The sequence below is a fragment of the Lynx canadensis genome, chromosome C2, assembly GCF_007474595.2.
Source record: "Lynx canadensis isolate LIC74 chromosome C2, mLynCan4.pri.v2, whole genome shotgun sequence".
Lineage (NCBI taxonomy): Eukaryota > Metazoa > Chordata > Mammalia > Carnivora > Felidae > Lynx > Lynx canadensis.
Window position 1 is genome coordinate 6,394,185 of NC_044311.2, and position 236,179 is coordinate 6,630,363.

General features: G+C 50.8%; 3 protein-coding genes across 12 annotated transcripts; 2 read left to right on the forward strand and 1 right to left on the reverse strand.

Moving 5' to 3' along the window:
• Nucleotides 1-11,421: 11,421 nt before the first annotated feature.
• On the forward strand, nucleotides 11,422-41,641 carry ACVR2B (activin A receptor type 2B). Its single transcript, XM_030330245.1, has 11 exons — nucleotides 11,422-11,473; nucleotides 33,814-34,021; nucleotides 34,436-34,545; nucleotides 34,707-34,858; nucleotides 34,942-35,085; nucleotides 35,626-35,769; nucleotides 36,116-36,264; nucleotides 38,585-38,699; nucleotides 39,409-39,547; nucleotides 39,642-39,772; nucleotides 41,355-41,641. The coding sequence occupies exons 1-11, from the start codon at nucleotides 11,422-11,424 to the stop codon at nucleotides 41,547-41,549; spliced, it is 1,539 nt and encodes a 512-aa protein (XP_030186105.1). The 3' UTR covers nucleotides 41,550-41,641.
• A 12,954-nt stretch (nucleotides 41,642-54,595) lies between these two features.
• On the forward strand, nucleotides 54,596-98,051 carry EXOG (exo/endonuclease G). Of its 3 annotated transcripts, none has more exons than XM_030329124.1 (7): nucleotides 54,596-54,773; nucleotides 56,760-56,909; nucleotides 60,614-60,753; nucleotides 62,259-62,335; nucleotides 64,840-64,954; nucleotides 80,416-80,920; nucleotides 95,541-98,051. In XM_030329124.1, exons 1-6 carry the CDS (start codon nucleotides 54,611-54,613, stop codon nucleotides 80,875-80,877), a joined length of 1,107 nt encoding a protein of 368 aa, XP_030184984.1. In that variant the 5' UTR covers nucleotides 54,596-54,610; the 3' UTR covers nucleotides 80,878-80,920; nucleotides 95,541-98,051. The 3 variants fall into 3 exon arrangements, with proteins under 3 accessions (XP_030184984.1, XP_030184983.1, XP_030184982.1); XM_030329123.1 differs by lacking the exon at nucleotides 95,541-98,051 and adding an exon at nucleotides 82,457-84,590; XM_030329122.1 differs by lacking the exon at nucleotides 95,541-98,051 and having other exon boundaries at nucleotides 80,416-81,883.
• A 3,520-nt stretch (nucleotides 98,052-101,571) lies between these two features.
• On the reverse strand, nucleotides 101,572-195,754 carry SCN5A (sodium voltage-gated channel alpha subunit 5). Of its 8 annotated transcripts, XM_030329645.1 has the most exons (28): nucleotides 195,691-195,754; nucleotides 180,378-180,692; nucleotides 177,515-177,633; nucleotides 170,353-170,442; nucleotides 168,894-169,022; nucleotides 161,922-162,013; nucleotides 158,336-158,566; nucleotides 156,600-156,663; nucleotides 155,085-155,226; nucleotides 154,356-154,553; nucleotides 152,797-152,973; nucleotides 151,772-152,143; nucleotides 146,745-146,877; nucleotides 145,636-145,874; nucleotides 137,403-137,576; nucleotides 135,804-136,160; nucleotides 131,852-132,298; nucleotides 130,413-130,574; nucleotides 127,793-127,913; nucleotides 126,718-126,872; nucleotides 118,674-118,847; nucleotides 115,584-115,706; nucleotides 113,069-113,350; nucleotides 111,048-111,101; nucleotides 110,293-110,430; nucleotides 109,555-109,659; nucleotides 107,751-108,021; nucleotides 103,752-104,983 (listed from the first exon to the last, which is right to left on the reverse strand). In XM_030329645.1, exons 2-28 carry the CDS (start codon nucleotides 180,648-180,650, stop codon nucleotides 103,752-103,754), a joined length of 6,054 nt encoding a protein of 2,017 aa, XP_030185505.1. In that variant the 5' UTR covers nucleotides 180,651-180,692; nucleotides 195,691-195,754. The 8 variants fall into 8 exon arrangements, with proteins under 8 accessions (XP_030185512.1, XP_030185506.1, XP_030185505.1 ...); XM_030329652.1 differs by lacking the exon at nucleotides 195,691-195,754 and having other exon boundaries at nucleotides 101,572-104,815; nucleotides 180,378-180,650; XM_030329646.1 differs by lacking the exon at nucleotides 195,691-195,754 and having other exon boundaries at nucleotides 101,572-104,983; nucleotides 180,378-180,650.
• Between the last annotated feature and the right edge of the window lie 40,425 nt (nucleotides 195,755-236,179).

The window sequence follows — 236,179 nt, forward strand, 5'->3', positions numbered from 1 at the left end:
TGAATATATATTGAACTTTGCACCTAATAAGGAATAATAAATAATAGAGAATATATTATTCTCACAAAAACTGGTAATTTATTATATCACAAAGACATCTATAATTGCCTCAAAATAGGGAGAATACAATCTTCTTTAATCACAATGCAATAAAATGAGAATAAAATCTATGTATTTTTAATGCTTATTTTTTAGAGAGACAGAGCATGAGCTGGGGAGGGGCAGAGAGAGAGGGAGACAGAACCCAAAGCAGGCTCCAAGTTCCAAGCACAGAGCCCCATGCGGGGCTCGAACCCATGACCATGAGATCATGACCTGAACTAAGTCGGATGCTCAACTGACTGAGCCACCCAGGCACCTCAATAAAATATATTCCTTAGTCCCACCTGGAGAAAGACTTCTATGAATAGTTCTTGGAGCAAAGGGGACACATAAACCAAAATTTTAGAGCTTTTAAAAAATGATAATGAAATCTGTGAGATATTTAAAGCAGGGATAGGTGAAATATAACTTAATACTGCAACACAATGTGTCAACTATACTCAAAAATTTTTAAGTACTGTAACAATGATGAGAGACTAAAACGTAAATGAATTAAAAATACAACTCAATCAGGCAACAACATGTTGGGAAGGATGCGGAGAAAGAGGATCTCTTTTGCACTGCTGGTGGGAATACAAACTGGTGCAGCCACTCTGGAAAACAAAATGGAGGTTCCTCAAAAAATTAAAAATCGAACTACCCTACGACCTAACAATTGCACTACTAGGTGTTCATCCAAGGGATACAGGTATGCTGTTTCGAAGGCACGTGCACCCAATGTTTATAGCAGCACTATCAACAATAGCCGAAGTATGGAAAGAGCCCAAATGTCCCATCAATGGATGAATGGATAAAGAAGATGTGGTGTATATATACAATGGAGTATTACTCCACAATCAAAAAGAATGAAATCTTACCATTTGCAACTATGCAGATGGAATTTCGCTAAGCGAAATTAGAGAAAGACAAATATGACTTCACTCAAATGAGGACTTTAAGATACAAAACAGTTGAACATAAGGGAAGGGAGCAAAAATAATATAAAAACAGGGAGGGGGACAAAACATAAGAGACTATTCAATATGGAGAAAAAACAGGGTTACTGGAGGGGTTGTGGGAGGAGGGATGGGCTAAATGGGTAAGGGGCATTAAGGAATCTACTCCTGAAATCATTGTTGCACTATATGCTAACTAACTTGGATGTAAATTTAAAAAATAAATAAAGTGGAAAAAAAATACAACTCCAAAAAAAAGAACAGTGAACAAAAGGGGAGGGATGTTAGAAGTAATGATAAAATCACACGTTGGAAAACAGGAAAATAAGGAGTATTTTGATTAGTTGGAAAAAAAAATAGACAAGTCACTAGCAAACTTAAGTAAAAGGGCAAGGAAGTAAAAATATAAAAAAGTAAAATGGTGAAAAAATAAAATAACTTTTAATTTTAAGGACTATTTTGTACAATCCTACAAAGAAGTTTAGAAACCTAGATGAAATGGTAATGGCCTAGGAAAACATAATGTGTAAAATGACTCCAGTAGAGATAAGTTTAAGCAGACTAATTTTCATAAAGGAAATGGAAAAGATTGTCGAAGAGGTATACTATGAAAAGGACTCTAGGTCAGGTGGTTTCACAGGATAATTCTGCCAAACTTTCATAGTTAATCCCTTTGCTACATAATGTATTCCAGGGCACTGGAAAAGAAGAAACACTTCCAGATTATTTGTGTGAAGCAAATCCAACATTGATCCCTATACTAGATTGCAAAATAAACCCCAATTCTTCATTTATCCCTACATCCACACACTTCGCAATGGAGTTTTGTTGTGCCCTCCCTCCCTGACTCGGCTCGGCCATGCAAGTTTGGCCAATGGGGTTTTCACAAACAAGATGCAAGCGTGGCTTTGAAAATACCTTATGCAATTGAGGATTTCTCTCATTTTGCTCTCTGCCTTTGTTATGAAAATTTTGTGTCTAACCTAGCCTGACCAAAGCCATCCTGAATCAGTCAAGGTATCTGACTGTCCCAGACAGGTGAGTGGGTCCACGTGAGACCAGAAATGCTGCCCAGCCAAGTCCAACCTAAATCACCAGCCTATGGATTTGTGAGCTAAACACATACTTATTATCTTAAGGCATTGATATTTAAAACGATTTATTCACAGTAACAGACAACTGATACAGGGGCGCCTGGGTGGCTCAGTCGGTTGAGCTTCCGACTTCGGCTCATGTCATGATCTCGTGGTTCATGAGTTCGAGCCCCGTATCGGGCTTTGTGCTGACAGCTCGGAGCCTGGAGCTTGCTTCAGATTCTATGTCTCCCTCTTTCTCTCTGCTCCTTGCCTGTTCACACTCTTATCTCTCAAAAATAAATAAACATTAAAAAAAAATTTTTAAATGGACAACTGATACAGAAATTGGTGCCAAATCAAAAAACTAATATATGTGACATTGGAGCTGGGCTGTGGGTGGAACTTGGAAAAATGATGAGAAAATTATTTTGGGAGGCTGAAAGATGCAAGGAAACCTAGCACCTTGTAGTAACTTGGAAGGTGGAAGATGTATCTACTGAACATTTGGGCCTGAGAAAAGACATTCCTAGGCAGGATGTTGAAAATGTCAACTATCACTCGGAAGAGAATTAGCCAGGTTTAAAGTAGAATTTAGAGGGAATGTAAAGGTGCTAGAATAATAACTCTCATCTTCATCCCTTTAAGCCATTAAAAGATCTGACTTAAGATATAGCTTTAAGTAAAAACAAAGTCAAGGACTGAAAGACCCCCTTGCCAAGACCTCTGAAAGAATCAAGGCATTATCAAGGCATTGAGAAAGAATCAAGGCATTATCTAATAGACTTTTCCAGTTGATTAAGACGACTTTGAGGAAACATGAGATTCCTGTCCCTCAGCAGCTTGATTGATACCTTAAAGTATCAGCGATTAAACCCAGAGAGCAAGCAAGATTTCAAAAATGATGGGGTATGGCTTTTGGTGTAGAGAGTGGATTTAAATCAGGCACAGAAGATCCAAAGAACTTTTTAGGGAGCTATACTAATAGAAAGTGGCATCAGCCTAGATTAAAAGGGACTAAATGTAAAAAAGACTCTGGGCCCCCAGCTTTCTTTGGCCAGGACACAGGCTGAGGATGTTGTTCAGAGGCGTGTTTTCCAGTGCTCTCTTCAGAAGTGCTCAAGGAGGGCAATGCAAAGTGAAAGATGTAGACGGTGAAGCCAAGAGCTATGGAAAACAATGGACAGGGATGTCACTGCCAGAGTGGCAGATAAACTCCAATATGGCCTGCAATGATCCCTGCCTCCTAGTAGTCACACCCTTGTGTAACTCCCTCCTCCTGGGTGTGAGCAGAACCTGTAAGGTGCTTCTACACTTGATCTTAGCCAAAAGGCCGAGAAGCTATTGTAAGGTGCTTCTAATAGAATCTGGCTAAAGTGATGGTATGTCACTTCTGTAATTATGTTAACATATGATTCTAATTTCTATCTTTCTAGCGGACTCTAATGACTCTCCCTTGCTGACCTGGATGAAGTAAGCTGTCCTATGGAGAGACCCACATGGCAGGGAAGTGAGGGCAGTTTCTGGCCAATAACCATTCAATAGTTGAGGCCCTCAGTCCAGCAATTAACAAGGAGCTGGATCCCGCTAACAACCACATGACTTCCCTAGTCAAGCCTCAAATGAGACCCCCAACTCTGGCCAACATCTTGATTATAGCCTTGTGAGAGGTTCTGACGCAGAGGACCAGAGGACTCAGGTAAACCGTGCCCAGTTTCTGAACCCACAGAAACTCATAATAAACGGGCATTTGTTTTAGTTTGTGGTGATAACAGTAGTTATTTACTGTTACGCAGCAATAGAAATTCAAAGCATTCCCCATCTGTAGAGCAGAGGGACCTGCTCATACACTCCCAGTGGGATTCGGCAATTGCTATGGGCCAGTGACTGCTATCTGCTTCCATCCTGACACTTCCCAAGTGGTAGCTCTTTTGCTCTTATCTTGTCTCTGTTTTCGTCCACTTATGCTGGCTATGTGAGAAGCTTAGCCTCTCCTATATCTGGTTCATATGTCCTTGGCTCAAGCGTAGGCGCAAGCAGACCTTACTTAGATGGTGAAATCCTAAACCCGACGGAGATTTTCGAGGGCTTTGGGATGGAATGTGCGTACTTTGCCTGTGGAAATGATGTGTTTAACTGCGGCCAGGAGGGAAAACTGAGACAGCTGCCGAAATGGCCCCACGTGCCTCATGCGTGTCCGCGTACTTTGTTGCACGGCTTTGCCACGCTCTCCCGTTCTGAGTAGGATTGGTTGTGTAACTTGGCCTTGGCCTCATCAGTAAATGGGATGCAAGCTGAGGCTCGAAATGACTTGCCTGAGTGAGCCTTCTCTTTCTTGTAAGAGCAGCGTTACTGCGATAAGAAGGTGACGAGCACGTGGGACCAGAGCCTGGTTCTTCCACGTGCTCCCAGCCAACAACTGGTTGAACTGCAGATGTGTAAGTTAGCCCAGCCGATGTCGGAAGCACCTCAGACACATGAGTAATAAACCTTTTAGTGCTGTAAGCCTCAAGGCTTTCTGGTTGCTTGTTAGGCAGCGTGATTTCAACAGTAGTTAACAGCTACAATACCCAACCTCATAAAGATAAAACAAAATAAGAAACTACATATCAATCTCTTATTCATAGCAATGAAGTTATTGCCAATTTTGCCAATTTGTAATGATTTAGTGTAAATCATAGGTATAGGGACGTCTGGGTGGCTCAGTCAGTTAAGTGTCCGACTTTGGCTCAGGTTCATGGGTTCAAGCCCTGCTTGGGGCTCTGTGCTCACAGCTCAGAGCCTGGAGGGAGCCTGCTTCGGATTCTGTGTCCCCCTCTCTCTCTCTGCCCCTCCCCCACTCCCACCCCTCTCAAAAAAAAAAACACTAAACATTTTAAAAAGATCATATTTATAAATGATACATTTGTCAAATATCATTGGATTAATATCAATAAGAAAATTCCCAAAAGAAAATATCAGCAAACAGAAAGCAACAGGGCATTGAAGATGATCGATCATGACTCAAGTGCAGCTTAATGGCTGAATATTAGAAAATCAGTGAATACAATTCCCCATTTTAATAGATCTAAAAAGCAATTTGATTATGGTTGCTGAAAAGTCCTCTGACAAAACTTAACACTCATTCCTGATTTAAAAAAAGAAAGTTGGGGCTCAGGTCACGATCTTGTGGTTGGTGGGTTCAAGCCCCACATCGGGCTGTCTGCTGTCAGCACAGAGCACACTTCAGATTCTCTGTCCCTCTCTCTCTCTCTCTCTCTCTGCCCCTCCCCCACTTGTGAGCTTGCTCTCTCTCTCTCTCTCAAAAATAAACATAAAAAAAAATAAAAATAGAGTCCCTGGGTGGCTCAGTCAAAAGTCTGACTTTGGCTCAGGTCATGATCTCACGGTTCCTGAGGTCGGGCCCCGAGACAGGCTCTGTGCTGACAGCTAAGAGCCTGGAGCCTGCTTTGGATTCTGTGTCCCTGTCCCCTCCCCCCATCTTTTCCCCAGCTCGTGCTCTGTCTCTGTCAAAACTAAATACTAAAAAAAAATTAAAAATAACAATTGAAAAAAAATCCTTGACTTGTCATTTCATCATCTCTTTTGTGTTTCCATTGACCATTCTTTCTCCTTCTTGTGGGTCACATTTTCTTGCCTTTTCACATGTCTGGTAAAGTTTTTTAAATGTTGGGCATTGTACATTTTTTATTGTAGAGAGTCAGAATTTGTTGAATTCCTTTAAAAAAGTGTTGAACTTTTGTCTGGTAAGTACTTAAGTCACTTATGTATCAGCTTCATCATTTCAAGGCTTGGCATGGTGGGCTTACGGTAGCCTTTATTCTTGGCTAGTTTACTTCCGCTATGGCGGAGTGACCCTTTGTATCTTCACTCTGAGTGTGCTGGGTATTTAATGAGGACTTTCCACTCTGGATGGTAAGAGCTAAAAACTTCCCTTTCCTGTGTGAGTTCTTGGAGCTCATAGCTTATAGCTCTTCTGTTGTTGTTTTTTTCTTTCACCCCATGGAGTTTCATTATGTGTATGTGCAACTCAGAATTCAGGAAAAGACCCAAGGAGACTCCTTTGCAGATGTCCAGCTTTCTTTACGTAGTTCCCCTCTCTCTGGTACTCTACCAGAGTAAAGTTTGCTCTTAAATTTGTTATAGCCTTTTTTTTTTTTTAGGCAAAACTTTTTTTTTTTTTAATGTTTATTTCTTTTTGAGAGGGAGAGAGAGAGAGAGAGACAGAGCCTGAGCAGAGAAGGGCAGAGAGAGAGAGAGAGAGAGAGAGAGAGAGAATCCGAAGCAGGCTCCAGGCTTTGAGCTGTCAGCACAGAGCCCAATGCAGGGCTCGAACTCATGAGCCATGAGATCATGACCGGAGCCAAAGTCGGATGCTTAACCGACTGAGCCCCCCAGGCGCCCCGTTAAGTTTGCTATAGTCTTCTTGATTTTTAGTCTCACTCTGTTGTCAACTCTGCAAGGGTGCCAGGCTCTGCTTGGGATACACTTCCTGCACTGCGGACTGGAATTTGTCTCCAGGCAGAAAGTAGGGGCAATCATAAGGCTCCCTTCCTTGTTTTTTCTTTTCTCAGGGCTTACAGCTTGTATAATGTCCAAAAATAATTGCCTCCTATATCTTGTCCACTTTTCTGGTTATGGTAGATATAACATATGACAAATGCCATTCCAGTTGCTCTGCGATAGCCTGAGGAAAATTGTTACCCAGCTCAATTTTGATTCCACTTCCAGCAGTTTCTCAATGTAGGAATCTGACCTAAATCGGAGCACTGGGGATGCCTGAGGGGCTCAGTTAAGTATCCAGCTGTTGATTTTGGCTCAGGTCATGATCTCGGAGTCATGGGATCGAGCCCCACATAGGGCTCTGTGCTGGGCATGGAATTTGCTTGGGATTCTCTCTCTCCATCTCCCCCTCTCCACCTGCCCCTCTCCCACTTGCAAGTGCACACACTCCCTTTCTCTCTCTCTCTCAATAGATAGATAGATAGATAGATAGATAGATAGATAGATAGATAAAACAGAGCCCTGGCTAATCAGTCTTAAGAGTTCACAGAGACAAATTCTTCCACCTGTTTCTATTTTTACCACAATCTCCTTGCATTCACTTGCTGTCAGATTGGGGAAACCCACCCCAGTTTCACCTACTGTTCTTAAGTTACTGAACCACGCTTTCCGAGGAATATCTCCTAGCTGTTTCGGATTCTATTGTTCTTGGGGATCTCATCCACCTTGCTGTTTTCCTCAGGTCCCCCTTGCACACATACTGGTCCATGAAGCTTTCATTGCTGTTGGTAGTTTGTAGGTTGCCTCCGTTTGCTTGTATTTTTGGTGTTTTGGAGGAAACCTTGTCACCTAGTTTTGTTGCAAATGTATATGGATATTCTGTTTTTGTTTCCATGTAGTTGCTCTGTGAGGATTTTGGAAGATTCGAAAACTATACAACCACCAGCCTAGCCACCTCTTTCCTGGAATCTGGTAGAAGTTTTAAGAGCCTGAATATAATTTACCATGCTCTTGCCTCTGTCTCTGCAATAATAGAAGCATGTGTCAAAATGTAGCCTACATTAGCTCGTGTCCCTGAGTTATTACAATGAGCAGAACTTGCTTGGTGACTCACCATGGACAGGTAGCACGAGCGAAAAATAAATTTGGTTGTTTTAAGCCATCGAGATTTGGACATTTTCCATTACCGCTGCATAATCGAATCTATTTTGAGAGACCTTGCTACCCAACCCAATTAATTTAGTTGCCTTCAAGATGGCCACCATAAGTTAAGAAAGAGAGAATGGGGAGAAGTATGAAGAGAAGGGGGAAAAGAAATAAAAACAGTTGGAGAGTTGTCCAAGTAACTTTTAATGTTGATGGCACATAGAATAGATTGGAAATAGATAGCTTACTAAGGTTTGGTTCACCCCCATTATATAGAGTGGGGTTCACCCCCATTATATAGAGTGAATAGTACCCTCTGAAATCTTTTAATGTGGTACTGCTGTAACTAAATTACCCACTTATATGTTCTAATATATATTACCCTATATCTCTCATAATTACCCACTATAGCATCTCTCTAACCAATGACTCTCAGAAATTGAAAGAGGCAGGGGCCACTTGACTTTTCTTTGAAGTGAAGAGTTCTTCAAATAAAATTACAAAAATGGTGGTTATTTTAAGGGTTTACCTTGACAAATGAATGCATGTAACCCTCACAATAAAATGCCTTCGAACTATCCGGATACCATGTCATATTATAATGCTATAATTTTCCATCCTACATTATTAGCCTGATACTGAAGGATGCCACGCTCAATTGTTTCTTCCCAATTCCTTGGTTTCTGACTATGATCATTGAGAAGGGGCGGACGGGGGGAGAGCAGGGGGATAGTGGTCCTAAACACAGAATTCCTGAATGGCAGAACTCCCAGCCATAAGTTCTATCGTAGACATTTGCTACTTTGTTTGTTTGTTTGTTTGCCTTTCAGCTGCCAGTTACCTCATGTCTAATACCAAAGGGGGTATTTAGTGCTCTTGTAGTTTCAAAAGAACAGAAAACCCAAACCAGACTTGATTTTCGGATACCTACATCACCTTTCCCTCCCAGCCTAGTATTGGTTCACGAACAAAATGGTAGCAGAGATAGAGGCTAATCTCATGAGCTCAACAGCATGGATTTCAGCTCTCCAAGAGAGTCAGGGCAAGAGTACCCAGCAGTGGCAGTGGAGATGGTGAGGGCTCTAAGGTAGAAACATCCTTAATGTGTTCGAGGAACAGAACGCAAGCCAGTGTGTCTGGCTTATCATGATGAGCTGGAGAGGAAGAAGGGCTGATTATGTAAAGCTTTGTCAGTCATTGTAACAGGAAGCCATGGGAGGATATTAAGGAAGGGAGTGACGTGATACTAGGTCCATGTTTAAAAGATCATTTCAGGTGCTATATAGAAGATGTATTGTTACAGGCAAGAAGGGAAGCAGGTGACTAGTTACAACCCCTTCCAGCTCACTGCTATTGCAGTGGTCCAGATGTGAGAGGTTGGGAGGCAATGGTATAAATGGAAAAAGTGGCTTGACGGTTGATGTGTTTTTGAAGCCAACTTGCTGAGGGACTGCACACGGGAGAAATCAAGAGTGGCTCATAAAGTTTTGATCTGAGCGATTGGTTGGTTGGTTATGCCATCGATTCAGACAGGGACAACTGGAGAAGTAGATTTGTGGTGAAAACGGGTACTTCTGATTTGGCTAGGTCAGGTTGGAGATGCCTGATAGGCTGCCAAATGGAGATGTCAAGTAGGCAGTTAGATATACAAATTTGGAGTTCCCAGAGACATCAAGGTGGAAGACACAGATGTCTTGGCAACGTGGACCACCCTGAGCCCTTATTGTGATATCTAACGTGGTATGGGGTAGAAGAGAAGAACCAGCCAAATTCAATTGTTGGCACAATGGGTTATAGTTGATACCTTCCAGTAGGGAGGAGGCAGTGATTTCTTTCCTAGAAAAGACACTTATTCTGAATATGGAGTTCCTTCCCCTGCCATCATGTGTCTCTAGATGTAGCACCTGTAGGATTACCGAATACCTTATACCCAGAAGGTATCCCACGCTACACTGCTTCTTGCTCAGCTCATAGCAGCATTCAATTCTGTGCTAAAAGGCCCATATAGAGATTGCGGCAAGGAGGTGCTGTCATTTTCCACAGGATTTTCCGGAACTGGAAGGGACTTGGAGACTCCAGTCTTTCTGGGCACTGACTTCAAAGTGTGGTCCCCGACTTGCTCCTATGTTGTCTGAATAGGGTTTCTGCTTTTCGAAAAATGCAAAGCACAGAAATCTAACCTCTTCACTTTCTGAGTAAGAAAACCGAGGCTCAGAGAAGAGAAATAACTCAAGACCCCCAGGCACTACCTCCTTCTTGGCTGCTCTCGCCCTGCCCCTAGAAAGGCTGTGGCAAGCCGGGAGAAGCCAGAGGACAATTTCTGTATCCAAGGATCCTGCACCTCATCTCTGAGTTGTGATGGGCTTTCTTTCCCTCTTCAGCTGGGAGTCCTATCATGACCGTCCCAAGCTCTGGTGTGTGACAGGGAGAGTAGGATCTGAGGTGAAAAACAAGGGGTCCCGAGGAGGAACGTGGCAGGTGAAGAGGACAGCAGAATCATTCGCTAGACAATATCTTTAACTGGGGGACTGGAGGCAACTGAGAACAGTTTTGAAGGTGCAGACTGAAGCGGGGGTGGGGAGGGGTGGGGGTGCCAAGGACAAGGGTAAGGCTGGGGAAGCCAGTTGCCATTGGTCCTTTTCCACCTGCTGCGGCTCTGCGGGGAGGGGCTCGGCGCTTTCTCTCACACTGATGGGTCCAACTCCAGGATGCCCAACTGTGCCTGTGTGTGTGTGTGTGTGTGTGTGTGTGTGTGGTGGGGTTGCAGACGTGGGGACTCCTGTCATTTCAGAGAAGATAGCCTTTTCTGCCGACACGACTCTCCCAGGGTTCACACTGACCCACGCTTCAAAGGTGGGGAAACGGAGGCGCGGAGGGGAATCCAGGCGAGTCCAGGTGCTGTCCACCCACTCCCGCATCGCAGGGCAGCGTGCGCTCGGGAGCGTGGGCTCTAGCGCGGAGCAAGATCCCAGGTGCGGCGGCCACGGGGTCCCTGGCCCATCGCCGCCACCTCTGCCGGCTCGCCCGGCCTCGCCCTCCAGTCCGGAGGTGGTTCGCGACCTCCCGGAGGGCGGAGGGCGCGGGTTGGGGGCGGAGCCTCCTTGTTGTTGTTTCTCCAGGGCGCCGCCCCTGAGGGGGGCGCGGACCACGCGGCCGGAGGGCCCGCCTCCCCTCCCCCTCCCCGCCCAGCTCGCCCGCCTCTTTGTATCCAACATCCGGGTTTCCCCGCTGGCTCGGCTCCGCGGCCGCGGCTCAGGAGCCATTTTGGACTCGGTTCAGCTCCCCTCCCCCCACCCCTCCCCCCGTTCATGGCCCCTCCGGACTCGGCCCCTGCGCCCGGGGCCCGGGCCCAGCCCCGCCGCGCTATGCCTGAGTCGGGCGCGCCCCGACCCGCGCCCCGCCGCCGCCCCCCGGCCCCCGCGTCGCCCCGGAGCCCGGGCCGCAACCTGCGCCGCCCGCAGCGGCCCTGAGCCCGGCCCCGCCGCCCGGCCCTTGGAGCCTGCACGCTGCCCGGGGACGAAGGCGCAGGAAACGCGCGGGGAACGAGACCGAAGGAAGAAGCGGGAAGAAGAGCGCAGCCGCCGCTGGGCCCTGCGCGCCCCGGGAGCGCCGCGCGGCCCTGCCCGCGGGCTCCGGGTGTCCGCGGGGCGGCGCCGCGGAACATGACGGCGCCCTGGGCCGCCCTCGCCCTCCTCTGGGGATCGCTGTGCGCGGGTAAGGACTGAGCGCGGCGTGGGGGGCGCGGGGAGGGCGCGCGGGGCCGGTCTCGGGCGCCGCGCGGTGTTTACCAACAAAGGGCGGGCCCGTGGCCTCCTCGCCGCGCCACCTGCACCCGGCTTGCACCTCCCGGGGCGGGGACTGGGGGCGCGCTGGGCGCCGCGCTCGCCAATCTTGGGGGGACGGTCTTGTTGGTGCGGCGGCCTGGCGACCCCATGATCGGGGCCGGGGTCCAGTGCCTCAGGGTCGGGGTTCAGGCTACTCGGGCGCGTGGAACCCGGGGAGAGCGAGAGGGAAACCGGAGCGTGGGGAAAGTGGCCAGGCGGGGTAGGCAGATCTAACCCGGAGGTGGCGGGATTGAAGGCGCAGAAGGGGCTGGGGGCAGGACTGCGCGACCCTCAGAGCCACTAGGTGTAGCCAAAAGAAGGGGGCTGCTTCACACATCCTGGAGGAGTCCCCTGCACCCCATCCCACCGGCGTCTGCGTCGTGGTTCCCCGCGAGGCGGGCAGTTGGCGCCAGCTCCCACCTACGCCCGCTTTCCCTGCGGCGGCCCCAGGACGCGAGGTGCGGTCGCCCCACGGACCGCTTTGTTTGAGGCTCCTGGGGAGAGAGGTGGGGTGCGATGAAACACTAACAGGTCCCTGTTTGTGCCTCTGGGAAGCACGTGGCGGGGGCGGGTGACCGGCGGGGCTAGCGTTCGGCTCGCGTGCCTGTGGAGGAGGGTGTGTGGGGGTGCGGGTGCCTACAGTGGGAATTCCGCCGGGAAAAGCGCTTTTCCCCAAGGCCGAAGCAGTGATTTTCCTCTTCGAGCGGTGCTCGGGCGCGCCCAACTCGGGCTGCGCGCAGGGATGGGCTCCGCGCTCCAGTTCGGGTGGCTGCAGGCAGCCCTGAGCAGCGTGGAGAGCCGCGCGTTGAAGCTCCAGGGAGAAGCCCCGAGAGGTCGGGGCGGCTGGTGCGCGGCAGCCGGGGCGTCGGGTCCTGCGAGTCTTTGTTCCCAGCCCCCATTACACATGCAGCGCGGGTCCCTTGCCGCCCGCGGTGGCAGCAGCGCGGAGTCTGGGAAACCCGTGAAGGGCGGGGCCTGGCCTGCAGGGGCGGGGCAGGGATCCCCGCGCTGCTGCGGGGGTGGGGATGGGGGAATCTCCGTCCCATCCCACCCCCACTCTCCCGCCTCCTTTGAATGTATCACAGCTTAGTTGTCTGCACTCGAAGCAGGTGAGTTCTCCTTGTGGAGTTTGGAGCTGCGTAGCCCGAGTGCAGGAGCAAGAGGACGGGGACCCCCTCATTGGTCCCTGGGTCCAGTGTGGGATGGGGCGTCGCGGCTCGTTTGGAGCCATTTCTTGTGTGGTGGAAGCAAAGTGATGGTGTTGAACTCTGCCTTTTAAGTGCTGCTCTGAGATGCTTCTGAAGAGAAAGAAAGGCATTGCCTTCCAGAGGAGCCGGCTTCCGACTTAATAGGCACGCGGCAGCCTGCCTGGCTGTCTCTAAATCCCTCTCGAAGGTCCCGGGCTCTTTCAGTCCTCTCCCTGCCTGCACAGAGGGCCTCCTCCTAGAACAGGACAGCCTCAGACCTGGAACCCTCATCCTAATTTGTCTCACTCTGGTCTCGCCAGTCCCACTTCCCTCCTTGATGAGACTCGGCAGGGTGGAATGGGGCCCCTGGAAGGACTGCGTTTCCCTCCTTCCCTCTGCTCCCCCCACCCGGCCTGGGTAGTGCTGAGCAGTGTTCCTTGCAGAGTGGGGCAGCTAGACTTAGACTGGAATCCAAGGACCTGTGGTCCTGCCCTAGGAGGAAGGTGGGGTCGCTAGACGTTTCTGGTGGCCGCTGCCCTGATCTGTGAACAGCTATGGGAAGAGCTGCCTCAGGCGCAGGTAGGGGAGAGCTGGCTCTCCTGTTCTTTGAGTTCATGGATGTCCTTCCTTCCAGCTCCTGGCTTGCTGTTTAGAATTACCCCCGTCCTCTGCAGCACGCAGTAGGAGGGTCAAGAACAGCACTGTCCCACGGAAACGTAGCATCAACAACATACATACCTTAAAATGTTCTAGTAGTTGTGTCAATAAATGGGAAAAGAAACAGGTGGCTTAGTCTGCTCGGACCGCTCGCTGTATTAAAATACTATAGGCGGGTGACCTAAATAACAATTTATTTCTCATAGTTCTAGTGTCTGGAAGTCCGAGATCAGTGTGCCAGCATGGTAGGGGTGTGGCGAGGGCCCTCCGCCTGGCTTACAGATTGCTGCCTTCTCACCGTGTCCTCACGTCCTCACGTGGCCTCTCCTCGTGTTTGGAGGGCCAGGTAGAGAGGGATCATTCTTCCTCTTCCGCTGATCCCAAATTGAGGGCCCCACCCTCATGAACCAGTCTAACCCTGGCTCCAGCTCCAAATACTGTCATATTGGGGGTTAGGGTTTCAACATAACGAATTTCGAGGGGACACAGTCTATAACAAGATGAAATTAACTTTAATGGTATACTTATTTAACCTAATATATACAAAGTAATCGTTTCACCATGTAATAAGTATTAAATCACCTAATGAGATATTTTACATTTTTTTTTTTTTTGGTACTATCATCAAAATCCAGCGTGTGTTTTAGAACATCTCAACTTAAACTTTCCCCAATTCAAGTGCTCAGTAGTCCCATTTAGCCAGTGGTTTACCATATTGGATGGCGCAGGCCTAGAAGAAAAGGCAGAACTTCTGCTATGCTATCATAATGGCTCATGGTGCTTGTTACAAGATCACTGTTCAGTTAGTTCTGCAAGTTTTTTGGGTTCTGGGCCTGGCCTAGTGTCCTTGCGACAAAGTAAGTTATTTGGTTCTTGTCTTGCAATGGAGATCCTGGACACATGTCTGTATATCTTTTAAGAACTCTTGACATCTATCTCTGTATTTCCGGTTCAAATGAGGGTAGGGTGGAGAATGTTCTGAGTGAAATGTCAGGAGCCACTAGGGGAGGAGGACCTGACCCTTGTCTGTCCTATCAGGAACTGCCCGCTTTGACTGCCCGCTTTGTCCTCATAGGCTGGCTACTCTCTGACCCAAAGATGTGTGTTTCCGCAGGGGAGAAGTGTGTGGTGTGTGTGTGTGTGTGTGTGTGTGTGTGTGTGTGTGTGTGTGATGAGTGTAGGGACCCTCAGGCTTGGTCTAGTGGTGACTGTTAAGGACACAGACTACAGAGCCACTGGGTGCTGGTGCCATTCCTCAGGGAAAAGTGTCCTTTGCTACCCATCCTCGTACCTGCTGGGTACTCTAGGCCGGTCGCTGGCTGGATGGGCTGCCCTTTGGGAGGAGTGGGCACCCTTAATCTCTTAGAGGCTCTTCCGAGGTAAATGATAAGAGAAACTCACCCAGCCTCCCAGGCTCTGTAGCTGTGTGCACACACAAGTCCTGGAACCCCGAGTCTCCCTCAGCTTGGGTGTACTGCCCTGCAGGGCTTTCTGGGCATCGAGAATCACCAAATAGCACCCGGACTTCCCCTGGCACTTCGCCTAAGGAATTGCCTTTTCTTTCTTTCTTTTTTTAATGTTTATTTATTACTTTTGAGAGAGAGTGCATGCGCATGGGGGTGAGGAGGGGCAGAGAGAGAGGAGAGAGGGAATCCTAATCAGGCTCCACGCGGTCAGTGATGAGCCCGATGCAGGGCTCGATCTCACAAACTGTGGGATCATGACCTGAGCCGAAATCAAGAATTGGACTGAGCCACCCAGGCACCCCACGAAATTACCTTTTCAGGGAGCCCAGGGAAGAGTGCCCATCTTATAGCATGGACCTTTGTATCGTGAGTCCCCTCTGAGATTCTGATGAAAGCTGTGGACTCTTCCCCCTGGGAAAATACAAATAAGAGAAAAAGCATGTGCATGTGACGGTCGGTACATGCATTGTGCATACGCACTTGCTGTTTTGCATGGATACCAGGAACCTGGAGCCCCCTGGAGTGGGCTCCGTGAAGTCCTGGCTGTCCTGCACATAGCCACTGTACCGGTCCTTAGGGACAGTTCGTTGTCTTTGGGGGCGCACTGGGCTTGTTCCCACATCGCTTCCTCCGCTTTCCTTGTTCTAACCACTGGACATGACTTCTTTGCTTCTGCCTTTTGTGATCCCTGTATAGTGTTTCCATGCTAGCCCCTGGTCTCTGCCTTCTCTTCCTTCCCCAGGCACACCACCCCCCCTTGAGTGCCAATGCATTCACTCCCTTCCTAGGAGCTTAGGGTGGTGCAAGTAGGGACCAAGGGACGTCAAGTTAGAGCTTAGATTCACTTGTAGATACTGGCTTGTTACTGTGGACTGAGATCTGGGGGCTCAGGGGGAGTTGGTCTGGGGAGTACTTTTGAGAATGAGACTGTATAGACAGCTCTCAGGCATGGTCCTGGCTGGGTAGACTAGAACAGAGTTTCTCAATTCTCAACACTATTGTTGATCTGGACCCCTTCTTTTTGTTTGTTTGTTTTTGAATGTTCATTTTTATTTATGTTGAGAAAGAGAGTGGAAGAGGAGCAGAAGGAGAGGGAGAGAGAGAATCCCAAGCAGGCTCCGCACTGTCAGCGCAGTGCCCCAGGAGGGGCGCACTCTCCAGAACCCTGAGATCATGACCTGAGCCGAAATCAAGAGTTGGATGCTTAAGGGACTGAGCTACCCAGGCACCCCAATGCTAATAGCCCTTCTAATGGTGACAACAAAAATGTCCTAAACGGAGGGGTTGCAAATCACCTGAGGTTGAAAACGTCTGATCTGGAATGTTCCCATGCTTTTAAAGAGACAGTTGTGGGAGGTGGGGTTATGGCTAATGCCTACGGCACCCCTCCTCTCCCCCTTCCTGCATTCAGGATGGGAGGTTGGCTTCTTCTCAAAGCCAGGGAGATCCCTGTTTGTTCAGCCTGCTCGGCTTTGAGAGTTTGGTTGGAAATGAGCGGTTCGGGAGTACTTCGGTCAGCCAGCAAGGAGAATCCTGGCGTCCTTGAGTTTTCCCAAAAGCGGTTCGGGTTTCAGGGAGGCGGCGGCCGTGGGTGGCCAGGCAGCCTGCCTGCCCGCCTGCCCGCACCCGCCCACCCGCCTCTGCCTGCCGCCTTGAGCTTTGCACTGGGGCCTCGCCCTCCCACTCGCGCAGAATGTCAGGCAGTGCGTGTTGCGCGGGCCGCGGTGCCGCCTGGAACCCGGGGGCCGCGGGCCAGGGAGCCGCCCGTGCAGCGGCTGGGAGCTGAGGCTGGCGGCGGGCCGCAGCAACTCTGGGGCTGCAGCAGGACGCGGGCATGCCCCTGCCCTCGAGCAGGCTGGCCACCTGGCGCCCCGCCGAGCCTGGGGACGCCAGCGCAGGGGGGCAGCCTCTCCTCCGAGGAGGTACGGGCGCGGGCCTCCACCCTGGCCTCGGGGAGTGGGCGGGCAGGCCCCGGGAGGTGGGGTGGGCAGCACCGTGGCCAGCCCTGACGGCCCGACCCAAGGGCTCGGTCCCTCCGGGCGCCTGTGTGTTGGGCTTGGCAGGTAGGCACCCCGTGTCTGTTCTCCACGCCTCTCCTGACCTGCTCGGAGCTCTGCGAGGGAGGACTTTCTGGGGGCTCTTCTCTGATCTCAGGCTCTGCAAGACACAGCTTGCCCGGGCATCAGATTGCACACTGGGCTCTTAGAAGATGCAGCCCCAAATGCTTGGGTTTCCAACTTCTCCACTCACTGGTGTGTCCAGGGTTTATTTTAAAGGGCTTCTTACTGGGGTTGAGACTACATTCCATCCTGTTGCCCTCTCAGAACTCTTTTTCTTTTCTCCCATTCAGTCACCAATTCTTTGCGCTAGAATAGATACCCACCCCCTTGGGGCTTCCTCTTTGGTTTTTCTTCGCCAGACTCGGGCCCAGCGTAGCCCGGAGGTGCTTGTTTCTTGAGGACCTGGTGGTGCCACTCCTGGATGCCCAAGTTGGGAGTGGGGGCCGAAATGGGGAAGAGGAGACGCTGCTGCCTTTTCTGAGTCTCTGTGTTTTAAATTGCCCAGTGATGTCTTTGTCCTAGGTACTGGAAACCAGGTGATGATTGGCCTGGGGGTAAGCCGTGCCTCCTCCTGGCCCAAGATCAATCACGGCCTCCTGCCTCTGGACAGCGCCGTGCTTCGCCCTGGTTTTTCCAGTCTTGCTGTACACATACGTGTGCTTTTATTCAGATTCTCTGGGGGATTGGCAGCCCTAGCTGGGTGTTCTCATTCATGGACATGTGGTTATTGGGAGCAGGTGTTGGAAAGGAAGCCTGCCTCTCTGGGCAGATGTGTGGCCCTCCCCCCCCAGGGGACCTTCTCTAGGGGCCTGGCCTGCCACACAAAGGGACTTCTCTGGTCAGCTTTTGGGCTGGAGCAGAGGTGTTTTGTGAGGTGAGCTTGTGTTCTCGTTTGCAAATGTTCCTCTGCGGACTATTTCAGTTCCACTCTGACAACCAAGGAGGCTAAAATTAGTTCCGGAGAAGGAAAAGGAAGGCTGGTTGGAAACCCAAGCCCTTGGCTGGAGGTTGGAGAAGGCTGCTTCCCGGAGTTTGTGGTCAAGCGTTTCGGAAGATGTGACCAGACCAGCTGTTGTCTGTCCATCCGAGGAGAGGGCGGGGCCTCTGCTTGCCTCCTAGACCTGAGCCAATGGTAACAGGAGGCTGACTTGGAAGCTGACTCTCTTGAATGTTAATGTCAGGATGTTTTTTCCTTCTGGCTTGTGTAGTGGTGCACAGTGTTTTCAGGTATGAGGACAATGCCTTTAATGTAATGTCTAATGTCGCTGACAACCCTCCTTCTTAACACCCCCCCTCCCCCCCCCCATCAATTCAGAAAGCATGCATGAGTTCTCAGAACCCTGGGCTGACAGCCATTGGTTAAGATTGTTTATTTATTTATTTGATTGTGGTTTTTTGGGGAATTTCCTTGTCACCCAAGTTTTGACCTTCCCTTCAGGTGCTCATAAGCCAGGCAGACCAGGGCCTACCTTAGACCGCTGGTTTGGGCGGGGACTGGGTTAGAGAGGAGCCCTGTGGCTCAGGCCTCCTAAGGAGGTCTAGCTTCTCTGTGCCCTGAGGACCTGGGGGTCAGAAATGGAGGGGTGGAAAAGTTACAGAGGTGACTTCTGATTTTCCTTTCCACCTGGCTGTCCCCTCCTGTGAACCCTCCACCTGAGAGTGGGTCCTGCAGGGCCACTCAGGGGAAGGAGAGCCAGGGCAATGCAGTCCTGCCTTTCCTGACCTGAAAAACCATTTCCAAACCTCCTCTTACCCAGGACTCTCCTGGTTAGCCACCCTGGGTGTAGTTGGAGGAGTAGAGGTCACTGTGGCCAAACTTCTTTTCCCACTTTAAGTTTTATTAATTTTTAGTCTTACAGATAATGCACATACATTCAATTGCAGAAAATTAAACATTACAGGTAAACCAGGGCCCTTTACCACCCCTGGCCCCCGTCTGAGTCCTACACATTTTATCTGTGCATCTGTGAAAGTACTTAAAGAAATAGAGTTTTTAACCTAAAATGGTATTGTACTTTTTCAAACATTTAACTAGAGTATAAAATACAGGTAGAATAATGTAATTATCAGAAGTGACAGCTTGATGAATTTTTACAAACTGAATATGCCCAGATAATCAGCATCTAGATTGAGAATCAGAAATTTACCAGCTCCTCTCCCCACCAGCCCTTTTTTGCTCCATTGTAGTCTCTACCTCTATATCCTTAAGGGTAACGACTATGTTGACTTCTCCCAGGACACGTCAGTTTTGCCTGTTTTTGTACTTTATATGAGTGGAATCTAACAGAGTGAACTAGTTTGTGTCCATTTTTTGTTCACCATGTTTGCGACTTACATCTGTATTGTTGCATGTTCATGGCTTTTAAAGTCAGAGATATGTTTTGACAGTCTTTCTCATACATATGGATCAACCCGGATCTTTTTAATAGCTGTTTAATATTTCAAAGTTTGTATGTAGACCACATTTTACCGAGTTTCCTATTGATGGACTTTCTGATTGTATATAGTTTATGCAGATTGGTTCTCGAGGATAGATGATAAGAGGAATCTCTGCTTCATAGAACATGTATATTTTGGTTGTTTTTTTTTTTTTTTTTAATTTTTTTTTCAACATTTATTTATTTTTTGGGACAGAGAGAGACAGAGCATGAACGGGGGAGGGGCAGAGAGAGAGGGAGACACAGAATCGGAAACAGGCTCCAGGCTCTGAGCCATCAGCCCAGAGCCCGACGCGGGGCTCGAACTCCCGGACCGCGAGATCGTGACCTGGCTGAAGTCTGACGCTTAACCGACTGCGCCACCCAGGCGCCCCTTTTTTTTTTTTTTTTTAAAGATTTATTCATTTAAGTCATCTTTACTCTGGACCTGGGTCTTGAACTCACAACCCTGAGATCAGGAGTTGCATACTGTGCCGACTGCGCCAGCCAGGTACCCCAGGACACATGTATTTTAAATTTTAATTGATATCGAGTGATGGCTATACTGTTCTCCACCCCGCCCCCCGGCCACCCAGGTGACGGCAGTGGGAGCAGAAGCTGGGTGAGATGGCAGGTGACCCTCTGCAGAGTATGTGAGCCTCTCCTCCCCCTCTAGAAATGCTCAATTGCAGAGCTTTCGGGGGGAGTGGGAAATAGCCCACTTCGTGAAGGGTGCCCGGGCAAGATCTAGTGTCTGAGGAGAGCCAGAGAGGCGGCTTCCTGTGTCTGAGTCTCCTGCTTACTGTGTTGATAGAGGAGAGGTACAGTGGCCTAGCCAGTATATATGCTGGTCTGGCTTTGGGATGGATGTGGATGTGTGCGTCTTCGTGAGCTCACTGGCCGTGTTTTATGCTGCCTCCGTCCTCCAGAGCGAGGGAAGCACTTGCTGAAGGTTGTGAGGGGCTGTGGGTAACAGGGCACCCCTTGTGAACCCGGTGCATTTGCCAAGATCATGGCATGGCAGGATCCTGATTTCACATGCGGTGACGATGGTGGGGGGGGGGGGGGTGGTGTAGGAGACATTTGCAGAATTCTTTTAGAATGGTCCAAAGCTTCTCATGACAGAAGGGGGCTCAGATGAGCTTCGCTTCCTGGCTAAGTGTGTGCGGTGTGCCCTTGTTTAACTTTCTGCCGCGATCAGTTTGAAATGACTTGTTCTCCGGAGCGTCTGCGTTCCTGTTCTCCCTCAGCATGCTGCCTGCTGTTCCGCTGCTGTTCCCCTGGGGTTCCTTGTGTAAGCCCACTTGTCAGGCTCTGCTTATGGATTTAGGGGCCAGTGGATTTATGGTGCTGTTTCTAGAATGGGTGATGGTCTCAGTCGCCTGTCCCACATCGTACAGGTGATGTGCACGGTGTATTAGACTGTTAGGGCTGCCATAGAACGGATGGCTTTGAAATAGCACAGACGCTGTGGCTTCCATAACTGAGGCTTATTTCCTCATAGTTCTGGCAGCTGGAAGTCTTCCTCGGGGGGCCAGCAGGAGTGGTTTCTGGTGAGCTTGCAGACAGCTGCGTGCTTCCTGTGTTCTCACGTCGTCTTTTCTCCGTGTGGGTGCGCATACAGCAGGTGCCCTTCCCTTTCCTATAAGGACACCAGTTCTATTGGATTAGGGCCCCACCCTTATAACCTCATTTGACCTTAGTTACCTCTTTAAAGGCTTTATCTCTCCAGTCACATTGGGACTTAAGAGTTTTTTTGGGGGGGGGAGGGAGGGATATAGTTTGGTCCCTAACAATCTGAAACAATAAAATCGGTTGAAAGAGAATTCTGTTTCCCTCTTGGGTTACACTTTGGAGTAGAAATTACTGTTTTTCAGACCTCTGCCCTTAGGGTCTTGGTTAAACACTTTCCACGGACAGTCTGATCTAGACAGGTGATTGTAGTTTCTGTGTATGCGTAGAGGAGAAGTCTCCCCTTTTGGTATTATGTGTTCCTGAAAATAGTCTAAAACCTGGGTAAAAGGTAGACACGGAGGCTTCCTCTGTTGATGACCAGGACCAACCCTCTTTCTGAAGGCACCTGGAAAAGATGGACAAACTTGGGAAACATCTCTGGCTGAAAGCATTGTACAGCTAAGAATATAGGGAAGACCTACCAAGTCAGGATCTGTGTAAGAACAGAGGCCCAGGGTAGTGACTTTGACATTTGAGTCCTTTTTAGTTCTTCCATAGGGTTGCATTTTCATTTGATAGCCTTGTGGGGCTTTAAACAGAGGGTAGTGAACCCCTCCTTTTGAGTTGGAACCCCAAAGACATGAGGGCAAGGGGGAACCAAAAGAAGATAAACTTAAAAAAAACTTTTTAAAAATATTCATTTATTTCTGAGACAGAGACAGAGCATGAGTGGGGGAGGGGCAGAGAGAGAGAGGGAGACACAGAATCTGAAGCAGGCCCCAGGTTCTGAGCTGTCAGCACAGAGCTGGACGCGGGGCTCGAACCCACAAACCGTGAGATCATGACCTGAGCCGAAGTCGGTCGCTGAACTGACTGAGCCACCCAGGTGCCCCAAAAGAAGATAAACTTTAAAGTAGGATTAAGATGTTCTAGAATTAATGGTGCCCTCAGCTGCCTGCTGGAAGCACATGTAACATCATTACAGGAGTATAGCACCTCAAATTACTTTCCCTCAAATTATTATTTTTTAAAAAAATTTTAAAAATGTTTTTTATTTTGAGACAGAGACGGAGCATGAGCAGGGGAGGGGCAGAGAGAGAGGGAGACACAGAATGGGAAGCAGGCTCCAGGCTCTGAGCTGCCAGCACAGAGCCCGACGTGGGGCTCGAACTCACGGACCGTGAGATCATGACCTGAGCCGAAGTCGGACACTTAACCGACTAAGCCACCCAGGCGTCCCTTCCCTCAAATTGTTTTTACAGTTTTGTATGTATCATGACTGGCTGATCATTGAAAATAAGTAGCCAGCAGAAACATCAACAGTTGAGGCAAACTTGGGTGAGCTCCAAATTGGCATATTGTTATCATATGCATATCATATGCATTATCGTATGCGTATTGAATAATAGTGCTTGCTATGATCAAGGAAGTGGGAATTTCAGTCGAGAGCTGTAAAAATATATAAGAACCGAATGAAAAGTCTGTTACAGATCTGTGTTGCACACTAACAGAAGTTAAGAACTCAATGGATGATTTTATCAAGAGATTAAGTGAAAGTGGAGAGAGAAGTAGTGAACTGGAAGATAGATCAGAAGATAATACACAGACTAAACCCTGGAAAGACACAACAATCATACAGAAGAGAGGGAAAGACGCAGAGAGGCCGGAGTGAGATGGCCTAAGATCCACAGTCAGGGCCACAGTGCTAAAGGGCAGAGAAATAAAAGGTAGAAGTAGAGAAGAACTTTGCAAAATGAGTGAAAGACATTAAGCCACAGATTCAGGAAGCCCTATGAACCTAGATAAGATAAATAAAAATTCCACACCTGTTCTTACGCCAGCCAAATTTCTGAACACCTAGGAGAGAACCTTAAAAAGCAGCCAGAGGAAACAAGGCATTACGATCACAAGAGTAATAGTTATATTGACAACTAACTTCTTAAAAACAGTGGATGCCGGAAGACAGTGGAATGATAACTTTAAATGCTAAAGGAAATAATTGTCAACCTAAACTTGACAAGTGAAACTCTTTCAAGAATGAAGGTTTCAGGGGCGCCTGGGTGGCTCAGTCGGTTAAGTGGCCGACTTCAGCTCAGGTCATGATCTTGTGGTCCGTGAGTTCGAGCCCCGCGTCGGGCTCTGTGCTGACAGCTCAGAGCCGGGAGCCTTTTTCAGATTCTGTGTCTCCCTCTCTCTGACCCTCCCCTGTTCATGCTCTGTCTCTGTCTCAAAAATAAAATAAACGTAAAAAAAAAAAAAAATTAAAAAAAAAAAAGAATGAAGGTTTCAAGTAAAGAGGGTGTTCTTCAGGCAGAAGGCAAATGATCTAGAGGGGAGGTCAGGGATACAGAAAAGAAGGAAGAACATTGAAAATGATAATATTTGGACGTTCTAAAAGTTCTTTGATTGGCCACCAAGAGGATGAAACTATCTATGAATGTTAGGTTTTGATAAATCAAGGAGGGATGCTGTAATCTCTAGGATAACCACTAAAGGATAGAAAGATGATTCTCGGGGCACCTGGGTGGCTCAGTCAGTTGAGCATCCGACTTCAGCTCAGGTCATGATCTCACAGTTGGTGGGTTCAAGCCCGTGTTGGGCTCTATGCTGATAGCTCAGAGCCTGGAGCCTGCTTCAGATTCTGTGTCTTCCTCTCTCTCTGCCCCTCCGCTGCTCACACTCTGTCTCTCTCTGTCTCTCAAAAATAAATAAAAATGTTTAAAAAAAAAAAGAAAGAAAGATGATAACTTTCAAGCTAATACAGGGGACAAATGGAATAGAGAATTCTCAAAAAGAAAGCAGATTAAGGGAACAAAGAGTAAGAGATAAACAGAACTAATCCCTGATGAATATAAGATGCAAAAATCTTTAAAACATTCACAAATAGAATCCAGCAGTATGTAAAGAAATTATATCATGACCAAGTGTTTTAATCTTAGAAGTGCATAATTGATTTAACAGTTGCAAATCCATGTTAACAGAGCAAAAGAGCCCACAGGATTATCTCAGTAGATGCAGAAAAGGCCTGTAGGGTATAATCTTTAATCAGAGTAAACCAATTTGGAAATGCAAAGGACCCAGAAGAGCCAAGGCTATCTTGAAGAAAAAGAACGAGGTGCGCCTGTTGGATTTCAGGATTCGTTGTAGAGGTAAAGTAATTAAAATGGGAAGCTTTTGGTGCTAGATAGTTAAATAGACAGTGGGAGAGAATAGAAAGTCCAGAAATCTGGACTTCTTTAAGCAAAGAAGGAACAACACAGAAATTGGAAAATGGAAGCTTTTCCAGTAAAAGTCAAAGCATTTCAGTTCTTTTGAAGTGCTATTTCATAGAGGTGAGAAATTGTTTCAATATTGGTTATTAGTACCAGTTGATGGGGCTTCAACAGGGGAAGAAGTCATCCCTTTTGGTGTCTTAATGTTACAGAATTTCATCTTGTAACCCTCGAGCTATGTTGATATGGTATATTTATTTCCATTTGTTTACTTTCAACTTTTATTTGTGAATTTTTGGTTTCAGATTATTCAGTTTTAGAATTTTCATCTGGTTCTTAAAAAAAAAATTATTTTTTTAAACATTTATTTTTGAAAGAGAGAGTAGGGAGGGCAGAGAGGGAGAGAGAGACACACAGAATCCAAAGCAGGCTCCATGCTGTGAGCTGTCAGCACAGAACCTGACGCGGGGCTCAAACCCACGAACCGTGAGATCATGACCTGAGCTGAAGTTGTACCCTCAACCGACTGAGCCACCCAGGTGCCCCAGGTGACCTTTCTTGGTAGACATTTGTTGTGGGATCTTTTCTGGGCCTTGTTGGGGGGCCTGTTTTCCTCCACTGTGCTGGTCTTTGATTTCTTCCCTTTTGTTTTCTCTTTCTAGAACTCCTGTAATTTAGGTGTTGAACTTCCTGGACTGGGCCTCTAGATTCCTGGTCTTTTCTCCTTTCTCTCTTATTTTCTGTATCTTTGTGTGTTTACTTTGTGAGATTTCTTCAATTTTATCTTTTAATCCTTCCGTTGATTTTCATTTCTGCCATCATATATATGTATTTTTAATTCCTGAGAGCTCTTTCATTCTGTTTTTTTTTTTTAACAATGACATCCTATTTATTTTTCATGGATGTATTGATTTTTGAGCTCTCTGAGGGTATTGATAGAATTTTTGAAGTTATCTTCTCTCTACATGATATGTTTTCTGTAAGTTGGTTAAACCCCGCCTGTGTTTATCTCTCAGGTAAGTGGCTTTGGCTTTCCTAGCCCTGTTCATATTTAAGGATGGACCTCAGTACTGATTAAAAACTGTGAGCTCCTGAGTAGAATCTGCCAACTGTAGGATGATCTGACTGGGCTGTTTTTTTTTGTTTGTTTGTTTGTTTGTTTGTTTTTTTATATATGAAATTTATTGACAAATTGGTTTCCATACAACACCCAGTGCTCATCTGACCGGGCTGTTTTTGAAGCTGGTCACGTTCTCCTGAGAAGTGTCTTCTGCTTTCTGCTTGGGGACTGGTGGGGGAGAGTAGGTAGAGGCCCGGCTGCCAACATCCTAGGAGCCACAGGGGGAGGAGAGCTGGAATTTCTTCATTGGCTGTGTTAGCCTGTATTCCTCTTGTTTCGGTATGGTGCCTGTGCCCTCAAATTTTCCTCCTCCTCCCTGTCCAGAGGTTCTTTATTTTATCTTCTTTGGAAAATAACCTACTTTCTGCTGGGTTGGGGGAGGCAGCCCCCAGCCATGGCGAGTGGTGGTGAGCTCTGAGGGTCTGGCCGCCCCTTATACTGTCTTTGGACTCATCTTTACCCCAGACTTAAGAGACATCGGGGGCCACAAATTCCTGAGTGTTGGAGGGTCCTTTGCAGCTTTCTCCACAGCCAGCTCAGGAGTCTGTGTGGTTATTGACCCACTGTGTATCTGTTTTCCATTCAAAATTTCATTTCTGTGGTTCTTTCCTGTTCTCTTTGTCCTCGTGGGTTTATGCCTTCAAAAAAACCTCTGTGCTGTGGTTTTCATGGCATTACGGGAGCGAGTAAAAGTAGTGTTGGTGTCCAGTCCCTCACCTTTATCTGGAAGCTCTCTCTCCAGTGTTCCTCAGAAATGATGGGTCCTAGATAAAAGCAAGTATTCCAGACGATGGCCCGGGACCCACGGTTTGTTCTGTGGGAGGGTGGTGCCAGGGACCTGTTTACAGAGTTAAAGCTGGAAGCGAATTCGGGTGACCTGGCTCGATTCCTTGTTCCTAGGCCGGGCTTGTGAAGGCATGTAGAGCTTCTCTTGTCACCCTTAGAAGGTGCTCCTGGACTTACATTTCTGGCAATGGTAGCAAAATAGCAAAACGGCCAGAGAATGTCCTCTTACGAGACGTAGAAATGCCGGACAAGGTATAATAAATATCCTTTTAAAATGGACATGCATAGCTGCATCTGTAAGAAAGGAAGAGAGGAGCAAGAGGAGGCTGGAAACTAGAGCTGTGCACCTCCGCCTTTAGCTGGTGAGACTTTGCATCTCTGCCTAATTTAGAGATGTGGGTCTGGTAGCAGTGTGTAAGGCACGAGAGACAAGGTATGAAATGGAGACTGAGGACCTCAGGTGGTAAAACATCCTTAGGGTTATACCTTCAGTGAAAGTACGGACTAGAAGAAAGATCCTTTTGCTGACACAGGGAGTATATAAGAAAATTGTCTTGACCTGGACGGATAGGGAGGCAGGTAGTTTCCCTTGAGGATTTACAACCGTAGGCCTGTGCTTACGTGAGCTTGGAGTTGAAATTGATAGCAACTAGCGTTCTCTGGGAAGCGCGAAGTCGCGAAATTAAAGTGATTCCAGATCATGTCCTAGAAAGTTTGGCATAAGCAAAAACATAAATTATCTTGGGAAGGTCGCCCCCTCTAACTTGGCCTTACGGTATTCTCACAGAAAAGGCCCGATGGACAGAGTAAGCTCTGTGCCCGAAAACGGAATCCAAAATTCTGAGAATCCCAGATTCCAGACATGCAAGGAAACAAGATGCCGTGAGTGAAAATCATCAGAATGACAAGTGGCAGAAATAAATGTTCAAGAAATTCAATTACAGAATTATAAAACAGGGATTTGGAAGTATGGCAAAGAACAGAAGTGTCAAAATCAACCCAAGAGATTTCTTGAAAGTAGAAACTCTAGAAGTGAAAAAATGGGTTAATTGAATTTATAAATTAAGTAGAAGAGCTAAATAGCAAATTAGACTCAACTAACGAGAGAATTAATAAATTGGAATTCTCTATAATGGTGTCTAGACACAGAATTGGAAAATATGAAGGCAGGGTTAAAATAATGGGTAGAAAAGGAAAGTCTAATACACTTTAATAGGAATTTCAGAATCATAGAGTAGGGAGATTCAGTACTCAAATTGATAAGTCAAGGATTTTTCAGAATTGAAAATAGAGGAGAATCATCAGATTAAAAGCTTGTTTTTCCAAGCAGTGTAATAAACACAGACACATATCTCATAACGAAACCGCAAAGAGAAGATCTAAGAAAGTAGCCAGAGGGAAAAGACAGAGTATCTACAAAGTTAAATTAATAGCAGACTTTTCAGCAACAATAGTATAAATCAGAAGACAGTTGAATAATATTTTCAACTCAACCTAAAAGTTTATGCTCTTCTAAACTGTCAGTTAGGAAAAGGGGCAAAATAACATTTTCAGAAAAGCATACAAAGGCTTCTCTACCAAAAGATCTTTACTGAAGAAGGATGTTCTTTTGGAAGGACAGTGGTCCCAGAAGGAAGAGCAGAGAAGGAGGAGGGTTGGCTGAGCAGACAGGCTGACAAATGTATGGACAGATAAGAAAATACCGAGTGTATAAAACACAGATAATATCTGCTTTGGGAAGCAGATAAGAACAACAACGGTAGATTAAATATTTAATACAAATGTTATGTTAAACTAAGTGTAATTGGAAGGAGGTAGTTGGGGTTAGAACAGTTAAGTTCTTACGAGGGATGGTAGAGATGTTGATTAACTTCAGGTTTTTAGCATAAACAGTATACAGTAAAGTTTAAAGCCTGGCTTGTAATAGAATAGAGCATTACTCTCAGACCAGAAGTGGCTGAGATACAGAATTAAAAAAGATAATCCAAAGGGGGTAGCAGTAGAGAAAAAACATGTAGACATAGCAGTAATCATGACTCTAATGGTACTCAAATCTAGGTCAAAGACAATGTTAAATTTAACTGGAAAAAAAAAGATACAGGAAGATTTAAAATAAAAAGATAAATTCAGAAAACAGTAACCACAGGAAATGTCGTATAGCTATGTTAGTTAGCATCAGATCAAATGGCATTTTTGGTAAAAGCAAACGAACAAATGAAGAGGGTTACTATATAGTTCGAAAAGTTTTATTACCAAGAATGTATAAAGAACTTATACAACTCCTAGGAAAAGCACCCCAACAGAAAAATGGGAAAGGATGTGAACAGGCATTTCTCAGAAGTAGAAACAAAAAGATGATTGGTTTCATAAATATTCAGGAAATGGGGATCAAAACTGTAATACACCATTTCATACTGCCCGTGCGAGCAAATATCATGGGGTGAGGGTGTAGCTCAGTGGGGCTGTAGTCTCCTGGGAACATAAATTGGCACATCCAGATTGGTACTTTGGAGAACAGTTTGACAGTATCTAATGAGTTGAAGATGATCATACCCTGTGACCCAGCATCTCTGACGTACACCCTAAATGCCTCCCTCACATGAGCACAAGAAAACACAGAAGAGGAGTCAAGAGGCTTCATGGTGGCGGTAATCAAATCAGCACCTCTTATAAATAACCTAGAAGTTCATCAAGAGGATGGGTGTGTAAGTTGTGGTGACGTCATACGGTGGACTGTATGCGCCGGGAACACATGCATTGCGGAGCTACGGGGGAGGAGGAGGCCACAGGGCCACAGGAGCCAGGCTGCCTGGGTTCGAAACCTGGTTTTGGCCCTCGATAATATCTTGGGTAAGGTACCTCACCTCTTGGTGCCTCAGTTCAGCATTAAATTACTATTTGTAAAATGCTTGGTGTAGTGCCTGCTGCGTGTTTGTTAAATAAATGTGTATCGATGTGGATGGCTCACAAATAAATGGGTCAGGGCAGAAAAGCAAATGAATCAGAAATTGTTTGGCTGCTGGAAACCCACTCAAGAGTTCTTCTCGTGTAAAAGTTCAAAGATAAAAGGTACACATATTTTGGATTCTTTTCTGTCCCACTCTGTGTATGTGCCACTCCACGGTGGGTGCACACTCCAGCGTGTGTGTGTGTTGTCCGTGTGTCTCTCTCTCACACTCCAGCCTCCCTCCTTGCACCTCCCTCTCCTCCCTTCTAGGTTCTTAGTCCCCACACCCTGGCCATTCTTACTCTGGTTGTGGGGGAGGTGGAGTAATGAACTTGGATACCAGGTAAGGTCACCTAACCTTCAGGTGTCTGGGCCCTTCTTGGCTCCCCTGGAAGAACCTGTTGGGGCAGCAAGTGGCTCCCCTGGAAGAACCTGTTGGGGCAGCAAGTGTTCAGCTAACTGCAGGGTTGCCTTCTGAGGAGGGCAGGGCTAGGGGAGCCTAAGACAGGAGCCTCCCGGGAAGGGAGCCTGGCCGCTGGCTAGGGGAAGGCTGCCTCTTCTCTCTGGACGGACCTGGAGTCTGGACCGTGAGGGAGGGCACCGGGCATGCCTCACTTGGCCACCTGTCAGGCACGCGGGCTTCTGGGAGGAGGGTGCACCTTGGCATGTTGACGGCCAGCTGGGGTCCGAAGTGGACGTGGTGGGTGACACCCCTTTCTCTCTGGTCTGTAATGCCCACGTGATCGGGGCTGGGCACCTACTCCCTGGGGAGGGTGGGGTGCTGCGGAAGGACTGCAGGAGCCAAGGGTAGAGCTCAGCAGGTTGTTGGTTGCTGGGGTTTGAAGTTCCCTGGGAGATGTTGGCTGGGCCGGATGTACCCCAAGCCCACAGCTCAGGGAACCCCAGGCGAGGCATGGCCACTCTAGCTTCACAGCCTCCCACTGAGGCTCTGCCTAAATCGCCCTCGTTTTTCTGTCCTTCTGTCATTCTTCCTTCTCTGTAGTGCTTCGAGTCCTCATAGGCAGGATCCTGGTAGGATTTCCCCTGCTTCCTCTCAGCACATACTGGGCTGTGTGCAAGGCCAGCTGGACTGGGAAACACCTTCGGTGCTTGTCCTCGAGTGTCAAAACTGGTCTGTTTAGGTTAAGCTCCTGGAATGTAGGAATGGAATCTGTGTTTTTTTGTTTTTCTCAGTGGTGGCGTGTGTCCAGGGGTGGGGTTTCTCTGCCCACCTGGACTGAGAACTTGGGGAGGACCGCGGTCTTTCCAACAAGGTGGAGGCCCCTGGGAGGGAACCTAGGGAATGCTTGTTGGGGGACACTGCTACTTGCATACGTGGTGCCTTTGGGGGCCAGAAGTCGGTTTGGCTGGGGCTCAGGGATGGGGCGAACCACTTGCCTTGGTATCTCGGAGGTAGGCTGCCCTCAGGGCCCCTGGGTATGGGGGTACTGCCGACGCCCCATCTTGGGAGCACGGCTTCCTCTCCTGCTGGGATGGGTGAGTGGGTGGGGGTCAGGGGAGCCTCCGGTGCACGGGTGCCCTGGCCCTGTGAGCAAGCGCGGGCAGGAACTCTGTGTCTATTAAAAGGCAGAGGCTGCCTTGTGTTTGGAGCGTTGCCAGAGGCCATAAATAGCTGAGTGTGTGCAGAAGCAGAGCAGCTGGGAGGAAGGGGGAGGCCCTGGGTTTCCAGCTGGCAGCGAGCTTGGGTGTGGTATGGGAGGGGCACGGAGTCTCCCAGCCTCCCCAGGTCTTCCTTGGGCTCTGAATGCAGAGCTCCTAGAGGTGTAGGCGTGTGAGCCCTCTGGGGGACTTGTGCTGTGAAGGACTGTCACAGGCAGCAGGAAGGGCTTTTGCTGCTAATACAACAGCTGATGTGCCAGGCATGATCCTAACTACCTTTAAAATGTATTAACTCGTTTGACTCTGGAATAGCCCTAGGAATTAGGTGGGCTTATCATCCCCTTTTCACACATGAGGAAACAGAGGCATAGGGGTAGATTGGTAACTTACCCAGGGTCACACAGCCCGGAAGTATCCGAGCTAGGATTTGGACAAAGTCGGCCAGCTCGAGGCTGCCTTATTCTCAGTTGTCTGTAGGAGGAGCTGGTCAGATGGGGGTCCAGTTATATCCTGAACCCCTGAGCCTTAAGATTCGGAGTTCCCAGCCCTGTCCACTTGGGTCCTGCCCATGGTAAAGGCCGGAGGAGTCCCTACTTGGTGAGTGGCCTTGAAGAGAGGAGCTGGGCCAGCCTTAGGCCATCGTCAGTGTCTTGGCTCCTAGGCTTGCAGAGGGGCTTGGTGCGATTGTCTGCATGGAGATGGTAACTCCCCTGAGGACTCTAGAGCTTGGGCTGCGGGCTGAGGCCATGCCTCCTGTTGTCCCTGCCCTTCGAAATCCTGCCCTAGCCAGGTGACAGCTGTGTCCTTCTGTCTGTTCGTCGGTCCTTCCATCCATCCATCCATCGTGTCCGGAACTAGTTCTTGACTGAAGGTAGTCAAGCCTTCTGCTTTCATCAGCCTTGCAGTCTCATGGAGGAAAGCTGACATTTAAAAAGCAATTGTCAAGTACATTTATAGTGTCTTATTTTATTTTACATGAGAGTGTGCGTGCGTGCACATGAGTGGGGGGTGGGGTGGGGCAGAGGGTGAGAGAGAGAATCTTCAGCAGACTGCATGCTCAGCACGAAGCCAGATGCAGGGCTCGATCCCACGACCCTGGGATCATGACCTGAGCCCAAATCAAGAGTCAGATGGTCAAGCGACTGAGCCACGCAGGTGCCCTGAGAAGAGCCAGAATTTAAAGAAGGTGAGGAGGATCTTGCAGCCAGAGGTAGCCCCCGTGCTAAGCCCAGAAGCTGAGCGTGTTTAGGAGGCTGGCAGAGCGGTGTGCTGGCAGTGGGGGAAGCAAGATTGAGGGGTGGCTGGCACCCCTACCCGCAGCTCACTCCATCCTTTCAGCTTCTCCCCTTAAACCTTATACGCTCGATGAAGGGCTTGGCTGGGGGAAACCAGCGTGCACCCCCACAGAAGCCCCTTTGTAGACCCCGAGGCCTTTCCTGTGGACCATGCTGGGTCTCAGCTGCCTGGGTAGTTGGGAGACCACTCTTTTCCTTCTTACAAGTGTCCTTGGATGCTCAGGGGTGCGCGGGTGGCTCAGTCGGTTCAGCGTCCGACTCTTGGTTTCAGCTCAGGTCATGAGCTCGCGTTCATGAGCTGTGCATGCAGCTCACACTGAGCACGGAGCCTGCTTGGGACTCTCCCTCTTTCTGCCCCTCCCCTCCCCTGCGCGCGCGCGCTCTCTCTCTCTCTCTCTCTCTCTCTCTCTCGAAATAAATATACATATAAAACAAAACAAAAAACATAAATTAAAAATAAAAATAAAAAGGCTAAGTGTCCTTGGGTGCCCAGAGCCATGGCTAGACATTGGCTTTCTGATAGGATGACATTCCGAGCCCTTGGGTCCTCCTACCTGGAGCTTCGAGATTTGCTGCTTGCCCCTGGCCTCTAGAAGGAGACTCTTGTCACTGCAGAGAGATGCAGAAGGGGCGGGGTGACTAGAGAATGACCACTCCTGCGGTGGGGGGGGGGGGGGCCCTTACTTCCTGACAGCCAGTCATTGACCTCCCTGGGTGCACTATTTGCTCACGATGGCCAGTATAGGGGTGTGAGGGAGGCTTCGGGCTTTTGCACTCTCGGCACTTAGCTCTTCAGCCGGGGTTGGAGTTGGGGTGGGGTCTTTTCTCCTTGGCCCTTCCAGCCAGCCTTTCAGGCTGATGGTGAAAAGGGCTCCTGGCTGCTGGTGGGCTGGCTGACTGTCCTTCCATGGGGGTGACTCTGACCCTTCCTTCCTCCTTCCTGGGGTGGGAATACCAGTTAGGGGTGGCATCATCAGGTCCCTGGCCCACAGTAAACCCAAGAAGAGTGGAGAGGTTAGTGGATGCTTGGTGCTGGTTTCCTCTCGGACGTCTGTGTGGTTTTTGACAGTGAGGTTGATCATGGGTGCCCCGTAAAGGCACTCCCAAACGGAGTTCTGGAGAGCTCTTCAGCTCAGGTGTCAGGTCTAGGGGCCATACATAATCCCTTTCCTCCTTCCTCCTTCCTCCTTCCTCCTTCCTCCTTCCTCCTTCCTCCTTCCTCCTTCCTCCTTCCCATTACAGGGCCTGGGGGCAGTGGGGCAGATTTGAGGACTGGAATGGGCTTGCTTGGGGGAGGGATGGTGAGAAAGGTAGATTGGGTGAATGTTTGAGGCCATGTTTGAAGGAAAGAAGTATTTGAAGGGGCAGTTGGGGGTGGAAGTGCCTGGCCACCCGGCTGGCACTCGTGCCAGGGGTGGAAGAGGGCATGGAATGCTGGGGGTGCTCACAGGGGTCTTCAGGGGCCAAGCCCAGCTGGGAGCCAGCCCTTCTTCTGCTTGTGGTGACTCTGGGAGCCTTACCCTGAGCACGCCGGCCTCATTCTTAGGATCTTCTCCTGCCCTGTTGAGCACCAGCTGTTGTTGCTGGGTGCAGGAGGGACACCGGACTGGAGGGTCCTTACATTCCATTCAGTCTGGTCGGTGTGTGTGCGTGTGTGTGTGTGTGGGGGGGCATCCGGCTGACACCCGCTCACCACCCAGCCTCCCTCCGGGTGGCCCGGGACCCAGGACCGGTGCAGGGGCTTGTGGACCGCACGGCCGTTCTCTCACCTCTCGCCTTCGGGGCACAGGTTCCGGGCGTGGGGAGGCCGAGACCCGGGAGTGCATTTACTACAACGCCAACTGGGAGCTGGAGCGCACCAACCAGAGCGGCCTGGAGCGCTGCGAGGGCGAGCAGGACAAGCGGCTGCACTGCTACGCCTCCTGGCGCAACAGCTCGGGCACCATCGAGCTCGTCAAGAAGGGCTGCTGGCTGGACGACTTCAACTGCTATGACAGGTGCGCTGGAGCCCGGCCTCCCCTACCCCCCGCCCCCCGCCCCCAGTCCCGCCGGAGCCCTCCTGTTGCTGCAGTGCTCACTGGGCCTCGGGACGTCTGTGAAGGCAAGCCTGGCATTTAAGGGTAGGGGGAGACAAGGGCCCCTCCAGACAGCGTGGGCACGTAGGGATGCCGCCTGGGTCCTCGCTTTCCCGCGGCTGTTTTGCCTGCCTCAGTCTGAAGGAGGGCTCTTCGCTGTGGCCCCTTGGCTATTCCTGCTCGACTTTGGGCCCCACTTTAGGGCAGGTGGGTTCACGCTGTCCCCTGATGGTTCTCCGTGAGCTTTTCTGTCTGTGGGGAGGGGTCGGCTGCGTGGGCCCCGGTGAGCTGCGTGTCCCTCCTCTAAGGGGTATCTGGGAAACTGTGTGCCTCCAGGCAGGAGTGTGTGGCCACCGAGGAGAACCCCCAGGTGTACTTCTGCTGCTGTGAAGGCAACTTCTGCAACGAGCGCTTCACCCACTTGCCAGAGGCTGGGGGCCCAGAAGGTGAGGGCCGCGGGAGGGCAGGCTGGGGCCTCTCCTTGGCCCTGGAGCTCTCGTCTCAGCTCCCGAGTTCGGTGGGGGAGTGACCGCGGGGCTCTCTGGTCTGGCCCCCGAGGCGTGTGGGTGGGCGGGCTGTGTGACGCAGGGCTCCGTGTGTCCCCCAGTCACGTACGAGCCACCCCCGACAGCCCCCACCCTGCTCACGGTGCTGGCCTACTCGCTGCTGCCCATTGGGGGCCTCTCCCTCATCGTCTTGCTGGCCTTCTGGATGTACCGGCATCGCAAGCCCCCCTACGGCCACGTGGACATCCACGAGGTGAGACGGGGCTGGCGCAGGGCAGGGCAGGGGTACAGGTGGGGTGTCAGGCCAGACCCTGTTAAATCCTCGATCTCCCCCAGGACCCTGGGCCTCCACCTCCGTCCCCTCTGGTGGGCCTGAAGCCACTGCAGCTGCTGGAGATCAAGGCCCGGGGGCGCTTTGGTTGCGTCTGGAAGGCACAACTCATGAATGACTTTGTGGCTGTCAAGATCTTCCCGCTCCAGGTGAGTGTTTGAGGGACTCCCAAATCACCCACTGCTGTGGCTTGAGCTACCCCGCCCCAGGGCAGTCCGGGCCCGTGCAGGTGGGACGAGAGACAGGTGGGCCCCATTGAAATGTTCTCGCGGGGTCAGGGTAGAGCTTTGCAAAACCTCGATCCGTTCTGGTTTGCAGGGGTTTGTTCTTGACATCAGGTTCTGCTTAGAGGCGTTGGACACCAGGCTACCCCAGCAGTTGCCCAGGACACTTAGCAAAGTGAGGCCTGGCTCTGCATCTCGTGTGGTGGGTGACACTGGGCCACTCGCTCCCCTCCCTGGGCTTCGGTGGCCGTGTTTGTAAATGAGGTGCTAGCCCCGAGCGATCTCAGGGATCACTGTTGGCCGGCGCTCTGGGGACCAGCTCGGTCCTGGTCTTCTGCCCGCCTCCTTTACGGAGCCGAGGCTGGGAGGGAGGGAGGGTGGGTGGGTACGCGGATGGCGTGGGGGTGGCAGTTCTGCCGCAGGGTGGTGTGGCCGCAGTGGAGTTCAGCTGCATCCCTGCCTTAGGACAAGCAGTCATGGCAGAGCGAACGGGAGATCTTTAGCACACCCGGCATGAAGCATGAGAACCTGCTGCAGTTCATCGCCGCTGAGAAGCGAGGCTCCAGCCTTGAGGTGGAGCTGTGGCTCATCACAGCTTTCCATGACAAGGTGAGTCATGCCTGCGGACGGGGGCTCCCGAGATGAGGTGGCCTTCCGCCGTAAGGTGACCCTTCGTAAGTGCAGACATAAGAACTCCTAACTCTGGGATGAATTCTTCTGAAGAAGCATAGCGCCTTCATGATTAACAGCCGCTGACACCCCTCCCGCCCCCCCAACCCCTCTTGGCCTCACACACCTTCCGTGTCGGTCCCAGCCTCCCAAGGAGAGCAGCCGGCTGCCGCTGGTCCACTGAGACCCTCCTCCCAGGGCTGGGCTGGGCTGGGCTGGGCCGGGCCGGGTCGGGTCCTGTTCTGTACCCAGAACCTGTGCCCCAGTTCTGTGCTGTCTCCTCTAGGGCTCCCTCACGGATTACCTCAAGGGGAACATCATCACGTGGAATGAACTGTGTCACGTGGCAGAGACCATGTCAAGAGGCCTCTCATACCTTCATGAGGATGTGCCCTGGTGCCGTGGCGAGGGCCACAAGCCGTCTATTGCCCACAGGTACCTGGGTCAGCAGTTGCCTTTCCTGTGCTTGGTCTGGAGCTGCAGAGAGGGCTGGAGGGTGAAAGCAGGGCCTGGGGTTGGGGTGGGGAGTCTCAGTTTCATAAAGGTGCTTAGCTGCTCTGTGATGGGCCCACTTGCCCCTTCCCCTGCCTTCCACCCGTGTCCTGGGCCTGGCGTGGCCTTGAGGGTGGTTTTCTCTTGCCCTCTGGTGGCCACATGAGGGAATGCTGACTCCGTTACTTTGGTTGGAGGGTTGGTTCAGCAGTTCTCAGACTTTTTGGTTTGGATATCTTTACGTCCTTTTTTTTTTCTTTTTTTTTTTTTTAATTTTTTTTTTTCAACGTTTTTTATTTATTTTTGGGACAGAGAGAGACAGAGCATGAACGGGGGAGGGGCAGAGAGAGAGGGAGACACAGCATCGGAAACAGGCTCCAGGCTCCGAGCCATCAGCCCAGAGCCTGACGCGGGGCTCGAACTCACGGAGCGCGAGATCGTGACCTGGCTGAAGTCGGACGCTTAACCGACTGCGCCACCCAGGCGCCCCTTTTTTTCTTTTTTAAATGTTGATTTATTTCTCTTGAGAGAGCACAAGCGGGAGAGTAGCAGAGAGAGAGAGAGAGAGAGAGAGAGAGAGAGAGAGAAACAGAGGGAGGGAATCCCAAGCAGGCTTCTCACTATTAGTGCAGAGCCTGACATGGGGCTCGATCTCATGACCTGTGAGATCATGACCTGAGCTGAAATCAAGAGTCGGATACTTAACCGACTGAGCCACCCAGGCAGCCCTAGGATCTCTTTACATTCTTAAAAAAAAAAAAAAACTCTGTGTGTGTGTGTGTGTGTGTGTGTGTGTGTGTGTGTTTATTTTTTTGAGGGAGAGAAAGAGAGAGAGACAGACAGTAAGCTGGGGAGGGGCAGAGAGAGAGGGAGAGAGAAATCCCAAGCAGGCTCTGTGCTTTCAGCACAGAGCCTGACGTGGGGCTTGAACCCACGAACTGTGAGCTTATGACCTGAGCTGAAAGCAAGAGTCGGGTGCCCAACCGACAGAGCCACCCAGGTGCCCCTCTTTACGTTCCAAAGAAGAACGTGTGTATATGTGGGTTATGGGTATTGGTATTTGCTGTAGCGGAGCACACGCATTCCATTAAGTGTCGGTGATGACATCACAGGTATGCAGCCTCTGGAAAACTCTTCTCTTGAGAGAATGAACTCACAAGAAGACAAACGATGGGTTATGAATGCGAAACATTTTGATCTTGCGGTTCCCCGGAAACAGTGGCAGGGACTCTCTGAGGTCCTGGGGCTACACCTTGACACCACCGTGTTGACTCATCATCGTAGTCCTCGCTAAACGCAGGCACTGTTCCAAATACCAGGCCACATCGGTCTCGTTACCTGAGGAGAATGTCCATGAGCCACTTGTCGTCTGTGAGATAGGTGTTGTTTTCCCAGCCCCATTGTACAGAGGAAACAACAGTAGTGCAGGGAAATTGGGTATTTTGTCATCAGACCTACAAGGGACGGGAACGAGCCTTGGAGTCCGGAATCTAAGCTCAAGGGTCCCTGGTGGTAGTAACATCAATGACATTTAAGGTTGACAGTACGAAACTGCAATTTTTGTAGGTCAAAAATGGTTGAACATTGACTCTTCCGTATGGTTCAACCTAACGATAGTACCCAGTAAGTGTGCCGGGGTGGCCCTAAGTATGTGTATCTCCCACTCCCTGAGTTTAATCGTCACAGCAAGACTGAGACAGGTACAGGGGAGACTGAGGACCGGAAGTGTCTCTGCTAGTGAGAGGTGGCGCTGAACTCACATGCCGGCACCCAGCTCTTCACGGCCTGGTGGCGGGCCTGAGCCCTTCAGGGGCCTGCACAGAAACCCAGGCAAGTTCATTAACCTCGTCACTCACATCCCGCATAACGTACATTCTTCCCAGAAGACTTAATCCCGGGCCGGTATGCCTGACCTCGGCCACTCTGAGAACGTAAGGGCCAGCTTTCGATTCCGTGGGGACTGGAATGGGGTCTGCCCAGCCGTTGCGGGAGGTGTTGCTTTGACAGGTGTGGCAGAAGTGCGGTTAGAGATGCTCACACTGAGGGGGGTGAAGGGTGGGAGGATGTCCTAGAGCTGCCCGCCTGTGCGGCTTCATAAAACTCCACCCTGGTGCAGACCCTGACTCCCAAACAGGGTGGGGTGCCCTGGTGTGGGGGCTCTAGAGCATAGCCTCCATTATCTCGGGGGTCACGGTGGGGATCCAGGGTCAAGGTAGCTTGGACCACGGTGTTCACCTTCATCTCGGTCTGCTTGTCTCCACAGGGACTTTAAAAGCAAGAATGTATTGCTCAAGAGCGACCTCACAGCCGTGCTGGCTGACTTTGGTCTGGCTGTTCGGTTTGAGCCAGGGAAACCGCCGGGGGACACTCATGGGCAGGTAATAAGCCTCAGGGGGGTGCAGGATGGGGGCTGGCACAGGAGCGGACCCTGCCCTTCTCGTGCCCAGCTGGCAAGACACAGGGGCAAGGGCACTGAGCTCAGAGCTGTCCGAGAACTCCAGGAACAACGCTCGTTTTACCAGTGGGGAAAGCAAGGCCTGGAGGGCGGCTTCACCTCGGAGGCTGGTTTGTCAAACACAGCTGCTCCATTGGGGTCAGCTCTCAGCCTTGTAGCCTCGGTCTCTGTCTCTTTCAGCGGAATTACTAAGCAGTATAAAGTAGAAGGAACTATACTAAGAATCCAAAAACCTAGAAAAAGTAGCTAACAGTTAAACCTGAGGAAATCATCCTAAAACAACTGCTGTAAATATCTTTAATCTTTACCCTCTTGGTTTTTGATCTTAATCTCAGTAAAGCAGACGCCGTCTAGGCAGCTCCTTGTGCTGGCAGAGTAAAGAGGCAGCAGTTCCAAATTAGATTATTGTTGTCTCGAGTGTGATATTTTTAAGTTATTCCTGAGGTATAATAGACACCATGACTTCTTGTGACCTCCCCGTGAATGTGGCGAATCACGGATTGTCCTCCCTCGTGGTATGGTCTGAATGCTGCCATCCTGGCCCCGTCTGGTGCACTCAGGAGGTAGCTCTCGTGTCCAGCTGTGAGTACGTTTGTGTGTGGCCACTGGCACCCTCTCCTGTCCTCCTCTAGGTGGGCACGCGGCGTTACATGGCCCCTGAGGTGCTTGAGGGGGCCATCAACTTCCAGAGAGATGCCTTCCTGCGCATCGACATGTATGCCATGGGGCTGGTGCTGTGGGAGCTTGTGTCCCGCTGCAAGGCCGCGGACGGTGAGTGGGACGGGAGCCCCGGGCATGCAGGGCGTGGGACGGGGAGCAGCGAGTCCTTGGGGTGACCCTGCTGGGCTCTCTCTCGCCCCCCCAGGACCCGTGGACGAGTACATGCTGCCCTTTGAGGAAGAGATCGGCCAGCACCCGTCACTGGAGGAGCTGCAGGAGGTGGTCGTGCACAAGAAGATGCGGCCCGCCATTAAGGATCACTGGCTGAAGCACCCGGTGAGGGGCCTGGGTGGCAGGTGACTCTGCAGGGGCACAGAGAGGGGAGCCCCTCCATATGTGACAGGAACGTGAGGTCGAGGGAGCAGGGATAGAGAGAGAGGATGCCTCACAGGCAGCCGGACAGTCCTCTCCTCCCCTGCCTGGTCAGAGGCCACTCAGTGCCCTGCCTCCCTTCCACGGGAAAGTATCTGGGGAGGTTTCATGCTGGCCGGGGAGGTGGCTCTGGGTTTGGGCCCAGAGTAAGGGGGCCTGACCGGTCCATCAGGGCGCCCCCATGTGGACCATTTGTGCAGGGGAGCCGACTGGCCCTCGCCCTGACGCGGTGTGGGTTTGAATCCTGGATCGGCCAATCAGTAGCTGGGTGACTTCTGGCAGCTTTCTTTCTTTCTTTGTTATTTATTACTTATTATTATTTATTATTTGTTTATTATGTATTATTATTTATTTATTACTTATTATTTATCATTTATTTATTTATTGCCTTATTTCTCTGAGCCTTTGCCTCCTTAGGGTAGTAGCAGATTTAACTGGTTACCGTAAATGGCTTGGCAGGATACTTGTCGCGTAAATGCTTAATATGGACTAGCTCTAATTAAATATTCTCTGTTCTCTGCCTTCATTATTTTCTGGGCACGGGCTGAGCCGTGAGTCTTGGCTCCTCCAGTCTGGGGATACTGTACAAAAGACCCCAGCAATGTAAGCCATTTCCCTCTTGGAAGGATGTTTGCCTTCAGCTCCTTTGAGCCCCTCCCTCTGCTCACCTCAGGGTTAATTTAGAAACAGGATAGCCTCGAGGCCATTGGAGGCTAGCACCCTACCCTACATACCATCAGGGGTCAGGCTGTTGAGGCCAAGTTCAGCTGCAGTGCTGCCTCCTGGAACCGGGGGCTAGAGACGGAGAAAACTGAGACATGGGGAGATGTAGGCTGGGCCAGAGCCCATGCCTTCTGCCTCAGTCTCCCAGGGCAGACATGCTGGGGTGGCCGGTCCAGTTCCCTGATGAGGAGCCCGAGGCCCAGAGAGGTTTCGGGGTGGCCTGGTGCTGGGTGGGCCAGAGTCCCTGGATGTGGGCATTTGCCTTTCCTGGCACCACTCAGTGTGAGCCAGCATAGGGTGTCACGCTACATGCCCCGGACTCTCAGGAGGGGTCCAGGGGTTGTAGGAAGTTGGGCGGGATGAAGCCCTCCTGTGGTCCCCACTGTGACTGAGGCTGCACTGTGGGTCCTTACATGATTTGGGATTCACATGGATTTTGTTTGAATATCACTGCCCTAAGGCAAGCAGCTGTGTCTGTCCCAAGAGGGGCCTGGGTTCCGCCCCCCCCCCCGCCGTCCCTTCCTATGTTGAGGCTGTGGAGGGAGGCCAGTAGGGTCAGGATGGCGGCTGCTGGGTGGGAAGGCGTCCTGATTCCTGCGGTCTCCCCTGGGCCTCTCCTAGTCGACCTGCTGCTGGGGCTGGGACCAGGGTCTCTGCCTGACCCTCGGTCACATCTCAAGTTTGCCCGTCCCCCATGCTTGTCCTCACTGAGGGGCACCGTCAGTAACAAGGCTGTCCTCTCCCTCTCCCTGCCGACGTGCAGGGCCTGGCCCAGCTCTGTGTAACCATCGAGGAGTGCTGGGACCACGACGCGGAGGCTCGCCTGTCTGCGGGCTGCGTGGAGGAGCGCGTGTCCCTGATCCGGAGGTCGGTCAACGGCACTACCTCGGACTGTCTTGTCTCCCTGGTGACCTCCGTCACCAACGTGGACCTGCCCCCTAAGGAGTCGAGCATCTAAGCCCAGGACACGAGTGGATCTGAAGAGGAAAGGAAAAAAAAGTTGTGTTTTGTTTTGGAAATCCCGTAACACCAACAAACACATAAAATGCAGCTGCTATTTTACCTTGACTTTTTATTATTATTATAATTATTATAATTATTATTATTAATATTATTTTTGGGATTGGATCAGTTTTTACCAGCACATTGCTCTACTGTATCGCAAACAGCGGGCGCGTCAGCAGGCGTTGAGGTGCTGAGCTGTGAATGCAGAACCAGCGCCATGCTGAAGAGCCTCAGCCACCTCCTGTCCCTTGGGGTTCATTTTTCCCGCTTTCTCATTGTCTGTTGTCTCAGAATCTGTGACACAAAGAAACCCATCTCCTGTCTTAGGAAACTTAATGCTGCAAACTCTACCTGGAGGAACCTTTGAAGACTGTTACATAAGAACACACCTTCCTCCGAGGAGGACTCTCCCCCTGCCCTCACCCCCTTCTCCGCTCCCTTTTATTGTTTCTCTCCCTTTTTAGACAGTGAGTTTAAGAAACAGCAGACGCGTCTTTCACGGATTAACGGGTGTTGCCCTGACCGAGGCGGAGCTGGGCTGAGGATGCGGATGGTTTGGACCGGAGTTGCAAGGGGAGGGCAGAGCTGGGGATGGGATTTGGAGCAGAGCGACACTGGACTCGGGCACCGAGGGGAAGGACCGTGTGGAGGCCGCGCGCTCACGGCCAGAGCGGGGTCTGGAGAAAGCCTGAGAGCGGTGCGGCTCTGACCCGTTTTCTCCCCCTGCCTCGGGCTGGGGCGCTGGACAAAACATTTTCTCTGCCCTAATTTTAAGGTTAGGTGAGGGTAGAAATCCTCATGCTTCAGTGACTACGTTCTTCTTAAGACGATGCTGTAAATACGTGTAATGGAGGAAGAAGTTAAAACACAGGGCTTCCTCCCGGAACAGTTCAGGGAAATGCCCACGGGGCGCCCCGCACAGCCAGGGCAAGAAGGTTCCCTGGGTGGGGCTGCCACCTGAGAGTCCTGCGGCGCTGGCTCTGCCCTGTGTGGTGACACTGCTGTCCCTTTACGTGGCTCGTGCGCACGGCTTTCTCCAGACCCCTCGAAGAGGTGCATATTCTAAGAACCGTTTCTCTATTATGCCATAACCTTGCTCTAGTCAGTGAATGTTCCTAATGCTGCTGTTTCAACATTTGAATTTTTTTAATTTATGAAACATGCAAATTTTTTTAAAAACGAAACACACGTCCGCATATACACACATGCTTTGCTATGTGGCTTCCGAGGTTTAAATTTTGAAAAGTAAAAAGAATGAAAACTTCACGACCACAGACCACCTCAAACCAGAAATACCTCAGAATTTTCTACTTGTGTAAGTTTTATTATATATTTTATTAGTTGTGTTGTCTTGTAGTAAGTATATTTTAATGTAAGTTGGCTTTTATGACAAGGAAGTTTGAAAGAAATAGAGAAAAAGAAAAAAAGTTTGAGTCTTCTAGGGAGTGCTACCATTTTTGTTTGATAACGCCCTCTTGTAAATAATCGTCATCAACTGTCGGTTGGCCGTCTGGGCCGTGTGGGCATTCGTCACTCTTGTTTGCGAAGGCTTTTCCCTCTGGTTTCTTGAGACTTTTGTTTAAAAACTGGATCTTTTTCATCCTGAGGGTAGGCGAGTTGGTGAGGTTTTGGGGAGAGGTTGACTGGGGTGAGAATGGGAGAGGGGTGCCTCCTCTTGACCGACTTGGAGGTTCACGTCTTTCCCTCGACCCGATTGGTCAGTGTTCAGAATGACAGGTAACCCCACTTTCACTTGGTCAGACCGTGGCCCTTAGACCCGCTTGTGGTAATTTTCCTTGGGCGGCAGTGATAGCGGAGGGGGCGGGCAGCACCGCGGCGACTCGGGGCAGCCTGTGACGGAGCAGCGTGTCCAGAGTGGTGAGTCCTCGCTGCGGCCTGGGGTCGCGGTCTGAGAGCACACGCTCCCCACTCCGCACGCCGTGCGCCTCTGGGCCTGCCACTGGCCGTGTCCTTTGCTCTGCGTGTTTGGGCACAGGGTGCTGTGGGAGGTGACTTTGTGGCCCTCCCAGAGCTCTGTTTTTGCTTCATGGGCCAGGCTGTGAGCTGGCCAAGGTGGTTACAGGGACAGGTCTTTTGTCGTCGTTGTTGCTGTTGGGTTTTTTTTTTTTTTTTTTTTTTTTTTTTTGGTAAGCTGTGTTGTCTTTTTTTTTTTTTCTTCTTCTTTTTCTTCTTTTCTTTTTCTTTCTTTTTTTTCTTTAAAAACTATTTTGTGCTGTGGTATTTTTCTTCCCTCGGAATAATTTTTAACAGCAAAACCGGCCTTACAGCAGTTGCTTTTCTTTTCCACTTACTTCTTTAAAAAGCTTTAAAATATTTATTGAAAAGTGCCATATCTAATTTCTTTAGCTTTCACTTCAGGCAGTGCGTCTCTACTTTTCCGGCATCTGCTTTTCACCCTCAGAAACCAACAAACCGCTAACGTATGTAGCTGATTCACTCCCTCTAGCCAGTGTGGGACACGAAACCCCTGCCTCTCCATTTGTTTTCAGATTTTGTCTGGGTGAGTTTTCTTTCGTGTACCGGCTTGATCCTTGTAAGAACCAGTTTGGGCCTGGCCGTGAAGGGTTGGGCCGTGGCCAGGCGTGGGACCTGCTGGTCAGGACGCAGTATAGACAGGGCAGGCCTTCCTGTTGGCCTACAGGCCTTTTATCTGGGTGGGCCCCCTCTTTGCTGACCCTGGGCTCCGCTGCCGTGGTGGCTTTGGGGTCCTGGCACCAGAGTGAAGTGTCGAGATGGTTCCTGTGTGGTTGGGGGGGGGGGCTCGGGGGACCAGTTCTTTGGGTTTCAGGCTGCCTTTCCCTCGTGCTGCGTCGTAAAACGTACCCATCAGGCAGTATCCCTGACTGCTGCCGATGGCAGAAGAAGAAAAAAAAGATCTTTTTCCGGGGCACGCCCCTTGGAGCCTGGGTGGGTCTTTTGCCTCAGATAAAGTGTCTGCTGTCATGTATCCTTTGGGGAGCGAACCACTTAGAGCTCTGGTTTGTGTTTATCGGGTTGCAGGGCCTCTGCCTGTGCTCTTTTCCACAAAGATGTCACGCAATGTCCACTTCTGGGGAACTCAGAGAACCACTCCCCCTCACCCCCCGAGCTCTTGTGGAGACTGGTGGGAATGGAGTCTGGCATCATTTTCCCTGTCTGTGGGAGAGGCTGCCCCATCTAGGGTGGGAGGGTGGCCAAGTCAGGGGAGAGAAGTGGCCAAAGATCCTTGCTCCTTCCTTTCTGGTGTTCTTCCATCCACACAGGCTCCTGGCTGTAGGCTGCTCTTTGGGGGAGAGTGTATTATTCGAAAGCACACATGATCACTGGGAAGACATCCTGAGTCAGAGAAATACGGGAATGAGCAAGAGGAGAAGGAAGCAAGGGGTGGGGGTGGGGGTGGGGGGACAGAAGCCACTGTGTCACAGTGTCCTGCAAAGAACTCTTAATGATGGGCCAGGAGAGGCCCTGGACACAGTCCTTAGGGACTGGCATCATCCAGGTTTTCTCCTGGGACCATTGGTCCCTCACAGGAGTCCTTCGAGGGAGCTACTCTGTGAGGGCTGTAGGTGGAGCCTTCTCGGGAGGAAGGGAGGCGGGCTGTCAAGGCAAGTGGTGAGCATCTCCGGCCTTCGTTGTTTAGCATGGCTTTCTTGTCCCATTGGTTCTGTAGGTGTAGTGCCTGGAGCGATCAATGCTGCCTGGGGAGGGGATCCCCGCGTGTGCTGGCTGTGTCTGACCCAGAATTCCTCCTGTCTAGACTTGGGCATGTGTGTAGGACAATAGAGGTCTTGTTCAGCTCAGAACATCTTCAGGTGGCTTGAGCCTCCTGCTGATGTATTCTCAGCCCAGTGAAGGATCTGTCCTCTCCAGGCCACTGAGCTAGTTCCCTCCACTGCCCCTAGGGGCCAGGCCATTCTTTTGTCAAGCTTGTCATGTCATGTTTTAGAAAGCAAAGCAGGTGTTCCTGCAGTTCTGCGAGGTTACCTTTCTCTCCAGTTGCCATGTTCTTGCTCCTTGCTATCCCTACACTCTGCACTGAGCGCTTGGGCTGTGTGTGGGGGGTTTCTTTGGTGGGAAGCCCAGCTCTGTGTGTGTGTGTGTGCGTGTGTGCGTGTGCGTGCGTGTGTGCATACTTGCTGTGTGTACAGCTCAGAAAGCCTGTCACGTGGTCCCTGTGCTCTGAGCCATGAGGGTAGGGAGGCGGCTGTGCCATCTGGAACAGGAGGACCGTGTGGCCCTCTTGCAAATGGAATTCTGCCTTTCTTGGGATGCAGTGTAAAGTTCTCAGTACATTGGTAATATAAGGATTTGGTGGTTTTAGCAATACAGTAAGCATGTGTTAAGTTATATAAGGTTTTAGAATGGGTACTAGAAGTCGAACAGCCAAGTGTTATTCCTCAGAACTTGGCTCACTAGATGAGTATCTGAATTGGAAACCATTTCCCAGGAGTTAACTTCGTTTGATCCTCAGTCTCAACTATTTCAGTAGCCTGCTGGGTTCTTAATGGCTCATCTTTGGAAAGCTGGCCAGACCCAGTTCACATTTCAAGGGCCTCCTAGACCACATCTTTCCAAGAAGCACAGTCAATTTACTCGTCGACACCCCTACCCCACCCCCCATCCAGGGTGAGCATCGAGAAAGGAAAGAGGGCAAAGTGGTTTTTCTTCTCATTTGGGTGCCATGAATTCCTTGGTTAATGGCTGTTTGTAAAAGCTGAACTAATAAAATAGTAGCTAATCCGTGTTCAGCCTAGTAATGACGAGTTTAAGTGTTTATCAACAGTGATGTTTTAGGTCAAGAAACGGGCCCAGTAATGCAGCTGATGAACTATTTATCTTCTCAGTCTAGATATAATAAATTCAGGGTTATATGCATGGTTGTTTCAGTAAGATTCCTGATAGTTGATTTGTAACCAGCAATCCACCTATGAATGTATCCCAAACCTTTAGAAGGCTTGGAATAGTTTTTTAAGATAACGATTTAGTTTTGTAGCAAAAAGAAACTGAAGTTTAAGATGCACCCCCCCCCCCGCCCCCGCCTGGAAATTAATTCAGTTGACTCAGCTTCCTTTTGAAAACAGTGGGTCCAAGAGACCCATAAACTCAGCAAATAAAATTCCAAATTATCTAGAGGGATATTTTGAATCTTCCTATTTTATACTCATTTTGGGTCCATTGTAAACTTTGGTTTGGACAAGATTTTGAATTTAAAGGATTTACCACTGTTTAAATTTTACCAAGCTTTTACATTTTTGTGACTGTATCTTCCAGGTGTGAATGAAGCAGGACCTTTTGACTGTGGTCCTCCACGTATCCTTGTAGTGCCAAAACCAGTGATACTTTATTTGCTCCTGTGGCAGCTTGCCAAGATAAATACAAGTGGTTTTTCCTCACAAATTAAAGTGCACAGTCTCTAAATGCCAGTGTGTGGTGAAGGGCCCCGTGCTGCCCTTCCTCTCCGGGAGTGTCTGTGGACTGTCTGGGGCCTACGCAATTCTGAGAACCACTGCATGCCAACCACAGGACCCTAGAGAAGCATATGCTTGGGCACATGTGTGTATGCAGCGGATTATCCAGACGTGGGCCCTTCTGGACGTCTGTGGGAAAGTGTTACATTTATTTGCAAAGTTTACATTTTTGAGCTCACAGTTAGGAGAAACATGACCCATTATTAGCTAATGCTTTTTAGGCAGGTGAGGATGGGTTTGTGTTTGGTTTTTTGGTTTTTGTGTGCGTGTTTTTGTTTTTGTTTTTACAGATGGGTGAGTTCTGTTTCGAGTTCTGGGAACTTCTGCTGTTGGTTGGGCATGGGATCATTCTCTGTTTCTCCCAATCACATTTGCATCGGAATGTTGTTAGGTAGCGTTGTAAATAAAAGAATAGGTTATATGATAGAGATATGACACTTGAAATTTTACTTTAAAAGATCTATAGCTCTACATATATATTTAGTTATATCACCTGACAGATTCTTCTGCACAGTGTGGAGATTGTTTTATACCACAGATTATTTTTATAAAGTCTAGTGAGTTTGATGCGAATGGTTTTGTAATCAGAGTAATGAGCTTTACCTTTCAGGATAAATATACACTGGAGTGTGGGTGGTGCGGGGCTTTTACCTAGTGCTTGTATGGACTCTCGTGATACACTGGCAGATGGGAGGCCATCGCTGGGTCTTGTTTGGCTAAAACCCCGCTTGGGGCTGTGTGGGACGGTGATGCTTTGGCTCAGCTCCCTGCAGATTGGGAGGCGAGAGCCTGTGGTATGTTTTACATTTGTGCTTCCTCCTGAGATACCTTCTGAACAAAGGGTTCTGGGATTAGAAATTAGTTTGTGCGTTCCTGCCGTCGGATGTAGTCGTATGAGGGTGTTTTGAGGGACAGAAATTATATGGGAGTGCAGATTGGGGCGGGTTGGGACGAATAAGGTTCAGGCTATAAACATTTGAAATGAGAGTTTGGGGGTTTGAGTAATCCACAACACTGAATTATGCAGGACCAAATTACCCAGTTTTTAAGACAGAATTTCCAGTTTAGTAACTACTCAGAAAAGGAGGGTGTTGTGTGGATGCAGCGATCAAGTTAAGTGGGGAGCTGCCAGGCACATTGTGTCCTCTCTGGTCGGGGCCTCCTGGACGTGAGAGTGCTTGGGGCAGCTCCCTGCTTTCATCAAGCGAGTCACAGCCAGGAGCCCTCCGAGGAAGCCCAGAGCCCCGTACCAGAGGGCACCTTCTGGCTGTCACTTAGCCCTTCTGCTCTTCCTGCAAAGGTCAGCACGACTGCCATGGCTATGGATGGTGGTCTTCATGTTAGCCTTTTTATTTTGGGGTAGAATGCGGGTGGTTATTTGGGTGAGGCTTTTGATGGGGATACAGGGAAGGTGAACAATGAAGCTAATCTTTGTATCGTCACTGCCACTTCTGAGGCTCAGCTGAAGGCCTGCTCCCCAGACCCACGCCGCTGTGCTCAGAAGTACATGGATTGGGACAGTTTTGTCAGGAGCATCCCTAACGTGTCATTTTAAACCAGCTGTGTTTTTTTTCAGTCTGGTTCAGAGTGAAGTTTTACACTCTACCCCTTTTCTACTCGGAATAAGTTTAGTTTCAGCAGGTCCAGTAGCGCTCCAGGAACTAACCCATCGTTCCTTTCCCTGTTCCCCATGAAAGAACGTTTCTCTGTTCTCCAGCCACGCGTCTCGGAATGTAATTCTGTTGTGCCTTTGTTTTTGTCACCTGCCTCCCCCCAAAAGCAACTGCTGTAAGCTTTTTTCTACTTGTCTTTTCTAGCCCGAAACCCCACCTTTTTCCTTTTTCCCAGCTGTAATTTCTGGATGCAGTTCTGTGCTCCAGGTATTGTAAGAACCAGTTACCTCAGACCTCATGTTGAACAGTGTCACCATCTGGGTCCTCTCGGTACTGCAGGCTTGTAACATAACGCACGCAGGAACCCTGCCAAGTATGGGCACTTACTTGTTTTAAAGTTAAACTCTTCCCAAGGACTGAAAGAGGGGCTTCTGGCAAAGCTCTTCACTGCACTGTGGTGGGATGGGTCTAGAGTGTCATCTGAACGGTGCTTCCTGGGTTCCTCTTTGAATTCTGCCATTTTCAGTATTCTTGTGTCTGCATAGGCAAAGTGATTCAATTGGCTGGTCTTGCACACAAATTAGTTCCAAAGATGAGCTCTTTGTAACACATTTCCAGTCATTAAAACTCAAATGTAGAACATTCCTTTAAATGGCAGGATTAAAAAACCCACCATCCACCACTGTGCATTTTGGGAAGATGTCTGTAGCATATGTTGCTGTGAAATTAGGCCTTGCGGGATATGGCTGTTTGTCATTTTGATGTATTTTAAATAAATATATATATATATATTTTTAAAGAGCCTTTTTTACCAGTTCAAAAAGTTTAATTAACCAGCAGTCACCACATCTGAATTTTTGTCTCTGGGGCACAGATGGCAGACCAAGATTAAAAGCGGTAATTCAGCCATACGAGCGTGGGCTGCCTGCCTGGGCTGTCCTGCTGACCGTGGGATGCCAAGGTCAGTGTGTTCCCGGCGGGTTCTGATCAGCCCTCGAAGTGTTTGGTCTCTGCCCTGGTCAGCGGACTGTTGACTTCAGTCCCTGCAAGTGCTTTACTTTAGCCCAAGTGGGGTTTTCTCAGAGCACTGCCACAAGCTAAGTGTACGTTTAGCCAAATAATTTCTCCATAAGGGAAAAATGCGCTCATTCAAACGTTACCAGCGATGACAGAAGTGAGAGTAGGAAAGATTAGACAACATCTGGGTTTTGATTTGGAAAGTGTCCAAGTCCCTGTCGAAGGCTGGCTGAGAGCCAGTGATCATACAGAGATGCTTAGGAGACCCCACCTGGAAGTGTTCAGACCTCCTGTGAATGGAGGGATTGTTAAAACGCCAGCAGCTTTTTCCCCCCGTTTTTTCCCCTAGAATTCTGTAAAAATGCAAAGAAAATTGAGTGGTACTTAAGAATTGAGGGTGAGGGTTACCGCAGAATAGAAGCATACTTCTAGATTTCAGTTCCATGCCACAAATCCACACAATGCCATTTTTCAACTGTACAAAAGAATCTGCTTATGAATTTGACATGATCTTAACAGTAGCATCAAAGGGCCGAATTTTTCACCTGTTAATATTTTTTCACATTTGTCCTTGAATCTGATAACTTCACAGTACTGTAAATTTAACTTACATTGAGTTTGATGTCAATTCTTGTGAAAAGAGCTTCTGCATGTAACAGACACACAGTTAAAGAACACAGCAGAATACAAGATTTGCAGGACCAGTTTTGGAACCGACAGAAAATGTCACCTCTCATTTGCCATCTTATGTATCAGTTTTACCAGCTACTTCTAAATTTGTACATTATTTGTAAGGAAAAGAAGGAAAATCCTAAGGACTTGTCTAACTTAGTGGAGAATGTGTGTGTTGGGTTTAGGATGGATAGCAAAGTCTTACTGAGCTGTGTTATCTAACTTGTATATAACAATTGTAATTAAAAGTTTGGATTCACCTGTTTCTTGCAGTTTAAAACAATGAATAATTACAAACTCTGGAAATGTGACTAGTATACAACTTAAGGCTGTAGAAGTGAGGAAGCTCTTCAAGTGCTAAAAATAAAGATTTCTAGTTTTTGGCTCAAATTCAGTAAGTACTGTTTGTATACCAGGATATGTGAGATGTAAATGTAATAGGTCACTTTCACCCTTGTAGCTATAAAATAAAAAATTTGTAGAACAGAAATAGCTTGTACTACTGAATTAACAAAAAGTTATACTAAAGTATCATGTTTAAAATACACACACACACACACAGAGTTAAGCTTGTTGCTGTTACCCTGTCTGGATTTGAAAAGTGTGCGGACTTATATATATACACACATATATATATATAACACACACGCATATACACACGTATATATATTATATACATGCACACATCTAAAATGGCCTAAAGCAGACATCCATGTAATTACAGTTGCAAAATGAAGACATTTTGGAAAGAACATTGTATCATAGTTCATTCATTTGCAGTGGATCTTTGTTCCTTTTTACTGTGGTAATTTTAGAAATGAGTGTCAAGTTTGAAATTAGATCTGCTAAGTTGGGGTTTTGCTGCTTGAACTCTGCACTGGGTCCTCAAATAAACCGATGTGAATGTAGTTTTTTCCCCCTGTGTGAAGAAGCAGCCACACCCCAACAGAATAGGAGGAAAAATCTAGAGCTATTTCAAGTTTTATCTTTTTGTATATGAAAATAAAATAATAATAATTAAACTACCCTGTTGTCTCTCTTAATCACGTGGCAGGGGATTGAGGTTTCTTTTCATGGGGATTAGAAATAAATATAATGGTGTTTTCCACTTACAGAGCTGACTCAGAAACACCCCTGTGAGTTCCTGTGTGGTACACATACAGTTGTTAATGGTTGAGTACGTACATAGTCTACCATGGTCCTGTGGTACTGGAGCTCGGCACGGGTCTTCATTTCTGCCCTTCAGAAGCTCAGGACCTAGTTGGAGACACTGTGGGCTTCTAAATGGACTGTCCTGGGACTCGGGGTAAGTTCCTGCAGGGTAGGGGTATATTTACCAAATTTCCAACTTTTACCCACTCCCCTAGTTCTATACTTTGCAGACAACTCTGGGCAATATTTTTTTAAGTGGAGCAGAGAAGCCTAGGATATAAGTGTTATTCCGGATTACTGCGGAATACTGGCTCTGCCATTTCTAAACACAGCTGAGTATCAGGGTCCCTGTAAAATAAAAAAATATAGTTATGGGGCACCACCCCAGATCTGAATCAGTAAGCCAGGTCTCACGTTTTGGAGTTCTTGGCTTCCCTCACTAGATGAAAACATGGTTCCCTGTTAATAAAACAATGATAGTCTCTATTGTCTTGCAAAGAAACCGGGAAAGCCCCAGAAATCACTGCTTTCCTCAGTAACGTAGGTTTTTTTAGGCCCGTGACTAATAATTGCTAAGTGGGGAAATGCCAGCTTTGGATCCTCCTTCTGGTAGGGTTAATGCCTTTCTATTCATGCTTTAAAAGGATTAAACAACCTGTTTGGAACTCTTAGCAATTTTCAATGAAGGGACCCTTTATTTTGGGACCAATTGCCCAGCTCTTGGTCCATTCGGCTCTTTCAGATTTAGATAGTTCACCTTTTACTAGTGAATGTCTCTAATGATAAGTGCAGAGAAGGAAAGAAAGGCTGACCTTGTAGAATGAGGACCTTAAAGCTAGAAATACTGGAAGGTTGGACCAGAGAGGTCATCTGGTCACACTTTTCCTTCAGCAAAGGAATTCTTTCACCAGAAGGAACTGGACGCAGAAGCTGATTTCTAAAAACAGGCTTGCTCAAGTGAGCAAGTACAAGAGGGTGCAGGGGCCATTAAGCCTGCCCTTCCAGTCCTTCCCTTAAGTCTCCTAGTTACAGTCCCCTAGTTACAGTTCAAAAACCACTGCTCCAATTCCTTCATTTTAAAGGGGGGCAAACTGGCCCAGAGGGAGATACCCTACCCTAAGTCAGGCAGCCCTTACTTCCAGCTCTTGACCTCTGGGGCCAAGTGAGGGGTTCACTGTTGTTTCCACATACAGGTTCTGGATGAGGAACAGTCACCTCCCATTTATCTCTGGTGTCTATCACAGCACACGGCACTTAGGAAGGCCTTGAGCAACAAACACCTCTTGAATGTATGTCGTAGATTCTGGTACAAGTTGCTGAGGTAGCTTTGAAACCTACGGTCAACACCAGTGCTGTCTGGTTGTATTTGTCGGGACTCTTGATTGCAAATGACAGAAGCCATTAAACAAAAAAAGGGGGGGGGTGTGGTTACACGAAGGATCCTGGGGCAAAGGGCCAGGCAAGCTTTGGTAAAGGCAAGATGCGACCGGGCTTCAGGCGTCTTGGAAGCTGGGATCACGGCACGGCAGCCCTCCGTTTCCTCCTGGGTTGCTTAGCGCAAAACCAGATGCATCTGCTTTGTCCACTTAGCGGGAAACAAGGCTACAGATAGGGCCAGAGTTTCAAATGTCACAGCTCTGCTACCTGGAGAGTCTTGCAGATCCACAATCCCTGGAAACATTCTGGCTGACCTAGCTCAGCCAATTAGGGTCAGAGGTAGGGGACTGATGATACGGAACTGCTTTATAATAGGTATTCCTGGGGAGGGGACATGGAATCCGGAAGCTGTCAAAACAACATCTGTACTTCCTTAGCTGGATGTCGGGAAGGCCTCCTGCTTAAGTCCACGTGGAGTGCTGTCGATTGCACTGCAAAATGTATTTTGAGTGGGAGTGCATAAAACATCTCCTTACTTACTTTGTCAGCCGTCATTCAGCAGTCTGGATTTTATGTTCTATCAAGACAAAAGAGGACTACGTAAAAATCGCTGATGTTTACAGAGCACTTAGTGACATACCCCAGGTTCTTCCCTAAACTCCACATGGCAATCTTTATTTTATTTTATTTTTTTAATTTGTATTTATTCTTGAGAGGGAGACAGAGACAGAGCGCGAGCAGGGGAGGAGCAGAGAGAGAGGGAGACACAGAATCCGAGGCAGGCTCCAGGCTCCCAGCCGTCAGCACAGGGCCCGAGGCGGGGCTCGAACTCCTGACAGCAGGATCGTGACCTGAGCCGAAGTCAGACGCTTGCCTGTCTGAGCCACCCAGGCGACCCTCTGCATGGTCATCTTTAATCCTCACCAGAAGCCTATGGTCTAATCACCTTCATCATAATTATTTTATTGTTTATATATACAAATAAATTTCATTTAATATATGGAATTTCTATATATATTTAATAAATATATATTTATTAAATATCATTTAATATATGGAATTTATTGCTATTATTCCCATCTGAGAAAGAGGAACCAGAAGCCCTGAAAGGTGAAGTTAACACACCTGAAGTGGAAAATGGTCGCGCATCCAAACCCCTGCGCTCTGATTCACGGCCCTAAGCCACCACCGAGTACTGTCTCGTCAAGAGGCTCCTTAGGATGTACAAAGCTGTTTTGAGAAGTTAGGACTCCTATACTGTGACCTCGCAGCCAGGTGTCACGAAGACATCCAATGTGGCACAGGTTTTGGAATGAGACCGGAGTTGGGATCGTGGCTCTGAAGCCTTCACTGTAACCATGTGCAGGTGGTTTCCTCACCTATTAAGTGGCACTAAAGGTATTTTCTTCTCAGGACTCTCTGCGCACACCACTGCGCCCTCCAGAGGTCATGCCTCCCACCTATCACCCGATCAAAGGGACCAGGGGCGGAGCGGGGATACACCCGGGCCGCCAGTTTTGTCACCAGGGGGCTCCCGAGACTCTCAGCGCGGAGGGTGTGCGCCTGCGCCCTCACCTCTGGCGCCTCCAGAGGGGCTTGTCCCGGGCGACCCCAGGTTGCGCATGCGTGTGTCGCTCCTGCGGTTGCGATTGGCTTTCAGGCGACCGTGCAGGTGTGCGCATGCGCCGCTGTAGAAGGCAGGCCCTTAGAATAAGATGGCCGCGGGAAGTTTTGCTTCCCGCCTCAGGGGCTCCCGGCGCTTTCTGAGTGTCTTCGTGGCCGGAGCTGTGGTGGGCGCCGCGGGAGGCGGGTTCACGGCCCTGCAGGTGCTCCGGAGTCAGGGCGCTGAGGCAGCGTTGGCGGTGAGGGAGCCCGACGGTAAGTCTGTCGGCCTGCTCTTCCTTCCCTGGCCCGGCTTTCGGGCCGGATTCCCACCTCGGGCGTGAATCGTTAATTTTCGACCCGCGGCTCTTCTCCCTTTGCCGTCCCCGAGCCCGGGGGTCCTGGGTTCTCCGCCTTCCCAGTCTTCCCGCCCGGCCCCCCCGGCTCCACCTGGACTGTCGCCTGCCTCCTTCGCGTACTTCTCCATCTTCGTTTTCTCATCATCTACCACCGAAGTATTTATCACATGTATGTTTGTTTTAATGTCTGTGGCCTCCATTAGGTCGTTCACTCCGCACACAGTGTTAGCAGATGAGTTAGTTAATTGTCCTCATTTTGTCATCGTTCAAACGAAGAGGACCCGCCCTAACCCTACAAACTGTCACGTTATTTTGTCAGCGGAAAAAATGGGCTCATTCGGAAAGAGCAGAGAATTAACGATTGAGGACAGGCAAGCTATGGCAAAACCATAGGCAAGTCCAACACCCAAAGTGGGGGAGGAACTTCATGGAGGCGACCGAGGAAGTTGGGAGGGTTTGTTTTGAAAAGTCCGTTGGAGAAAAGTGCAGGGTGAGGAGTTTCTCATTGGCCGAGTCGCATGGGTGGTCAGCTTCTTGTAGGAGTTGCCCTGTACATCTTTTCCCTCCCGGGGGCCTGGCGTTGAGGATTCTTCCCGCTTGGCGATTTTTCCTGTAACTGACACGGAGTGGTGTGGCTTCCCCTTCCAGCCTCCCCTTCCGAGCGTCCAGAGCCCCCTTTAGTGAGGTTTCCCTTTATTAATTTTCACACCTGCTCGCTGTTCTCCAAAGTATGTAAATCCTGCAGCTGCCAGGGCTCCCTTTTATTTAACAGGGAAACTGAGCTCTGCTCATTGTTTATGCTTTCCCTGACCTGCCGATTTAACTGGTTCCTTCTGATATTTGGCAGTTAGCAAGAGAATGGCTCTGGTAGGTTGAAGACCTGGAGGAGGCATCAGGAGAGGATTAGTTTCACCGAGTCCGTGTTAAATGTGTACTTGGTTTCTCCCACTGGGAGGAATGATACCAGTTTTACCACTTTTTGCAGCAGCGCACATCTCTGCTTCAGTTCCAGAATGTTGAAGACGACTGTCAGCGGATGTCGGTCTTCTAAAATACTTATAAAAGGCGGTGCTTTTGTCCCCACGCTAACTCTTAAAATGTAATGAGGAGGTAGGCTCTTTCCCACTCAGTCGTATCAGTGACCAGTAATGACGTGTTTTTCCTTTGCTGCTTTTGTATACACAGCACTTTGTGGGGCACCTATTTGGACATTTGGTGTGAAAGACCAGTAAGATCAGGTCTTTATTTACGGGGCGCCTGGGTGGCTCAGTCTGTTGGGCGTCCGACTTCGGCTCAGGTCATGATCTCGAGGTCCGTGAGTTCGAGCCCCGCGTCGGGCTCTGTGCTGATGGCTCAGAGCCTGGCGCCTGCTTCGGATTCTGTGTCTCCCTCTCTCTCTGCCCCTCCCCTGCTCGTGCTCTGTCTCTCTCTCTCAAAAATAAATAAACATTAAGAAAAACTTTTAATGAGATAGCTGCAGTTTACCTTGATAAAACCACACAACTGATTACTGGCAAAGTCTGCTGTCTCCTCTGCCTCGGAAGTACAGTAAAACCTTGGGTCGCGAGTAACTTGTCCTGCGAATGTTCTGCAAGATGAGCAAACATTTGTAGTAAATTTTAACTTGAGAAACGAGCGATGTCTTGCAATACGAGGAGTAGGTGACGCCGAATGTCACATGATCACAACTGAGCCAGTGGTTCTTGAAATTCACTTTGGTACACAAATGCTTTGGACTATAAGTATGTTTCCAGAATGAATTACAAAATGGGATCTGGTTGATTAGACTTTTGAGCCAGTCCTTGGTAAGTCTCACCCCTCTCCCTTGACTTATAATTTTTTGTTCCTAGTAAGAATCACTAACTGTTTGTTTTTGTCCCCCCACCCCCCTTTTCATCTTTAGGTTGTGCAGAAAAGGCTCTCTTGGAACAATTTGGAGTCCCTTTAACTGGAACAGAGACTAGGCGTTACACTAATCATGCCTTGTCTTATGATCAGTCGAAGCGGGTGCCTAGATGGGTACTTGAACATATATCCAAAAGCAAGATAATGGGTAGGTGGTTAGAAGTAATGGCATTGATGAAAGATGTTTCTAAATTTAGAGCAAGGAAGATTATTGATTCAACCTCTTCCACATTATATCACACTTAGAAAATGATGATGTTTGTAAGACTCACTTAGATAAATGGACCTACCTGGTAGCCAAGGAGCCCCAGACTCTTCCCAGCTTTCTCGGAGGCTGAGAGGATCCATATCCTGACATAGGAGTTGGAAGCTCTGTCTTAAATGTTGCTACAACTAGCACCATTCATTCATTGTCTCCACAAATATTTTTATTTAAAAAAAAAATTTTTTTAATGTTTATTTATTTTTGAGACAGAGAGAGACAGAGCATGAACGGGGGAGGGGCAGAGAGAGAGGGAGACACAGAATCGGAAGCAGGCTCCAGGCTCTGGGCCATCAGCCCAGGGCCTGACGCGGGGCTTGAACTCACGGACCGCGAGATCGTGACCTGGCTGAAGTCGGACGCTTAACCGACTGCGCCACCCAGGCGCCCCACCACAAATATTTTTAAAGTGACTGCCATGTGTCTGGCATTATGCTGAGCCTTGGGACCAGAGCAGATGGTCTCTATGTTCATGGCACGTGGTTGACCTATCAAACCACTAAACATGTATGTATAATTGCTTTTAGTAATAACTGTTCCAAAGGACAAGTGATTGAAAGTTAGGTTAGTGTAAGTAAGGAACAGTAAAGAATATGATGAGAGATGATATAGGAGAACCTGATTTTGATTAGCAAGGGTTCTCCCCAGAAAATGGTCTGGAGGGTGGATGACTGTTACCTAGGCAGAGGAGTTGGGTGGGCCATGGGGTGTGGACAAGAGCATTCCAGACAGAAAGAAAAGCACAGTTGCATCTTCGAAGGCCCCAATGTGAAGAGTTTTGTTCCTTTAGGGAACTGAAAGAAGGCCAGAGTGGCCAGAACAAGGGAGAATGTGTGAAATGAGACTAGAGAGGTAGGCAGGTGTAGAAGTATGTTTGTGTGTTTTTTAAGTCTTGGTGCACTCCTGTAATTAAGATGATATTTAATGTTAAATTGGTTTCTGTGGAGATTATTCCAGTTTACAGTATCTACCGTTAACTACTTGTCCTATCTTTCTCACCCATAATGAGCATTATTGAGCTTTACCAATTTAATAGCTGATTTTATTTCCATTTATGGGTTACCAGTGAAAATCAGTATTTTGTGAATTATTCTTTGTCAGTTACTGTTACCATTTTCAGTTGAGATGTGATGTTTTGAATTGATTTGTGGGAGTTCTTTTATGTAATAAGGTATTACCTTTTGTCATAGTTGTTTACTCATATTTCATTTGGCTGTTAATTTGCTGTAAGGCCCACACATTATTTCTCCTTTGCTTTACAGTGCATGTTATGTTTACATATATTAAAATGCTGATACTCACATGAGTGCATGCCTGTCTAGAGTGCAACCAACCAGCACACTAGCAGAAGTCTTGGACTGCTTGCTGCTAGAAGGAAACTGAGGTAGTTGGAAACTTTATGATAGCAGTTGAGAGTTGATTAGAAATTTACATCGAGGGAAACTCATTTGGTTTAGTTAGTCTCAAGCCTAATGAATTTCCTTTAAATACAAGACTTTTCCCAAGATGTAAGGAATTTCAGTTGTACTAATTTTATCCTCCTGTTACCATTTTCAGAGGCATATAAGAAAAGCAAGGCATTTCACGTTGTGAATCCTGTGAGCTGTGTAATTTGAGGAAGCAAAATAATATTTGAGAACAGGAAGCAGGATACCTGTGATTTATTTGATTTTAGCCTAAAGAGTCTTCTGTTTTCAGTAATGACACACCAAATTATTCCCATTAACTCTCTGCTAAAAAATGACAGGAAATGTTAGTATGTAAGAAGTTATGTAGGAAAAAGTCACACGTGCGTGCACACACACACACACACACACACACACACACACACACGAGTCAGCATGATAGTGAATTGCCAAGCCAGTATTTGGGGGAGAGCTAGAATCCAGAGAGGTAAGGGCAATCCTGGTAAACCAAAGCCACATTGCTTCTGATGCCACACCTTTGTAGTAGGGAGAAGGGGACTAAAGCAAGACCTGGGGCTCACCCAAGGTAGATTGTCTTATAGGAGACCCTCCCACATTAGCCTGGAACCCCAGAGGGCTACACCGTGGGGGAGGAAGGGTGAACCAGAACAAACCTGCCTGCTCACCTTCAGGGACTGTATGGGAGATTGTCTTGGCACTGAGCAGGAAAGGGTCAAAAGGAAAATAAAAAACCTGTTCCAGAGAAGTTGAGGCCACACACTGGCTATCTTGCACACTTACAGCCCAAAGCCATGTAGCCTGGATGGATTAAGTCCTTAAGTCCTGAACTTGGTTCAGCGTGGTCTTCCTGTGGCGGTGCCTCCAGATACCTGATCGGAGCAGGTTTATATCCATCTCAGGGAAGGCATCTTCATCCTAGGCCTTTGGAAATTCCCACAAATGAATTTTTGAGACAACCAGGCATGCAAAGAAGTGATTCCAGTGGTAATGACACTTAAGAGAAGTTTACTATCAGTTCTTCAGTTATTTTTTTCTTTACGACATGGCTCTAAAAAGCTAGGTAGTAGGTAATTTATTCTGAGTCTTGGGATCATTTAAAATTTTTCTGGCTGAATGAAATGACATTAGAATCAGTAACTTCATTGGTCTCCATTTTATTTTATTGTATTTTATTTATTAAAAAAAAATTTTTTTTTAACATTTATTTATTTTTGAGACAGAGAAAGAGTATGAACGGGGGAGGGTCAGAGAGAGAGGGAGACACAGAATCTGAAACAGGCTCCAGGCTCTGAGCTGTCAGCACAGAGCCCGACGCGGGGCTCGAACCCACGGACCACGGGATCATGACCTGAGCTGAAGTCGGACGCTTAACCGACTGAGCCACCCAGGCGCCCCCGTTGGTCTCCATTTTAAACTTGTTTGAATAGCAGCCTGAGTATGTTCCTTTTATCCCCATTATTTTTGTAGTTTAACAAGATCTGGCCTAATGACAGTAGAAAATGTACTGTTAGGATTTGCTGATGTCTGTTGTGGCAAACTATCCTGGCAGTGTTAGAATAGAAATAAATTGAGATTTTTTTCTCTCGTGTGGTACTCAGATACTTTGTTTCAGAAATTTCTGGGTTGAACTCATAACCTAAATGTTTATTTTATCATGGCTTAAGCAGCGACGAGCAAGATATCAGAGACACTTTCACCCTCCCCTAGACTGTGCCTGCCCAGGACAAATTGTTTTGTGTCTATATATATCCATTATTTCAGTACGTGTAAACTTATCAAATACAGTTGCACAAAATACAATGCGTGAGGGTCTTTTGAAAAGCAAGAGTTTATTTGGTAGTAAGCTTTTTATATAGTTCAGCTATTTGGTCGTTGTTTTTACTTAAATACTATCCAGAGGATTTTTCTCCTTTAATTTGAAAGGCTAGAAACAAAGAATATGAGATAGCTACACTGTACAAAAAGCATTCTTTCCTAGACTAGTCCTTGCTAAATTCAGATGAGGTATCTGAAGTATCCCAGGAACTTGAGACATGCACACAATCACTAAGTACTAGCTACTCACAGAGATACTAGCCAGCAGCAAACAGCTTGCCTTGCTTAGAGAATCTTGAGGAATATTTATCCACTGATAACTTGCCCATTTTGTGTGTTTTTCTGTAGGTGATGCCGACAGAAAACATTGTAAATTTAAGCCTGATCCCAACATCCCTCCAACCTTCAGTGCCTTCAATGAAGACTATGTTGGGAGTGGGTGGTCACGAGGACACATGGCTCCAGCAGGAAATAACAAATTTTCATCTGTAGGCATATTTTTTTGGGAGGGATGGGAATACAGGGCTGGTGGTCTATATACCAATGGACTTGGACTTTAAGAACATAGGAGTCAAATCTTAGTATTTGAGAATTTCTGTACTCTTATTTTGCATTTTTCTTCCTGACTTTAATTCGGTTTTTTTTTTTGCTTAGATGGTAAAACATTCTTAAATAGGTTGAAAAGTCAAACTAATTACTATGTAAAAGAACTGGAGAGCCACTAGGAGCTATTTATTTATTATTTATTTACTTTTATTTTGAAAGATTTCAGACCTGTAGAAAAGTTGAGAATACAGCAAAAACATTTTTACCTGTAGAAAAATTAAAAAGATAGTATAGCCAATACATTTTGATATGTTTTCTTTATGTGTGCATACATATATATGTATATACAATTCTTTTTTCACCATCAGCAGTAAGTTGCAGACATCATAACACTTTATCCCTAAATAGATATTGCTCAAGAGATTGTATCATGTAAGAAATGAGGATATATGTATATATGACAAGAGTATCATCATACCAAGAAGTGTCTGTACATGTATTTTTGAGTATTTGTACAATAATATTCTCTAATCTACAGTTCATGCTCAGATTTGCCAAATTGTTGCAGTTGCATTCTTTACGACTTTCTTTGATCCATATTCAGTCATGAATCGCCTATCACACTTAGTTATCATGTCTTCCTAGTGTCCTTTACTTTAAGTAAAAGAAGTCCTCTGCCAAAAAAAGGAGAGAAATGTCTTTTATGACATGGACATGTATTGCATCAACTTTGGTGATTATTGTCATTAAGGTGGTCGTTTTTAACCTTAGATACTCATAATCACCTAGGGATGTTTTAAAAAAAATCCTGATGCCCAGACCCAGAGCGGTTAAGTCAGAAACTCTAGGGGGTGGAACTCGGCACCAATATTTTTAAGGCTCTCTGGCTTATTCCAGTGTGCATTCAAGGTTGAGAACCACTGCTTGCAGAGAAGGTAATTGATGGTAATATAGATCAGTGGAAGGAGATACGACGACAGCCTTGTGTTTAGGGTCAGAAATGTGAAATGAATGCACATCTAGTGGCCCGAAATTCAGAAGAGCAAGGAATCAATCCTTCTCTGCCACTTTTTACTAAAATGTTGTATTACTTAAATAAAGTTTCTGAAAGTTGACCTTTATGTAGAAATTCTTTGCCAGAGGCTGAAAACTTACCCTTTAGCTTACATTGGAAACTTAGTTCTTAGAGTCTATGTAACAGGTTTGAATTGTAAGAATTATAAAGAAAGCTAGCATACCAAACTACTTATTTTGTTACAGTCCTTATTTTGAATAATCTGTATTGGGCTTTCTGACCTGAAATAACTGTGGCTTTCATTTATTTAAACAAGTAGTCACTGTAATTGCCTAGAGCTAACGTATAAGGAACTGCTTTTTGTGTCTCTTTGTAAAATCTCAAAGGGGAAGGCATTTCCGTGCAGGTTACTATTTTTATTTCTTTTCACAGCAAGCCATGGCTGAAACCTTTTACCTTTCTAATATTGTGCCTCAGAATTTTGATAATAATGCTGGATATTGGAACAGGTGAGGGGTGAGAGTTTTAAAATGTGATTCTGTGGGAGATGAATGATGTGCCAGGAGAATGTACTAGTGCGCCCATCAACTGTTTCTCTTTCTTTCTCAAAGGCTAACGCCACTGAAGGTAAGTACTTTGGACTAGTGGTGGTCTTGGGAGTACAGTTATCTGTGGGAGTACAGACTTCAAAGCAGCCAGCCATTTTGAAGTGGCAAAAGTCACTGGTCAAAAGCCAAATTTTGGAAGAAACTACTCAGAATATTACTGGAGCATTAAGAAATTTTTGAGTATGTCCAGAGGACACTGTACTTTTTTCTACGTGTATTTCAAGAGTTGCTGAGCTTGCTTTTCTTTCTTTTTTTTTTTTTTTTTAAGTTTTGGTACAGTTATTCATAACTGTTAACCAGTTTTTGATAGATAGATAGATAGATAGATAGATAGATAGATAGACAGACAGACAGATAGAACCTAACTATTAAATCATCGAATTTGGAGCAGTGCCCGTGTGGCTCAGGTGGTTGAGCGTCCTGATTTCAGCTCAGGTCATGATCTCACGGTTGGTGAGATCTAGCCCCATGTCAGGCTACAGGCTGTCAGCTTGGGATTCTCTCTCTCTCCCTCTTTCTCTGCTCCTTCCCTGATTGTGCACACATGCATGCTCTCTCAAGATAAATAAACCTAAAAAAAAAAAAAAATCTGGGCCTTCTGCAGTTTTTTGACACTTAACCAGTTCTACCAGGGGATCTCTTTAAGCACCGAAAACTACCATGACTGAGGTTGTTCCAGGCTATTGCATTTTTCTCAAACAGTACTTGTGGTTTAAAATAATTAGGAGAGCACCCCACACTTGAAAGACTTCAGCCGTTACAGTCATAGCTCCACACTTGTTTTCTCTACATACCCTCCCTTCCCCCACTCATTATTTTAAGCAGGTGACAGCTATATTTTATATATAATTGTTTTCCCATATATTTTTAGAAGATAAGGATTTTTATTTTTTGTTTCTTATTAAAAAAATTGTTTTTGTAACGTTTATTCATTCATTCATTCATTCATTCATTCATTCCTAGAGCACGAGCGGGGGAGGGGCAGAGAGAGAGCAAGACACAGAATCTGAAGCAGGCTCCAGGCTCTGAGCTGTCAGCACAGAGCCTGACGCGAGGCTCGAACCCATGGCCTGCGAGATGATGACCTGAGCCGAAGTCGTACATTTAACCGACTGCGCCACCCAGGTGCCCCAGAGATAAGGGTTTTTAAAATAAGTTTTTTTATTTATTTAGAGAGAAAGGGAGAGCGAGAGAGTCCCAAGTGAGCTCCATGCTGTTAGTGAGGAGCCTGATGTGGGGCTCAAACTCATGAACTGTGGGAATCATGATCTGAGCCGAAATCAGGAGTCGGATGCTCAACCAACTGAGACACTCAGGTGCCCCTAGAAGATAAGGATTTTTGAAAAAATGGAAGCAAAGCACTATTATTACCCCTAAAACTTTAGCAGTAATTCCTTATTACCAATTTTACAATTAGTGTTCAAGTTTCTCCGTCTTTAATTTTTTTTTCTGGTTGATTGGTTTGGGTAGGTTTGCTTTCTAATCCTTTTTTTTTTTTTTTAATCCTTACCAATTATTTGTTGAAGACCTGGGATATTTGTCTTATAGTTTCCTTTTTGTTTTGGCTGGTTGCATACCTGTGGAAGCATTTAACATTTTCCTTTCCCAAGGGATATATTTTTGGGAGGAAAATTTGCCTGATAATTACGCGTATATGCTGTGAGGTACAATACCGTTGATTTTATTTTTTAGATATGGAAGCTGAAGGATGATGACATACTTTGTAATTTCTCATAAATGTCTGCCAACTGCAGTGTAAGAATGCATATTAAACTCGCCATTTTTATCGAGTAAATTAGCAGCCATTTTTAAATGATAAATCCCAGTGGTAAGGATTGTTGTGAAACTGCAGGGTCGTATTTTGGAGTATATAGAGTAAATTGGTACAATACCATTAAAAATACTGCTGCTGCATATAATCAAGTGTTATTAAAATATGTATTCAGTAAAGTAATTCTGGCCCTTGAAGTTTATCCTAAGGAATGTTGTGTTATGTAAGAAATGTTAGGATGAACCCATTTGCCCCACAGGAGGAATGGTTAAATAAATAAGGTGTATCAACTTGATGAAATGAAAAATAACTCTTGAAAAATGATTGAGAATTACAACACAGAAAGATAAGGGAGAAGACGATTTCAGTTCTAAAATGTATACTCCGTGCACAGACAGGAAAATGTAGATAGTTGTATGAATGTGTTTAATTTTTAAGTTTTGTGCAGTGAAGAACTGGGACAATTATTGCTTATATGCTTATGATGTTTTGTGCAATATTGTCTTGTTCACATTCATCTGTGAAATTGAGTTTTCCTGATGTCTTTCCTAGGGATTTGATAATGGTTTGCTTCTCTTCTGTATTTATGTCTGTGAGAGTATCACACCTTTTTTTTTTTTGCTTTGTTTTTCAGAATGGAAATGTACTGTCGAGAACTGACGGAGAGGTTTGAAGATGTTTGGATCGTATCTGGACCGTTGACTTTACCTCAGACTGGAAGTGATGGAAAGAAAACAGTTAGTTACCAGGTAGGGGCATGTTTTAACATTCAGGCTTATGTTATTTGTATGAGATTATAATTTCATACTGTATTCTACTTTCTAATTTCCTTTATTGAACACCTGTTGGAATCATAGGCATCGGGGATATAATGATGGATTGAAAAGCAACCACTGACTTCAGGGAGCCCACAGTCTAGAAAGGGAGACAGACGTGTTGTAAGTTAGTCACGCTAGAGTGTGATATGCTGCAGCAGAGATAAATACATGGCGAAGGGCCATCACAAGAGGACTGACCAACTCTATTTGTGTGGGTTGGGAAGACTTAACAGGAAGTGGTTTGTGAGCTAGATCTTGACAGATGAGTAAGAGTAAACTGAGTCAGTGAATCCCTGTATCGTACACCTGAAACTAATATAACGCTGTATCTTAACTATACTGGAATTAAAATTTTTTAAGATGGGAGAGAAAAAGAATAAACTGAGTCAGGAAGGGAGCCTGGGAGTTCAAAAGATGGAGCAGTGCAAGCATGGGACATTTGGGATTAACAGCAATTCTGGTATCATTAATAAAGATTAAGCTTAGGGCTCAACACAGGTATGGGTGGCTCAGAGGGGATGATTTCTACAAGTACGGGTAAGACAGGGGCCAGATAGTAAGTAGAGGGCTTTGTATTCCATGAAGGCTTAGATTTTAATATTTAGATAGTGAGAAGTCCTAGGTTTGTTTTAAGTGTGGGAGACATTTGGTTTGTTTTGGGTTTTCTAAAGAGTATGCTGGCAGCACTATGTAGAAAGTAGGGAGGAAGGGCTGTTTGAAAGAGAAGTCAGAGGCGAGGCGAATGGGGCATTACTGCAGTGGTCCGTCCATATGAGAACAGACACGGCGCCACACAAGCAGCTGGAGGGAGGACGATAGAGGAATATGGGAAAGAGTAACCCTGAACTCATTTTTTGGTGAGGAGAGGAAAAAGTCCAAATGATATTTAGGGGGCAGTGAGGAGAGTAAGTGGGAGGAATGGCTTTTCTTGTAGATGCTAGAGTTTTTAAAAAAGGTGAAGTTTTTTTACATGCAAGATACTTAAGAACCCTACGGACTGACGGAAAGAGAGGTTAAACCGTAAGAGTAGAATAAGTGGTGTGAGGGCCTGCGTGTGGTGTGAGAGTAAGCGGTGTGGGGATTGCGGCCAGAGGGTAGCTGAATTCCTACAGTGACACACTGTGAGATGCGTCCAGGGCAGGGAACCGGGTGGGCTGAAGAGGAAGAGGTGATAGAGTGAGCAAAGAGGGATTGAAGGACTTCCCTGTAGGTCCAAGAGATGTATTTGGAGGGAACACCTAGCTCAGCTCTAGGAAGAAAGCAGATATTTAGTAAATGCTGGTTTGGTTAGAAAGTCTGTGATAGAATTGAATGACCAGAGAAACAGGTTTAGGGTAACAAAAGTAACTTTAGGGCATGTCCTGTCGCACTTGCTTATTATCTGCCTGTCTGGATCAGCCGCGTAGTGATGTGTAAGTATCCAGAGTGTTCACCTAGGTGCTCACGCCCTCAGAGTATTCCAGCAGTTCTTATGGGAGGGAAGGACTGGCACAGGAGTTCGTATGTTAAACAGGTTAATCTCTCTCCTCCGATCAGTTTGCTAATTTGATTTTAGTATTTTTTCTTTTGGTAGAAGAAAAAAATGGGCTCCCTGTATTCTCTTATTTTTAAAATATTAATTATTCTTTTTTTTTAAATTTTTTTTTAATGTTTATTTATTTTTGAGACAGAGACAGAGCATGAATGGGGGAGGGGCAGAGAGAGAGGGAGACACAGAATCGGAAGCAGGCTCCAGCCCAGAGCCCGACATGGGGCTCGAACTCACGGACCGCGAGATCGTGACCTGAGCTGAAGTTGGACGTTTAACCGACTGAGCCACCCAGGCGCCCCTAAAATATTAATTATTCTTGAGCTTTGTTAAATCCTCTTTACTCTTGCCATTGGAAAAGAAGTTCTCCTAACTTTGACTTTCAAACCTTAAGTGATGAAGTTAGTTTTATGTGTGCTTTGTTTTCATAAAATCGGAAGATTTATATGACTACTTACTGTGTAGTAGAAGAATTTATGCAAAGTATGAAAGGAAAATTAACCCAGTAATAGCATTTACTAACAGTTGGGTTTTTTTTTTTTTTTTTTTTTTTTTTTAGGTTTTTTTTTGGCTGGATATTTGTTAAATACGGGTTGGCCAAATGCTGTAGTATATTTTTTGCTGGAAGTATATTTTTTTCCTTAAATTGGGTATAATTTTTAAAAATATAGCTTATAAAAATATCTGCCAGTTCTTTTTGCTGAACGGGCCTAAAAGCAGTGATATGTTATCAGCAGTGAGCATACCTTGAGACCAGATCTTGTTTCTAAAGAACCATCTTCGGGGCACCTGGGTGGGCTCCGTGGGTTAAGTGTCCAACTCTTGATTTTGGCTCAGATCGTGACCTCATGGTTCATGAGAACAAGCTCCAGGTCTGGCTCCACACTGACAGCACAGAGCCTGCTTGGAATTCTCTCTCTTCCTCTCTCTCCCCCTCTTCCCAACCCGTGCTTGCTTTCTCTCTCTCTCTCTCTCTCTCAAAAACTTAATGGGGCACTTGGGTGGCTCAGTCAGTTAAGCATCTCTTGATTTTGGTTCAGGTCACCATCTCATGGTTCATGAGTTTGAGCCCTGTGTCAGGCTCCATGATGTCAGCTATCAGTAATCAGTTATCAGCTCAGAGCCCGTTTGGGATTCTTTCCTTCCCTCTCTCTCTCTCTGCCCCTTCCCTGCTTGCGTGTGGTCTCTCTATTCTAAATAAATTAATAGACTTAAAAAAAAAAAAAAAAGCTAGCCTAAAATAATCCTTAAATAAAAAATAAAAAACCATCTTCTACTGGGAGAACTTGGCATGTGGAAAAGTGGCTGATTCCAGGCCTGGTACAGGGAAAGTACAAAATGGAACATCTTGTGCCAGAAAGCAAGAAGTGCTTATATGGTAAGGACACGTCAAAAGGACATAGAAATGCGCTTGCAGGCCTTCCACCTTACTGTGTCTGGGGCTCTTTGATATCAAAATATAATGGCCTGCACATCTATTGAATTGGAGGAGAGTTTTTACTGCTAATAAATAGGTAAATACATGAGTGTAAGGAAAAACTTCTGCTGACTGTAGAATGTCAATTAATAAATTTATAAGAATGAGTTTGAAAAATCATTTTGCCACCATCATGGTAATAAGTGATGCAGACAAGAATCATCAGTAGATGCTAAAACTAGTGAGTGAAAGTTTTATGGGAAGGGAAGTAGGAAGTTTATATAGTTAAAAGAATCTCTCCACAAATTACTTATTAATAACAAAGCAAGAAGTGGTAACCGTACAGTGGAGGAATTTAACCGAGTGATCAAGGTTAATATTGTCAATAATGGGATTACTGATAAGCTGTATTTCCTGGTGTGATGCACTGAGAAGAATGCAATGTTACTTCTGTGATATTTCGGCCAAAAAGCATAGCATTGAGTCTCACTGTGCAGAAACATCAGGCAAACTCCTTTGAGGGTCATTCTGTGGAACAGCTGTCCTGTACTCTTCAAAAATGTTAGCGTTGTAAAAGACAAAGCTTGAGCAACTAAATATTACAGATTAATGGAGCTTCATCGGTCATGAAAACAGAATGCATTGCGTGATTTCAGATCAGATCCTAGATCAGAAAACAGATGATGCTAAAAAGGACATTATTGAGACAGTTGGCAACATTTGAGGCCTGTAGATTAGATAATTGTATTTTGTCAGTGTTTAATTTTCTGATTTTGATAGTTGTACTGTGATTATGTAAGTGAATGTCTTTGCTCTTAGGAAATGCATCCTGAAGGATGATTCTGTGATTTATTTTCAAAGGGTTTAGGGAAAAGAAAAATACAGAGGGGAAAAACGTAATAAAGCAAAGTGGGCAAAATGTTAACAGTTGATGAAGCTGTGAAGGACACACAGGTGTTCTTTGTGCTAATCTTGCAAATTCTAAATTTGAAATTAGAATGAAACATGTATATGTACATATATTTTAATATATCTTTTCTATACCAGAATTCTTCATTACACTGGAATATATAAAACTAACCACTAAAAAGACTTACCTTGCTTCTCCTAAATAGTGACTGCTATCCAGTCCTTAAAGAGAGTTTCAAAAGAGACCTGTCATCTGTCTTCACCCAAATTAGTGTCATGGTGATGAAATGTGTGAGAGCAGCCACGATCAGCTTCCTGAAGGGTATACTTTGAGTAATAGTCTTGTTTTCTTGTTTTTGTATTAAAGCCCTATTGGTCTTAGGTCTTTTTTTCAAGTTCTGGACTTCTGGACCTGTCCTGTTAGTTTTCCATGTCTGTATTAATTTATAGCATCTATGCATGCTCACTGGCAAATCTTTAATCTAGCAAGCCTTCAAGTACCTGTCATGTGGGAGGAGGATGTATACAGAATTGTAAATGACATGCCTCAAACTACACTTTTGATTGCTTTCTCCCTTCTTTCCTGGATTTCGCATCCTGTGAGTCCTCTCTATTTCTTTGAGTCAACAACTTTCTTAATAACTTTTAATCAGATTTTGCTGAAGCTCTGAACACCTGCAATGTGGCAGAGTCCTCCAGTGATGTTCCCTGCCTCCGGTTCTGTTGGTGCCAGTCCGTCTGGAGTCCAGAAGTCATGACTTTTCTCATCCCTACAACCATCAGAAATCAATAATACCAAAAGAACAGAAAAGTAAACTTCATTTGTACTGAAATCAGGAAATGCCCATAGTCATATCAAGAACTTCAAATAATATCTGAAAGATACAGTACACTTGGACTGAATTATACAAGGTTATTATTTTGACATGTGTGTTAATTTGATGTGTATCAAAGCATGGGGCACGGTCCTGGAATTAGTAAGGAAGTTTTTAGTAAGGCAGAATTTTTTTTTTTTTTTCTTTTCCTTTTTCTCATCCACAGAACCTTAGAGAGCAGATGCCTTTCTGTTAATTTTAAAGTTTTTGACTGGTGCCTGGGTGGCTCGGTTGGTTGAGCATCTGACTGTTGATTTTGGCCTCAAGTCATGATCCCAGCGTTGTGGGGTCAAGCCCTGTGTTGGACTCTGCACTCTCTCCCACTGTGCCCCTTCCCCGCTCACATGCATGCTCGTTCACTCTACCTCAAAAAAAAAAAACAAAAAACAAAAAAAAAACCCCAAAAAAACCAAACAACTTTTGAATCTATTTTTCATAAATTATGTATTATGTTAGAAGTTGTGAAGTTAGATGCTTCTATTAAACATAGTTTAATCTTGATGCTTTTTCTCCCCCCCTCATGTTGAAGCCATAGTTGCCAAACAATCTTTTAATGAGCCTTAAATCCATACTTTAAAAATTTATTGTTATGGAACTCTATGTGCATAGTAATGAAAATCAGATAGTATAAGAGGTATGAGAGGGACAGTTTCCCGTCCCAGCCCCACTGTCCAGTTTCCTAGTTCTTCTGCTGTTTATCTACCTGTCTGAGAATAATGGGTGCTAAACTGTATTTCTTTTTTTTTTTTTTTTTTAATTTTTTTTTTTCAACATTTATTTATTTTTGGGAGAGAGAGAGACAGAGCATGAACGGGGGAGGGGCAGAGAGAGAGGGGGACACAGAATCGGAAACAGGCTCCAGGCTCTGAGCCATCAGCCCAGAGCCTGACGCGGGGCTCGAACTCACGGACCGCGAGATCGTGACCTGGCTGAAATCGGACGCTTAACCGACTGCGCCACTCAGGCGCCCCTAAACTGTATTTCTTAATTTTGATTTGCCCAATTTAAATGGTCTCTGTTGATGCTTTCACTATGAAATGCATGAATTTTCTTTGGTTCACTTCACACACTGTCCCATTATGTCATTCATGTTATTTTTAGTTCTTCTGTTGGTAAACTTTGCACCATAAACTTTATGTAATATACTTAAATCTTTACTTCTTAATCTATTACTTATGTATTGTCAAGGTTTATGGCATTTATTTTTGCATTTGCTAGCTATAATTTGGTCTGAGCTTCGCCTATAGCAGAGATTCAGACAGAGGCCTTCTGTGGCACATCCAGCGTGTAGATTATTTGATTTGGTTAACACAGTGTGTTGTTTTTGAATTAGTTGCTAATTTTTCATAATTGGGAGGTTTCACAAAAAAATCCAGGTATTAGGGGCACCTGGGTGGCTTAGTTGGTTAAACATCTGACTCTTGATTTCGGCTCAGGTCATGATCTCACGGTTCGTGAGTTTGAGCCCCATGTTGGGCTCCATGCTCGACAGCGCAGAGCCTGCGTGGGATTCTTTCTCCTCTCTCTCTGCTCTTCCCCTGCTCGTGTGCACTCTCTCACTCCCTCTCTCTCTCAAAAATAAATAAACTTTAAAAATTTTTTTTTTAAAAATCCAGGTATTAGCTTCTCTTAAAAAAAATCAGATGACTCAAACACTTGGCACATATTCCCGTAGGGCGTATGTAGTAGCAGCTTTCTCTCTCAATGGAACACATCTTTCTCCATTCACCGTAGTCCTCACCTGGTCCATTTCATCCATTTACATTTCCTGTCTCGCCCTCGTTGGTCTCTGAGTTTTAGAATCCTGACTCCGTTGAAAGTATAAAAGCAGCATGTATAGTACTCTGAATGTTTAAGTAGAATGTTTGGATCTGTGGGGAAGTAGATATAATCCTGTATTATTAAGTTGTGCCACTTGAGAGAGGTTTTCCATAAACAACAAAAATCTGAGAAGTGGGGTATAAAGATGGCAGGGTATTACAATTGCTACCATTTAAATTTATTCCATTTGAATGAAGCACCTGGGTGGCTCAGTCGGTTAAGCGTCTGACTTCAGCTCAGGTCACGATCTCACGGTTCGTGGGTTCGTGGGTTCGAGCCCCGCGTCAGGCTCTGTGCTGACAGCTCAGAGCCTGGATGGAGGCTTCTTCAGATTCTGTGTCTCCCTCGCTCTCTGCCCCTCCCCTGCTCACGCTCTGTCTCTCTCTGTCTCTCAAAAAATAAATAAATGTAAAAAAAATAAATGTGTTCCATTTAAAGAATGGAATACGGTACTTTTACTTTCTATTTCAGACCATTTAGCCTTACCATCATGCTATTTTTTAAAAAGGTTTATCAGTTTCTTCTTGAAGACATCATTCTTGGAGCCCTCTGACTTCTGTTCTAATATACGAACTGCTTGTTTCCTGCCTTCCAACCCTTCTCTCCCACCCGCCCCTCTTTCCTTCCCTTTATTCAGCAAATATTTATTAAGCTCCTACTGTGTACCTGGCACTATTCTAGGTATTTCTGATAACATCTGTAAACAAGTTTATAGTAGAGAGGAGATACACAATAAACAAAGTGCCATATGGCAAAAGAAAACACGGAGTTGGAAAGGAAAGGATTGGCTGCTAAGGGGAAATGAGACTGGGCAGAAACCTAAGTGAAGTAAGAGAGTAACCGATGGGGAGTTTTCCAGCAAGTGCAGAGACATGGGGGTGAGATTAGCTTGGCGTATTCGGGGGGCTGCAAGAATGCCAACGTGGCTAGAGCAGAGTGAGCACTGAAGAGGAGGGCAGTTAGAGGGAGGCAATGGGGAGAGGTCCGGATCGAATTCAGGGAGGTGCGACGATGCTATTTGATCAGGATAGTGACATAAGCTGGTTTAGATTTTTTTTTCTTTAATGTTTAATTTTGAAAGAGTGTGAGTGAGTGCAGGGAAGGGGCAGAGAGAGAGAGAGGGGGACAGAGAATCCCAAGCAGGCTCTGCAGTGTCTGCATGGAGCTGGACGTGGGGCTCAATCCCACGAACCGTGAGATCATGACCCGAGCTGAAATCAAGAGTCGGACGCTTAACTGACTGAGCCCCCGGTGGCATATATATATGCCCCAATATATGTATATTTTTTTAATTGGGGGAGAGAGGAGCAAAGGCTTCAGCCCAGGTTGCCATTTTGAACTGGAAACCTCCTTTAATCCTTATTCATTAGTTTTTTGCACAGCCTTTGGCAGAGCACGTTGGTATTTTGTAACATTTCATTTTGAAGTAATTTCAAATTTGTAGAAAAGTTGCAAGAACAGAGAACTCCGCTACCTGTTTCACCTGGACTTGTTCGCTCTCTGCAGTGTTTGCACCCTCTTCTCTATGTATGCATGCACCTATTCTTAGGATTTTCTCAGCCATTGGAGAGGTCATTGCAGATATCTTGTCCCTTTCCCCCTAAGTACTCCATTCTTTCACATAACCACAGTACAGTGATCAAATTCATGAGATTCGGCATCTAAGAATAGTATCCACAGTACAGTCCATGTTCACATCTTGCCGGTTGCCTCAATAATGTTCGTCACGCAGCCTTTTTTCCCTGATAGGGAATGAAGTCTAGGATCATGCATTGCATTTAGCTGTCATGTCTCTTTAGCCTTCTTTAATCTCAAACAGTTAGTTCCTCAGCCTTTTTGTCTTTAACGATGTTGACATTGACGAATATAGGCCAGTTGTTTTGTAGTATGTTCTTCAAATTGAGTTTATCTCTTGTTTCCTCTGATTAAATTCAGTTCTGTTTCTGGCAGAACACTTCAGAGGTGAGCTTGTGTGCACCTCGGTGCATCATAGCAGGATGCATGTGCTGTCGGGTTGTCCTGTTATTGGTGATATTACCTTAGATCACTTGATAAGGTGGTTCTCTCGAGATTTCTTCACTGCTAAGTTATCATTGCTCCTTTGAATCTAATCAGCTATCTGTGGAAGTCCTTTGAGGCCGTGTTAAGTATTCTTTTCCTCTTCAAACTGTCACCTGCTAGTCTTAGATCCATTGAAGATTCTGGCCTAAATCAATTAATGTTATAATTGTTGCCAAGTAATGATTTTCTATTCTTCTTCCTTCTACTTTTATTAGTTGATGTTCTGCTGTAAGGAAGAGCTTTTCCTTCTTATTTATTATCAGTGCGAATTGATGGGTTCTTATCTTATTCAGTGAGTTTTAATCGATCTGCTGTGTATTCATTTTGATGCTCAAATTGTCTTTGATTTGGCCAGTGGGAGCCCCTTTAGACTGTCTCCTGTGTGCTTTGACACATCCTCATTGTATTTTTAGTGCTTCTACTTTCTGGAATAATGTGATATTCCAAGGCTCATCTTGGCCAGACTCTGGGATCAGCCATCTCTCCACAGAGCCCTGGTTCCTTTTAATGGGGATTGGTATTTAGAAACCAGGATCTGGGTGGCAAGTTGATTCTTGAGTGCTCGTCTGCTGTTGGCTTGTCATGTGTGTTCACCACATTTATTTTTAGCTTAAAGTGGGTGGAGAGAGCCCCGAAGAACATAGTATACAAATTCTAATGCCTTTAGTGGCTCACTGTTCAGAAGACCTTCTTTCTCCATCCTCATTGCTCCTTTGTATTTTTTTTTTTGTGTGGAGATTTATACACCCTGCTTATAAATAAAGCACTTAACTCTGTGTATTATGTATGTGTATGTACAGGTGAATGTTGATAGGAATCTATATCCCTGGGGAGGGATATAGGTTTTCATTTTTTTAAGATTCATATCGAAGTGATTTACTTTTTTATATTTGTATTTTCACTAACATTTTCTCTGTAGTAATACAGCTTTTGTTACACATGGCATTATTTTTTCAGATCAAACGACTTCAGGTGGAATATTAAAGTTAGAAGCCCGTAGTGTATCTATTATCATGAAAGCAAAATATGATCCTTTAGTAAATTATTTAGGAAAAAATGTTTCAGCTTGCCATTTCAAGAATTTAGTTGGGCCAAAATTTTACGTATGCATACACATCTATACACACACATGTAAACTTGGGAGAATTTGGTTAAAGAAAGGAGACATGGAAGGCAAAGCCAGCAAGGGGAAGAGATAGGAGAAGGTAGGATATGTGCTGGAAAACAGTAAGTTCTGCAGACAGTTGGGATAAAGCGCTCAGATAGGGAAGGAGACAAAAATAACAGGAAAGGTTGGAGCCAGGTGTTTGAAGCCTTAAATGCCCAGCTAAAAAACATTCGGGCTGTTCTCTAGCAATTCATAAGAAAACAGTTGTGGATAAAACCACGTCGTTTGGTGATGCTGAGAAAGGGGGTGCAGCACTGCCCAGCCCTAGAGACTGGTTTGTTCTCCTCAGGGTAAATATTTGAGTTGTGAACTTCTGTTTTCAAGAGAATATCTTGCAATTATGTGTGGCAGTTCAGAATGCCTGGAAAGTGTTTTGTTTTCTCAGACCCAGCCATTTAATATTGCTTGTTTACAACTATGTTCTGAACCTTATTTTAGGAGCATATAGCTAATAAAAATGGTGTTTATTTAGTTTTCTTTCTAGGCAATGAGGCATGTATGTGTATACTGTACAGGAAGTGAAGCAAATGAACTAGTATTAATTGAGGGCCGGACCTACCACACGGTATATAAGCAGTTTTAGACCTTCTATCTCATTCAGTCCTCATAAGAAGTTCTTACAAGGAAGTAGTGGTTGTCTTTTTTTTTTTTTTTTTTATTTTTTATTTTTTCAACGTTTTTTATTTATTTTTGGGACAGAGAGAGACAGAGCATGAACGGGGGAGGGGCAGAGAGAGAGGGAGACACAGAATCGGAAACAGGCTCCAGGCTCCGAGCCATCAGCCCAGAGCCTGACGCGGGGCTCAGACTCATGGACCGCGAGATCGTGACCTGGCTGAAGTCGGACGCTTAACCAACTGCGCCACCCAGGCGCCCCTGTCTTTTTTTATAGGCAAGGGAATTGAGGTTTTAAGGGGTCAAGTCCAAGTCACATAGCTAGTAGTTGTCAAAGGGGAGATCCAAACATGGGTCTGCCTACGTGTATGAGAACTGCCAGTCGTTCATAGCATTGTTCTTTGAAGCTCTCAAAAGTCTACAGTCAAGGGACTGCTGTGCTCTTCCTGCACAGCAGCTTAAGGCCAGGAGGTAAAAGATGGTGAAAATGGAGAGCAGTTGCAAGTGATATCTGCTAGCATGCAAAAATAACAGAAAATGGGCCAAGGGGAGGATCCCTGCTAGCCAGGCGGAAATGTCTGTTAGAATATGCAGGAAAGGATCAGAGCGTCATAGGACTTGAGTGAATGTGGGCCCAAGGGAGGATTAGTCGCAGTGATTTTATCAGAAGTGAGTCATCTGACAGCTCTAATCAGAATCACCCCCTTTATTATAGCTGAGGTCATCCATGTGCTTTCTCTGATGTGCCTGTTTCAAGAAGAGATTGATTCCAGACAAGTGAAACATACCTGAAGATTCTGGCCTGAACATTATAGTTGACCTGACAAGAAAGTGAGCTTCAAATTTGTCACCTCGGTGGTGGTGGTGGTAATGTTAGAAGTACTCCACAGTCCGCGTTTTCATTCTACCGCATTACTTTCCAGACTCATTCCAAACCGATTCCTAGAGGGGGAGGAAAGGGGAAACCTGCTTTCAGGAATCTTGAGGCGTCACCTGAAGTGATCAGGGAGTAATTTTTTTTTTCTTTTGAATTTCCTGTTTGATCTTTAGGCAGAGCTTTTATTCATGTCCGTATCTGTTTTAATTCAAAAATAAATTATTTTACTGGTGAAGTGTCTCCTTCCTCCCACCCTAAATCTCCCAAGTAGAATGGACAGTGGGAAGGTGGTGCTGGTTGGACTGAGACTTGGCGGTTCCCCATCCTTACCCGGAGCAGGTGCCCAGCCTGCGCGGCACTGTCTCCTGGGCTTTGTGCTGCTGCCCGAGCTCCTGCACGGGCTTAACACTAACACAAGGGTTGGCTGTCTGCCTGTTGATTTTGCCACATGTTCTGACTCCCTCCTTTCCTTCTTCCTCTGTCCTCAAAGGTATGGAGTCCCTATTTATCACACTGACATGGTTTCTTTCTTTCACTTGATTGGCTTGACTTTGTAATTTTATTTTTGTTTTATTTTATTTTATTTTATTTTATTTATTTAATTTATTTTATTTTAGAGAGTGTGAGCAGGGAAGAGGGGCAGAGTGGGGGCGGGGGGGAGGAGAGAGAGAGAGAGAGGGAGAATCTCAAGCAGGCTTCACACTTAGTGCGCAGCCTATCGCAGGGCTCCATCCCACGAACCTGGGATCATGACTTGGGCCGAGATCAAGAGTCAGACCTTCAAGCGACCGACCACCCAGGCACCCCAATTGTTTTGATTTTTTAAGGGCTTGGTCTCTTGATGGGTCTAACAGATTTACTTCTAGATTTTCTTTTTTTGTCTTACCAGGGGAATGTAACCAGATATCTTACATCTACTGATTCTAGCAGGTACCTGTGTTTTCTTCATGCTGCTGCTTAATTTTATTTAAGGCCCAGTAGGTGTATGTTTGTGACCTGACAAATGGCAGCCTTAGCCCGAGTATTGTGTGTTGCCTGTCTCTTTTGGCACTCCAGTTGTGTGTGTGTGTGGAGCTGGGGCAGCGAGAGCAAATTGTCGTTTCTGTCTCTTGGACGGAAGGACACCTCAGGCCAGCAGGTACAAAAACTAACTTTAGGTCGCGAGTGAGTGCCAGCTTTATGGCTGTTGTCTATGTTTTGTTTCCTAGTCACACCCAACTGATTTCCAGTTTTTGCTACAGTCTTGACAAGAGTTCCATGCTCTTTGGTTTAACAGCAGTGAGGGTTTCCTTTGTAGGGTATTTTTACACCTAAATCTTCTACGACAAGGATTTGTGCTGATTTACTGTTACTGAAGACTTAGGTCATGTTAAGCCCCGAGCCTTTTGTCGAGGGTCTCATTTGTGTCCATCCTGCTTCCTTCTGAAACCCTATTGTTCACCTTTAACTGATCTAATCTTGCTCGATCCCATATTTCCCCACAGTCCCTCAGCAGAACTGTTTTTTGTACCAAATGAAATTACATCTGATCTTTTGAATGACCTCCACTACAAAAATTACTTTTTACATAGGTCTTGCAGATTTTGAAACTTTTTTTTTTTGAAGTAACATATCTTTGGATCTTCATAACCATTCTGTGAGATGGGCAGCATGAAGACAGTTACTACTTATTTTATGAAGGGGGAAAGAAGGTACCAGTGGACATGACTTGCAGCCTAGTGGCGAAGCCAGGACTTGACCAAGTCCCTGGGGTTTCGGTCCCTAGCAGTTTCTACAAACATTTTGTGAAAGACTTCCAGTTTTCCCAGAATTGGGATAATTTTATTGTGTAGGTTGAGTTGTCTACAAAGATGATAGGTCTAAAATATTTTACGATTTTTTTAAAAGTCTTAAATTCAAGGAAGAAAGAGTGGATTTTCAGAATTTCCTAATGTTGCTGGTTCCTATTTTAAACAGGTTACAGATGTTTACTTCCTAAGAACAAAGCAGACTAAATCAGAGAAGATAGTGACTAAGTTTTCATTTTTCTCTTTATTTCTAGGGGTAGTATTTTGCCCCTCCTTGTTGACATATTGTGAGAAGGTCATGGGTGAAATAATCACATGATGTGGTTCTTAGTAGGAATTTTTGTGTCCATGAGGATTCTTAATAGTAGTATTGGAGGTCCTCTGGCTATTGTGTGTTTTTGAAAACCTAATAGAAATGGTTTATTTTTATAAATCTTAAAACGTCAAACTTCTTTACTTTTGGCTGGAATTTAAAGACTCTGATTAGAAGCCCTGGCTGGCACTAGATGGGCATGACCATTTAATCATTCTTGAAATTTGCTATTTGCTTGTAGACAATGAGTCCATGGAGAGAGAACACCATCAAGCGAATGGTCTCGAAGGCGCCTCATAGCTGGTCTGAGGCTGTGCTGCAGTGGTGGAGAATGTCCACCAGGTGGCATCAAGGGTTTGCTTCACTGTTGGCTCCCCAGCTAACACTTGAAGCCCATTTAAACTTCTGCCCTTGTGAACTATGGCTCAGCTGCAGCTGTGCCCTCAGTTCCGGTCCCTGGCTTCCCTAGCCGCCACTCCCTTAGTGCTGTTTGTGCTCCGTATTGGCATCTGACCACATTTTGCCTCTGGTGAAAGCGGTGGGGTTGACTCTTCCTCTAGATGGGAAGCTTCTTGAAAACAGACACCAGCTGCATTCATTGTAAAGCTTGCCCCTTTCTGTGTTTCCAGCAGCGGCAGCCATAGCGCCTCTGAGTTGCTCTGTTGAGTTGACATCTGTTGGTGATGTGTAGGCTCATTGTGGATCTCTGTAGAGTTCACCTTCAGTATGGTTTTTGCCTTGAAGAGTACGTTCATTTCCTCAGCTTCATAAATGATACGTTGGAGGGGTGTAGGGTTTTGTGCCTATAGATTGTGTACTTTCATAAACTTTAAAGTGAACCCTGATCAGCCACTTTCACTAACTCCAGAGACAGTAGTTGCAGAAAGCGATTCTGTAGATGGGGCTTCCCTGTAGCCCTGCCGTTGGTCTTGGCAGTGGAACCTCTGTGCGTGCCAGACAGCAGATAGCCATGGCATTTTCAGGCTGTGTGCCATGTAGGTAGAAGCTAGAGGAAACCAGAAAAGAATCCTTGTAGCTCTCATCCCTCTGCCTTAGCTGGGCTCCCAGCAGGGGCTCCTGTAGCAAGCAGCTTTGATCAGGAGCAAAATGCCTACTTGTACAAAGGAAGGACCTGGGAGGGCCAGTAGTACACTTGCATATTGTAGTTGGATCGTATCATTTTATTGGAGGCCATTAAGGAAATGGATGTTCAGTTTTCCTTTTTCAGAAAACGGATATGGCTTTTAAGCCAGTTGGAAGGAAATTTGAAAAGGCTCCATAATAATGTTATTTCATTATTAGAGCAAACCTACATAGGCAACCAAGTTGTTTGCAGGCCTGACCCTGGCTCTGGCTCTTCTGTTGTATGGATACCTTTCTATAGTGCTTGGTTTGATGACATTCTGAAGTTCTGTGTTTGATAATAGGCCCAAGAGTGTGCAAAACTCTGAGCCAACGGCATTTACATTTACTTAATTGAATTTAAAAAATGAGCCACAGTCAAGGCGTAACTGGAGATAGTAATACCGACGTGGTGCGTCTGGCTGCTTTTCTGAGGCCTATTTGTTGAGCTCCCTAGTGAATTTGATAAACTAAAGCCATATTTTTATTTCTAGAGCCGGGAGTTGCCAAGCTGGGTTTTGACCTTTGGATGTTTAGAGCACCAGAAGTTCTGATTATGTGATGAAGAGAAAAATGACGGCTTTTCTTGCCCGTTAAAAACCCAGGACTCACTCATGACATTCCTTTGCCCTTTGTCCTACAAACAGAGCAGAGGATGTGACCTCTACTCTTTGGGATGACATTATTTTAAAGAATGTGATCAGAATCGACCTGTTAGATGCTCATCTTCTCTGCGAATCTCAATTTTGGTTTATTCTTACCTTTGGCAGTTGAATTTAAATCCGTTGGTAAGGTAGCTTACAAATGCCTTTTCAGAAACGCATTAAAAATCTTTTCGGGAAAAATTTGGGAACTGCTAGCACAAGTTAGCATTGCTCACATGACTGCTTTGTTTTTAGGTGATCGGGGAGGATAATGTGGCGGTCCCCTCGCACCTTTATAAGGTGATCCTGGCTCGCAGAAGCCCAGTGTCCGCTGAACCACTGGCACTAGGGGCCTTCGTGGTGCCCAATGAGGCCATTGGCTTCCAACGCCAGTTAAGTGAATTCCAAGTGAGTCTTCAGGACCTGGAGAAGTTATCAGGACTGGTGTTTTTTCCTCATTTGGATAGAACTAGCGGTATCAGGAATATCTGCTCTGTGGACACCTGTAAACTCCTGGATTTCCAGGAGTTCACCCTGTACCTGAGCACGAGAAAGATTGAGGGAGCCCGATCAGTATCCAGACTGGAAAAGGTCATGGAAAATTTGAAGAACGCAGGGATTGAACCAGATGATTACTTCATGAACCGCTATAAGAAGAAACTAGAAGAACTCAAAGCTAAGGAGCAGTCAGGAATCCTGGAGAGAAAGCCATCTTAGTTGCCATCTCAGAAGACGTGCGAGAGCATCTCTAATGAAGCAGGTGTGTCCTCTCCAGGCTAATGTATTTTCGTGGCTTGGCTTTAAAGAAATTATGAAATCCTAAACTTAAGACTAAATTTCTCTCCAGAGATAAAAGATCCAAAAGATGAGAGATCAGTATTTTATTTGATGTGGGAACTGATTAAGGAAACTGTGAGGTCTGCAGGTTGTGTGCTGATCTCGTGTCAGGTTCACAGGACTCTGACCACAAGATGACATTGTTTTTGCGTCCCTCTGGATGTTAGCACGTGAACGCATTTTGTTTTTGTGCCTCCAGGTCACGCACTGTGTGTGATGTATCTGCTCAGCTTTCTTCAAGTCCAGTGCTGTGTGTTTTCTTTCTCTAGGACCCGAGTTGCTCTTTGAGGTGGCTTTTAGACATCCTCTGTGCGTTGTCCTGTCCACGTGTGTTATAGTGGCATAGATTTGTTTCTTCTTCTCACAGACCTGCTGGTCCTCCACGGGTGTCATACAGAAGCACTCGGCTACGTTTTCTGTGCGCTTAGTATGTTCTGTGTACTAAGCTCAGTGCTTTACATGTATTATCTTTCAGCGACTCTCCGAGGTAAATCCCACTGTCCTCATTTTACACACGAGGAAATTAAGGCTTAGGGAGCTTATTAGGGAGCTTAAGTGTTTTGTCCAGGCTTCACCTTTCCAAAGAAGTAACTCACAGAGGTAGGAGGCATGTGGGGCAGAGAAGAAAGGACAGCGTGAGGTAGGTTCAAATAATCCTCACACAGAGGCTTTTGACTCAGAAATACATATATACACATGGGGATTGGTGATCCTGGGCCTGCTTGCTAAGAGATTGCTTGTCTGCCATCGAACCAAATCTTGAATCCTCTGACTTAAACCCTCCTTAGCTCTTTGGGAAGAAATAATCACAGATATTTGAAAGTTAGGGGGCATTGCTTTTTTGGAGTCTATCAGAGCCCCTACTTGCCTCCAGGGATGCAGTTCTTTTAGTGACCAAATGGTACCAAATTGATACGTTCTTTGCTTTCCAGGTGAGCAATTTGTTCCAAAGATTAAGCGACCTGACGAGGGTCTGTGCCCACAGAGTCGCCAGCTCATGATTTGTTCCCCTTGTGCCTGCTTGTCTACCTGGGCAGGAGACGACAGGGGGTGCTTTGGGCCACAGGCTCAGAGACCATTCTAATTATCTCTAGGGGAAACGACGGCTGTTTTTCTGAGCCAGATCTCTAGATTTGGGTTTACATGGAATCCTTTCAGGGACTACCATAAGTATAGGCCGCAGAATACCTTAAAATAGGGCACGGGAGCATCTAAATGTGTCCTACCAGTGCTGTTCCGTGCGGTATTACGAGAACAGTTTTTGTGGTGTTTGGTGTGTTTGTCTCTAACAGAAATGCAAGGCTTTAAGCTAAAGGTAAGATGGTAGTGATTGACCTTGTTCTCCTTTATTTGGGCAAAAAACAAAGAAGTTGGGAGGGTCAGAACACAGTAGCCTGACGAATTCAGTGTGTTTTATCACACTGTTTGCCATTAGCTTATGCCAGTCCTCTCTTCTCAGGGATGAAGAGCCAGAATGTCACTGTGACCACAAAATCTGTTACTTTCTCTCCTCACTGGAGAGGTGATGGTGGGGCCTCCCAGTGCGGTGCTTCTCTCGGCATGAGGGGGCGGCTCTGTGGGAGAAGTCCCGGGCGCTTAGCATGCATCTCTGGAGGTGAGCTCCCATCTTCTTCCCCCACGTCTGGCACTGTGCTCTTGTTCTAGCCTGAATTTCCTTCAGCCTTGGACTTCCTTCCCATGCTCTTCTCCCTCCTAACCCTCCGCCTAGATGGTGGAGAATCTTGATTTTTAGATCAGTAAATTTAGGTGCCTTAGGTTTTTAGTATGAAAAGTGCTACCTGGTCATTGTGAAAAGTAGAAATGCTTATAACGAAAAATGCAGTCTCCCAGTCTTCATTTTAACATGGAGAAGTTGTGTTGGTCTACAGGAGTGAAGCCTGAATTGTCTGAACACGTCCATTAAGAGTCCCTCCAAAACAAACTGAAATGTGAATACTAGATAGAGCTTAGAATTTTCCCCTGGATCAGATCGATGCTTTACACGTGTTATCTTTCAGTAACTCTCCGAGGTAAATCCCACTGTCCTCATTTTACACACGAGGAAATTAAGGCTTAGGGAGCTTATTAGGGAGCTTAAGTGTTTTGTCCAGGCTTCACCTTTCCAAAGAAGTAACTCACAGAGGTAGGAGGCATGCGGGGCAGAGAAGGTGGGACTCCCCTGGTAGGCCTGCTGATTATTTGGACGCAGCTGCAGGAGATCCGTAAGCCACTCCCAGCACCAGGTCTGTCCCCTCGGACCAAATAAGCTCATATTACCCACCTTAGCAAGGAACCATCCTCTTGGTCCCTCCTTGGGGTCTGCTGAGTCCTCAGGCTGGGTCTGGGCCTCCGCCTTCTGTCCGCTGATGCTCAGGGGAGTACCCTGGCCAAGGGGGAGGCTGCTGTGGAAGAACAGCCGTCTGCACGGGCTCTGCTGCCAGCAACCCCATCTGTAGGTGAGGAGCACTCCCTAATGTCCCCACCCCCAGGGACATCTTTATTTGAGACTCCAGGCTCTTTGGTCTCCGGATTGAGAATATTTGACCGGTGTTGTATGCGGCAGAGGTAGGATGGGTGTGCCAGCTCCTTACTGCGGGCTAGCATTTCTGCCTTGTACCTTGACCTTCAAACAACTGCAAACCTCTGCCCCTCCGTCAGGCCTCTGAAGCACACAGAGGAGAGACCGTGTGATCCTGAGGGAGCACGCCTGCAGGGCTGGGCTCAGCCCGGAGCAGCCCCACTCTCGGAATGACCGAGTGCTGCCGTCACCTGTGCTCTCTGTCTCATCCCTGGGAGCATGTAAGTGTCACTTACATCAGCAGCCCGTCCCTGAAGCTGTCCCTGCTCACTCCTGCACAGCCTCCCCCAGTGTGCCCTTACCTGTCCTGGGCACACTCTGCCTTCCCCCTTGATCCTTCAGTTCATTCTGCTGGAAGTGGTCAAGGGGGCCTCTCATCTGGCCCGGAACTCCTGCTCCTGCCTGCCTCCACGCCCCACCTCTCAGTCCAGCCTCGCCTCCAGGGACCAACCCGCAGGTCACTGGAGAAGACCAAGTGCAGGAACTGGACCTCAGTGTGGAGCCTGTGTAATTCGGGGTGTGCAGTGGGGATGTGGTGAACGGACTTCTCTTTGGTGTTCCCGAACATGCCGTCATGGCCTAGGGGCTGGTCAGCCCCTGAGTGCAGAGTGCCTCTAGGGGTCACTGTGGCCTCATGCCACACTGCAAGACTCAAGAGTCTGTTGGGACTGTGTCCGACAAAGAACTTACCTCTAGCTCTGTAAGCCACGAAGGGTGCAGTCAGCTTCAGACGTCGGGCTCCAGGCTCTCAGGCCAGATGAAACAGGCCGTCTTGTCCAGTAGGCCTCATGTTTGACTCATCGGAATGTGAGTTTTTCCCCCAACTTTATTTTGAAAAATGTCCTTATAAGTTGAGGGGAGAGTAAAGAATGCTCTCTCCCTTGATATTTTGTCCCATTTGCTTTCTCTTTTTCTCGAACCATTTAAAAGTAGTTCTCTGGGGGGGGCACCTGGGTGGCTCAGTCAGTTAAGTGTCCCAACTTCGGCTTAGGTGATGATCTCGCAGTTGGTGAGTTCGAGCCCCGGGTCAGGCTCTGTGCTGACAGCTTGGAGCCTGGAGTCTGCTTCGGATTCTGTGTCTCCCCCTTTCTCTGCCCCCTCCCCTGCTTGCTCTCTGTCTCTTGCTCTCTCAAAAAAAAAAATAAAAATAAAAATAAAAGTAATTGTTTGGTTAAAAAAAGTTGTAGACATGACACTTTATTCTTTAATACTTTGGACGGTATTACCTAAGAATAAAGACTTTCCCCCAATTTCCAGAATACTCTTATCATATCTGTAAGAAAATTATCAAGAATTCAGTATCATCTAATGAACAGTGTCTTAACATTCGCCTAGGTTTTCCCCAAAAGTCTTACACTTTTGTTTTGAATATCCATGTCTCAGTTAAGATTTGATTATTGTATTTTGTTGTCACGTGTAGTCTTTGTTAATCTAGAACATTCTTCCCAGTGAGCTTCAAAGAGAGAGCTTCGAGAGAGAGTGCTCCGGTGAGTCGTGACCCTTGAGCCCCAAACTTCCAACAGATGTCCACCAGCTGGTCCAGCTCAGGGCGACTGCACTCGGACATGTCCCGGCAGCTCACGTGGCTCCAGTTCATTAACCGCCAGGAGCTGGACCATGTTGTCAGGTGCTTCTTCACAAATCTTAAACTGGAGCACCCGTGCAGCCTTGCTGTACACGTGCTTTGCCCGCTGGTGGAGTTTGAAGATGAGCACGTCTTGAGTGTTCGGGCTTAGAATTTGGGTTCAAAGCTCCTGCAGGCTAATTCCCAGACACCTGTAGACCTCTTCAGGGCTATGGGGTTCAAGGTGAAGAACATCTTCTGTGATCCTCAGTATTTCTTCCAGACTCACCCTTAGTTTGGCCTATACCTCCTCTAGCTGCAGTATTTTATCCCATTTCAAGCCTTTGTACTTAGCCAGGAGCTTGGCCCAAAACTCCCAGTATGTAGAATGGTGCACTTGATGGCTGCTTCACAAGCTACCCTGAAGATTAAGTTCTTTTAAAAGACTGTGAATGGGAGAGAGGGGTTGGGGTGGGGAGAGAGAGAGAGAAGGAGAATCTTAAGCAGGCTCCACACTCAGCATGGATCCCACAACCCTGGGATCATGACCTGAGCTGGAATCAAGAGTCAAATGCTTAACCGACTGAGCCACCCAGGCGCCCCTGGAGTCTATATTTTTTAAAGAAGCAACAGTGGTAATTCTGATGATTCTCCCAAGATTTGGAACCAGACCATGCCCCATTTTGCTGTCACTCTCCCCCAACAAACACGTTCCCTAGATAGGAATCCTCTGAAAGGTGGTCTACGAGCTCATGAGTATCAAGGGAGAACTTTCTTCTATCGCTTTGGGTCCTCAAGTACCCAATTTCCTTTATTATTGAGCTTCATAACATTAAGCTGAAACTGTCCCTGTAACTCACTGATCAGTGACAGGCCCCAGTGGCCATCCCAGGCTACACAGAGCTGGCTGGCATCTGCTTTCAGCTGATGGTCCTTTAGAGGTAGCAAGCCCATAATGCTCAGGCATTTGTGGATTTCAGACCCGCCACCATCATGTTACATGGCCTTACAGTGTGGCAGCCACGTCTGGGCAAAGCATCGGATGCGGTGGTAGCAGTGCTGAATTCAGTGCTCCCTTGTTAGGAGGGACACTCCACTTCTCTTCCTGTACCATCGGTCCATATGGAACTCGCTCCAGCCACCTGTTTCAGGTCTTTTTCACGTGGTCTACTGTCACGTCACTTTCCCATCATGCACTCAGTCAAGTTTTGGAACACAAATGTGGGGTTGTGTGCATGCCGTACCGTTAAGATTTCGTTTTAGTGTAGTTTCTACCCATCTTGAGTGAGTTCACATTCCTGATGATGCTGATTTGGCCATCTGACACGTTAGCTCTGCCTCCCAGCTTTGAGATTGCAGATTGGATAAACAAGCCTTCAACGGGCCTGTTGAAAACATTGAAGGAGACAGAGCCAGGGAAGATCCCTTTGGTAAACATTTTATATGGCAACCTTCACACACTCCCCCAGTAGGATTCGGATGATAATGATGTGTTCTGATGTTTTCTAAGTTCAGTTCTCTTCTAATTCTTTAAAAGGGAAAGCAACACTAAGTCGCACAATGCTGTCACTCCAGGACAGTAAGAGTGCCCACTGAATCTTCTTGCTGCTCACGGCACGGCTGGGCCAGCACTCGGGACACCTGCTGTGTGCAGGGAGGCGAGGCGCACTTGGGTCCTCATCCCACCTTCCCACCTACCGACTGGGCAGCCTTCTGCCACTGCCGTCGTTTATCCTTCTAAACCAGGTTCCTGATCCGAGAACAGGTGGAGGATGACTGGCAGGATTGTTTGAGGACTGAATAAGCTAATATGTACCTTGGCAAGCCCTCAATAAATGGTAGCCAGTTACTATGAGTTCCTGTTATCAGTGACCATAGACCATGTGTGTGTCCCCCCCAAAACTCATTCTTGAAATCTTATCCCCAAGTGCAATGGTATCAGGAGGTGGAGCCTTTGGAGGGTGAATAGCTCCGCCCTCACGAATGGGATTAATGACTCCAGAGAGCTCCTTTGCCCCTCTGTCATGTGAGAACACGACAGATGAATGTCAAAGCAGAAAGTGGGCTCTCACCAGACACTGAATCTGCCAGCACCTTGATCTTGGACTTCCTAGCCTCCAGAACTGTGAGAAAACTGCGTTTGTAAACCACCCAGTCTTAAGGATGCTGTTATCGCAGCCGGAACCGACCAAGACCGTAACTGATGAAGGTCATCCTGTCCTGAGAAGGTGAAGGGCAGAGCCTGACCTTAATATGGTGTTAAGCTCTGGACCAGGTGGAAGCAATTCTGTCTCTCCCCAATCCTGAGACTGTGTAATGTGTTGCTAGCAGCTCTTTGACTATGTCACTGCTTTGCAGTCTCCAAAGTGCTTTCACATCGGAACTTACTCAGGGCACCATTCGAATAGCTGCTCTTCATCCCATTTCACAAATGAGGAAACAGGCTCCAGGAGCGTATGACTTACGAAGGTTTTCTGGCTCTCAATCTGATAGTGTGCCCTCCACCCCACAAGGCTGTTGGAGTTCTTTTAATTTGCTTTGTAAGTCAGTCATTCATGCATTTACTCATCTTAGCCCTATGAGGCCCTGCTAACTTCCTAGAAGCAGACAAATGATGCAGTCGGCTCCTTTCTGGGGCCTCCAGAGGGTTCTGCAAATAGCACATGCTCGAAAGATGTTTTGCAGTTACCAAAACTGCAAAGTTGAGACAATCCTGCTTGAGTCCCATGTGCTCGTTGTCTCTGTGGGGGGACCCAGGAAAGGTAGGGACTAGGGTGCGGCTGGTCCCATTGGGGACCAGTTAGACCAGATGAGGACAGTGAGGACGGCTGTGGGGAAGGTGGCTCGGAGGAGGCAGGAAGGTACATGTACTAGTCTCCCGCCAAGGCCCTGGTTCTGTGCTTGCCCGGCCAGAGTGAGCAGAGCAGAGCAGGGGCCTGTGTCTCTGATGACATAACACCCCGGGTGCCGAGCACTGCTTCCAGGAGGTTGGGTGTCCGGGGCACTCCCCACAGCACCCTTCTTCAGGCTCTGCAGGGCCTGGTGTCTGGTCTGAGGCAGCCCTCCCTGCTGCAAAGATGGGAGAAAGGGGGTGGCAGTCAGAGTATGAGCAGGGGCTTTTGTGTGTTTGGGCCTGGGGAAGCAGAGCTAAAATTAGGTCTTCCAGCTGTGTGCAGGTGTGGAATCCCGCCCTTTCCCCTCCCCCGAAGCAGGATCTTGGAATTATTTCCATTTCCTCCCTCCCTCCCCGCTCAGTCCTGGTTCCTCCGCAGGCATGAGTTGAACTGTCCCGCCTCTCTGGTCATGGGCCTTTCCACCCAAATGATCTCTAAGGCTATGAGCGGAGCGAGGGGAAGGGGCAGGCAGTGGCTTTGACTTTGCTGAGCTTCCCCACCTCCTCCGAGGCCAGGGCACAGCTGGGGCCCAAGGCCACCAGGCAGAACGAATGTTTTCCTTTCCTACCACCACCTACACCGGGCCCCTGACTTCTCCCACCGGCCTCCCGCTTCATGTGCTTTGTGCCCCCATCTCTCTGCCCCTCTCTGCCCATCACTTCAGAAGGAGCCTTTAATCCCTTGCCATCCACTGCCGTCCATCCAGGCGGCGGGCTCCAGGGCAGTGTGCCGGAGGCAATGTACATGAGGCATGGCGCTCCTCCCGATGACTGTCCCTCTCACTCCCCCTTCACCGTGGCCCTGGATCCCTGCCTCACAGGGAATCCAGCCTCACAGGCTTAGACCCTTCTGCGCTCTGGTCTAGGGTCAGAGCCTAACTCTGGCTCCTATGTGTGCTTGCAGTAGGGTTTTAGGTGAGCGGCATCTCCTCCCTAGATGGTCTCCGGGGTCCCTCCCTGTTTGGTGTCTGAACTGTCCAGGGTGGAGTACTCCTTCAAGAAAGGCAGCCTGGGGCGCCTGGGTGGCTCAGTCGGTTGAGCGGCCGACTTCGGCTCAGGTCACGATCTCGCACTCTGTGAGTTCGAGCCCCGCGTCGGGCTCTGTGCTGACAGCTCAGAGCCTGGAGCCTGCTTCAGATTCTGTGTCTCCCTCTCTCTCTGACCCTCCCCCGTTCATGCTCTGTCTCTCTCTGTCTCAAAAATAAATAAACGTAAAAAAAAAAAAAATTAAAAAAAAAAAAAAAAAAAAAAAAAAAGAAAGGCAGCCTGCAGCGGCAGCTTGTGGGAGGCATGCTGACGGAGGCTGTAGGCTGGAGGCTGCGGCGGATAAGTGCACTGAGGGGCCTCTGAGGAGGTGTGAATGAGGGAGGCAGAGCAGGCCGGTGAGGACAGCCCTGTCCCAGCCCTATCTCCCGTCCCCGACACCCTCTCCACACCCCGGCCCTGATAAGCAGCTGTGAGCCACGGCGGCCTCGTGACAGGCCCTCAGCAGGGAGGGGATGGCGGGGTCCACTCCACTTCTGAATTCAGACGTCAGCATCTCATTCCCCCGCCCCCCCACCATTTCCCTGCCGGACCCGTTGTGACTCTGTCCCTGCCCGTGAGGCCTCAGCCTCCTCAGGGTGGTAGGGGACAGACCTCCCTCTATCTTGTGGCTAAGTGCCGAGGAGGATGGCCACCCCCAGCCAAGCCTGCTCCTGCAGTGACCGTGGTGCTGAGGCCTGGCAACCCCCGTTTATCGCGGGGCACGCCTCAAGGCTACTCCTCCCGTGTCTTCTCGTCCCTGTGGCCATCAGCTTTCAGTCGTGCTCCCTCCACCTTGGCTTTGGGGTCACTGCTCCGTCTGGCCCCCGCCAATGTTCAGAAGGCCAAGGCCAGAAACCCCTAATTTCTGCATTGGTGGGCATCGGGGCTGGGGGAGCAGGGAAGGCTAGGGGAAGAGGCGCAGGGCTTGGGGCTCTGGGAAAGGGGACAGAAAGGCAAATAGGACCGAGGAGGGGCCACAGAAAGTCCAGGGCACTCCCTGGACCCCCCGAGGAGGGTCTTTGTGCACGCCCCAAACCCAAGGCGCTAAACTGCCTTCTACTTTCTCAAAGGCTCTCTTCTGAGTTCACACCTGAAGATTATTTTGATTCTCAGGTTGTAACCATTCTGTGCCAGGCAGCCCGTGTGTGTGTGTGTGTGAGTGTGTAAAGGGTGCTTGTTCTCTAACACTGGCTGAGAGCACAGACTCTGGAGCCAGGCGGATTGGCCTGGTGTAGGATCCCTGCTCTGCTGTCTTACCAGGTAGGGAGCTTGGGCAAACTGCATAGCACGCCTGGTAGGACTCTAAGTATCGAGTTGATCCACATAAAGCATTTGAACAGTGCCCAGGGCAGAGTAAGCGACATGTAATTGTTGGCCATTGTTATGATTTATGTAAATTTCATTTTAACATAATTTCAAATTTACAGAAGAGTTGCAGGCAATTCCCATATATCATTCATATATTATTCATATTTTGCCCATTTATTTTATTCTCTCTGTGCATTTGTGTGCATATAATACACTCTACATTCGACACATACACACACACACTTTTTTTTTTTCTGAATCACCTGAGAGTAAGTTGAAGACACCATGTCTTTTTAGCCTGAAATAACTCAGTGTGTATTGTTTACAAAACCACAATACAGTTATCAAAAACAGAAAATTTAATATTGCTATAATTCTGTTACTAATCCACAGTCCATATTCAAATTTCATCCGTTATCTCAATCACATCTCCTTTATGTCTGTTTTTTTTTTTTCCTGTTCCAGGGTCACCCACTGCATTTAGTTGTCCTGTTTCTGTAGCCTGCTTTAACCTGGGTAAATTCTTCAGCCTCTCTGTGTTTCGTAAACTTGAAATTTTTGAAGAGTTCATGCCGGTTATTTTGTGGAATGATGTTGCTCAAATTCTGTTTTGCTCTTTCCTCATTGTTAGTTTTAGGTTATGCATTTTGGCAAGATCGCCATGAAGGTGACACTGTCTTTCTCAGAGTACCACATGGGGAGGCTCCCAGTGTCCAATTGCCCATTTGTTAGAGGTGTTGCCTTTGGTCATTCGGTTTATGTGGTATGCACCCAATTCTCCCTGAGTACAACTGCTGTTTTCTCTTCACAATTAAAAAGTAACCGTGAGAAATACTTTTACCCACTAGTTTTCACCCATTGGTGATTTCAATCTCCATCATTCCTTCCAAATTCACTAATCAGCCCATTCAAACTGGTTGCTGTGTCTTTTGGCATTTGGCCAGTCTTTGAGCACTGTCTTACCTTTTTTCTTTTTTAATTTGTGTGTGTGTGTGTGTGTGTGTGTGTGAGAGAGAGAGAGAGACAGAGAGAGAGAGAGAGAGAGAGAGAGAGAATCCCAAGCAGTCTCCACGATCAGTCCAGAGCCTGACATGGGGCTCAATCCCACAACCCTGGGATCATGACCTGAGCCAAAATCAAGAGTCAGATGCTCAACCAACTGAGCCACCCAGGCGCCCCAACTTATCTTCTGACACTAGATGCCCCAGGCGCATCTTCTATTTTCTCTGGTCTAACAGTGAATCAGCCACTCCACCAAGGAGTCCTGTTTTTTAATGGAGAATAGTATTTACAAACCAAGATTTGGGTGCTGCGTGTGCTCAGTGACACTGGTGTATTATTGCTTCTGGTTAACTGCTTTTATCATCTGTTCACTTGGATGGGCTGGTCGGGGGAGCGCTGAGGAAGCTGCAAATCAGAGATGGAAGGGGGAAAGGAGTGAGATGACCCAGAGAGGGAGAGAGTCCCCTCTCCCTCTCTAACTGTCTGAGTCTTGCCCGCCTTCTTTTTCCTTCTGTCCCTCCTCATCGTGACCTCATCTCCCCTTTCTGGGTCAGAATTCCTCTGGAGATTCCAGCTGTGGGAACCTCTGAAACCATTTCCCCAGCTACGTGTGTGATATCAGAGGCAGACAACTATGTGACCTTTGTGTGTGAACAGTCAAAGGCAAAGATAATTTATGAGAAAGTTTTTGCTTAGAACAGTCCAGTGACAAGGTGATTGGGGAAGACACATTTGGAAGATTTCCACCTGGAAACTTTCCTTTTTCCTGCATGAAAAACACTTAGACCAAAGCCTGTGTTGAGGCTGGGAGGGGGTACTGTTGGAGGTCTGCTCTCTAATAAGCCTCCTCAGGGTTCTGGGGCCAGCAGGGAAGATGAACTGCCCAGTACAGCCCACTTGCTGTGTCCATAGGTTGCAGGTACCGGTAGAATTTAAAGGAAAATGCCTGGAGTCCAGTGAAGGCCACTTGACTGGCTTTCTCCGTGACACAAATGTAGGGTGAGCGGGGTAGCCGTGGTCCCCCACCTAGGAGTTAGTTAACTGTTTTGAGACTAGATCCGAGTCTTCCCCTCCCTGAGAGCGCTGGTATGCAACGCTGGCCCCTGGAGGAAACGCGTCAATTTACAGAAGAAGTCCAAGCTTCCAGAAGGGAAGAAAATATCCAGCTGCTCCTTCTTGAGATGAGAAGGGAAGGCGATCTGCTGGGGTAGAAGCAGGGTGCCCACCGTAAAGACCTGGGGCCACAGCCTTCGGAAATGAAATTATCCCGAGGACAGCGGGAGTCTGGGGTGGTGGCTGAGGTTTACAGCAAGGGCCTGCCTGTGTTTCATGGGGTAGGGCTGACTTCGGCATGGAGTGAAACTTCTGTCGGGAGTTCTAGAGGCCCCGCCATGCTGAGATTCTGCCTGTGCTCTCAACTAGGGACTGGGGTTATTTATCCACAGGACCATCGCCTAGAGGGGAGTTAAAGTAGGGGCCCCCACCCGGCTCCCCTTGACTTTGAGGAATGGTACTATCTTCTGGTATCCTGGGCTGGACCCTGTGAGGTGCCTGAGTGTCCTTGAGAGTGATGTGGCAGTGCTGGAGACCCCAAATCCTATTGTGTTTTTTAAACAATTCAAGCTGAAGGCAAAGTTCCCTCAAGGGGGGATATGTCATGTAAATCCTTGATTGGTTAATAGAAAAAATTGAAAGCAGCCTGAGGCCACCTTTGCGCTCTGTGCTCTGGGACAGTTCAGGCAGGGGGCTGGCGGGGTGGGGGGGGGGGCAGTTCATACAGGTGCCTTCACAGTCCCCGGGAAGCCAACATTTTTCCCGTCACTGGCGATGTGTGACTGCCTCAAGCATGTGCCGGGAACACGCTGTCTTTTTGAGCTCATGCTGCTTATGGTGGATATAGGACAGAATTAGGGAAGATGGGGCCTAGAACTAATTCCTAAATAGAATAAGCCCCCGATGAATTATCCATGCTACTTGCCAAGTGCTCCCTGGGGCAGATGGAGGAGGCCTGAGAGCCAGCTCAGGAGGGGACCTGAGGAGGCTCCCGTGGCACCTTCCCCAAGGAAGCCTCCTCGCCCACTCTTGGGTGCTCTGTCTCACCATGTTGCATCCTAAACAGCTCCCGAATCTCTCACTCTCCACGGTGCTCCTCGCGGTTCAAGCTACCATGGTCTCTCCTGGCAGAGGCCCCCCTGACCTATTTTCGCCATTCGCTCTTGCCTCCCACAAAACTCTCCCTCAGGGCAGGAGGCGGAGTCTTATTAAAGTGAGCCTTACCGAAGTTCAACCCATTTAGCAGTCAGGCCCTTCCCCAAATAATACAAAGCACAGACCGAAAACCTCTCGGACGGCTCCACAGTGCCCCCGGGGCATGTCTGACTCCTTTCCTGGGAGGGACTCCCTCTCACTCTCTGGGTCCAGCCACAGGGGCCATCTTCCCTTCTGGAAGGGGCCACATTCCTTCTACATCCAGACCTTCACATTCGCTCCTCCCTCTGCCTGCAAGTACCCATCTCGGGAAAACAAAAATGCCATGCCTTCACTAGGGGTCTTCCCCGACTCCACCGCCCAGACATAATTAGTACTCTCCCCCCTGCCTCCCAGCAACACCCAGTTTTGTCACTATTGAACGGCCCTCGTTTGTGGCTTTTGAGGTTAACATCTGTCTTCCCAGCTCGATTGTGAGTTACATGAGGACAGAGGCCTTGTCTGCTTCTGCTTGTTATTAGGACTCCAGAATCTGTAAGATGCTCAGTGCGTGTTTGCTAAAGGAGGACTGGACAGATGTCACAGCTTCCCCAGCTGGTCCTGTGTGTCGGCCGACATCATTCAGTGGGAGTGAGTGAGGAAGGGGAGACCGACCGCCTTTGGCTCTGAGGCCTACTGACACTCACTCCTGGCGTCCGCCCTGCTGGCTGGGCCTTGGCCACTGCTCAGCTTTTGTTTATCCTGCAAACATGGTGGTCTCCACAGGAGAAAGCGGGGACGGCTCGGTCATACCCCCGTAGGGTTGGCACAGGGCTTCATGCTGAGGCTTTCCTTGGGGCTGGGTGGTCTTCAGCTGGGGCCTGGGAGCCAAGAAATTGGCTCGGGGGGCCATGTGGCTGGGGCCTGACAGCAGGCTTGTGGTGAGGGCACAGCTCTGAGGTGATGAGTCATCCTGGGGGGAGGAGGGCATGAGCAGGGTACCAGGGCGGTCTTGGCGGGGGCTGGTGGCTGGGCGGGGCTACCCACAATTGCGGTGACAATGAGCCTGAAGAGCTTGCCCGGTGCAAGTGACTGGGCGGGGCGGGGGCACGGCAGAGATTCCCCTCCTGCGCCCCTGCCCCTCACTGCCTCGTATCCTCCCTGCTCTGGCCACCGGCCCCTAAGCCTTCGAAGCTTTGCCAGCCACCGGCCTGGCAGGCAGGACCTGGCCTGCTGGGCCTTCTCTCAGCCCCTCCTCCTCACTCCCCATGGCGCCCTGGCTCGGGCCCCAGACCTGGGTGGTCTGCTTTCCCGGTCACTCTTGTCCTGCTCCTGTCTGGGGAAGGGGGCCCAGCTCTCCTCCAGAGGTCACTTGGGGCGAGGGCGGGCTCATGGGGAGGCCTGGTGGCCCGGCTCTGGAACTGAGCCAAGGAGAGGGCTGGGGCAGGAGGGGGGCAGGGGGGAGAGCATGCTGAGCCCCTGTGGGGCAGGGGTGGCATCCCTGCGAGGCCATACCACTTTCCTCGGCCTCCCAGGGCCTGTTGTCCTGTCTGGCGTCATCTGTCGTCTGGCTATTCCTTAGACTCCTTCCCGTTTCTCGCGGTCCCTCTCACTGGTGACCAAGAAGCTGGCCCCAGGCCGTTCTGCGGTGTTGTGTGTGTGATGAGGGTCCCGGGGGTGCGTGGCCGTTGGAGGGTGCCCCTGAGTGGAGGAAGGGACCTGAGAGAGGTGTGTCAGCAGAGAACAGCTTGGAATCGCAGAAGGGCCTTAGGGATGGTCCCAACCCCTCGCAGAGAAAACCTAGGGTTCTGGGGAGGGCGATGGCATTGACAGGAGCAACTTGTCTGGGGGTTGCTTAGGGATAATACCTGTCATCACCACGCTAGACTTTTATGAGGCGCTGACTCTGTACCTGAGATCGCTGTAAGCCTCTGCACATCCTAATTTACCCCACCCTTCACGTTCCTGTTCCGCCCATCTCACAGATGAGGAAACGGGAGACCAGACTCTGGACCACACATTCCTGCCTCTGCCCGGGCAGAGCAACGGGATGTGGCCGCGGCGCCCGGGGGCCTTGCTCCTTCAGATAATGATGTCGATAAGTAGAGCGTTTGTCGAGAGCTCCTTACCTACGGTGGCAGACATTCCACCAAAGAAGGGACAAGGACCAATCAGCCGTGAAGGGATATTCCACGTCATCAGTCATCAGGGAAAGGCAAATTAAAATTACAGGCTACACCCACTCCAAGGGCCAAAATTAAAGAAAAGAATAAGAAGACTGACAATACCAAACGGTGGCGTGGATATGGAGTCGGGGCACCAGGAGCTCTCAGTTGCCGGTAGGGATGAAAACCCGCGCACGCGCTTTGGGAAGCGTTTGCTAACGTGCAGAGTCAAACATACGCTGATCGTGGGACCCTGGGACTCAATTTCTAGGGATCTACCCAAGAGGTTAAAGAAATGTGTCCACGCAAACACCCGTATACGAATGTTCAGAGCAACTTCATTCACGACGACAAAACCTTGTAAACACCCCAAATGTTTACACCAGCTATTGAACGCAAAATAAGTCGTGGCACATCCATGTAACGGAACGCCGTTCGCTGGAAAGGAGCTGACGACGCGAACAGCATGGCCGAGGCTCACATGCCCTGTGCTGGGTGGCAGCAGCCGGACACGACGGGGTACGTGCGGTATTATTCTTTTTGTACGAACTCTCCAGAGAAAGCAGATCTGTAGGAACAGAAAGGAGCTCAGCGGTTGCCAGAGACGAGGGTGGGGGGACCTCCTTGGAACGATGGAAATGTTGGATAGAGTGATTTTGGTGGTGACTCTCCTGCTTATGCATTTGTCAAACTCCTCAGACCGTGCATTTCAGCGGGTCGGTTTTATCGTGTGTAAATCATACCTCCCCGAACCTGATTCAAGTATAAAAACGGTGGGCCGCAGAGGGTAGAAAGTAGGATGATCTTGGCTGCTTCATTGCAAAAGAGACAGAAGAGACGTGAGGGAAGGGAGGGCCACGCTGCTCTCTGGGAGAAGAGGGTGACAGGCAGGGGACAGTCCATGCTGAAGTCCCCAGGCGAGGAGCACTCAGCCTTGCTGGAGGAACTAGCAAGGAGACGTGTGGCTGACGCGGAGTAAGAGACACGGCTGTGGATGGCTCAGACAGGCACTGGGGGGCAGGGGTGTGTTATGGAGGGCCGCCTAGGGCTCAGGCTGTTTGTGGTCTGAGCGCAAGGGGTCCCTGGGGGCTCTGTGCTGAGCATTTGCGATCCGAATGGCTGCTGTGTCCGGAGCGGTCTGGGGCCAGGACCAGCTGGGAGGCCCTTGTACCAATCCAGGCAGAGCTCAGACCAGCATGGTGGCGGTGGCAGTGTTGAGAAGTGTTTGGATTGGGATATAGTTCAAAGGTAGGGCCAAGAAGATTTCCTACTGGGTTGGATGTGGGGTGTGTGTGAGGGAGAGGGGAGGCAGGGAGGACGCCAAGCGTTTTGGCCTGAGCGGCTGGGAATCCGGCCGTCCCCCACCCCCATCCTCCACGCCGTGGGGACCGGTTTCACTGTCCCCTAGGTCCTGTGGCTGAAGTCAAGACAGAGACAGAGGGGAGTGGCTCGGCCCTGCTCCTGGCTCTGGGGTTCAGGGGATGGGCTGCACATGCTGGTTATTCTATTACTCTTTATTTATTAGCCTTATTGGCTTCTGTCATTTCCTCATTGCCTCGTGTCTGGAGAGAAGACTATAAATGTGATGGATTGATACAGGATACAGGAGGCCCAATTATCTCTGTGAAGCCGGCCTCTCTTCTTGCTCAAGCCCTCCCGGCCCTCAGCGGTTCTGCGGCCCTTCCCGCAGCCGGGCACGCAGAGCCGGCCTGGTGCCTGGCATTCCAGGAAGAGGGGGTGCAGCCTGGGAGGGTGAGTGGCCGACAGATGGTCCCCCAGGAGATACAGCTCCAGGAGCCGGTGCTGGAACAGCAAGCTCGGCCCCCTGGCTGGTTGCACCTAAGATCCCAGCTCCCGCTCTCCGAGGCTCTGCCCGCAGAGGCTGGGCACGGAGCAGGGTAGGAGGACAGGACATACCGCCTGCCCGGCCAGCCCACATCCGGGGAGGGGGGCTCCGTGTCACTCGCACGCCTCTCTGGAATCTGAGCCAGTCCGTCTCTCCACAAAGGCTGGGATGATGGGGCTTTTCTCTCCGGCAGCAGGTGCCTGGCAGCCGCCCGGGGATGCCAGCCCCGTGAGCTGGCACGGGAGGAAGTGCTTGTCCGGGGGATCGTCATCCGTGCTAGGCTTGAACTGGCCCAGCCCCCGCCCCTGCCGTTCAGACTGACTTGGGACACCTGCAAGAGAGGGGTGCCTCGGGCAGTGTCCCCATGGTCCCCCCCGGGGTTCCCCAGACAGAACTCAGCAGCACCAACCTTTGAGAGTAATATCTGAACAAAGGCCCTCGGCCAACCCCTCTGGCCTGTCTGCCTGCCTCTGTTCGGGGAATGTCCTGAGGCCCCTGGTGGGGGGGGGGGGGTGCAGGGGGAGGGGTGGCGACAGGAAGCCTGAGGCTCATCTGTGGGATTTCAGGCATCTCCCTGATGTCACGCTGCTGCTTCCAGAGCGGAGACCCAGATTACGGTGCCTCGAGTGTGCACGTGTGTGGATCCGTGTGTGTCCCCATGTAGGTGAGGAGTCAGATGGCCCCGTGCCTGACCTTCCAGGGGAACACAGAGTGGCGGGTGGGACTGCCTGTGGGGAAGGGGCAGGGAGCGCCGAGGACAGGAAGGACTCGGGGGGAGAAGAGCGGCCCGGTGGGTGCGGCAGACCCTCCCGCTGACCTGCTCGCAGCAGGCGTGTGCGTGCGCGCAGGGCCCTGCACAGCGGTGTGGACGCCTTGTGCCAGCGGACCCCGTTGTGGCCTCCCCGAGCCAGCAGCGGCTGCGGCCGTTCTGTCCCCGCTCTGTCGCTGTCCCTCCTGCCCTCCCTCCCTCCGGGCACCAGGGCTCGGGCTCTCGTGGCCGCCGGGGCCGCGGGCGGAGACGCCGCTGGCACGGGGCAGGGCGTCTGCCGAAGCCGTGGCCCCGGGGTGAGAGCTGACGTCTGCCCAGGAGCATCTGTCTGCCTGCCAAGGGTCGAGCTCTCTGGGCCGCATGCCTTCACCGTGACACGGAAGCCGGCGTCCGTCCCTCAGAGCCGCCCGCCGCCTGGACCCCGGCCTCACCCCAGCACGGCGCGTGACAGCCGTGGCCCCGCTCGCACCTCCCTCCGGGGGAGCCTGCCCCCTGCCACGCCAGGCGAAGGGCCGCCTCGGGCAGCCGGGGGAGGCCCCACACGGGGAGGCCCCGGGAAGCCCAGATGCCAGGCCTGGGCTTTGAGAACGAGGGGAGAGCCGCTGCGCGGGCCCAGACCACGCGGCCGTGTCCCGGGGGCTGCCAGAGACGAGGCCGAGGCTTCACGGTGCAGGGTGGGTGTCCCAGCCTTTCTCCCTCCGCCGGCACTGGCTGGACTCCGGCCAGGCCGGCGGCTGCGCGAGGTCCCGGCTGCGCGGGGAGCAGACCGGCCACGAGCCGTGTCCTCGGGCCGTCCGCACCGTTTCCACGGGGGTTTCTGGGAGGCGCCGCCCCTCCACCCCTGCCCGCTGTCCCCGCGGGCGCCCACCCGAGGCGTCTTGCCTATCCGGAACGCCGGTCGCACACGACCACACTCATCCTCACCGCAGAGGAGACGCTGCTGTTTCAAAATCTGACTTTATTCTCAAAACAGCTGGTGGTGGCCCACGCCACGGGGATGTGGCCGGCCCCCTGGAAAGCCTCCGTCCCGTTGGGGAAAGACGGTCAAACAAGTGCCACGGGAGGTCAGGGTGGCCTGCTTCTGCCCCGGTTGTGACCAAGGGACGCACACCGAGGGTGTCAGGACACCAAGCCCCGTCTCGTACGCAGGTGGTTGTCAAGGGAAATGATGCCGGACGCTGGGACCCCACAGTCCCATCGAGGGTATAAAAAGGCCCGGTGGGGTGTGCCAACTTCTTCCCTGGGCCTGCAGGGGGCCTCTTGGAGAGTTTTAGCACGTGGGAGACACAGAGGACGGGGCCTCGCTGACAAAGCTCGGGGTCTGAGAAAGCGCAGGTGGACAGGTGACGGGGCCTGACTCTGCCTGGGACAGAGGAGAGGGGTCACGGGCCGGCTGCTCCGGTGACGGCTGTGTGGGGCAGGAAGCAGGTGCTCTGAGTGCTCCTCCAGAACCAGAGGTGACGGGCGGCAGAGAGGCCCGGGGGCGCCACCCCAGCAGGGCCGCCTGAGGGGTCGAGGGAGGGGCTTGGCAGGAGGAGGCCGTGGATGGACTCGCAGGCGCCCGCGGGCAAAGGTCGGGGTCACAGGGGCCCCTGGAAGAGAGCGCACCTCCTGGGCTGAGGAAACTGCAGGGAGATGGCCCAGCAAGGAGTCTCGAAAATCCCCCAGAAGCCCCCAGGAGGGTGCCCTTCAGCTGCCTGTGTGGCGTGCGGAAGAGGAGCAGCGCGGCCACCCCGTATCGACTGTTGGTGGGATCGGGCGGTCTCAGGACCAGGCTGAGATCACATTCACAGCACGGCCGGAGGCTGCTGTTTTATCCCAGACTGAGCCGAACGGCCCCAGGATCGGCCCTGTTTTCATCCGGGGCCCCGGCGATTGTCTCCACTGAATAAAACCGAGGGGGACAGGGAGAGACAAAAATAAAGGCTGGGTGTGATGACACGGGCGTCATGTTTGTTCCCACACGGGCTCTGCAGGTGTTTGCGACGAGGGGTATGAAGTACCAGAGTGGGGACAAGTGATGGTCAGGGAAGGCTCCCAGAGGAGGTGACGTTAGGACGAGGCCTAAGGGCTGAGTGGAGAGGAGGCCAGGGTTCTGGGTGGAGGGAACCAGAAGCTGGCAAGGCCGTGAGGGGGAAGAGCCTGGGTCCCTGGGGGTTGGGGAGAGAGGACGTCACGGAAGTTGGCGGGGGCCGGGGGCCGGCCGCGGCTTGCCTGGGCCCTGAGGCAACAGGAAGCCAGCGAAGGGTTTTATCCTGGAGGGAATGATCTTGGATTAAAACACTCTGGTAGTTGAGCGTTTGGGAATAGACAAGGACGGAGGGGGGGGGGGAGGCCCCTGAGGAGCTGCCTTGGTTTCAACCCCGGCAGCGGCCAGTGCAGGACACGGAGAAGGCACTGCCGACGGGGCGTGGAAGAGACTGCAGTCGAAGATGGCATCTGTGGGGCTCCGGATGAAACAGAAGAGCCCAGGTTGGACGGTTGGGCTTGAAGGCTTTGCGGATGTCCCAGGAGGCAGCCGGATATGCCGGCCTGGGGCTCAGTGGAGAAAACTGGGCTCCAGATGAAGACCGGACTCAAAGCTTGGCCGGGGTTGGGGCAGAGGGGGTTTCCTGCCCTCTTCCTGCAAGTGGGCCCAGGGCCTAACGCCCTCGGTCATTCAGGCGGATGCTGGAGGCCGTGCCCCCAAGGGAGGCGAACCCAGAGACCGGAGGAGAGCCGGGAGGGGCTGGCGCCACAGAAGGCCCGGGAAGAGCAGGGGCTGCTGTCTGCTGAGTTAGGTGCTGTGGAGGGGACCCGCAAGATGGGACAGAGACCCAGGCACAAGGAGGCCTCCGCTGGCCGCAGATCGCATTTGGTAGGGTGCAGGGGCAGTGGTGAGGAGCCAGGGGGAGGTGAGGGCGAGGAAGCCAGGGTCCGGTGTCCTGGGTCCAAGCCTGGCTTGACACAAAGACCATCTGGCTGTTCTCCGTGACCTCCCTCTTCCCGACCCTTCCCATCGTGGGAGCACCAAATCCCGGCCCTGCTTCTCTGCAGTGCCCCAGACTGGGGGTCCTGGAAGGCAGGACCGGGGTGACCCCACTTTTCCTGGACCGGCCACTCTGCCAGCTGTTTTCCCGGGAAAGCAACGGGAAGTCCCGCGTGATTCTCGGGATCTCATCCCGTCCCCCCTGTACCGCCACCGCTGTCCCGGGTTGCCATCCTCATCAAAACACAAGAACAGAGCCCAGGCCAGGTCATGTAAGCCATTTATTGGTTTGTTTTAAAAATATGTATCTTATTTATACACGGAGTTTGGTGAGAAGTGCTCGATTAGCTCAGACAACAGCTGGCACTTGACGCTCCCTCCTCTTCCTACCCTCCTCTCCCCTCCTGCTGGTCATCGTGCAGTTCTGGGAAAAAAAAAAAAAGAGAGAGAGAGAGAGAGCCACGCTAAAAGCTAAGGAGTCGGGCCTAGCTCACCCTGCCTCGGCCACAGCCCGGGCACCTGTCTCAGGGCTCCCGGGCCGTCCGCAGACACATGAAACCACAGCCCCTTCCGGCCAGCTGGGCGGCCAGCCGGCCTGCCTCCAAACCCGCATTCCTGCCCTGCAGTGGGCACTGAGTGCCGGGGAGGGGCACACGCCGCTCGGAGCCCGGAGCAAAGCACAGGGAGCTACGAAAATAAGGTTTCCACTCGGAGAAGTATGCCTGGGACGGTCAAACCACGTCCCACACTGGACTCAAGGGGAACACGGGAGAAGAGAAGTCCCTCGGGTGGGTGGGGTGGGGGCTGGGGTCGCCACCAAGGGAACTCGGGGCGACAAAAAGAAACGTAATACTTGACTCGCCGGCAATGCCCCCTCAGCACTGCCACGAGCTCACGATCGTCCAGCCCTCCGACGGCTCGGCGAGGTAGGTTAGGGGCAGCGGGCTTCCGGCTTCCCGGGCTGCCCCGCGAGGCGGGCGGCGGCTCTGCTGGAGAGCTGGGATCGCTCCGCCAGCCAACACTGTCACTCGCGGGGTGACAGGTCTCTGCGTTAAAAGATTTGCATATGCTAAATAGGATTGTCAGCAGCTGAAGAGGCCCCCGGGGGGAATTGGACTAGAAAAAGTATTTTTCCCTGAAGAGGCCTTCTCACAAGACCCGTGGACGGCCTGGACCCTGCCCCGGACTGTCCCGCGGGCGGGTGCCACCAGGACCCCAGGCTGAGCGAGAGGGGCTGGTCCGGGGCCACGCCGCTCTCTTCCCCAAGGAAGCCCACAGTCCAGGCTCCTCCCAGGGCAGGGAACAGTTTGACCACCCCGAGGCTCCTTCCTTCCCGGCACAGGGCCCGTGATGCCCTCCCTGCTCCATCTGGAGCGTCGCTGGGCACCGCGCAGGAGATCCCCCCCTCCCCACACCCGCACACAAGGCGAGAGGCGGAAAGGTCTGGAAAGAGAGCCCTGGCCCTGACAACAGATTCCCTTCTTCACACGGCTGAAGCCTGTTCTTCTCAGCCCTCACGGTGCCGGGCTCAGACTTCTCTTCCCGGCCTGTGGGGCAGGGCCTGCCGGGTTTGGGAGCTGGGATAAGCTGGGGGCCAGGCTGTGCGTGGGGCTGGTTCCCTTGTGCCCTTCACCTTAACGTTAATACTCTTGCAGAAGACCGGGCCCTCCTGGGAAGAAAAGGCAACATCAGTGCCCAGGACCGGCCCTGAGACCCGGGCCATTCCCTCCTGGAAGCTTTTCCGTTTCGTAGACGTGACCCCAGTATGGCCTGCATGAAAACACGGGCGGCAAACAGGACCCTGGGGACCACGGAAGGCCAGAGTGAGCCCTCGCTGACAAGAACCCCTCTGCCTGACACGTGCCTGAGGGGAGCCGGGGCCACACGTGGCCCGTGTCTGGCCTCTGTGCGTGGACTGCGTGCACGCGCGCGTGTGAGGCAAGGGGGTCGGCCCTCCTGGCGCCACAGCCCCAGCAGCAGGGGACACCCCTTCTGGGTTTCACTTTTGCTTCGAGAACAGACCTCCAGCAGCTCCACAGACACTCCCGTTTGGAGTGAAGAAAAGGCAGAGTGAATTACTGCCCACGTCCGTGGAAAAAACGTTAGTTCTTTGCCCGAGTAAAAAAATATCAAATATAATAAATTTATGAAAGCCCATTCACGACACGTACAGTCTCAGCTTTGTACTTCGCCTCAGCAGCTGGGACAGGGCTGCCTCGCAGAGCGCCGGGGTGTTGCCTGGCCAGACCCGGCCACCGGCGTGTGCCCCGTCTGGTCGGCCCGGCCAACGGCCTCTGGCCGGCGGCGTGGCGGCCACAGAAAGAACTCCGCCTCGTCGATCCGTGGGGCCGAGGCCCGTCTCCCACGCCGGAGCCCGAAGCAAGGAGGGCCCAGGGGGTGCTGGCTCGTGGCCGCCTCCCGGCGCGTCCTGGCCGGCTGGGGTGCGGCTCACACGATAGACTCGCGGTCCCGGTCTGGGGAGGCGGGGAAGTCCGCGAGGTCCTCGCTGCGGCTGCAGTCGGACACCCTCACCTGGGGGTTATCGCTGGTGGCCCTGGTGACGCTGTCATAGGAGGGTGGAGAGGACGTGGAGGACGTGGAGGGCGGGCCGCGGCGCCGGGAGAAGTTCTCGTTCATCACGTGGGCGATGAGGCCCTCCTGCTCGGGGGCGTCCTCTTCGGAGAGGCCGCTGCTGCCTGCCTGCTGGCGGAAGAGGAAGGAGGCGTGCTTCATGGAGCGCTGCAGCAGGTGCCTCCGGAAGGCCCGCTGGATGACGGTGGCCGACACCTCCTCGTGCTTGCGCCGCAGCGTGGTGGTGATGGGCTCGTAGGAGATCTTGGACGGGTTGGCCGCCATGAACTTCTCCTCCATCTGGATCTTCAGGGCGTCCATCTCCCCGGACTCACCCAGAACCCTCTTGGTGAAGGCGAAGAGGATGTCCATGCAGTGGATACGGTCCCCGCTCACCATGGGCAGGTCCATGTTGATGAGGCTTATCTGGTTGGGCTTGGCGATGCGCAGCGGCTCAGACAAGGCATCGGCGAAGTCGGACAGGGCCGAGTACTCGATGAACTGGGTGGCCTCCGGGTCGAACTTCTCCCAGATCTCATAGAACATGTCGAAGTCGTCCTCGCTCAGGGGCTCAGTGCTCTCCTCCGTGGCCACACTGAAGTTCTCCAGGATGATGGCGATGTACATGTTGACCACGATGAGGAAGGAGATGATGATGTAGGTGGTGAAGAAGAGGATGCCCACGGCCGGGCTCCCACAGTTCCCCCGGGAGCCGTTGCTGTTGGGCAGATTGGGGTCGCAGTAGGGGGGCCCTGTGTTGAGGATGGGGCTGAGGAGGCCGTCCCAGCCGGCCGACGTGGTGATCTGGAAGAGGCACAGCATGCTGTTGGCGAAGGTCTGGAAGTTGAACATGTCGTCGATGCCGGCCTCCCACTTGACGTAGGCGAAGTTGGCCATGCCGAAGATGGAGTAGATGAACATGACGAGGAAGAGCAGCAGCCCTATGTTGAAGAGGGCAGGCAGGGACATCATGAGGGCAAAGAGCAGCGTGCGGATCCCCTTGGCCCCTCGGATCAGCCTGAGGATGCGGCCGATTCGGGCCAGGCGGATGACTCGGAATAGCGTTGGGGAGAAGAAGTACTTCTGGATGATGTCTGAGAGCACAGTGCCTATGGGAAACAACAGAGACCATGGCCACCCATGCACTTCTGTCCTGCCTTTAGCCCCACATCACTGGAGGGGGTCTCTGTACAGCCAGGAGCTAAGGAGAAGAGGCCACTTCAGGAGGACTGGGTTGACCGGGGCAAGCAAGGACCCTGCGTCCCCCCACCTCTCTTGGTCTTTCATTCTCATCTCTGATGCAGGAAAGGAGGACCCAAAGTACCACATCCTTTGCAAAGTGCCTTCCCAGACCTCTCGCCCCTTAGTCTTCTGGGACTACCCGCACAGCAGAGCTGGACGGGGCCCATGTTCTAGATCTTGGGTTCTGAGGTCTGAAGGGACTTGCTCAGCATCTGGGTGGCCTAGCATGGACCAGAGCTCAGGCTTTTCAGCTTCTCATTACTCAAAGTGTGGTCCGAGGGCCAGCAGCCCTGGGATCTCCCGAGAGCTTATCACAAATGTGGGATCTCAGCTCCACCTCCAGACCCACTGCGTTTTCATAAGCCCAGACGATTCACGGGCACATTGGAGGGCAAGAAGTACCGGCCCAGAAGTCAGGGTTCTCCCCCACGCCACACCTGTCACAACTCAGCCTCTCTGAGATAGCTTCTGTCACCCTCCCAACCCTGCTCACATCCAGGGCTTCCCACCCCTGGGTCTCTATTGACTAACCCTGGGTTTGGAGTTTGAAGAGGCAGGGATATAAGTTATAGGAGAAAGAGTGAAATACACTTGCTTTGTATTGGCCCACATGACCTTTCCAGATTCCTCACGTAATGTCACTGGCTGACACGTGTCCTGTTTACTGTCAAGAAGGCACTGGGATGAGCATTTTATATCCATCCATTTAGGCCTTCCGGGCACCCTAGGGGGGAGTAAGCTGATACCATAATCCTCATTTTCCAGAAGAGGAAACTGAGAAGTGAGGTAACTTACCCATGTTGTCACCTAGTCAGCGAGACGCTGGGACTCGACTCAGACACTCTGGCTCCAAGTCGACCTGTTAACCAAGCCTCTGCAGTATGGCCAAGGACCAGGACCGGTAGTGTTCCCTGAAGCCTCTGAGAGTGTCCCTCATCGGCCCCCTTGCTGCGGCTGACATCCTGCATTCTCTAAAGCTTTTCTCTAGTCCCACCAGGCGTGCTCACCCTCACTCTTGCCTGGGACCTACCAGATATTTCCTCACTCTACTTCCAGCTTCTAGCCATCCTCTGTCACTGCGGCTATGACAGCCCCTGCCTTAGCCCCTGTGTTTCCCTCTGAGTTCACCAAAGGCAAAAGCTGTACGTGGCAGAAAGAGGAAAGTCGGCCACCTCATGGCAGAATTGCACGGTGGAGGGGTCAAGAGTTTGGGCTCTGAGCCCGAGCGATGAGAGACAAAAAAAAAATTGGGACTTAATCAAAATGAAAAACTCTGTGCTTCAAGAGACGATGACCAAGAAAGTGACAAGACAACCCACAGAATGGGAGGCAGTATTTGCAAATCGTGTATCGGGCGAGGGACCGGTATCCAGAATACGTAAAGAACTCTCGCAACTCCACGATAAAAACATAAATAAGCCAATTAAAAAATGAGCGAAGGATGTGCATAGATGCTTCTCCAAGACATCTCTCGTGTTACATACCAAGACAGACACACCACAGAAAATGACCAATGAGCACATGAAAAGATGCTCAGCGTCATTAGTCATTAGGCAAGTGTGAACCCAAACCTCAACGCGGTTATCACTTCGTGCCCACCAAGGTGACTATAGTAAGAAACTGAAGACGACAACAAGTGTTGGCGAGGGTGTGGATGGAGTATCTGGAACCATTATACATCGATGATGGGAATGTGTCTACTTTGGAAAACAGCTTGGCAGTCTCTCAAAATTTTAGATTAGTGGTTTCCAGGGGCTGGGGGGACGGAAAATGGGGAGTGACTGCTGAAAGGGTACGGAGTTCCTTTTGGTGGTGAGGGCAGTCGCCTAAAAGGTATGGCGGTGATGGTTGCACAACTCTGTGAATATACTAAAAACGACTACATCTACTTTAAAGGGTAAATCTTACGGTATGTGAATTGTAGCTCAATACAATTGTGCTGGTTATGAACCGGGAAAAGGACCCTCACCAGAAAACATGACCGTGCTGGTGCCTTAATCGGGGACTTTCAGCCTCCAAGACTGTGAGAAATAAATTTCTGTCGTTTCTGAGTTAGCCAGTCTGGTGTTTGGTTAGAGCAGCCCAAACAGACTAAGTGTGAATCCTCTCTCTTCCGTTCCCAGTTGCCTGATATCCTCGTCTCAACGCTGACTTTATAAGGCGGAATGCACGAGGTGAGTGATGTCTGAAGGAGCCTGGCCCACAATGTGGTGACTAGACTCTAGAATTTTCCATCTCCAGGGATAACTTCTACCCTAGAGGGCCACCTGCTCCCATCCCTGGAGACTCACCTCACCCTGAGTAAGCCCCTTCTTCCTTCAACCTAGGCTGCAGGCTTTCCCTTGGGAGGGCCTTTCTCTCCTTCCCAGACTCATTCTTGAAGCTCTCACAGAGAGCAGAAAGCTGTGTTCCAGGGTCCCATGGAGTGGGGGGGCATGAGGGGCTGCCGGCTTCTCTGCCAGAATGGCTCCCCTGGACTGAGTAGGCCTTCCCAGACAAGTTCTCTGTGGCTGTGTGTGTATGTGTGTGTGGTAGGGAGAGGTGAGGAATGCAGAGAAAAGAACGAAGAAGACTAGTATGCTTGGCATTAAGTACAGACCCGGGACTGGAGGAAAGGCCAACTTGCATACCCACCCACGATGGAGAGGATGACAACCACGAAGTCGAAGATGTTCCAGCTGTTGGTGAAATAATAGTGACGCAGGGCAGCCATCTTGATGATACACTCGCCTGTGAAGATGGCTACGAAGAGCAGGTTGATCTTGGCCAAGATGTTGACCTTCTCGGGGCTCTGGTCATCTGTCTCCACCATCATGGTCACCATGTTCAAGCAGATAAGGAACATGATGGTGACATCGAAGGCTTGCTTGGTCACAATGTCAAACAGGAAGCCCTGGTACTTGTTCTGAAGGGAGGGGGAAAGGATGGGCTCAGCAGGGGCCTCAGATGGGCTAGTAGGCCCCCTGTTGCCGCCCCTCTGCCCAGACCTTCCACCCTCCTACTGTACCCTCCACTGAGGCCGACACCCCAGCCAGACTGTCAGGGTGAGGGGAGGAGTCAGGAAACGGAAACAGCCGGTCTCTCCTGCTTCCAGGCCTGGCCCTCAGGCCCCCTCTTCTCTGAGGTCTTCCCCATCCTTCAGGAAGGGATTTCTCCTACCCTGAGCTTCCTTAGAACACGCACTGTGCTTCTCTTTTTGTTTGTACCGATGGCTCAAGGTCAGGTTTAAAGTTCCATCTGGAAATTGGATCGGCCCTCAGGTTAACAAATTTTCTCCACTCTATGGAATTGATTTTTTTTTAGCTGTTTATTTATTTTGAGAGGGAGAGGGAGACGGAGAGGGAGAAGGAGAGAGAGAGAGAGAGAGAGAGAGAGAGAGAGAGAATGCCCAGCCATCTCTACACTGTCAGCACAGAGCCCAACACAGGGCTCAACCTCACAAACTGAGATCATGACCTGAGCCCAAATCAAGAGTTGATGTTTAACTGACTGGGCCTCCCAGGTGCCCCTGGAATTGATTTTATTTATTCCATTAACTATATTTGTATGTCTTTAATTGTTAGCCACCTCCGATTGTTTGGGGGAAAAACAGAAGATTACAAATAAGTGAACACAGGGATGCCTACGTGGCTCAGTGGGTTAAGCATCTGAGTTCAGCTCAGGTCATGATCTCACGGTTCATGAGTTCAAGCCCCACGTCGGGCTCTGTGCTGACAGCTCAGAGCCTGGAGCCTGCTTCGGATTCTGTGTCTCCCTCTCTCTCTCTGCCTCTCCCCCACTCACGCTCTGTCTTCCTCTCTCTCAAAAATAAACAAACATTTAAAAAAAAAATAAGTGAACACACACACACACACACACACACACACACACAGCTAACCTAGAATAAAGCATGGTGAAAGGGTAGGAATTAGGTAAAATCGATGAGATGGATTTCAAAACTGGGCCTGTCACTTCCTAGCTAGTGATTTGGGTTGTGTCACCTAATTACTTTGAACACTGTCCTCCACCCCCTTCTCTAGAGAGGGGCTTCGTCAGTCAGCCCACGTGCCAGGGGACTCTGGGCCACGTCTGTCCCACTCAGGGGTTGCCAGGAAGAGGCTGTGAATGTGGGTGGGTGTGCAGAGGCCGTCCTGCTCTCCCTGGGGAAGGCTGCACTCCGGCAGGGGGGGAGGGGGCGCTCGGAGGCAGAGGGACTCCCGTGGGAGGGAGTGCTCCTGGTTGTAACAGTCCTCCCAGGCCTTCCTCACTTTCTCCAGCAGTCTGAGGCCTCCGTGTGGTCAGAGGCCTGACAGAGCCCCTCCGTCCCTGGGCCGACCGAGGGCCCTGGGCTAGGCTGAGAGACTGTGAAGAGGCCTTGATAGCTGGTCCTGGGGAGGGGGGCTTCCCAGGCCCCCTCAGCACATCCTCCCCACTCCTGCTGAATCGGGAACTGGCTCACCAGGGGCCGAGGGATGGGCTTCTGGGGCTTCTTGGAGCCCAGCTTCTTCATGGCATTATAGTACTTCTTCTGCTCCTCTGTCATGAAGATGTCCTGGCCCCCTAAGTGCAGAGAGACAGGCACCAGACTCATTTTGGGGTTCCTAGCGGCTCCGGCATGGGGGGCATAGGGATCCTGCCTCCTTGATGAGGGTGCCTCGGTCGGCCTCCTCCTCACTTCCTCTCCTGCTGGAGAAAAGTGTGTTGCTGGAGATTCGCCAGAGATTCCTCCCCAAATCTGCTTTTCCAGGGTCCCTGTCTCCCTTCACTTTGAGGGCTCTCTGGCTTTGGGAGATGCAAATCCACTCCCCATCTCCCCCCTCCCCCCACCGGCTCAGGTCAGCCACCCGGAGGTTCTGTCTGTCTACTTGGTCTGCCCACAACCCAATCATGGCCTGACCCGGGGCCACTGTCCCCCTTTCCCACCTTCCTGATCCTGGTGAATAGTCCCATCAGCCCAGCTCCTCTCAGGAGCCTCACCTGTCGGGTAGACTAGGGCAGGCCTGGGACCCCTCCTTCCACCCCAACAGACTGGGCCTGTCACCTCATGGACGCCCCTCTCCCACCCACTCCAGCAGCAGCGGGAAAAGGACCATCTGCAGCAGGAAGGCCACACGGGGCCGGGGCCCAGAACGGCTCCTCAGTGCCCCGGCCCCCAGCCCGGCCCTGCCAGCCCACAGGGAGCAGGCGCTCTACGTATCTTTTTCTTTTGTTGGTTGAAGTTGTCAATGATGACACCGATGAAAAGGTTCAGGGTGAAGAAAGACCCGAAGATGATAAAAATGACGAAGTAGATGTACATGTAGAGGTTGTATTCCCATTGGGGCTGCTCTTCAAACTAAGGGGGAGAAATCAGACAGGGGGATCAGACAGGCGGGAATGGGGGAGGGCCAGCTGGAGGTGTCCCCTCCACGGGTGAGAGGGGGTGTCCACAGGAAGGTCACCAGCACGGGGCTGTGTGTCTGTGTGTGCATGCGCGTGCAGAGCAGGGCCGGGGTGGGTGGGGAAGGGGTTCAGGAGGGTGACGGCTCAGGGCTGACGCGGTGGTGCCGTCTGGCTTCCACCCTGGGCCGTCGGGAGGTTCGAGTCTGTTCAGCACCCCCAGTCTTCACTGAACTATCAGTGTGACTGGGTGGGGTGCAAAGACACAGAAGAAACTTGGTCTGCATTTCTATTCCTTCTACCCTGTCTCTCCTGGGGCAAGACTAAGAATCAAGCAAATGACAGTGAATTTCATTTGAAAGATATTTGCGGATTTGGGGCTCCTTGGGAGACCATGCAACTCTGCCCCAGGGCCAGGCCTGGGCGTTCCAGACAGGCTCGACTGCAGGTTGACACGAGACATCTGGCCTGTATGGGGTGGGCTTATGCGTGTGGACACGGATTCCCTAGCGGCCAAGCATCCGGGAGACTCAGGTGCCTGACTTGGTGGGAGAGGCCAGCGTGGTTACCTACCCCCCTGGAGTCCACAGCCGCATACATAATGTCCATCCAGCCTTTAAATGTTGCCTGGAAGGAAAAGACAAGAAAATCACTTAACTTCCATCTATTGAGGTACTTAGGGCTCCTATCTGGACAGATGAGGCCAGGGACTATCCTCCTACGAGAAGCTAGCATCCCGCCCCAGCGCCGACCTGGCCCCCTTTGCCGTGTCCCTCAGAGGACCACGTCACTTCTGCTCCAAGGCCTTTCAGGAAGGTCCTGAAACATCTCAACCTCCCCTCGTACCTACGGGGGTCCTCTTGCCATGGGTGTGTTGGTGAATGGCTAACAAATGGCTTTCCAGAAGCAAACAAAGCCCTGATTGTTGTGTTCGCCAATCTCTCGGTGTAAACACTCCCCCCACGGCCAATTTCAAGTTATCAACGTCTCCTTACTGAACACAGACTTGGGAAGAGACGCACAGGAGCCTAGCATTACAGTATTTCCACTGTACAGCTATAGCTCATGTAAATAACCTCAAGAGCATAGAGAGTAATAGGCAGTAATGGTGAATTTTGAGTTTTTAAATTTATTTTAAGTGATCTCTACACCCAACATGGGCCTCAAACTCACAACCCTGAGACGGAGAGTTGCGTGCTCCCCCGACTGAGCCAGCCAGGCGCCCCATGATTTTGTGTTAATGTCATTTAGTGAATTATCAGTTTATAAAATCTAATTTTTAATCAGGGCTTGCAAAGTATCTGAAAATGCAACAGTCAGCTCTTGTAGGCTACACAAACCTGCTCCAGCCCACCCTCCAGAGCGGTAAAGGAGGAGGTCGCACGAAATGGGGCTCCGGTGTTGGCTACACTGTCTGCCCCAGTCGGGGCTGCTATGAAGGTTCAGGAAGGGCCTGAGAGACGTGTGGTGGCGAGGCCGACTGCCCAGGGGGATCTCACTTGTGTCCTTGGCCGAATTCCAAACCTGCCCAAGCCTCCTTTCAGGGTACGGTTGCCCACACACACTTTCAGGCCTGAGGGTTCTTATGACACAGGTAGGGCAGATGGGGAAACTGAGGCTGCCCCAGAGGAGGCAGGCTACTTCAGCTCGCCGTGCCAGGAGGCCCTGCCCTGTGGAGAGAGGCCTGGAAATGCTCTGGAAACTGCTGGAGAGCATCCAAGGTGATGAGATGCTTGTGACTCTCTTTCCAGCCACTGTGTTGCTTTGTCTGGAACGGCTGGCAGTTCTCAGTCCACAAATTCTGTCATCCAGAGGAAAGTCCCAGGAACAGAAGGCTCTCTGGGTTTGGCTTGAATCTTGTCCTCTAGGAGGTATTTCAGGGGGAGTCTTTGGAGAGAGCTACCCCTGGGATTTAAGGGAGGCCCGCAAGAGTGAGGAGATGTACATTAAGTCCACTGAGTGTCCCTCTGCTTTGGGGACGAGAGACAGGTATCTGGTCTCAAGACTGGGTGGCAAGATGCTGTGGCTGTATGTGTTACGGCTATTTGTAGGTTAAGTTTATGGCATGTATCATGCTCACTGAAGCCACCGTCCTCCCAAATCAATGGAAACTTTGGAAAGACTGGGTAGGGTCATGTATGTTTCAACATCACACATCTTGCACAGCAGAGGTAGAAGTAAATATGTTCTCTGAAACAACACAGGAGGTATTGTTACCTTTTATGACACAAGGCTGGAGTCGCAGCTTGGCTAATAGTTCCGACTCTGCATGTCTATGGTCTTTGATTTTTAACCTGTGCCATCACCTTGCCAAGCTGATGGCGTGAGGTTGTCCACCTGACTACCGGCTGGGGGGTTGGTTCTGCGTCAGTGCTGAACCCCCATGCCGTGCCTCTGGGAGAATGTGGTATCTGTTCTAGAATGGAAAATCCAGAGACTTCCCAAGGAGCCACGAAGTCTCTGGAGAATCCTTAGCCTTCTTTGGGCACTGTGACCCTATCGTGAGGAACCAGAGCGGCCCCACTGTCCCCCTCCTGCCCACACTGTGGGTGAAGGCGCCTGTTGCTGGAAAACCAGTGGGAAGAAGGACTTACCACCTGCAGAAGGGCCAGGTACCCGGCCCCTACGTTGTCAAAGTTGACTTTCACCTTGGTCCAGTATAATTCGCCAGTCACATTGAAAGACTCACAGTCACTCTTGTTGTTCACGATGGTGTAGTTCAAAGGCAGGTCTCCTTCAGTCTGGTTGACGCACCGCCCAAACTTCCCCGCAAAGAGGTTCACGCCCATGATGCTGAAGATGAGCCAGAAGATGAGGCAGACGAGCAGGACGTTCATGATGGAGGGGATGGCGCCCACCAGGGCATTGACCACAACCTCACGGAGACAGAGAAGAGGCTCAGTTCCTGGGGGTGCCCAGAACATGTGCTCTTTTCGAGACCCACCCCTGCTCCCTCCCTGAACTTGTTGCCTGCAGGTCCCTGTGGGGGTGGGGGTGGGGGGTGGAACACTCCCTGTCCCCAAGGAAGGGCCACCCCTGGCCGGAAGCCCTGATGGGGAGTAAAAGGAGAGATGATGGAGAGTGGGCGGGGGAGAGAACACACACAGACGCCTTTCTTATGTTTTTGGTCCTGCCCTGAATCCATGGCCTTCAAACTGAATTTTCAACAGGGTCTGTCTGCTTGAGTGTGCCGGCGATCTGATGGGAAAGGGCCTCCGGAGAGACACATTCTCTGAGCTAAGTTTCTGGCTTATTCTGGGGTTGCTGCTACTAGGAAGGATGGGCGCTCTCCCTAAAGCACGCCCAGGGGACCTCTGCGCGGCGTGTCCGGCGGGCGCTCTGGCAGCTCTCCGGGGCTGCGGTGAGAGCCGAGCGGGGAGGGCAGGGCGTGTGGGCACTCCCGGTGCCCCTCTCCCTCCCGGCAGCCAGCGGCTGTCTGACCCCATGGAGCCCCGGCGTCGTTCTCTTCATCGAAACTCACAGGGCCCGGCAGAAGCTCCCTTGGCAAAAGCATATGGGGCACTCCGCTCCACTGAGGGCCCAAGCGCCCAGCCGTCCGGGAGTCGGGAGGGCGTTTGCCGTGCAGACGGGAAGGGAGGCTGGTGCGGGGCTGTGTGGTGGGCCTGGGGCTGGACGGGCAGTGCGACACATGCAGATGAGAGAGGGCCCCTGGTCCCGGCAGGCGTGACGAACAGGGTGGGACACCCAACCCCCGGGTGTGCCCTCGGCCGGCTCTGTGGCCAACAGCCACGACAGGGGCGTTCCCGGCAGCTCGCATCGCCCCGTGTCCCTCTGGAAACAGATGCCCTCGCTCCCAAGAGGCCTTTGGCTTAGGATGATTCACTTGCGAATGGTTTCCCACCAGGAATAAGTGACTTGTTTCTCTCTTGGGGGTGTGGGCAAAGGTCAGAACCGACAATAAGGAAGGCACCTGTTGGGACGAGCCCTGGGTGTTACATGCAAGTGATGAATCACTGAATTCTGCTCCTGAAACCAATACTACACTCTATGTTAACTAACTAGAATCAAAAGAAAAGAACAAAAAAGTTAAAAAATAAAACCCCAACAAAATGGGGGCGGTGTGACGGTGTCTGCAGGGTCAGCGAGGCTCAGGCACACAGATGTGGCTGCTGAAGCCACAACAGAACTGTGTATGTTTTGTAAAAAAACAAGTAATGCAAAACACACGCGCACACAAGTACACGTACGTGCGTGTTTTCTTGCTACGTATTACAGGTAAAGTTTTTTTCTTGGTGGGGCTTTTAAATTTGCCTTGCGTGGCCATATTTGGTAAAATTTGGTGACCTGAAAAATGCTCAGGGCTCTGTACTTAAAAATCCGCGTAGGGGCGCCTGGGTGGCTCAGTCGGTCAAGCGTCTGACTTCGGCTCAGGTCAGGATCTCACGGTTTGCGGGTTCGAGTCCCGAGTCGGGCTCTGTGCTGGCGGCTCCGAGCCTGGAGCCTGTTTCGGATTCTGTGTCTCCCTCTCTCTCTGCCCCTCCCCCCAGTTGTACTCTGTCTCTCAGAAATACATAAATGTAAAAAAGAATTAAAAACGAAAAAGAAATCTGTGTGAGAGTTTACTAAGCAAATGACAACTAAGAGCTGGTGCTGAGAATATAGCTGCTTCCTCGACCTTCATGACCACGGCCCGACTGCCCATCGCAGACCAAGGAGGACAGCCTGTGTCTGCTGGAGGGCAGGGCACACAGATGGGCACATGGAATCAGAACACACAGATGGCCCCCGGCCCCGGAGCAGAAGCAGAGGGGCTCCCTGGCCAGTGGGGCGGGGCGGCAGCCGAGAAACCCACACCCAGACTTCACTTCTTTTTCTTTGTCGGGTTCTCCTGGCCCTCGCGGGGCCCATGGGGCTGGAGGTGACAGGCCTCGAGGGAGGGATCTCACAGCTCTCCACCCTCTGGGTACCTGTGAGCCCAGCTGACCCTGTCCTGGAGGTTTTGCACCATGCTCCAACTGGGGCCGGGGCGGGGGTGGGGGGCCACAGTCCCAGCTCCGGGCTGGGCCGCTTGGTCAGCGAGTGAACATGGGGGGCCCTCAGTGGAGTCACCTCCCACTGCCCTGGCAGGAAAGCAGCCACTCCCCTTACCCTCATGCCCTCAAATCGGGACAGGGCTCGCAGGGGTCGGAGAGCACGCAACGTCCGCAGTGACTTGATGGGGCCCATCTCTGCGAAGCCCAGGGTGTTGGCCACCAGGCTGATCAGCGAGACCTGTGGGAGGTAAGGAGGGCGGGAGCGCCATGGGGACAGCGCTAGAGGCAGGTGGGAGGGCTCCTGGCCCACCTAAAGCACGGCTGGTGTCAGAGGGCCAGCAGGCTTTCCCCGCGTCTAATCTTTGCTATTTCTGGCTGCGTCGTCTTCACGGGCTGCCGCGCCCTGGGCTGGCCTTGCTGGGGCCCACGAGGCTGGGCGTGAGACCAGTGTGTCCCCGCTTTCAGATCTTTACTAAGGGCCTGCTCTGTGCACTCACTAACCCAAGGACTTGGGGTGCCTTATCCCTATTCTCCTGCCGAGTTCCAAAGCCAGCCGCTGGCATGGAGGGACAGGCACACAAAGCCTGGGCTTTTGGTCCCCGCGGGCTTGCCTTCAGGTCAAATTCCTTTTGGGAAGGGAGGACTATCCTGGGTTGACCGTGAGCAGACAGGCCATCCTGGGGCTTTTCCCCAAAGCCGGACGTCTCGCCATCGGCCATCTTCAAAGAGGGTAGGCACAAGCGGAACGTCTATGGCCCAGGGACCGGGTCGGGCCAGTCTGCCCAGCAGCGCACGCTGGTCATCTGTGCTTTCAAAGCTTGGGCCCCTGCCCCACGCAGAGCCCTTCCATCTCAGCTGACCGCAGCTCCCTCCTTCCAGCTGCTCAGGCCGAGAGCCTTGGCGTCATCCCCGCCTCCTCTCCCTCTCTCACACCCTGCGTCCAACCCGGCAGGATTTCCTGTTGGCTCTGCCTTCAGAATACATCAGAAGTCCAAATATTTCTCACCACTTCCACTGCCACCACGCTGGCCAGGCCACGGTCATCTCTCCCCTGGACCGCCGCCAGAGCCTCCTGACCCTCCTCCCTGCCTCCACGTGGGCCTCACCCCCCCCCCCCCCCGCCCCTGTGCTCCTTCAGGAACATGTCATTCTTCTGCTCAGAGCCGCCGCAATGCCTTCCCACTTCGTTCTAAATAGAAGCCCGTGGTTTCCCCTCGGCCCCTTGCAGCCTGGCCTCATCTCCTGTACCTCCCTTCCCCACTCAGTCTGCTCCAGCCACTCGGGCCCCCTTGCCGTTCCTCGAGTATGCCAGGCACGCTCCCACCACAGGACCTTTGCACGGCCCCTCCAACCTCTGCTTGGAAGGTTCTGCAGATGTCTGCCCGGCTGACCCTAACGTCCTTCACGTTTGCTCCAACGTGTCTCAGTGGACCCACCCTGGCCGGCCGATTTAAAGTTGTAATCTACACCTTCCCCTCGCCAGAGTCCCGGCCCTCCTCATCCCCTTTCCTTCTCCGCTTCCTTTTTCTCCTTCTCCACTTCCTTCTCCTTGACCTCGGACAAGGCCCCTCTCTGCTGTGGGCCTCGGTTTCCTTCTCCGCAGGCTAATTCTCCAGTTCTGGGACTGGGCAAGAAACACTGACAGTCCCATTTGCCCGGCCTCAGGTCTGAGCTCCCCACGGTGGCAGGTGGGAGGGGCTCGGTGGGCTTCCCCAGGAGTCTTTGCAAATCGCCTCCTGCCTTCCTCGAGGGGAGTCGCTCGGCAGACCCGGCTTCCCAAGAAGCTGCAGAAATAGCTGGGTGGGGGCCTCGGGGCAGAGGCGCCAGGATCCCAGGCTCGGCCACGGCCCTGGGGCAGGAGGCCTCCCAGGCCCTCTCCTCCCTCTCAGGGAGGCTCTGAGGACTCCATGCACACGCTAACCCAAAGAGCCTCTCCTGTCACGGCCACCCACGGATTGGCCCCCCAGCAAGGCTGAGTCCCTCCCTGTGGCCTCTGAGTGGGGTGTGGGGCGGGGGGGACTGAACAGAGACCTGAGCCTCTTCTGCAGCCACGTGAAGGACCGCCCTGCTGGTGGGCGGAGCCTAAGGCCAAGCCCAGAAGCCACAGGTGCCCTCCGGAAAGCTCTTACCCGGCTTCGGATGTGGACCCACCTTCTGTTCTGTAGGACCCGCTGCAACCAGATGGCGAGCCCTCACCTGAGCCCCTGGCTGTCCCCTCTGCCCTCAGTGAGTGCAGGCCCGAGGCTGTTCCACACCCTGCTCTCGGGCTCCCCTCTGGCTCTTCTCACACGCCACTGTGCTCAGGAGCCCAGGGGGACGCTGCACGCATCGTGCTTGGCACCCGGCAGCGTCCTGGGGCCTGGGTAGCCGTGGGGCAGGCCCCCCACCCCTGCTCCATCTGCCAACCGGGCGCTCAGAAGACGTGGCGCCTCCCGCCCTCCACCCTCCCGGGACAGGCAGGGAAGCTGTGCCCGCCTCCCCAATCGTCCAGGGCACCCACCCAGAACCCCTCAGCCAGCGTTCGTGGCTTTCTGCCTTCCTGTACCCCTTTCTCATCCTCCCCAAGTGGTACCTTCTACCTGAGCCCGGAGGATCGCCCGCTGCCTGACCACAATCCCTTCACCGGCCCCGTCCCCTCTGGCCTTTGGCTCACTCTGTGCACACGGCCTCCTACCATGTGTGGGCGCAGAGGATCCGAACCGGCGACCTAACTAGTGGGCCTGACAGCCGCTTCACAAGACGTAGCGGGTGCTCTGATACAGGCTGGTCTGCCCCCGGACTTCCGGCCCTCCTGGGAGGGGGCCCCACCCCTGCCCTGGCTCGCGCTCCTGCCTGGGCTGCTCCTCACTCTCCCCCTTAGGGAGTCCAGTCTCCCCCAGAAGCCTCGGTCTCCCCCCCCCCCCGCCCCGGCTCCTCTGTCTCCCAAAACCGGGGTGCTGACGGCCAGACCCACGCTCCGATTCCCCCCAGACTGGGAACGTTATGGGCGGGGCCTGGGTCTCTCCTGCGACGGGGGCGTGGCCTCCTTCCCCTCTGCCCGCTCCGCGGCCCAGCCTCGTGCCTCCGCGTCGGCCTGCGGACTCCCCCCCCCCCCCCCCCCCCCCCCCCCGCCCTGCCATTCTGCCCTTCCGTCCCTCCGCTTCAGCTCCTTCCCACCCTGGCAACCGAGCTCCCCTCCTCCCGTCCCCTTCCGGTCCACACTCACGTCCACGATGAGGAAGTCCAGCCAGCACCAGGCGTTGGTGAAGTACTTCTTGAAGCCGTAGGCCACCCACTTGAGCAGCATCTCCAGCACGAAGACGTAGGTGAACATCTTGTCAGCATACTCCAGCAGAACCTTGATGGTCTTCCGCTCCTCTAGGTAGATGTCCTCGAAGGCCTGCAGACCGGGCCAAGGGCGGCACCCGTGACGTCCAGACCACGGCCGATCCCGCCCCGCGCGAGACTCCCTCCCCTCATCACGGCCCGAGGGGGCGGGAGCAGAGGGGAGGCACGTAGTGGAGGGGCCCTTCCCGGGTGATCACGCTGGACTGGATCCGCGCGCTCTCCCGGGAGCGCGCGCTCCGCCGGTGGCTCGGGGGTCTCGTGGGGCACGTGGACAGCAAGGCGCAACGTGCGGTGAGAAGGCTTCTCCCTTCCCACCGAGGAGCGAGGCTCAGTTCTGAGCCAGCGCACCTTTGAGACCTTCCTCGGACGTGCTGATCCCCCGTGTTAACAAGGAGCGTGAGTGGGCGCGGGCTCGGCCCACGGCCCTTGGGCCGAGAGCACCGTAAACCCTCTCTTTGTTGTTTTCATTCCACTGCGCCGTTCCTCTCTTTACGAGGTTACCCACTTTTCACGGGAAATGAAATTGGTTTCCAGTGGTAACGATCATTAGGTCTCTCTCTCCAATGCGTTTATGTAGAGACACAAAAGCCAGTGAGAGCTGATCCAAAGGAAAATTTCCGGTAAGCGCCGGTGAAGGCAGTTTGTCAAGAAGACGTTTGGAGGATGCGCGACTCATTATCCTGGGGATCGGGAAGCTCCCGCTTCCTAGCACTCTAGAGTGTTCCTAACACTCTAGAACGTGTCTTTGTCCACCGCCTCGTTCCCGCCTCAGCCCCGCTTCCTGAGCCAACAGAGGAACCCTTGCCCCGTCCCAGGTGCCCTCTTGCACCTCCTGTCCCCATCTGTCCCTGCTTGGTGTGCTCGGGGGATCCCAGTCTAGGCAACTGAACACGTCACTGGGGGCCCCGGGGAGCCACCTCCGCCTGTTGCTCTGGGCCTCCCTGCCTGCCCGCGGGGCCCAAGGGAGTCACTGGGGCCCCCGGTGGCCAGCGCTGTCAGCCCTGGTGTGCCCTGCCCAGGCATCTATATGGCTAGCCCAATCAGCGTAGACAGGACACAGGATAACTCAGGTCCCAAAATGGACTCTGGGAGTTGTTCAAGATGAAAAGTAGGTGTGTGTGTGTGTGTGTGTGTGTGTGTGTGTGTGTGTGTTTTCCTGATTACAAAAATGTGTGCTTCTTACAAAAAAATTAAATAATCTAGAAATCCTAAAGAAGAACAGGAGGCCCTTCTGATTTCATGACATTACAGTAACCACTGCTAACATTTAGGTGAACATTCTTTTCAACACTCGCTATTTGTGTGCGTATGACAGCACCCAATTTTCTAAGATATGCTCTGCCTTTAAGCTTCTTTTTCCGCTGAACAATCTCTTGTGAGCGTTTACCTACTCTGTAACGTGACCTGCAGTATCTACCTAGCACTCTTTTAGAAGGCCGCATCCTGTTTCATTATTTGCACATAACTCTTGTTTACTGAGCTCACATGCCTGTGGACGAACATTTCAGCTGTTTCCAATCTATCACTAGTAGAAACAACATCGCAGCAAACAACGTGAACGATTATCTGTTGAGGATCCATGTCCAGAATTGGGGTGCCGGGTCCAAGGTGTACTTTTGGTACAGATGGGGAACAGGCTCTCCAGCAGGGGAAGCCAATAGACATTCCCCGCACAGTTGAGGAAGCTGGCTCTTTCTTCCCCACGCCACTGACAGTGCTGGGGTTTCTCGTCACTTTTCCTAGCCTGAGGCATGAAAACTGCAATTTGTTACATTTTCATGTATTTTATTACTGGCCGTGCTGACATCATTTCCTTGGATATGGGCAGTGTTCCTTGTGCGACCTGCCTGTTCATCTCTATTTTTTTTTTTTTTTACTTGAGTGTCTGGTTTATTCAGAGACATTATTCTTTGTTATATACAACTTGTCCTAGTTGTGTGCCTTTAAATCTTGTTTAGTTTATCCATTGACGGGTGAATAAAGAAGGTGTGGTAGATCTATACAATGGAATAGCACTCAGCCATAAAAAAGAATGAAATCCTGCCGTTTGCAATGACATGAATGGAACTAGAGAGTATTTTGCTAAGTGAAGTAAGTCAGTAAGAGAAAGACAGATATATGATTTCACTCCTATGTGGAATTTAAGAAACAAAACAGATGAACGAACATAGGGGAAGGGGGGAAAAAGGCAAACCAGGAAACAGATTTTTAACGACAGGGAACGAACTGAGGGTTGCTGGAGGGGAGGTGGGGGGGGAGATGGGAGAAATAGGTGATGGGGATTAAGGAGGGCACTTGTGATGAGCACATATATACGTGATGAATCACTAATATTACACTGAAACTAATATTACACTGTATGTTAACTCACTGAAATTTAAATAAAAACTTGAAAAAGCAAAAAAAATTCAACCTATAAAAAAAAAAGATCTTGTTTATTTTTGTTTACCGTACTGAAGTTCCATACTTCATTTTCATTTATTATTATATCTAATGTAATCATATCATTCATTATGATTTTCACCTACTAAAACCTTCAGTATCACGTTAAGAAAGCCCTTACCTAGTCTAAAGCTAGGACAAAAGATGACCCTTCTTTTCTTCTTTTTCTTTTTAACTTTCTAGTTTCATTATTTTATATTACAACTTTAAAAATCCAATATATTTTGGTGAAGAGCAAATATCCATTTTAATATTTTTTTCAGAGTGGCTTGTCGGTGCTATAACGCTTTATTAAAGAATACACTTCCAATCTACACATTAGAAGTCAACTTTATCCCATACACTACATTTCTGTCTTTGCTTAAATTTACTGAACCTCTCTGTGTGCTGTCCTGAATTAATATCATATGAATCTTCCTGGCCATTTTTAGTAATCTTCAAGATAAAATTTAGCAATCTTTCATCCAATTCCCTGAAAAATGTTGCAAACTTATCGTTATTGCACTTAATGCATTAACTGCATTAGGATGTAACATGGAATCTTCCTACCCAAGAGCAGAGTATATTTATAGTATATTTATTGGTCTGTCTTTTTCTGCACTGCTTAGCTAAGTTTTAGAGTTTTCTTCATGTACCTCTTATACATCTCATGCAATATTTATTCCCACTTATTTTGTGTTTACAATGTCTGGCAAATAAGGACTATTCCAGAAATATTACTTATGACTAAATGGTTTCTGTTAGAATAAAACAGCAGCAACAATTCTTTGTGTATTTATTTTATAACTGGCCATGTAATAGGTTTTAAATTTTTTCTAGCAATCATTATCTACAAGTAATGCTTCAGTTATATTTATTTCTATTATTTTAACTTATTTTATACTTGACTACCTTAACTCCAATTCTTCTATTTTCTTTCTCTTTCCCTTCCACCCTTTCTTTCTTTCTTTCTTTCTTTCTTTCTTTCTTTCTTTCTTTTTCTTTCTTGCTTCCTTTTCTTTTCTTTCTTTCTTTCTTTCCCTTTCTCTTTCTTTCTTTCTTTCTTTCTTTCTTTCTTTCTTTCTTTCCTTTCTTTCTTTCTTTCTTTTTTTCTATTTTGAGAGAGAGTGCAAGCAGGTGAGGGGCAGAGAAAAACAGGAGAAGGAGAGAATCCCAAGGAGGCTCCATGCTGTCAGCACAGAGCCTGATGTGGGGCTTAAACTCATGAACAGTGAAATCATGACCTGAGCTGAAGCTGATTGCTTAATGGACTGAGCCACCCAGGTGCCCTCAATTCTCCTATTTTCTAATTTTTATCTTTTATGTTTACTTTTATTGACTAATTGGGCAGCTAGTGCTTCAAGATTATTACTAAATAATGGAACAACCGCTAAAAACTAGTTAAATCATCTTCGTAGTCCTGACTTTAATAAAAATGTTTCAAGTGCCTTACTACTAATGATGATAATAGAAGCTAATTTGAGAATGAGTTTTTCTCTAAACTAAGGAAATATATTTTATTTCTATTCTTACTAGAGTTTTAAAAGTCAGGCATTCATTGAGGTAACTATGGTTTTCATCTCTGTCCTATTCATATAAATAGATTTCCTAGTATGGCATTATTCTGCCATTTTAGAATATACTTGGCTATGATGTACTTACTTAAAAAAATATATTGTTGGATCTTATTTGCAAGTATTTCAGGATTTTTGCATCACTATTTATAAATATGGTGTATGAAAACTGGTTTTTAAAAATCAGCATTATTTAACTTATATAAAAAGCATGTATAGACTTTCTTCATAGACTAGAACATTTTTATATTTTATTTTATTTTATATTTTATTTTATTATTTTATTTTATTTTATATTTTAGAGAGAAAGAGAGCACACAAGCAGGAGACAGGGGCAGAGGGAAAGAGAATCTTAAGCAGGCTCTATGCTCAGTGTGGAGCCCAACACAGGGCTCAATCCCATGACCCTGGGATCATGAGCTGAGCTGAAACCAAGATTGTGCACTTAACAGACTGAGCCACCCAGGTGTCCCACACTAGAATATTTTAAATAGGATAGGAATTATTTTCTTCCTTGAGAATGCAGAAGAATTAATGCTTGGAGATGTGAGGGATCAGATTAGCTAGTGGTTTATCTGTTTTATTATTTTAATTTTTCAAGGAATCAGCTTTGGAATTTCATATCAGTTTTATTTATTTTCTGATTAGTTTTTAAAATTTTATTAATTATTTCCTCATTTTCCTTAAGATAATTTTGTTGTTATATTTGTAATTTCTTGAGTTAAATAATCAACTTACATTCTTTCTATTTAATAATAAAAGTGTTTAAGTCTATGAATTTTCCTCTTATTACAGCTTTGGCTGCATCCCATAAGTAGTACTCTCAGTATTATTATTTTCTAGTTTTTTATTCCCCCAGCCAGCTTTTTTCTCTCCTTCTATTTTTTTTTCTTATTTTTCTAGATCTCAAGCAGACAGAATTGGTTGAATCATAATCTCTGATTTACAACACACTGTCATCTTTGGTCCATGAGTAGCCTCTATATTTTACTTATTTACTTACTTATTAATATAATGAACACTGATGAACCTACCACCAAACTATTTTCTGTTTGACCCAAAGTTTAAGAATGACTTTTACACTTTTAAGGATTGTTGTTGTTATTGTTTTTTTATTTCTATTTTTGCCATATCTAGCACTTTCATTATCTGTAAAATAGACTTAATACTAGTACTTATCTCTTAGGGTTATTGTGAGAATCAAATGAATGAATCTTTGTAAAATGCTTACAACAGGGTCTGGTACATAGTGGGTGCTATTTAAATGTTATTATTTCTATTATTAGGTTAGATAAAATTAATTAACTATATATACATATATTTTAGATCTCTCATCGTTTTGTTCTTTCTATGTGATTTGTCAAGAACTAATAAAAGTGTGGTAAAATCTCTCTGTACTGTTACACTGTTGCCACTTTTTTCTTGTCTTTTTATTCTAATGGTTTTTGTTTGATATAAGTGCTATGCAATCCCAAGCAAAAATATATTTATAATAGTTTTTTTTTTTTTTAATTATAGCTTGGATCTGCTTGGTTTTATCTCAAGCTTCTTATGTTGAGTTAAACTTTGCTTAATGTTAACAAACAAAAACACTCTAGTTTTGTAGTCATTGTACTTACATTTGCCTGATATATCTTATTATTTTACATTTAATATTTCTGAGTGACACCATTTTGGTTTGTCATTTAAAAACACATAGTGGAAGGGTTTTTTTTTGTTTTGTTTTTAAATGTTTTTATTTATTTTTGAGACAGAGAGAGACAGAGCATGAGCAGGGAAGGGGCAGAGAGAGAGGGAGACACAGAATCGGAAGCAGGCTCCAGGCTGTGAGCTGTCAGCACAGAGCCTGATGCAGGGCTTGAACTCATGGACTGTGAGATCATGACCTGAGCTGGAGTCGGATGCTTAACCTACCGAGCCACCCAGGTGCCCCTGTTTTTGTCTTAAATCCATTCAGGGGCACCTGGAAGGCTCAGTCAGTTAAGCATCTGACTCTTGATTTTGGCTCAGGTCGTGAATTCATTATTCGTGAGATCAAGCCCCGGGTAGGGCTCTGTGATGACAGCATGGAGCCTGCTTGGGATTCTCTCTCTGCCCCTCCCCTGCTTGTGCTCTCTCTCTCTCAAAATAGATAAATAAGTATTAAAAGAAATCCAGAGTCCTTTCCTTTTAAAAGATGAATTTTATCCAGTTACTGTTATTATTAAAGCACATATTTGATTTTGCCTCTGCCATATTATTTTCTGTTTCCTGGTTTCATGTTTCCTTGTTCCTTCTTTTTTCTCCTATCTTTTGCTGTAAGAGCTCTGTTTTCTTTAAAAGAAAATTCCCTCCAACAGTTTGGAAGGGATATATAGTTTGCTTTCTGTTAAACAAGTTTATAACTTTAAATAACACACTCAGACTTCTTTTTCTCAATATATCATCGACGTGGTTTTTTTTAAAACTGTGCTTGGCTGTCTACCCTGATTAGATTCACCATTTGCTTGCCAAAACTCCTCCTCACTTATGCCAGGCTGAGTTTTTCCTCCACAGCCCAGACTACATGGCTCTGGCTGCCCTTGTTTGTGGCTGTTTAAAAACAAAACTCGTTAACATATTGTCAAATCATCCTTCTCTGAAGCCTACAGAGATTTGGCTCTAGCTGCCGATGGTAAAACAGCATGCAGCCTGCAAGCCATGGCTCCAGGCCCACTCTGGGACAGGGGAGGGCAGTACAGAATGGGGTGGGCCCAGAGATTTAGGAGTGACAGCCGCAGTGCCTCCCCATGGCCTGCCCCCGCAGGAGGCAGCACAGAGTGGAGGCACATAGCCTTGGGTCAAAGTGCCCCTCTCTCTCGCTCTATAGTTCAAAGCATTCCCTGATTGCTACTCATCCATGGGGTTCTCACCTCCCCAGCAATAGCAAGCGCTTCCTCCCTTGGGCCAGGAAAGTTACTATCTCTTCTGCCTGCTTGACCACCTGTCTCCCTGCTCACCCGCATCTTCTAGAACTCTCTCCAGGGGTGTCCCATCTCCTCCTAGAAGGACTGAGAGGTCAGAATCGGGTGCTTGGTCAAACCTCCTTGTCCTCCACGGTCCAGCTGCACTTGCTGTCTCCAGGGAATCTTCCTGATCGCTCCAGTCCCCCTGACCTCCCAGCCATTTACTCCATTCTTGTTCCGTTGTCTCTCTGGAGCTGATCTCTACCCCAAACCTACTGAATCTGGTTTCCCCAACTAGACTCTGAGCCACTGAGGCTGGGGTTGGGGTCTCCTCCTCTTGCTGCCCCCCATGGCTCATAGGCCTAGATACAAAGAGAGCTTAGAAAAGGCCTCTTGAACGAACAGAAGGTCAAGACAAAGGACTCTGGAATCTGACTGCCTGGGTTCAAATACCACATCTGCTGCTGAGTGAGGTGGGACCTTAGGCAAGTTACTTAACGTTTTTATAAAGGGTTATTGTCAGGATCCAAGTGATACTGTGTAGACTGCAGAGCACGGCCTCTCACCCTAGAACACGTGGAATAAGTGAAACTACCAGTGTCACATCAGCCAGCATTGTTAACTGCACTGAAACGGCCTGACGGGGCTGTTTGCAGCTGGGTGTGTCACCGGAGCTTGGGGGTAGGAGGCTGGTGACCTGCGACCTATGCCAGCTGGGTGCTGTGAACTGGGGGCAAATCACCCCCCTTTTGTGGAACACAGGGGTCTGGAAAGATGACCTCTGTGAGCCCTTCCTGCTCTGACCTCCGTACGTGCCCTGGTGTTGGGAGTTTGTGGGCTGATTCCCGCTCCCGGTGGGTGGGGGGGAAGCACATCTTCAGCAGAGGCTCTGCCCCAGTTCCCCGTCTCCTCCCCAGCCTCTCCAGCGGGAGACTTCCCTTCCCCGCCCTCCTCCCCTCCTCCATCCCTCTCTGCCCAACCCTCTGCATCCCCAGGAGGGTACCAGTGCTCCGCTGCTGAGCAGGATCATGAAGATGATGAATGTCTCGAACCAGCTGTGCTCCACGATGCGATAGCAGGTCTTGCGCAGCCGCCACCAGACCTTCCCCGGGGCCTGCGTGGTGTCCACGGCGCAGCAAGGACAGCGCCGGACGCAGCCTGCGGGGGTGGGGAGGGGGAGGGGTCAGGCCCAGGCCGGGGCCTGCCAATGCCCACGCCTGATGGCGGAAGGTCGGATGGCGGAAGGAGTGACTGAGAGAAAGAGGGTATGACGTGGAATAATGAACGGGGCGGGCGGGGGTGGTGGACGGCAGGAAGCACCGCGGTGCTGTCCTCGGGGCCCACGCTCAGCAGGAACTCCAGGGAAAGGCCGCGTGGACTGGGCACCCAGTGAGTGGCTAAAGGGCCTGGCAGGTCTGGGGTGGGGGGAAGGCTGGGGCTGGGATGGGCTCCTGCTTCTCCTCTGCTCATCTGGGAAACTCTCCCCCTGGGGAAATATTCCCGAACCCCTGGGGTGCTCTGGGGCGCTCTGTCCCTGGGCCTTGTCCATGTTTGCAGTTTTTGAACCTTGGGAAGGGCAGACCGCTCACTGAAAGCCCCAGATGACAAGGCCACGTGGAGGGCGAGCTCTCATTTTAGCCCCAGCCGCCTGGCGAATACACCACCCATCCGTAGAGTTACAGACGCCGGCGACCTGCACGGCCACAGGTCACACCCACAGGTATTTACAGAAGGCCCACTGCGTGCCGGGCACCGTGCCCACCTGGGGGCACAGGTGAAGACGATGGCGTCCCTGCCGTGCTACCAACACAGTGTCACTACGACTACCAACGCAACGTCGCTGGTCCTCGGTGCCGCTGACCCACACTGCCCAGCCCAGCACTCCGCGGGCAGACTTGCCGTGATTCAAGTCCTGGGCACGAGGAGGGGCCCTGGGGTCACGAGGAATGGGGTAGAGAGGGCAAGCATCAGGGACAGGGTGCGGAGCCACATGGCCCCTGGCCCCAAATCGCTGCTGGTCGTCCAGTAGCCCTCTGGGCGGGGCAGAGGCCGGGGCGAAGGGCCACGCCGGGCAGTACCTTCGGTGAAGCAGTCCTCTGGGTCCTTGACATCCTCACCCAGGTCAGGGATCTGCTCCAGGAGGTCAGCAGTGTTGGTCATGTCTGCTGTGCTCCCTTCCGAGTAACTGTCCTCCTGAGTCTGTGGGCAGGGGTGTGGGGTGGGGTGGGTGAGGGCCATGAGGAAGCCTCCAGCCTGGAGCCCAGAGTCTGGGGCAGCCGGGGGCTCCCTAAGGGAAGGTGCCCAGACTACTTTCCATTACACACCCTGGAAATCTGAGCCCAGGGTGCGTGGGCGGGTGGGGACCTGCCCCGGGCTGAACTGAGGCCCCTCGGGGGTCCTGAGTCTGTGCTGGAGTCTAGTGTGGGGTGCAGGGGGTGTGTGGGGAGGGAGGGCACTGGGGCCGGGAAATGCATCCATCTGGGAACAAACGGACACGGGCAGCAACAGCGACACATCCGGCCAAGGATACACGGTAGTGGCTTGGCACACAGAGCCAACAGACATGCCACAAGGGGAACAGAGTCAGGACCAGGAGCACAGGCACATACAGGTGTGGGGTCAGACACGCAGAGAACAGGCCAGCAACCCAGCGCGCACTTCTCACCCAGTTCACAGGGAGAGTCTGGGGTAAAAGCAAGAAAAGATTGGAAACGTCCCTGCCCCGCTAGGCTAGGCGGGGTTCTGCTGCCCTGACCTTGCATAACCTGATTATAGCCGGGCACGCGCGCGCAGCCTGCCCTTGTGAGTGTCTGTGTTAGTCTCGTGTGGGTTCCAGCGTGCAGGGGCGCAGTAGTGGAGCCTGCTGGTGCCCTGCCCGCTTCCCTCGTAGCCACGGCACCGTGACGCCGGCTGCTTAGCTGGCTCTCCAGAGCACGGTCTTCAGCCGGGGACGGCCGTCCCTGCTAACGGCGTGGGGGCTACGGCCCAAGCCAGGGGCGGCTGACAGTGTTGCACCGCTATGGGAACACAGAAGGCCAGCCCCTTGCCTTGGGGTGGGGCAAGGCCATGTGCAGCTCAAGCCCCAGGGCTCCCAGCGGACCAGGCTGAGGCTCGAATCCAGCACTGGCCTTTCGCAGCTTCTTCCTTGGCCTCACCCTGCTTCTCCCATCTCTTTCCCTATCGGCTTCTCTGAGGGCGCTCCCTCGGTAAATCATTTGCACAGGAAGCCTGACTCAGACTCTGCTTCTAGGAGCCCGCTCCACAGACAGCCATGGCACGGCCGAGGCAGGGGCTTCTGAGAAGGAAGGGAAGCCTTCAATGGCTTCGGATCCCATCTACGCCGCCAGCTACGTGGGCAAGCCCGCATCTCCAGCTCCGCCTGGAGATGAGCTGGTTTGAGTTCCCGGGCCTGCCTCTGCTCCTGAAGCCACCTTCTCTTCCCTTCCTCCCGTGACTCACTCCTCTGGTTTTTCACAGTCCTCTTAAGTTTTGGTGTTTGTGATGGGGAAGGGCTGGACGCTGGTGGGAAAGGCGAGAGGGCCGGGGTGTAGGGTGGAGCCGTGGCCCTTTTGGGGTCCCTGTGCCTTGGAGGGCTTCCTCCTTCTGCCCCCAGCTTCGCTATGCAGCGGAGCTGGGAAAGGCACGAGCCCGAGGAGGTCTCTGTGCTACTTTTTCAGACACCGGAGCTGCGTAAAGTCCGCGGGGCATCCGGTGGGAGCCAAGCCTTCAGGACCCCGCCGCAGGTGAGATGAGGGGTCCTTCTCCCAGGAAGACCCAGCCCACTTCTCTCTCCCCCTTTGATGGGTCCCACCACGAACTGATTTGAGGAAAGGAAGACGTTTCAACATTCCAGTACGAGAGCCCCCCCCTTCTCTGCGACTTTTGTGCCCCTCCTGTTTCCAGGTGCCTTTCTGTGTCAGACCCTCCAGGGGAGAAGTGCGACCCGCACCGTCAGGGTGAAGACTGTAGCGGGCGCTCGTGCTCCAAAGATGACCATGATCGCGAGGCCTCCCCCGAGCCCATCCCGTGACAGGGACCCGGCAAAATGGGCAGTGCTCTGCTGGGGCAAGTCACAACTGCCGGCCAGGCCCAGGCTGCAGGGCCAGAGCCACGGAGCGCTGTCTCTGAACGCTTGACCTCCCCCTTCCGTGGTGAGTGGGGGTGGGTGTGCAGGGTCGGGGGCGTAGTGGGCAGAGCCATGGTCCCTTAGCTCAGGGGTTGCCGACTCCAATGCTTACAGGGGCCAGGCAGGTGCTGGAATGAAGTCAGGCAAGTGGGGTCTGTGGCAAACCAGAGGGCTCCTGCCCGTGTCAAGGAGGGTGGGCAATGTGCCAAGAACTTGTTCTCAGGGCCCCCTGAAGTTCCCTGGGATGGGGTAATTCATAGGACAAACGTTTGGCAGAGAGGAGCAAAGCACAGGAACCGAGTGAGGAGGGGTGAACACAGGGAGGTGTAGGGTTAGTCCTGCATCAGGGGTCTCGGCTGGCTGCTTCCAGAATTTCCCGGAAGCCCTGGGCCCCAAGCCATCCCTCCCCCGTCCTGCCCACGTTCCCCTCCGCCGACGGGTTTCCCACACTGCCTGTGACAGCGGCTACGGTTCCCACCAGCAAATGCAGGCGTGTGCCAGGGCCTCTCACGGCCTGGCTCCAGTCCAAGCGGCAGCACCCGGCCGGCTTCAGGGACAAAGGTGTGCGTTACCTCACTGCACCCTGGGGCCGGGGGCTCCACTCTCCGCTGCTGCCGCCAGTCTGCCTGAGCCACACTGGCCTCGGCCTCGGAGGAGGGGGTCTCTGACACCTGGCTCCAGGCCCTGGGCTTTGGGAGGGCCTCTGGGCTGCCGGAAACAGGCTGGGATTCCTGCTGAAGAGACCCCCAGCCCGTGAGCCACCCAGCCAGAGTGTTTTCCAGGGCCCTGCCTACGCGACTGGAACACTGCCTCCTGCCCTCTTCATGGGGCCTCCTCTCACTGAAGATCAAGGGCCTCCAGGGCCGGAAGCGGGCCGCTGGGAGGCTCCTGGCCAGCCTGGCATAAATCTCCCCCTCCTCCCATTCCCTGGAAGGGTGCAGCTGGGCTGTGATGCCCAGCTCCAAAATGCTGGCAACTCCACTTAGGAAGGATACGCTGACTCCTCCTGTGAGTTCCCACGGCACTCCTTACACACACGCACACACACACACACACGCACACACACACCAGGGAGCCAGAGTCAACAGGCTCAAGAGAAGGAAAGGAAAAGGAAAAGGAGCATCCTGGAGATAACTGGAGGCCGTGGTCCTGGCGACACCCACATTGCCCTCTCCCAACTCATACTGTCACGGTCCCGCAGCCTGGTCTGACTCAAGGGGCGGAAGCTGGCCCCCGGGACCACTGGGAGGCGGAAAGCTGTGGAAGCGAGCCCGAAGCCTCAGATTCACTTCTACACACGGGGAACCGTTGTTCCTCACAGCAAAGCCGCTCAGGGCAGGCCTAAATGAAGCAGCCGGGACGGGCCCAACCGGACAGAGAACCACTCACTGTCTGACCTGAACACCCAAGGAGAAGCCATCTGAGCCTGGCTCAGGCCACGGGAAAACTGAGGGGGCGGGGGGCACCGTCTCTTTTGTCCAGACTCTGGTCCTAAGTGTTAAAAATAACAGGTTGGGAGATAAGATAGTGCTGTCTCTGACACCTGCCATCTCAGGGAGGCTTATTTTTAAATCTCAGAGTTAGCCCTGGGCCTGGGAGGAGGGGAAAGGGCAGTGGCGAGGTCAGGAGACTGCACTCCTTCCCCACTAGGACATTCTGGTCGGGGGTCCAGGATGTCTGGCCCTGTCGCAGGTGCATGAGGAACTCCTAGCAAGCCTCTCTCTTGCCGTACCTTGGTTCCCCTTTCCATGCGATCAGCTCTCATGGCTAGCATCAGATGAATGATGGACAGTAGCCCGTCCCCAGGTCCCCTCCGGGCTGGCTTGGGAAGAGAGGGTTGACAGCTGGCCTCAGCACCCCTGTGTGAGGCTGCCCTTTGGGAGTGGCCTGTCGTCTACCTCCATCCCATTCCTGCTGGGGCAGCTGCTCTGAGCGAGGCTGGGATCCCTGGACAGCAGAGCCCTGGGCCCTGTATGCACAGGTGCTGCACAGGTGGGCGGGGGGCACTCACCTGCTTACTGGACTCTTCCTCTGTGCCCAGGCTGTTTTCCTCCTCCTCCTCTTGCTCATCTGTGTCTGACTCAGCCACGGCAATGGGCACACACACAGGCTCTGTATCCCCCGGGGTGCCCTGGCCTGGCCGCTTGTCTTCCTCAAACCGTGTCTCCTTGCGGGCCGGAGGCGCCTTCTCTGGCTCTGGGGGCGGTGGGGGTGGGGAGCTGGAGGTGGCCACACAGCGGGGCAGCTGGCCGTGGGCGGCAAGGGCCGCGGGCTTCTGAGGCCGCCGCTGTAGGAGCCCACAGCAGAAGTCCCAGGTGGTCCGCTTGAGGAAGCGCAGGCCACGCTGGATGCGTGCCAGGGCCAGCTGGAGGTTGTTCATCTCCCCGTCGTCGTCGGGGGCCGTGAGGTTGTCTGCACTGAAGGAGCTGAGCAGCAAAGCCAGGAAGAGGTTCAGGACCTGTGGAGGCAACAGATCCGGCTCATCGAGGCGGGCACCACACCAGAGGCATTCGGCCTCGGGTCCGTTATGGGGAAACTGAGGCCGAAAGACCTTAAGGACTGCCGCGGCAAACAGCTCTGGGCGCGAGCCCTGGGCCCTCATCCTAACGCTCCAGTTGCCTTGAACATAGTGAGTTTGGCTATAAATGAAAGACCAATTCCCATCCCTTTTCCCAAGGCCTCGGATACAGTCTGAGTTGAAGGCATTCAGGCCCAGGGTCAATGGGAGAACCATGGCTTCATCCAGACGGGGCCTGCAGACGGGGCCTTGCTACCTTGGGAGTAATGGAGGACTGTGGGGTTAGGAGGGGCACAGCGTTGCTCCCTGGGAAGTGGGATCCAGTCTGGGATCACCAGGGACAAGACAGAATCCCACCCGGAAGCAGTCTAGAATTCCCGGAGACTTTCCTGGGAAGGGACCTCTACATCTGTTGGCGAAGGAGGGGCTGGTGATGGGCCCCTGAACTGGCTTGGCACCTGAAAATCCGGGGCTTCTGCTTAAGGACCTGTGTCCTTAAGAGACTCCTTAAGTGAGGTGTGCAAAACCCGTCTCTCTTTCCATGGTCTGGACTATTGCTCGCTGTTAAACCATCCCGCAAGTGCAAAGCTTTAGCTTTTGTTAAAAAAAAAAAGAGAGCACTTTTGCTGAGTGACAAGAGGGTGGCCGTGGGTCCATTTCCCAGCCTCGTGGAGGGTAAGTGAAAATGGTGGTGGGCTTGTTCCCACGCGTGTCGTCAGGCTGACAGGCCAGAGACACAACCTCCCCACCTGGGGGGGGGGGCTTGGTGCTTTTTCCTCCCAGCTGCCCCCAGAAGGGAGTTCCCTCAACGGGGGCCCCCACGGCAGGGAGCTGTGTGACGATGTGTGTGCAGTTCTCACTAGTAACCCACTCTGGGCCCCTCTCTGGCTTCTCACAAGCCTCGTGCCAGCCAGAGAGCTAGGGATGAGAATTCTGAAGAAAGCAGCAGTCAAGTTGGAGCGCCGGGAGTCAGAAACACGCCTTTAAGGAGTGCACATTCACAAGGACAGTATGGGAAGGCTGAGAAGCAGGATCTGGCATTCTACATGGGGAGATGATCACTTTTGACACCAGGCAGCCCTTTTCATGTCACCCCTGGGGGGGGGGTGGGGCACGTGATGTGATTCAGGGCTGCTGTCTACACTGACCTCTGGCCTGGCCCCTGGCCTCGGCCACACTGGCCTAGGCCTGGCCTGCTTCTGCTCTCAGTTGCCCAGCCCGGACCCTCTGCCCTCGCCCGTGCCTCGCCTCCAGGTATCTGGGGTCTAGGCTGGGGGGCAGCGGGGGGGGGGGGGGGGTGCCTGGGCAGCCCTGTCCACCCTTACCAGGCACCAGGTCCTCCCTTGTGGCCTGCTTCTGAGGCTTGGTTTCTTCCAGTGCTTTCCCCGTCAATCACGCTGCCGCTCCCCAGCCCCTGCCTGATCATGACTTCCCATTTCAATGGCAATCTCGCTTCCACCCACGCCCGGCAGCGGCCCAATTCCTGAGGCGACCAGGGTGGGGGCTGTGTGGGCTGCGTTAGCTTCCCTCCTCCAGCGGCCTCTAATCTTCTCATCCCCAGGCAGATCCGCTAGGAAATCGCAGGGCTGTATGTGTGAGGGCAGCGGGCCTGGCATACCCGCGTCCTCCTTGGAATACACAGTCTGGTGGCCCCGGGGCTGGGCCAGGGCTCAGTGAGGCTCCATCCTGAGGGGCGGCCAGCAGAAGGAAAGGAGGGGGGTGCCCTGTGCACCGATGCCCTGCCCCCTCTCTGGGCTCCACCTGTGGGGCTGGGGGAAGCCTGATCCCAACCTGAGCCGGGCCCACCCTCGCATGGTTAGGGCACACTGGAGGAGAAAGCGGGCAGGCTTGGGGAAGGGCTCTGGAGCCTACAGCCCACGGTACTTGAGCCAACCACAAGCCCTATACTGTGAGTCTACACGGCCCACACAGCAGGAGTCAGACCGTGCGGGTGTGATGTCTGAGCACGTACGGACCACCTGTGTGCTCAGGCAGGTAGCTTCATGTCCGCAGTGGACAGTGACTTCTTCCTGAACCGCTCACTTGCCTCTTCCAAGAGCTCATTCTCTGGCATTTGGAATTTTGATCTCTCTCAACTCCAGAATCCCCCACATTTAAAGATACAAGGCAAGAAGCACATGTCCTAGGACAGACAGGTGGACATGGGAACAAAGGCCTGGGTCCCTCATGACAGGGTGGCAGGGACTGCCAGCATAGCTACCCAGGATGACATACGAGCTCCCATGGGCCCTGCCTTACCTGGGCCACCACCTGCTACACCTGTGCTTTACTCCCTCCGCTCCTTCCCACTCTAGCATCACCTGTCAGGTCTGCTCCAAATCCTCCTCTAGGAAGCCTTCCTTGATTTCCCCTGCTGGAGGGGGCCAGTGCCCATGGGCTCTTCCTTAATGCCTCTGATCTTTCTAACCAGATGGACAGTTATTTCCGGCCTGTTTGAACTCTCCACTTCCCCACTCTCCCGTTGGTGAGCAATGTCAGGGCCACATTCACCTCTGCATGCCCAACGGCATCTGCCACAATATTTTGTATGCAGCAGGGGCTCAGTAAATGGCTGTTAAGCTGAACTGAAAAACGATGTGATACATCATTGGTCGTAAATAACTAATATAATAGTGGGTAGATGAATAAATAAACAAGTTAAGGGATATAAAACGAGTATATAATAAACAAACAGGTAAATAGGTGGGTGATTGAAGGAAAAAGCAAATGAAAAGTGATGTGAATGGATGGATGGATCGGTGAGTGAGTAAGCAGAGAGCTGGACGGATAATGGGTGGATGGATAGGACTGGTGAATGAGTGAATGGATGAGTGCGTAGCCAGATGGATGAGTGGAGGGACAGATAAGAGAGTAAGAATGTGGGTGATGGATGGATGGACAGATGGATGGATGAATAGGTAGGGGTGTGCGTGTGTGTTTATGAACGAATAGGGGTTGATGGATGGGTTTGGATGGGCAGAGAAGTGGAGGGGTAAAAGAAGGAGGAAGTGGGGATGGCCGGAGGAGTGAATGAATAGATAGGACTGGCAACTGGGTAGACAGAGTGACAGAGAGGTGGACAAATGGACGGGCGAGTTGGCGGGTGGGTGACTGGTAAGTAGCCTGGTGGCTGGGTCGGGAGGCGTATGGACGGGCAGAGGGTTGGAAGAATGAGCGGATAAGTGAATCGATGGACTGGTGATCAGCGCGTAGGTGGATGAGTAAATGGGTACAGAGGTGGTGGATGAGGAGACAGACGAAAGGACAGGTAACGAACAGGGGGATGGATGGACGGGTAAAGGGATGATGCGAGACTGATGGGTAGATGGACGGTTTGATGGAAGGCCGAGTGAACGAGTGGATGGATGGAAGGAAGGCTAAGTGAATGGACAGACAGGTGACCGGGCGGGTGAGCGTGTGTGTGCTGTATGTGTGGCCAACTTACCACGAGGTTGCCAATGACCATAACAAGCAAGAAGACCAGCAGGCACAGTGACTGGCCGGACACCTCCATGCAGTCCCACATGGTCTCGATCCACTCCCCACAGAGGATGCGGAAGATGATGAGAAAGGCGTGGAAGAAGTCCATCATGTGCCAGCGAGGCAGCAGGCCCGAGTCGCTGATGCGGTGCCTCAGCTCCGAGTAGTTCTTGCCAAAGAGCTGCATGCCCACCACGGCGAAGATGAACACGATGATGGCCAGCACCAGCGTCAGGTTCCCCAGCGCCCCCACTGAGTTCCCGATGATCTTGATGAGGGTATTCAGCGTGGGCCACGACTTGGCCAGCTTGAAGACACGCAGCTGGGGAGGGAGGCGTCATTGTCCCGCTGCCCACGGACACCCTTGCCCTACTAGCTCCCGCCTGAAAACCCAGGGAGCTTGTGGGCACGTTTCCCCAAGAGCGGACACTGCTGTTCCTCTCTACAGCCTGAGGGCAACTTCACTGGGCGCTGCTCTGGGAGTCAGGTCACCGTGTCCAGATCACCACCCCCACCCCCCATCAGCCCTACTCTTCATCCCTACACCGGCTTCCGACTCAGGCTCACTTCCAGGAACTTCCCAGTAGATTCCTCCAGCATGGCATGTCCTTCCTCTTCCAGACTCATCCTCATCAGGTCAAACCATCTCTGATTTGCCCAACTGCCTCCAACCTTCTCTCCTCTCAGTTATCACGGAGAGAGGGGGCAGGCGCTTAGCGCTTACTGGATACCTGCTGTGCCAGGCCCGTGCTTAGGATGGCTCACCTCACTCAGAGCTCCCAAAAACCACATGAGGCCGGCACTTACCTCCTTGGACAGATGAAGAAGCCAACCCTGAAAGGTGCGGCAACTTGTCTGCGTGCATTGGATCATGGCAGCGGAGTCGGGGTTAGAACTCATAGCTTCCACTTTCTCGACTGCCCCTACCATCCTGCCTTCCAAGCCCCCAGTGAACCCAACATTGCCCAGACCTCTTCTAGGAAGCCTTCCCTGATCTCCTCCAGCCCCCTGCGTGGACGTCTCAGGCATTCTGCACTCAGAGTGGTCCACAGACCAGCAGTTTGGCATCACCCTAGACCTACTAAATGAGTGTCTGTGGTTTCACAAGATCCCCAGATGATTTGTCTGTGCATTAGAGGTTCCCACATGCTGACCCTGAAACCAGGAGGGCAGAGCCCCAGGGGAGCTGTCGGCAGACCCGGCTCCCACCTGTTCCTTGCCACGTGGCTTTGGGAAATTCGTTTCACTTAAGCCTTGCTCTCCTCATCTGTGAAATGGGTATGCAGTAATACTAGCTCCTGTCCTGGGATTCTATGAGGACTAAAGGAGGCACGGTGAGCCACAAAGAGCTTTGCAAGTGGTCAGGACGGCCACCCCAATAGTCCCCCCCAGAGGAACCTCTCCGATCTTGCCCCTCTCTGTACCCCCCACGTCACCAGCGCTGGGGTACCCAGCAAATAGCTGTTGGGTGAAGGCACGATGGGTCCGAGCAGAGGAAACTGAGTGGTGACCTCAGTGCCCTGGGCCCTCACCCCACCCCCCTGCAGCGGGCCCAGCCGGGTACCAGGCGGAAGGAGCGCAGCACTGACAGGTTGCCCATGCGGGACAGGCCCAGCTCCATGAGGCTCAGGATGACAATGATGCTGTCGAAGATGTTCCAACCCTGCTGGAAGTAGTAGTAGGGGTCCAGAGCGATGATCTTGAAGGTCATCTCTGCCGTGAAGATCCCCGTGAAGACCTGGGGAGGCACACAGATCGGGGTGCCCAGTGTTTGGGCTGGAAAGACCCTCTGGCCAGGAGGGGCGCCCTGCTTTCTGACTCTTGCAACCCCGGGGGCACCCCCCACCCCGGGGTGCCAGCTCTGGCTGCACCCCGGCTCCCAGTGGGTGCTTGCTCGGCCACGGCCCAGCCCCTCGGGGATACCTGCGGCCCTAGCTCCCTCTTCAGCTCACCACCCGTGACCCGCTGGCCTGGCCCTCAGAAACAGCTGGGTGCGCCTCAGGCTCTAGGCGGACTCACAGCTCTAGGAGGCACCTGGGGGCAGGGGAGGCCAAGGTGGGGGTGACACCACCCAGCCTGACACCTTCCAGCCCGTGTCACCGCCCGAAGTGCTCTCCCCCCGCGAGGGCCAAGTACACGCATTCCCGCCGACACTCAGGGCTCTCATGTCTCGGGGCCTTTGCCCCTGCTGTTCCTGCTCTGCCTTGTTCACGCACTGAACTCTCGTCACTGCAGTAACAGCCAGCCCCCCCCTTCTTGAGGCCTTGACAACGTGCCAGCCCCGGGCTGGAACGCTCCTTTTAACCCAACCAACAACTCGACGAGGAAAGTATCATTATCCCCATTTTACAGGCGAGGAAATGGAAACACAGAGAGGTTAAGTAATGTGCTCGGGGACACGTAGCTAGTACCTTCGAGAAGCAGGAAATGAACGCGGTGTTGTGCTTCAAGATTTAGAGGAACCGCCTCTGCCTCCTGAAGAAAGTCTCCAGGAGGCAGAGGCTGGGTTTCCCTTGGTTCGTTGACACAGTTCGGAGCCACCCAGCCTGGGCCAGCAGAGCCCCCACGGTCCAGGAGCCCACCGCGTGGTGGGCCAGGCAGCCGTGATCATGACCAACTGCTCTGCCATGTGCCAGCTGCCTCGACAGGAACGTGGCTCCTGGAGGTGGGGATGGCCTGGGCAGGCACGGCTGGCAGGAAGTTGGGGCCTTCTTGGAGCTGAGGGGGTTATTGTGAGGGCAGTGAGGAGGCACTGGGGCGTTCTGTGGGTGAGGGGCCAGACCACCCCTGGGGACAGTACCAGGGCTTGAGCAGCTGTGAGGGAGGTAGAGGCCAGGGATGGGAGCCTGAGGTAGCCTGCCGGGGTCAGTAAACAGGAGGGGATCACCTAGCCCTCGGCACCCTGAGGGGGCTCTGAGCCTAAAGGAGAGACGGAGGGGTACCTGCATCAGCCCCTCCCCCTGCTGTCTGGATAAGGGGTGGGCTGGGGGCAGGGATTGCTACTGGCCAGGGTGGGGGGTGGGGCAGCGGTGGGGTGGGTGGAGCGGGGACCAGATGGCAGGTGGGCGGGCCCCATGACTTCAGCGGTCCCAGAGGGAACTGTTCCCCCACCAGCTGTGGTCTTGGGGAAGGGAGGGCCCCCCACATCTCTCAGCCTCAGCTCCAATGCCTGGGCTGCCCTCACATGTGGGGAGACATCCTTGGGTTCTTCTGCCCCTTTCCTCAGCACCCAAGCCGGTCTCCGGGTTCTGTACGCAGAACCTTTCCATCCCCCTGACTCCATTCTCCTCTTGCTCTTCCAGCCACGCTGGTCTCCTCCCTGCTGTTCCCTCCTCAGGGCCTTTGTATGTGCCGCTCCCTTTCCCTGGGCCATCCCCTCCTCCCCCAATCACCGGGCTCGTTCCCTTCAGGTTTGGGCTTAAAAGCCACCTGATGGATGAGGCTTCCTGATGCTTAAAATCATGACCCCCTCCCACCAAACTCCTCATCCCTCTTCCCTGCTCCATTTTTCTTTCCCTCACTTACCACCATCCGACATACTGTGTATGTGGCTGCGGATTTGGCTAGCCTGGAATCTCCACAGGAGGGACCGTTTCTGTCTTACTGCAACAAGAACAGTGCCCAGCCAGCGGGCAGTCCACCAATATTTGTCGAATAAACACACAAATGGTTGGGCTTCCGACCTTCAGCTCCTACAGTGCCCGGTGTCCTGCCAGCCACACTCCCTGCACTGGGTCTCCCTGGGAACCCCTAAGGGTGGGGCCTGGGAAGCCCCTTCCTCTGACCCCGGCTGGCCCTCTGGTCTCCCCCATCACCTGCCTGAGCACGCCAGGGTAGGTGGGTTCCTAAGGCCCGTTCGACAGACCCACGGATGCTAACGCTCATTTCTGGGAAAGGAGTTCAGGAAAGATCCCTGCCTCACTTTGCCCGGGTGCAAGGCTATTCTGGCCGCAAGAGAGCAGATATTAGCTGGCATTGGAAGTCAGAAGAAAAAGACAGCAGAGGCTCTTGGGGAATGCCTCTTGGGGGAGTGAGTGATCACTGGAAGCTCTTTAGACATGCGGCATCTTGAAGAGCCCTGATCTGCTCGAGCAGAACCTGCATTTTGACTAGATTGCCAGGTGATTCGAGCACTGGTTCTCAAACTTGAGGCACTTGGGGAGCTTTAAAAATACTGATCCCACTTTCTTGGGTCCCACTCCCAGAAATTCTAGTTAAATTGGACTGGAGTGCAGCCCAGGTATTGAGTTGTCTTTTGTTTGTTTGTTTTTGTTTTTAACTTCCTAGGTGACGCTAACATCCGGCTAAGCTTGTGAACCATTGCTTTACAAATGCATACATTTTGGTGCCTGAGTCTTCCTTCCAAAGGACCAGCTCGGGTTTTCTAAGGCCTTGTGATCAAAGCTTGATGGTTTAAGACACGCAGAGAATGGCAGCCAGACCCAGGTTTCAAAGCTGGATCTGCCACTTTATGATCTTGGGCCAGTTTCCTCATTTCCCTGAGCCTCGAGTGTCCTCATATGTAAAATGGGGATAATAACAACCCCATAGGAGATCTCTAAGGGTTAGAGCTAATGGATGCAAGGCAGAGGCTCCTATGAGAGGGCCATTACTGTTATCAGCAGCAGCTTTTACTATGATGGATGCGAGTGGCCAAGAGTGCCAGGCCCAGGTAGGGTCTGTCTTCAATTCTGCCTGTTTTATAGCCTCACTGGGATCTGGTCGGCAGAGGCTGTGTGGGTGGGGACGTGCTTTCCTTGACTCCTGGCAGGGGGGCCACTGCGCAGTGCTGATGGAACCATAAACTTGCTTTTAAAATTTAATTATTTGTAAACATCCTTCAATACCAATTATACATGATCTATGGCATCTTCCTTCCTTCCTTCCTTCCTTCCTTCCTTCCTTCCTTCCTTCCTTCCTCTCTTCCCTTTTCCTTCCTCCTTCCCTCCCTCCCTTTCTTCCTCCCTTCCTGAACAGTTGTGGAATATTCCACTGTACAGATATGCCATAAGTAGTTTAACCATCTCCCTGCAATAGGCATTCTTTTGTTCCTATTAAATACATTGCCATAATAAATATCCATCCACATACATGTTTGAAAACATCTTGCCCAGTTCTGTTCTTCGGATAAATTTCTGGAGATGGAACTGCATAGTCAATGAGATTCTGACACATATATTTCTAATTTAATTGCACAGTGGTTGGAGATTGAAGAATGCATGATACCCTGTCTTTGCTGCAACTTGCTTTGAGACATAAAATGTGGTCATTTTGTAAATGTTTCATGTGTATGTTCTTTAATTGTTGGGTGCTGTGCTCTGCACATTCAATAAATGAAACTTTTTATTCCTGTTATTCAAGTCCTCTAGATCCTTGGTGATCTTTTGCAAGCTTGACCCATCAGTTATGGAGGGTGGCCTCTCACTAAGATTGTGGTCTTGTTAAATTGATCTCACTGTCTGCTTTACATATTTAGAAGCTATGTAATTTGGTGCATGAAGGTTTAGAGTTCTATATTCCTGGTGAATCATTCTTCCATCTTTATGTTTTGGATCTCTTTATCCCTCAATAACACTTTCTGCTTTAAAGTATTTTTTTGTTTGGTATTAATATAACTCTATTAATTTTCTTGATAGTATTTGACTGTTCTATCTCTTTTCCATTTCTTTTTCTTCAATCCCTTTTAGGGATTTGTCTCCCAAAATATGTTTGGGCATCTTTTGTAAAAAAACATATAGCTGTGTGTAATTTCTTTACCAAAGTGACGATCTGTCTTTTAACTGGTGAGTGCAGTCCCCACTTCTATTTATTGCGATTTCTGGTATATTTGGACCTACGTCTTCATTTTATTTTGTGCTTCTATTTTTTTTTCTTTTGCTTCCTTCTATCAGGTTGAATTGTAAAATTGTAAAATTCCTCTATTTTCCTCTCTACCGGCTTGGCAGTTAAGACTTTCCATTCCTATCCTCTTAGTGGTTGCCCTAAAAAGTTTTAACAATCAGTCTTGAGTTCATAACATCTAAATTAATATTTCATAGTGTACATGAACTTAGGCCATCCTACCTCCAATCCCTGTTCCATGCCTATCTTAGATGCTGCTGTTGTTCAATATTTTAGTTCCTTCCTTTTATACCCTCCAATCAGCAATCCTTATTATTATTGTATTTACAGTCAATGCTTGCTTGGTTTTTCCCACATTCTTACTATTCCTTTCAGGATCTTTTCAAATCCTATTTCTGCAGTCATTTTACCTCTTTCTGAAGTATAAATTTTTGTTATTGTTTCAGAGAGACAGTCTGTGTGTAGTAGGCTCTTGGTCTTTGTTTAGCATACCTTTGTCAATGGTAGGATGATGGGTATAGAATTCTAGGGTGTCTAGTGTTTTCTCCCTGAATTGTGAAATGATTATGTCCCTGCCTTCTGGATTTTGTTGAAGCAACTGCGGACTTTGCCATCTTTCTAACTGTTGTTCCTTTAGTAGGCAATCTTTCTTGTTTTGGTTGCTGTATGATATCTTTGCTTTTGATGTGCAGCATGTCTAGATATCTTATTTATCCTGCGCAGGATGTAATTCCTGAATCTAAGGGTTCATTTCTTTTTATCAGTTCTCACCTATTCTTTCCTTGAATATTCCTTTGCCCCCATTCTCCTACTTTCTCCTTCTGGAACTCCTATCAGCTGTATGCCTTACCTTCTCATTCTGACTCCGTGTCTCTGAACCTTGATTTCATAATTTCTGTCTCTTTACTTCCCTGTTCTACATTCTGGGCAACTTCCTTAGATCTAAAATTATATTAATTTAATTCTCTCCCCAGCTATATGAATGTGCTATTTGATTTATATATTGAGATTTTAATCCCAATGACTGTTTTCCATTTCTAGAGATTTGATTTGGTTCTTTTCCAAAGCTGTCTTATTCTTTTATGTTTTTAATTCCTTCTTTTTTTAACGTTTTATTTATTTATTTTTGAGAGAGAGAGAGAGAGAGAGAGAGAGAGAGAGAGCGCACAAGTGGGGGAGAGGCAGAGAGGGAGAGGAAGACACAGAATCCAAAGCAGGCTCCAGGTTCTGAGCTGTCAGCCTATAGCCCGACACAGGGTTTGAACCTGAGATCATGACCTGAGCCAAAGTCAGTCACTTAACCGACTGAGCTACCCAGGAGCCCCTTTAATTCCTTCTTTTATGTCTTTAGTTTTTACAAACATTCTTGCTTTATAATCTCTATTCGACAGTTATATCATGGGACATTCTTAAGGGATAAGCCTCCGTGTGTGTGTGTGTGTGTGTGTCCGCTGACTCTTCTTCATAGTGGGTATTTCCTTGTGTATTTTGTAATTTCGAGAATACACTTGGCCTGGGTTAAAAGTGTGTCTTTTCAGAAAAGTTTTGTGTTTGCTTCTTGCAGCAACATATCAACATATCATAGGATCACTTTATCTGTTAAACTTTAGGCATAGGTTCCAGAAACACTCAGCTATAAACCTGAACTCCACATCTACAGAAGGCCAAATTCATTGTCACAAGCTTCCAGGGGTTACTTTTTCCTCCTCTTCAGTCCTGGCTGAGACTGACAAGCTTCCTTCTATATCATTTCCCAGTTTCAGTGCCAGGAGTTTTTTCTGGTTCACTGTTCTGCCAAATGTAGGGCTATATTCTCATGGGGCTACTCAGTTCCAACCCCTACTCACAATGTCTAAAGACTTGTCTTGTCTCTACATGTTCACTGAAATCCAAATCCCCAGATTACCCAAATCAGCAGTATCACCTGCTCCCGACCCCCACCCGGGGAACTACAGAAACACCTCACCTGTAAACTGCTATGGTTTATTTATTTATTTATTTATTTATTTATTTATTTTTGGGACAGAGAGAGAGACAGAGCATGAACGGGGGAGGGGCAGAGAGAGAGGGAGACACAGAATCGGAAACAGGCTCCAGGCTCCGAGCCATCAGCCCAGAGCCTGACGCGGGGCTCGAACTCACGGACTGTGAGATCGTGACCTGGCTGAAGTCGGACGCTTAACCGACTGCGCCACCCAGGCGCCCCAAAACTGCTATGGTTTTTAAGTTCCTTTCTGTTTTTGTTACTTGGGGATTTTTGTTATTTTCTCATGAGCTTTGATATGCATTTCAAAGAATATGTCCTATATTTTTAGTTGTTTCCTAGTAGGAGACTCATCAGGATTTTTGGTTCACTGTGTTAGGAACAAAAGTTGCATTTGCTCTCCAAGTGATGGGCTAAAAGTCAAATCTCGCGATCTTCTCTTTTATGGAATTGGTCTTTAACGACATGCTTGGAAAGGTTTTTCCCATACCGAGGTTATTTTCCCATCCTTATCTTTATGGTTTGTTTCTTTACATATAACATTTAAACCACTGAGGATATATTAGCTTCAAGACAATCAAAACCTTACATAGCAGCAATAAAGCTATCCAAATGAAACACAACGCAGCTATAATCCAATTACATGACTTATTACTAATAACAGAGCCCCAAGTTTAACACACCTTCACTTCAGTCACAACTCAGTGATCCAGGGAAGCCACCAGTGTTCTTTATCACCTTGATTTGCTGCTCGGCCCAACTCAGCTGGTCACATTCCAATAAAACTGCCTTCAACTGCAACCCACCTGAAGACCACCCAACACGAGCCAGGCACAATTGTTCCGTGAGACACCTACAGACTATAATATAGCTTTCTATTTGCATATGGAAGAAGGAACGAAAGTACAATTATAGGGCGGTCTCTGTAGTAAGAGAACGCTTGGGCTGAATGACCCTCTCCTTCACCCAACCTCGGTGATGATCCCAGGAGCTCCTTTCAGAGGCCACTGGACACTTTGCCAGAGTTCACCTGGAACCCCCTGGGAATGGCTGACTGTGCTTAGCTGGGCAGAGCCCGTAGGGCCCTGCCTGTCAGAGTCAGGAGACAGTAGTCACATGCCCAGCTCTGCCACTACTATGTCACCTCTTGAGCCTCAGTTTCCCATCTTTAGAATCAAGAGGTAGGAACTGATTTGATCTCCAGGGGAAAAAAACCCATCAGAATTAGAACCCAGACATTCTGACTTCCAGGGGCAGTCTCTTTAATAACATCAACAGTGACAATAACCACAGACCACAGCTATCATTTATTTCGAGTGCTTACTGTTTATCAAACTCTGAGCCAAGCACATTACACACATTATCTTATTCAATTCTCATTAGCTTCCTATGAGCTTGGTATTGTCATACTAATTTTACATTTATTAAATTAAATCCTTATTTTGCCAATGACTGAGACTAAGTAATTTGCTTGAGGTCACATAGTAAGAGCTGAGTCAGAATGCAAATCTGGCTCTGCCTGATTGATTCACTACACCCAACTATCCATCAGTCCATCAGTCCATCATCCATCCATCCATCCATCCATCCATCTTTCTATCCTTCCTCCCACCTCTCCATCCATTCATCCTTTCCCTAAGAGAACTGCCTTTTATTGCATAGGCTCCTCCTCCAATACTAATGGCTGTATCTCACGTCCCTGCACATTTCAAGTTCTCCCCCAACTCACTTTTGTTTTCTAGCCTGTGGGCATCTTTATCCCCAACTTCTCACTCTCATCTACATCTCTCAGCTCCTTAAAACCTGATCCTGACACTTCCTGCTCCAAGATGTTTTCCATGATGACTCCCACCTTCAGAAGATCCTGTTGTGCTCTGAATCCCCCCTCGCTATCCACGAAGGCTGAGCCAGCTGGCCAAGAGCCCTTCACACTAGGATGCCCATTTGAGAGTCGGCTGCCAGTGGCCCTTACCAGGTTTCCAACCTGCAGCATCTCCTCGAATTCAGTTGTCATGTTGTAGTGCTCCAGTGCCATGAAGAGCGTGTTAAGCACGATGCACATAGTGATGGTGAGGTCAGCGAACGGATCCATGACCATGAACTTCACTCTCTGCTTGATGGACATCCACAGCGGGCAGCATTCCCAGATCAGGTAGCGTTGGGCGAAGCGGGTCCAGCACGGTGGACATTTGCGGTGAGACTCTTCCAACTCTGGGGGTAGCCAGTGAGCAGGTTTGTTTTTGTGGACTGGCTCACATATAATTTGGTATTCCAGAAAAGACACATGACTTAGCTGGGGAGATGGCAGGGCTGCTACATGACAGGGGGACCGTGAGAGGGGCACAGAAGGCCAAGGAAAGGTATGGCTTGTGTCCTGGCCCCTTACTCTGGAAATATGACAGTGGAGGGCCACAGGGACAGGAGGTCAGGATGGATGTGGGGACAACTGGGACAAGACAGATTAGGACAGATTTGGGCTCCCTTGAGACAACAGTCTCACATAGACATGGGGACGCTCAGAGGAGGACAAGCTGCAGAGGATGAGACGACATCTGAGATAGGCAAGTTCAGATCTAAGGACACGCAAAACAGAAGAACAGACGTGGGCATCTGGGACATGTTAGGACAGATGGCAGGTGCCTGGAACAGGCCAGAAGAGATATGAACACATATGGGACAGGAGGGAACAAGACTGGGGAGTGATGCCAAGTTCAGACTGGAATGGATGGGGGCTGCCTAGGGTGGGAGCGGCCGGGACAGATGTGGGATGCCTGGAATAGCCTGTGGTAGGCATGGAATGGCTGGGAATAGTCTAGAACAGGCGTGCTGGGCCAGGGTGGTCCCAGGAAGGCATGGGGATGCTTGGGAGAGGACGGGATGAGACTGGTAAGCACCTGGGACAGGCCAGGACAGCTAGGGGGAGGTTTGGACGAGACACAGACGTGGTGAGGACGGACAGGCAACAGACACCAGAAAGCCTGGGCCAGCTGTGGGGATGTCCAAGGCAAGCCAAGCAGCTGGGGGATGTCTGGCTCAGGTCAGGCTAAGGAGGAACATTTGGATGACACCGGGGGTGCTGACCTTCCAGGGCGCTGGTGAGAACACTGACTGCGCTAAGCGCCCGCTGTCGCTCTCCTGGTCCCTCGAAGCCATCGGCACGTGGAGCCTGGGGGTTCAGCATCTGGGGCCTGCCCGGCTCCTCCGACGGGGTGGTCTGGGTGCAACCAGCAGACAGGCATCAGTCTGGGCGCCAGGGTCCTGCTGAACCTGGGGAGGCTGCTGGGCCTGGGGCAGCCGTCCCGGACTCGGGTCTCGGGGGCCACAGGGAGACAGGATGGGGGTCCTTATGGGACACGGATGCTGGGTTTCTCTGCCCCCAGAGAACTCCCTCCCTGTTAATAACCCCCCCATCCCTCTCGCCACTCATTATCTCCTTCATTCTCCTTTTCGTCATCTGCTCTCGTCAGTGGTGATTCTTGAGCGTGGACAGGAAACTACATGTAACCAGATGCTGTCATTATACATTAGGACATGCAAAACCAATCTGGGAGTCTTAATTGACCACAAGGTCCCTAGAGTCAAGAGCATAAAGAAACAGAAAAAAAAATCTCCCGTGCTCTAAGGTGACATTAATAGAAGCATAAAGCACAATGCTTAGACATAGCTGGTGGGAGCTTCTGTGGAGGCAGCTTGGCTCTCTTGGCCGAGAAAATGTTAAATTGGCTCTGCAGTTCCTCATCGAGCCAATCTACCTTCATAAATAATTATACACGTGCACCAAAAATATATACGCAACAATGTTGACTGTAGCATGCTTCCTAATACCATAAAAACAAAACTAATCAATGGAAAGAATCCTAAGATCAATTATGGATACAACCCAACTCTGGACTCGGATACGGACAATAAAGACAACGACGTAGTCCCGTGTGCGTTCCCACGGGAGCCCCTCTGAGACGAACAGTTTGTGGAAAAGCCAAGAGAAAGGTCTGGAGGACACACACGGAGTTGTTCAAGGGAGTGTTTCCGGGGGCTGGGGTTGGGAGGAGAGGGGGAGGCCAAGGAGAGGGCGGAGTTGCCCTTCACTTCTGCACTTCTGCGCTGGGGGACTTGGTCGCAGTGCACCTGCACCGTTTTTGTAAGTAAAAGAAGCAGGTCTAGAGATGGGAGACGTGGTGTCTGAAGGGGGGAGGCGGCAGCAGGCACTCTGGGCTGGCTCAGAGCCCCGCCTCTCAGCGCCACGGGGGGAGCCCACAACACCGCCACGGCGGCATGGCCCTGCGTGACCAGGGTCCACGAGCCCGAGCCGGGGCTGTGCAAGGCACCGGGCTGTTCAGCACGCAAGGGTGAGGCTCTACGACCTCTGTGGGTCGGAAGCAAGATGGCCTGGGCTCCCCCGGGGCGGCAGAGCCAGGGCCTGGGGTGGCCACCAAATCCAACTGCGCTCAGGCCAAAGTCAACCTTTGCGATCGGTGGAATGGCCCGAAATGTTGCCTCGGGAGGGAGTGAGCTCCCCAGTCGGGGAAGTACTCAAGCAGAGGCTCCTGAGAGGGCCGTGGGGGCTGCTGTAACAGTAGTGGCTCCGGCCCGGTGGAGCCACACACAGGGCCCCCTTAACTCACAAACATGTCTTAAATTCTGCCAGCTTCTCTTCTCCTCCTTGACACTCTGCAATAGTCTGAGTTATCAGTTAGTGAGTATTTACTTGCTGCTCTCCCACTGTGGGGTGAAGTACCCGTCCCTGTCCCACTGATGACACACGTGCTTTGGCCAATGGGATGTTAGTGGACGTGACGTGAGCAAGAGCACCTTAAACGCCGTCTGCCTTGCTCTTGCACTCCAGTAACCGTCTATGTAAACACAGCCTCCCCCAGGTAGCTGCCACCCTTTCGGCCTGAGCCTCGGCACAGAGACATACGGAGCAGCGCTGAGCCTGCCCCACAGTGTGCAGACCGAAGCAGAGCTGCTCAGCCAAGCCCCACCTAGATCTGTCAAACCATGGTCAACCTGCAGATAAGTGAGCGTGAGAATAAAGGCTTACTGTTAGCCACTGACTTTCGGGGTACTTTGTTACACAGCATTATTGTAGCAATAGCTGACCGATACACCACCCTGGTGCAATCTATCATCTCTTCCCTCTATTCTCTACACAGCAGAAAGGGATTCCCTTAAAAAGTGAATCAAGTCATGACAGTTCTCTCCTCCTCTCACCCCACGCTTCCCATCTTAGAGTAAACCCACACTCAATTGCCTACAGGTGCCGCACAGTCCAAATCCCTTCTTGCTGTTTCCACCACACCTGACCCCGCCTGGCCCTCTCATGCCTCGAACACGGCAAGCCTACTCTTCTTGGGTACTTGCTGCTTCCTCTGCCTACAACACTTCTCTTCCGTATCTTTGTGGCTTGCTCCCCAAATCATTTGCCTGCCAATTTGAATGTCACCTCTTCAGGAAGGACTTCCTGAGTATTCTAAGAGCCATCGCCAACCCTCCCCCTAGCAACGTTCTGTCCCATGACCCTTACCGCTATCTGGAAATATTGACCAGTTTGCCATCTGTCTTCCTGACCACAGTGTAAACTCCATGAGCTCAGAGCTCTTGTCTGTTCACTGCTATATTCCTGGAGCCTCCAACTCAACGCAGCAAGGCTGGCACTGGATAAATGTTGGTTGGGTGAATAATTACTTGGGAATCAGGGGCTTGGGTTTAGTTCTAGCTCTGCCCATAACTTGCTAGATGACCAGGGGATAGGAGGATGCAGTCTAACCTGTGGAGGAAGAAGAATGGCCGTTCCCCACCCCTATCTGGCCTTCTGGGACAGGCACTCTCATATAGACAGCTGACAGAATACGTTTTCACCCTCCACCCCCTCAATCGGGATAAATTAAACATGAGCTGTCTGTTGGGCTGGACCTTCTTCCCCTCTTCTGTCTTGGCTGAGCACCCACTATGTGCCCCACACTGTACCCTGTTTTCAGACTAGAAGTGAGCAGACGTGTCTCAATCCGATGCGGTGGAAGCTGCCAAGGCATTCCCAGGGGCCTACGCCTGCTAATCTCTTTAACTTTACAATGTCTCCATCCTGGTCTGCTAATTCCTTTAACTTTGCAAATAAGCCCCTTGGCCTGCTAATCCCTTTGAGGTTACAAATGGGCCCCACAGAAGTGAGAAAGGGTGAAGTCAGAGTTCCCAGTAATGAAGTGTTTGAACTTGGATTCCTCCTGACGTGTGCAGCACAATGAGATGATTTTCTCCCTAATGAGATTAGGAAATTCTATTAGTGTTCTGGGCTGCTGAATCTGATTCCACAAGGCTGAGACTCCAGGGCTGGACATGCCGGGGGGCCTAGACCAGCAGGATCGGGTGTTCCTGGGAGGCCAGACATCCCGCCTTCCAGGTGATGGCTAGGGCCTTCCCAGGCCCTCCCAGATGCTGTGATCTGCCCCCAGGGCACTCCCAGGACCCTGTCCTTGACCCCCTGCTCCAGAGGAGTGTGAGGGCCTCTGGCATACTGCAGCGCACCCCAGGAATCTTTAGTCCTTCCTCCTCGATAGTAATGGCAACAGATAATAATTACTCGAGCCTGAGGCAAGTACAGGTCTAAGCACCAGACAGGTTTTAACCCTTTTTGTCCTCACCACAACCTGCTGACGTGGATATTATTTTATTTCCACTTAAGCGATGAGGAAACTGAGGCACAGAGAGATTCGTTAACCTACATCAAGTCCCACAGCCAGAGCCAATGTCTGAGCTGGAGCAAAACTGGCCATTTGGCCGTGAGGCCTCTCTCCTCAGCCCCACCTCCACCTTCCTGATCAAGGCTCCGGTCTTGTCCTAGCTTCCTTAGAAAGTCTCCCCTCCCCCGTCTCCTACAGGCCCTGGCGTATAAGCCACACATCTGCCCTTTTCCTGGGTGGGCTGCCCTGGGCACTGTTGGGGGGCAAGGGTCAGCAAGGACACTCCAGGGCTGACTGGGCAGTCATCGGTCGGTCACGGGCTCAGATGACCGAGTGATAAGAGCTCTGGCTGGCCTTATCACACTTCGGCAGGTCTCTCCACTACCTTTTTGATGGTAACTTCAACTCCTTTCCTCTTTGCTCCCTGGGTTCCAGCTATTCTGACCTCATGGCATTTCCTTCAAAAGGGTGGGCATGCTTCTGCCTCAGGGCCTTTGCACTGGCTGTTCTCTAGGCCCGGAGCATGCTTCCCTCAGATGCTATATATACATTATTATGACATTATCACAGCATCAGCAGGCTCATGATGTCCTGATATCCATAGCCACGTGAGCCCATTCATCCCCACGACAAGACGAGATGGGTGTTTTAAATTCGTTTTACAGATGACAGACATAGAGAGAAAGAAAGTAACTTGCCCACTGCCATTCAGCTCGTAAGCTATGAGCTGGGATTCAAACCCAGTTTCTGTCCCGAATCTGGGTGCTATATCACCCCCCCCCCCCCCCCGAGTTTCAGAAAGCAGCCCCCGGCTCCCACTCTTGCCTCCTTTAGGTCTTTGTTTAAATGCCTCCTCATGAGTGAGGGCTCCCGCTCTTCCACACTTATTTGCCCTCCTACAACAGCACTTCTTAGTTGGGCTAATGTTGACCAGTTTGTAAGTTACTGAAATATTTCAGGCTTGGTCAATAACTGTTGCCCAGAACCCTGTAAGTAACCCCTTGCCACTCTGGCCCCTTTCCCAGAACCCCCTGCATTAAGCAGGATCCAGCAACAATACGGGCTGATAGCGGGCACACACGGGGCCTCCAGGACATGAGTCCTGTGTCACCATGGCATCTCGGTGCCCGAGCTTTACCAGTTGCTACATATTTAACTATTACCCCGTTTATCAACGTTATATGCCACGTATACATATATACCTATTTTTCTTCTTTCGTTGATTTTTGCCTGTCTGCCCCCATTATCATGGAAAATCTGTGAGGGCAGAGATTTTTTTTTTTTTTTTTTTTTTTTCTAGGTTTATTCACCCCCAGAGCCCAGTATACAACAGGTGCTCGGTATATACTAGGTGAGTGTTTTGGACCTGGCACTGGTGACCAGTTTGGGAGACCAGATCTGCCCTGGGGCTGCATCACGGGGCTGGCTCACCGTGTCTGGGGGGCGATCCAGTATCACAGGGCGGAGCAGGCGGCTCCCCGGGGAGGTGGCCTCAGGGTCGCCTGTCCCCAGCAAGGAGACCACTCCGTTGCAGTCCACGGTGCTGTTCCTTTTACCATTGAGGGCGTGGCTGAGAGCCGAAGTCCCGGGACTGGGCTGTCCCTGGGCACTAGGCCGGCGCAGAGGCCACGGCACGAGCAGTGACGTGCGGTGGCTCTCGCTGTCCCCCGCTGTGCTGTTTTCATCATCTGCAAAATCTGTCTCCGAGCCCAGGTCTCGCCTGCGAAAGGTGAAAATGCTCCCACGGCTGGAGCGTGGCTTCACGGAGGTCCTGCTGAGGCCATGGGCGCTGCTCAGACGGTTCTGGGGGCACAGGGAGAAGCCCGCTCTTCATGTGCTCGCAGCCTATCCCTTGCGGTGTTCTCTGAGACCGAGAGAGCTTCTCAGAGCATCTGGGGCTTTCGCGGGCCACACGGGAACTGGGTGGGCTGCGGCAGGGTGCGTTCAGAGCGCAATCCTGCGCTACCTGGGAGCTCTGCTCACCTAAAGCTGGTGCCACGGGGCCTTCGACATTCAAGCTTACCTGGGCCTGAAGATGGGGCTCTGGCTGGGCCCGGGGAGAAGGAGGCAGCAAAGCTCCTCGTGGTGCAAAGAGGCCCGGCCCGAGCAGGACCTGGGGCGGTCGGCCAGGCACCTGACTCACATGGGCATGTCCTCGGGCGCCTCCGGTCCACACCACAGGGTGTGGTCTCAGCCCTAGTCTCAGCCCTAGCCCCAACGCTGGGGATTTAGCTGAGGTTGAGGACACCATGACACCCAAATCTAGCTCGGCTCTCTGCCCAGACGACCTGCACTCCAAGAATGGGCATGGGAAACAGGAAGTGCTGGGAGGGGGCTCGAGGATACTCTCCTCGGGGAGCAGCCGTGAGGGGCTGTGACTGCACCAGGGGCCCAACATGATGGGCTTTGGATGCCAGACCCACCCGGAAAGGGCTGGAGCCCCCGCCGGGGATTACCATTGCTCTGGGACCGTCCTCCGAGTCGGATTTGGGGAACCTGTCATCTCCACACTCCTCTGTCCCTGAAGACATTCGTTTGCTCCTCTTGCGTCTTCTTTCATGGGTTACTGGGGCCAAAGGGGACATCTCCAAGGAGCTGCGGGACACGGTATCCACACCCCTGATGGCGAGGGCCTGGAAAAGGTGGAAGGGGGATGTTTGGGTTTTTGAGATTTTGTGCAGCCTCGGGCTAAGGCAGGCCAGGCAACTCTCAGTATCCGTTTCCCCATCAGGAAGTGGGCTTGAACGCTCACCCCAGACAAGGGCGTCACGGAGAGATGAGCCCAAACAGACCCAGGCTGTTTTCAGAGAAATCAAAGTCCCGGGAAGAGGAAAGAAGTGGCTGGTGTGGGCAGCTCTCGGAAGAGGGGAGTGTGAGGGACAGCTGGGGGGAGGATGTTGATGAGCAGAGGAAGTGACAGAACTAGAGGGCAGGAGATCTTCTAGAAGGTTCAGCTGGCTAAAACAGGGGCTGGGGGGAGGTGGCATGGGGCAGGGAGAAGAAAGTGGATGTCCACATGGCTTCTAACAGGCATGCTCTGTCATCAGCCTCCAGGACCTGTGTGTGGAACTATGAGTAACCACGGCAGCACCGCCAGGGCTTATTTTCTGAGCTGGCTCAGGCCTCCAACCTTGGACCTTCCTCACTAAGCTACAAGAGGCATCCCTTAACTAGGCTAAACTCAGTCCTTGGACACGTGGTTCTCTTTTATCCGGCATGCAGAGGCTCCTTTACCCAGCAGGCATCATTTTTACCCAACAGGCACCATTTTTTACCCAGCAGGCACCACTTTTACCCAACAGACACCATTTTTACCCAGCAGGCACCACTTTTACCCAACAGGCACCATTTTTACCCAGCAGGCACCATTTTTACCCAACAGGCACCATTTTTACCCAGCAGGCACCACTTTCACTCAGAAAACACCACGGTCATAGGGAGCGCTTCTCTCAGCACGAACCACACTCACAGGGCCCACCTTTACCCGGGGGGGCACTCCTTTTACCTCTCAGGCACCTCATGAGCAGGCACCGTCTTTACCTAGATACCAAAGCTCTACCTACCAGACAGCACATTCACATAAAATACCTTTATCAGCAGACACCAGCTTTACCCAGCAGGAACTGCTTTTTATCCAGCAGATGCCACACTTAAACACACCAGATTCACCCAGCAGGCACCACGCTTACAGGCACCAGCTTTATTCAGCAGGAGCCATGCCCACAGGCACGTTTTACCCAGCATGCATCACACTCACAGACAGCAGCTTCACCCAGCGTGCACTGCGCTTATAGGCCCCAGCTTTATTCAGCAGGCGCCATGCCCGTGGTCATCGGCTTTGCCCAGCAGGCACCAGGTTTACAGGCACTAGCTTCACCCAGCAGGACCTGCCTTTTATCCCGCAGGTGCCACACGTAACAGGTTTCAGCTTTACCCAGCAGATGTCATGCCCACAGGCACCCACGGTCAGGCGAGGGGTTGGTCTGGGGGCTTCCTGGCCGCACTGCTCACCCACCTCATGCTCTTTCTTGAGCATCTCCATGGCTTCCTGGAAGCGCTTTTCCTTCTCCTCGGTCTCAGCGATGGTGGCTTGGTTTTGCTCCTCGTAGGCCATGGCAACCACAGCCAGGATCAGGTTCACCAGGTAGAAGGAGCCCAGGAAGATGACCAGCATGAAGAAGATCATGTAGATCTTCCCTGCAGACCTCAGGGTCTGAGGGAGTAAGGGGAGAGAGGTTATCTTCACTGGGGCCCCTTCTGGGTCATGGTGGCAGAATTTCAAGGTGTCCGGTCTGGCTGTGCCAGGGGTTCAAATGGCCACAGCCTGGGGAGGGAATGGAGCATATTCTACCGGAGAGGCAAGTGTTCTAACCCGCAGAGGAGAACGACCCACGCACAGGGGATAGTGTCCCACCCGTAGAGGGAGGCAGAATGTTCCAGTCAACGGAGGAAATGTTGCATCCACGGAGGGGACTATTCCATCACACAGGGTGGAGAAGGGTCCCACTCACAGAGCACAGAGTATCCCATATGAAGGAATGGGTACCTGGTCACCAGCAAAAAGAAAGTTCCTTGGCTTACTGTGTCCCCCTCCCTCGGATGCAAGCGTCCCTGTCCCCCGTTCCTTGAGCCTCCTCAACCCTTGCCAGTGGAGAAGCTGCCGGGGTCACTTCTAGCTAATCACTTGTAAGTGGGCCCCTGGCCTGTTCCCGGTGTCCCCCCCGCTGTCCGCGCACCCACGTACCTGCTGGTAGAGGCGTTCCCAGCAGTCCTGCGTCATCAGGCGGAAGAGCGCGAGGAAGGCCCAGGCGAAGGAGTCGAAGCTCGTGTAGCCGTGGTCAGGGTTCTCTCCCGCCTTCAGGCAGCGGTAACCCTCTGGGCATGTCCTGCAGTCAGACACACAGACTCTGTCCCATGCTGTAAGGGGCCCCCTCCCCCTGAGGTGCTCCCTGGGCCGGACTCCTCTCCCTGGGCAGCCCAGCAGAGGCCCCGCTGCTTCACGAGGCTGAGTTTCACGAACTTGGTACCGCACTGCCGGGCCTGACACCGGGACTTTTCGTGCTGTGCCTCCGGCCTGGGACACCGTCTTCCCCTTCTCCCTACCCATCTGTATTCAGCTGGGCCTAAATCCAGCTCCCTTCTGCCCACACGATACACCATCCCCGCTGCTATCTGAGTTTCCTCTCCTCTCACAGAGGAAGTGCCAAGGGCTGGCTCACAAGTCTCTTCCTCTGGCTGCTTACCCCACAGGGAGATGGGCACAGAGCAGGCATGCGGTGGGGGGAGGGCAGGGAGGCTTGGCTGAGCAGCATGGAGCCCAGGGCGAATGCCAGGCCACGGGGCTGAGGGAGGGTTCTGGGGCGGACGGGCTGGGGCCTGGCCACGTCCGGAGAAGATGCCCCTTTGCATGACTGCGCACGCAGACAGAGTGAGGCACGTTGATGATTCGCAGGGCTCGATGGGACAGCCTCTCTGCTCAGAGGGACTGCTGGGCTGGATTCATGAGCGTGAGACGTAGAGGTGGGGGGAAGGGGGACTCGGCGAGTGGGAGGCTGCTGCCAAGGGGCCTCCGTGCCTTTTGCTAACGTCCTAAGACCTTCCAGACAATCTCTTTAGGGACAGGAAGGGCCGGAACTTCGTACTGAGAGATGGAGGACTGCAGCCCCACAGAGCCCCTCCCTCACCAGGTTAAGCCTGTGTGTCCCCTTCTCCTCACAACTGTGGCACAGTCACGCTGACCCAGACCCCGTATGCCCAGGGCCCTGGGAGCTGCACATGGTCACCGGGCATCTCTGGGCACCACACTCAGCCTGCAGGTGTAGGCTCTGCTTGTCCTGGTGGAGAGTCTAGGCCGTTGAGGGGTAGCCACACTCACTCCTGACCCAGAGGACAGATGGGCAAGGAGGGAGTAAAAGACTGGAGGGGAAGAGAGTAGCCCTGGGGGGGGGGTGCTTCTGGAAAGGAATGGAACTGGGGTCGGGCTGGTGGGAGGCACTGTAGGCTCTGTTCGCCCTCCCTGCAGATCTCAGCCCCCTGCCTTTTTTTCTTTTAATCCCCTGATAGCTGTCTTCCCTGTGGTGGGGGTGGGGTGGACAAGATGGCAGGGAACAGAGGTAGGGGAAGGCCTGGGGTCAAGGGCATACACTCGAAGCACAGTCAGTTGAGAAAGTACCGGGGGACACCTCCCCCTGCCCCCGCCTCCCTCACCTCACCTCACCCCTTCTGGGTGAGGTGGCTCCGGGGGATGGGTGCCACATACCCGGCATCAGAGCTGTTCCCACACAGTAACACGTCGGAGGTGCCATTCTTGAGCAAGTAATTTTCTGAAAGAGAAACATCCGACGGTGAAGGGCACGTGTGGCCCAGACTCGCAGGGTTCTCGCTTGGCACCCAGGGCTCTGGGGAGGCAGAGACACCGCTGGTGGTCTCTCCTCTGCCCCTGCCCTTGACCACCGCCCCCCCCACCTGGCTAGGCCTGAGGCAATTCCAGCTGCTTCCCTGGCCTGCTTCTTGCTCCTCCTCAGACATTCAGCTGCCTGTGGTCCCCACGGTCCCAGAAGACCCAGGAAGTCCCCGCAGGGAGCTTCTTCCGTACCCTGCCCTGAGCCACTCAGGAGGACAACCGGGGCCAAAAGAGGCCCTGAACCAGGAGGCAGGAGCTGAGTCACTGCGTGCTCTTGGAAGGCTACTGCCCAGCTCTGTCTGGGCCCACTTTTTTTTTTCAAATAGGATCCACACCCAGTGCAGAGCCTGACTTGGGGCCTGAACTCATGAACCTGAGATCAAGACCTGAGCTGAGATCAAGAGTCAGACACTCAACTGACCAAGCCACCCAGGCAACCCTGCCTGGGCCCACTTCTTTGTGCACAGGTGGTGCAAGTGATACCTGTTACGTTCACCGTGGCATGCCTCGGTCTGCTCAGACAGGGCTGGGCTGGACCGGGTGACATACGTGCCACCAGTCCTGTCCCCTCCTCTCTGTGGCCGTCTGTCAGTCCCCATCACCCGCCACCACCCCCCTTAGTTTTCTGCAGCAGTTCTCCAAGTGTGGTCCCCGGACCCACGGCATCGAGCACCAATCGGGGCCTGGTTAGCAACGTGACTTCCCGGAGTGCTGCCCCTGTCTACTGACTCAGGAACTCCGGGGCTGGGGCCCAGCAGCGAGTGTTTTCCGGAGCCCTCCAGGTGACTGGGACACATGGAAGTTTGAGAACCACTGCTATGCGGCCACAGCTAAATCGTGAGCAAACGGAGTCACTGCATTTTTGTCTGTTCTTTTTTTTCCAGAGTGGATGTCTGGGGTACAGAAGAGGCCCTAACTTCAGAATGCCCCTTGGCCTCCTTGCAGGCTGGAACCTGGCCTCGCACCAGTGTCTACCCTTGATCCAGGCTGACGGCACCGGGTAAGAGAGGTGCTAGTCATCAGCCTGGAGAACAGAAAACCACGTATCAGTGGCATGACAGGAGGGGCGTGCATGAAACTGTGCAATCACTGAGTTTGTTCCCACCCCCTCTCGGGGTTCTGGGGGGCACGCGTATGGAATCAAAATCCTGGCACGGAACACCGTCGTCAGCTGAAACATCCCATGTCAGGCAGGCGGGGCCTCCCCTCGGAAGCCTCACACGCTACCCCAGCTCAGTACCCCTCCTCTCGGCAGGCAGGCCGGTCTTCTCCCCATTCTCGATTCTCTAGGGTCAGTCCCACCTCCAGCCATGGCAGCTGCCATCCCTTGTCTGCCTCTCCAGCTCACTCCCTCCGTCCTGTTCCTCAAGCGTCTTGCCATCGAGCCTGAGAACTCACAAGGGCAGGCCCAAAGTCTGCTCCCCTTCCGTCCTCTCCCGGAGGTCCGAAGGGCAGGGGCTGGGATCCTGAGCACACCTCTGGGTCTCCGGGGGATCAAGCAGGGCCTGAACGGCCCCGGGGGAGGTCTGCCCCCTGGCGAGGCCTGCGAGGCCTCACAAAGCCCTTCCCCGGGCCACAGACCAAGCCTGCACCTGGGTCGTTGAGGTAGAGGTCCAGCGACTTCCAGACCAGGCCGTCGGCCTCCACGGAACCGTTGGTGTCGTTGAGTGCCGTGAAGTTGCGGACACACTTGTGCCTCAGGTTGCCCATGAAGAGCTGCAGGCCGATGAGGGCGAAGACACTGAGGCAGAAGACCGTGAGGACCATCACATCGGCCAGCTTCTTCACGGACTGGATCAGGGCCCCCACGATGGTCTTCAGACCTGGGGAGGCAAGAACGAGCAGGGGGCGGGGTCACCCACGGGCACCGTGCTCCCCGCTCCATCGGGTGGGGGCCAGGCCTGAGGGGGTGCTGGGCCAGATGGGCAATCCTGAGGTGGGGGCAGGTGAGGCAAGCCTCTTTCGGGCTTTCCAGACCCAAACCCCCATTTGCTCCACGACTGAGATTCTGCCCTGATTCCCCCAGGGCAGAAGTCCAGTCTGGCCTTGTATTTTCAGAGGGCCCCGTTCTTTTCGCTTTTCACTAGCCACATATACGAAACGGGTGTGGGAAATGCTGGTTTCTTGAGGAAGAAAACACCCAAAGCCTGTCCCCATCTGGCCGGTCCCAAGGTATGCGAGGCCTTGTCCTTTAAATGTGACCCTTGGGAAGGACACTTAAAGGTAACCCGTGGGACGTCCAGGCCCATTCCAGGGCGATGGAAAGGCGTCAGCCTTGATCCCGGAGATAGAGAGACACAAGCCATTCCTGGCAGAGGAATGCGGCGTGTGCATGGTGCATGGGGGGCTGTCAAGAGGTGTGGCAAGGTCATGGTGGGTAATGTCCTAAGGGGTCTGTCCTGGCCATGGGAAAGGTTCACGGACAAGAAAGGGGCTGACCTAATTTGCATTTTCCTCCTCTGCCCTGTCCCTCTGGGACCCAACCCCATGCATCCCATTCCCCCAAAGCCAAGAGGCCGTGACACGTTAGTTGCACGGCCCAGCTCCCTGCAGAAGCCAGCACCACACAGCCAGGTGACAGAATAGCACGTGTAGACGCCTTTGGTCTGACACTGAGCTACTGTCCTATGACAAGTTCGAGCCGAGCATCGGGAGTGAGGGGGCTTCTCTGCCAGCAGCAGGGCCCTGCCTCCCACCCCCACTCCCCACCCCGCATCAAAGCGGCCAGATCTCAGATTAAGCTCCATCCGTCCGTCGTCCAGCCGGTTAATATGTTAGGAGCACCCGTGGTGGCCGTGCCCACAGCTGCTGTGCCCATGACCTCGAGACAGGGAGGCAGCGAGGGGCAAACGGGAGAGGGGGAGAGGAAGCCCTCCCACCGTGCCACTGGAGCTGCCGCCTGCCCACAGCTCAGAGGCTCTCAGCGTGCTCTGTGGAAATCGTCCTGGCAGATGTTGGCAACCGCCCCGGGCAGGTGCGGACCTTGCGGGGGTCCGGGCCTGGAGTGGTGGAGGTGGGTCCCCGTGCTGTCGCCCAGCACCCCTCACCTCTAGCAGAGGTTCTGGGACACCTCAGTGAGCGCGCTCTGGTCCTGCTCACCGGGCCCGGGGACCCTGCCCGTTCTGTATGTGGCGGGGGGGGGGGCACAGAGCAAGGGGTAGCGGGCAGCAACCTGCGCACCCAGACTGGACCCTACCTCAGCTGTTAGGCTAAAATATCTTTGGCCCAGAGCATCTAGTTCAAGGCCCAGCAAAGCACCTCCTGGTCTGTGGACATGGTGTCCGTGTGGACAATCAGTTGGTGAGGCACAGGATCCAGTCCTTTAAATAGTTGTCATTGATGACAGAGTTCACTTGCAGCAAGAATGAGTCCAATGAAGCAATGGACTTCTTTCTGAAAAGACCCAGGAAGGGAAGAGTCCCGGGGATCAACTGGGAAACTCTCCTGCCACCGAGGTTCTAACAGGCTGGGCAAAGAGCCCCAACCATTCCGATTTCATTCCCATTTTGTGGGAGAGGAGACCGAGGTCTGGAGAGGGCCAAGGTTCTTTAAGCCTCGGCTCAAGGGACCTCCTCCAGGGAGCCTTCCATAACGCTGACCACAGCATTTTTCTAATGGCCACATTCAGAGTCTGTTGCCTGCTGTCTCACTGGATTGCTGGATGCCTCGAAGAGGTCCTGGTGGGGCCAGGTTGAGGTTGGCAGGCTTCCTCCTTTTCCCCAGGACTGAGAACTATTTTCCTCTGCTAGCCTTTCTTATAAAACAGACTGGAACTTGCCTTTTCTCAACTGCCGTGGTCAGTGTGCTTCTCGAATCTTGTGGGTATGTGATGCGAGGTTGTCCCTGGGACCCCGGAGGACAGGCCCTGAGGCTTCTGAGCATGAATGTGGGTGCCGAGGCCAATGACAATGCCTGTCCCGATGGAGGTGGCTCCGTGCACTGAGCACAGACCGCCCCACCTGCTACTGGCTCTTAGCAGGAGTCTGGGCCACTTGCGGGGAGCATGGCAACAAGAGGCCCTGTGCACATCCCATGGGGTTCAGAGGCCAGGAGGAGCACTCAGAGGCTCAGTTTGAACCCAGCATAAGTGGGGGGTCCTCCTATAAGGTAATTAGCCCCACCAAAGGAGAGTCTGAACTCCTCCAGGTTGCTCAGAGCAGGGCCCCTGCCTCCCTGGGGGCCGCTACGGCTCCATGGGCCCAGATCAAGGGCCCAGGACATACGGCTTTCCAAATCAGCAATGGATGCGACCATCTGGTTCACTTACTTCTACCCTCGGCTCTGATACCTCCCCAGATCAGCGGCATCCAACCTGTCTCTAGCTGCCTTCTTAAACCAAGTGCCTTCTCCAGTTCTGATTGTGGCTGCATCCAGAAAAGGCCCTGGAAGGAACCTCTGGGCACTGCCCTCTGGGCTGTGAAATCATCATAAGCCTCTTGAGAGCCTTCCTGGATGGATGGGGTGGCCTGGCTTTCTAGAGAGGCCATCCGGGCTTAGATTTCCCGGGTACAATTGCCAACATCTGTCGAGGAGAATTTCTTCCTGAGGCTACCATGCACGGTTTGCTAAACCTCTACCGCACCATGCAGTGAGGGCTGTTAGACGCCAAGGCCCGATGACACCTGTCCACAGAGTACGCTCTGTCTCACAAAAGGCGGCTGCAGCGGCGGTGGCTGCTATGTCACCAGAGGGGGCACAATGTCGGACCGGGCACTCAGCCCTGAGTTTTCCTTTTTGGCTGTGTGTGTGTGTGTGTGTGTGTGTGTGCGGTTTCTCTCAAATCCAGTTTTTTTGTTTCCTTATTGGAGGACGATGCGTCAGGTGGAAGCGATTCATATACAAGCTTTTAGCTATTCAAAGCACTGAGTTCACTTTGGGAAGGACATCACTATCTCGGGAAGAATTTGGGTTCAATGCAGGACCTACCAGGGGTGCCGTGTGCCCCCCTGGCATCCGTGAAGGTGGGCTTTGCCGGGGTGGGTAGCCCCGAAGACGCTTTGTGAGGCTTTGAGGGGACAGCCGTATCCGCCGCCGACAGCCCCCCGACCCAAGCTCTGGGAAAAGTATTCTGGTGACAGGCACATTCGGAGGGGCCTTCCCAACGGTTGCCTTGGCCCCCGGGTGGCTGGGAAGGCCTGAGTGTGTCCCTCCAGCCTTGGCGTTTAACCTGATTTTCACCTGAAATGACTGATATAGTTTTCAGGGCCCGGAGGACTCGGAAGGTACGTAAAGCCGAGACATTGCCCAGGTCCACAAATTCAGTTGTGTATCTGTAACAAGGGAAAGTCACACACAAGACAGTGACAACAGGCCAATAGGAGACACACGGTTGGGAGGGAGGGAGGGGAGACAGAGAGAGAGTCACTTGTAGCTGAGATCTGAGAGGCAAACCTGGGCATCTTACCTGGGATAACTGAAATAGTTTTTAGAGCTCTCAGGACTCTGAAAGTTCGAAGAGCCGACAAATTGCCTAGTTTTATATTTTCTGATACATACCTGCAGAATCAAACCACAGTTATTGGGAATTACAAAGCAGCACCTCAGCCGGCCCTCCCCCACCAGCCCGCTCCCTTCTCCCCCTCCCACAGGGAGGGCTCCGGATGGCCCAGGGCTCCCTCAAGCTTTCCTCCTCATTTCAACCCTCCTGACGCCAGGACCTCGGTGAGGTGACTTAAGGATGTCCACACGGGAAGCCCCACACAGGAGGCGGCTCTCTCGGTGACGGTCCCGTAGCCGGCCCCAGGAGGCGACTACCCTGCCTCACTGTCCACGCCACTGGGGATGCCGACACGAAGCCACACGGCGGGGTCTGAGGCTGAGGACACGGCAGGGTGGATAGGGAAACCATTTTCCAGGGTATCAGGCCAGGTGACAGGGGAGCCCGGTTTCTGGTCCTGGTTTTGTTCCACATCTTCTGGGATCTGTGATCAGCTGGTGCCTGGCTGCCTTGAGCCGTGGGATCCTCGGGTCCTGGCTGAGATCATCACGGAGGCACAGCAGCATCTCTGAGGGCCGAGGCCCCCTCAAGTCTCACCCCAAGACCTCCGGAGACTCCCAAGGATGACCCTGGGTCTTCACAGGAGGAGCGACCTCAGGAGCGAGCAGCCTTCTAGGTCTGCTTGGGCCCGAGGGACACTCGGCAGGGCCGGGTGACGGAGGCGATCCTACCTACAGCTTGGACAGACATCCGTGCGTGGTCCTCACAGGCACAGGGGGAAGGAGTCGGTCTCTGGGGGGCAGGGGACTGCCCAAGCAGCGTGTGAGGGCATGCGTGGATGGGCCACGTGACCAGGGTGTCTAAGAGCTGCGTGGACGGTGTGCGACCAGGGCCGTCGGGACCTTGGCAAGCGACTTGTGATATTTAACCAAAGAGTTCACATCCAGGGTAGCTGACATTTAAGCGACGGTGTCTGATGTTTAACAAAGGACGGGGGACTCAGGATATCTGATTTTTAACCAAGTGTGTCTGACCTGGTGGCCGAGTGCCATCAGACCCAGGATGTCAGGCCAGCGAGGCCAGGTGAGTGTCAAGGGTGGGCTGATAGTGCGGCTGGAATCGGTCCGCCAGTCTGGACCTCCAGGCCCCTCCACTCGCTCAGAGCTTCTGAATCTGCTTCTGGGCTGTGGGTGTCGGCAGGGAAGGACTCGGTCGGCTGTGTCAGGGCACAGTCCTGGAGCCAGCCGGGTCGCGCCTGGTCCAGCTCGGACGCTAGGTTCACACCAGCTTCCTCCATGTTCACTCATATGGCCCTCCCATCTTCCCACGCCTGCTCCCTCCTTAACTCACCACATCCCTCCGGAGATGGGAAGTCAGCAGACACATTCTCAGAGCTTTCCCTCTGGCTACACCGGATCCCTTCTGTGGTGTGGTTTCGGTGCCGCCCCCTGGAGCTACTTCAGCTTGTAAATCTTTCTCTGGTGCGGCAATCAGAGGCAGCCCCAACATCCGGTGCGGAGTAGACGTCACCTCCCTTGTTCTGGCCCATCGACACCTATTCACTTGGTCCAAGCTCCCTCTTTACTTGCAACGGCTATTCCATTCTCCGTGATGACGCAGATCCCCAAACCTCTGCCCCCCATTCTCCTCTCAGGCTTGGACTCTCCATCCAGATGTGGTGCTACCACAAGCCTGTCAGGTTTAGAACGCGGCTGAGGTTGCCATCACATGGAATCCACGGGTTCAGCCTGCCGGTGGCTCTGGGCCCCATTTCCTGCTGCCGGACGAGTGAGCGTGGCCGGGGCCAAAAGCTCTTCTTGCTCAGGACACTGGTTTCGAGGTTGTCTCTTCTGGTCACAGGGAGTCAGCAAAGTGCCGTGCAGATCGGAGAGAGTCAACCGTCCCTGCGTCTCCGCTCTCGTCCCTTACAGGTCCCGCGTGTCCCCCCGCGTCTCCAGGGAAGCCCTGTCTGTGCGAAGCTTGGATTTTGCCTGTCTGTGCCTGTCCCGCTGTCCCCACACCCTCAGGCTCGCCCTCCATTCATCGTCTGCCTCCTCAGCAGCTGGTACTGAGCACAGAGGAGCCAAGATCCCGAGGCGTGTGCTCCCTCCCGGCAGGCTTAAGGCCGGCCGAGTGGCTGAGAGCGGGAGCGGGGCTGGTGGCCGTGTGTCTGTGAAGGCAGCACACGTGTGGGAGAGCAATCCTGAGAAGGAAGTCTCGAAGGTGAGACGTGGGGCTGGGTGAGGGCTCTGCGTGTCTCTGGCCGTGTCTATGACATGGGGGGCTGCTGTCCCTTTTATGTGCCCCGGCTCCTTCTGCCTGGCTGCGTCCCATGGGGGGGCCGGCCCTAGACCTCCAACGAGGCCTCTCTTGGGGCCCCGAGGTGGGTGGTGAGAGACCCTGTGTCTGGCAAAGGGCCAGGCTCATCAGTGGCCGGGTTGGGGGTACAGCTCTGCCCCTGCGAGCCTGGCAAAGCGTTCCTCCAAGCCACTCTATTCTTTGTGCTCTGGCCACGTTGCCGGGCAGGGGCGGCCAGCTGGGGTGGTGATCGTGGGCCCTGAAAGAGCGGAGGATGCTGGGTGAGGGTTCCCGCTGGCACACCAGCCCGAGGGCAGGGGGATGCCCTTTTGGAAGCTGAGGAACCGAGAGCAAGGGTCCCCCGGTCCCCCTCCCGCTCCACCCCCACCTTCCGGTGTAGCTCTCCTATCGATGCAGACAACCCCCCCCCCCCCCCCCCCCCCCCCCGCTCGGGCTGCTGCTGGGCAGAGGTAGATCCCACCCTCTCCTCTCTGCCCTGCCTCCCTTCCCCTCCAGGTTCGGTTTCCATAACAACCCCAGGAGGTAGGAGGCTGTGCTAACTGGCAGGTAATGCCCAGCCAGGAGGGGCACCGGGAAGAACTCTGGCCCGGGGCGGGGTGGGGGGGGGAGGGGGTCGCCTGGCAGGCTTCCCGGCAACCCGGACCCTCCCACAGCCTCTACACTGAGTGAGGGAGGGATCAGGTGGAAACCTGGCCGGAAACATCAGACCTCCGTGCCTCTCCAGTAAGGAGACCTGGTTTTAGTTCCCGCACTGCTGCTGATTCATTTCATAATTTGGGGCAAGTGGTAGGCTCCCTCGGAGCCCCAGTTCCCCATCTGCACCACGGAGGATGGGGAGTCTCATTGACTCCAACATTTCCGCCACCCAAGGCTCCTCTGGTTATCCTGGGAGCCCCACGTTCCCGAACCCCTTTGGCTGCGGCAGGATGCATGCCGCTGCATCACCACGGCAGTCCCTGTTCTCATAAGGCAGAACCGCCGTCATTCAAAGCTGCCAGGCCAATCCAGCCCGGAGCAGAAACCTGACATTCCGGTGGGTCCATGCGGCCCCAGGGGAAGTGAGTGCCATTTCTGTGACATGCTCAGGAACTTGGAAATAGCCTGCTGGCCTCTGAGGCTCCGTTCTGCTTTGTCACCGCTGGCCCCGGTACAGAGGGGAGGCAGGCAGGCCTCGGTGAGGCACACCTAGCTGCTTTATGATGCCAAGTGGAAGAGGCAGTGTCCTGGGGCGGGGGGGGGGGGGCGCCCGGGGGTCGAGACCGAGATTCTCTCATGAGACGAGGCAGCAGGACTTGCTAAAGGCCCGAGGTCGTGCAGAGCATCTCCCAGAGACATGGGCTGAAGACAGGCCAAAGCCTGGCTCCCACTGTCAAACAAGAGACCCAGGGTCTGGGAGCACGGCTGCTGTGACACAGTCCTGTTCGGGCTCCAGGATGGGAAGGTCGGAAAGACTCACGCAGATGCCGTGTCCTGTCCTGCCAAAGCCCCCTTCCTGTGACACCAGGCCCTCAGGGGGCCCATGGATCGCTGCCCGCCTCCCACAGGGCACCCCGGGGCCTGGGCCTGGCATGGGAATCCCACCCCTTTCCCAAGTCAGTGCAACGTCTCAGCTCTGCGTGGAGAGGGCTCCCTCTCTCCTCAAACCGCAGACATTCTTCCCCACTCTGGGTTCTCAGCTGATGATCCCGCTTCTCACCGTGGAGAAAATAGAAGCAATCGGAAGAGAAATTCCTCTTCTCTCATCACTGACTCTACCAATCCGTCTGAAACTCTGCCCTCCCGGCTGTTAAGGCCAGTGCCCTACTCCACCTGGGCCCTGGACTCCCAGCCCTCGGGCCAGCTCAAGGGCTTTGCTCCTGCGACGCAACCCCCTCCATCGCCAAGCTTCCCTCCCCCCCCCCCCCCGATCATGCGCACCCCCTTACAAAGACACCTCCCTTCTTTACTCGTGCTCCTCTGACCATCTCCCCAAGCCCAGCCAGCATCCTACGTTCAGTCCTGTTTATAGCCAACCCCACAGGGTGGATGTCTACACGTGCCCTACTCTCTCTTGAGCCCTGTTTAATCAGGCGTATGTCCCCTCACTCCTCTGGCCAAGGCCATCAATGCTGTCACGGTCATCGGCGGTGTCACGTCGTGGACCGCAACGGTCCTGCCGTGGATCTCACCTTCCTCAGCCTTCTCGGGGCTTCTTTCAAGCGGAGTCACGCTCCTCAGCGGGCTTTTCGGGACAGTCCTCTGTCCAGGCTTTCCTCCACCCCCTCTGGCAGTGCCCTCCAGGCTCCTTTTCTTACCCCTTCTTTCTTGACCTCGAGATGCTGGAGCGTCCCATGGTGTGGTCCCCAGGCGCTGTCCCTTCCCCAGCCATGCTCACTCCAGATGATTCATCTGGTCTCCCGGCTGCAAGTATCATCTGCACCCCGATGGCTTCTAAATATATACCTCCACCTTGGACCTCTTTCCTGATCTCCAGACCGGAATATCCAGTTGCCTGCTCCATATCTCACCCTGGATGCTTTCAAACTTAATGCATTCTGATCTGGACTCTTGATTTCCTCCCTCCCCCAGCCAGCTCCTCCCTTCACCCTCCATTTTAACAAACGGTAACCCTGTTCACCCAGCTGCCCAAACCGAAACCACCTTGGGGTCTCCTTTCAGCCCCTGAAGTACATCCAGAATCTGACTATGTTCCTCAGCTCTTCTACTTAAACCTTCATCCCAGCCACTGTCTCTCTCCCAGCTACCGAAACAGCCCCCCAGCTTCCGGGTGAACTTATAAAATGTAGTTCAGGGAGCCCTCGGGTGGCTCAGTCGGTTAAGCATCTGACTTTGGCTCAGGTCATGAGCTTGGGGTTTGTGGGTTCGAGCCCCACATCGGGGCTCTGGGCTGATAGCTCAGAGCCCGGAGCCTGCTGCGCTCGCCCTGCTCGCACTCTCTCTGTCTCTCTCTCTCAAAAATAAAATAAACATTAGAAAAATGTTTTTAAATGTAGCTTAGCTCACGTCACTCCCTCCTCTCAACTGCCCGTGGCTCCCACGCCCCGGGGCTCGCACGATGGCCTGCAAAGCCACACGGCTGTCCCCCGCCGTGCTGCCTCCTCCCCCACTATGCTCTCCCTTGCTCACTCAGCTCTGCCCAGGCCGAGGTCTACACTGGCTTTGGGCAAGGGGCAGCATCTCTCTGAGCCTCAGTTCCCCTACCTGTAAACTGGTGAGCTGGAGTCGGTCTGCAAGCAATGCACCTAGAAACACTGGTCCTGATGCATTTTCTAACCACCAGACTCTCCAGCTAGCTGGAAAGTGCCCCATCAGCAGGGTCCGGCTGCCCACTCTCCCCTCCCTTCCCCATGGCATGGCTGAGCTGACAGCAGGACTGCTCATATCCGGGGCGAAGCGGACCTTGTCGCGAACGGGCGGGTGCGGTAAATCTGAGAATCCGAGAAGGTGGGCGCTGAACTGAACCTTTGATTCCAGCCGGGCCAACACTGTGCTTCCAAAAGTTGGGGAGCGGAGGCTCCGCTTCCTGCCAAGGTGTGGGGCCCAGGCCTGGGCACACGGGGTCATGCGCGCACATCAGGCTTTCAGAAAGGGCTTGAGGACCGAGCCCGGGCCACGACTCCTGCCCAGGAGGCCCGCCCTGATCAGCCACCCCCACCAGAACACAGCATCCGTTGCTGGCACACCCCGAGTGGAACGCGTCAGCCCAGCCTCAGCGAGGGTCTCTTTCTAGACAGAGAAGTGAGGCCCCAGCCTGCACGGCAGCAGGGCCACGGATATTCACACTCACTCTCTGGAAGGCTCCTTGTGTGTCCTTGGCACCTGTTCTCTCATCTGTCAAATGGGGACAAGGAATCCTTGTCCTCTCTGGCCGGTGTGAGGATCCCTTGGATCACGTCAGTGACCGGTGCCTTAGAACGTGCCACATGGGGAGTCTCTGAGTGGAGACAGCACTGGTGTGCCTGGCACGGGCTCCTGGGGATGCCTGGTCACTTCTCCAGGCTCCTTCTCTTTCCTGCTGATTCATTCTTAATCCCCGGGGAACCCAGGTCATTGTTCACAGTGGCTCAGAGATTTGGGGCTGTAACACTGGTTTCCCTTGGTGGGAAGGGCAGAGGATGCTAAGCCTGAATCTTAATGATGTCCCTGGCTGCCACGGGGCCACAGGGGCGCCCGTAAGCCTGCCCGCCGCGGCCCACCAGGATGAGCTCGGGGCGTCCGTCCTGTCTTCCTCTTGCCATAGCAGTGAGATGGGCTGCTCTACAGAACTTGCAAAGCTCTACCCGGACTGGAGTAGGGGGCCGAGAGGGCCCGGCGGTCGGGGGCCAGGGAGGGCGCACACGACCCTCTCTGTGGCCTGGCGTGGCACGGCGCGGCCCAGAGAGCAAGGTACTTACGCCATGACAATCACACTGAAGTCTAGCCAGTTCCATGGGTCCCGAAGGAAGGTGAACGCGTGTAGGCAGAACCCTCGAGCCAGAATCTTGACCAGAGACTCAAAGGTGTAGATGGCAGTGAAGGTGTACCTGGGAGGAGAGACCGGCGAGGCTTCTCAGGGCGGCTGAAGCCCGCAGGCCAGGGTGGCCAGGTTCCTCACGGGCATGCCACGGGCCCTGGATGGCCCCTCTCTTAAGGAGCCCTCGGACCGGGGCCTCTGCCATGCCCCGTGAGCCGGAGCTTTGTTCCAAACATCGGACCGATTCTGCAGCCACGTGCTCCTTCAGCGCTGCTGAGTGCCCGCCATGTGCCCACCTGAACTTTCCATTTTGCCCCTTGGCTGTTTTGGCCGAAGAAGACCCTCGACTCCTCTCCTCACCCCAGACCTGGAGGTCATGTGCCTCACCGGGAAAATGGTGGCCGCTGGGTCGGCCCTGGGAGGACACTCAGATCACGTCACCCCCTCCCCCTTGCTGCGGCAACTCCGCGGCTAGAGACAGCCCATCCTCAACTTCCTGCAGGAGGGTGGATACAACGGTCCAGGGTGGGCTTGGGAAGGGGGCTGAGGCTGTAGCACCTGAGGCTGGGTGGGCTGGGCTGAAGAATCCCAATGCCCGGATGCCAGGGCTGTGGCCCACGGGCTGGAATGGGAGCTGCCCCACCCCGGTGCGACCTCCCTCGTCCCAGAGGCACCGAGGACACTGGGGGTCCTGTGTGAACACAGAGAGCCGCAAGGCAAGCCACTCTGGTAAGAGAGGCTTCCCTAACATTCTGTCAGTTCCCCGAAAACCGGCACCGAATGCCCCAAGGGCCTATTAGGTCTCTTTAGAACTTGTGGGCAAGGTACTGTCATTTGAGAAGAAAGGACTAGAAGCAGTTTTCTGAAACTGCAAACGGTCACAGGAGGCAGTACAGACAGGGCGGAAACGGGGACCGTGCTGGGCCTTGCCCGGCTGCCACACCCCCTAGCCACGCCACGTCGGACGAGGTGCGCCTCCCATTCCCAGCCTCCTCTCCTGTCAAAGGGGCACAGTGGCCGTACCCATCCTATCGGGTTGCCCCGAGGGTCAAAGCACACGAGGCTTACCGTTCTGTGGCAGGGCCCGGCATACACTAAGTGCTCGATAAATTATTAGGATTTTATTTCTGAGCCTTCCCCAGTGAGCTCAGTCCTCGTTAGGGCGGGTCAGGGAGGAATCGCCCACTTTGCTAACCCGGAGGGCTTCCTCCCCTGACGACACAGCTCAAGGGGAGAAGTCGGCAGGACCAGGAGGGGCCAGAGAAGGAAGGGGCTGGGCCAAGGACCCTCCAGGTGGGCAAGTCCCTCGGGCGACTTCTGGGGTGACTTCAGGGGCCCCCCGTGGGGGCTGGGAAGGAAGGGAGGGAGGGGCCGGCTGGAGAGGCCCTGAAGATACTCACTCAACATACTTGGTCCAGGGCGGGGGGTCGTGCTGGGCCATGAACACACAGTTGGTCAGGATGGTGCACATGATGAGCATACTGAAGAATGTGGCGCGGAGGTCAAGGAAAGCCACGTGCAGGGGGCCGGCCGGGCCACTCCCACCCGAGGGTCCTGCCCCTGGGGTTGTCACCGCCAGGCCGGTGCCGCCAGATCGATGAGGCGGGGGCCCCGAGGGGGACACACTGGGGCTGTGCCAGTCCCTGCCGGCCTCTTCCCACCGAGGCGGGTCCTGTCCCCTCCCCTCCCTGCAGCCCCCGCCAGGGACCCGGCAGCTGACACCGCACCCTTAGTAGATAGAGTTCCATGGAGGGTCCATCCTGGAGGGCAGGGAGGAAGACACCCAGACCACAGAGGCTTTCACCCACGGCCGCGTCGGAGTGACAGGGAGGGGGGACTTATAAACTGTTCCTCGGGGGCCACGGCCGGGGGGAGAGGAAGCCCCTGGCAGTGGGGCTCCCAGGTCTCTCCCCCACTGCCCCAAAGGCTTTTCGCCTTTGGCCCAGGATTTCGCTGAAGGAACGTTCGGCTGCGAAAACTCACATACCTCGTCAGGACACACTGCCCGAGGGTGCAGGTGACGGCTTCTCGAACTGCTTCCTGCCTTTGCACACGCTCCACCTAGTGCCCTCCTCCTTTGTCAAGAAACGCCTCAGCAGGAGCACCCCCTCCGAGCAGCCTGCTCTGACTACTTGGTGGCTGCAGCCTCTGCACCCCCAGGGCATTGGGCATCCCTTTTCGTGTGTGGTTGCTCCCAAAATAGCAATGCCCATCTGTTCCCCAGGAGAGGGGGAGCTCCTCAAATGTTGGGACTGCGTCTTGGGCATCCTTCTGGGCCCTCGGCCTTGAACTGAACTGCCGCAGGCCTTGGATCGTGATCCCCGACCCTCTGGCTACTTCTCTGCTGTGTCAAGCTGGAGGGAGCTGTAACTAAGCTCCACGGTCTCTCTCACCTCTGCAAGGCCTATGGAGGAGCAAGGGGCAGGCCCTGGGCCGCTTACGGGCTAGGGCACCCCCAAGGGGCCTGATCCAGAGCAGGGACGCTCTGGTACTCTCACAAATTCCCTCCCCAGCCAAAGAAGAGAGGCTGAGACCGCGGCTCCCTTTGGCTGCCCCCAGACTCACGACCCAGCCCCAGCCCCGCGTGCAGCAGCTGGCCGCCTGCGACCCCCAGGATCCCCACGGGCTGCCAGGGAGCTGAAGTAATTGAGCCCTCGGGGCCTGCCTCTTTCCTCTCCAGTAGAGCTCCACCCTTTTGCAAGGTCTGAGCCGGAGCCTGGTGCAGTCAGACTGGAGACTGGGCTGAGCTGGGGTGCTGACTTGTGGGGGGAGTGCGGCGCTGCCCCAGCCGGGGAGGGAGGGGAGGCGAGGGAGGCCTCTCGGAGAATCTAGGTGCGAGCCCTCGGCGCTTCTAGTCGTCTGTCTAGGGAATCTAGGGGACTAGGAAATAGCACCCCAAGGCCCACCCCCAGTTTATAATGAATTCTCCAATTTCTCACCTGAGGTAAAAGAAGATTGGGCTTTGGGAATCTCCCTTAGTTAAAGCAGAGCCTTTCAGCTCAGAGCCGTGGCTCCAGGAAGATCTGATTCCTCCCTGGTGGGAGGACATCCCTCCGGGGATGGGGGTGGGGGGTGGGGGGGGTGGGGGAGGGATGTCCCTCAGCCCGACAGCTGCCCATCCCTCTGCCTGTGTTCAGGTCTCCAGGGCCGAGCCTAACTCCTCCTCCCTGACACATGCATACGTTCCCCACACCCTGGCTCTGTGCCAAGGCTTTCCTTACTGGGCAGGTAACTCGCCCCTCAGCCAGCTTTACTCACCCCCACGGATCCACTACTGGGGATCCCAGGTGACTGCCGGAATATGAAAGGAACGACCCTGAAGAGCAAGTATTATTTGAGCCCTTCCTAGGGGCCAGGCTCTGTTCTCTGTAACCAACCATTAACGAATTCATTTCTCCCCAGAACTCTATGGGGGTGGATTTGGTCTCCCTTTTGTACGGGGGGAGACTGAGGCACAAGGCTAGGCTGCTAGTGACTACAGCAGGTAGAACCGCAGCCCTCCACCCCCCACCACCCAGACAACCACATCTTAATCCCTGACAAGCACGAATGTTAATTTCTATGGCAAAAGGGACCTTGTGGGTATGATTAAATTAGGGGTCTTGAGATGGGAGATTACCCTGGATTGTCTGGGTGGGCCCAATGTCAGCACAGGGTCCTTCTAAGTGGAAGAGGGACACAGGAGCCAGGTGGGAAAGACGCCACCAGCGGTTGCTGGCTTTGCACACGGAGGGGCCACAAGCCAAGGAGTCCGCGCAGCCTCTACAAACCGGGAATGACTAGGAAACAGATTCTCCCTGGTGCCTCCAGAGAGGAACCAGCCCCACTGATACCCTGATTGGAGTTCAGTGAGAACTTCTCGGACTTCTGACCTCCAGAATCGGAAGATGATGAATTTGTGTTGTTTTAAGCCGTTACGGTTGTGGTAATTCCTTGCGGCAGCCACAGACGACCGGCGCAAAGCTGGTCAATGCACGGCCTGGCTTGGAGCCCCGGCTGGCCCAGCACAGAGCCCCCCACGCTGAGCCCGGCTGCCCTGTCTCTGCACGACGACACCGAGGGTCCAGCCTGAAGGGCTGGGGGGAGTCCCGCTGCCTCAGGTCCCCACCCGCCAAGGGGGAATGCTACCCCACACTTGGCTTCTGCCATTCTCAGGGCAGTAAGCCAATGAGTGACGGGCCACCCGGGGGAGGATCGCAATTAGCTGCCATTTTAAAGAACAGACCTAAGGAGCACGTGTGCCTGGCCCCGGGCGGGAGACAGGGAGGCGTCTGAAGAGCTCCGAGATAGGACGGTATGAGAAACGACACCCGCCTCTGGCCGGGCCGGGCAGGAAGGCTTCCTGGAGGAGTCATTTAGACGGGCACCCACGGCTGGGCAGGGTTCTTTCAGCAATCCAGCGGCGCGGCCGGTGGAGGTGAAGCAAGGTGGGCCGACCGGGGGGACCCCTCTCACCCATCTCGCTAGAGTGAAGGAAAGGCCCCTTGGCAGAGAACAGCAGGGTGGACAGGCTGCCTCGGACCAGAAGACTTGGCTGCACAGACATAGGTGAGCTGAACTCCAGCATCAAGGCCTGGGGAAGAGCCAGACAGGTGGGGCCTGGGTCCCAGGGTGGCGAATCACAGGAGCTGCCTGTCCTGGCTCTTCCAGACACAAGGACAGGTTAGGACGAGGTGCAGCCAACGCTAGTCTCCCTGCCACTGGACTGCTTGACACCCTGCCTGGCTCTCCCGACCCTGAACACGGCCCTTCCGCTGCGCTCAGTCACTCCTGTACGTGTGTGGTCTCTTCCTGCCTAGAGGTGCTTGGAGTCCACGTGACTCTGCCCAGAGCATCCCCAGGTCCCCCATGGAGCTCAGCGTGCAGCCGGTACCAGAGGGATGAGTCAGGGGCACAGCCGGCCAGGGCACACCTGCTTGTATCGTCTGGCAGTTTCAGGCCGATGACTGAGCCGGCCCCGTGTGTGGGCAGAGGCAAAGGCCAGCTCTCGAGGTCTGAGCTCAGCTGAACATCTTCAATCCTGTCGTGTCATTGTCCCCAAACACCCACTCCCAGCCTCATGATTAAAATGCCAGCAAGGACTGCCTGCATGGGTGGTGGGGAATGCCTGAAACTTGGCCCGTCTATCTTCAGATCCCGGGGAGTCAAAAAAAAAAAAAAAAACCTCCCAAACAGAAGGGATGCCGTGGGGGGGCATGTTCATATATTTGTGCTATTCAATGAACATGCGCACACACACACACACACACACACACACACACACACAAACATGTGGTTTGATTGCCCATTTGAATCTGCTAGAGAAACGTGGGAGGATTTTGTGAGCAGATCCTGTGCACCCAGGAAGGCAGAAAGCTTCTCGGCGTGAACGTGAGGCCTCTCTGAATGTGGTTGCGGTGCAATCGGGGGTTCAGTTGGTTTCTTTTATTTGATTCTGGCAGGAACACATCCTGCAGGATTATAACAAAAATACATGGGAAAAAAATAATTCTACATACCCATATTTACTTTGTAGGCCACTTCCCAGGGACGCGTTGCAAGGGCGGAGCACAGAGCGAAGCTGGACTGAATTACGGGGCGCTCGCTAGCACGTCCCTGTGAGTGCCCGGACTGTTACTAGTGAGTGGGTTTTGAGAGCAGGGGCTGCCCTCCTGCCCTGTCTTAAGTTCGTCTTTGCTCCCTTGCCCTTTCCGAAGGGCCTGGCGCAGAAATGCGCACCTGTGTGGCTCGGTGGGTGTCAGCGGATGTGAAAATGGGAGCCGACCATGGGTGCAGACTTTCGGTTTTGCAAGACGCAGAAGGGTTAGGTAGAGCTTTGCTGCGTGACAATATGCATATAGTAACACTGCTGAACTGTATACTTAAATATGGCTCGAGATGCTAAATTTTGGGGTGTGTGTGTATGTGTGTGTGTGTGTGTGTGTGTGTTTTACCACAATACAAAGGAATGTCAGCAGAGTGAAAACTCACTATTCAACACACGAAATCTGTGTGCATTCGAAACGCATAGCGACTGCTAATGGGCACAGGGTTCCTTTTTGGGGTGATGAAATGTGCCGGAATTGGAGAGCGGTGATGGTACATTTTAAAATGATAAATTGTGTGGCATGTGGATTATATTTCAATTACGAAGAAAAGGAATACACGGAAAGCTAGTGGACTCCCAGGCCTCCCACCGGGGATTCTGGTCTGGAAAGGGCCAGGAATCGGCATTTTAAATGATGGGGCGCTCACAGACCGACACTTGTAAACGACTGCCCAGGGCGGCGTGTGCCCGAATCACGGGGCCCTGGCGAAAATGCAAGGGCTGGGGTGGGGCCCGAGATTCGGCAGGTCTTACAAGACCCTCGTGATGCGGGCGTTACTGGTCTGTGCCCCACTCTTTGAGTGGCAAGGCTCAAGGGCACGGAGGCTGCTCCCAAATCCTGCGGATCTGGACCCTTCTTCTCCCCCGCTGCACTGAGCCCACCAGGGGGCGCACCAGCAGAGCGCTCCCATCCTCACGCAGTGGCTTGTCAAGGCAGCCCCGGGGAGACCGTCGCGGGGCCTCAACGATGGCAAGCCACTTCCCTGGGGCAGCGACCCTGGGGGACACAGGCCGGCGCTGAGGCCTCAGGGTGGGTCCCGCCGGGTGGAACGAGCACCCCACGGGCTGGGCCTCTGCTCCATGGACACTGGCCAGGCTGGGGACTCCAGTGTCCCGACTGCCTCCCTGGCTTCATCTGCCTGCCCCCGCCCCCGCCCGGCCCAGAGCCTTGCAGGAGGAATCCTGGGGCTGCTGTCGCATCCCTGGGGGCCCGCTGCGGCTGCCAAACAGTGCTGGGTTGGTTAGATACCTGCAGGAGAAGCCCCAGGTGGGAGCCGGAGAATGCTTTCAGGGAGGCCCCGCCCCTGGAGTGAGGCGGGGACCAGCTCAGAGCGAGCAAGGCCGGCCTTCCCTCCCGCTGCGCTGTCCCCACCAGGCTGTGCCCACACGCTGGCAGGAACGACAACCACAACCGTTCCTGCAGCTGTCTTAACGCTCTTAGGGGGACTGCAAAACTCCCAAGGGGCCAAGCACAGAGTCTTATTCAGCTCCCTACACCCCGGTGCCCAGCAGAGTGCCCGGGCATCTACGGGGCGTTTAGAAGCAGTGGGCAGAACGGCTCAAAACTCAATCTCGAGCTCCTGGCACCTCGCTTTGAAGGGCAGGCGGTCCCCGGAATGTGGCCCCTCCCCCACGGCGTCTGTCCACCCTGGAGACCACCCTGCAGTTGCCACAGCCGCGGCTGGGGCTGCGGGTGAGACTCTCCCTGGACACACACAGGTCTCTGGAGCCCTGTGAGAAAGGCAGGAGCCGGCGGGAGGAGGGGAGAGCGCGGCTGCGTGCAGAGAGCAAATCTGGCAAAGCGCCCCTCGGCTGAACCCCTGGGGTGAGGCTCAGGCACACCTGGGCAGCAAGTGGAGCCAGGAAGCAGCACCCTTCATCCCCGCCTGGGCAGGAGAAGCCCCTGAGCTGTCCGCCTCTCAGCGGACACGGGGCAGGGTGTTTTCCCGAAGCCTCCTGCCCTGCCCAGAGGTGAACGGGTCTTTGCCTTGGCCTCAGAAAAGGTCCATCCAGAGTGGGGAACGGAGGGGGGCCCTCGGGGAGGGCTATTGGGCCCGCCTGCCACACCCACGACTCATCGCACCACCGCAGAGCCCAGCGGCCCTGATTCGATTAACAGCCCAGCCAGCTGCCAGCCCGAGGAAGGCTGCCCAGGCGGGCGCACTGAGCCGCAGATGCCTCCGTCTGCATCCGGACCCCCGCCTGCCCGCCTCCCCGCCTCCCCATCTGTGGGGCCCCTTTTCCGAAGTCCGCAGAACCGCCGCGATTGGGTGCCAGCGCCCCGTCCCACGTCCCACGTCCCACGCGGCGGAACGAGGCCCCCCTGGGGCCCAAAGGCCAGTCCCGTCCCTTATTACACTGCAGCAGTCCCAGAGCGCTCCTCCACAGCCGGCAGCTTTTTTAGGCTGCGGTTTATATAATTTAACGCTAACCGGAGTTCTTTGAGATAACTCTGAAACTGCAAACATTTTGTCAACACCTAATCAAAAAGCAAGTGTCGCCTCCCTCGAAGGATGCCCACGTGTGACTGCACCAGAGGCCTCTTTACCAGGAAGCGGTTTCTCCTTGGCTGAGCCCCGGTGACCTGCTGCAAGGGGGTGGGGAGGCAGCGGGAGGGGACTTTGGAGCCAATATCGGAGTCAGGGGACCCTGACAGGCCTGTGTCTTCTTAGTAGGATCCCTACTAAGGATCCCTTAGTAGCTCGGCTTCCAGGACGTTTCTCTCCTGAAGAAGCAGGGTTTCCCAAACTTCCCCGTGCCCGAGAATCCCCTGGGAGGTTGTTGAAACGCAGAGGCTTACTTGGCAGGTGTGGGGTGGGGCCCAAGAGCCTGCCCATCCAACCGGCCACCAGGTGATGACTGTGCTGCCTGGGCCCTCGGGACGGGGACGGCCCTGCTCTCAGCCTTAAACACCCTGCCCACCTCCTCGTGGGGCCCAGAGAAGATGCACAGCACGGACCGACTGCAAAGGATATGAATGAACCAGAATCTTCACAGCCGCTCTCCGGATAGGGTGGAAGGGACTGAGGACATACAAGGCATTCGTGGCACTGAACCGGAAGATGGTCTTGCCTTTATTCAGCACGATGAAGGTCTGTGAACAGAGAGGGGTTTTAGGTTGGGGCGGTGGCCCCTCGGCCCTTGTGGAGAGAGGATTCTGGGGGGCAGGTGTCGGCTCAGAGCCCTAGAACCCTGGCTAAGGGGTGGGGTGGGAGAAAAAGAGGGACTGAGAGAGGGGGAGGGGGAGGAAGGAAGGCAGCTGGTGTGTTTGGCAGGTCAATGGGCCCTCACGGTGTTGCCCACGGCTGCAGTGGGATCAGGTCAAGTTTAGGGGAACGCCAGGTTGGCAAAATTACGTTTCAAAATTACGGCCCTAACAGGAAGAGGCCTCGCATGCGCCCAGCCGAGCTGTTATCACAGCAGAGGCCAGGATCTGGCCAGGATCAGCTCCTTCCCCTTCCCCCTGCCGACCCCTCCCTGCCCGCTGGGGCCACGGGGACTGATGAGGGAGCTGGTCCTCGAGAAGACTGTAACAGGTGAGGAGCAGGGATGGCAAAACGCAGACCCCAGCCCTGAGGCCCTGTCTCCTTGAGTCCAGGACAGGTGTCAGCCCTGCAGCCCCCACCAGAGGAGATGACCGATGACCTAGCGTCTCCCCCCACTGGGGGGGGGGTGTCTTTTTTTTTTTAAGTTTGTTTGTTTATTCATTTATTTATCTATTGTGTGTGTGCATGCACACACGAGTTGGGGAGGGGCAGAGAGTGAGGGAGACAGAGGATCCCAAGCAGGCTCCTTGCCATCAGCATAGAGTTGGACTCAGGGCTCGATCCCACACACCATGAGATCAAGATTTGAGCTGAAATCAAGAGTCAGACACTCAACCAACTGAGCCACCCAGGCGCCCCTCTTTTTTTTTTTTTTTTTTTAGTAGGCCTCACACCCAGCACAGAGTCCACTGTGGGGCTTGAACTCACAACCCTGACATCAAGACCTGAGCTGAGATCAAGAGTTGGACATTTAACTGACTGAGCCACCCGGGTGTCCCCCTCCCCGGGGTGGGGGGGGGTCTTGAGCAGCCGAAGGCGGACCCTCTCTGCAGGCTTCCAGAAGACACTGTCCACACAGCACCGTGGGATGTGGGAGTGGACAGGAGGTGCTGGAGGCTAAGCCACGTGCAGATACAGCCCTCGAGGACAGCAGCGCACCCCCCCTTCCCCGCCCCCCCGCCCCGCCGCCACCCAGGCTAAGCCCGGCACAGCTGAGGTGGCTCAGGGGTTGTGCTTCTGCGAAGGTTGAGCTGGTGAGACAAAGTTCTATTTAATCTGAGCTGGAAAGATAAGCTGACTGGATGTGTCAGGACAAAAAGTTCTGCTGTGGTACCTGTGTCACCCCTCGGGACTTCAGGCAGTGTGGCCAGGGGGCAGCAAGGAGAGACAGAAGGTTAGAGGCCACAGTCGGACCCAGGCCATGGTTCAAGTATTCCTGATCACAGGGATGGAAGCCAGTGTCCCCGGCCGCTTCCAGCCTCAACTCTTACCCGCCCCCCAAAGCCCAGCCCAGTCTCCCCTCCATCCTCAGTCGGGTCCTCCTGCCACGGTTCCCGCCTGTCCCAGCTGACTCCCACCTAACTGCCGCTCTCATTTGCCACTGAGACCTAGACTGGCCAGCAGCTCTGGCCTCACCCTAATTCTTACCTCCCGCTCTGGCCAACTGGGACCTAGGCCCACCTACCCTGACGGATCCCAGCTTCCAGCCTTACTCTGAGCCCAACTGTCGCCCCAGCCTTCGACCTCAACCTCACCTGTGTCACTTGAACCAGGGGCAAGTGCCAGCAGGTGCAAGGTGTCTTCTCTCGCTGCGCATGTCGACTGGGTGGGCTCTCCCTTTACCCATTGACCCGCACACCCACTCACATCACACATGGAGACAACTGTGCAGCACACCCACCCTCAGGCTCCTGGTCTCTTAAATGCAGTCTCATGGCACGGTTACACACACACACACACACACACACACACACAGGCACCTGGTGACACAGACACACAGGACTTACACTGCCGTATGCTCATACTTGCCCTGTGAATACCGACTCTGTCTGGCCTCCAGCCACCTTCTTCCTTAGGACCTGGCCGTCTGGGGAAAGGCCTCCACCAAATGTCTGCTGGCGGTCTGAGAGGTGAGGCCGGGGCAGGGTACCCAGATGGGGGGAATTCACCTCTTGGGTGCAAATCCTTACTGGGAGGAAGCCTGAGTCACCCTTCCCGGTGGACAAAAGCCACCTCCCCGCCCCACACCCAGGGGGACAATGGCAGAGTAAGCTCCCTCCCCACCCCTCTCGGATGTCCCACCGGCCCTCACAGTCCCCGTTGCCAGCCTGCGAGGCCCAGGAGCCACTGCCTCGGCCCCCAGCCTGAGCTGCCCGGGCACGGCCAACGCCTGGCAAACCCTCCCGCCAGAGCGTGCGGGCCACAGGGTGTCCTTAGTAGGAGAGGGGACCACGTGCTGTGCGCTGGGACCCAAGACGGGGAGGAGTCTGCCAGAGGGGGAAGTCTAAGCACAGATGACTTCCAGAATAGGGCACTCCACAAGGAGGCAAGACAACCGCGGCTCTGCCCGCTCCTTCCCTTCTAACACCAAACCGTATCAGGCTGCGTCATTCTGGCTTTTATTCCGGAATAAAATTCAGATGATCGGAATATAGATCACCAGTGACTCACTCCCTCGAAGCCCGGGGAGCCTACCCCGAACGCAGCCCCACGTGGAGGCGAGGCCCTCTCCCTATCTGCTGTCGACAGGGAGCCGCAGGAAGGCGTGGGCACGGAGGCGGGCGGCCGTCACCTTTTGGGTGCTGTAGAAGGGGTCCAGGTCCTCCAGGGGCTCCCCGATCAGCTCTCGGGGCGGGTTGCCGTAGAGATCCGGCAGCTTTCTGGAGGCCTGCAGGTCCAGCTGGGGCCGGGGAGCCTCCTCCTCGGGCAGCCCTTCCCGGCTCTCCTGCGAGGCGGCCGAGCCCCGGGCTTGCTTCTCCGCCATGCGCTTCTCGATGGCCGCCAGGGACTCCCGGGTGAACCTGCGGAAGCTGCCGGTGCCCCGAGGTAACAGGAAGTGTGCCATCTTCTCATCCTGCTTCTGGGGCCCAGGCGGTCCTCGCGTGGCCTGTGGGGAAGCCAGGAGACACAGACGCGGCGCCTGATGCTGTGCCCGGACCCAGGGGGCGGGGAGGGGAGGACGAGGTTGGCGGGCAGGGTCCTGGGCGCAGCTCCCAACCTCTCCAGAGACACACCTGGCCGACCCTGGCCTGGGTAAACCCCGTGTCCTCCGGGCTGTGGGCTCCGCGTGGGGACCCGCGGGACAGTCCCTTTCCCATCCCAGGGGGCACGCTTGATGGCAAGCAGGCAAGAGTGGCTGCCTCGCCGAAGCCCTTTGCTCTGCCCCGCTCGACACAAAAGGGAGCCCTTGCACCTGCTGCTTCCTTACCCGAGCCTACTGAGATACTTCCCACCAAGGTGCTGACACGCTCTGGACTAGGAGGGACGCTCCCTAGGGCAGGGATGGGGCCTGTCATCTTTTTATCGCAGGTCTGTGGCTGGGCTGGTCCTGAACAAGCGAGTGATGGAGGGAATCATGAAGAACACATAGGTGAGGGAAGGGCACGAGAAGGTACCCTGTGCCATCCCTCCTCTCAAGCTTGTCCCTTCTATAGGGACCCCTGGGGCCCTGTGGAGGGTGATCACAGGCCTCCTGGGCCAATGCCCAAACTCTGGGTCTCTTTTCCAGGCAGACGCAGCCTGGGTGCTGGGGCCAAAGGGTGGGGGCTGCCCTGTCTCCCCACAGCACCACGCGCCTGCAGGGGAAGGCTGCCCAGACTTCTCCTGGGGCACGGGGGTGCCAACCTCTGGTAACTGAAGGGGCATCTGTGTCTGCCGAATGAGATGCAGGCAAATCCCACGGGTTTCTGGAAACAGCAGGGTAACAGTCATGTAGGTGCTGGCCCCCTGGTGTATACGGCTGCAGCAGAGGATCCCCGCCCCCCGAGATCCCCAGGGGGAGCATTTTTCCAAAGATGGGAAACTCAGATGGAGCATCTCAGGCTCCTCACACCTCCCCACCTGCTCCCTTCCTCCCATATCTGAACAAGTGACAGCAGAAGCGGACAACAGTGACCACCATCCACGCGGGTGTCCAACCGGCACACATGTATGATGCCAGACCGGGGGAATGTGGGCCCCAGTGGCCTCAAACGATCCAGGACCTGGTGCGAACAGGCTCTGCCTATGACATGGAGGCCAAAGAATGCGCTCCTGACTGTCCCAGCAAAACAGGATGTGGTAGGCACAGCTCCTGACTGGGACACCACCGGGAAGGGGGAGGCAGTGTCACTAATTACCACATCAAACCCAGGAATGGCCGGGCACCAGCTCAAGAGGGCAGGGTGGACACCTGTTGGAGATCCCTGCCAGGACAGAATCCCTTTCCGCCAACCAAAGGCAGGCTTTGCCTTGATCTCACTCCCGAGAAACATGTCACCAGTGACCCCAGTGATCTGCCGCATCGGCCCTTGCACACAGCCCGCAAAGAGCCCAGGACCAGGCACCGTGATTGCTGGGAGGCAGGCACCTGGCCAGGTGACACGTAAACAGTGAGCAAGCGCTACACAGCCTTCCCCAGGGAAGCGCAGCAAGGAATGTGTGGAGGGAAAGTCAGAGCGGAGGTCCTAGGACCCCGCACCGTAAGAACCACCCCATCCTTTGGTGTCTTGTTCTTCTGTTCCATCCAAGTGAAGTTAAAGGAGCATCCCTGTTAAAAATAGCAAGTGAGGGAGTGGGCTCCCATTTTCTAAAAGCGATCTCTGTGTAGCTTCCATCTTCGAGTGAACAAAGAAAGGTGTCTGTAATACTCATCACCAAAGGTGAATGGTTTTTTTTCCCCTTAGCTGGTAAGAATTTGGGTAATTGTACACTTTCCTTTTTGTACTTTCCTTTAGTGCTTGAATTAGTTAGGATGATCTTGTATTATGTTCACAAAAGCCATAAAGTCATCAGTCTTTCTTTTAAAAAAGGTGGGGGGGGCAGGAGAAAGAAAGAAAGAAAAAAAAAAAGCCAGCCTGGATGACAACAGCCCTTTGCAGGGCAATTCTCTCCACCATCAGCAATCACCAGTCAAGGAAATCAGGAAGTCTCCTCTTTGACTTGGAAGTATTTCCTAAAAATAGTGTTCTCTGTCTCAACTGTATCCATCTGTGTCCACATGCCTGCAAGGGTTCTGGAGACACGTGTATGCCCACGGACCTACAGAGGCTCACCGGTATATACTGGTGTGTGTGTGTGTGTGTGTGTGTGTGTGTGTGAGAGAGAGAGAGAGAGACAGAGAGACAGAGAGAGAGACAGAGAGTGTGTGCATGCACGCACAAGCTGACACCTGCATATACGTCTGTTCCCGTAAAGGTGTTTTTAAAACGCGTATTGAAATCGATGATTCGCGCAGATCGGGGCGCGTCTCCTAAGTGTACAGGTGGATGAATGTCTGTAAACCAAACAAACCTGGTAACAGCACCCAGGTCAAGAAAAATAATTGTCTCCGGTCCCCCAGACTCAGATTCCCCTCGGGTCACTACCTCCCTGGTCGGGGCGACCACTCTTCCGACCTGCTGACACCAGACACACCTTTGTTCGTCTATGGAAAGAGTTCGGGAAAGAGTTCGGGGCAGGGGAAACGACGACACCTCATCCTCACTAACTTCTCACTGCAATTAAGCACCTCCCTCAATTATGAATGTAGGCAGCAAAACGATAGCGTGAGCGGTACCTGTGACCAGCAGAAGCTTGCAGATCTTTCCCGGACCCATGACAGGTGCCGCAAGCATCTCAAATATCATGAACGCTTATCGATACTTCAAAATTACAATGCTTATTAGACCCACTGCTAGATCTTATTGTTTAACACGTTCATAAAGCAGCGCTGACTATGGGGGCCTGGGTCTTAGGAAGGGTCTTGTCCCAGGAAGTCTGGGAAGTCTGTGGTTTCTGAAACCAGATTCCAGATGAAGTTCCCTGCCAGCGCGCCCCCCCCAACCCCCCCCCCCCCCCAGCCAGGCAGCCTCAGGTTCCAAAGTAAACCAGTCAAGAGTGTCCTTTGTCTCTGGCCCCCGCAGGCGGTGCGTGGTGGGTGGGCAGGATGGATCTGTTTTCTCTCTTGTTCTTCCCTTGCCTGCACCTGGCTTTGGCCTTGCCCTTCCTTCAGCAGCTCAGGGCCCACGCCCCGCCGGTGGCCGAGACCCGCTGGGCCCTGGCTGCAAGGATTCCGGTGAAGCCAAGGTAAGGAGGGGTTGGGGGTGGGCCAAGGACGCTCCAGGCTCAGGCCCGGCTATAGCCTTCGGGCCTGGGAGGTCAGGCCCCTGGCTTTGCAGGGAGGCCCCACCTCTGGCTGGGAGGAGCAGGGGGCCTCTGTCTTGCACAGCTCCAGCGTGTGGGGGAGCCCAGACCTGGTTTCATTCCAAGAGCATGCTCTCTGGAAGCAGCACGCCCGTGACTCTCCCCTCGTCCCGGACAGCTTGTCTGTCCGCTCCCTGGAAAGGCTGGAAAGGCTTCTCCCAGCCGATCACCCTTCCCAGCCCACTTGCCCCTGTTCTGTCAGCTTCACTCAAGCTCAAGGGGCCCCCGACTCCATCCTCTCTCAAGTTTATCAGTTTCTGGTTACTGGGGGCATCTCTCCCAAAGTGCTGCTGGCCCCCGAGACTTCACGGAAGCAGACCGTGACCCTCCTTCTCAAATCGGTTCCTCCTGATCCCTTCCTCTGACCTGGGCTACACCCCTGAACCCTCACCAAACATCCCCGCCTCCTTTCCCACCGCCGCTGCCCAGGGACAGGCCTCCTCACCCGGCTGGCACTGTGCTGACACCACGGCCACTGGCCTCCTCCTTCTTTCCTTCCATCCTTTACATGCAGCTCCATCACTCCCTGGCTCAGACATTCCCAAACACTGTCCCCTGCCCCGTGCGATGGCAGGGCCACCCTGAAGGCTCTCCTCACCGACCCACCTCCTCCAGGACCCCCTCTGTGACTGCCCACGCACGCTGACCTCCCTCCTCTGGGTACCCTGCCCTTCCCCGCTTCCTGGCCTCGGCTGTTCTCTGATGGTCCCTGGGGTGAGTCTGATTTCACCCAACAGCCTGAAAACCCCTTCTTAGGGAAGGGCTGGGCCCCCCTCCTCTGAGTCGCTGGCCTATACATACCAGTATTCACAACAGGGTGAGGGTGCCGTGGGGGAGAACAGCCAGCGTCCACACCAGAAACTGGACCCTTCTGGACTTGTCTCTTATTTTTTGTCTCTTCGGGCGGCCTTCCTGAAGGAAGATTTTCCTGAACGTATGGGGCACAGAGCTGGTGCTCAATTCCCGGTGGTCACAATGCCATGACGTGGAACTCGACAGGGTGCAGCCGTGGGTACTGTCCAGGGTTGGGGACTGATGCTCTGGACCTCCCTGGTTTCAGCACTAAGGTTTCTGCATCCTGAGATGCGATACCCTTTGGTCCCGGACAAACCAGAATGGTCGGTCACCTGACAGGTAAAGAGGGACCGGACTCCAGCCCAACCTCTCCTTGTGGTGCCTTCCTGCCTGTTCCGCTCCCGGATCCCAAGGCAGGCATGCTCCAGCATCCTGAGTCACCTCTGGCATTTTGGTCGCCTTGGAATCAGAGCCTCTGGAACACAACATGCAAAGAATATTCTTTGCCATGTAAATTTATGCAAGGCGCTCCGTGGAAGTGGTTCCCAGGCTTCCTAGAAAATCTCTACCGGCTTCCTCTGCTCTGTGCTCCTCCCTCCCACCCTGCAGGCTCGGGCAACTTGTGCCCTTGCCCCATGGCCCTGCTTTCCACTGCCCCTCAGTCCTAAAGCAAGAAGCTCAGGGAGACCGTGTGGGTGCTCAGGAAGCCAAGGCTCACTCCCCACAGGTGGAGGAGAGGGCACCAGGAGCGAATTCATATCTTCCTTGAGGAAAACAAGTTAAAACTAATCAACACCTCAACGCATAGAATCCTTTTATCAACTGAGTGATTCAGTGAACATTTAAGCAGCACCCACTGTGTGCATGGTCCTACAAATGACTTCCTAGAGTACTTTTCTGCCCAAGGTGATGGATCCTAAATCAACAGGTCATGATGGGAAAATGAGTCCGAGCCATCCGCAATGCCACTCGGTGGCTTCTAAGGAAATTTCCACTTAGCCTTGCTGAGATTAGCAAGGAAGCGATGCCCTGGGCCAGAGAGCCGGGCCCTGTGCCCAACTCCGCTTCCACCTTTGGCTCCCCCGCTTCCCTCTCTGGAAGATTCCCTGTTTCTGTTCTGCCTCTGCCTTCGGCTGTGTCCTGAGCTCCCCAAGCACAGTCCGGCCCAGCAGAGATGCCTCGAAGGGCCTGGTGAATGAATGAATGAGTGAATGAGCGCCAGATTAACCCTCCTATTGCCCGGCCACTAGCCCACACGGTGAGCTTGGACAGCATCAGAACGCCCCCTTTTTCTGGACCTTAGTTTCCTCAACCATGAGCTGGGTGGGCCATGCCAGCAGTATCACGTGCTCATGATACGTCTGAGACGGCTCTAAGTGCTGCTGTGGGTCACCTTTCATCCCTGCAACAATCCCAGGAAGAGGGGAGGTTATTATCTCCGTTACACAAAGGGAAATCTGATGCTTGCAGGTCAAGTGAGCGAGCCCCACTCTGTGCGAAGCCAGGCCTGACCAAGGTCCTACCTCGTCTCCCACCTCTGATGGCACAGAGGGTGGGGAGGAAAGGGCAAGGTCTACCGTGGGTGGGGCATGTCTGTGATCCCCACTACAGAGCTAGGAGTCCCTGGCTTAGTCCCTGTTGGCCTCCTCTGGCTGGCCAACCTGTCTGTGCCCACGCGTGGGCAGATGCTCCCAGGGAGCCCTGGCCGATTTCTGCCCATGCCCAGAGAGTCAGCAGTTCCTTCGTCGGAAGCGATTCCTTAGCAGTTTCTCTCTCCAGCTCCGGCCCTGTCCAATTGCCCTGTCCAACAGGGTGGCCACCCAGCCCCCATGGCACGGAGCACGTGGAATGTGGCTCGTGCCCATCGAGATGTGCTGTTGTTCGCTCCACACCGACTCTGAAGGCTTAGTACGGTCAAGAATGTCAACGGTCCCATCATTAACTTTTAAACGTGGATTACGATTTACACAGACGATATTTTGGATATACTGGGTTAAGTAAAATATGTTCAAATTAACTTCACTTGCTACTTTTGACTTTTTAAAATGTGGCTACTAGAACATTTCACATTGCATATGTGACTTGCGGTTGTAGTTCATGTTACATCTCCACTGATGGCGTGACCACGGTGTCCCGGCCACCAGGCTCTAAACCCTTACAGAACTCCACCCGCTTTGGGCTGGGCCTCAGGCTAGCTGGGGGTGGGGGAGGGGAGGGACAGGGAGGGGGTAGGGATGGGCTGAAGGACAGTTGTCCTCCTCCGCAGACCAGAAAGTGGCCACCCCGGTTTGTGGCAGTGGCTGTGGGTGGTTGGGAGGGAGGTGGGGGACAGGGGGGAAGTGGGAGGGGTCTACAGCATCCCTCCTGCCCAGGCAATTATCTGCACAGTCCTGGCGCTCCCAGGGTACCAGCTTGGACAAAGGCTCAGCGGGGGTGCCAGCTGGTGCTCGTGGCCTGTGCATTCAGGTCCTTGCTCCCGGATCAAAGGCACATTGGCATGTCCTTGTGCAGGGCCTCAGCTAACCGGCTCCCTGCAGGCTCCACTCCTTTGAGGCTGCACACGCATTAACTCTGTCTAGTCCGAGCCCTATCTCTGGGGAGGGGGTGAGGATCCTGAGGGGGCTTTCCTTCTCTAGTCCCTATCCCAGCCCCCAGCAATCTGGGGAAGTCCTGCAGAATCCCCCCCACCCATCCCTCCCGTTGGCGAACACGCCCACCCCAGAAGCTGGGGATGCCCTCATTTACATTCATTTGCATCTCATTTATTCCAACACTCAGGCTGAAGCCGAGGCTAATTCAGCTGACAGGAAAACCCCACCCGCTTGCTCTGCGAGTGTTTCCCCAGGCAGGATGAAATGGGGTCCCTGAGACCGGGGTGGGGGGGGGGGCTCTCCGGAGTGGGCGCTGAAGGGAGAGCTGGAATGGGGGCGGGGCACCTTTGGCTTGAGCCCTGGATTCAGCCAAAGCCCCTGTTTTTTCAAACTCCTCCTTCCCCACAGTACGGACAGGGCCCACCGGGCTTGGAAGCGGTTCATTCATCTCGGGGTCAGTGGTGTTCCCAGTGCCAGGTCAGGAGAACTGCAAACTTCCCAGGTCATTCAGGGGCCCCTCCACAGGGCACACGACATCCTCTCCCCCCCCCCCCCCCCCCCAAGCCCGAGTCTGCCTTGTAATCCTGTTCACTGCTCCATGCACGGGGATCTATAACGTTGTGCCAGGAGGCACTGAGCTGTTAGTCAAGGCCCAGGGCTGCCTAGAGGCCCTGGGTCTCCAGGGTGGGGACCTGAATGATCCACGATGCGACCACAGAACTCAGAAGTCAGAGAGCTGGCTCGGTCAACCAGGGCACTTCTGCCCCAGGCCCTGGACCATCTATACCCATGCATCTACACACAGTTGGGCCAGAAAGGTGCCCACCTATGGCCTGGGAATCACCTGGAGGGCACACAGGTGCCCAAGAGACAGCAATCAGCATCCTAAGCCTCTTTCTAGCACCATTTCTTCCAACTCATTTTGCTCAATACCTGGGCTTAAAAAAAAAAAAAAAAAAAGCCTTCGTGCACCGATGTCATGGCAACCGAGGCATTTATGGAGCACCTACTGTGTGCACTGAGGGAGACAGAAGTTCCCCCAGTGAAACCTGGGGAGCGTAGGGTCCCTTACTCCTCAGAGATAAGGCAGTCCACCCACAGATACACAAAATCTATGCCACAAAAGTGTCTGTTGACACAGTATGGATGTGCAATCCTTTTGCCTTAATACTCTGAAATTGAGGTGTAATATACAAACAAGAAAATGCACAGATTTTAGATGCTATAGGTGAACGACTTTTAACAAATCTATATACTTGTGTAACTACCCCCTCCACTCCCCAGGTAAGATCCTAAACATTCCCATCACCGCAGAGAGCTCCCTAAGGTCCCTTTCCGGTCAACTTCTCTGATTTCTATCAGCACAGATTAGTTTTGCCTGTTCTAGAACTTCACATATATAGAAGCCCACTGTATGGGCTGTTGGCATTGAATGTTCTTGCTCGACATAATGCTTCTGAGATTTTTACTGTGTATTTGTTGGTGACTGCCGTCTAAGTCATCTAAGTTCCCTTGGCAATGCACAGCGACCATAAGTGACCCATCTGGGGACAAGCCCTTCAGAAACAACTCAATCATAAAAGGCAAGGGCTGGAAAGGCCTCAAAGTCCAGCTATCTCTGGGGACGGCCGCCCCCGGGGGATCCTTAGGGAGTATTTTTCTCTCCTTCCCTCAGACATTTCCTGAAACAGAAACTCAGCAATTATACATCTAACAGGCACCCAGCTCAGCAAGCGAGTGGGGGCTTTCCCTGGGTTTCCAGTTTTGTTAGCAACTAGCTGTCGCTTTATTTAACTGGCAGTCTGTGCCTCATCCAAGCCCACCACGGTGGGGGTGGTGGCTGGGTTGGCACTGCAAATGGCCAGCTGACCTCCCGGGCCTTCTTTCGCTCAAGTCTGGCTGTGGCGGGCAGGCCTCTGTCCCTCTGCCTCCCTGCACCCCCACACCAGCTGGGTGTCCCTTAGTCGGAGGATGGGAGAATGGGTTGAAGGGCCTGGATTCTTCCCGGGGATGGGCCCCGAAGCAGGCAGCAGGGCTGGGCAGCAGAGGGCAGGCACTCTGGCTCTGAGGAGCTCTTTGGACCACTTTCCTGCTATGGGCCCAGGTCGATGAGGCTGGGGCTCTGATGGCCACACAGCAAGTATTGATGGGGCTGGGCTGGTCCCTCCCGTGGCCTGATTTCCAGCCCCCCCACCCCCCGCCCGTCTTAGATCTCCCAGCCTGGCCAGATGGAGGGACAGCTAATGTAGCCCGAGAACTGAAATCAGTGCTTCTAGCCAAACCTCTCCCTGCCCTGCCATCCCTTTGAACACTGCCTCTGGAGTCAGGCCCTTCCTTCACACAGGACTTCGAGGAATCAATACCCGCCAGAAAGGCATTTACCATCCTTTAATGCCAGGAAGAGCCTTTCTACCCTTCAAAATCCATTCCCAGAAAGCACGGGGACTGCCCGGGCCAGGCCTGGGTGGGGCGAGGGAGACAGGGGCCCAGGCCTAGCGCCGCCCCAATGCCTGTGTGACCTTGAGCCTACGGGCTGACCCGCACTGGCCCTCGGCCTCCAGGGCTGCAAGGACGGGACAGGCCCCTGGAGATGACACCAGCGGGATCTCCAAGCAGGTGAGGGACCTTCCGGCGCCCACACAACTGCCACAAGAGCACCTCTATCCTGTTCTTTCACTCCCTTAACACCCCCGTGTTGGGGGGCGGGGGGAGGTGCGGCTTCCCACGGCCTCCCTGGAGACTTGGTCAGAAGGCGAAACGGAGGAGGAAGAACCGAACTCCAGCCCCAGAGCACACACGTTTGCTTCTCAGAACAGGCCCGCAAGCACAGCCTGCTTTCACCTCTCCAAACTCTGTGCCTCCGCCTCAGCTGGACTCTAATCCCACCTCTTCCAGGCGCCCTCCCCTGGCTGCTCTGGGCCACACTGACCTCCACCGGGGAGGCTGAGCCCCCAGCCCCAACCACGCGTTTCCTCTGCCCTGAGCAGCCTTCTCTCTGGCCCTGGGGGTGAACCTGCCAGGCCCCGAGGGTCTTCGGTATCCTTTTCTGCCCATCCAGAGTAGTAAAAGTGAGGAACGGACAAGAGACATTCGCAGAACTGTCCCACCAGACTCTAGCTTCAACAACCAGTACATTTTCTGTTGGGCTTGGGGCACACCAGATACTCCTCCAGGAAATGAAGCTGGTGGTGGGGCTGTGATTCTGCAGGGTGGGGTGAGGGTGGCCTGGCAGGGGAGGTGACACAAGTTTCAAAGAGTCCATGAGTCACATGGCCCCAGTGCTGTGCCAGCCATGGGGCTTGCTCCTGAGGAGACTGCTCCTGGGCTCCCTCCCCCATTTTAGGGTCCCAGGCCCCAAGAATTGACGTGGAGGCTCTATAAATAGCACCCATTCCATATTGATCATCTTAAAAAGACACGGTATGTTCTAGGCCCACAAAGAGAAGAGTTGTGTCTAAAAATAGTCTCGTCCCCAGGAACCACTGCCAGTCCCAGGCAGTGGTATAACCCGTGCGTATCAGAAGGGGGCAGATGATGGAAAGGGTGGGGGTCAGAAACTGAGGCATCAAACTCCACCTCATTATCTCTATTCTGGCCACCTAAGCCACCCATGCCTCAGGAGCCTGTCACTGCCTCAGGGCCTTTGCACATGCAGTTCCCTCTTTATAAGATATTCTTTCTCCAGATGTCCTCTGGATTGGTTCTTTCTTGTTATTCAGGTCTCAGTTCAATCACCTCCTTCAAGAGGCCTTCCCTGACCAGCCAGTCTAGGGTCACTCTTGTCTCTCCATCACGTCATCCTGTTTTACTTCCTTCATAGTCCTGATCATGATCTAAAATTATCTTCTGTATCTATTTGTTAGGTGGTATCCAGACTGTCTTTCCCCAGGAGCAGGTAAACTCCATGAGAGCAGTTATTGTGTCTGAATTGTGCACCTTCTAGAATCTTCCATGGCACAGAGCAGGTCCTGAATGTCCTATCCAGGCTCTCCCCAACCACCTCAGGCTGAACTCTGCCTCAGACCTCCACCTCAGGCCAGTCTGGGCTGGCAGAAGAGAGTGGGCATCCAGTCCCGGCTTCCTCTGTAGCCGCCCCCCCCCCCATGCCTGCTCTGCTCCCTGCAACGTCCAGCCTCTCTCCATAGGCTGCCCCTGGCTTCACCCCTTCTCCTCTCTCTGCTTCCTTTGTAGAGTTTGCCACGGGAGTTTTACGCTAGCCCCCCTACTCCTGGGTACCTGCTCCATACAACCTCATCGTGTCCCCAGATACTGCTTTCTGGAACACCTTTCTCTCCTCACAGCAAGATTTCCTTCTCCTTCGTGCCCCCCACCCCCAGGAGGAACCACAGCTCCTGCCCGCAAAATCCCCCTCTGAGAGCAACTGAGGCCCCATGGGCACAACATCAATGCAGAGACCTCTGGCCCCTCCCTGTGAGGAAAAGGTATTTTTCCCTATAAGCACTGCCCGTGGGTGCACCGCATGAACACACATGCCTAGAGTCCACTTCAGGCTCTCCCCACACCCCCCCCCCCCACCTTGACCCACCCCCGGCCAGCTCCCCTCTATCTCTTCCCTCCCTCTTAAACCATCAAACTCTTGCAGAGAGCTGTCTAACACATGCTGTCTCCACTTCCTCACCTCATGCTCATTCCTGGATCTACTCCAAACTAGCTCCTACCCTCACTGATTCATTCATTCATTCATTCATTCATTCACTCATTCAACAACTGTCCGGCTGCGCTGGGCACCACATTCTGTAGGTGTTAAGGAAGTTTCTGTTGCCAAGGTCACGGGCACCCTTACTGTTGCTCAATCTAACAGACACTCGTTTTGAAATTATGCATTCTTTTTGATCTATCCATGAACTTCTCAGAATGCGAAGGATTCTTCACTCTTCGGCAGAAGGAAACGGAAGACACCCCTTCCTCCAGGACGGGCTCCCTCCTTGCTTTCTGTGACACCTCCCACTCCTGGCCTGCCTCCCACCCTCGGACTGCTCCTTCTCAGGCTCCTCTGCAGACTTCTCCGGCCTTGACTGTTGGACCGCCCCCACCCTGTTGTGTTGCACCCTCTATCCCACATTAGGATCACCAGGGTGCTTTCAACATTTCTGGTGCCAGATGGATTAGAACCTCTGGGGGTGGAGCCTGGGCATTTTTTTTTTTTTCAATTTTAAAACGCTTTCCGAGAGACGCTAACATCGCCAGGGTTGAGAACCTCTGGTCTGCACTCTTGCTGGACAGTCTAATTCACTGCCATGGCTCCCATGGCCGGCCTCTGCAGATGATTCCAAGTTTCCGCCGCCAGCCCAGCTCTCCTGCCTGAACGCTGGACTCTCCCCCCCCAAATGACTGCTGGATGTTGGCATCTCTCTCTGGAAGCACCGACGGTTCCAGTCAGAGCCCCGCAACATCCGTCGCTTCTCCTTTGTCCTTTATCAAGCTTGCCAACCTATATACTTCGCTCGCGGTGTGGGAGGGCGGTGGGGAATCTCACTTAATGAGCAATCGAGTTAGGGACGGGAGAAGCGGCGAGTCCCTGAACAGAGAAGAAAGTTGGAACACGACAAGTTCCACCACCTGTGGTAACCTGACTGTTCCTCTCCTTCAACTGAAAGGCTTTTGGTGGCACCCGTGGTCTGCACTAGAGGGGTAGGACAGTCTAGAGCAGATATAGGACACCTGGGTTCAAACCCAAGGCCCGCTTCTTAGTAGATGTGCGACTCATAGATGTGTGAGCAAGTTATTTAACTGTTTCTGGGTCTCCTGTTTCGCCACCTGCAATACTGTCCCTAGTATGGTCCCCCGCCTCCAGGGTTGACGCCAGGATTCAGGGGATGAGCCTTATAAAGTGATTAGTACCATGCCTGGCTGGCAGAAAGCACTCAGTGAATGTTAGCTATTTTTAGTACCATTACTGAGGATAAATTCCCAATTCCTGAGTAGAGCTCACAAGGGCCCCCGTGACTGTGACCTTGGCTTTAGCTTCTGCTCTTCCCTCCCTCACACCATGAGACCCAAACGGGTCGCTGAACTAACAATTGTGTTGTCTCACAAATCGGCACTGGGTAGCTGGTCCTGATGGCTAGACTGTAGCTCCTTCATCTAGAAAACTCCTATGCATCCTTCAAAACCCATGTGGAAGGTTATTTTTGTTAGATAGATAATCTTGACTCTTCCGGCTGGAAGATAATCAGCCCTCTTTCAGGTGAGCAAGGGGACGCACTCCTGTCGTTACACACCTTTCCGATAACCCTCCCATGGGTGAGCGGGAACTAGCCTCCCGTGAGCAGAACGGAGACTGCCCCTGACCTCTGTCCCGGGACGTTCCCAGGACTCCCTTCTTGGGTTGCTGGGGCACCAGCCTCCTCTGCTCCACAACTGTCAGCTGTCTCTGATGCTTCCCACCACTCCGAGCTCAGTCTTCATGCTGAGTGTGAGTCAATCCTGGAACTTTTCCAGAGCAGCTCTGAGCACCACACAGAGACAGGCCAAGCACCTCAGAGGCACAGCAGCTGCCCCCGCCACCCCGGGCTGAATGCTGCTGCTTCTCGGCACTCCAGAGCCCCTTCCCTGTCTGCTCAGATCCTCTTTGGTCAGTCCTAGGTCCTTCTGGCCCCCAGGAAGTGGCTCTCAAGGAATCTTCACCCCAGGTGGTGCGCCAAATTCACTGACTCTCTAGACGACCTTGGGTAAGTCCTTGGCCCACCGTCAGCCTCAGTTGCCCCCTGTACAATGTGGCAGTGATGACAGGATTAGATTGAAACGTCAACGAGGCTCATTTCAGCACAGAGCTGGACCTTCTAGCATGAAATCTCTGTTCCACGGTCTGGCTGTGCCCTGACCCTCCCCTTCCGATGCTCCTGTGACTGAGACATGGTCTCAGCTATCAGCCTGTGTCACCCTCATTCCGCCTTCCCGCCCCATTACCACCCACTCACGTGCACCTGCCCAATTCCAACTGGGAGGAGTTGGGGGCAAGGAGATGGAGTTGAGGACAGCAGTGCCCGGGGCTGGGCTCCCAGTGGCCTGGGCCTCTGCTACTCAGGGTCCCCGTAGACCCTGAGGGCTTTGATGGCAATCAGGGAGAAGGCTGAGGTGCTGCAGCGCGGTGGGGTCATAGGGTGTGTCTGTCTCCACTGAGCTGTCCAGGCTCACGGAGGAAGGTGACGAGGGTCTCAGCAGGAGCTGGGGGGATGGAATGCCGGCCCAGGACCCTAAGAGGAGACGGATCCTGCCCTCCTGGGACTGGTCTCGGGGCTCTCAGGAGAGAAGACTGACTCCTGCCCCAGCCTCAGTCATGGCTTCCTGATTCATCTGTGCACCGGCCTCCAACAGGTGTTTGCAAGGCGGGCCTATGGCCGGGGCCTCGTCGCCAGCATCCCCCCACCACTACCACTCTCCACATCTCTGGCCTCCACCAGGCTAAGCACCACGACTTCCTCCCGGTGCCACCAAAGACGATCAAATAACGCAGAGAATGAGAGCCGCCTCCCTCCCGTCAGGGCGAGTGGATCTGCCCAGGTCAGAGCGAGGAGGGCAGAGAACTCTCGCCATCCCAGCGCACAGAGATCTCCTCTGTTGAGGCCACAAGGAGTTCTTCCCTCCTTCAAGGCACACAGAGACCAGATGCGGCCCCGTTGGGGGCGTCAGAGGGCACAGAGATCTCTTCGTGGTCGGAGCGCGCAGAGAGACAGGACACACATATAAATCTCTGCCCCCTCAGGGCGCAGAGATCTTTCCCAGGTCAGGACGGGCAGAGATCTCGTCCCAGAGAGGATACCCTCAGAGGACGGCTCGGCGGGGCCCAGAGAGAGGGGGTGATTGCCCCCTCCCCCATCCCCAGCCCTGCTCGGTCGGCTCCCCGGCTCTCTGGAACCACACTCACTGCGCGCCTAGTCGCCGCTCGGACCTTGGGGTCTCCGGCCTCGGGGAATCCGGGTCCCAATCCCAGACCCTCCCAGAGCCTGCGCCAGGGTCGGCCGGGAAGCCGGGGCCGCGGCTCCTCCGCCCCCCCCCCCCCCCCCCCGGCCCTCGACAGCGCACCGGGAAACCCGGAAGGAAAGGGAATGAGGAGGGGACGCAAGGCGATTACAGACGCCCCCTCCCCCCCCCCCGGGGGTCCCCTCCAGCCCGGCAGATCTGCACCCTTTCTTCTCCCGCCTCCCAGCCTCGGGGGGCAGCGATGGGGGAGGGAACTGCCGGGCGCCCCCGGGGCAGGGGAGGGGGTGCGCAGGGGCTGGAGGGTCCGACCCTCGGGGCGGAAAGTTGGGCGGCGGCAGGCGGAGGGGGCTCCGGCCGGGCAGGGGCTCCCGGGCGCGGGGGCGCTTCGCTCACCTGCTGGTCCCCCGGCCCGGGCCCCGGGATGGCGGCTTGAGGCTCGGCGCGGACTCGGCTCGGCGCGGGGCTCGGGGCACTGGGCGCAGGCTCAGCGGCCCCGGGGGCGCGATCCCCGCATCCCACGGGCGCCGCCGCCGTCTCGGCTCCGCCGCTCCGCTCGGGCTCCGGGGCTCGGCGGGCGGCGCGGGCTCGGGCTGGGGGCGGGGTCGGGGGCGGGCCCCGCCTGGGCTCGGCCTGGGGCTTGGGGCCCCGGGCTGGCTCCGCCCCAGAGCGACGCGCCCCGGACTCCGCACGTGGCGCTCCGCCCGCTCAGAGGGTGAACCCCTGGGCGCCCGGGGCGCACACCCCCACGCTGACCCGGGGGCGCCCGGCCGCAGCCGCCGCCCACGCGGACACGGACAGGCACAAGCAGACGCGGGCACACGCTGGGGTGCACGCTCACCGACCCGGGGACGCTTCGCCACATGCAGCCACCCACGCGGACGGGGACGGGCACACGGCGGCACGCACCGGCGGGTACACACAGGCATCGCCACCGACCTGGGGACCCTACGAGGGATACTCAGCCCCCTGGACAGGGACGTACCCTGATGCGGCCTCACGACACACGCGGACGCACTGGACACACGCACACCTGCGCAGTGAGAGAGACACGCACCGACACACAGACACCCACATGGACATCGGCAGACACACTCTGACGAACTCAGCGACAGGCGACTCGGAGACGCACATCCCCTGACACGCTGCCGCGGAGGCGCACACGCTCACACGGGGATCACACTGGCCCGCAGAAGCACGGGCAGCACCCAGTTCCGCACGGTACCAGACGCCTGCACCGACACACAGACACACGCAGACCAGAGACAGGGACACAAGCAACAAATAGACACCCACCCATGCTCACGTACGCCCACCTCGTTGGGGCACACGCAGCCTGCACCTCGACACACACACACACACACACACACACACACACTCAAACGTGGGGACACTGAGTTAGACACTGCCTCTCACACACGGACAGAGACTACCCTGCAAACTAGGGCTTGGGCACCCGGGCTGACCCATAGGGACACATGCCCGGGAACACACGCCTTTTTAAAACAAGACAGGCTACGAGATCTTTCCCAAAGGCCAGTAAGATAATTGGAAGGGATGATGCTTTGTCCCGTGCAGTGGCCACTGCCCAGAGCTGTCACAGGAGTGCAGGAGCGCAGACACACGCACACACACACACACACACACACATGCACACACGCACACAGCCTTTGTCTTCTTTATCAGTAGCATTTTACCTTCCTGACTTTAAAGCTGCTCTTGGAGGGCAAAATGGGTCCTGGTGTCTCAGAAAGCACCAAGGTGCTGGGTCTGAGAGTTCAGAGGCTGTGACCTGCCCCTCCACGGGGATATTGGACAGGTCACCCTGAGGCCGTTGTCCCTTTGGGACCTGCGTGTGGGGTTCCAGGTGTCCCCTGGTGCCTTCTATATATACTGAGGAGCTATCTCTGCTTTCAGGACGGCTAGACCAGGGTGGGGGGATCGGTGAGGAAGTCTGTCTGCAGGAAAGTTTAGGACACAGGACACTTTCTGGGCCTGGATTGGGTAGGATGGCTCCTAGCCAGACAGATGAATCACAAACAGCCTGCCGGCTTCTAGCCCCCTGACGGGCCTCAGGTTGGCCAGCATCTCCCACTAGCGGTCAGAGTGGGAAGTGCAGACAGTGTGAATGGCAGCCGGGGGCGCGGGACCCACCGCCTTCCCTGAGCTCTCGCCTCCTACGCGGGAGGAGAGGGCTGTGCAATGCGGGTCCTCCCGAGGTTTTCCACCACCGGCTTCTAGACCCCAGAAGGAAGATCGGAACTTACAAATGGGCATTGGGCCAAGCAGGAGACTGAGCTGGAGCGGAGGCTGCTGGGGCGGGGGGAGGGGGTGGGGGGATCGTTAGAGAGGTCCCTCGCTTCCGCTGCATGGAGCAGAGTGGAGTATTCTGAGTCTTCCTTAGCGCTGGGCATTTGGATGGTGCGCGGGAGAGGTAGGTTAAGGCATGAATCTAGACGCGCCACAGTTGTAAATGAGGGGAGAGAAACCCAGGGGAAGGAGGAATCAGAATTCTGACCTTCTGACCTTCTGACCTTCTGACCTCTGACCATGGAGATTCAGCTAACACATCTAGTGGTCTGAGAGAGCCCACAGGGGGTCAGGAAAGGGCACAGGCCTGGGACCTTCTACAAGGAGCCCTTGCCAAGATCTGGGCGACTTTCTTTTCTTGCCGGGACCCCATTTAATTAAAGCAGGAACATACGGTCAGGAGTCTGAGAACAATCAGTTTTTAAGACTAGTGTTTCCTTATTCCATCCCCCCTCCCCCACTTCTGGTTCAAAAGTTAAGGGCACTGGAGTCGTGCACCGGGTCAAGACTCTTCTCCTGTATTACTTCCTGTTAGTTCTTCCCTTTGCTCCCATCATCACGTCGTTCCCTGGCCCACACAGTTTCCCTCCCTAGTAGAAAAAGGAGATCTGTAAAATGTGTAATATGGTTCGCACCTATGTGTTTTCTGTTTTTATTGCCCCAGGCTTTTCTTTCTCTGTGTTACTTCTACTGAATTATAACTTACACATGGAAAAGAGTGCAGACCCTAAATGCTCAGCTCAAGGGTGGTTGCTAGTTGAAAACCTGTGTATAACCAGCACACAGATCAAGAAACCAAACATCACGAGCCTCCCAGAAGCCCTGTCCACACCCTCTTCCTGTCACTGCGGCTTCTCCCTGTGGGTAACTACTACGTGCACTCGAATGGAGTTGCCCATGTTAGTTTTGTCTACTTTTGATATTTAAAAAAAAATGGAATCATAGAGGGGCACCTGGCTGACTCGGTCAAGCATCCGACTTCGGCTCAGGTCATGATCTCACGGTCCGTGGGTTCGAGCCCCGTGTCGGGCTCTGTGCTGACAGCCGGGAGCCTGGAGCCTGCTTCCGATTCTGTGTCTCCCTCTCTCTCTGCCCCTCCCCCGCTCATGCTCTGTCTCGCTCTGTCTCTCGAAAATACATAAACGTTAAAAAATTAAAAAAATAAAAATAAAAAAAATAAAAATCTCGGGGCGCCTGGGTGGCGCAGTCGGCTAAGCGTCCGACTTCAGCCAGGTCACGATCTCGCGGTCCGTGAGTTCGAGCCCCGCGTCGGGCTCTGGGCTGATGGCTCAGAGCCTGGAGCCTGTTTCCGATTCTGTGTCTCCCTCTCTCTGCCCCTCCTCCGTTCATGCTCTGTCTCTCTCTGTCCCAAAAATAAATAAACGTTGAAAAAAAAAAATTAAAAAAAAAAAATAAAAATCTTAAAAAAAAATAAATGGAATCAGTGAGTATCAACTCTAGTATCTGGTTTCTTCTGAAGAACCGTCCTCGAGATCCATCCCTACCATTGTTTGTAGTTACGAGGTGTTTGTTCTCATCGCTTTTTAGAATTCCATTGGATGACACTACCACAATCTATCCATTCTACTGCTGATGGGGGTTTGGTAGTTTCTCATGCAGGGTTCCCACGAACAGCACTGCTACGAGTGTTCTAGTATATGGATTTTGGTGAACGTAAGCATGCCTTTCTGGGAAGGAACTGCTGGGTCATGGGAGAGAGCGTTTTCCCTTTTAGTAGACACTGCCGAAGAGTTTTTCAGAGTGGTTCTACCAACGTAAACTCCACCGGCAGCGACTATATGAGAATCTGGTTTATCCTCCAGCAACCCCCAGTACTTGGTATTTTTATCTTTTTCCTTTTAGCCACTCGAGTGGGTGTGCAGAGGTTTCACATTGTGGTTTTAATTGGCATTTCCCTGATGACTAATGAAATTGGGCACTTTTTCATGGTTTATTGGCCATTTGTGTATGTGCTTTTCATTTATATAAATGGGTATTGTTCTAACTTTCATTCTTCTTCTGTTTCCCCTGACACTCTGCTTGGGAGCTCTTGTCCACATTGTAGTGTGGGCAGTTAATTCCTCGCTCTGACAGCTGCAGAGCATTCTATGTCACGCACACACCGCAGTTTTTCTATTCATTCCCCTATCCATTCTGTCCTATCTAGAGATGGACAACAGGTAGGATAGGAGATGGTAATTAGAGGGAAGAGTGGTAACGAGCTTGTGCTTCTGTTTTCTTCCCTCTGCTAATGCCTGGGGTAAGGGCAGGTGAAGAGGCAGGCTGGTCTGGGGCTCAGAACCCATAAACACTCAGGACTAGGCATCTTGGAAGGCGGAGGTGCAGGTCGGGGCTGGAAGCGGGAGGCTTGGTGGAAAGCTCACACAAAAGCCAGGAGGACCCAGAGATGCCTCTCCCTGCCCCTCCCAGCCAGGGGGCCTCCCCCCTTTGTGACCAACCATATGACTCTGGGAGGGGGCATCTGGTGGAAGTGAGGGGCTTTACTGAGAGTAAGATCTCCTGGGACCCTTGGTTTCCTGCCTCTGCTAGGTGCCAGAACTCTGGCAAAGGATTGGAGAATTTCACACTGAGAAAATGCCCAGCCCGAGACAAGACCTCTAATGCTGGGCCCCCAACCGTCCCCACCGTAAAGCTCACCTGTCGGGAGCTCTGCTCACTCCACATTTATCCCCACCCTTTCTCCCTGCCTGTCTCTCCCAGGAAGGCTGTCCAAGAGAAGTACTTGTCTCCTCATTTCTCCTGTACCCAGGGCTGGCCATGTGGCCGCATGATGGCCACCAATCATGAGCAAAGTTTGGCTGGGGAGGGGTGGTTTCTGGGAAGGCATTTGCTTTCCTGATACAAGAGGACAGGGGCAGCTGGATGAGCTCTCTCCCTCTTCCCCTTCTTCCTGCCTTGAACGAGGCCACCGTGCTTGGAGCGGCAAAACCATTGCACGAGTGTGGGGGTAAGGCCAGGAGATTTGCAGAGGTTAGCCCCAGGGACAGTCAACTGCAAGCCCACACCTTCATACTTCTTTTTCACTCTGCGTGTGAACGAATGACACTGATTCTCTGAAGATGTAGCCAGATTGTGTCTGGTGGCGAGGGATCTGGAATTCAGGTGCTCTGAATACAAACTGTTGCCCAGCCCTCTCCTTTTTTCAGCCGCGCCCCCTCCCCCACTTCCGAAGCTACCTGGTGCCAGTGCCGGAATCCCAGGAACGTTCTAGGGTCTCGAGGAGGAGGGTGTCCTTGGTTTTCCTTTGGCACCCCTCCCTCTGCGAGCACTTTGAACCCAGCTTTCCGGCTCTGCTAGGTCACTTGATGCTCCAACTTCCGAAAAGTTGTCACGACTACCGTTGCTACCTCTTCCACACTTTTGTGGTGTTTATGCCTCTTTAAATCATTGCACTGCCGTTTTAAGTGACAATTTAAGAGGTATCTTCACTCCGCTGTATTTTGCAAAATTTAAAAAAAATGTTTACTCATTTACTTTGAGACAGAGAGAGAGAGTAGGGGAGGGATAGAGGGAGGAAGAGAGAGAGAAACCCAAGCAGGCTCCGCAATGTCAGTGCAGAGACGGAGGCGGGGCTCGAACTCACAAACCGTGAGATCATGACCTGAGCCAAAGTTGGACACTTAACTGACTGAACCACCCAGGCGCCCCTGCTATATTTTGAAGACAGTCCTCCATTTCACTTTTCACTCCAGGTAATTTTAAGAAGTGATTACAGGTGACCCTCGTGGGTTGTCAGAGCTCTCCTCAGAAGAGAGTTTGCTTTATTTCGAAGCTTGAGCGGTTTGAAGTTGAGACCTTCTATCTTAGGAGGGGCAGAGAAAAAGAGAAATGTATTCGTGGTCAAGGGCACGGAGGGACCTCCATGGAGATGGTGACCTGATCCCTCCTATGCCTAAATGAACAGGTTAGCTCATATCTGAGGGATTGTTGTCTGGTGGGATTGGCTGTCTCCTACATGTACCCTCTGCCCTAGTCTCTCTGTCTCTCTGTCTCTCTGTCTCTCTGTCTCTCTCTCACACACACACACACACACACACACGTCCCTTGCCTCTGCTGGCTCCCCACTAACCCAAGTGATGCTGGTTTGCAAATGAAGAGCTGCCCCTTCCTCAAGTCACTTGACTGCCATCTGCTGGAGAGATGAGAGAAAATAGACGTGAAACTCTGTTGTCTAGGAATGTGCATCGTGCCCCACGATTGTGTGAAGCCCAAGTGTACGTGGCAGCCTGCTCATACCCCCCACCTGTTCCATCTTGTCCCTATAAAGGGCTGTCTTTCTCCCAACAGCTCCGGCCATTGTAGTGAACTAGAGAGCAGGGCTTGGAGGGTCAGAAGCTTAGATCCGATTATTATTGTCCATGTGACTGACCTTGGATGCGACACCCAACCTTTCTGGACCTTACTTTACTCATGTATAAATGGAGTAACTATATACCCACCCACCTCTTTGAGTTGTTTGCAGGATCAAAGGAAATAACATCTGGAAAATTGAGAGATGGAGCAAATACTTTACAGGTGACTCTGATATTTGTACTAACTAAAGCCTGTTCACCCTTTGCCTTTGGTTGGGTTCTTTAGAAACAGACTCTGAGGTAGAGGCTTGTGTGCAAGCGGTTTCTAGGGATGCGCTTGGGAAGCCGATGTGCAGGGCCTGAGCAAAGCAGGGTCGGGCGGGGGGAGAAATTCCCTCCAATGCAGTTGCAGCACAGACCTCATCCAAGCCCATAGAAGGGTCTGGAGCTGGATGGCCCCTTGGAGTGGTTCCAAATTGAGACCAGAGGAGAGTGAGCAGGCTTTTCTATGTCGACTTCAACCGGTTGTGGTCGTAGGCTGCACCTGCCAAGCGGCCATAACCTTGGGCGAAGGGCGACACCAGGAAAGGGCACAGTGGTGAGCTATCAGCAGTGGAGGGACAACAGTACCTCTATCCAAGAGCTCTGGGCAGCTCGCCACCTCCCCCTCCCCTTGGTTGTATATGTGGGGGGTTGTGCTGTTCTTGGTGGATGTGACACGGCAGGAGTAAGGAAAGAGCCAAAGATGGCCGATCTGTACCCTGAAGAATGTTACCGTAGAGTAAGAAGCACCAGACTGCTGTGACTGGGGTGTGGGGGGGGGGGTCTCTTTGCCATCATCCCTTCCACTCAGCTGGCCTCTCGCACAGCTTTACCTGCACGAAGCAGATCCCATAGAAGTATCCCAAGTCCGCAGAGGGTCACCTGCTTCCCCATGTTCCATCGCATTCCGTGGGGGACACGTGGTCACCCTGAGTTCTGCCTCCTGCAGAACGGCGACATGGTCGCCCTGTGTGCTGTCATAGTTCGTAGCGGTGCGGTGGTGGAGTGGTGGAACAGGCTCCATTCGAGAGATTCAGAGGCGGCAGGCAGAGTCCCCGCACCTGAATGCGGCCCACAGATGTAGCTTTTTGGGGGGTGGGGCAGGAACAGTGTATCAGATAGTTTCTACTACCGTGAATGTCTTTCGCTGGGATGTTCGCTCTCCAGTTGCGTTGGGTTGGCCCCGTTCCTGATTGCATCAGGCCTATTAACACTACCTGCATGGCTCTGCGGGTGTCCGGGTTTCTCCCTCCCGGATTAGGGCCCGGCAGCCCCGACAGGACTGGGGAGCAGCCGATGAACTAGGGGTCACGTGAACTAGGGCGGGCTGCAGGTCGTGGTGATCAGGCAGGTCAGGGGCCGGACGGGACATGTTGGTGGGGAGGATGATGCTGGTTAGAGAGGAGCTGGGGAGCCATGCTCATTGCTGGAGCCCCCCACCCCCCCCACCAGATGGACACTGACTCTTCTGCACAGTTCATTTTCATACACTGATGTATTGGACGAATATTAATATGGATATGAGTGTGTTATGCTCGGTGAGGGAAGCCAGCCTCAAAAGGTTACCTATACTATGTCATTGCATTTATATGACATTCTAGAGAGGGGAGGCTTAAAGGAACAGTGATGCCAGGTGGTTGGGTGTGGAGGGAGGGGCAGGCTTCAATACGAAGGGACCACATGAGGGACGGAATGCTTTAGGACGACGGAACTATCTGTGCCTTAACCATCCTGGTGGCCCTGCCTTTGTCAGAACTCATAAAATTGTACACCAAAAAGGATGGATTTGCCTGCATGTGAATTAAAACGTAAATAAGCAACAAATTCCAAAAGAAAAAAGAAGACGTCTTTACCTTTTCCAACAGACGTGGCACTTCCCTCAGGAGTGTGTGAGTCGGTGGGTGTGTGAGCGGAAGAGAAGACAGGTGTGTGTGGTTTTTGAAGGATGGAGGTCAGAGCTGCTCTTCGGAGCCTCAAAGAGCTGGAGTAGTCCCTGGACTTTAGGTATTCAATCTCCACTGCTCTGTATATGAGCTTGAACTAGAGGCTTCCGTTGCCCAGAAACAGGGGTCATGGACTTAGAAGCAAAAGACTGTGTTTTTTTTTTTTTAATTTTTGTTTTTGGTTTTGTTTTGCTTCTGCTTGTTGTTTTCCAGTCAGACATTTCCTCCCCCAGTACTTCGGGGGTAGAGAAGAGGGAGGCAGCCAGGGGATGGGTCCCTATCTCACACTTAGGGAACCTCTGAGCCTCCCCAGCACCTGCCCCGCCCCTGCATTCGCAGTTTCCTAAAAATAGAAAACTGCGATGGTTGTGGGAAGGGGGCTGGTTGTGGGGTCGGCGGCTCCAACTGACTAGTGCTGAGCAGACCGACCCACGGCCAGACTCCTCTGGGCCTCAGTTTCCCCATCTCTAGGAGACGGGACTGTGAAGTCCCCTTCTAACATTCAGCAAGCGTGTCCCAGGAATGAAGGAAGGCAGCCCCTAAGTCCACAGGGACCAAGGAGGATCTCTGCCTGGGGCTACCCACCCACTTATCTCCGCCCTTGGTGACACGGGTCTCGGGTGGCCCTGGCCGGCAGGCCGCCTACCTCGCCTCGTCGGCATGCTCCCAAGGGAAGCAGAGGAACCAAGGTGCCAGACCTGACCAGAGAATTCAGGAGACTTTGTCGGGAAATTGGGTTTTTCACCGGAAGTCAACGCTTCGGCCCAGAAAAAACGCTCAGAACTGGCAACGACTGACAAAAATCGCCTCTTGTCGGCAAGCGAAAGAGGCAAGGGCTGGAGTGCAGGCTTCTCGAGTGAGCGCTGACGGGAGAACACAAGAGCTGCCTCCCACTCTCACCAGCTCAGACCATCCGGGCTTCCGGGGCTGAGACTCCCGCTGGCAGTGGGAGACAGGCCCAGGACAAGCAGTGACCTCCTAGGGCCTGTGAGTGGTTGTGGCCGTTGCTGGGGTCCCTGGGGGAGCGTCTGGGGACCTGGAGGCCCGGATGTGCATTGTGGGAGTGTGGGGCTGCTCTGGGCTCGTCTGTTGATGGAGGCAGCCTTATAATTTCTAAGGGCTGTGGAGACAGGATCTGTATGGCCACCCCCATGTTGGGAGACGAATGTTGGGGACCCGATCACACTTCCTAGGGAGCTTGGCTTCAGCCTGGGCTGACATCAGGGCCACGGTCTTATCAGCAGACCTTTAGAGGGGTAGATGAGGGTGAGCACTGGCCTGGCTTTTGTTCTTTCAGAAATCCCTATGGAACGGCTCTCGCTTGTCCCCGGAGTCCAAGACCTCAGCTGGAATATCTTCAGTCTGTTACCCCAGCCCCCAGCTGCCAGCTGGGATGCCCTTCCCAGGCAGATAAGCGTCCAACAGGAACACCTTCTAGGGTTGTATCCAGGCCTCTGGGGGTGGAGAGCAGTGAGCAGCCCCCATCTGCCTCCTGGCTCACATACCTGTTGGCTCGCACTTGGGAGCAAAATAGAGCCGTCTGATGGTTTCTGGTGCCCTCCAGTCCCTGCGGACGTAGTGGGCAGGGCACTTAGCTTCCACTTTAGCGTTTTTCTGGTGCTCCTTTCTGTACCCAAGCCAGAAACTAGACTTCCTAGATTCTTTTGCAGACAGAGTTCTGGATTGGAATTTAGATTCCGCCAATGAGATGTGCTCCAGGAAATCTGAATAGCAGAAAGCGTGTTCCTAGGGCTTTGGCTGTTACTCCTGGCAAGCACGGTCGGGGAGAGGTGGGGGCTTTGCTCCGTCAGTATTCCAGTGATCTGGGACCAGATCTGTGGGTATGAAGAGGCACAGGCAGCACACTGTGGCTCCTTAATTGTGGTGGATTAAAATGGCGGCACGTTCTTTGCAAAACCTCATCACGGGATAGATAGACAGATGTATTCCTTCCTCTGAAGGATCACAGGACAACTTGCCTTGACCCACAGAAGGTAGCAGAAGTGATACTGTGTAACCTCAGGGACTGCCCCTTAAGAGGTTTACAGCTCCTGTTTTCATTTTTTGGAACGCTCTCTTGGAAACAAAACACCATGTAAGAAGACTGACTCCCACGCTATGGGGAAGCCCAAGACTGCCCGGTGGAAAGATGCCATCCATGTGAAGGAGCACCTTCTTGGGTCTTCTAGCTCCTCCAACCACCAGCTGAATGTAGCTGAGTGCCAGGTTCCTGATCCTCAAACTTATGAACAAATTAAATGGCAATTGTTTTGAGCCATTGAAGTTTTTGAGCTAGGTGGTTACGTAGCCGTAGACAACTCAAACACTGATCCTCGGATCACAGTTTGTGATGAGTTCTTTCTCTCTCTTTTAATATACGTCATGGTCAAGTTAGCTAACATACAGTGTGTGCTCTTGGCTTCGGGAGTAGATTCCCATGATTCCTTGCTTACATTACAACACCCAGATGCAATTTACATAGAATCAAATGTAAAGCGCACAATTTGATAAATTTTGACACATGTATACATGAAAGCATTGCCACAATTAAAATAGTGAATGTATCCATTACCTTGAAAAGTTTCTTTGTGCCCCTGTGCCCCTTCTTAACCTTTTCTACACCCAACCCCTATCACCGGGCAACCCCTGATCTGGTGCTTTCTGTCACTATAGATTAGTTTGCATTTTTCTGGAAGTCTATAAAAGAAGAGACTCATACCATACTGGTTTTTTTTTGGGGGGGGTGGTGTCTGGCTCCTTGAGGCATGATTATTTTGAGATTCACCCATGTTGTTCTATGTGTCAGCATTTCACTGTATGGTTGTATTAGAATTTGTTTATCCACTCACCTGTTGATGGACATTTGATTTGTTTTCAGTTTTAGCTTTCAAATAAAGCTGCTCTGAATATTTGACACTAGTCTTCATATAATTATGTGCTTTTTTTTCTTTTGGGTAAATATCCAGGAGTGAAATGGCTGGATCGTATGGTAGATGTATATTTAACTTTTTAAGAAATTATCAAATTGTTTTCCAAAGTGGTTGTACCATTTTACCTTCCCACCAGCGGTTTATGATAGTTCCACTTTCTCTACATACTCACTAACATGTGGTCTTTCACAATGTTAACTCTCTGGGGCACCTGGGTGGCTCAGTCGGTTGAGTGCCTGGTTCTCCATTTTGGCTCAGGCATGATGTCGTGTTCCGTGGGTTCGAGCCCCACGTTGGACTCTAAGCTGACAACACAGAGCCTGCTTGGGTTTCTCTCTCCCTCTCTCTCTGCCCCTCCCCAACTTGTGCTCTGTCTCTCTCAAAATAAGTAAATAAACTTAAAAATTTTTTTTAATTAAAAAAATAAAATGTTAACTCTGTATGTATGGTAAATCATTGTAGTTTTAATATGCAGTTTCCTAATGACTAATGATGTAGAGTATCTTTTTATGTAGCTTATTTGCTATGCTTATATCTTTTTTTTTTTTTTTTTGGTAAAGCATCTGTCCAAATCTTTTGCCATTTTTTTTTTTGTATTAGGTTGTTATTTGCTTATTATTGAATTTTGAGAGTTTGTAAAAAATGTATTCTGGACCTAAGTCCTTTGTCAGATTTGTGTTTTGCAGATATTTTCTTCCAGTGTCAGAATTGTCTTTTCTTTCTTTTTTTTTTAATGTTTATTATTTTTGAGAGTGAGAGAGACAGAACACAAGTGGGGGAAGGGCAGAGAGAGAGGGAAACACAGAATTCGAAGCAAGCTCCAAGCTCTGAGCTGTCAGCACAGAGCCGGATGGAGAGCTTGAACCCATGAACTGTGAGATCGTGACCTGAGCCGAAGTCGGCACTTAACCGACTGAGTCACCCAGGAGCCCCAGATTGTCTTTTCTTAAATGTCTTAAGTGTCTTTTTCAGAATAGGAACAATAAATTTTAATGATGTATACTTTATTTTCTTTTTATGTATATTGCTTTTTGTGCTGTATCTAAGAAATCTTGGCCTAGTCCAAGGTCAAAAAATATTTCTTCTGTATCTTCTTCTAGAAGTTTTGTAGCTCTAGGGTTTACAGTCCATTTAGAGTTAATCTTCATATATGATACAAAGTATGGATCAAAGTTCTGTATGGATGTCCAATTGTCCCAACACCATTTGTAATTTCCTTCTTTCTCCACTGAATTGCCTTTGTCAAAAATCAATTCACCATACGTACGATACATACATGCATCTATTTTTGGGCTCCCTATTCTGTTCCCTAACAGAATGTGTCTACATATGTCTTCTCTTATCAATATTGCACTTCTCAATTACTAATGATTTATGGTGAATGAATCAGGTAATGAGAATTTTCCAACTTTCTTCTTTGTTTTTCCTGAAAAACGTTTTGGCTATTCTACTTTCTTTGCCTCTTCATATAAATTTTAGAACCAGCTCATCAGTTTTTACAAAAAATTACACTGGGATTGATTGAGAATGTGTTGAATCTATAGATCAGTCTGAGGGAGAACTGACATCTTAGCAATATTGAGTCTTCTATCTAATTCATGAACAATTCAGATCATGCACATTTATTTATTTCTTCTTTGATTTCTTACATTGTGTTTTGTAGTTTTCAACTTACATCTCCTGTACATATTTTGTTGTATTTATGCCATGTATTTAATGTTGGTGCTATTGTATATTTTTTTTTAAAGAAAATTCAACTTGTATCTCACTTTGGAGGAAATCTCTCAACAGGCTCTAGATCCTTTGGAAATTTTACCGAGGTTATATGCATTTTAATGGAGTTTATTTTCCATCCTCTGGTTCACATCTGTCTTGCTGAGGCAACTAAAGAACTTGCTACTTCCAGCTGATCAGATCTAATCAGCACAATATCAAGAATGAAGCATGCTGTTGTGTAGAATGCCAATAAGATGAAGATTTCTGCAGACTATCGCTGCAGAGATAGTTTACTAGCCCCGCAGCAAAACCATGGAGTAGTATTGCTAGCCATGCCAGGTAAAAGCAAGCTGCTTCCGGTAATCTTTACAAATTGATATGGAGGAAAAAGCATTTGTGAGGTCAATAGCTACGTATGGGCGCCAGGGGCTATGTTGATTTATTCTGGTAAAGATACTAGGTCTGAAACAGCAGCTGCCCTTAGAGCCACCTCCTGGTTAGGTTTACAATAATCCACAGTAATTCTCCAAGATCCGTCTACCTCCCGCATAGGCCAAACTAGTGAGTTAAATGGAAAGTGATAGATGTCATTACCTCTACATCTTTAAACTCTTTGTTGGTGGCACTAATCTTTTAAATTCCCCCGGGGCGTGATATTGTTTTTGGTTTACTCTCTGGATAAACAGCAAGTTCAAGCACCTTCTACTTGGCTCTGTCTATTATAATAGCTCTTAGACCATATATCCAAGAGTCAGTGTGGGGATTTTGCCTGTTGTCAATTATGCCATTTCAATCGTGAGGGGTCAGCAGGCTTTTTCTGTAAAGGGCCAGTTACTAAATGTTTTAGGCTTTGTGGGACAGCTATTTGTCTCCTCCTCCTTCCCAACCCTTTAAAAGTGTAGCCAACAAATTGGACAATCTAGAAAGAATGGATAAATTCCTGGAAACATATAACCTTCTAAAACTGAATCAGGAAGAAATATAAAATTTGGACAGATCAATTACTAGCTATGAAATCGAATCAGTAATCAAAAAACTCCCAACAAACAAAAGCCCAGGACCAGATGGCTTCACAGGTGAGTTCTACAAAAGATTTACAGAAGACTTAATACCTGTATTCTCAAACTACTCCAAAAAATATTGGCAAACTGAATCCAGTGATAACATTAAAAAAATCATTCACTGTGGCACATGGGTGACTCAGTCAGTTAAATGTCCTGTTTCAGCTCAGGTCATAATCTTGCTGTCCATGAGTTTTAGCCCTGCATCAGTCTCTGTGCTGACAGCTCAGAGCCTGGAACCCGCTTCGAATTCTGTGTCTCCCTCTCTCTGCTCCTCCCCTGCTTGTACTCTGTGTGTGTCTCTCTCTCTCAAAAATAAATAAACATGAAAAAAAAACTAAAAAAAATAATTCACTATGATCAGATGTGATTTATTCCAGGGATGTAAAAAAAAAAAAAAAGGTTGAAACCTTTCTTAGCTTGTAGGCTATACCCCCCCTCCCAACCAAAGAACAAATAAAACTAACAAAACAAAATGAAACAACAGCAAAACAAAAAGAAGAAAAAGGCAAAAAGCAAGCTAGATTTGGCTCACAGGCTATAATTTGCCAATCCCTGGTCTCCACCAATGCTGCCCAAAAGAGCACCTGGAGATAGTGGAAATTTAAATTTAATAGCTACATGTGGCTAGTAGTGACTACATTGAACTACACAGATCTAGATTCAGTAACTAGAGAATGGGTCAGTGGACCTACTGGATCTACCATGATTTGACCTTGAGTCATAGCTCTGTTCATCACCTGACCCTCATAGGCCCCTATTTTGACCGGTAGGGCATAGAAGCAAATTAGTGTCAACCCAGCCAGTGTTTTGTAATCTTTGAAAGGTCTGAGTATTTCCTTTTCCCCAGTGCACAGTTACTACAGAAAACAATTTCAGGTCCCTTTGGGGAAAGCCTGGTGGAAGATTTACAGCATTTACACTTATGGGAGCTCTGTAATACCATTCTTTAAGGAGAATTTGTCTTCCCTTCAAGCAAAGGGACCTTAGTCTGTGAAGTCGTTAAGGGAGAGAGGCTTGACTCTTAATGGTAGTGACCCACGTTGTGTTTCTGGCCACTGGATCTGGGGTTTTTCCTGTTAAGTAGATCCAGTGAATTTTGGTGGACTTCCCATCTATTTCATTTCCATCAATTAGCCATTCTCAGTGAGTGCTATGTCTCAAATCATTTTTATTACCTCTTCTCCTCTGCTGCCTATTAGAGTAAAGGTACATCCACCTGTCTTTTTAATTGAGGCGGCTATGCACTACAATTTGGCCTCTGCTACTCTGGAACACATCATCCCCCTGAAATCAAGGCACCCAGGTCACTGATAGCATATGCCATCATTAGACCTGGATTGCAGAGGACAGACACCACAAACTTCTCAAAGATGCTGCTTCCCCCCCATCACAAGTGTATTTTTCAATACATTACAGTAGGGAAGTCTCCTTGGCTATCTTGAGGGTTAGATCAGAAAGGATTGATATGCAGCTCACGCATAATAAATCTACCCCAACATTTCATGCTAGGGAACTTCCTAATATTATGTTAGGGAAGTTCTATCATCTCAGCTTTACTAAATGTAGGCCACCATTGACTCCAAGTGGCACAGTTGGGCATTTTTTTTCCTTTTGCTGGGCTGTCAGCTGGTGGTGGCAGCAGGGGTGGTGGCAGTTTAATCAGTGGCTGGGCTGAGTTTGACACTTTCTTCTATTGACTTGAGGTCTTCCCTTTGTGCTGTCCTTCCAAAGGAGTCCACTTCCTGCAGCTCTCAGTTGTATTCCACTGTTATTTTTATAGGACATTTGCTAGCATGGTGGTGGGGGCAGGAAGGGAAACATCTTTGATGTATTGACTTAACCTCAGTCTTGGAGGGTATGTGAACCTGGGTCTTGGGAAGGTAGCCTCCAAAATGTTCCTGCTTCTCCATATAATTCTGGGCCTCCCCGATATCCCTGTCTCCCTGCCTCCAACCCCAGAAGAGTTTTTCCTTGTTTTGTTTGTTGTTTGTTTGTTTTGTCGCTCCCAGCTATAGTGGGTTTCCATCACACTCTTAGGCTCTTGTTCTTTCCCCTTGTAGAATAAAGCTTTGTTCTTAAGGGGAGATAAAAGAATACTGGTCTGGGTGGAGTTTTGGCTAGTGGCTGCTGTTCCCCAGCCAGCCGAGGGAGGGAGCTTTAGCAAGATTCTTCCTCACCTTTCCTGTGAAAGTCAGATGGTGTTCCTGGAGTAAAAGGATGAAAGAGAGTGTGAGCTCCCCTATTTCTGGGCCCCTCAAGAACTCTACACTCTCATGCTAGCCCATCCTCGTCCTTCACAATTTGTTTAAAAGTCTCCAGTTCAAGCTTCTTTTTGGCATACATGGCATTCCAAGGATCTGTTGCTGTTACACAAATGCCTCAGGTCTTGTTTTTTTCTCGATAGAGCCTGTCTCAATCCAGATATGGGTTAGTTGTTGCCCCGTAACCTCAGTTCTCTCAGGTTTTTTTGCTAAAGTCAGGAACCGGATTATGATGCTTACTCTCACTGTCACTGATCAGCATTGCGCAGGAGGCACTCAGTGCATTAAGAGAAGAAAGGGAATGGAGACTGAGAGGGTGAAAGGAAGAGATAAACATTTATTTACAAAAGACATGGCTGTCTCCAAGGCAATTTAAGAGAATGTGCAAACGTAGTGCTCATAAGAAAGTTCAGAAAGGTTTCCAGATACAAGATCAACATTTGAAACCAATAGTATTCCTATCCAATAACAAAAACTAGTCATGGAAGGTACTCATAAAGGTAAAATGTACCCTTCCATTATCATCTGAATATTTGTATCCTCCTAAAATCCATATGCTGAAATCCTAATCCTCGAGGCGATGGCAATGGGAGGGGGTGTTATAAGAAGTGCTTCGGTATGAGGGTTGGAGCCCTCAGGAGTAGGATTAGAACCCTTGCAAAAGAGTCTCCAGAGAGTTCCCTAGCCCCTTCTTCTATGTGAGGATACAACGAGAAATCTGCAATCCAGAAGAAGACCTCACCCAACCATGCTGGCACCCTGATCTCGGACTTCAGCTTCCAGAACTGTAAGAACCGAATTTCTGTGGTCTGTAAGCACCTCAGTCTATGGCATTTTGTTATGGCAGCCTGAACAGAAGATATTTGTATGATAGCAACTCAATATTTCCTAGGAATAAATATAATAAAAAACATGCAAGTATTTTATGAAATTACTTTCAGATGTTATTGAAGGACATAAAATCTGAACAAATAGATAGATAGATCTTGATATTGGACTGGAAGACTGAATATTTCAAGATGTCAGTTCTTTCCTAATAATCTATGAATTCAGTGTATTTTCATAACTATTCTAGCAGGTGATTTTATGGAACAAATACTAATTCAAAATTCATATGGAAATGAAAAGGCCAGGACAGTAATAAAATTCTGAGTAAGACCAGGGAAGGGAGAGTGCTTGCCCAAGTACCTAGAGAGCTAGAGTAATTTACATAGGACATTCCCAGTATAGGAAACAGAAGTAGCTTAGCGGGATTGCACAGAATGCCCACAGATACAAGCATATTTAGGAACTTGATACTATGCATGTCAGAGGTGGTATTTCAAATCATTTGGGGAGTGAATGGCTCTTGAAAAAAATGATATTGGAACAAATGATAAGTAATATAGAAAATATTGAATTCTGTGGTAGAGATAATTGGTATCCTTCAATATCCATTCTCCTGTTTTCAGAGTAATAGAATTTTCAGTTGGGCCACACTGCCACTATATCAGCCAAGGTCCTCTGAGGAGACAGAAACCACATCAGTTATTCACATAAGGAAATACAAAGCATTTATAAATTAGGTAGTGCTTAGCTAGTAAAAGTAGTAAAGAAGACTTTAATGGGTCCCCAAAGCAGCAGATGTGACAAGTAGCCACCACAGGACAGAGGGATAGTGGGAAGAAATTATTAGGAGCACACAGCCTGGGGTGGTAGAGAAATTTACCGTAGCGTGTGGGCTGGAGTTGGTCTTCAGAATGGTAACCATTGGGTGTCTGTGTGGGTGGGCCAGACCTGACCCGTAGAAGTGACTTAATGGTTGGTGTGCTGTTGCCTAAAGGTGCAGCCAGAGCTGGTCGTCTGTGATGAATAGTTGTGATGGAGGCCCAGAACCTGAAAGGGGAGGTGTTCTGTTAGAGAACCCAGCCATCTGGCAACAGGTAGCTGCGTGAGGGACTATGAGAGAAGAATTGTGGGCAACTTTCAGTTACGCCTTTAGAGGAGAGAATGTGCCCTTCCCTTTCCCGCTTCGCATGGCTGGAAATGCGGACGTAACAGTGGGCACCAGAGCAGTCCTTTTGGACCCCAGAGGGAAGGTTCAAGCTGAAGATGTCACAGCAGCATGATAGAAGGAGACTTGGCTCCTGGGCACTCTAGAGCTGCCCTTCTAGTCCTACACTTCTTCGTCTTTAATGTTTATTTATTTTGGGGAGAGAGAGAGAGAGATTGGAAGCTCAGGAGGGGCAGAGAGAGAGGGAGATAGAGGATCTGAAGCAGGCTCTGCGCTAACATCAGAGAGCCGATGCAGGGCTGGAATACACGAACCGTGAGATCATGACCTGAGCCAAAGTCAGACACCCCACTGACTGAACGACTCACGCTCCCCTCCAGTCCTACACTTCTTGTTTGGACCTTTACGTGACAGGGAAATGAACCTCTATTAATATGGTTCTCTCTGTTACAGCAACCCAGGCTATATCCTAACCAACCCAGACTTAGACCTCATATATCAAAGAATAAACTTCCAGGTGAATTATAGACCAAGATGTAAAAACAAAACACACAGAAACTTAAACCTCTAGAAGAATCATAGAAAAATATCTTTATATTTTCTATTATGTAAGAAGTAATTTCTTGGATAAATCATAAAAAGGGAAAACATTGGCATACGTGAGTACGTTTAGATTAAAATCTTTCTTTCTTTTTTTTTTTTTTTACAAAAATCATCATAATAAAGAAATAGTAGCTAACATGTATGGTGAGGGCTTATTCTTTGCAAGTGACTGTTCTGAATTTCTTTTCAGTTATCACATATTTATGGTCACAACAATGCTGTGAGGTCTGTGCCGTTGCTCTCTGCCTGTTGCCAATGAGGAAATGAAGGCAGGGACAGGCTATGTCATTTGCCCAAAGTCATAGGCCTGGTGAGTAGTAGAAGTCAGGCTTAAACCTTGGCAGTCATGTGCCAGAAGCCGTACGCGTGACCACTACATTATACTGCTCTTCATTCATTCTAAAGAGACTAGAAAGAGAGAAGATAGGGCGGGGAGTAGACATTTTCAATTTATATAGTGAATTTATAGTGAATTTATATCTGGAATACATAAAGAACTCTCACAAATTTAGAAGACAAACAGTGCAAGAGACAAGTGGACAAAAATACAAAGAGGCAGTCTATAGAAGAGAAATTCCAAGTAGCAATTGTTTTTTTTTAAGTTTATTTATTTTTGACGGAGACGGAGTGCAAGCACGAGCTGGGGAGGTGCAGAGAGAGGGAGACACAGAATCTGAAGCAGGCTCCAGGCTCCAAGCTGTCAGCACAGAGCCTGATGCAGGGCTCGAACTCACAAACCATGAGGTCATGACCTGGGCCGAAGTCGAACATTTACCGACTGAGCCACCCAGGTGCCCCTCCAACTAGCATTTTTTTAAAAAGTTATTTATTTCGAGACGAGAGAGAGAGAGCACGAGAGGGGGAGAGGGGCAGAGGGAGATGAGAGAGAGAATCCCAAGCAGGCTACGTTGTCAGCGCAGAACCCATGAGGGGCTTGAACCCACAAACCATGAGATCACGATCTGAGCCTAAACCAAGAGTCAAATGCTTAACTGACAGAGCCACCAGGTGCCCCCAAACGGCCCAAACATTTTTTTTTTAAATTTTTTTTTCAATGTTTTTTATTTATTTTTGGGACAGAGAGAGACAGAGCATGAACGGGGGAGGGGCAGAGAGAAAGGGAGACACAGAGTCGGAAACAGGCTCCAGGCTCCGAGCCATCAGCCCAGAGCCTGACACGGGGCTCGAACTCACGGACCGCGAGATCGTGACCTGGCTGAAGTCGGACGCTTAACCGGACTGCGCCACCCAGGAGCCCCGGCAAAACATTTTTAAAAAGGAATCATGTTTACCTATTTTTCAGAAAATGAAAGAGGAGAGAACACTTTCCAACTCATTTTATGAAGCCAGTATTGCTTTGATATCAAAACCAAGATAGTACCACCACCCCCCACAAACCCAGAAAGAGACCAATATCTTTTATGAGCTTAGTTGCAAAATCTTCAAAAAATTTAATAAATTTAGTCCAGCAACGTATGAAAATTATCATACACCATTGCCAAGTGTGATTTATTCCAGGTATTCAAAGCTGACTGAAAAATAATTTGAATCTTTGAAAATAAATTAATGTGATCACCATATCAACAGGCATTAAAAAAGAAAAATGTTATGATCATATCACTGATGCAGAAGAAAGCATTTGGCAAAATCTAACACCTATTCATGATAAAAACTCCCAGCAAGTTGGGATAGAGGGGAGCTCCCTCAACTGATAGAGAACATCTACCAAAAAACCTACAGCTAACCTATTTAATGGTGAAAGACCAAATACTTTTCCCTCTAAGACTAAGAATAAAGCAAGGATGTCCACTCTTACCAAACTTGTTCAACCAACATAATACTGGAAGTCACCATTATGATAAGGCAATATCACAACCCCCAACCCCCCAAACAAAAAAAGCCTGCAGAGTAGAAAGAAAAAAATAAAAACTGTCCCTACTTGTAGGTGACATGATTTTCTAGTAGGAAATCTCAAGGAATCTACAAAATAAACCCTCGGAACTAATCAACAGGTTAAGCACGATGGCAGGATACAAGATCAATACACAAACACACACAGTTCAAGTATATTTCTATATACTAACAATGAGCACGTGGAGACTGAAATTAAAACCCCAATATTGTTATAATTACTCCAAAAAATGGAATACTCAGGTATAAATATAACCAACCACGTACAGGATCTGTATCTTGAAAATTACAAAATTATGGATTAAAAAAATTCAAGAAGATTTAAGTAAATCGAGAGACATACTTTATTCATAGATCGTAAGACTCAAAACGGTAAAACTGTCAATTCTGTCCAAATTAATCTATAAATTTAGTGCAATTCCTATAAAAAATCTGAGCAATAGATTTTTTCTATGTCTTATTTTTATTTTTGAGGCAGAGAGAGACAGCACGAGCCGGGGAGGAGCAGAGAGAGAGGGAGACACAGAATCCGAAGCAGGCTCCAGGCTCCGAGCTGTCAGCACAAAGTCTGATGCGGGGCTTGGACCGCGAACCGTGAGATCGTGACCGGAGCAAAAGTTGGATGCTTAACCCACTGAGCCACCCAGGCGCCCCTCAGCGATAGGTTTTGTAGGCATTGACAAGCTTATTTTAAATTTTATATGGGAAGGCCCAGGACCTGGAACAGTTAAAATAACTTTGAGAAAAGAATGGGAGGAATCCCTCTCCTCAATGATAAGGCTTACTGCATAGCTACAGGGATCGAGGACAGTGTAGCAGGGGTGGAGGGACAAAACACACGGGTCAGCAAAATGGAACAGAGAACTCGGAAATAGACCTATACAAATACGTCCAGATGATTTTTGCAGAGGTTACAAAACCAATTTAATGGAGAGAGGATAGACTTTTTAAATGTTTTGTTTATTATTTATTTATTTATTTATTTATTTATTTATTTTTAAGGTGGTGGGGAGGAGAAGAGAGAGAGGGGAAAAGAGGATCCAAGTGGGCTCTGTGCTGATAGCAGAGAGCCCACTGTGGGGCTTGAACCCAGGAACCATGGGATCATGACCTGAGCCAAAGGCGGATGCTTAACCGACTGAGCCACCTAGACACCCCAGGATAGGTTTTTTAACAAATGGTTTTGGGGCAATTGAACATCTGCAGGCAAAAATGTGAACCTAAACTGCAAAATTAACTCAAAATGGATCACAGACGTGCAGGTAAATGTAGATCTGAAAACTTAGGAAATATGTAGGATTTCAGGCTTTAGACTTGATGCCAAGTGTATGATCCATAAAAGGAAAACTTGATAAATTGCTTCTCACCAAAATTTAAAACTTTTGCATCTCCAAAGACTCTGTTACGAGGATGAAAGACAAGCTAACAGGGAGAAATATTTGCAAACCACATATCTGGCAAAAGACTGCTGTCTAGAATATGTATAGAATTCTGAAATCTCAGCAGACAAGCATTGAACAACACCAAAAAAACGCCAGAAAAAAAAGAACAATGAACAAAGGACATGGACAGATATTTTACTAAAAGGATTTACAGATGGCAAATGAAATCACGAAAAGGTGTTCAGCATCATAATCATTTGGGGTATTTATTTATTTATTTATATTTAAATCCAAGTCAGTTTCAAGAGCAAAATTTAGTGATTCATCACTCACATATAACACCCAATGCCCATCCCAATAAGTTCCCTCCTTAATGCTCATCCCCTTTAGCCCATCTCCCCCCCAGTAGCCCTCCAGCAACCCTCAGTTTGTTCTCTGTGTTATGATTATGTATTATGAGTCTTATGATTTTCCTCCCTCTCTTTTTTTATCCTATTTTTCCTTCTCTTCCCCATGTTCATCTGTTGTGTTTCTTAATTCTGTATATTAATGAAATCATATGATATTGTCTTTCTCTGACTGACTTATTTTGCTTAGCGTAATACATTCTAGTTCAATCCATATATACATATATATGTATATGTATATATATATATATATATATATATATATATATATATATACATACACCCACACACAATGGTTCACAGATGGATGTCTTCACACTGTGTCTTGACATGGTGGAAGGTCAAGGGAAATCTCTGGGGTCTTTTATATAACAGCACAAATCCCATTTGGACGGGTTCTGTCCTCATGACCTAACACCTCCTGAAGCCTCACCTCCAAAAGCGATCACACTGGGGATTAAGTTTTAACACATGAATTTAGCGGGGAGACAAACATTCGGTCTATGGGACTGCTTTAGGACATTTATCCCAGAGAAATGAAAACTTACGTTTATACAAAAACCTGTACCGTGAACATTCATAGCAGCTTTATTCTTAATAGATGAATACTGGAAACACCCTAGATGTTTCCATTTCCTAGATGATACTCTTTCAATGAGTAAATGGTTAAACTACTGTGATACATCCGTACCATGGAGTATGATTCAGCAATCAAAGAGATGAACTACTGACACCCACGGTGACTGGGATGGATCTCAGTGCTGACTAAAGAAAACCAATTACACATCAAAGACTATTGCATGATTCTATTTGTGCATAATTATTGATGTGACCAAAATTGTAGAGAGGGAGAATGGATTAGTGGTTGCCAGAGTTTGGGGTGGGATAGAGAGGGTGCTGACTGTGCTGTTAAGGGGAATACAAGAAATCCTTGTAACGAATTTATTCTGCATCCCTTCCCTGTGGCCACCCTTACAAATCGCTATAAATGGTAAAATTGGCATACAACAAATACACACATAAAAATGACGGCTTGGAAAAACTGGTGAAATCGGAGTAAAGTCACTAGATTATGTCAGTGTACATTTCCTGGTTGTGATATTATACACTATAGTTGTGAAAGACATTTCCACTGAGGGAGACTAGATAAAGGGTGCATGGGATTTCTCTGAATTATTTCTTACAACTGCATGTGAATCCACAATTATCTCAAAATAAAAAGGTAAAAAAAATGATTCGGGGTCACCTAGGTGAGTTGGTTAAGCATCTGACTCTTGATTTCAGCTTGGGTCATGATCTTATGGTTTGTGAGATCAGCCCTGCATTGGGCTCTGTGCTGATAGCACAGAACCTGCTTGGGATTCTGTCTCCCTCTCTCTCTGCCCCTCCACTGCTCTCTCTCTCTCTCACTCTCTCAAAATAAATAAATAAATAAATAAATAAATAAATAAATAAATAAATGTAAAGTTTCTGACATCTAAGTGTGGATGATGATGTGGATAAGTAGGAACTTTCTATACTAGTGGTAGAATTTGCTTTGAGCATTCTGAATACTTTGGTTTGAGTATATATGATCCTTGAGGGTATGTCCCTAAAGAAACTTTCGCATATATGTGCAAACAAGTGTATATAATTGTTCTCAGCAGCATTGTTTTTAATACTAAAAATCTGAACCAATGTAAATGTTCACCAATTGGAAATGGCTTATTAAATTATGGTATACTCATAAGATTACAAACAACAGTTAAAATGAACGATGAGTTTAAAAAACAATGTTGAATGAAAAAGTAAGATTCAGAGAGTCATATGAAATATTATGCCACTTACGCAAATTTTACAAAAATACCTGATGTCACATCTTATCCACTAAAAAAATTTATGTAATATAAATATAAAGACCCAGCAAAAACATATGTGCTCTAAATCTCCGAAAATGGTTGTTTCTGAGAAGGGAGGAAAGGGAGAGATTGGGAATGGGTACCAAAGGGCACCTCAACTCATCTTTAACATCTGAATTCTTTCAAGAATGAGGGAAGAGATCTGAAGTAAACGGGCTGGCTAACATTTGCTAAACAATCAGTGTTCCAGGCACAGATCTGAGTCTTTGATCAGTCCCTGAGTATACATAATAATACTATGAGGTGCGTGCAACAACTAGCCCTTTTTGCAAAGAGGCAGATGAGACAGGAGAGGTTAGATAGCTCACCCAAAGTCCCAAAAGGGCAGATCTGCATGAGATCATGGCCTGAGCCAAAATCAAGGGTCAGACACTTAATCGATGGAGCCATCCATGCACCCTGAGTGTGTGTGTTTTAAGAGGGGGTATATAGAACATAACGGAAGGCTGATTGGAATGACAGCATTGATGATGAAGGAGAAGGGACAACCCTATAGTTAAGAGCAGAGTATGCAGAGAATATGCTCAGAGAGCCGAGTAGACTCTTCTACTTGCTGATGGGACGATAGCTGATAACTTTATTCTTTCAATGAAGGGTAACAGGATGTTTCACTGGAAGTGTTGATTGAAACACCAAAATGTAATAGAACTGACACGCTAAAGTGAGGTGCTAGACCCAGATGCAAATTTCTGAAGAAATTGTAACATGACTCTGAAACTCCACCCACACCGAGGGATGAAGACGTAAGGTTGTCAGGATGAAGGTGGAAGGTTTCTTGAGGACGATTCTTTGTTGGGGAGGCTAACGTGTGCAGAGACAGTGTCCAGGGACTCATGCCCGGGAGATGTGTTTTGTGAGGAAGTCATTTTGAGAGTCCGGTGGTTGGGAGAGGTAGTGGTCAGTGTTGGATTCCTGCCGGGGACATTAAACAGCTCAAGACGGGTTGTCTCGCTGCTGACAGAGAAGCTGGAGGAGGGGTGATCATGTTGTGGTGGACATACCTCCCAGGATTTGTCCAGGTAGAGGACCTTGTGTGTTCCCATGCATCAGATAGGGCCTCTAAGCAGACCGAATCTGGAGGTGGACCTCCTCAGGGTTTCTCAGGGCTGTGGAAAGAAGTGAGTGGGCAAATGAGCTGGAGAAGAGCATGTTACCCTGAACAAAGGAACTGCAGCTGAGAGATCTCCAGGAATGAAAGCTTTTAGATGAACTCATAAGAGCTCCCTGGGAGTCGTCTTTAAACATTGCCCAGGCTCAGCGAGAGAGGATTTTCCACTTCCCGTCTCTCCAATCCCAAGCCCTGTAAAAGTCAGACATAGCATCTACAAGAGAGGGAGTGGCAATGTGAGTGAGGAAAGCAAGCGGCACCCCCTCCCTGGGAAGCGGACAGCTGACTGCAGCAGCCCTCCACTTGAGCGAGGGGGAGCAGCTAGAACTCTGAATGAAGTTGGGGGCCTTGGCTATTGCATGGGACCAAGATCCTAAATATCAAATCAACTGTGTTTTGGGACTTAAAGTGATCAGTGGACTTCTTCTAACAAAAAAGTAATCAGAAACGTTATGGGACACACCAAGATATCATTCAGAAGTGTTGCAACTTCCAACCCATATAAAATTTAAGGGATAGTGAATGACACAGGTGAAGTGCATTACTAAATAAGGAAGTAAGAGTTGGGGGCATAGACTGAGAATGAAGGAGGGGAAGAAGGCAGGGACTGGGAGGGTTGGAGATTTGAGAAGAGAGGAAGAGCCACCAAAATGCCATTTTGGTGGGAAGGAAATGAACTTTTCAGGGAAATGCAATGGGACCATTGGACAGTATTTACCAACCCACGTAAAGTTTATAGTCATGAAATTGAAGTGATACCAGCAATTATCTGGAAGAGGAGCAGCGAGGGTAGCAATCTGGGTTTAACTGGAGCAGTTCAAGGTTTTACCAGACATGTAGGATGCAGAGAGAAAGTGGCAAAAGGTTTGAAAGTGTTTGCAAACTTGTGAAAGTGTTTGCAAACTAGCTCATGACATCCAAGTGGGTAAGGATAGAATGGAAGTGAAGGCAAGTCAAAGACCTACAGAAGACCTGGGAGGATTGTTTTGGTGGAAATAATAAGGAAAGTGTACCAGAGAGGGGATACCTGGAATTAGGAGACTATGAGTGATGACAAGGTTCAGCATATGACTGCCCGAGTGGGTGGTGGAGATATCATCACTGGGCCTGAGGAAACCTGTGTATTAGACGAATCACTCTGGGACTGAGGACAGGAAGAGGATTGGGAGCAGTGAGCCAGAGGCCATGGCATTGGTGAAAGGTGAAGAATAACCTTAGACTTACTGCTGATGATATCCAGAGTTCAGTGGATGAATCAGAAGCACTGGTCATCATGGTCAGGATGAGGACTGAGGCAAGAAAGGTGCCAGGGTGCCCTCACTCTCAGCTTAATGCAAGTGCAAGATCAGCACTTGAGAATGAGCGCTTCCCTAACTTCTGTGCTCAGGGCACCTTGCTTGCCCCGCTCTAGTTCCAGCCCGGTAGATGGTACTAGATGGGAAAGGACACCCCGCAGGAGGGGAGGAGGCAAACCTGCTCTCTGAGTTCTCTGCATACTGTGAACGGTCAAAAGTGCTGTGTGGGGGCTTCTTGAATGGGGCTGTGCTTCAGAAACCCTGCTCCAGGGTACTGAAGGCAATCCCTGGGGACTGTGGGCGCTTGGTGGGAGGTGTTGCTGGTCTAACTAGAAAACAACTTTTCTGGTCCAGCATGGATAAAGATTCCCAGACAATGCATTGCCCGATATCTACTCTGAAGACCTCCAGCTGTGGCACCTTCAGGATCTACTGCAGTGTTTATGCAGAAGCTCTGTTTTTTCTGTGCCGCTCCCACCAGCGATGGAAGATGGTGGGGGAACTAGAGTTAGGACATTCTTGCCCAACAAGTAGTCCTCCCCTGGGCAGTCTTTATTCTGGGACTCCCCTCCAACTCTCACGGCCACACTGCCATCTGCGGTTCTTCCTGTCCAATCTTACTTTCTTCCCTTTCTCCTTCCACAACATCAGCCTTGTATCATAGTCTGAGGCTCTTCCTGCAGACTCCTGCCTGCTCCCTTTTATTCTTCATAAAGTTACCCCCCAATAAATCTCTTGCATGTCTAGTTATGACTTGATCTCAGCTCTTGGAAGAACGAAAGTGACCCAGGAGTCCTCTCCCCACCACATTGTAAGAGAAGTTTGTCTTGGTTATAGATTCTTTTTTTTTTTTTTAATTTTTAAAATTTACACCCAAGTTAGTTCAGCATATAGTGCAACAATGATTTCAGGAGTAGATTCCTTAATGTCCCTTTACCCATTTAGCCCATCCCCCACCCACAACCCCTCCAGTAACCCTCTGTTTGTTCTCCATATTGAAGAGTCTCTTATGTTTTGTCCCCCTCCCTGTTTTTATATTATTTTTGTTTCCCTTCCCTTATGTTCATCTGTTTTGTCTCTTTAAGTCCTCATATGAGTGAAGTCATATGATTTTTGTCTTTCTCTGACTGACTAATTTCACTTAGCATAATACCCTCCAGTTCCATCCACGTAGTTGCAAATGGCAACAGCATTCCTTAAATGTTTGGTAGAATTTCCCTGGAAAGCCATCTGGTCTTGGACTCTTGTTTTTTGGGAGGTTTTTGATTACTAATTTGATTTCTTTACTGGTTATGGGTCTGTTCACATTTCCCATTTCTTCCTGCTTCAGTTTTGGTAGTGTATATGTTTCTAGGAATTTGGCCATTTCTTCCAGATTGCCCATTTTATTGGTGTATAATTGCTCATAATATTCTCGTATTATTGTTTTTATTTCTGCTATGTTGGTTGTGATCTCTCCTCTTTCATTCTTGATTTTATTTATTTGGGTCCTTTCCTTTTTCTTTTTGATCAAACTGGCTAGTGGTTTATCAATTTCGTTAATTCTCTCAAAGAACCAGCTTTTGGTTTCATTGATCTGTTCTAGGGTCTTTTTTTTGGTTTTGATAGCATTAATTTCTGGTCTAATATTTATTATTTCCTATCTTCTGCTGGTTTTGGGTTTTATTTGCTGTTATTTTTCCACCTCTTTAAGGTGTAAGGTTAGGTGTGTATCTGAGACCTTTCTTCCTTCTTTGGAAAGACCTGGATTGCTTTATACTTTCCTCTTATGACTGCCTTTGCTGCATCCCAGAGGTTTTGGGCTGTACTTTTTGATTTCCTCTTTAACTTCTTGGTTAGCCCATTCATTCTTTAGTAGGATGGTCTTTAGTTTCCAAGTATTTGTTACTTTTCCAAATTTTTTGTTGTGATTGATTTTGAGTTTCATAGCGTTGTGGTCTGAAAATATGCACGGTATGATCTTGATCTTTTTGTACTTGTTGAGGGCTGAATTGTGTCCCAGTATGTGGTCTATTCTGGAGAACGTTCCATGTGCACTGGAAAAGAATGTATATTCCACTGCTTTAGGATGAAATGTTCTGAATATATCTGTTAAGTCCATCTGGTCCAGTGTGTCATTCAAAGCCATTGTTTCCTTGTTGGTTTTCTGATTAGATGACCTGTCCATTGTTGTAAGTGGGGTGTTGAAGTCTCCTACTATTATGGTATTATTATCAATGAGTTTCTTTATGTTTGTGATTAATTGATTTATATGTTTGGGTGCTTACACATTTGGAGCATAAATGTTTACAATTGTTAGGTCTTCTTGGTGGATGGACCCCTTAATTATGGTGTAATGAGCTTCTTCATCTCTCATTACAGTCTTTATTTTAAAGTCTAGATTGTCTGATATGAGTATGGCTACTCTGGCTTTTTTTTTGTCAACCATTAGCATGATAGATGGTTCTCCATCCCCTTACTTTAAATCTGAAGGTGTCTTTAGGTCTAAAATGGGTCTCTTGTAAACAGCATAAAGATGGATCTTGTTTTCTTATCCATTCTGTTATCCTATGTCTTTTGATTGGAGCATTTAGTCCATTAACGTTTAGAGTGAGTACTGAAAGATATGAATTTATTGCCATTATGTTGCTTGTAGGGTTGGAGTGTCTGGTGGTGTTCTCTGGTCTTTTCTAGTCTTTGTTGCTTTTGGTATGTATGTATGTATGTATGTATGTATTTATTATTTTTTTTCATCTTTTTTCCCCTCAGAGAGTCCCCCTTAAAATTTCTTGCAGGGCTGGTTTAGTGGTCACAAACTCCTTTAATTTTTGTTTGTCTGGGAAACTTTTAATCTCTCCTTTTATTCTGAATGACAGCCTTGTTGGATAAAGAATTCTTAGCTGCATATTTTTCTGATTCAGTACATTGAATATATCCCGCCACTCCTTTCTGGCCTGTGGATAGGTCTCCTGCAAACCTGACCTGTCTTCCCTTGCTGCTTTCATGATTCTTTCCTTGCCTGAGTATTTTGTGAATTTGACTATGATATGCCTTGTTGATGGTTGGTTTTTGTTGAATCTAATGGGAGTCCTCTGTGCTTCCTGGATTTTGATGTCTGTGTCTTTCCCCAGGTTAGGAAAGTTTTCCACTATGATTTGCTCATGTAACCCTTCCACCCCTTTTTCTGTCTCTTCCTCTCCTGGGACCCCTGTGATTCTGATGTTGTTCCTTTTTAATGAGTCACCAATTTCTCTAATTCTTAAATGTGCTCTTTTGCCTTAGTTTCCCTCTATTTTTCTGCTTCATTATTCTCCATAAGTTTGTCCTCTATATCACTCATTCTCTGTTCTGCCTCATCTATCCTTGTCACCGCAGCATCCATTCGAGATTGCAGCTCAGTTATAACATTTTTTTTATTTCATCCTGACTAGGCTTTACTTCTTTTATCTCCACAGAAAGGGATTCTAATCTATTTCGACTCCAGCTAGTATTCTTATTATCATGATTCTAAATTCTGGTTTGGACATCTTGCTTGTATCTGTATTGGTTAGGTCCCTGGCTGTCGTTTCTTCCTGCTCTTTCTTTTGGGGTGAATTCCTTCGCTTTGTCATTTTGAAGGGGGAATAGGAATTAATGAGGTCAAAAAAAATAAAATTAAAATTAAAAATCAAAATTAAAAAAATTAAAATTTAAAAATTAAAAAAACCACACACAATCAAATAAATGATGCTAGATCCTAGGTGTGTTTTGGTCTGGGTGTGAAAGGGGCTTGATAGATTAGAGAAAAAAGGGGGAAAGAAAAAATTTGTTTGAAAATTTGAAAGAATGGATACACTGAAGTAGAAGAAAATGAAATGATGGAAGTAAAATAGAATGAAAAAATTGACACAAAAGTAAAAAATATGGTAGAAAAAAATTATAGAAAAATATTTGTAATAAAAATTGAAAATAAAAATAAATTTTTTCTCTTTCTGTATTCAAGAAAAAGAAAGAAAATGAAAAAGAGAAAAAAAGGAAAATAAAAGAAAATTGAATAGATGGACCAGTGAATGGACTGAAATATGATTGAATTTACTTCATTTTCCCCTAGAAGTCAAACTAGGAAGCGCTTTATAGTCCATAAACTAAGCAGGCGGAGAGATTTGTGTTCCTGAAGAGCGAGGTTGGCCCAGTTGGGCGGGGTTTAGTGTAACAGCTCCGTTCTCCACTAGATGGCGCTGCTCAGCTTACTAGGGTGGATCGTTGGGTGCTTGTAGGTGTGTATGCGCATGCGCGGAAGCGTTAAAAATGGCGTCATCCAGCTTCCTGGTCTCTAGTGTCAGAACTCTGTTCTCCCCGATCAGCAATCGCGCACCCGTCCTTTGTCTTCGGCTTCCACCCTCTCCCCGCTTTTACACCATCCGTGAGCAAGCCCTCGGGTTGCCAGGGGGCGTTTCCATCTTGAGTTTGATGTCAGATGCGGCCGTTTTTCCCCCAGCGCTTACTTCTGAGGGACTGCGGCTTTGACCCGCTCCGCCCCTCTGCGGGAGGGTCTCATGGAGCGGTGGCCCCGAGCCAGCCACACCCAGAAACGTCCCGCGACTGGGCTGTCACCGCCGCCCAGAGACTGCAGCCGGGCGCCAGCCCTCCCCGGAAAAAGTTGACGCGATCGTGTAGCAGCAGCGCCTCAGGGATTCCGGAAAATCACAACACACATCTGGCGCCAGGCTTCGCCCCCAGCGGCCTTGTTCCAGCACCGGTGAATGTGGTTGTTCTCCGGGGTCCGCTGACACCTTGGCCTGTGGCGGGGAGGGCACACAGCCTCTAGCGGTGTCCTCCCGGCAGGGGAACCGCCTCTCCTGCAGGGCCTGAAGACCCCCGGACTCCACTCTGCTCCTGCGGACTCGTCCTTCCCACCAGAGCACCGCCAGGTATCAAGCTTCAGAGTTTCATCTGCGCTCCCCCTGTTTATAGAGTCTTAGTGGAATTTAAGCCCTCTTCTTTCTCCCTTTTTAGTTCTGTCCCTGCGGCTCTCTCCACTTTCCACTTTCTCTCCAGCTGCTTTTGGCGGGGGTGGTTTTCCCGTACCCTTACCCCCCTTTTCTCGGTCCTCTCTCCATAAGCAAAAAACGGCTCCCTGCCCTCTGCAGCTGCTTTCTCCCCCAGTTCACTTCTCCGCGCCACGTACCTGCTGAGTTCTGGGGTTCAGGTTGTGCAGGTGGTTGTGTTAATCCTCAAATCAGTTTCCTAGGTGTGCAGGATGGTTTAGTGGTGATCTGGCTGCATTTCAGGGATGAGAGACACACAAAAAATCCCTGCTGTTCCGCTATCTTGGCTCTTCCTGGTTTTTTATGGGAGAGATCCAGGGAGGGATTTTGAGAACTTGTTGCTACAGGGAATGCTTCAACCGGCAGGAGAAAGACGTCTGGAAGTGCTCTCTATTATCCTCAAGGAGATCTCTATTCAGAGATTCAGAACTTTGTAAAACACAGTGCAGGCTCTGTTCAGAGGCAGGATAGTGGCTGGGTTAGTTGGGCATCACAGTCTACACATATGATGCCACTGGAATGAAGGAGCCCGTTTGGCTTTTTATTTTTTTGGTGTTCAGGAGAGAGCTTCGGCTGCTCATTGACTTCTCTTATGGAGTGGGCAACAAAGGGGGAAAACAGGAAGTTTCTCTCTTGAGTTTCTCTGCTGCTTTGAGTGGCACAAACCAAGCCACTTGTTAGCTGATGGCCGCTTAGCATGTACCAGGTGCCATAATGCCACGTGCCCGAGAAAAGACACATGCCGTTTCTGGGTAAAGTCTCAATCTGGAGGGTCTTGTTGCAAACTGTGAAATTCCAAGTAGCCCAGTACAACATAATGAGGGAGAAGGGGGACATAGGTGGTCGTGGATTTGTCAAGAATCTTGTCAGTTTACAAGATGCACTGAGAAACCAAAACTTGAGCTTGTGATGAACGTTCTATTCATCGCAGAACAGTTTGGAAGGGGAGGCAAGGATCTGCTTGGTCCTAGGGCAGTTACCACCGAAACCAAATCTTCAGTAGCACTTTGAGAGGATGGGGAGAGGAGCCTCACCTGCGTCATCAATCAGAAGCAGGGGGATGATGGGTAGAAAGCTACGATGGTGAGATGACCTTATCACTTCTGGGTAGGATGCTGCGTATGCCTCACATAGCCTAGGGGAATTGATTCCCTCCCTGCAGTCCTTTATCCAGGACCCATATGTAGCAAGCCTGCATATGGGATAATGGGTATGTGGACAGCGTGAGAAATCAGTTTCTTAATTCTGAGCAATGGGATATCTGGGAGTTTATCTTAATTTGGGATCCCTCAAATCAGGAGCTGAGACAAAGATAGGGGGCAGGTAGTATTTGGGAGGTGATTCCAGGAGGCCAGAGTGAAGAAGCAGAGAGAGCTAAGGAAGGGAGAAACTCAAAAAAAAGCTGTATAGTGCTGTGGGCAGCTGGGCAGGGCAGGGGGTGGATGAGCTGAGAGAGTCACCTAAGGCACAAAAATTAAGGGAGCACTTACTCTCAGGTTTGTGAAAAGCTGGCCCTACCACCAGAGCTCAGACTTGCTAGGGCTTCTCTGCTCAGCCTGACTTGGAACAGTCCCTCTGAGGCCTAGGAGGCTGGGAATTTACTTGTCTTCCAACCATTGTCCCACACTGTGTAAGAGTTGTGCTCAAGGCTGTCAACGTCTCCCTTCTCCCTGCACATCTGGGCTGCTGTGCCTATGCACAGAAAATCTCAGTGACTTTGGAGAAAACCTTGAGACAAGAAAGCTGCCTGGTTGTATTCAAAGTCAGATGACGCAAGGAATGTGGTGTAGTGTGTAGGAAGTATCTGCTCTAGGGTCAAAAGAGTAGGATCCAAGCATGGCCTCCCCAAATGGGTTTTGGAGGAGCTACCCTCCAGTCTGTGTACCAGTCAGAGTGCTGAATGTATCACGGGAGGAACCCGCATGTGGTTAGATGTTCTTTGGCATGTGAAGTACAGCGTTACCCACCCAACATATCTAGACTCAATGGGGGAGGGGTCGCAGCACTGCCCTCTCTGTGAACTACCCTAGGGCACATTGTGGCAGGATGGGTTCTCTGATTTTCTCCTGTGCTGCTTTTCTGTTTCTTTCAGTGGGCAGAGAGGGCATTTGTATCTCTTTCAAACTTCCTTGGTCGATTCTTCAGGGCAGGAATCTTTATTCCCATTGTACAGACAAGGAAAGTTGTTCAGAGAGGTTGTGCCGTCTGAGCAAGGGAAGGCCTGGAATCAAATTGGAGCCCACAGCCCTCACTTCCAGAACTCAGTCCAGAGCCCCGTATTGCTTACCTAATGATTTAGGTGTTTTTGTGTGGGTCATTTGCAGACATTTTCAGCTTCCAAGTGATTCTGGGGCTTCCTGTTCTGACTACAGGAAGCCTCATTATTCAACAGGCACACACACATGCCTTTATATTGCTTTATAATATAATTAAATCTGTAAGCAGGAGCAGCCACATGGCTAATAACTTAGTTCTGGTCAGGAAAAAAAAAAGGGTCCTTTTCCTACATACCCCTTTAGAATTTGTGATCTTTGTACAATGAATCATATAGACCGAGTTTTGTTGTTGGTGTTGGTTCTGTTGTCGTAACTGGTGTTTCAAAGGGTCAACAGTAGACGTGAACTTTCTTGGTATAGAAACCCTGCCTTTCTCTGCCTGAACTCTCTTGGAAGATGATTCATTTGGGGCCCCTGAAGAGAACACACTTCATATTTCCACTTCAGGGAAGGTATGAGTGATTTTTCTGGAGACAGAGTACACTGTTGATATTTGGGTTCTGGGAACTATTTGTCTGGAGGTGAAGGACTTGGACATGTCACCACAGATGAAGATGGGAGCTGACATCCTGGTCCATTTGTGGGTGGTTTTATCTGAGCATACTTAGCGACTTTAGTTAATTTGTTTGAGAGACTCAAAAATCCACAGTTCAGGTTCCCATTTGGCACAACCTCCTCCCAGGCTCTCTGTCCCCAATTTCAGCTTCCCCATGGTTCATGACCGTGGCCAGAGGGATTTCTACAAAACACGAATCCAATTCCTAACTTGTAACCTTCATCGGGCATTTTTGCCTGCCTAGCCACCTTCTTCCTATTTGGTAAGGGTGCCTTAACTTGTTTTTGGTGTGAGTGTGTTTCAGGGGTGGGGCATGATGGTGGGAGGAGGTAATTGGCTGCCATCTTGTTGGAGCTGTCAGTCAAAATGCTCTTGCCCTCCCTTACTGGTGCTGGGCCAATCAAATCCCTGGCTGGACACCCACAGGAAAAAGGCTGGAACTGATTGGCCCCCTGAAGAGATTGTCTATAGGTGCCTATTGCCCAGAAACCTATTCAGACCTGGCTCTTATCCTGACCAATTGTTCAGCATTGAACTTTCCATTGTGAGCTTCCCTATGGCCTTCCAGGTAATTTGTTTGATGTTGGAATTGATGTCTGTTGCTTGTAACCAAATAACTCTGACTGACATAGAAATTGACACCTGGAGATGGGTGTTACTATTAACAGACCTAAACGTGTGGCATTGGCCAGGTTGAGACGTGGTGAGATACTGAGACTCTCCTATGACCAGATCTGAATCTGGAAGTTTCTGTTATGATTTTAAGCTATACCATCTTGTATGTGGAGACGCAGCAGCAGGAGTTTAAGGGACTTCATAGAAAAACTCTAGGACTTGGAAAAACCTGGGATCCTTCCTGAAGGCTTTGTAAAGAAAAGTAAACTTTGTAGTAAAGAAAGACAAACTTTGCCTCAACTGGTCCTTGTGAAAGTAGAAAGGGAGGCCATTTCTGGCTATGACTAGTAACCTAAGGTCTTAGAGTCTTAGGGCTTGGAGAGTGGAAAAACAAATTTCTGTCCTAGGTTAATATTGCTAGAGAAAGGGCAGGGGGGTTGGAAACTGGCGTGTGCTGGAGTCAGTTCATACTACTCAAGTTGAGTGTACACATCTCTTCCCGATTCTGCCTTTAGGGATGTCATGTTAGTATCCTGACATGGGCCATAGTGAGAGTATTTATACCAGACAAATCAGAAAGTGCTACAAATCAGAGATTTTCCCTGTGAAGAGCTAATTGTTAAATATTTACCAGCATACCAGTGATTGGGAACATAGAGATGAGGGAAAGACTGGGAGCTGGGAGAAGCCTGACACCCTTCCCCCCATCTCCTCCCCTGAATGATTCTGTCCCTGCACTCCCTGTAGCGCAAAGGAGGCATGACTCCAATTTATAGAGCTGCCCAGTGGAATACCAACCGGGAGGGGGCAGATGAGATGTGCCTCCACACCCAAGCCATTGTTTTTCAACAATATCTGTATGCAGTGACTGGTTGAGCCTGGGATGAAGGTCATTCAGCCAAGGACTGCTGGTGGCAGTGATGAGGGGAGGCAAGATATCTATTGCTAAAAGGTAGTACTATCCAATCCCAAGTCTGGACTGAAGGACCACAGCCCAACAAAAACTACTGAGTTGGTAAAATGCAAGAGATGGAAATCATAGCAGCATTTTAAGGGAATTGTATTGTCAGAGGAACTTCATTCCAGGCAAATGGTGGCTCATGAGTGCTCAAACCTGAAGACGATTTCCACGGTCCACTGATGTCATGGAAAGTACAATACGCTGCCCGTTCCTTAGAAGGAGTCTCTTTCCAATGCTCCTTCTTATGACAGAGTAGGACAGTGGATGAGGAATTCTCCTAGAAACAGAACCAACAAATCCCTCCACTGTCAGAACAAGGAGTACCTGCGTCAAGGTATACTGTGAACTTGTACTTTTGAATATGGTTTATTCTTTTCTGAATAGGATTTTTTTTTCATTGAAGCTAACATGTTTATCTTATATTATTGTATGTCAGATAACTAACCTTTGGGTAGTGGGCCATGAGAAGCTAGCTATGGACTGATCAAGAAGAAAGCATTTCACTCATGTTACAAATATTGTGAATCTACTTTGACACCATTCTAGGGGATCTATCAGTGAGCAAAGTAGGCAGAGTCCTTGTCCCACGGAGCTCACATTCCAGTGGGGAAGACAGACAATGAGCAAGTACATATATGATATCTGGGAGGGTGATAAGTGCATGGATATGGCTGGTAATTTGACAGGGTGGTCAGGGATGAAGGAAGTGTCAGAATGAGCCATGGGGATATACTGGCTGAGGAAAAAGCAAGTTCCAAGGGCCCTTTTACCTGCAAGAGCACACCTGGTGTGTTTAAGGAATGGCAGAAAGGACAGTGTGGCTGAAACACAGAGAATGGGGCGGTGGGTGGGGGGAGATGAAGTCAGAGAGGAGAGAGAACCAGATTCAGTAAAACCATTGTAATGACATCTACTCAGAGAACCAACCTAGGTACCATGGATGGATTTGACTCTGGCTGCTGTTTGAGGAGAATAGACTGTCCAGAACAACAGTAGAAACGGGGACAAACTGGGGGGAGGCTATTGAAATAACACTTGTGAGAGATGATGACCATTTGGATAAAGCTGACGGTAGTTAAGGTGGTAAGACGTGGTCAAATCCTGGATATGTTTTGAAAGTCAAGTTGTCAGGATTTGCTGATCTATTTTTCAAACGGTCTTCAGTGGAGGCTGGCTGGTTCTGGGCTGCCTTTCGTTGGGAAGAGGGGGAGTGCGGCTGTATGTGGGATAGCTACATTATGTTAGGAAGGTATTTTTGACACTGCATGCCTGGAAAGAAGAATGCGTGTTGATGTTGGGTAGTTCAGGGGTGGATGGAGTGGGAGCTATTGTTTAACCCTGTTCATCAGACATTGTCTCTTCTTATGGCCACCTAACTTTTCTATTTGGGTACTGCTTCCAGCTCAGCTTGTGGCTCCCAGGGTGGGCACATGATCCAGGATTGGTCAATGAGTTAGTTGCATGTCTGGACACAGTGTTTGCTTAGGGAAAGGGATTTCATATGATATTGGCCAAGGACATGCCTCCCTGGGAATTTTGCTGGAATTATTGGAAAGAGTCATTTCCCTTCTGAGATCACAGATGTAAAGGACTTGCAGAGTATTCTTTTGCCACTACATGGAGAGAGACCGCTTGAGAATGGAGCCAATACAGAAGAAAGCAGAACCTGGAAGGCGAGAGATAATATCCTGATGCATCATTTGAGCTCCTGGATCCAGGTAGTTCTGGATCCAACTGCATTTCTTGGCTTCTGTTTGGTAGATGAAAATAAGTTTTCTTATCCCCATAAACTAATTTGGGTTGGATTTCTATCACTTGCAACCAGGGTTAATAATATTCTACCAGTATGCATGAGTGTAACAAAACATTTCTGTACTGATTGGTAAATAGCTGCTGCCTCACGTGCTCCCCACCCCTTCCCCAGCTGCCCTGGTCCTTCCTTTGGGACCCCTCTCTAGACTTCTTGATGCAACAACTGAAGCCTTAGGACCTGGCACAACAGGGGGCCTCCAGAAGGCCGGCTGCTTTAGCAATATGGTCAGTCCTGGTTGGTGCCTTGTGCCAGACAGGATGTTAAGTGTTTTAATATCACCCATGGTGCCATCCAAAAGAATTCAGAGTTACAAAATTTTGTCCCCATTGTGATCATATCACTCCCCCATTTCCTGCTGTGCTTGGTTCACAATAGTTTGGTTACATTTGCTCAGGCTCTTGCACATCTTCGTTGTCTTTTGCATTTGCTATTCATTTTCTCTAGAATTTCCTTTTTTATTGCCCATTACAGGCATACCTCAGAGACATTACAGGTTTGGTTTTAGAACATCATGATAAAGTGAATATTGTAATAAAGTGAGTCAAATTAATTTTTTGGTTTCCCAGTGCATATAAAACTTATGTTTACACTATATTGTACTCTATTAAGTGTGCAATAGGATTATGTCTAAAAATGTACATAATTAAAAATACTTTATTGCTAAAAAGTGCCTACCATCATTCCAGCTTTCAGTGAGTCATCTTTTTGCTGATGGAGGTCCTTGCCACAATGTTGATGGCCACTGACTGATCAGGGTAGTGGTTGCTGAAGGCCAGGGTGACTGTGGTGATTTATTCTTTCTTTCTTTCTTTCTTTCTTTCTTTCTTTCTTTCTTTCTTTCTTTCTTTCTTTCTCTTTCTTTCTTCTTTCTTTTCTTCCTTCCTTCCTTTTCTTCCTTTTCTTTCTTTCTTTCTTTCTTTCTTTCTTTCTTTCTTTCTTTCTTTCTTTTCTTTCCTTCCTTCCTTTCCTTCTTCTTTCTTTCTTTCTTTCTTTCTTTCTTTCTTTCTTTCTTTCAAAGAAAGGGAGTGAGAGAGAGAGAGAGAGCATGAGTTGGGGAGAGGGATGGAGGATGGAGGGAAAGAGAGAGAATCCCAAGCAGGCTCCACACTGAGTGGAGCTCAATCCCACCATCCTGGGATCATGACTTGACCTGAAATCAAGAGTCAGATGCTTAACCAACTGAGCCACCCAAGCGCCCCAGTGATTTCTTAAAAGAAGACAACAATGAAGTTAGCTGCATGGACTGACTTTCTTTCATGAATGGTCCGTAGCATGTGATACTTTTTTTTCCTCTTTCTAAAACTTTTATTTTGGAATAACTATAGATACATATTCATATTCATAGGTGTAGTTGAAATACAAAATTATACTGACACCGCAAAAATATCTCTTGTGCTACCCCTTCATTTTTATGTCTGTGAATATGTGGTCTTTTTTGAGTCTCTTTTAATTTTTTTGTTTGCTTTTTCTTCATCGTTCATATTGGCTATTTCTATTGTACTATTATTCAAGTTTACTGATTTTGCTCCCTTGGTTCTCCATTTTGCTGTCAAGTCCATGGGCTGAGATTTTTATTTTGAAGATTAAATTTCTCAATTCTAAAAATTCCATTTACTTCTTCTTTATATCTTCTGGTTTTTACTGAGTGTTGTACTTTTTATTCATTTATTTTAATAAAATCTATTTGCAGCTGCTCATTGAAGCATTTTAACGTTTTTTTGAGAATCTTTTTTACTTTACTTTTTTTTATAACTCGTTTTATTTTTAATTTTTTTAAAATTTACATCCAAATTAGTTAGCATATAGTGCAACAATGATTTTAGGAGTAGATCCCTTACCCATTTAGCCCATACCCCCTCCCATAAACCCTTCAGCAACCCTCACTTCTCCATATTTATGGGTCTCTTCTGTTTTGTCCCCCTCCTGTTTTTATATTATTTTTGTTTCCCTTCCCTTGTGTTCATCTGTTTTGTCTCTGAAAGTCCTCATATGAGTGAAGTCATGATTTTTGTCTTTCTCTGACTAATTTCACTTAGCATAATACCCTCCAGTTCCATCCACATAGTTGCAAATGGCAAGATTTCATTCTTTCTGACTGCCGAGTAATACTCCATTGTATATATATACCACATTTCCTTTATCCATTCATCCATCAATGGACATTGGGGCTCTTTCCATACTTTGGCTATTGTTGGTAGTGCTGCTATAAACATGGGGGTGCATGTGTCCCTTCAAAACAGCACACCTGGAACCTGTGGATAAATACCTAGTAGTGCAATTGCTGGGTCACAGGTAGTTCTATTTTTAGTTTTTTTGTGGAACTTCCATACTGTTTTCCAGAGCGGCTGCACCAGCTTGCATTCCTAGCATGCGATACTTTTGATAGCATTTTATCCACAGTGGAATTTCTTTCAAAATTGGAGTCAGTGTTCTTGAACCTTACTGCTGTTTTGTCAACTAAGTTAATGTAATATTCTAAATC

What these genes read in the sequence shown, in the direction of transcription:
- EXOG (XM_030329124.1), top strand. Translation starts at nt 54,611, where the DNA reads ATGGCCGCGGGAAGTTTTGCTTCCCGCCTCAGGGGCTCCCGGCGCTTT. An exon ending in GAAATAACAAATTTTCATCT is followed by an intron (nt 60,754 to 62,258) that starts GTAGGCATATTT and finishes TTCTTTTCACAG; the next exon opens with CAAGCCATGGCTGAAACCTT. An exon ending in AATGCTGGATATTGGAACAG is followed by an intron (nt 62,336 to 64,839) that starts GTGAGGGGTGAG and finishes TTTGTTTTTCAG; the next exon opens with AATGGAAATGTACTGTCGAG.
- ACVR2B (XM_030330245.1), top strand. Translation starts at nt 11,422, where the DNA reads ATGACGGCGCCCTGGGCCGCCCTCGCCCTCCTCTGGGGATCGCTGTGC. An exon ending in GCCACGTGGACATCCACGAG is followed by an intron (nt 34,859 to 34,941) that starts GTGAGACGGGGC and finishes GATCTCCCCCAG; the next exon opens with GACCCTGGGCCTCCACCTCC. An exon ending in AAGCCGTCTATTGCCCACAG is followed by an intron (nt 36,265 to 38,584) that starts GTACCTGGGTCA and finishes TTGTCTCCACAG; the next exon opens with GGACTTTAAAAGCAAGAATG.
- SCN5A (XM_030329646.1), bottom strand. Translation starts at nt 180,650, where the DNA reads ATGGCACACTTCCTGTTACCTCGGGGCACCGGCAGCTTCCGCAGGTTC. An exon ending in GGGAACAGCTCTGATGCCGG is followed by an intron (nt 155,227 to 156,599) that starts GTATGTGGCACC and finishes GTCTGACTGCAG; the next exon opens with GACATGCCCAGAGGGTTACC. An exon ending in TGTCATCCTCTCCATCGTGG is followed by an intron (nt 104,984 to 107,750) that starts GTGGGTATGCAA and finishes TGTTTCCCATAG; the next exon opens with GCACTGTGCTCTCAGACATC.